Source organism: Mobula hypostoma, chromosome 23 (genome assembly GCF_963921235.1).
Source record: "Mobula hypostoma chromosome 23, sMobHyp1.1, whole genome shotgun sequence".
NCBI lineage: Eukaryota > Metazoa > Chordata > Chondrichthyes > Myliobatiformes > Myliobatidae > Mobula > Mobula hypostoma.
In genome coordinates, this window is record NC_086119.1 from 23,543,365 (window position 1) to 23,813,377 (window position 270,013).

Consider the following 270,013-nt stretch of genomic DNA (forward strand, 5'->3'; position numbering starts at 1 on the left):
TGACTGTGTTGTGCCACAACAACAGCCTCTCACTCATTGCTGACTGAACGCCAGTGAGACAAAGGAGCTAAATATTGACATTAAGAGGAAGAAACCAGAGGTCTATGAGCCAGTCCTCACCGTGGAATCAAAGGTGGGGTGTGTCGGCAACTTTAAATTCCTTGCTGTTATCATTTCAGAGGATATGTCCTGGTCCAGCACTTAAGCACGATTACAAAGAAAGCACAGCAGCATCTCTACTTCCTTAGAAGTTTGCAAAGATTTGGCATAACATCTAATACTTTGACAAATATCTGTCGATGTATGGTCGAGAGTATATTGACTGGCTGCATCACAGCTTGGTATGGAGAGACCAATGCTCTTGAATGGGAAATCCAACAAAAAGTAGTGGTTAAAGCCCAGTCCATTAGGGGTAAATCTTTCCTTCCATTAGGGACATCTACAAGGAGCGCTGTCGCAGGAAAGCAGCATCCATCATCAGGGACCCCGACCACCCAGGTTTTTCTCTATTCTCACTGCTGCCACCAGGAAGGTACAGGAGCTTCACAACTCACACTACCAGGTTTAGGAACAGTTATTACCCCTCAACCATCATGCTCTTGAACACATGGGCATACCTTCAATTAAACTTTTTTTTGGCCCATCCCTGAACTGTTCCCACAACCTAAGGACTCATTTTCAAGTCTCTTAATCTCATGTTCTCAATATTGATTGTTTATTTATTATTTTCTGTCTTGTATTTGCAAAGTTTGTTGTCTTTTGCACATTTGTTGTTTGTCCGCCCTGTTGGGTGCCGTCTTTCATTGATTCTATTATGGTTCTTGGACTTACTGAGTATGCCTGCAAAAAAATGAATCTCAGGGTCATTTATGATGACATATATGTACAGTACTCTGCAAAAGCCTTAGGCACCCTAGAATTTTATTTGGTTTCAGATGGTCTGGCCTCCACAGAGTCCTGATCTCTACATCATCAAGGCTGTTTGGAATTACCTGGAGAGCCAGAAGCAAGCGAGACAGCCAAAGTCTGCAGAAGAGATATGGCAAGTTCTCCAAGATTTTTGGAACAACATATCAGCCAATTTTCTTATAAAACTGCACAACAGTGTACTTAAGAGAATTGATACAGTTTTAAAGGCAAAGAGTGATCATAACAAATATTGAATTGATTTAGTTTTTTACTGTTTACTGCTCTGTATAGATTTTTCAATACTTGGAAACTTATCATTTCATTATTTTTGAAAGCATCTTCATTTTATAGAATTTTTAGATGTGCGTAAGACTTTTGCACAGTACTGTACTTAGATAATAAATTTACTTTGAACTTTGATGAAGGTAGTAAGGTGGTTCATGACTAGTGATGTTTAATGATTGTAATAATTGTCTTTATCAGAGCTTTAAGATAAAAAAGAGTCTCAGCCTGAAATGTCGACTGTTTATTCCTCTTCATAGATGCTGCCTGACCTGCTGAGTTTCTCCAGCATTTTGTGTTTGTTGCTTAAAGTTTTCAGCATATGCAGAATCTTTTAATTTGTGTTTCTAATAACTTCCAAGTTTTTAATTCATTAAAACTCGCAGCCTCCTAACATGCCATGGACAACACCGGTGTTTTTCTGAGTAATGAGTGAGCACTTCCAAGTTTCTGGGTATCATGATCTCTGAAGACCTGTCCTGGGCCCAACATATTGATGCAGTTACAAAGAAAACACGCTGGCAGCCCTGCTTCATTGGGAGTTTGATAAGATTTGGTATGACACCAAAGACTCTAGCAAATTTCTACAGATGCACCACGAAGGACATTCTGACTGGCTGCATCACCATCTGGTACGGAGGGGCCAATGCACAGGATCAGAAAAAAACAGCGGAGGAATGTAAACTCAGCCAGTTCCATCATGGGCACCAGCCTCTTCACCACCACGGACAGCTTCAAAAGGCAATGCCTCAGAAAGGTAGCATCCATCATTAAGGACCCAGCACCCAGGACATGCCCTTTTTCTTATTATTACATCAGGGAGGAGATACAGGAGCCTGAAGACACACATTAAACGTTTTAGGAACGGCATCTGCCCCTTTGCCAGCAGATTTGATTGCTGCAAAACAACAGATTTCACGAAGTAGGTCAGTCTGATTCTGATTCTAATGATGGGTTATGATTTAAAAGGCGGCTATCAGAGAAAAATATCATCCTATAACAACTTAGGCAAGTTTAGTTTTATTTGTTTGAAGCTTCAGATCCCTTTAACAAACAGCCTGCCAGATTTCGTGATAATTCTCTTTAATCATTTTTCAGTGAATGATGTTCTATTCCAACACAGCCACCAGCGAATCCTGCATATCAGCAAGTACGCAGTGATCAGCTCAGTGGAGGGGGGTGGCAGTCACGTGTCTCATCTATTCACTCTGCCTTCTGAACCTGGAGAGAGAAGTTGATTTACCTTTTCTGTGACCTCTCCTTCCACGTCCAGCACACCAGAATAGCCTCGTTTCACTTTGCAGCTGCAGTTTAGAGTCTAAACCCACCCAAGTGACCAATTAGCTAATTGAGGCAGGGAATGGTTCTCACATCTTCAGTTTTTCCGTCTTAGTTCCTTACAGTCTAAGTAGTTCAACGCTGAACAGCCATTCTCTTGTAGAAGTTTTGTCTTAGTGGTAATTATAATGCCTTTTGTCCACATTTGTATTGAAAGACTTGGGCTCTATGGTTAGGGGGACAGATAGACAATTCTGTGGGCACAAGAAAGAAACACGGATGGTTAGTCTTCCTCCCAGGTGCCAGGGTTCATGATGTTTCTGAACGTGTCTACAATATCCTGAGATGGGAGGGTGAGCAGCCAGAGGTCGTGGTACATATTGGTACCAACAACATAGGTAGGAAAAGGGTGGAGGTCCTGAAAGCAGAATACAGGGAGTTAAGAAGGAAGCTGAAAAGTAGGACCTCAAGGGTAGTAATCTCGGGATTGCTGCCTGTGCCACGCGACAGAGGGTATAGGAATAGAATGAGGTGGTGGATAAATGTGTGGTTGAAGGATTGGAGCAGGGAGCAGCGATTCAGATTCCTGAATCATTGGGACCTCTTCGGGCCAGGTGTGACCTGTACAAAAAGATAGGTAGCGCTTGAAGTTGAGGGGGACCAATATCCTGGTGCGGAGGTTTGCTAAATGCTATTGGGGAGGGTTTAAACTAGATTTGCAGGGGGAGGGAAACAAAGTGAAGAGGCAGAAGATGCACAGATAGAAACAGCTTGTAGGGAGTTTGTGAGGAATGATAGGCAGATGATAGTGCAAAGATGCACTCAGCCTGATGGTTTGAGATGTGTCTATTTTAATGCAAGGAGTATCATGAACAAGGCAGGTGAATTTAGAGCGTGGATCAACACGTGGAACTATTACATTGTGGCCACTACAGAGACTTGGATACCTCAGGGGCAGAATTGACTGGTGAGTGTGCCAGGCTTTAGATGTTTCAAAAAGGACAGGGAGGGAGGCAAAAGAGGTGGGAGCATGGTATTGCTAATCAGGGATAGTGTCACAGCTGCAGAAAGGGAGGAAGACATAGAGGGATTATCTACTGAGTCAATGTAGGTGAAATTCAGAAATAGGATGGGATCAATAACTCTACTGGGTGTTTTTTATTGACTCCCCAATAGTAACAGGGATAACAAGGAGCAGATAGGGAGGCAGATTCTGGAATGGTGCAATAATAATAGGGTTGTTGTAATGGGAGATTTTAACTTTCCTAATATGGAAAGGGATCTCCTTAGAGCAAAGGGTATAGATGGGCTGGAGTTTGTTAGGTGTGTTCAGGAAGGATTCCTGACGCAATATGTAGATAAGCCAACTAGTGGAAAGGCTGTACTTGATCTAATATTGGGATATGAACCTGGTCAGGTGTCAGATCTCTCAGTGGGAGAGCATTTTGGAGGGAGTGATCCCAACTCTATCTCCTTCACCATGGTGCTGGAGAGGGATAGGAGCAGACAATTTGGGAAAATATTTAATTGGGGTAGGGGGAAATATGATGCTGTTTGGCAAGAACTTGGGAGCATAAATTAGGAGCAGGTGTTCTCAGGGAAATGCATAACAGAAATGTGTCAAATGCTCAGGGAACATTTGTATGGTGTTCTGCATAGATTTGTTCCATTGAGTCAGGGAAAGGATGGTAGGGTAAAAGAACCATGGTGTACAAAGGATGTGGAAACTCTCGTTAAGAAGAAAAGAAAAGCTTACAAAAGGTTCAAGAAACTAGGTACTGACAGAGTTCTAGAAAATTACAAGGTTGCCAGGAAGGAGCTTAAAAATGGAATTAGGAGAGCTAGAAGGGGCCATGAGAAGGACTTGGCGAGCAGAATTAAGGAAAACCCCAAAGCATTCTACAAGTATGTGAAGACCAAGAGGATGAGCCGTGTGAGTATAGAACCAAACAGGTGCAATAGTGGAAATGTGTGCATGGAGTCGGAGGAGGTAGCAGAGGTACTTCATGAATATTTTGCTTCAGTATTCACCAGAGAAAAGGACCTTGGCAATTGTAGGGATGACTTACAGTGGACTGAAATACTTGAGCATATAGACATTAAGCAAGAGGATGTGCTGGAGCTTTTGAAAAGCATTAAGTTAGATAAGTCACCAGGACCAGACGGGATATACACCAGGCTACTGTGGGAAGCGAGGGAGGAGATTGCTGAGTCTCTGGCGATGATGTTTGCATCATCAGTAGAGATGGCAGAAGTACTGGAGGATTGGAGGGTTGCGAATGTTGTTCCCTTGTTCAAGAAAGGGAGTAGAGATAACCCAGGAAATAAAAGACCAATGTCTTACTTCAGTGGCGGGCAAGTTATTGGAGAAGATCCTGAGAGGCAGGATTTATGAGCATTTGGAGAGATATAATCTGATTAGGAATAGTCAGCATGGCTTTGTCAAAGGCAGGTCGTGCCTTACGAGCCTGACTGAATTCTTTGAGGAAGTAACAAAACACATTGATGATGTGTATGCGATGTGTATGTATATAGCAGTGGATGTGATGTGTATGGATTTCAGTAAGGCATTTGATAAGGTTCCCCATGCAAGGCTCATTCAGAAAGTAAGGAGGCATGGGATCCAAGGAGACCTTGCTTTATGGATTCAGGATTGGCTTGCCCACAGATGGCAAAGGGCAGTTGTAAATGGTTCATATTTTACATGGAGGTCAGTGACCAGTGGTGTTCTGCAGGGATCTGTTCTGGGACCCCTCCTCTTTGTGGTTTTTATAAATGACCTGGGTGAAGAAGTAGAAGGGTGGGTTAGTAAGTCTGCTGATGACACAAAAGTTGGGGTGTTGTGGATAGTCTGGAGGGTTGTCAGAGGTTATGGTGGGACATCAATAAGATGCAGAACTGAGCTGAGAAGTGGCAGATTGAGTTCAAACCAGTTAAGCGTGAAGCGGTTCATTTTGGTAGGTCAAATTTGAAGACAGAATATAATATTAATGGTAAGACTTTTGGCAGAGTGGAGGATCAGAGAGATCTTGGGATCAGTGTCCATAGGACAGTCAAAGCTGCTGCGCAGGTTGACAATGTTGTTAAGAAGGCATATGGTGTGTTGGCATTCATCAATCAAGGGATTGAGTTCAAGAGCCAAGAGGTGATGTTACAGCTCTATGAGACCTTGGTCAGACTCCACTTGGAGTATTGTGTTCTGTTCTGGTCACCTCACTACAGGAAGGTTGTGGATGCTATAGAGAGAGTGCAGAGGAGATTTACAAGGATTGGAGAGCATGCCTTATGAGAATAGGTTGAGTGAACTTGGCCTTTTCTCCTTGGAGCTACAGAGGATCAGAGGTGACCTGATAGAGGTATATAAGGTAATGAGGGGCATTGATCGTGTGGAAAGCCAGAGGCTTTTTCCCAGGGCTGAAATGGCTAACATGAGGGGGCATAGTTTTAAGGTGCTTGGAAGTAGGTACAGAGGGGATGCCAGGAGTAAGTTTTTCACACAAAGAGTGATCAGTGACAGTGGTAGAGGTGGATACAACAGGGTCTTTTAAGAGACTCTGAGATAGGTACATAAAGCTTAGAAAAATAGAGGGCTATGTGGTAGGGTAATTTAAGGCAGCTTCTAGAGTAGGTTACAAGGTCGGCACAACATTGTGTGCCGAAGGGCCTGTAATGTGCTGCGGATTTCTATCTTCTATGCTGTTCAATATTCTCAGTGTTTGGTGCTGGTAGGCAAAGTTGGCCAGAGTTCCAGCTGGTATTGCTAACATGGTGTTGGCATGGTTCTGTTGTTTACGCCTCTGCTGATCTCGAACACACAGTTGTAACCACTCAACCAGCGGAAGTTGATGGTTGTGCGACGGAAGCCAGATTTCTGGAAAATAAGTGAAGGAATGGGATTGATGGGATTTCTCTGAGCTGGTCAGGTTTGCTGAGCAGGGCGGCCTCATTCTCTGTCGGTAAGGAAATATAAATGTAACACCGATAGGGAAGTGAGCCAGCCACTCACAGTAAGAGGTAAGAGGTGCGGTTGAAACAGGGAGCGGTTACTGAGGGTGAGAAGTCGGGTAAGTGTTTTGCTTTGTCTTGGATGGTGTGGATCTTCTACATTGTTACAGAAGTTGCAGACATCCGGGTGACTGAAGACTGAGCTACACAAATGGTCACTGGAGCTCCGTGGTCTTATTGAAACCTCTGCCCTGACCATGTTGGAGCTTAGGGCCAGTGTGACAGAGATCTGACCATCCCTCAGAAACATTAAAGCTGGCATCAGAGACTGTGGTTCTGAATCAGAATCAGATTTAATATCATTGAAAAATGTTGTGAAATTTATTGTCTTTTTGGGAGAGTTCAGTGCAATCCATAAAAAATACTATAAATTACAATCAGAAATATATATGTATACAATAAATTAAATGAGTAAAGAGAGCAGAAATAGTGAGATAGTGTCCATGGGTGGGTACGTTGTCCATTCAGTAATCTGATAGTGGAGGGGAAGAAGCTGTTCCTAAAGCATTGAGTGAGTGTCCTCGGGCTCCTGCACCTCCTCTCTGATGGTAGTAATACGAAGAGAGCATATCCTGCAAGACAGGGACCCTGAGCAATGGATGCCTCCTTTTTGAGGCATCGACTTCTGAAGCTGTCCTCGGATGTCTGTCACCCAGATCTACGAGTGACTGTAGCACGATAAACCTTAGGCCAGAATCCCCACCCAGAAAATCCCCTGGTGTATAGCAGACATTCTCTGAAAGGAACCCTATGCAGTTGGTACTCCCTGTTTCTAAGGCAGTGGCATGAGGTTCCTCTATTTCCCAGGCTTCCTTCCTTGCCAGTATTTCACCCAGCCCAGTCGAGCCCTCTGGAGCAAGTCAGGCTGATGTTTGGAAGGAAAGAGTAAGAATCCTGGTGAGGTGCAGTTATAGTTTTAGATATTTGATAGGCCAGCAAGCAGAGGAAAGGCATGTTGGCTGACCTCAGTCATACCCCCAGGCTGAGTGTGAGAGAGGATGGGAAGATGCTCAAACAACCTACCAAGTGTATTGCAGATTCTTCTTTCGATAACAGTGAGCTCCGGTTACCGGAACCTCCTCCTCCTTCGGTAGAATAGCTAGAGGGGCTGAATGGCCTCCTGCTGTCCCTTCATTGTGCTGTAGAAGCGTTAAGATCACAGACACCAGTGAGGTGAAATGGAAATGCTAACCAGAGTCTGGTAACACTGGTGGACTGTGTTCATTTGGCTCACTTCCCTGGGTGACTGCCTCCTACCAGTTTTACATTGATACTTCCTTACGACAGAGGATGAGGCCACCCTACGTATTTCCCAGAAACCTGGTTTCTGTCACACACCCAGCAGCTTCCGCTGGTTGGGTGGGTATAAAAACAATAAAACTGTCGCGAAGTGGGAGCAAACAAGAACTCAGCAGGCCAAGCAGCAACTGTGGAGGCAAATGAACAGTCAGTGCTTCAGGTAAAGGGACTCGACCTGAGACGTCGACTGTATTTCCCTCCCCAGATGCTGCCTGACCTGCTGAGTTCCTTCAGCATCTTAAGCAAAACACGCAAAATGCTGGAGGAACTCAGCAGGGCAGGCAGCATCTGTGGAAAAAAAGTAAACAGTCGATGTTTCGGCCGGAGATCATCCATCATCTTTCAGCAACTTGTTTGTTGCTCCAGCTGCCAGCATCTGCAGTCTTTCATGTCTCCATTACTAAGTGGCTTCTATCTAGACCATATCCATGCTCCATTTAATGAATGGAAATGAAAATATGAAATCCTTTTCTCCTGAGCTTATTCCCATTTTCTCCTTATCATGGTCAATTTGGTGAAATTGTAGGAAGCTACTTTTACTGTTGGCGGCGCGAACAGGAAATTTGATAGGGACTTATTGCCACCTGCTGGCACCTCTAAGTCATTGCATTCAATATTAATTATTGGCAGTACTGTTCTCTTCAGCTTTAAAGGAAAAGCTCTCCCCAATTGATACACTGTTGTAGGCTGCAAGATCTCATTTAGATTCCAGTAGCATAATAGTTAAGTTACAGGACTAATACCCAGGGGATTAAACTATTGAACTGGAAATATGAACTGAAATTCCACCACAGCTCCTGGGTATAATTTCCACATAAACACTGGGGCAAAGCTTCTGCTGAGATCCGTGTGGATTGGCCGGCTGATGAGGACATAACTCAGCTATTTCTAAATGGAAGCAGCAGAACAGTAGGTGCATAGCAATGGAACACCGGAAAGCCCATCAGCAGGAGATGAGCATGGTTAATGGTGGGGAATACAACCAGGGAGAGGTGGTCTGTGATTGAACGGGAGGAACCCACTGTCAAGAGGAAGCCGAAGTTTTTATTCAACTTAATTACAAGAATAATCAGGTGGATGTAAGGGTTAACATCTGAGGAGCATTTGACAGCTCTGGGCCTGTACATGCAGGAATTTAGAAGAATGTGGGAGTTGCTCTCATTGAAACCTATCTTATGTTGTAAGGCAAACAACAGGAATTCTGCAGATGCTGGAAATTCAAGCAACACCCATCAAAGTTGCTGGTGAACGCAGCAGGCCAGGCAGCTTCTCTAGGAAGAGGTGCAGTCGACGTTTCAGGCCGAGACCCTTCATCAGGACTGACGTTGACGTTATGTTGTAAGGACTAGATAGAGTGGACGTGGAGAAAATGTTTCTTATAGTGAGAGAGTCTAGGATCAGACGGCACAGCCTCTGCGTAGAAGGATATCCCTTTAGAACAGCAATGAAGAGGAATTTCTTTAGCCAGAGGGTGGCGAATCTGTGAAATTCCTTGTCACAGATGGCTGTGGAGGCCAAGTCACTGGGTATATTTAAAGCAGAGGTTGATAGGTTTGTAATTAGTAAGGTTACGGTGAGAAAGCAGGAGAGCAGGGTTGACGGGGAATGGCAGAATACAGGCTGCTATATCTAATGGTCTTATTGTCTTAATTACCTTAAATACTTTTTTTTAAGAGGCTAAAACTGAATCATACTAATCGAAAATTATAAGCAGGCAGATAATTATAGGGCCTCACTCAGTCTGTTGGTTTGGTAGTAATTCATAAATCAATTCAATTCGTCTACCATACTGATGAATTTCCCATCAGAGTTTCAGTTGTGGTTCTGTAACTTGCTGCTAGCTACTCATTGTCCTGCATTTGGCCCGCTAAGGATTAGCTGTTAATCTTGTAGAGTCACAGAGACAGGTCTTTTGGCCCAGTTTGCCCATGAGGGCCAAAGTGCCATTTTGTCAAAGCTTGTTCCATTTGCCTGTGTCTGGCCCATTACCCTCTAAAGATTTCTATCCCTCCCAACCTGTGCAAATATCATAGAAACATAGGAAATCCATAGCATAATACAGGCCCTTCGGCCCACAAAGCTGTGCCGAACATGTCCTTACCTTAGAACTACCTAGGCTTGCCCATAGCCCTCTATCTTTCTAAGCTCCATGTACCTATCCAGGAGTCTCTTAAAAGACCCTATCGTTTCCGTCTCCACCGCCGTCGCCAGCAGCCCATTCCACACACTCACCACTCTCCGCATAAAAAACGTACCCCTGACATCGCCTCTGTACCTACTTCCAAGCGTATATCCTTTAAGCATTGTACATCTACCGCTTCTACCACTTCCTCAGGCAGCTCGTTCCATTCCCTCATCGCCTGTTTGCAGAAAACCTGCTCTTCAGATCCTTTAAAGCTTCACCTCGCTCTCCAAACCTAAATCCTCAATATTGGACTCCCCAACCCTCGAAATTACAGTGACCATCCAGCCTGTCGATGGTTCTCATGATTTTATAAACCCCTATAAGGAAATGCCTGAAGGGTTTCAGCCCAAATCGTTGACTGTACTTTTTTCCACAGATGCTGCCTGGCCTGCTGAGTTCCTCCAGCATTTTGTGTGTGTTGTTTGGATTTCCAGCATCTACAGGTTTTTCTTATTTAAGGATATTCCTCAACCTCTTTTGACCCAGGGAAAACTGCCCCATCCAATCTCTCATGGAGTCATAGAATCATAGAACACTACAGCACAGAAACAGGCCCTTCAGCCCATCTAGTCCATGCCAAACATTTAACCTGCTTAGACCCATCGACTTGCACCCTGACCTAGCCCTCCATACACCTCCCATCCATGTACCTATCCAAATTAAATGTTGAAATCAACCCCACATCCATCACTAGCACTGGCAGCTTGATCCACATTCATGAGGTTTCCCTTCATGTCTGTAATCTATTGAAATACCCTGGGAAAGTTTTTACTTGATTAAGTCAGGGTCAGGGATTCTCCTCTGGGGTGTAAACATGTTGAGAGTTAGCAATGCAGCCACGTAAGCACACCCCATTGACTGACCCCATTTTATCATCGCCTTCCCCAAGGTCAGTGTCAGTGGTCAGAAAGGTCAGCGTGAACATGATGGATACTAGGGCCCGCTTCTATGCAGAATGAATCATCCACACAGAGGGGTTATTCACAATGGCCAATTAACTTGCCCAATTTGCACATTTTTGGGATGTTTGAGCTATCTGACTTTATTTTATTTGTGATTAATTATCTGTGAGCATTTTAGTGTTTATTTATCTTTAGGTCATTAAAAATAATTAAAATCAATTTGAGCAGTTATTAAATATTTCAATAAAAACATCTAAAAGCAGTTCAAAGGCCTTTGACAGCTTGTCTGACTGTTCTGAAGCTGGGCTGGAATGGGGCAATCCCTGAGGCCTAGTTGCTCCTCAGAGCCTGCTTGGCTGGAGAACAGTTGTTTGTAGGACACTGTCATGCGAGCTGTCCCTCTACTTGACATTCAAGGTGCTAGTTCTTTCCTCTTCCAGCTGTATAGTTCTCTGACACACCACTCACCTAGTCTTCACCTCCCATCATGCACCCTGCAACCAATAACCCGGCCTGCCTGTTACCTCTTCTCCTCTCAGCCAGTGATAGCAGAGAAGGGATGAAAGCCTCCGGTGTAAGTTGATCTCTTCTACATGGATCCTTATAATGATTTTCAGCAGCGAATCCATTTGGCTTTGAGTCGAGGCCGGGTCATGAATCTATTGGGCCTGGATAATTTTGCCACCATTGTCAAGGGAAAGTTTACAGGCTGTTTGAAGGGACAGGACAGTGGCATAGTGGGTAGTGTTGCTGCCTCAGAGCTCCAGGGGCCCTGGGTTGATCCTGTTGGGGTCTGTGCAGCGCCTGCACCTTCTCTCTGGGTTGTGCCCACATCCCAATTATTAAATGGCAGCTGTAAATCAACACTCGGTATGAGTAAGAATCAAAGGGGAGTTGGCAGACATGTGAGAGGGGGGTAAGTTGTCAGGCTAAAAGGTGGGAGAGGGCTGGAGAATGGTGTGATGAAATCACCCTGTGATAGCTGACATTGACCTGACAGGCCAAATGGCCTTGTACTGTAATAAGTAATTAAGTAAATTGCAAGTAAGCTTCTTATCCAAGTCGGCTCTCCATTCGTCCACTTCTTGCAGGAACTGCTTATTAGGGATAGTTGTGGGGAGAGGGTCCTTGGCTCATTCTCCCCTCAGCGAACCCAGCTGCACTGAGAACAATTAATGCATCCTCCCCATCATCTTGGCTGGTATAAGTGAATGCAGCACCAAGAAAACGGCAGTCAATCTTTGTTTAATAGCATCCCTGCCAATTGCTTCAGGTTGCTTGATACAAAACATTTCCTTTTATATGGTGTTGTTCATATCCTTGGGACGCCCCAGCGCTCTTCGCCAACACTTTCTGATGTGTAGTGTTCTGATTAGAAGACACAACAGCTACTTTGCAGACAGTAATCTTCCACTAACAATATAATGACTGGATAATCACCATTCTGTTGATTAAGGGATAAATATTTCCAAGATATTGTGGAACGCTCCCCTCCTCTCCTTTGCAATGGTATCTAAGGACTTAGTAACTCTGTCACAATTATTGTTTCCCCTTGAAAGTCAGCACCTCTACCAGTGCAGTTATTGATGTGTCAGCCAAGATTTCATGCTCAAATGTCTTGTATGGGTTTTGGACCCAACGCTACTAATAAGGATCAAGGATTACCTGTGAGGAATTTGCTGTGGTTGTGTTGGCATGAAATGCAACAATAAACAACTTCAACAATTATAAAGAATAAAGAATTATATTAAGTTAGAGGTTAAAGTGCAGAGACACAAATACCTGCATGTATTTACAATGCAGACAGCATTACAAAAAGTGGTTTGAAGTGTTTAGAGTGCAGTGTAGTGACTAAGGTGTTAGATCGAGGGGTTTGGGAGTCTAACTAGAATGGTCAATCAGATTAACTGCCTGTTGGAAGAAACTTTTAAGATGGCATAAACCCTTTGTTCTAATTGCCTTCCAGTACTTTCTGAAAGGGATCTTTTGAAAGTTTAGATGGTGGGTAGTTTCCGCAATATTTCTGCCCTGTTCCTTATAAGACCATAAGACTATAAGACATAGGAGCAGAATTGAACCATCTGGTCCATCGAGTCTGCTCTGCCATTCAATCACGGCTGCTCCTTTTTTCCTATCTCCTCCTGGACACATATCGTGGACACATGCAAGTCCTGCAGTGATAGTGGACTGCAGACTGTTCTGCTGTCTGACAGTTTGCTGTGGTTAAGTCTGAGGCCCACATATGTAGCTAGGGTGCCAAAGACCTCTGCACTCTACTGTATTTGTCAACATAGAGCAGGGAGCAAGTTTGTAAATCTGGCGGGAGCAAAGGATTTTGGGAATGGTGAGGTGGGAGCTCCACGGAGGGGTCATGGATCAAGTGATGGAGGAGTGCCAGGGGCGGGAGGGAAGGGTGACGCGGATGCAGACTCACCCAGCCCTGAGACACCAGAGAAAGTCATTTGAATCCAAACAATTGGTTTATTGATCATTACCAGATGTCTATCTGGTGTTTCCCATTCTTTCCTCCTCTCCCTTCCCGTTTTCCCTTTTCCCAACAACAATTCCCCTCTTCCTTCCCTCTTCCTACTCTCGGCCCAGAATAGAGACTCTTATCAGCTTTATTATCCCGCACACATGCATGAAATCTGTTGTGTTTTTTTTGTGGCAGCAGTACAGCGCAATACACAAAATTATACAGCTATGTATGTGTGCCTAAGGGTTTTGCAGAGGACTGTATATTGTGAGAGGATGCTGCATAAAACCAAACAGTAGTGGCTGACGTGAGGATGCTCTCTATCAGGGGTTCCCAACCTTTTTTAGGCCATGAATTCCTACCATTAACCAAGGGAACCACTGGTCTTTATGATAGCAGTGCAGAATTGTACCAGTGTGTTCCGGGCAAGATGGAATTTTATCAATTACCACAAGTAGTACTGTACATCCTCTGCCAAGTCTTTCTTTTTTTGTTAACGAAGGAGACATGGCTCTGTGAAATAACGATGCCCAGGAAGCGGAATATTGAAACGGTGCTAACGGTAGAGTTGCTGATGATGAGTGAGTGGAGAGGAGACACATTTCTCCTAAGGTCGATATGCATCTCCACGGTTCTGAGGGCATTTGGCTCCAAGTTGTTGAGATTGCACCAGGACAGCAGCTTATTTAGTTGCTGATGGTTCATGGATTCGTAACAAAGAGGGGAGGTGCTATAGGTTCCCACAATGCCGTTGTGAGTGCTGAGGCGGGGTGACCTTTTGACCTATTCCCCACTCAAAGACAAGTGGAACAGATCTAACCGCAGGTTTTGCATCTCAATATCTTTCTTCTGTGCTTTCTTTTCCTAGTTATATTCTGCACTGACCCCAGTGTCATCGATCATAGTCGCAGAATTGTTTCCGACCCGAAGTTTTCCATTGGTTCCACGGTCCAATACATTTGTAATAAAGGGTACGCCCTGGCCGGGAGCAGCATACTGACGTGCTACAACAGGCGATCTGCGAACCCAAAGTGGAGTGACAGGGTGCCAAAGTGTATCCGTGAGTACAGTAACCTTCACCAATTGTGCATTGTGTTCACTAGTTCATGCTAGATTTGCATATACAACCTTTTACCTTCAAATTTATTGTCAGTCAGCCGTAGGCATGTATACCACCAAACAAAACAATGCTCTCCAGACCAAGGTGCTCAATGCAGTACATATAACTCACACACAACACATAAGGTAATATTTCCACAAATACATTAACAAATAACAAAATATATCCCAGAAGATTGACTTTTAGCATAAAGGCATCCGTTAGTCTTGTGAGACCATGGATCTGCATCTGGAAAGTCAGCAGTTGCCCATGCTGCAAGTTTCCCGTCTCCACGACACCAATGTTGTCCAAGGGAAGGGCATTAGGACCCATACAACTTGGCACCAGTGTCGTTGCAGAGCAATGTGTGATTAAGTGCCCTGCTCAAGGACACAACACATGTTGCCTCGGCTGGGGCTCGAACTCACGACCTTCAGGTCGCTAGTCCAATGCCTTAACCACTTGGCCACGTGCCCACACTTTTGGCATAAAGTGCATTTATGACACAAGTGAAGCACCTTCAATTACTCCAAAAGACTGAGGTTTGGTAAAATACTGAAAGGCTTTTATTTGCTGTACGATACGACCTCCACAGTGAGTGTCTGCCCCTGGACTGAAGGGGAGGGGCAAGGCAAACACCTTTATACAGGACTCTGTGGGAGGAGCCACAGGGGCAGTCAGCAGAGGGGTGTGTCCAGACGGGTAACCGAGTTACAACATATATATATGCTTTACCACATTCACCCCTCCTTTTTTTAAAAAGAGTCCCGCAGGGTGAAGTGACTGACAACATTTGAAACAAGTATATTTACAGGTCAAGTCTATCAGACGGTCGAGTCCGTCGCTGTGATCTACGTAGCACCGGCGATGGCGGTTGTGCTGGCTCCGGCCTGACTTCAGGTGCCAGCACGTTAGGCATCGGTAATCCCTCGTGTGTGTGCATCACGCCCGGTATGGGAGTGTCGTGGGGTGTCTGTATAGGGTTTGGGGTGCACGGTGTCTCGTAGGTACATACATTGATGGGTACGGGATCAATCGTCACCACGGAGTGTTCAGGGTAGGGGCCCGGAGCTCCTGCGGGCGCCAGGTCGCGGACGGAGACCGTGTCCTCCCGCCCATCAGGTAAAACCACGTAGGCATACTGGGGGTTCGCATGAAGTAAGTGAACCCTCTCGACTATCGGGGAGTATTTATTGCTCCTCGCATGTTTCCGGAGCAGCACTGGCTCTGGGGACGTCAGCCAAGATGGTAGGGTGGTTCCAGTGGTCGATTTTCTGGGAAAAGAAAAGAGCCGCTCATGAGGGGTGGCATTGGTGGCTGTGCATAATAGGGAGCGGATGGAGTGGAGTGTCTCGGGAAGGAACTCCTGCCAGCGGGAGACCGGCAGTCCCTTTGACCTGAGTGGCTTTCCACACCGTGGCATTCTCCTCTGCCTGTCCATTCCCCTGGGGAGTATAGCTCGTGGTCCTACTAGTTGCAATTCCCCTAGCCAGTAGATATTGGCGCAGCTCGTCACTCATAAACAAGGACCCTCTGTCACTGTGGATATAGCATGGGTATCCGAACAGAGTGAAGAGCTTGCGCAGGGCTTTTATAACTGACATGGTAGTGGTGTCGGGGCAGGGGATGGCGAAGGGGAACTGCGAGTACTCGTCGATAACGTGAAGAAAGTACACATTGCGGTCAGTGGAGGGAAGGGGGCCCTTAAAGTCAACACTCAGTCGCTCAAAGGTTCTACTCTCCAGGGTCAGTCCACGGGTTTATTCGCTGATCAGAGACCAGCCGAACTACGACGGCGCGATGAACGCACTCAAAAGACAATACCTGCGGCCGATAAACAGCGTCTATGCTCGGCATCGCTTAGCGACAGGGCAACAACGGCCTGGGGAATCAAGTGCTGAGTTTGTCTGGGCCCTACGGACGCTCGTGCGAGCCTGCAATTGCCAGGAGCTGACGGCGGCGCAGCATGCAGAACTCCTAGTGAGAGACGCCTTCGTTACAGGGACCAGGTCAGTGTACGTGCGCCAGCGGCTGCTGGAAAAAGCCGATCTTACCCTAAATTCGGCGATCGAGCTGACTGATACGTTGGAGGCTGCTCTGCATAACTCCGAGGCTCTCCAGGCACGCGATCCCCCGATGGCCTCGTGGGCACCGCAGACCCCGCAACCCGCCGGCGAATCGACCTCGGCTGCAGCCAGTCGTGAGTCCGCAAAGTGCTACTTCTGCGGACTGGAGAAGCACCCCCGGAAACGCTGCGCGGCCCGACAAGCTACCTGCTCCAGCTGCGGAACGAAGGGCCACTTCGCCAAGGTCTGTAAGTCAAAACCGCAAGCGGAATCGAGCAGCGTCGCGTGCGAGACATGGGGGCCACCATCTTCCCTGCACGCCGCCACCACGTGCGAGACATGGGGGCGGCCATCTTCCCTGCACGCCGCCACCACGTGCGAGACATGGGGGCGGCCATCTTGGTCGGCGCCACCTCCCACCGCCTACAACCAACGGGTGCTCACGGGCCACCCCACCGCGCCGGACCAAGACAGCGACCCCACCCTGGCTTCCTTGACCCTCGACCAAAGCGCTTCCCACCAGCTCGCAAGGTCAATGATGGACATCTTGGTGGAGGGGCACAGGACAAGCTGCCTGTTTGACACAGGCAGCACGGAGAGTTTTATCCACCCGGCCACGGTACAGCAAATAAAATTGAAGCACCTTCAATTACTCCAAAAGACTGAGGTTTGGTAAAATACTGAAAGGCTTTTATTCGCTGTACAATACGACCTCCACAGTGAGTGTCTGCCCCCGGACTGAGGGGGAGGGGCAAGGCGAACACCTTTATACAGGACTCTGTGGGAGGAGCCACAGGGGCAGTCAGCAGAGGGGTGTGTCCAGACAGGTAACCGAGTTACAACATATATACATGGTTTACCACAACAAGTTAAAATGTAAGCAGTATAATGATACTGGTGCTTCATACATGATGAGACTTGAGTGGTGGCAGGAAGTTCAGTAATCTTATGGTCTGGAGGAAGAAGCTGTCTTCCACTCTAACAGTCCTTGTCCTAACGCTACGGTACCTCCTGCCTGATGGTATGGGGTCAAGGAGATTGTGGGACAGAAAGGAGCAGGGGGAATCCTTGACAATGCTAAGGGCCCTGAATACACAGCGCTCCTGATTAATATCTCAGATGGGTGGAAGACCCCAGCCATCCTCACAATCCTTTGTACGGTCTTGCGGTGAGCAACCTTGCAATTCCCACACCAAACGGTGGCGCAGCTGGTCAGGATGCTTTCAAATGAGAACCCTTCCTGTGCTGACATAGGGCAGAAACCAATAATCAACCTCCATTTTGTATAAGGAGTGTCAGCATTGCTTCTCAACCATATGGCTGTGTTTTGGACTGGTTGTATATGAGGGAATATAAGTTGTGTGGGAGAACTGTTCATTTACTTTGTAGGAAAGATTTTATCTTGTGCCATGGCCACCAGTAGGGGTAAGGAGTATTTATTTAGATTTGTTACGTAATGTTAGTGCAGATTATTTTTGAAGTGACAGATGTTAACATTAAAACAGATATTACCCCACCTTGCCCATTCCAGTGATGGGCAGAGGCCAAGGTAACCAATTATATCTCAAGCAAGCCTAACCAGGGCATGCCTGTTTCCCATGCAACCTAAAGAAAGATTAGGATCCAGTCAGCATCAGCCCCCACCCACCGCCTCCAAATGACCTGAAAAAAACAAAAAAATGGTGCATTCCTACCATAAATGTAGAGCCCAATTTCACCCAGAAAAGAATTAAGTAAAAAGCGAGAAATATATTTTCCTCGAAACCATAAAATTGCTCGTCATGTTGTCAATGAACACATTCTCCCACATGTTGAGCTTTCCAACAACATGACTTTTAGTATTTTGAAGCTTGCTCTTTCATTTAGTCTTTTCTCACAGTGTTCCTCTACCTTATATAAATATTCTTTATAATGATATATCATAGTTCAAAGCAAATTTCTTGCGGGCATTCACAGTAGAAGAAAGGAATCAATAGAATCAATGAAAGCCTACATAAAAGAGTGCCGAAGAAGAAGAGTACAAATACAAAAGAAATTACTAATAACTAATACATAAGTAGATAGATAGATGGATAATACTGAGAGCATGAGTTGTAGAATCCTTGAAAGTGAGTCCCTAGGTGTTCAGGAACATGATGACTGAAGGGTAATAACTGTTCCTGAACCTGGTGGTATGGGACAAAGGTCTCCTGTACCTTCTTCCCAATAGCAGTAGTGAGAAAGGAGCATGGCCTAGCAAAGTCTCCTTCTAATTCCCAACTACCTCTTAGATAAAGAATGTTTTTACCAATAACAGTTCTATCAATCCCTTCAACCTGCACCTTCTCATTACATTACACAATGCCCTGTGCAAATATATTAAGTTTCCAACATAATATTGACCATCTATTATGCACAGAACCTCAAGAGACTGTGGGCTGTTTATTTTCTAATACAGATAACATGAGTTGCATTGAAGAAGGCAGCAATTAATACTCATTCTTAATTGTCCTGGCAAGAGTAGTGGTGAACACCTGCTCTGATCTTTCTGGTGAGACAATATCACTGTCATGTCATTTATCAGTATGTATAGTTTTCCATACATTCTATTGTATTTCTTTACTTTCCTCGTAATGCCTTCAAAAACGAATCTCAAGGTAGTATATGGTAATATAATTACTTTGATAATGAATTCTACTTGAATTTGACTTTGACAAGGTAGCTCTTTGACTTTGAATCTCTTACTAACTTTTCCTTCAGTTAGTCCTGATGAAGGGTCTCGGCCTGAAACGTCGACTGTACCTCTTCCTAGAGATGCTGCCTGGCCTGCTGCGTTCACCAGCAACTTTGATGTGTGTTGCTTGAACTTCCAGCATCTGCAGAATTCCTGCTGTTAGCTCTTTGACTTCTTGTTTACATAGAAACATAACATAGAAATCTACAGCACTTTACAGGCCCTACAACCCACAATGTAACCTACTCTAGAAGCTGCCTAGAATTTCCCTACTGCATAGCCCTCTATTTTTCTAAGCTCCATGTACCTTTCTAAGAGTCTGTTAAGAAACCGTATTGCATCCACCTCTATCACCATCTCCAGCAGTACATTCCACGCACCCACCACTCCCTGTGTGAAAAACTTAACCCTGACATTCCCCCGAACCTACTTCCAAGCACCTTAAAACTATGCCCCCTCATGTTAACCATTTCAGTCCTGGGAAAAAGCCTCTGTCTATCCATATGGTCAATGCCTCTCATCATCTTATACACCTCTATCAGGTCACTTCTCATCCTCCATCGCCCCAAGGAGAAAAGGCCAACTTCATTCGACCTATTCTCATAAAGCATGCTCTCCAATCCAGGTAACAACTTGTTTGGTGGAGAGTTCTGGTATTTTGGTCTAATTACAAGGAAGGAATTTTACGTTTGCACATTGAAGGCATGCAACTTGCAGGGAAAGCCTGCGAGTAGTGGTGTTTCCTGCCCACTTCCTTCTGAATAGTCGAGGTTGCAGATCTAGGAGCTGCCTTTGAAGCTACAAGTAGATGTTGTCCATTGTGAAAAGGATCCGTTTTATTAAAGACCTGAAGATCCTGTATAGCCACCTCCTGAGTCATTAGACCCTTGGGAATGTGGGCAGTAGTTCTCAACTGACACAGAATTTTCACTCCAGTCTCACTGAGTCTAATGAAGTTCTTGAGATTTTTTCCAAATGCCTTAAATACTTTTACATCTTCAAATAAAATGCTCTAGATACTGGAACCTGGAGATTTGGGAAGCTTGTTTGGTGCTGTGCCTCCCACGTCCAGTGACCCAGGTTCGGTGTGGAGTTTACACGTCCATGTGGATATCCTCTGTATGCTCCAGTTTCATCACAAAGATGTGTTGGTAGATTAATTAGCTGCTGTAAGTTACCCTTCATGAGGGGTTAAAGGGCAATAGAATATAAAGAGAGTTGCTGGGGAAGGGAGAGGGGCAATGGAACTAATGGGGACACTTACCTGGGATGTGGCATCAGCCCTCAGCTTTCCTCCGTCTCATTACCAGATAAATACCAGAAAACATAGCCAGTCTGCCAGCATAAAAGGGACTGAATGTTTCAGATCTCTGCTCCCTAGGGTGGTACAAACCATTCCCAACACCCTTTACTCCCGCCTGATTTACGAACTTGTTTTCCACTCCCTGTTGATAGTAAATATGCACCTTTAGGCACCCTCACAGTGTATATCGAGAGGGTGACTAAGACTTCTGCACAGTACAGTCTCTTCTGAAAGTCAAGGTTGAATCTGCACCCAGAAGTCTTATTCAGATTCCATGAGAAATGTTCTACTAATGTTAGTTCTGCCAATCACTTCAATCTACTCCTTCTCATTACACTACTCAGTCCTCTGGTTCACCTCTGTCAGTGGATAGTACAAGCAATTCACCAATACCAACAGTTTCCATGCAGTTCTCATAACAGCTCTTGGGCTTTGACCAATATATTTTAAGTCATGTTGCCTTAGGAAGAACAAATGAAGATTCTGAAATCTGCAAAGGATTTTCTGCTCTCATCATTATTTCTCGCTCTCTTTTGTAGTTCTTTGGAAGTTAAAAAGCTGGCTAAAAAACTTCAGTAAAGTGTCAATCATGGTTTCTTTATATCATAGTCAACTTTGATTCAGAGGGTCGGGATCCAGGTTTGACCAGCTCTCATTGTTCAGGCCACCATTTCAGTGCAGTAGTAAAGGACCCTGCTCTAACTGCAGGTCCCATCTTTCGTTTTAGAGAGCGAGAGGTAGAAGAGGAAATGTTTCCAGGTTGGTAACAGATGGTTAATACAATAAAGGCAGTCATTTTAATCCTCTGCAGGAATGGGGTTGTCTGGTACCTAACTGATTGTCATTCACTAATACTTGTCACGTCTGTTGTGATAACGAAAAGAAAATTGAAAGATTTTATGAGGTCAAGGTCATTTCATGGCTAGCTGAGGAAACTGTGGAGGCCAGTCTTCCTCTGTGTGCTTTGAAACTGATGATTCAGATGCCACATAATTGTTTTTTTGGAGCAGAATAGATGATCATGAAGATAAACTTTGTGTTTAAAAATAATTGATTTTTCTTTATTTTAGTCTGGGTTGCCAGTAAAATTTACCCTTTTGTCTTGTTTTTATGGAGCACTGGCTCAGATGTGGATGAGGGTGGTATTCTCATGATGGTTTCTCTGTCAGGAGGAGATGTCTGGCAACACTTGTCACTGCCATGTTCAAAATCAAAGTAAATTTATTATTAAAGTACTTACATGTCACCATTTACTACCTTGAGATTCATTTTCTTGCAGGCATTTATAGGAAAATTAAAGAAATACAACAACATTTATGAAAAGCTATAGATAAGCAAAGACTGACGACAACCAATGTGTAAAAAAAAGTCAAATTGTGCAAATAAAAGGTACTGAGAACTTGAGTTGTACAGTTCTTGGAAGCTGAGTCCTCTTTCAGTGGTGGAATCAGTTCAAAGTTATGGTGAGTAAAGTTATCCACACTGGTTCAGGAACCTGATGGTTGTAGTGTAATAACTGTTCGTGAACCAGGTGATGTGGTACCTAAGGTTCCTGTACCTCCTGCCCAATGGTAGTGGCAAGAAGATGCATAGGTGTTGGTCATGCAGTCTCCTGCTCTCCTTCCTACTCTGATTGACAAAATCTCCAACACATAGCAATGAGCCTGTGCATGCCACACTTCTAGACAGCTTAAAAGTGTAAATCACCTACACAGGCCTGACCACCTCCAAGTCCTTGATTCCAGGGCTGAACAAGCAATCCGTGTATCTTGTAATCAATAGTACCAATGGTGAGCACACAGTGGAGACCATCTTGTTTCCATATATTGTACATGTAGCTGACATTCGCTGCCTCCTACCTTGAGGCCCAGCCCAGGAACTACATAACATTAGACTCCAGGAGCAGAAAAGGGAAGTTGGGAGGAATCCAACTGAACAACTGTCCCCTCTTCCACTGCCAAACAATCCCGAAAGAGTGGCTGAAATGTTCGTGGGTGACACAATCTCCAGCAGCCCAGGTTTGGTCTGGACTCCCCATGCTGCCTGGGTAGAGTTTGCATGTCCTTCCTGTGGCCAAATGGATTTTCCTTGGTACTCTGTGATTTCTTCCTGCATTCTGTGTGGTAGTTCAATTGTAATTTAGCTCTGATGCATGCGGTGGCTGGAGAATGGGTGATAGAGGTGCTGATATGCAGGTAAGATTACAGAGATATAAGTGGGGCCATGGTGTTGAGGAAATTGCACCCAGCGGCTAGCATAGATGTGACGGACCAAGAGGGTTCTTTTATTTTAAGGAAATAGAAAGCATTAATAGATAGATTGAATGCATCCCCGCCTCTGTCTGGATTTCTTGCACTAGCACCTATCAGAGAAAAATTAGATATTTAAAGATTAACCTACAGTCAACAAGGTGTAGCCTTTTCTAAACACTGTAATTTAATTGCTGTTTAAGTGCTAGTGTATTATCATCTCAGCAAAATAAGTATCAATATTCCAAATTAGCTTCAGAACAAAGCAATGCTGACAGGCAAAAGAACAGTATCTGTGGAAACCCAATCCACTTTTCCAGAACTGACTCAAATGTCCCAAACCAGACCAGGAGCCATCTTTGTCTTCACACGTTCGGTTGCTTTGTTGCCCTGTGTATCCTGCCTATTCTCACCTGACCTCTGTCCAAATCTGCATTTCAGTCCTTCAGCTGTTTTTCCTGTTTTACCCACTTCTTCTGAACTTGAACCACAGCCGCCAATGACACGTTCTCTTTGATGTAACTGCACAACTGTAGCAGTTTATATTCCACCTCAGGCCAATGTCAAGCAGGCTTTCAATGATCTGAGTAATGGGATCAACATGCACGAAACAGCGCATCCTAATGCCTTCACCATCGTTTTAGAAGATTTTAACCAGGTCAGACTGAAAAAATCACCATGTAACTACTATCAACACATCACTTGCAATACCAGAGGAAACAACACACTGGATCATTGCAACACCACCATCAAGAATGCCTACCGTGCTATTGCACACCCTCACTTCAGGAAGTCTGATCACCTGACTGTACTTCTACTCCCTAAGTATAGGCAGAGACTGAAGACTGCAGCACCAGCAGTGAGGACCAAGAAGGTATGGACAAGGGAAGCACAGGAGCACCTACAGGACTGATTTGAATCGGTGGACTATTCAGGGATTCATCTTCAAACCTGGATGAGTATGCTGTAGTTGTTACCAACTTCATTAAAACTTGTGTAGATGAGTGTGTGCCAACAAAGACTTACTGTACATTCCCAAACCAAAAGCTGTGGATGAACCAGGAGGTACTTCGTCTGCTGAAGGCTAGATCTGTGGCATTCAAGTCTGGCAACCCAGGCCCGTACCAGAAAACCAGGTATGATTTGTGAAGGGCTATCTCAAGGGCGAAGAGACAACTTCAAATGAGGTTGGAGGCAAAATCAGATGCACGGCAATTCTGGCAGGGTCTGCAAAACGTTACTTCCTACAAAGGAAAACCCAATAGTATGAATGGCACTGATGCTTCACTACCAGATGAACTCAACGACTTCTACGCACACTTTGAAAGGGAGAACACAACTACAGCTGTGATGACCCCTGCTGCACCTGATGACCCTGTGATCTCAATCTCAGAGGCCGATGTTAAACTGGCTTTAAAGAGAGTGAACACTCACAAGGCAGAAGGTCCCGATGGAGTACCTGGCAAGGCTCTGACAACATGTGCCTACCAAACAGCAGGAGTAACTAAAGAAATTTTTAACCTCTCACTGCTATGGGCGGAAGTTCCCACTTGCTTCAAAAAGGCAATAATCATGCCAGTGCCTAAGAAGAATAATGTGAGCTGCCTAAATGACTATCGCCCGGTAGCACTCACATCAACAGTGATGAAATGCTTTGAGAGGTTGGTCATGACTAGACTGAAATCCTGCCTCAGCAAGGAACTGGACTCGTTGTAATTTCCCTATCACCACAATAGGTCAATGGCAGACGCAATCTCAATGGCTGTCCACATGGGTTTAGACCACCTGGACAAAACAAACACCTATGTCGGGTTGCTGTTCATTGACTACAGCTCAGCATTTAATACCATCCTGACTGAGAAATTGCAGAACCTGGAGTCTGTAGTTCCCTCTGCTATTGGATCCTCGACTTCCTAATCGGAAGACCACAATCTGTGTGGATTGGTGATAACATCTCCTCCTTGCTGACAATCAACATTGGTGCACCTCAAGGGTGTGTGCTGCTCTACTCTCTCTATACCCATGACTGTGTGGCTAGGCATAGCTCAAATACCATCTATAAATTTGCTGACGATACAACCATTGTTGGTAAAATCTCAGATGGTGACAAGAGGGCGTACAGGAGTGAGATATGCCAACTAGTGGAATGGTGTCACAACAACAACCTGGCACTCTACGTCAGTAAGATGAAAGCTGATTGTGGACTTCAGGAAGGGTAAGACAAAGGAACACATACCAATCCTCATACAGGGATCAGAAGTGGAGAGAGTGAGCAGCTTTCAAGTTCCTGGATGTCAAGATCTCTGTGGATCTAACCTGGTCCCAACATATCAATGTAGTTATAAAGAAGGCAAAACAGTGGCTCTACTTTATTAGAAGTTTGAAGAGATTTGGCATGTCAACGAATACCCTCAAAAACTTGAGCAACACACATCAAAGTTGCTGGTGAATGCAGCAAGTCGGGCAGCATCTCTAGGAAGACGTACAGTCGATGTTTCAGGCCGAGACCCTTCGTCAGGACTAACTGAAGGAAGAGCTAGTAAGAGATTTAAAAGTGGGAGGGGGAGGGGGAGATCCAAAATGATAGGAGAAGACAGGAGGGGGAGGGATGGAGCCAAGAGCTGGACAGGTGATTGGCAAAAGGGATATGAGAGGATCATGGGACAGGAGGCCCAGGGAGAAGGAAAAGGGGGAGGGGGGAAAACCCAGAGGATGGGCAAGGGGTATAGTCAGAGGGACAGAGGGAGAAAAAGGAGAGAGAGAGAGAAAGAATGTGTGTATATAAATAAAGGATGGGGTATGAGGGGCTGGTGGGGCATTAGCGGAAGTTAGAGAAGTCAATGTTCATGCCATCAGATTGGAGGCTACCTAGACAGAATATAAGGTGTTGTTCCTCCAACCTGAGTGTGGCTTCATCTTTACAGTAGAGGAGGCCGTGGATAGACATGTCAGAATGTGAATGGGATGTGGAATTAAAACCTGCAGATGAGATAGAAAGATCCAGTGCTTGTTAATGGACCGTTCTAATAATTGCCAAGGAGCTGTTTCAGTTGCAGGCGGCATTTCCACAAATTGCCGCACAGTCAATGAAATGTATTATTTTTCATAAATTCTATTGTATTTCTTTATTTTCCTGTAAATGCCTGAATCTCAAGGTAGTATACAGTAACATGTACAAAGTTTGGCAATAAATTTACTTTGACCTTGACTTTGTACTTTGTCCACCTTGCTGTCTTTGTATTGCATCTTAGTTTATCAGTTCTTGCATGCTTTGTAAGTGGTCTGAAATGTTTTCTTTTTTGCTGTTCTGTGATTAAAAGTGCATTGCTTTTTGCAGCTGAGGTATTTGAACCTTGTCACAATCCTGGGGAGCCAGACAATGGTTACCAGACCGCGAGGAGGAGGCTGTACCAAGCGGGTGAGATCTTGAGGTTTGCCTGTTACGATGGGTATGAGCTCGTAGGGGAAGCTAACGTCAAATGCCTTCCTGGACACCCCTCGGGCTGGAGTAACCCACCACCTTTCTGCAAAGGTAATGCTTGGAGTTCTCCATGTGCAAATTTTTGCCGTTTTTCAGCAGAGCTCTTGACTTCATGGATGTTGTCAATAGGTTTTATTCACACTGGCAGGTTTGACTGTGTTCTCTAATTTGCGCGTTAAGGTAGGCGCCATGCTTTATACACCTCCAGTTTTAGGAAGGTATTAATAATAGTCGTGCAATCATCCAAGTGGAGTATGTCGTTCTCCTGAGGGGTTATTCCCTCAGAAGAGAAGGCCTGTGCGTGACTTTAATGTGGAGAGGTTGATGCGCGGCAGCCACCACACAGTCCTTGATAGATCAGGGTCAGGGTCCTGTGGCATGGAATACAAGACAACTGGGGACCCTTCACTGCCTCAGCCTTCCTCCACGTTCACTGCCATTATGATGCGTCATCATCTGCCAGCTCCACCATTGATGTCTTGGTTGGATTGCTCTTTGTCTGGAACATTCCCCCACCCCCCCCACCCCTCGATCTTACTGCTGTGGGCGACCCTACGAGGAGCTAAGCTCCAGAAGGCGTTGCTCTCAGCATCTCGGGAATTCATAAGCCTCTCCACCATGACAAGGTGAAGTTCCTCGTAGAAGTTAACTAATTACTCAGGTTCCAGTCTACCCCTCTCCATCACATTCCCCTCAGTGCTCTCATCTGATTGCATCCGGGAGCTCAAAGCATTGGCAAGTGTTAAGGAACCACTCTTGGGTACAACTGGGTGAGCAATAGTTCAAAATCAACCCAATAATAAACCTGATTCGGATTCTGATTCTATCAATGTGTGTTTTGTTTAACAGGAATGTAGAAATGATTACAAAGTAAAATATCCAGTAAAAACCTGCAGTCCAAGTGATAAGAGATCACTGCACTGCTGCCGCAAAGAAACACATTTCACAACGTATGTCAGTGGTAATAAACCTGACTCTAACTCTGAGATCTGTTGCTTATTACCAAGGCTATGATTTCTTCTGTTGTTTCTGATTTCCGTTGGGCTTAGATGTCTTTGATTCATGTTTGTTCATCAAAGTCAGATACTTTCAGTTATTAAAATTCACTTGAGACGCATGAAATTTCAGACCACAAATTCAAACTAGCAAACTATTTCAGGTTTCCTTTAGTTATTTTCTTTGCCCCAAGTCTTAATGTTTTTAAAATACCTACAAGCACCTTGTAGCTCTGCGCTGCTTCTGCCCAGTTTTACTCATCCAGCCTTCTTCACCACTACCGAGCTCCTTCCGCAAATAAAGGAGATTAGTCAATCATGCATATCAACAATTTGAGGCAAAGTACACAAAAAAAATCATTATGGCTGCTTGACATTTATTGCTGACACATAGTTCTATCAATCAAAAAGTGTCAATATTTCGTATTGGCTTTCAAGAGAGTTAATTCTGTTCTTTGTCGATTAATATTGAAATGTTTAAACCCTTTGTACAATCAGAACAAACAGCCAAACTGAGATCTATTAAGAATCCCTAAGCCCACATTGAAGAATTGAGAACAAAAGAGATTGTGAATGTGAAGGTAAACCCAAAGGGTTTCTACAATATATTAAGAGTAAAAGGATAGTAAGGAACAAAATTGGTCCCCTAGAAGATCAGAGTGGTCATCTATGTGTGGAGCCTCAGGAGACGGGAGAGATCTTACACAGTTTTTTTTTCATCAGTATTTACTCAGGAAACTGGCAGAGTGTATATGGAAGGGAAAGAAGCAGTAGTGTCATGGAACATATCGAGATTAAAGAGGAGGAGGTGCTTGCTGCCTTACAGCGAAGAAAGGTAGATAAATCCCCCGGGCCTGACATGATATTTCCTCAGACCTTGAGAGAGACTAGTGTAGAAATTGCAGGGGCCTTGGCAGAAATATTTAAAATGTCCTTAGCCACGTGTGCGGTGCCAGAGGATTGGAGGGTAGCTCATGTTGTTCTGTTGTTTAAAAAAAGTTCCAAAAGTAAACCAGGTAATTACAGGCTGGTGAGCCTGACATCAGTAGTAGGGAAAGTATTGGAAGGTGTTCTGAGAGAGCGGATATAAAAGTATTTGGACAGCCAAGGGCTGATTAAGTATAGTCAACATGGCTTTGTGCATGGTAGATCGTGTTTAACGAATCTTGGAGAGTTTTTTGAGGAGGTTACCAAGAAAGTAGATGAAGGAAAGGCTGTGGATGTTGTCTACATGGACTTTAGTAAGGCCTTTGACAAGGTCCCTCATGGGAGGTTAGTTCAGAAGGTTTAGACACTAGGTATCCATGGAGGGGTTGTAAACTGGATTTGAAATTGGCTGTGTGGGAGAAGACAGAGAGTGGTAGTGGATGATTGCTTCTCAGACTGGAGGCCTGTGACTAGTGGTGTGCCTCAGGGATCTGTGCTGGGACCATTGTTGTTTGTTGTCTATATCAATGATCTAGATGATAATGTGGTAAATTGGATCAGCAAGTTTGCTGATGACACTAAGATTGGAGGTGTTGTGGACAGCGAGGAAGGCTTTCAAAGCTTGCAGAGGGATCTGGATAAACTGGAAGAAATGGGCCAGAAAATGGCAAATGAAATTTAATGCAGACAAGTGTGAGGTGTTGCATTTTGGAAGGACAAATCAAGGTAGGACATACACAATAAACGGTAGGGCACTGAGGAGTGCGGAGGAGCAAAGGGATCTGGGAGTTCAGGTATGACGTGGTAAATGCCGGCTCACTCTTAAGTTTTAAGAATAAATTGGATAGATACATGGATGGGAAAGTCTGGAGGGTTATGGACCGGGTGCAGGTCAATGGGACTAGCAGAATAAAGTTTCAGCACAGACTAGAAGGGCCGAATGGCCTGTTTTCTGTGCTGTAGTGTTCTATGGTTCTATGGTTCTTTGCAGATGCTGGAATCTGGAGCAAAAACAAACTGCTGGATGAATTCAGTGGGTCAAGCAGTATCTGTCTGACCGAACTGGAAGAATTGAGAGTTACTTGTTTATTATAACATTGGTCCAACTGCCTAAGCATTGCGCCTTCTTAAAGTGATACCTATCTGATTTTTATTCCAGTTACTTATGATGAGTACTTCAATGAACGAAGACTTGAAGGTAAGAGAATATGGATGGCAACTTCCATGAGAATACTTTGAGTTTTGTTCATGTTTGAGGATAAATTAACCTATTACATGTCATATAATCTGCCATTACACATAACTGAGTTCTGTGGGCAAAAACACCATGTTAAAGAGGTCAGAGGAGAATGGCCAGACTAGTTCCAACCAACAGGAAAGAAACAGTAACTCAACTCAGATAATTACATGTTTCAATAATAGTGTGCAGAAGAGCATCTCTGAAAGCACAATGTGTTGAACCTTATAATGGATGGGCTACGGCAGCAGAAAACCACAAACATACACTCAGTGGCCACTTTATTAGGTACTAAAGAGGCCAATAAGTGTATTTTAGTGCTGGTGTTAATTTGAAACTTGGTTATGATAAATAAAACTTTCTGCCATACTCTTCCAGGCCCACTTTTACCATTGGGTCCATGCACAGGCTTTGAAGATTACAGAATCCACCTAACCCAGCAATGCCTCAGATCTCAAACTTCAACCTTAATATGTAAATCTGATGCACATTACTAGACCCCAATGGTTAGTCCAAGTCATTTCTTTTGGTTGATAATGTTAAAGGCTGCCCGCAGGGAGCTCTGAATCTTTCTGGTCAGTAACTTGCTTAGCTCCATCAATTACAGCTAGACTAACAGGAAAGAATAGGAAGCACAGAGCTACCTTCCTGATAGTTATGTTGGGAGGAGCATGAACAGAGATGGGAGCAAAAGGTGGACGTGTCCCTGCCAAATGAGGATGCTAAAGTCGAGAAAATTCTTGTCAAAATTGATTGAATCTAAGATCCTCCATAAACCGCTGTGTTTCGTAATATGGATTCATAAATGGCCTCTTACCCGACGTCCTAGTTAGGAAGATGGCGTATCAGGTTTCCAATACTGATTCAAAAATGAAGCACTGGATTAATTTTGCTACTTTGATAAGCAATTGCTTTAAATCCAGATCACCATTGGAACCTCTAATCTCTGTTCCTTTAACTACACTTGAAGCTGCAGGGGATATTTCATTGCCGATAACGTTATACTCTCAGCAACTTATGGTCCATGTAATCTCCTTCTCATTTATTTGCAAATCTGCATTGTGTTTTTTTGGTGGTGACTATTGCTGCGTGATGAACTGATGATTTAAAACTGTCACAAATCATTGTAGCTCAGGACCTGCTTTTAGGAGTCCTGAAAGGTGTTGCAGGTTGAATAGGAAAAGAAAAATAATGGTTATAGTAAACGAATTCTACTTTAAGACCATAAGACGAAAAGACATAGCAGCAGAATTAGGCCATTCGGCCCATCGAGTCTGCTCCACCATTCAATCATGGCTCATCCTTCTTTTCTCCTCCTCAACACCATTTCCCAGCCTTCTCCCTGTAACCGTTGATGCCATGTCCAATCAAGGACCATAATCAATCTCTGCCTTAAATACATCCAATGACCTAGCCTCCACAGCTGCATGTGGCAGCAAACTCCACAAATTCACCACCCTCTGGCTAAAGAAATTTCTCTGCATCTCTGTTTTGAATGGACGCCCCTCTATCTTAAGTAAGCCTGCACATTGTGGAATGGAATGGTCCAAAAGAAATACACCAGCAAGCATCTTTCAGTGATGTGGAGGGCACTTCCGAACAATTCCACCATTTAAACTCCTCAGCTTTCTTTTGTTGACATCTCATACAGCGTTAAGAGGAATGGACACTTACTGAAATGTATCAAAAATGTATCATGCCAACACTCCCTCCTTCTTAAAATGTAAGAGCTTTAACATAATCTTAAAGACGAGAGGTTATTTCTGGATTATTTCAGAATTATTTCTGGACTTTGATCTCCCAGTTAATTGGGAAGAATTTTGGGAAAGTATCTTGATTTTCTTGGTGGAAAAGAAAGTTGAAGAGACTTGTGATTTTTAGGTACTTAAAATCCTGAAAAACAGATTAACATTCAAAAAAGACAATGCATTTCTGCAGATCCTGTTGATTGGAGAAGAGGCACTAAAATAATCACTGATTGCATTTATATAGCAAGTTACTCATCCCCAGCTTATTCTAAGTTAATAAAGATTTGTTCTGAAGTTTGTTTTAGGGCAACACAGTGGTGCAACAGGCTGAGCTGCTGCCCTATATTGCCAGAGGCCTGGATTCAAACCTCACCTCAGGTGCTATCTGTGTGGAGTTCGCAAGTTCTCCCTGTTGTCACATGGGATTTCCCCAGTGCTTCAATTTCCTCCTATGTCCCTAAGGCACGTGGGTTGATAGGTTAATCGGCTGTTGTAAATTGTCCAGAGCGTGTAGGTGAGTGGTAAAATCTGAAGTTGATGAAAATGAGGGAAGAATAAAAAATTGGCTTAATGTAGGACAAGAGTGATCAGCTGAGAGTTTAATCAGTTTGATAGCTGAGAGTGATCAGTCTGGACTCAGTCGACCATTGGTTCTGTTTCCATGCTGAATGACTCTTGATTCAAAACTATAGAGCAGTGCTGAATGCAGAAAAGCCACATAAATTTCTATAAAACTAGATAAATGACTGGAAAACTTGTAATTATTGAATTGTACATTTGTGTGTTTATTCAGTGATCACTGTTAACCAGAATAATTTTCTTAACCCTATTGAAGTAATACCATGACAGATTTACACAAATTGCAGTGCAACATTTTTGCCAAATAGTTTCCCCCACTGTTAAACTCATTCTTGGGCTTGTTTCTGTGCTCAGGATTAGGATTGTGAGCATGCACCCTCTTATTCAGAGGATTTCATTGAATTCAGGTCAATGCTGATATGAAATAGTTGAATGTTGGTTTATTATGGTCACATATACTGAGACAGAGCAAAATACTTGTCTTGCATATCGTTCATAGAGATCAATTTGTTACAACAGTACATGAAGATAGTTCAAGGTATATTTTACTTTGCACAAGGTAAATTTATACTTGTGCATCAAATTGACGCTGTAGGTACGGCATAGCCACGTACCCTACACCGTACCCTACGCCATAGCCTGATGCGCACCTCCCCAAAAATATAACTACACATCGCAGTGACGCAGACCGCAACAACTGTGACTGGTCCGCTCAGTAGCATCGCAATTCATCCTACGCTGCAATAGCTTCTCATTGGGCAACTGAAGGGCAGGGAAGGAACTCTGGCTGCAATGCTTTCCATAAGGCTTTACACACCTCCGAAATTATGGAGGACCCTGTGCTTGTCGCCAGTTTGTAGCCAGCTGCTACAGCCTGTTGACTTCCACCTGAAGCTAAAACTCGAATGGTGATTGCCAGTCTCTGAGTATACAGTGCGTACACTGATGCGAAATAAATGGTTGGAGACGATGAACCAAATCGTCAAATCTACCTGCTGACATCGGAAAATATTTGAAATGCAGTTCCTCGTCCATGTCTCTCCGTGGCACAGAAAATTCATCCTCCTTCAGTTTCAGTCGCCATTGTTTGAAGTTTGAGTTTCAACATAAAGAAACTCAACACAGTGGCATAGAAACCCCACTGCCAACTAGCGTTTTGGCTGCAAATTGCAGAGCGACGCAGACATACCAACGCACAAGTATAAATGCTCACAACGGCGTAGCCCACTTGCATAGGCTATGGCGTAAGCTAGTACACACAAGTATAAATCAGCCTTAACAGAGTGCAGAATAAAATGTTGTAGTTACAGAAAAAGTGCAGTGCAGGTAGACAATAAGGTGGAAGGCCACAGCGAAGTAATTGTGAGATCAAAAGTCCATCTTATTGTACTAGGTGCAAGAATCTTACAACAGCAGGATAGAAGCTGGTCTTGAGCATGGTGGTACGTGCTTTCACGATGCAGGAGGGCAGAAGAAAGAATGTCCAGTGTCGATGAGGCCTTTGATTGTGCTGGCTGCTTTATCAAAACAGTCAAACGTATACACAAAATCCATGGTGGGGAGGTTGGTTTCTGTGATGTGCTGAGCTGTGTCCACAGCTTTCTGCAACTTCTTGTGGTCAGATATCAAGCCACTATGCATCCAGGTAAGACACCTTAGCCGCTTAAAGAAGTAGAGGTACTGGTGGGCTTTCTTGTCTGTTGCATCAACGTAGTTGGATCAGGACAGACTATTGATAATATTCACTCCTGGGAACTTGAAGCTCTCAACATCAGCACTCTGCTGTAAAGGGCATGAGCACCGCTCCCCTTTCCTAAACTCAATGATCAGCTCTTTTGTTTTGCTGACACTGGGGGAAAGGTTGTAGTCATGACATCATGTCACTAGCCTCTCTATCTCCTTCCTGTTCTCTGATCTATCATCATTTGAGATAAGGCCCATCATGCTCAAAGCAGAATCTGGCAATGCAATTGTGAGTATACAGGGAGTAGAGTAGGGGACTAAGACAACAGTCTCGAGGGGCACCAACATCGAGAACAATTGTTGTGGAGGTGTTGCTGCCTGTTCTTACTGACTGCAGTCTGTTGGTCAGGAAGTTAAGGATCCAGTTGTTGTTATGTTACTTCCATTTAAACGTACCGTGGGTTAATAGTAAAGAATCATATTCTGGAAGAATTAGAGAACTTTTATTTACAGTAATAAACAAACCCAGAATTGACTGTACATTTATACTTTATACTTTATTGTCACAAAACAATTGATACTAGAACGTATAATCATCATAGCGATATTTGATTCTGCGCTTCCCGCTCCCTGGATTACAAATCATTAGTAAATATTTAAAACTTAAATTATAAATCATAAATAGAAAATATAAAAATAGAAAGTAAGGTAGTGCAAAAAAATTGAGATGCAGGTCCAGATATTTGGAGGGTATGGCCCAGATCCAGGTCAGGATCCATTCAGCAGTCTTATCACAGTTGGAAAGAAGCTGTTCCCAAATCGGGCCGTATGAGTCTTCAAGCTCCTGAGCCTTCTCCCGGAGGGAAGAGGGACAAAAAGTGTGTCGGCTGGGTGGGTCGTGTCCTTGATTATCCTGGCAGCACTGCTCTGACAGTGTGCGGTGTGAAGTGAGTCCACGGACGGAAGATTGGTTTGTGTGATGTGCTGTACTGTGTTCATGATCTTCTGCAGCTTCTTCCAGTCTTGGACAGGACAACTTCCATGCCAGGTTGTGATGCATCCTAGAAGAATGCTTTCTACGGTGCATCTATAAAAATTAGTGAGGGTTTTAGGGAACAGGCCAAGTTTCTTTAGTTTTCTCAGGAAGTAAAGGTGCTGGTGGGCCTTCTTGGCAGTGGACTCTGCTTGGTTGGACCAAGTCAGGTCATTTGTGATATTGACCCCGAGGAATCTAAAGCTTTTGACCTGTTCCACTTGCGCACCACAGATGTAAATTGGGTCGTGCGGTCCACTACTCCTTCTGAAGTCAACAACCAATTCCTTCGTCTTGCTGACGTTGAGGGATAGGTTATTGTCTTCGCACTATGCCACCAGGTTCTTCATTTCCTCTCTGTACTCAAACTCATCATTACCCGAGATACGGCCTACAATTGTTGTGTCATCACCAAACATATATTGAGTTCAATGGAAACGTGGCTACGCAATCATGGCTGTACAGTGAGTACAGCAGGGGGCTGAGTACACAGCCTTGTAGGCACCGGTGTTCAGAGTGATTGTAGAGGAAAGCTTGTCCCCTATTTTTACAGGCGGGGTCCTGTCTGTGAGGAAGTTGAAGATCCAGCTGCAGATCTGAGTGCTAAGGCCCAGGTTCTGGAGCTTAGGAATCAGTTTATTTGGAATGATGCTATTAAAGGCAGAGCTGTAGTCAATGAAAAAGAGCCTTACGTATGCGTCTTTATTCTCCAGGTGTTCTAAGGAGGAATGTAGGGCCAGAGAGATGGCATCTACCTGTTGCCCCGGTAGGAGAATTGCAAAGCGTCGAGGTTGACCGGTAGGCTGTGGTTGACGTGTGCCATAACCAGTTGCTCGAAGCACTTCATAGCAATTGATGTCAGAGCCACAGGTCGATAGTCATTCAGGCATGCCGCCTTGCTCTTCTTCGGCACTGGGATTATCGTTGCCTTCTTAAAACACGAGGGGATCTTAGACAAGCAAGGAGCAGTTGAAGATGTCAGCAAACACTCCAGCTAGCTCGCTTGCACAGGCCCCATCTGGGCCCGTCGCCTTCCTTAGGTTTATCTTCAGGAAAGCCCTTCTAACGTCCTCCTCGGTGACGATGAATCTCGATGCCACCAGGTCCGGTTCATCCGGAGGGAGGGGGACGCTCCCTTTCTATTCGAATCTTGCGTAGAATACGTTAAGTTCGTCAGGAAGAGAAGCGCCACAGTTATTGATATTCCCAGCCTTTCCTTTGTGCCCAGTGATCTCATTTAGACCCTGCCATAGTCTACTGGCATCCCTCTGGGCTTCCAACTTGGCTCGATATTGCCTCTTGGCACCCTTAATGGCCTTCTGGAGTTCACGCCTGGATTCCGTGTAGCGACTGGTGTCCCCGGACCTAAAAGCCGCAGCTCTAGCCTTCAAAAGGGACTTGACCTCACAATTCATCTAAGGTTTCCGGTTAGGGAATGCCCAAATCGTCTTGCGAGACACACAGTCCTCCGTGCATTTCCAAATAAGGTTTGTGACAGCTGAGGCATACTCATCGAGGTTAGCTGCAAGTCCTTGAATACTAACCAGTCCACCGATTCAAAGCAGTCACGGAGGACCTCATCCGTTTCCTCCATCCAACGCGACACTACTTTTGACACCGTTACCTCCCGCTTCAGTTTCTGTTTGTAAGCCGGGAGGAGGAGTACGGCCTGATGGTCCGATTTTCCTAAATGAGGTCGTGGGACGGAACGGTAGGCATCCTTGACTGCTGTGTAGCAGTGGTCAAGTATATTCGGGCCTCTAGTGGGGCAGGAGACATGTTGGTATAACTTTGGCAGCACCTTTCTGAGGTTGGCCTGGTTAAAGTCCCTGGCTGTAATGAACAAAGCCTCCGGAGACCTGGTCTCAAGTTCAGTGATGTTAGCATACAGTATGTTCAAAGCACACTCCACGTCTGCCTGGGGGGGAATGTAGACCGATGTCAGTATGACCGAGGTGAATTCCCGTAGCGGATAGTAGGGATGACACTTCACTGACTGGTGCTCCAGGTCCGGGCTGCAGGAGTTTGTCGGTGCCACTGTGTCCGAGCACCACCCAGTGTTGATCAGTAGGCAGACACCACCTCCCCTCGTCTTGCCCGAAGACGCACGACCACAAGTGAAAGCGTATGCACAATATTTTTGTGTGATACCTTTGCCACACATGTTCCTTTAACTGGAATGTCTGCACCTGAATACCCAGTCACTTTTATATTTGTCTGATGTTACTTTGGTTTTGACTTTAAAGCATTAAACACAGATTCTGCAAGAAAATTTACTTGCACTCCAGTATCAAGTTTAAACAGAATATTGTTTTGATTTCCTTGCAACGAAATAGTCCAGTCATTCTTACTTTGTTTATTTTCACAAAGCACATCTGTATAAAATTCCTCACGTTCATCTTCAAGCACAGCATTTACTTGTTTCATTTTATTTTCCTTCTTTCTACTTTTACAACAGCATGAAAAATGATTAATCTTACCACAGCCACTGCAAATTTTTCACATGCAGGACACTGATTTGGACAATGTTCCCGCGCACAGCGATCACATGACTTTTTTCTTTCCAATGCCGTCTAGCTCTCTGCTGGTTTTGTAGACGTTTTATTATATTTCTTGATATATTTGTGCTTTTTTACAGCGTTGACATTGCAGTTTTCGACAAAAAGCTCTTCAGCCTGCAATGTCACGGTCTCAGAAGCTTTGCAAAGCGCCAAAGCTTTTTCGGAATTTAAACCTTGCTCTCTCAACAGCCTTTCTCTCAGAACGTTATCTCAAATGCCACAAACAAGTCTATCTTTAATGAGCGAGCTCGTCATCCAAACTCGCATGTTCTGCTACGCTTTCTTAGCTCAGTAACATACTGATCAATTGTTACAGCGGTTCTCTGCACACATGTGAAGAATTTATATCGCTCATACGTTAAATTACACTTAGGTGTACAAAATACTTCAAATCTGTCCTTTATCGACATTAAATTGAAATTATCTCCATCTTCAAAGACAACATTATTATCTACCTCTACCGCGTCATTCTCGATTACGTGGAGCAAAAGCGCAGCTCTGATTTTTTTCCTATTTTTCTTCATAATCGATGGCTGATAAGTACAGTTCAAACTGTTGCTTGAATATCCTCCAATTCTCAGCTACGTTGCCAGTCAGCTGAAGTTTTGGTAGGGATTGTAAACCTTCCATTTTCCCGTTTACAGTTCAAACTTTTTTCTTCTTCTCTTTTTTTTTTGATTATCTTCGATTCTCGATTCTTCCATATTATTCTTCCAGAACCACTTCTGACACCATGTTATGTTACTTCTGTTTAAATGTACCATGGGTTAACAGTAAAGAATCATATTCTGGAAGAATTAGAGAACTCTTATCTACAGTAATAAGCAAACAAGTCTTAACCTAGCCACGTGCTGGAACATTCTGGCAATCCAAAGGTTAAAAGCCTGGAGAATGTACTTTTTGTGCAGAAAGGGGGTTCTAGAAAGGAGAAGTAATTTAGGAAAAAAAATACTGGAAATGAAGGGAAAGGAAGTCCAAATAACACTACCAAGAGCAAGAATGTCATCTGGAGGACAAGTGCAGAGACTGAAGGAGAAGTGTGAATTGGTTGAGTATTACACTTTTTTTTTGCACCTGGAAATGAGATACAGACCATTTTGTAAATTGGATTGTGGTCATTTAACTACTTATGCGTTTGTGTTCCAATAGCACAGGTGAACATTAAATGATATTATAGTTTTCATTTCCCACATCTGCTGCAAACTAAAAAAAATAGTTTTGCTACTGATTGCATGTACTTCTCAACTATACTCAATTAAAAGAAACAAGATAGGTGAGGCAGAAACATTCTAAGGTAAAAGGAAAGTGAAGTATGGCTTGAAGACTGGAGACAGCTTGTGATAGTCAGAGACTTAGAAACAAGCTTCAGAATAAAAGAATGGATGTCATTGTTCTGTTTTAACCAACATCTGGCAATGACTACGTGCAGTGCTGGTTAATGGTCTGTGAAGTTCTTAGAGCAGGTTAAGACAGTATAAGTAAGGAAATTAGTTTAATCAAAGGAATAAATCTCCAGGAATGATTGATCAAGGGATTCTAAATGAGGAATTGTTTTAAGAAGTTATCAGTGGGAATTCAGACTTTGTGAAATAAACATGATTATAGACTGGAAGCAGGCTGGCATACACTAAGGGTCAATACACCAACGTAACAGTCTGCTAACTTCGCTAAGCAATAGCGATAAACTGGGAGATCAGCTCACTTCACTAAGACCCAACGTCTTAGAGGCCTAATAACTTGGAAAGTGACCCGCTGGTTGTAGTGAGGAAAGAAACAGTGGGTCCTCTCTAAGACATCTACAATGGTATCTCGAACCTTAAAGTCAGGCAGATGGGCAGGATTACAAACTCAGGAAAATCTGCAGATTCTGGAAACCCAAGCAACACACACAAAATTCTGGAGGAGCTCAGCAGGCCAGGCAGCATCTATGTAAAAGAGTAAGCAGTCGAACTTTCAGGCCAAGGCCTTTCATCAGATCTCCTTCATCAAGAGCAGGCTGTTGTTGAGGTAACAAGAGGTAACCAGAGGCCTGAATTAAGTCAGAGAATTAAATGATAAGTAACACATAGAGTGAGGTTCTTGTACAAACTGTGAGGAGCAATGAATTCCAACTTCCTCTATAGCTGATTGACTCATTCCCAATAACGATGATGCCCCACAACTAGTGAAGTGGGAAATGGAGGTGATATTGTGGCAAATAGTAGTGCATTTGGGAGGAGATAAAGAAGTCCTGTAGTGGACAATCAGTGTGGTATCTTCTCATTGAAGGAAAACAAAACGAATTGGAGGGAGTCGAGTCTTGGAAATTAAATATTGGGTGTAGATAGGTTAAATGCAAGCGGGCTTTTCCCACTGACGTTTGGAGAGTCTACAACTAGAGGTCATGGGCTAAGGGTGAAAGGTGAAAACTTTAAGGGGAGCATGAGGGGAAACTTATTCACTCAGAGGATTATGAGAGTATGGAACGAGCTGCCAGTGCAAGTGATGCATGTGAGTTCGATTTCAACATTTAAGAGAAGTTTGGATAGATACGTGGATGGCAGGGGTATGGAGGGCTATGGTCCCAATGCAGGCCAATGTGGGTAGACAGTTTAAATGGCTCAGCATGGACTAGATGGGCCAAAGGGCCTGTTTCTGTTCTGTACTTTTCTATGACTCTACTTACTGAACCTGGGAACAGCTCAAGAACCAAACATTGCAGAGAGACCTCAGGACCAACCTTCACAAGGAATTAATCTGAGTCTGGTACTCAGAGAACAAAGGAAAAACCACAAGCCTTACTGAGAGCGATCACCTCTTGGCTTGACAGGTGATATTCTGCAGAAGGTGTGAGTACTTGCACTTCGTCTTTGTAATTAAGAGTTTGATTGAAGTTGAGTAAATCTTTTACCATTTGTTGGTACAATTTTAAGGTAGCTGTGAATTCAGCACATCAGCCTCCATTGGACAGCTTGCTCACTCTCCTAATCACAATCTGCTAGCTGATTTTTGATCAGATTTCTATTATGCCAGTTCCAGGTACAGTAAGCCAAGTTTTATTTAGGAAAAGTAATGGAGAGGGAAGTGTTTACAAAGATGATAAGCAAGCTTATATTGACTGAAATATTATTTGTACTGGTACAAATGAGGTGAAGAAGAAAACCAATAAATTCGTTTAGATTTATGACCTTTCCTAAAGTATTCTGCAGGGGTCAATGAAGGGCAAAGTTTTATCACCAAAGAGTGAGAACAAGAGATCAGGAGACTTTAGTTTCTATCACTAATTGTTAGGGTTTGTGATACCTACTCAGAGCATTACTGTCCATAACCTTAATCCATAATAACTCATAACATGAGATGCAGATAAATGAAAGCTAAAGAGGAAATCAAATGGAATGATAATTTAACAAAAGGAAGTGAACTAAGTGGTGAGTTTTTTCCAAATGACCTCTTTCTGCACTGTAAATTTTTAATTTAATGGAACCAGGATTCAACTGAAGCAGAAGACTTATCAGCGAATATCCAGTTTTAAACTCAGTTATAAATTCTTCACTTGGTTGGATTTTTAAAAGCTGGGAGTACCTCTATCAACCTCTCCCTCTGTAAATGCCATAACGTGACAGTGGTGTATGTGACCATTAAGAGATGCATATTTCTTCACGGGGTCAGCACAGCTATTTCTCTTCCAGTGTCCAAGGCAGCGGCATCTGTGAACCAGATGGAAGCAAGTAATATTGCCGTTGCGGTGTTTATCCCCATGATTGTCGTGGCTCTGATCATTTGTGGAATCTATTTCTACTTCACAAAGTAAGTAGTTATAGGAAAAATAGACAATGGGGTTTGATGTTACTGTTGCTATTCTTTTTTGCGAGGCAGGGGGCTATGGGTTTGATGTTACTGTCGCTGGGTTTTTTTTGCAAGGAAGGGAGTTGGGGGTTTGTGGTTTGTTGTTCCAGCTGCTGTTTTCCGTGTGGGTGACTGTTCGCTTTTTGGGCGGGGAGGGGGGCGGGGAGTGGTTTGGGGTTTCTGAGTTTTGATTCTTTTTCTTTATCATGCGGGAGGGGAAGGGATTGATGTCTGTATCTTATGGCTATCTGGAGAAGGCAAATATCAGAGTTGTATTGCACATGTATACTTTGGCAATAAAGTGAGCCTTTGAAGCTTTGAAAACTTCAAAGGCTGCTTGGAAGCTTAAATGAAAGCTAGAAAAATTGAAGATTGTAAATAGTATGTAAATAATAAATAACTAATGTGAATAGTAAAAAGATTGTAAATAGTGTGGGTGGGTGGGAGCAAGGAAAACAACTTGTTTAGCTGTTGTTGTTTTCTTGTTTGTGTTCTCTGTTGTGCTGCCAGCTTTTGTGGGCATGTTATGTTGGCATCAGAATGTGTGGCAATACCTGCAGTCCTGCCCCTTACTCAAACTTTCTGTTTAAGCTTGCTAAGTATATTTTGATAGGCTCAGGGATTCCATATTACTTGCATTATTTAAGCAGGACACAACGTATCAATGCAGCTAAAAAAGAAGGCAAGACAACTGCATTTCATTTCATATTTCATTTGGAGTTTGAGAAGCTTTGGTTTGTCAACTAAAACACTCAGACTTCTACAAATGTACCGTGGAGAGCATTCTGACTGGCTGTATCACTGCCTGGAATGGGGTGGGAGGGGAGGGCTACTACACAAGATCGAAGTAAGCTGCAGGAAGTTGTAAAATTAGTCATCTCTATCATGGGTACCAGCCTCTTTATTATCCAAGACATCTTCAAGGAGCGGTGCCTTAGGAAGGCAGTGTGCATCATTAAGGACCCCTGTCACTCCAGGACATTCCCTCTTCTCATTGTGACAGTCAGGAAGGAGGGATAGAAGCCTAAAGGCACACACTCAATGATTGAGGAACAGCTCCTTCCCCTCCGCCATCTGTTTTTTAAATGGACATTGAACCCATGAACACTACCTCACTACCTTTTTTGTTTCTGTTTTTATTTTACACTATTTATTTTAACATAACTGTTTAAAGTAAATGTATTTATCACATATTCCATTGCACTGTTGCTGTAAATTTAACAAATTTCACAATTAGATGCTGGTGATATTAAACCTGATTCAGATTCTAAAGATGAGCCAACATTCGCACTGTGTGACGGAGGACTCTTCTGCCCGATATGCCTTCCTTATTTTTTTCTATGAAAAGACTTGACCGAACCCGAGGCAACTTGATTTAAGATTCATTTTTCTTCCCAGGTTCCAGGGAAAGTCCACCTTCAGGCTGCCGCTGGCTGGCCCTCATCCCTACAATCACATCACTGTGGAATCAGCCTTCGACAATCCAATCTATGAGACTGGAGTAAGTAGTGAGCCCCTCCAGCTGAGGGACTTGGACCGTGAAAGTGCGCCTGCCCTAACCTGATCTGCTTTCATCACGTCACTGCCGTCCTCCCACTGACTGCATGCCCTTGGGATGCAACCATACTGACACCACTCCCTGCCATCTCCCAAGTGTGTTGCATTATGTATTTAAAGATCGTCACCATTCTAATTTATTTTCAATCCTCAGTTTTGTTCTGGTTTTGTATGATATATTTGATGTCCATCTTCCTTTTTAATTTGTTTGAAAGTATGAAATTTTATTAGAAAACTGTAAAAATAGAAAGAATTCTGTATAAGTTAGCATGTTTGTATTTATATTCTTGTCAGCATCTCTGGGCATCTATTGTTTCAGGACTGATGATAGTGTTAATATGGAGCTGAGTCTCTGGCTGTAGAACTGTAGAACTGAGTAAGAACTCACATTGAAAGCACAATGGGTGATTCAAACACCCATCACTCTCAATCTTTGAAAGATCTGAAATGGAAATCCAATGCTTATTGGGCCATACGACAGAGTCGATAGGACTCTCAGCTTTCTCCGAATCCAGTTTAAAAATAGCAGCTTCAGAGGGAAACAGAGGCAGGTGATGCATTGGCAATCTTGTCAATACAGTAGTTGACATCAGTAAGTAATGAATAACTTGTGTCCAAAACTACTCAAATCGATTCCGACCATTTTCAAGAAGAGGGCAGACGTAGTTTCCAAAATGTTGATATTTCCGGAGTATCTGCTGATTACTGGATGTCCGATAAGCATGTTTAGCCTTTTAGTAAACATCCTAAAAACCAATTGAACTTAGATGTCGGGAAATTGTCATCAAATAAGGACAGGCTTTGAAAGCACCAGGCTGTGATCGCCAGTTCAATACCGTATGATTTAGCTGATATTGTTCTCTGCTGCTTGGGCCTGCGGGCTTTGCCCCATTCACTTCAATTGAAGAGGTGCTTGACACTCAATCTCGACATTTTTCCCTGTTAAAATATTCATACAATACACCCTGTTGTCCAGGACTTCACGATACTGTAGAACATTTAGTAGTGAAAAAGGCCAATGCTTGCTTGTGGGCCTGATTTTCATCTGTTCACTAATCTAGGCAGGGAGGTTGAAGTATAAAGCGCCTGAATTCATACCAATTCTTTTGCTACACCTGGCGAATGGAGGGGGAAACCTATTTTAAATTTATATATTATAGAGCGTGTAAGATGCCTAACATAGTGTAAGCATTACACAAAGATTGGGTATTTTACGCACTCTTTAATATGCAAGGTATTTTTGCATTAGTAGACTTTTCCATTGAGAATGTTTTTTCAGAATGTCCTAGCGTCTTCATCTTCCATACTTTCATATTTCCATACAATATAGAAAGAGACAGTTTGGGTCATCAAGTCTATGTCTGCTTTTAGAACATCCCGATTAATCTCAGTCCTGGATTTACGTTTGTATTTCCTCTCGTGCACCCATTAATTCCTCTACCATCCACCTGCTTAGGGAAAAGTTACAGTGACTAATCAATCTAGCAACCAGCACGTCTCTGGATATAGAACCAATGGTAAGGCATTTTAGGAGGTCTGGCCTCTTTATTCCCACAAAGGAGAAGGCAAGTTTCTTATCTTGCAGATTGCCGAACAAATTTATAGTCTGGGGATGACAATTTCCAGCCCTTGTCATGCACAAACCACTCTCTCCTCTCCTCACTGCCAGAATCACGTTAGTATAATTGTGCTGGGCATTATAAGCTAAAGCAGCCACACTTCCACAGGAGACTCTTAACCACTTTTTGCCATAAATGAGGCACAGCACAACAAAAGGCAAGAATAAGGATCACCGCTACTTCGCCACTCAAGTCTCAGATGGAGTCTTGTTCCACCTGCCAGCTGGAATTCTCTCCACAACAAGACCGAGTCTTATTCCTCTGTTTAAGTGCAGGCCCAATAACCCGGGTAAGTGCACACAGCTGTTGGAGCCTTTCGCAGGGTCAAAGGGCATTCAACCAGCAGCTCTAAGGGTGTTGGCAGAAGCTACCTGAAGCACATTTACAACCAGATCATTGCCCCTGGTTTGATCAAATGTTCCTCCCCTAACATGATTACTGAGGGCTTGGCTCCACGGTAGAGAAATTAGGCCTTGGTAGCCAGCATTAAATACACAAGTACTTCCAATTTAGAGTCCACTAAAGGCAATGGATCTAACTTCCAGAAGCAAGTACATTACACAGTCTCTACTACATTACACAGTACTCCCCTCTGTTATTACTATGACTGTTATTACTGCCAGTTATAATGTACTGGCATTACAAACTGAACCTACATTCCATCAACGTTAGGCAGGCAGTGTTATCCAACCAATCTGATTCATTTATTTATTTATTATTAGTTCTTTTTATGTATTTGCGCAGTTTGTCTTTTTTTGCACGCTAGCTGTTCGTCAGTCCTTGTTTGTGCATAGTTTTCATTGATTCTATTGCATTCCTTTGTTCTACTGTGAATGCCCATAAGAAAGTGCATTTCAGGGTAGTATATGGTGACATATATATACTTGATAATAAATTTACTTTGAACTTTGAACTGCAGCCAAAACAAAATCAGCCCCATCTTTCAGATGTCATGTAGAAGCTACCACATTTTGTATCTTTATTTCAAATCCCTCTTTCATGGACTCTTCGATATGTTGAAAGCAATCAGTCCCTGCCTCAGTTAATAATTAAACAAATTACATTTCATTCAAGCACATTAATCATTTAATTGTTGGCATTGTCCAGAATCATTTATCCTATTTTCTCTGTGTACTCTAAAACCCCAGTGAATCGGATGAGTAATCACCAGGCTTCTCAAGCCTGCCCCATTCTTCAACAGTGGGTCTAAGCTTGCTTCAACTCTGTTAGGCCATTCATTACCTATAGCTCAATTCCCTGATCTTTCAAAAATTCAGCTGCTGCCTCTTTACCTTCATTGATCTAGCATTCACTAGAGAATTCCAGCAATCAACCGCCGTCTGTGAAAGGTTCACACAAACCTCAATTTAAAATGACCACCCAGTTCATTTGTACCTATAGGCACCTGCTGTATTTCTGTACTTTTGTGGTCTTTTACTGCTGTAACCCACCCACTTCAAGGTTTGACGTGTTGTGCTTTCAGGTACACTCTTCTGCACACCACCGTTGTAACACATCAGCTTCCTGTCAGTTTGAACCAGTCTGGCTCTTCTCCTCTGACTTCTCTCATTAACAAGGTGCTTTCACCTACAGAACTGCCACTCACTGGATTTTTTTTGTTTATTTTTCACACCATTCTCTATAAACTCTAGAGACTGTTGTGTGTGAAAATCCCAGGAGTTTCTGAGATTCTCAAGCCAACCCCTCTGGCACCAACAATCATTCCACAGTCATTCCACTTAAGATCTTATTCCTTCCCCATTCTGACGTTTGGTCTGAATGACATCTGAGCCTCTTGGCCATATCTGCATGCTCTTATGCATTGAGTTTCTACCACATGATTGGCTGATTAGATATTAGCATTAACGAGCATGTGTACAGATGTACCTAATAAAGTGGCCACTGACTGTGTATACCCTTGTTGAGATTCTTCCACTAGTGGAACCGTATTGACATCTAATCTATCACACTTTCTTCAGATAGTATAAGTTTCATTAAGATCACCCATCATCTTCTAAACTCCATATGCATACTCAGGGCTTGTCCAGGACGGAACACGTCAATGGGACTGAGGCTACAGCTTATTAATACCTTCCAAAAGGCAAGAGGAAACCACATGGTGAGCAGACAGCCTTGCCACCTGGTTGTAGGGAGTAAGCAGTATTATTCCTCAGTGCCATCTGCACCCTTAAAACTGGGCAGAAAATCATATTTTATGGAAGAAAAGTTTCCAAGAGATCATTGGTGTTGGTTTATTACTGCCACATGAAACAAGATACAGTGAAAAGCTTGTCTTGCATTACTGTTCATTCCAATAGATTTAATAGACTAACCCTCATGTCTCCAGCATTTTTGAATAAGCCCATCACTGTTAAAGGTCCCAATAAGGTTTGAAAAGGACTGACCTGATAGACAGTGCAGGGTCAAGGAATATAAAGAGCAGCACTATCTTAATTAGTCCAGAATCAAAATATTAAAGCAGTGGCTCCTGCACATGTCTGAACCCCAGTTAAAGATAAAATATTTTATAGTTTTAGACCTCCACTTATTCGCAAATAGAGCTGATATTGAATCTTTATTTATAGTACCATGCACAATCAGATTCCATGGAAGAGAACACTGTATTTTGAATCCATTCCCCACTTAATCAAAATGCCAGTTATTTCTCAAACCAGAATGGCCAATGAAGCTCTCAGATATAAATAACACTGACCAGAAGGCATTGATGATATTACTGCTTAATCCATATATTCTATTTACATATTTGACATTACTTTGTCAAATATTTGAGGCACAGTTAACAGCAGATGGGGTATCTTTATATTCAGTCCAAAAACTTTAATTGCAGTGATGATGCCAGTTTGAATATTAAATGCATCAATATTATAAACATTTAATGGCATTCGTATTCAAGGATTATGCAGCATTAACAGTATAAAGAAGATTACGGTCAAGTCAGATCCTGTGGTTGCTGATCAATATTATCTCTCATAACTGTCACTGAGTACTAATTTATCATTAAAGTGTGTAGCATCAGTTCATTTTGTTTACTGTTTCTTACTTCTTGTTCATCTTCAATTTTTCGTGATGAAGTAGCAGGAGACAGGTGTGAAATACCCTTGGCATTGTTTTCTGGCGCAGCGGCCAAGCAGAAGTTAAAAAGCCACTGGTGCCCAGAATTAACACACATTTCACTTTTTGGTTACCGTCAGCTTCCCTCGTGCAGGCAGCGATTGCCATTCAAACTATAAGAGAGATCACAAGACAAATATAATTTTTTGTTAACGTCTTATTTTGTTGTGAAGTCTGATTCGATAGGACAAGAAGAGGTAAATAGATTGACATGGTCTATACTGGGCTCAGGCTACTCACTGGACAGGAATTTGGCTCAAACTGCACCAAAATTCTTGATCCAATGTCAATTTCACTTACGTCAGTCAAAAAGCTACAAATTGTTGTTTCTGGCCTCAGCCAACTCAGATTTCTTTTCGTTCCAGTCACACATTTCAGCTATTAGTTGTGCTTGTCATCTGTAAACAGTTTAATCCTGACCCTGCTACCACTCCATTGGCTTATCAACATTTGATGTCCATGCTTCTGAAGCTGTCACAATTGCCCATTAGTGGAGGTTGGGAAAATGTCTCCACTTAGACTGATCTGAATGAAACCATTGCCAAGCTGTCAATAATATAAGCAGCACCATTTCACAGGAAGTCACAGAGTCTCTGTCATCCAGTGCGATCATTTCTGTTCCACGGTCATTGCCTCTGTGATGGTCGCTGGAAAACACCTTCAGATATTGACATTATGTGAAAAAATAAACTGACAAAACACGTTTGAGTGATTCCACAAGCGCTCCATCACTCTTAACAATTGTGGTCCCGCTCTGCAATGGAATTAGCTTCTACTTGCTTCAGCAAAGAGCTGGCATAAAAATAATGAGCTGAATGGCCTGCTTCTGCATTGTTCGGTTTCCATGGTCCTAATCAATTTTTATACACAAGAATGTCCCAAGGATAATGTTGCTCTATGTTATACTCCTGTTAAGTTGATTTTTCATTGACAATTTTATCTGCCTCTTAGAATATTCCCGTGTTTATGCTCATCAAAACAGGTAAGTCCTAGACGGATTTACAATGAAACAGCAGTAAAGGGCCGTGTTGTCTCTGTTGTCCCTCAGTTCACCGACACAATTCTCCAGTTTGTGTTTTTTTTTGCAAGAGTCGTGTTGCTGTTTAGGGCATTTAACCCTCATTTCTTCTCCATTTTAAAACAGATAGTGAAGAAGCACACAGTCACTTTTAGATCCAAGTGCCAAAACCAGCTTCAAGATCATGATACTAACAGCCCAAACCACACTTCAAGGTTAAGGTTAATGGCAAAAGGTCACAGTACCATTTTATATTAGACTTGCAGCAAACGATGACACATACCAGCATTCGATATCAGGACCACCCACGAGGTGATGGGTTGTCCTGATAACCTACTTACCATCAGTTTCCATCCATTGCAAAATGGCATTAAACACATAAACAAACATCGTGCTGCTGTGGTACTGCAAGTGCAAGTTTCAACATCACTCCTATAACGTTGGAAACATTCCCGACACTCTATGCTCCAACAAATGTGCTATTCAACCATTATCCTATGTTATGAATCTCTTCTTTAGATTTGCTTTACATTGTCCCTTTGTAATGGTTCAAAAACATTATTTGTGCCCTTGGCTTCCATCTTAACTTCTCACTAGGTGGCCCCACCTCAACATTCATTAATTTTTTTCCCTCAGTATAAGAAGCTTTCATCTGCACATCAGTAATGGTGTGGGAAGAGTGGCAAAATCTGTGGTCCTAGAACTCAAAGTACACGTTTAGACAGTTGGGCTTGGCAGCAGATAAATATAACAATATGATGTGACTTCGCAGATGGCGAGCTTTGACACAGACATTCGATGTACTGACTGAGCAGTTCTGCATTTCCACAAGTGGGAAAATAAATCGACCTTCAAACTAGCCAAAAAGGCCTTAACTAAATTTACAATACATGCTAGAATCACAAAAGTTAAAAGAACATGTATTATCAAAGTTCGTACACATCACTATTTACTACCTTGAAATTCATTTCCATGCAAGCAAAAAACCCTTAAGTTAAAAGCTTTGCGATTGTCCTTCCAATGTAAGGCACATGTAGCCATTTCTCATACTGGTAATGCACTGCACAGATGTGTGATTATTCTTCGTCTAACTGCAGGCTTAAACAATAGTGTGAGTGTTCTTGGGTAATGGGAAAAATATGGAGGATTTCAGGGATGCATTTTGCTTTCGACTGAAAGTCAACATGATGATTAAGCTGATTAAAATCAGGAAGCTCTGCCATAATCCATTTGTGTCTTTACTTTCTCCCTGCTCATTTTTCATGCCATCATTTTGGTAAGAAGATGGAAGAAGAGCAGTGAAATTTTAAGCTGTGATTGTGAAGTTCGGTGAGTAGTGTCAGGGAATGGTGTCTTTAAATTCCCTTTATTGTCCAACAAAGAAAAGCTATTTTAGCAGTGAAGTCCCCTCCTCATGTGCTTAAATAGCATGACCACAGGCCCAGAACTCAGACGGCATGGTTTATTGTACCAGTTTATTGAGCTGCTTCCTCACAGCTGCAGTGACCCAGTTTCAATTCTGACCTCCGTTGCTCACTGTGTGGGGTCTGCATGCTCTCGCCTCTCACTGCAACTGTATACGTTTCCTCTCACCGCACCGAGGTGTGAAGGTTGATAAAATGGCTGCGAATTGCCCCAAGAGAGTAAATGAGTGGCAGAATCTGGAGGAAGTCAATGGAAACGAGAAAAGAATAAAATGGGATTAGTGTAGGGCTCAAAGAGTGAAAAGGCCTCGCTGTATCACTCTATGATTCTAATGCCCTACAGGCTGAAGTTCTAAGAAGCAGCTCAACATACAGGCAGGCTTTGGTTCTCATGTGAAGGAGGAGAATGGGCATAGGAAAGTACTTTAGTCAGGTAAGACTGAAAGAAGGCATTATTTGTGTCATCGGGACAACTCTGGTTTCCATCCTCTCACAATCATTCCCTCTGCTCTCTTCAATTCTCATTCTCTCTCTGTCTTTCTCTTTCTCTCTCTCTCTCTCTCTCTCTCTCCCTCTCTCTCTCTGAATCATGAAGCACAGTGGTTTTCTGAAGTTTCCAGTCCTGGTTAAAGGTCATTGACTGAATGTTGTTTATCTCTCCACCGATGCTATCAGGCTTTGACAACTGTTTCTAGCTTTCTGTTTTTGTTACAATATACTGTACTTAAAAGCAGCTTGAGTTTGAAAATCCAGACTCTGTGGGTTTTAAGCTAGCATTTGGTTGTTTATTTATAAAGATGTGAAGTGCAAAGATGGAGAATTCATTGAGGTCTTCCTGACCATTGTCTTTCAGTTGTTGTGTCCTGGTACTTCTCACATCAATCTCTATTCTGACGGCAGTGTCACTTCCTATAAAGTAGTGACATGAAGTGCATGCTGTACTCAATTAAAATAATAGCCTCACTAGTATGGTATAGATTCTAGCATGATCTCCCTACTCTTGATTTCCAAGTCTCAGATAATAAAGAAAAGTATCCTGTGTGCTTTTGTACATATCCATTGACCTGTCCTGAATTCTTTAACAATCTGGGGATAGGTACTGCAAGGTCCCTTTGATTTTTCACACCACTAAAAGGGGCTGGTTCCTTAAGATTGTCAAAGCCGGGGGAGGTCGTGGGGATAAGCTCCCAGCAAGCATGCATCTCAAATAGTCTCTGACAACCAAGTCCAGCTCCTGGCCTTCGCATGTGGCTTAGCTACTAGGCCCAATGGAACCATTTCTACTGACAGGAGAAGAGGTAAGGGTGGGTTACTGGAGCATTAAAACCAGTCGCTTTGGCACATGGGACTCGTCAGCCATGGCTGGCAGCTCGTATCAGAGAAGAAAAATTCTGATCTCAAACCTCCACTGCCTTGTAGCTATACCCACTCATGGGGATGACTTCAGGAGTAAACCCCGAGGAAAAATCAGAAGCTGGAGTCCTTTAGGCAGTTCTATGTTGAGTTCTACGTTGACTGGCAATTCCTGCGATGCCGCTGGTGCCAAACTGGATCAGTCTCTGCCGTTCCTTTCGATTCATCAGCTGTGTGGTGAGGGAGAGCCTGCTGCCTGGGCAACAGCTTGCTCTCCACGTCATACTGCCCTGTCCAGCATATCAATTTAGACAGCTAGGGCGCAATATCTATGGTCAACCATGACCAATGGGGGGGCCTCAGAAGGGACCCCCAAAGCAAAATGATGACAGTACGTGTGGAAAAGTGACTCTGTGCATGTGAACTTTGCACAAATAGCCATGTGACTGAGGGACTGGTAACTAGGAGGCCGCAGATAAATCCAGAACATTCTTGAGAACCTCTTAGTCTCAGATCGCATGCTGGACTTTGCTGAAATATTTGCTTCTTCATGTCAGCAGTTCATCCTCAGCACTGCGCTGGAGTGCATGCCAAGTTTTTAAAACTTGCACCCTCTGGACTCAGGCTAACTCAGCTACAGCTGCCACCTAATAAATGAGGAAGTGTCTTCCAGCTTCCTAATCATGTTCCTTGATATCCCTTTAGGCTGTGATTACGTGATCCAACACTCCCAGTAAACATCGGTACTACAATACTTCAGACATGATATACTTAGCCTGTGAGTCTAGGGCCATCTTTGGATGAGACTTTCTTTAACAAATTTGTACTGCCACTTCCTACTCTGTATACCAAATTCCCATTGTAAATAGTTAGCTATAAATACCATTCATGCCTGATCAAATTGTCATTTGGTACAAAATACAATTTAAACACATAATGATCAAATTTTTTCTTAATCACACAACAGGAGTTAAATCTTTTGCAATGTAAATAGGGAATTTGTTTCAAACCACCTATGGGAAGGAGGACTATTCTGAACATAGATGTCATTGGGCCAATACACTCTGGAAATCCAGATATATTGGCCTTATGTCTATTGAGCATGATTGACAGCTGCCATAAAGGTGATAACTTCATACAATTACACCTTCCCTGTTGTCAAACTTCAGCTCATCCCATTATGTGGCTAAGCCACTGGTGAGGCAATGATAGGTCTGACCCATTTATCCAGAGACGTGAATATGAATGTCACCATAATAGATAGGATTGGAAATTGAAGAACTAATTAAGTGTGGATATACAAAGGAAAACCTCTCATCTCGGCAACAGTAACCGTGAAGCAACCAAATAATTGTAAAACTCATCAATTTTCCTGATATTTTTGAGGGAAGGAAATCTGGTCTGGCCTCCAGACCCATCAATGTGGATGGTGCTTAATTACTTCCTGAGCTCAGGGGACATAGGATGGACATGGTGCCTGCATTGCCAGCAATGTCACAATCCATTACCAAATAAATCATTAATCCCTTGATGGCTTGCCAATGACTGCTGGAAACACAGCCTCAGATTCCAAGCTTCCACTGGCAGGTTGCCCGGGGGAAATTTTCTGAAAAATATTTGCAGGGTAATGGTATGACTGAAGTGAGGCTTTAAGCTCAGTAACAGGCCTACACTTTCAGCTATGGGGTCAGCAAAGAAATTCTCCATGCCACGGTATTTAATGTTCACTGTTTCCAGCAACCAAATTGACAAAAGGAAATAGTCCCACAGACGTTGTCAAGGCAGTATCTATTGTACACATGCCTTTATGTACCAGAGCTGGTGTCAAATGGGGACAACACCCCGAGATGATTCTATTAGAAATATAGGATTCTCAATAATTGGAAAAGCACTACATAAGCAGTGACTTACAAATTTCGAAGCTTTTGTTGTCCAGACATGCCAAATTCAAGACATTTTGGAGTAGAGGTATGTCATTCTTCTTTGCGAGCGTTCTGCATGTGAACATCACATAATTTTACATTTCCATTAGTTCCTTCATGCATGTTGGTCTTTTGCAATATTTCTTCTGGATTGTTTGTTCTACCTACGTCGGTGTTGCATGAGGTGAATATGCGTTAAATCGAGTGTCTGTTTGCAGGTGCACAACTGTGTTTCACAATGGATCACTGATTGTCGCCATGGAGATCTCAGCAGACAATCAGGGATGATGGGGAGTGGAGATGGCACATTTGTGCTAATCAATACTGTATTCAATGATTTCATTAATACTGCCTATCATTAGTGCTTTTGTCATGGAAACACCACTATACCCTGCTGTATGTTATTTGATTTTTCAGGAGGCACGGGAATATGAGGTTTCAATTTAAAGATGGACGTTTCTCGCTACAGAAAAGCCCCTTGCCTTCTAGACACTTTCTCATCACTTCTTGTCCTTCTGTCCCTCACCAATGTTTGAAATCAGCTTTGCTTTCTGAAACCTATTATTGAACACAACCTTTCCGAAGCCTAGTTTTGAGAACAATTTTTCTCTCCAACAAAGAATAAAGACTAAACGCACTTGCGTCTGTCAATCTGCTTGTCCAGTGAGTTCAAGTTAAGTAATAGGTGTATTTGTACATTTTTGTGTGCATTGTAGACACAGCACATAATAATTGTTCTTCAGTGTTAAAGAATGCCATTCTAGTAGATAAGATCAATCTAAATTATGAAGCTTTTACTATGTATTTATTCACTTGTTTTAAAATGTAAACTGTTTTAAGAATGTAAAATGGTGGTATTGATGCATTTTTATCTTTCTTCCCATGGTGCATTGCAAGACATGTACCTGAGGGACGAAAATAGGAACAGCCAGGGGAAATAAAACTTTTTCTCTTTTCTCAGTAGAATCTGTGTTGGTGAATAAAACCATTATAATAGATAAAGTTTTGGAACAACATTCAAAAACTCAGCATCATTTGGTGGCCCACTAATTCTTATTGTTAAAATGCTCCAATTTCCCTATTACCACAGAGCTGACATATATAGAAACACTCAAATAATACTGAAAGCCATTAAAATACATTATTGTCTTCCTATTGAACCTGCATTAAGGAAGAGGACGATGCTTTGTTCAGATATATTGCATGAATATGTTTCAAAATAATGTTAGTTATCACAAACCTAATGTCATCCAATTACAGTGTACTTAGTTATACAACTATTGTTTACAGATTATGATGTGCATCTTATCCCAACAATATATTCCACTCACAAACACTTTTATCACATATATCACATCTATCACTTTTGCTTATTAGTCCGTGAGTTTGACTGTGTATTTTCTTTATCTATATTCTCTTTTTTTCATCTCTTCTCTTGCCAATTACCCTTGTATCTCTTTGGGTCTTGTAGCTTATCTGTAGAAACAAAACTATGCCATCTTGGTACAGAGTGTAATGGGATCCCTCTACCCAGTTACCTTTTCTTCCTTTCCCTTCACTGAAACTGAACCATCACCAGCCTGCAACATTACCTGTCCTCAATCCACCCGAGCCAATCAAGTGTGAGCTAATTTATAGTCAACCATCATGTCAATCATCTGTCCATTAAGACTCCTTCCCAAGTAGAAATAGTAGTCATAGAACAGTACAGCACAGAGCAGACCCTTCAGCCCACCTAGACCATGCTGAATTGTTAATATGCCTAGTCCCATTGACCAGCTCCCAGACCACAACTCTACATACCCCTCTCTTCCATGTGCCTACCCAAATTTCTCTTGAGTGTTAAAATCAAACCCATGTCCACCACTTCCGCTGGAAGGTCGTTCTACACTCTCACCACCCTCCGAGTGAAGAAATTCCCCCTCATGTTCCCCTTAAACATTTCATTTTTCGCCCTTTACCCATGACCTCTAAATCTAGTCTCGCCCAACCTCAGTGAATAAAACCCTACTTGCATTTACCCTATCTATACCCATCATAAAATGTTTGCGATCCCACCACACTTATCACCATCTCACGTCCCACACCCGAAGAACACTGAAAGGGAAAAAACCAGATCAATGGTTTTATCCAACCATTCCCGTGAGCAACATACTTCGACATAAATAGAATTAAAACGCAATGAGCCAGCTCTCCGTCATGCAAATAAATTGTATGGGTTAAGCCACCAAAACACACACAAACACTGCAGACATGTCTTCTTTTTATAAAAGAGTATCATTGGTGCAATAAACAATTTTTGCTGAAAATATATGATGTGCCTCTTATACAACCGCGGTCATGATTTGATGGACTGTATTCCACTCATAACAGGCATTTGCTCATTTTACAAAACAACGATGTTTCTTATTTCCTAGTGCCTATTTGACTACAAGCTTGAGAAAATGAATATAGTAATTACAAGCTTTAATAGGCTGAGTGACTTCTTTGGAATAACAAAATGTAAACCAGTAACAATTTGCAATTTACAAGAAAGAGAGCTAACATTTAAATGGCATGAACTAGATATTCTGTTATAAGTAATTGAAAGCTTCCCCTTCATAAATATTATGGGACTGTTCTAAAAAAATATTTCAGCTGTTGTCAACTTGTGTCACTTTCAACAAATGATAGTTGATACATGAGGAGGTTAATAGAGTTGAAGATGGAAATTCCTGATCAGGAAACTGAAGGTGGTAGGCTCAAAATTCAAAGTTTAAAATAAATTTATAATCAAAGTACATATAAGTCACCATATGCACATATACTACCCTGAGATTCATTTTCTTGCTGGTATTCACAGAAGATGCAAAGAAACTTTAAGTTGACCGGGGATGGGAACTGGGATAATAGGCCTTCGGATGGGGTAGTTGGTAGACAAGTCAATGCAGTGTGTGGTAAGACTGCCAGGAAGGACTGGCAGATGACAGGGCAGAGTTGCAGTCTGTGGGTTGAGTTGAAGTGTAAACTGGGGAAAAATTGAAAAGGGTGATGAATACAGGACCGAAAATGTTATATTTGAATGTACGGAGTGTACAGAATAAGGTAGATAATCTTGTAGCACACTTAGAGATTGGTAGGTATGACATTGTGAGCTTCACTGGGTGGTGGCTGAAAGGAGATCATAGTCGGGAGCTTAACATTTAGGATACATATGGTATCAGAAGGACAGGCAGGTAGGCAGAGGGGCTGGGGTGGCTAAGTTGGTAAAAAACTGAAATCAAACTCTTCAACAGAGGTGACGTATGATCAGAAGATGTAGAATTCTTGTGGGTAAAGTTAAAGAAACTTCAAGGGTAAAAAGACCCTGATGGAGGTTATATATAGGCCTCCAAACGGTAGCCGTGATGTGGGGTACAGATTACAATGGGACATAGAAAATGCATGTAAAAAGGGCAATGTTACAATAGTCACGGGAGATTTCAATATGTAGGTAGATTGAGAAAATCAGGTTGGTACTGGACCCCAAAAGAGGGAATTTGTAGAATGCCTATGAGATTGCTTTTTACAGCAGCTTGTGGTTGAGCCCACTAGGGGAAAGGCAATTCTAGATTGGGTGGTATGTAATGACCTAGATAAAAGCATATGGTATTACAAGAAAGATTATTTCATGGATAGATGAGTGGCTGACTTGCAGGAAGCAAAGATTTGTAATAAAGGAGGCCTATTCTGGTTAACCGCCATGACAAGTGGCATTTCACTGGGGTCGGTATTAGGACCACTTCTTTTCATGGTATATGCCAACAATTCGGATATTAGAATTTATGGCTTTGTGACCAAGTTTGCAGATGATATAAAGAAATGTGGAGGGGCAGGTAGTGTTGAGGAAGCAGGGAATTTGCAGTAGGACTTGGACATATTGGGAGAATGGGCCAAGAAGTGGCAAATGGAATATAGTGTACGGAAGTACGTGATAATTATGATATTTAAAACAGTTTAATTAGTTCTCAGTTAGGTGTCAAAGGTTACAGGACAAAGGCAAGAGAATGTAGTTGAAAGGGCTAATAAATTTGCCATGATGGACTGTCTGGCCTAATTCTGCTCCTATATCATATGATCTTATGATCTAACACAGCGGTCCCCAACCACCAGGCCACAAAGCACGTGCTACCGGGCCGCGAGGAAACAATTTGGCGATATGAGGCAGCTGCACCTTTCCTCATTCCCTGTCACGGCCACTGTTGAGCTTGAACGCACGCGAGCTCATTACGCACACGTCATTCATGTCAGCGGGGGAAGGAGATCAACTCCTCGAGCTTGCAAATGACGGCGGGCTGAAAAGTATGTTTGACATAACATCTCTGCCGGCATTCTGGATCAAAGTCAAAGCTGAATATCCTGAGATAGTCACGAAAGCACAGAAAACGTTGCTTCCATTTCCAACATATCTCTGCAATGAATGCAACGAAAACTAAATTGCGGAATAGTCTGGACATAAGGAACTCCCTTCGAGTATCGCTGTCTCCCATCACCCCTCGATGGCACCGTCTTGTTGCAGGGAAACAAGCCCAGGGCTCCCACTGATTCAGCGATATTGGTGTGTTTCAATGATTTTATATGTTCACACGGGGAAAATACGTGCTCTGTGTTTAATATCCAAACGGTACTTAAAATGTTATGATGCTATTGACTTATAAGTGACTTATATAACCATATAACAATTACAGCACGGAAACAGGCCATCTCTGCCCTTCTAGTCCGTACTAAACGCTACTCTCACCTAGTCCCACCAACCGGCATTCAGCCCATAACCCTCCATTCCTTTCCTGTCCATATACCTAACCAATATTTCTTTAAATGATAATATCGAACCTGCCTCTATCACTTCTACTGGAAGTTCGTTCAGCACTTACTTCAAGCTGCCCTGTCCTCCCCTGATAATTGACTTATCACTATATTCATGCGAGGAAAATATGCGCTGTGTGTTTAATATTAAATTCGTTAGATAAACCCTTTTAGAAACGAAATTGAGTGTATTAGCCACTTATCACCTATATTCCCGTCATGATTAACCCCCCCCCGCAACGAACAGAATCGCCAAAAACGATTTGTAGAAAAAAATCGGCACGTACACGCATGTGCAAGCCACGCATGCACACTGGTGCCCGCGCAAGGCTTCATGGTCATTGTAGTCTTTCTCTGGGTAAACACAACGTATTTGACTGCTACTCTTGTCCGTTGGCAACCCGACCCCACCCCCGCCCCCCCCGGGTCGGCCGGTCCTCAAGAATATTGTCAATAATAAACCGGTCCGCATTGCAAAAAAGGTTGGGGACCCCTGATCTGACACAATAGAATCAATGAAAAACTAGACACAAAGACAGACAAACAATATGCAAAAGACAACAAATTGTGCAAGTACAAAAAGAAACACTAAAATAATAAATAAATAATATTCAGCTCATAATTTGTAGGTTCCTTGAAAGTGAGACTATAGGTTGTGGAATCATTCCAGTGTTGGGGCGAGTGGAGTGGTGAATTGCTAGTTGTGTGTTGGTGAATGTAGAGTCTTTGGTAAAGGGTTTGAATATAGGGAGAATAAAAAGGAATTAATGTAGGGTTAGTGTAAATCAGGGGTCTCCAACCTGGGGTCCTGCTATTGGTTAATAGAACATAGAAAGTCTACAGCACAATACAGGCCCTTCGGCCCAAATGCTGTGCCGACCATGTACTTACTTTAGAAATTACCTGGGGTTACCCAAAGCCCTCTATTTTTCTGATCTCCACATACCTGTCCAGGAGTCTCTTAAAAGACCCTATCGTATCTGCCTCCACCACCATCGCCGGCAGCCCATTCCACGCACTCACCACTCTATACGTAAAAAACTTACCCCTGACATCTCCTCTGTACCTGCTTCCAAGCACCTTAAAACTGTGCCCTCTCGGGCTAGCCATTTCAGCCCTGGGAAAAAGCCTCTGACTATCCACACAATCAATGCCTCTCATCGTCTTATACACCTCTATCAGGTCACCTCTCATCCTCCGCCGCTCCAAGGAGAAAAGGCCGAGTTCACTCAACCTATTCTCATAAGGCATGCTCCCCAATCCAGGCAACACCCTTGTAAATCTCCTTTGCACTCTTTCTATAGTTTCCACATCCTTCCCGTAGTGAGGTGACCAGAACTGAGCACAGTACTCCAAGTGAGGTCTGTAACATTACCTCTCAGCTCTTAAACTCAATCCTTCAATTGATGAAGGCTAATGCACCGTTTGCCTTCTTAACCACAGAGTCAACCTGCGCAGTAACTTTGAGTGTCCTATGGACTCAGACCCCAAGATCCCCCTGATCCTCCACACTGTCAAGAGTCTTAACATTAATACTATATTCTGCCATCATATTTGACCTTCCAAAATGAACCACCTCACACTTATCTGGGTTGAACTCCATCTGCCACTTCTCAAACCAGTTTTGCATCCTATCAATGTACCGCTATAACCTCTGACAGCCCTCCACACTGTCCACAACACCCCCAACTTTTGTGTTGGCATAAAAAAGTTTGGGAACTCCTGGTGTAAGTGGTGCTTAATGGTCAGGCAGTCTGAAGAGCCAAAAGGCCAGATTCCTTGTTGTGTGACTCTCTCAGTCTCAGATGTTCATGCAAAATCCTAATCTTGCTGCACAGTACCTGTAGAATGCCAATTTTGCAGTGGGTCCTCCATGTGTATGAAGCAAAGAGGCACCTCGGACAGAACACAACACACATTAGATGTCACTCAGTTAAAATTTATCTGCAAATGACACAAGCTACTCTTTCAGAAGTTACCCATCATGAGATATCTGAAGTGTGCTTCTGCATTAGTTGTCAGGTTGTTAGAATATCTGGTCTATCTCTGTGGAATTGAACACCTTGATCCTGCCACACTTTTAGCATTTCATCACACTCCCAAGAGCTAACCCACACATCCCATTCCAATCATTCTGCACCTCCTTCAGAAGCCAGCCCCAGCACAACCTGGCCTGATAATATTCTAGCACCTCACCCAGCCTCCAGAGCAGCCAATCACAAATTTGTTCACCATGCCCTATTTTCCAAATATTCAATAAATTGTAGTATGCACTTTAGAGCTGCTAAACTTGACTCTTAACTACACAGTCATAGAGTCATACAGCAAAGAAACAGGACCTTCAGTGTAACTGTCCATGTTGACCAAGATGACCATCTATTCTACATAAAAATGCTGGTGATTGCAGCAGGTCAGGCAGCATCTATAGGAAGAGGTACAGTCGACTTTTCAGGCCGAGACCCTTCGTCAGGACTAACTGAAAGAAGGGATAGTAAGTGATTTGAAAGTGGGAGGAGGAGGGGGAAATCAGAAATCAACTTTCCAGTTCTTAGCTCCATCCCTCCCCCTCCTGTCTTCTCCTATTATTTCGGATCTCCCCCTCCCACTTTCAAATCTCTTACTATCTCTTCTTTCAGTTAGTCCTGACGAAGGATCTCAGCCCAAAACGTTGACTGTACCTCTTCCTAGAGATGCTGCCTGGCCTGCTGCGTTCACCAGTTTTTATGTGTGTTGCTTGAAATTCCAGCATCTGCAGATTTCCTCGCGTCTGTGACCATCTAATCTAGTCATTTGCTTGTGCTTGGCCTGTATCCCACTCCTGACTAGCTTCTCTCTTCTTTTCGCATTGTAAACTTTGGATCATCCAGTACTTTGTTGCTATGTTTTAATGCATCCCATCTATTACCCACAAGCTCAATTATCTATATTTGGTCCTGCTTGGGCAAAGACTTAATTTTAATTTTTATATTCTGCATTGTTATATTTTGCCATGAGCATGTCAGTCCTCTCCAGCAGAATTTTGGTTAAATAAATATTCTCAATTTTATTTACTCTGCTGAAGTCTGCCAAATCCTCCTACCTTATCTTCTGCACCTCTCTACTTCTCTCCCCTTTCGTTTTGAAGACACTGTGCAAATATTATTGTTGTGGTTCAGTGTCAAATTTGAATTGATACTACTCTTATGAAGCATCTTAGAATGTTAAACAAAATCAGGTTTCTGTTGCTGTTGCATTTATTAAACATTTGAACTTTCAGAAATATCCTAAAAAACCTGATGTGAACTGCCTTGAAGTGCCATTTGTCATGTAGAAAGGTCAATGTTGTAATAAGCAATCCTTCAACCTCATAATGATACTGCTCATTTTCACCAGAACACTGGAAGAACTTGTTGCCACTCTCTGAATGAATAATTTTCACTGAAATTGTTATAAGATCTACAGATGAGAATAATTGCTCCAGTATCCCATCATTCTCTCTGTAGTGGAAGAGCACCATTAATTACATGCTTAAACCCTGAGGTGAAGCTTAAGAGCATAAAATGACTCAAGTAAAAATAGGGCCAAATACACCAAGTGCTCTACATTGAATTAATGATAGAATCACAGAGTAATACAGCATGAAAACAGGCCCTTTGATCTATGCCAACTATGGTATGCAACAATCTATTCTAATTTGCCCGCATTAGACCATAAGACCATAAGACATAGGAGCAGAAATTAGGCCATTTGGCCCATTGAGTCTGCTGCACCATTCGATCATGGCTGATCCTTTTTACTCCTCCTCAGCCCCAGCCTTCTCCCCGTAAACTTTGATGCTGTGTCCAATCAAGAACCGATCAAGCTCTGCATTAGATACACCCAACGACTTGGCCTCCACAGCTGCCTGTGGTAATAAATTCCACAAATTCACCACCCTCTAGATAAATAAATTTCTCCGCATCTCTGTTTAAAACGGACACCCCTCTATCCTGAGGCTGTGCCCTCTTGTCCTAGACTCCCCCACCATGGGAAACAGCTTTTCCACATCTGCTAGGCCTTTCAACATTCAAAAGATTTCGATGAGATCCCCCCTCATCCTTCTAAATTCCAGTGAGTATTAGGGTCATGTCCTTCTAATCCTCTCCTAATCACACGCATGTCCAAATATCTTTTGAATGTTGTTACTGTTCCTGCCTTGACCACTTTCTCTGGCAGCTCATTCCATTTACACACTACCCACTGAGTGAAGTAGTTGCCCTTGGGATCCCTTTGAAATTTTTCACCTCTCAACTTACACCTGAGCCCTCTTATTTTTAATTCCCTGTCACTGGGAAAAAGACAATGCTCTCCTTGCCCCTCATGATATTAGAAACCTCTTCGAGGTCACCCCTTAATCTCCTATCTCCAAGGAACAAAGTCCCAGCCTGCCCGACCACTTTGTATAACTTACGTTCCCTGATTTCTGACAGCATCTTTGTAAATCTTCTTTGCACTCTCTCCGGTTTAACATCCGACATCATTCCCATCATCATCATCGATCACCCACCATACCTTGATCCATTTATCGCCTGCTAGCTCTTGCTCCATCCCCGCCCTCCACCTCTTTATGCTGTCTGAACCACCTTTCCCTCCAGCCCAGATGAAGGGTTTCGACCTGAAATGTAAACTGTCCAGTTCCCTCCATAGACGCTGCCCTACCTGCTGAGTTCCTCCAGTGCTTTTTGTGTTGCTCCAGATTCAGCACCTGCTGTCTCTTGAGCCTCCGATTTCATGGTGCCTTTCCCCAACAGGGTGACCAAAACTCTGCATTTTTTCCATGCAACACTGAAATGAATATTTTAGTTTCTAGCTATATGCTTGAATAATATGTTGATATTCTATATTCAGTTTCTAAAGAAAAAACCCTATGCAGGTCCAGATATCACAATCATTTAAAACATATTGTCCCAGTAAAGAATTTGTCTTTGAAGAGAACACCAACAGGCAGAATATTTCTTATTACTGCTGTAATCCCATTGGGAAAATATTCGGTGCCATCTCATCCAGTCGTTTAAATCGTCTTTCTGGCTCTATGAGGTAATCACAGTCAACTGGCTGCTGTTAGACGTGGAGATATCTTTTTGCTCCAGCAGGGGAAGCTCTTCTGAAGTTAATGTTGGCTGGGCAGTGTAGATGAAAGCATAGCTGCTTCTGACAAGAAAGTGTTTGACGCTGGAAGGTAAATTTAGATGGAAACAATGCTCCATCCCCCATCGGATATTTGCAGAAATCAAATTAAGGTACAGTAAAAGGGATACACCCAAACCTTCCATTTACTTCTGATATAATTATTTTAAGCAGATTACTTATACTAATGCCATAGGAAAAGAGCATGCATCATGAAAGATCCTCACCACCCAGGCCATGCTCTTTTCTCGCTGCTGCCATCAGGTCGAAGGTACTCGCACCACCAGGTTCAAGAACGTTTACAACCCCTCACCCATCAGGCTCCTGAACGAAAGAGGCTAACTACACTCATTCTATTTCTGGTGTTCCCACAACCGATAGTCTCACTTTTAAGGAATCTTTATCTAGTTATTTTATGCTCTCGTTGTTTATTGCTATTTATTTATATTCACATTTGCACAATCTGTTGTTCATTGATCCCGTTACAGTTACTGTTCTATAGATTTGCTGAGAATGCCCGCAGAAAATAAGAATCTCAGGGTTGTATGTGGTGACATGTATGTACCCTGATAATAAATTTTACTTTGCACTTTTGAACTTCGAACTTTGATTCAGACTGTGGCAAAGCTGTGCTAAATAAGTTGTCCTCTCAGGCCGATATCCTTCGTCAATTCTGATGAAGGGTCTTGACCCGAAACACCAACTATTTGTTCCTTTCCATAGATGCTGCCTGACCTGCCGAGTTACTCCAGCATTTTGTGTGTGTGTTGCTCAAGATTTTTAGTATCTGCAGAACCTCCTGTGCTTCAATAAGACATTCAACTGTAACAAATGCCTTGTTTACATGCATGTAACATTGTATTATTAACCCAAAATTCATTTCAATAGAAATAAAAATGGGTGCACTTTGAAGTGAGATGCCAAAGACAGCCCTCCCTCAAAGTCAATACCTACACCACAAAGCTAAGATTTCCTCTTTGTTAATTAAAAACCTTTCAAATCTACCAGTGGTAAACATTGCTCTGTCTTCCTGCACCTTTACTGTGGTTTTAACTTAGCAACTATCTCATAAATTAAAACCAGGCAAATGATGCATAACTTTTCAATCTAGGGAGGTACATTATGGTTTCACTCTCAAGCTCATTTTTCAATTTATATGAGATTGTAACATTTCCTATTGACTATTAACTCGACCTTATTTACCCTTAGCCAATAGTTCTGTAGGGAAAAAGGACTGTCTTGTCTCCCTTTCTCTTCACCATTTACACCTCGGACTTCAACTACTGCACAGAGTCTTGTCATCTTCAGAAGTTTTCGGATGACTCTGCCATAGTTGGATGCATCAGCAAGGGAGATGAGGCTGAGTACAGGGCTACGGTAGGAAACTTTGTCACATGGTGTGAGCAGAAATATCTGCAGCTTAATGTGAAAAAGACTAAGGAGCTGGTGGTAGACCTGAGGAGAGCTAAGGTACCGGTGACCCCTGTTTCCATCCGGGGGTCAGTGTGGACATGGTGGAGGATTACAAGTACCCGGGGACACGAATTGACAATAAACTGGACTGGTCAAAGTACAATGAGGCTGTCTACAAGAAGGGTCAAAGCCGTCTCTATTTCCTGAGGAGACTGAAGTCCTTTATCATCTGCCGGACGATGCTGAGGATGTTCTATGAGTCTGTGATGGCCAGTGCTATCATGTTTGCTGTTGTGTACTGGGGAATCAACAAACTCATTGGTAAGGCCAGTGATGTTGTGGAGATGGAACTGGACTCCCTGACGGTGGTGTCTGAAAAGAGGATGCTGTCCAAGTTGTATGCCATCTTGGACAATGTCTCCCATCCACTACATAATGTACTGGTTGGGCTCAGTACATTCAGCCAGAGACTCATTCCACCGAGATGCAGCACAGAGCGTCATAGGAAGTCATTCCTACCTGTGGCCATCAAACTTTACAACTCCTCCCTTGGAGGGTCAGACACCCTGAGCCAATAGGCTGGTCCTGGACTTATTTCCTGGCACAATTTACATATCACTATTTAACTACTTATGGTTTTATTACTATTTATTATTTATGGTGCAACTGTAACGAAAACCAATTTCCCCCGGGATCAATAAAGTATGACTATGACTATGAAACATCAGGTATCTGCCACAAACTGTTCACCATACTTGCATCTGACTACTGGGCACACCTGAATTCATCATTGATCCCAGCAACAGAGCACAGATGTGCTTGGCATCTGTCCCCCTCCCCAGCTTTGCTTAGTTGATTCCACTTGAATGGTGTCAGTGACTTGAGTGAAAAGGTAAGATTAAGGAATTAATTTAATTGTTTTCTTAATTTTGCATTAGATTAAAGTTTTGAATTAGTTTGTAGGACTTTATGATGGTAATTAAATTTAGATTTTGCACTTTTTAAAATGATTTAAAAGTGTATTTTTTTAAATATCTGAATAACAAAGACAATAAAGGCAGTTCAAAGGCCATTGATGCAGGTGAGCTGATAAAAGAGCATCCTGAGGTAGAACCTCAGGATCCACTGCCTGAGGCCAAGCCACAACACAGAGTTTACTCCACCCCTCACAGGACGAAGCGTCGTGTCGACCAGCTTTCTGAATCCTAATTAGTTTGACTGGACAGGCGGTATGAGTGATGAGTTAGGCAGCAGCCAGAAGCAGTACGATCCAGCCTGTTGACAAGCTACCAATACAGTAAAGTCCCATTGAATCCAAAGAAGAGTAGTAACTTGGATCCAAAATGGCCTCAAAGGCAGGAAACAAAGTCTATTGGTTGGTGGTGGTCATGTGACCACCATGATACTCATCACCAGCAGAAGTCCATAGGGATTGGTGCTTGAAAAATGGAAAACAGTCCATAGAAATGCAAGGCAATGCAACAGGGAAGTGCCAGGGAACATACGGTAAGCAGCTGAGTATTGAATAGCATGCAGGGATATTGGAGTAAATGTCCATAGATCCTAAAAAGTCAAGAAGATCATTAAAATGTCATAGATATGTATCAGTACTAGGTGTATAGTCACAGATACGTCTATCGTGAAAATGTTTTGGTCATGATAGACATATCAGTACAGTGCAAGACATTGAAATTAGAATATGTTACAAAATAAATAGTGCAAAATGTGAATAACAATGGTTTATTTTATTTAACATGGCATTGAAGCAGGGAGTTATGCTAGAACTATATACAACTCTATTTGTGCCATGACTTTACTAGTAGATAGAGTGCTCATCACCACACTACAGGAAAAATGTAATCGCATTGGAGAGGTGCTGAGATTTATGAGGTTGTTGCTAGGACTGGAAAATCAAGATTACAGAAGGTGGAGTTCCTTCCTTTAGAACAATAGAGGCTGACCTGAGACTTGATGTTTTCAAAAGTGTGAGAACCTGCCTAAAGTTCATAGGAAGGTCAAAGACCCATCAGCAGATGTGTCAAAGCCTAAAGAGCATAAAGTTAAATGAACTGGTAGAAAGATAAGAGGAAGATTGGAAAAAGCTGGTTTTCACCCAGGGTACAGTAGAAGATCTGGAACTCTCTGCCCGGACGGGTAATGTGGGCAGAAACGTTCTTGACGTGAACAGCATGTGAACAGGGTTATGGGCATGGGGTTGGAAGGTGGGATTAAACTAACGCTCTGCTTTATCTGTGGCACAGACCAGATAGGATGACAGGCCTAATTTTGTGTCCATTTGATTCCATTCGGCCCAACATTGCTCTTGGGGAAGGGAGGGGAAAAAACAGATTTTCAGTAAAGTTACCTTGCCATAGGATATAGCCCCTTTAAAGTAGGTGAAACATGAACTCACTGTAACAGTATAATCATTGCACTTGTATACAAGTCAGAGTAAGTCCATGTAACACTCAACGTGGCTACACAACAGCTTAGTACTTTATTCTTAAAAAGCTTTGACTCCAGAGGTCATTTTTAAATATCTTACCAGCTCCAATGCTACTTAATGCATTCAAGCAATCTCATTTGGTGCTATATAGAAAAAATATAATTCTTTTTACTATGCCCAGGTGGTATGCATGAAACTCTATCGGTATTGTGGAATGTCTAGCATACATTATGTTATCCAAAGGCTTCTCTCTCCATCCTTTGCTTGACTTCCCTGCCACATTTCTATTCACTTTCTCCTGAATTCTCCTGCCTCCATGTTACACCCATAAAATAATTGACTTCAAACATCGTCAGCCTAATACTTCAGTGTGATAACAGCACAGTGGGGTTACTGACTCCATTAATACATCTTGGTTTAGGAGGGGATCAGATAGTTTCTTCACCAGTGCTCCCAGTTTCACCCTCACAGCAACCTATTGCTCTGGATGTACTGTATAGCTAGGGTGCCCAAGGCTTTTGCACAGTACTGCAGTAATCTTACGTATTGCACTGTACTACAGCTGAAGAAAAAACTAACTTCATGACACGCAATATACAAGTGATGATAAACCAGATTCTAATATGGGTCTTGATTGTGGACTGGGAGTGGGAAACAGACAGGGAGCAGAGAGAGGAAAAGGGAGAATGGAAAGACACTCTGAATAAGCCAACTGTTCGGAATCAAATGACTTTGCCTGGTGTCTCAGGGCTGGGTGTGCCTGCAGCCGCACTGTCCCCCCACCCCAACACTCCTCACCTACCTGCCTCGCACCCCTCCTCTGGCACACCACTCTCATTATTCCCAACATCCTTTGCTCCTGCCAGATTTACAACTTGCTTTCTGCTCCACATTGACAGATACAGTACCGTGCAAAAGACTTGGGCACCCCTTCTATGTATACATGCTTAAGACCTTTGCACAGTACTGTAGCTGGTATCCAAGTTGTCAGGTGGGAGAGAGGCAGAAGTCCAGTAAATTCATCCTTCTCTAATTTAAGCACCTGGTATCAAATAAACTAAATTTGAACTTCCACACATCTATCAGAAACTTTTGCCTGAGCAACTTCCTTGGGTGACAATGAACTCCAAATTAATTACATGATCAGCTTTCCTCCACAGGACCACTCTACTTCAGGTATTTGATCTCTAATTTCAGTCTGCAGCTTAACTGGCTCGAGGGACAAGTAAAGACAGGGCAGTGGTTAATTTTACAAGCCCAAATCCAATCTGCTAGAGCACTGGCTCCTGTTTTAATCATGGGAATACCATCATTTACAGACTCTTCCCCCCCCCCCCCCAACCACACCCCGCACACCCCAAGTCACATTCCTACTCAGGACAGTTTGTCATGAGAGACCAATGGGTAAAGCCTACAAACTCTCTTGTAGTGAACATCAAAAAGGATAGGAGTTGTGGCTGGACTGTGAAACAGCCAATATCTACCACAGTGAGAACATGCTGCAGAAGAGATGTAGAGAGAACTGAGTTTGCAAGTAACATTAACACATTGATAAGGATTATTGATAATGGCTCAGTTACCTCAGAAAGGCAATTAGAATATAGAACATAGAATAGAGAATGGTAAGCACAGCAATAGGTCCTTTGGTCCACAATGTCTGTTCCAACCATGATGCCAATCCAAACTAATCCCATTTACCAGAACATGATCTATATAACTATAGATAAGTTCATGTGTTTATCTACATGCTGCTTACACATTGCTATCATTTCTGATTCAACTCTGCCCCTGGCAGCATAATCCAGGCACCTTCCACTCTCTGTGAATCTCCTTGAAACTTGACCTCCTCTCTGCCCACCATTCCCATCTTAAAGTTTTGCCTTCTAACATTTGACTTTTCCACCCTGGAGGAAAATACCTGACTATCTAACTTACTATGCCTCTCATTATCTTATATACTTCTATCAGGTTGCACCTCAGCCCTGATGCTCTAACAATCCAAGTTTGTCCAATTTCTCCTTACAGCTAATACTCTCTCATCCAAGCCACATCCTGGTGGACCACATCTGCATCCTCTCCAAAGCCCTCACATCCTTCCTTTAAAACAGCAACCAGAAATGCACTCAATACTGTAATTGTGGCCTAAGTGAAGTTTTATATAGCTGTGACATAAATTCTAGACTTTGCAGCAGTGACAAGCACTGAAGGCACATATGCCTTACACCTTCTTTCAAAGGTTAGGGTTATTACAGTAGGATGATGGAGATGTGTGCGACTTTCTAAATGAAGACCTGCTGAAACTGATGGGCATACATTGCCAATTTTACCAATCTTCTCTCTTGAACGTTAGCTCTGATTTTATGATTGTACCCACTTGTCCTTGAGTTTCTATGCATTCACTCAACTAAATCTTTTCAAAACCTTAAGTGATAATCAAATCACCCACAGTTTTAATGCTCTAAAAATTACAAATCAAATGTCTGTAATCGCTCCTTGTAATCTACGGTTTAGAGCCTTGGTAGCATTCTAATGAAAATTAGCTATGTTCTTTTCAAGGTCAATCTTTTCTTTCTTGTGTGCAGTGCTAGTACGCCAGATACGATCTTAGCCAGAGGAAAAATTCTTCTCCTTTCTATTGCTCTCATTATAAAGGCTAATGTTCCATCAGCCTATTTAAATATTTTTAATATCTGACAAGTGATCTCATTATATCTCTGGATTTCCACAGTTCTTGTGTGTTTGAGAAATACCAAGTCTTAACTTTGTTTGGTTCAGTATGGATTAAACCATAAGACGTAGGAACGAAATTAGGCCATTTGTCCCATCAACTCTGCCCCACCATTAGATCATGACTGACTTATTTTTCTTTCTCAACATCATTCCCCTGCCTTCTCTCCATAACCTTTGATGCCCTCACTAATCAAAAGCCTATCAGCATTCACTTTAAATATACCAAATGACTTGGCTTGCACAGCCTTCTGTGGCAATGAATTCCATAGATTTGCCACCCTCTGGCTATAGAAATTCATCCTCATCTCAGTTCTAAAAGGATGTCCTTTTATGCTGAGGCTGTGCCCTCTGGTCCCACTATCAGAAGCCTCCACTCAACTTTCACTCCATCCAGGTCTTTCAATAGTCAGTAGGTTTCAATGACATCTCCCCTCATCCTTCCAAACTCCAGCGATACAAACCTAGAGCCATCAAACACTCCCCATATGTTGACTGTTTCAAACTTGGCATCATTCTCCTAATCCTCCTGTAGATCCCCTCAAATAGCAGCATATCCTCTTCATAAGAAATGGGGCTCACAATACTCCATCTATGGACTGACCAGTGCTTTACAAAGCCTCAGTATTACATCCTTACTTTTAGATTCCAGTCCTTCTGAAATTAATGCACACATTGCACACTTTTAGACTCCAGTCCTTCAATCTATCTTTGTTTCATCCACAGACTTAGCTACAAAGCCATTAATTCCATCATCCAGATCATTAACATATAACATGAAAAGTCACGGATATAACACCAGCCCTTGGGAAGCACTTCCAATCACCATCAGGAAACCAGAAAAGGCCCTCTTTATTGCCACTCTTTGCATTCTATTTGTCAGACAATCTTCTGTCCATGTCAGTACCTTTCCTAAAGCACCATGAAATCCTATCTTGTTCAGTAGCCTTGTGCAGAACCTTCTCAAAGACCTTCTGAAACCCAAGTAAACAGCATCCACTGACTCTCCACCATCTATCCTACCTGTAACTTCCACAAAGAATTCCACCAGATTTGGCAGTCATAATCTCCCCTTGGGGAAACCATGCTGACTTCAGCCTGCATTATCATATGATTCCTGATGCCCAAAACCTCATCCTGAATAATGGACTCTAAAATCTTACCAACCTTTGAAGTTAGGCTAACCAGCTAATAATTTCCTGTCTTTTACCTCCCTCCCTTCTTAAATATGGAGTGATATTTGTGATTTTCCAGTCCTCTGGAATCATTGCTGACTCTAGTGACTCTTGAAAGATCAGGAATAAATCATCCACAACCTCTTCAGCTACCTCTTTCAGAACCCTGAGGTCTATTCTATCCGGTCAGTTTCCCAAGTACCTTTTCCTCATTAATTGCAACTACACTCACTTCTATCCACTCTCTCAAATTTCTGGTATGTTTAGTTCAAGCTTACTTATCATTCAACCACACATGAACACCTATGAATACAGCCAAATGAAACAGCATTCCCCTGGGGCCAAGGTGCAAAACACATTACCAATAGTCACACACAGCATAGGGCACACATAGCACATATAAGACAGCAAGTAAACATACTGTCACAAAAGTGTATATCTTGTCCAAGTTCCTGAGTGACATGCCCTGTTAATTAATGGTGCATGGGTTTTATTGTCAAGAAAATAAAAAATTGTTCTCAGCCATCTGCAAGTGAATGTACACATGCATACAATCCAGCCTGTCATTCAATAGATCGAGCACTGGAGGGCAGCACTAACAATGTTGCTGGTGTCTTCCACAACGAACACTGTGCAAAATATTTATTCAGTTTGTCCATTAGTTCTTCGTTCCCTATTACTATTTCTTCAGCATCATTGCCTAGTGACCTGTTGTCCACCCTTGCCTCTATTTTACTCTTTATGTATCTGAAAAATCTTTTGGTATCTTTTATATTATTAGCTACCTTAGTTTCATGTTTCATCCTTTCTCCCCGGTTGCATTTTTAGTTGTTTTCTGTTGTTTTTTTTTAAATATTCCCAACCCTATTGTTTTCCACTTATTTTTGTAATCTCCTCTTTTGCTTTTAAATTGTCTTTGCCCACCCTTGATAGCAACAGTTGCCTCATCCTTCCTTTGGAATGCTGCTTCTTCTTTGGGATAAAAATAATCCTACATGTTAAAAATTACTCCCAGAATCTTCTGCCATTGCTGCTCTACTGTATTCCCTGCTAGATTCCATTTCCAATCAACTTTGGCCAGCTACTCTCTTATGTCTCTATAGTTACTTTTACCCAACTGTATTGCCAATACATCCACATCCAATTTCACTTTCTCCCTCTCAAAACGCAGGGTGAATCCTGTAACATTATGAAAACAGTCTCCTGAGGATTCCTTTACCTTAAGCTCCCTAATCAAATCTGGTTCATTAGGGAACACCAAATCCAGAATTGCCTTTTCCCATGTGGTATCAACCACAAGCTGCTCTAAAAAGCCATTTCATTGGCATTCTACAAATTCCATCTCTTGGGATATTGCACCAACCTAGTTTTCCAAGTCTGCGTGAATACTGAAGTCTCCAGTGATCAGCGTAACATCGCCTTTCTTACGTGCCTTTTTATCTCCAGTCTTATATCCTTTTCTTAACTCTGCCCTCAAGGGTTCTACATCTTCTAATACTATGTCACTTCTTGTATGGATTTGATTTCTTTTTTTACCAATAGAGTTACCCCACCCTCTCTGCCCACCTGCCTGTCATTTTGATAGGGTGTGTACCCACAATGTCATAACTGCCAATTTCGAACTGTGTTATAAGCTCATCTATCTTGTTCATAAGATAGAATTCACCGTGTGCGTTCAAACATAACACCTTCAGCTGTGTTTTCACCAACCCTCTTCTCAAATATATCTCTATGTTGTCTGAAATTAAAATCTTATCCCTCTCTAATCTTTCCATCTTATTTCTTTTTATTTTGGAAACTTCAGTAACCTCTCCTTCCCATTTACTTTATCCATATTTTTCCAAAATGTTGAATTTGCCCCCTACTAGTTAATTCAAAGCTTTATGCACAAGCCAAGTTATACGATTCGCCAGGCTTCCAGTTCAGGTTCGGCATGGTTCAGCTGGAGCCAGTTCCATAGGAACAGCTCTTTCCTTCCCCAATTCCAGTGCCAGTGTGGCATGAATTCAACCCCACTTCTCCCACATCAATCTTTGAGTCAAGCATTTAACTCTGTTTTTATAGACCCTGTGCCAATTTGCATATGGCTCAGAGTTTGTTACCTTTTTTGGCTCACACTTTCAATCGCTCACTTAATCTATCAATGTCTCTTCATAATTTTATGCTCACATTTACACTAATTACTATATCATTTATCTCTGAGTCGTTGGCAAGCTTGAATGTTTGGCTCTCTATTGTACTCTCTCAGCATTAATAACTTTAGTGAATGGGTTAAGATCCTCATGGGACACTACGTTGTCACTTCTTTCCAAATCAGTGACTTCATCCATAACTTCAACTCACACCTGCTTCTGTCGGTTCTGACCGCAAAACATCGAACTGAGTATCTGAGGAGCAGGAGGAACTGGCCACCTAACATCGATCATCGGATAAGGATCCCAGTAGAGAAGCAGGATGAAAACGAAGATGGCATTCTGATTTGTATTGTGTGAAGTTCTAGTGCCCCCATTAGAGGAAGGATGTGGAGGTTTTAGAAAGTGCATGGAAGAGGTTTACCAGGATGCTGCCTGGATTAGAGAGTATGAACCATATGAAGCCGTTTTCTCAGGAGCAGCAAAGGCTGAGGAGAGATCTGATAGAAGTTTATAAGATTATGAGTGGCAATTAGACAGACAGCATCTTTTTCCCGGGGTAGACATGTCAGGTACTGATGGACATGCATATGAGGTGAGGCGGGAAGTTCAGAGGAGATGTTTAGGGCAGGGTTTTTCTCACACAGAGTGGTAGGTGTATGCAGCAGGCTACCAGGAGAAGAGTGGAAGCAAGGAAGATAGTGGCTTTCGGATAGACACATGATTATTCCGGAAGGGATATGGCTCATTTACTGATCATATACAGGCAGAAGAGATTGGGTCGGCATCATGTACAGCCCAACATTGTGGGCTGAATTTCCTGTGTTGTATTGTTCGCTGCTCGATGTATTCCGATCACTGATCACTCTGTTTCTTGGCTTGTCAAGGATGTCCTAACAGCTCGGTAACTGGCCAAAGTTAACCTAAGAGGAGAGATTGAGTCGCCTGGGACTATACTCTCTGGAGTTCAGAAGAATGAGAGGGGATCTTATAGAAACATACAAGATTTTGAAAAGGATAGATAAGATAGAAGTAGGAAAGTTGTTTCCATTGGTAGTTGAGACTAGAACTAGGGGACATTGTCTCAAGATTCAGGGGAGAAGATTTAGGACAGAGATGAGGAGAAGCTGTTTTTCCCAGAGAGTGGTGAATCTGTGGAATACTCTGCCCAGGGAAGCAGTTGAGGCTTCACTAAATATATTTAAGTAACAGTTAGATAGGTTTTTACATAGTAAGGGAATTAAGGGTTATGGAGAAAAGGCAGGTAGATGGAGTTGAGTTTATGGACAGATCAGCCATGATCTTATTGAACGGTGGGGCAGGCTCGATGGGCCGGATGGCCTACTCCTGCTCCAATTTCTTATGTTCTTATGTAAAGTAATGATCAGATCTTCACTCCCCTTCCTCATAACATAAGGAAATAATCTAATCAACCAACCAATCAGTATAGAAGTTTCGGTGGGACCTAGTCAATCATCACAGACAAAGCCCTCCTCTCCATTACTACAAGGAGCACTGCCGCAAGACAGGCAGCATCCTGGTAAACCACTTCTGTGCCCTTTCTAAAACCTCCACATCCTTCCTCTAATGAGGCCACCAAAATTTCACACAATACAAACCAGAACGCCATCAAGGACCTTCGCCATTAGGGCCATGCACTCTTCTCATTGCTAATGTCGGGCAGGAGGTGCTGGAACCTTGGGTCCCTCACCACCAGGTTCAGGAACAGTTGTTACCCTGCAGCCATCAGGCTCCTGATCCAGCGTGGATAACCTCATTCTCCTCAACTCTGAACTGCTTCCACAACTTACAGACCCAGCTTCAAGAACTCTGCAACTCCTGTTCTCCATATTGGTTGCTTGTCTGTCTTTGTTCATGTATAGTTTTCATAAATTCTACTGTATTTCTTAAAGTTTCCTGTAAATGCCTGCAAGAAAATGAGTCTCTAGGTCGTATGAGGTGGCTTTGTTAATACATTGACTTTGAATAATCACCAGGCAGCTGAAGGTCATGATCCCACTCCCACAAGAAGAGGAACAAATAAATAACAAGCACCCACGGACAGAACCCTAGGGTACAAGAAAGATGCTATCATATGCTACTCTGCAAATAGCTTCAGTATCCCTGCTTTGAGCTCTGGGTGCTCATGGCAGAGGATTAGAGTCTGCGAGGGCCTAAGCAAACATCCTAAGAGAAGAGACGCCACTGATTGGTAAATTTGTAGATTGGTTCATTGTTGTCACACGTACTGAAGTACAGTGAAAAAACATTTCTTGCATACAGATCAGTTCAATAGGAAGGTGCATTGAAGTAGCACAAGGGAAAACAATAGTGGAATGAAGAATGAAGTGTTACGTTTAAAGAAAAAGTGCAGTGCAGTTAGATAATAAAGTGCAAGGTCATAACGAGTAGATTGTGAGGTCTGGAGTCCACCTAATGGTATCAGGGGACCATTCAATAGTCTTATAACAGAGGGATTGTACAGCACTAAAATTAAAATGTTGTCACTGGGCAGGCTGGCTTATGACTTGCATATTTTCTGTTCATCTTTCTGCCATCATCTCCACAGAGCAGAATCAATGACTATTTAATTTCATATTTTCATCACGTCTGGTGCCCAGTGGCACTTTCTACTGATGGATGGTATAACTTGGGGAACGTTCACAGAATTCAAAGGATGTTTTAGCATGATAGCCTTTGTTGATATTTGACTCTTGCATCTACTCTCCGAGCTCATCCAGAACCCATCAGGTGGGATAAAACTTGCCTGGTCTCCGAAGGCAATCCAACCTAGGATGAATTAAAATAAGGTGAATGCCATAAATAAAATACATGTGAACACAATAAATATAACAAAGAATTGTGAAAAACTATTATGACACAACACAGTGCTAAACACATGCACTAAGCAACCCTCTATTCTTGGCCTTAGATAGCTTTAACTTTTAACTGCGACTTCAACTCACACCTGTTTCTCTCTAGTTCTGACCCTGCAATGGTGAAATGCACCGATAACAATCAACACAGCCTGGGAATTGTGCTGGAGACGGCCTGCAAGTGTGGCCATAACTCTGGCACCAACATATCATGTCCATAACTCAGTAACCCTAACCTATATGGAACCTATTCCCATCCAAGAAGGCAAACTTCCCTGTCCATATTTCATTACAATTGTTCGAAGCTTGCCCCTCGCTACATAATATGAAACTTACTCCCGTTACAACTGATAGATACAAACCTTCCGCTTTTGACCAGTATCTGATCCATTCCATGGAAGTCCATTGCCCAGTTAAATTAATCATAGAAAAAGTATTTTGATGGGGAAGAACTCTGGACTTCTGATTCCAGTGAGCATTTAACTGAACAATGAAAATTCTATGGATGGTCATGCCCTAGAAGTTCTGAACAGAAGAAAAACATAGAAACATAGAAACATAGAAAATAGGTGCAGGAGTAGGCCATTCGGCCCTTCGAGCCTGCACCGCCATTTATTATGATCATGGCTGATCATCCAACTCAGAACCCCGCCCCTGCCTTCCCTCCATACCCTCTGATCCCCGTAGCCACTGGGGCCATATCTAACTCCCTCATGTAAAAACATGTAAGTAAATTATTTTCCTGGCTTAATCTTCTTTGTGTCTCTATATAATAAAATAATTCACCTCCTGATCTATTTTAAAAGAAGGGCAAATGGGGACACGAGCAGGTATTGAGTTGCACCAAGTTCAGAAATGTATCGGGCAAAAAATTGGTATGATGCATGGTAACACATGGTTAAAAAGGATGGAAGAGAAGACTCTCTTCAGTTTCCCCTGGAACAGAATTGAGAGATGTTTATGCAAACCTTTGTCCTTTGATTGTAAGCATGCATAATTCCAGAAGTTTCAGGGACCTGATATGAGTTAAGGAGTCACAGGAGAATCATAAGCGTACCCATGTTGACTTTATACAGTGGGAGCTCATAGGTGTCAATTTTAATAAGAAACCCTGCTCCAAAAACAAGGATAAGTTCAGTTGACTTTATGCAAGAAATGATGGGATAAGAACAAGAACTGGCTCCCTACTTTACTGATGCTTGATTGGATATTGTGGCAGCAGAGGTGAACAGGGATTAGAATGGGTAATAAGTGCCCACCATCAACCTCAAAAGATATTGTGGGCCTTACCTGCAGCGTCTAGTCCTTGGGTGCATTGGAGATGAACCCATTGCTATTGTTCATGGTGGATTTCCTGTAGCAGATTAGATAGGGACACTCTTTCAAATAATACCCTTGCAGACCTTCACAAAATGAAAACAAAAATTATGAGAAATTTTTATTCAGCGGGCCAGGCAACATCTGTGGAAAGAAATGGTTTACAGTGCTACAATGACATCTGCTGTGGCAGAGAGAGAGAGAGAGTTACTGGTAGGTACAAAGCAGCTTCTTTATTGGACAAAACAAGGTTCAGCAGGCATCATATGGACAGAGACGCTTTCGGTGGAAAGTTCTGCTGACCCTGTGATGGGGCTCGATATTTATTTGCTAAATACAAAGGACAATTCATATTTACAATTATAGACAATGCTTTCTTTTGAATCCGTCACACCTCTTGATTAAATTCGTTCCACTGGCGCCAGCAGCATTCAGGCTGGTATTCAGGAATCCATTGTTCCAAACTGAATCCACAATACATTTATTTGGCATTTTACGTGCTTAACATGAAGGACAATCCATATTTACAAAGTATAGATAAGGCTGTCTTTTAAACAACCCCCAGGCACCAGCAGCATATTCCGGTATTCACAGCTTTTAGGAAATGCATTGTTATGAGCTCGATCCACAGTACTCTGTCAAAGAACAGAAGACTAGTGGCCAAAGTCATTTAAGTGTAAATGAATCATCTACCCAGAAACTCACTCTAACAACACCAAGCCTACATGGCACACTAATTGAGGTCATTCTAGCGGGTACAACAAGCAAAGGCTTCCATTTTACACTGTTAACTTGCTCAATTGGAAATGTTGACTGCATTTAACAATCGATATCACACGCTCCCAAGCAATCACCTAACATTAAAATGTGCTGCTCAATTGACCTTCTAAGCCATTGTCTTCAGCAGGGGAAATGGAACACTTGAATATGTGAACTCATTAAGATTTGCAGATTTCCTCGTGTTTAAGATTTCAAAGCTTATTTCTACTAAGGTCTGTTAGTCTAATAAGAGGTATGATTAACAACTGTTATCATTATCAAGAGTTTTAAATAAAACTATAAATAAGCGGAAGATTAAAATTGTAACCATACCTGAAGTTAATAAAGTCACTAGAACTTGGGGTCTCAGCAGTGGTTTTTCTTCAGTTTGCAAGTTCAGTTCTATGTAATTCAAGTTATTGCTTGTTATAACAACTAAAATAACTTATCTGAGCGTATCCTATAAACAATTAACTAATATATATGAAACCTCTCTAGATTCCTTGGCTGCGTAAGTCCGGGGAATACACGCTCTGGTCCCGCAAACCCATGAGATTGAGACAACTTTCCCACCCTAAACCCAATTTGTGTGGATTCTGTGTAATTTGCTACCCTGTTACAACTCAGTGCTAAGAAATAATAGACAGCATACTGCATACGATTGAAGAAATTGTATTTATGAACCTTAGCTTAACTAAAGGGCTAGCAAAGAAAAGAAAGAAAAAAAAACAAAAAGGGCCCATTATAATTAAACAGTCAAACGTGCACAAGTTGGAGCTCAACTCATCCCAAAATTCATATCCACCGATCCTCAGTCAGCCTCCGCACCTTGCTCCACCGAATCATGGTCCCTCACCGGGTCAAATCCTACCACCAGTTCTCTCTTCGTCTCCTACCGAACAAAGGACCCCAGCTCACACCAGTGTCAGGCGCACAACACAAAAACCCACTCCCAAGATTGGATGGCTCACATTCCAAAGTACCCGTTATCTCTGACCATAACTCAAACACTGCTTCTACAGAAAGACTGTTACATTAGCAGTGAAACCTTTCCCAGGGTGTTACATATAGAAAAAGTCAAATTTTTTGAAGTCCCTCTATTGGTCAGAGTTGACCATGGATATTGTGTCCCAGTTGTCTACATGGCACGCAAGCCAGGGCAGTACAATATGGATGAGCAAATTGTTGTCCGCGTAGCAGGCTCGCCCTCTCCATGGAGCTGATGAATCCAAAAGAACGCAAGAGACTGATACAGTTTGGCACCGGTGGCATCGCAGGAATTGCCAGTTAGCATTGAACTCACGTAGGACTACCTTAGGGACTCCAGATCTGGATAGTTCCTCGAGGTTTACTCCTGAAGCCTTCCCAATGAGTGAGCATAGCCGCAAGGCAGCGGAGGTTTGAGATCAGAGCTGTCCTTCTCCTAGATGAGCTGCGAAATGCAGCTGATGAGCTCCATCTGCCTGAAGCGACTGATTTTAAGGCACCAGTCACCCACCTTTGCCCCTTCTCCTGTCGGTAGAAATGGTTCTGCAGAGCTTAGTAGCTAAACCATATGTGGAGGCCAGGAGCTGGACTTGGTTATCAGAGGCTATTTGAGATGCATGCCATTGGGAGCATTTAGTAGGTAGTGGGAGCATATCCCCACTTCCATCTCCAGCTATGACAACCTTAAGGAACCAAAGTCAAATAAAATACACAGCGTATTTCATTTAAAGCCTGGGCTGCATCTCACAGAGAAATGCATTTCACCAATAAAATCTATATAAATTAATTCATAACAGGTTTGAAACAAAAGTATGATATATTTTCAAGGCAGAAGTGTGCTCATTTTAGTAGTATCTACTGAGAAGATCCTATTGCAAACAATTCTTAATGTCAACATGCTTAACAAAAGGGGCTAAAAATTGTATGTCTCATTCTGGTGGAGTATGAGGGAGCTTAGAAGACCTGGAGTATTTTGCCTCTTTGTGAATGCTAAAGTAGATATTGGCAAATTTTGACACTACCTGCTGGAGGAATTCAATAGATCTGAAGGACTGGAAAATTGCAAAGGTCACTCTACTCTTTAAGAAGGGTGGAAGGCAGAAGAAAGGAAATTATAGACTAGTTAGCCTGACTTCAGTGGTTGGGAAGATGTTGGAGTCCATTATTAAGGATAAGGTCTTAGGGTATTGATTAGTGAAAGATCACGACTAATGATACCACAATCTCTTCAGCTATCTCTTTAAAAACAACTGGTCCAGGTGATTTATCTAACGTGAGATCTTACAGCTTCCTAAGCACTTTCTCCTTAGTAATGAAACTCATTTATGTCCCCTGACTCACTCAAATTTCTGGCATGTTTAGAGTCTCCCACAGTGAAGAGTGTCGCAAATACTTATTCAGTTCATCAAGCATTTCTTTCATCCCTATTATTACCTCTACAGCATCATTTCCTAGGGGCCAATGGCCACTCTTGCCTCTCCTTTACTCTTTATATATCTGAAAAAAACTGTATCTTTTTTGTATTTTTGGCTAACTTACTTTCATATTTCATCTTTTCTCTTTTTCTTGCTCTTTCGTTGCATCCCAATCCTCTTGCTTCCCATTGATTTCTGCTATATTGTATGCCCTCTCTTTTGCTTCTACGCTCCCTTGACTTCTTCTGTCAGAATTGGTTGCTTCATCCTTCCATTAGAATATTTCTTCATCAATGAGAAGAATTGATCCAGTAATTCCAAATTACTCCCAGAAACTCCAGCCTTTACTGCTCCACCGTCATCACGGCGAATGTCCCTTTCCAATCAGCTTTGTGGATGATAGATGGATTATCTATAATCTGACAGCATTTTCTCTGATAAAGGTTTGTGGCAAACACTTTATAAAGATTAGTTATTTTGAGTAAAAATATTTCTCAAAAATTACTACTCATTGATATAAAATACTGATAAAGATTTGAGTGTTTTCACCTTGATGAACAACTGCATAAACAAAATATCTTCTTTCTTTGGCAAAATCCTCTTTCAGCCCATACATTAACATTCTAAGATCTGGTTTAGAAGATTGGCAATACATGTATTATATTCATGTATATCCAATGTCCCTCATATTGGCTTTTACACAGAACTGACACACCTTTGCTAAATGATTATTCTTAATAACTAATAACCTGGTCCATTATGACAGCATGTCAATGATTTGATTCTAATGATTTTTTCTGACGATTGGTTTTGAACTTAACTAGACCAAAAGTGAAGAAACAATGAAGAATTCTCTCACTAGTCTCTATGAGAAGTTGGTTAATTATTTACGACATTATGAGTCACTGCCAAATCTAGCATTTAAGGTACACACCTAATTGCCCGAGAGAAGGAGTTCATTAGCTTCCTTTTGGTATCACTCCTCACTCCTACTTACGTTGGTCCTTTGTGCTATGTATTTAACATTTCAGTAATATTTGAGTGTGTGTGTGTGTGTGTGTGTGTGTGTGTGTGTGTATAGTTTGATTAAGCATTCTTTGTGGTTTACATAATACACTGCAGGTTACCTGTGTTACACTTTGTACTTCAAAGCATTAAATTAAGTCAAAGAAACTCCGGGAATACGAATGTAACTTCATCTTTTACTTTAAATGAGGTGAGCACGTATCATGTGGCAGCATGATGACAAATGCAATAAATGTGTTTATACATATAACACATAATGAATTAGTTAAATGAACAGGAAAGCTTAAACAATATATAGATAAAAGATTACTCAAATATAACTGAAATATTAAATACAGAATATGGAGAAGTACATGAGTGGCATAAGTCATCACGCCATCACATCATATACCTGTACATGCTAAAGTAAAAACAAAACTACGACATCTTCTCCTGGGCTCCCATTTTTCTTTTGCATTTTTTTTTATATTTTGGAGTTGCAAAACATAACACTTCAGTTTTAATTTGTACTTTCTAGAATCAAATTATTTTCTAACTAATTTTCGCGCTTTCTAATCCATTTTGTTTATAGGGTTATTACAGTCAATCCAATTTTTTAAAATATATTTATTATATTTATTTATTTATTTATTTATTGAAATACAGCTTAGAATAGGCACTCCGGGCCCTTCGAGACACGCTGTCCAGCAATCCCCCCCCCCCCATTTAATCCTAGCCTAATCACGTGTCAATTTACAATTATCAATTAACCTACCAAATGCTATGTCTTTGGATTGTGGGAGGAAACTGGAACACCCGGAAGAAATCCATACTGTCACAGGAAGAACAGGCAAACTCTTGACAGGCAGCATTGGGAATTGAACCTGGGTCACTGGTACTGTAAACTTTACAGTGTAAAGCATTCTGCCAACCAATACCCTACCGTGCTGCCTAGAATTGATTGTAAGTTCATATCATCTAAAGGCCATCTGTAAAAATATGTGGCAGTCATTCCCTTAATCTACTCTTCTAAATTCATGATCTCTTACACGAAGAACTGAAGGCAGCTGCAACACCATATTTGCAGGGCATCTTTTAAGTCAAACTATACCCTGACTTGGAAATACTTGTCATTTTATTTTGTCATTGGGCTTAAAATACTGAATTCCCTACTGAACATGGGAATACCTTGTTCTTTGAAAAAAGGGCCAGAAAGATGGTGATACTTCCAAAAGGCAGTTCTCTATTATCTTCTCAGAGATATTAGAGACGGACAATAAATATTTATTTGCCAGCATTACCCACGTCCTGAAAAATTATTTTTAAACCTTCTGTCTCGCAATTATCCGTCAAAGTACTTTGGTTAAATAATATAAAGAGCAATTGATTCTCTTATTATGTAAGTACAATATACATTTTAAATTATCCTGATACATATTCATCAAGATGTGATCTTAGAACATTGTATTCATTTAGAGTGAATACTTATTTCATAAGGGGAGCACCTGTAATTATGTTAATTCAAATTAATTTATAAAATTTAATGAGCAATTAGTATATTTGATCTTGAGCAGTCTTGTCCTAGTACTTGATAGAGTTTGTGATCTATTAAAATTGCATGAAATTATTTAATACAGGAGATTTCTTGTCACTTTCAGTTACTTGAAAGGAAGATCCAGCATGGTAATGGGATTTGTAAATGGTGATATTGAAATCGGGAACTCTTCCTTTCATGGATTCTCCATATTCAGGCATTAATTTGATGTTAATGCTAACAAGTCAAGTCAAGTCATTTTTTATTGTCGTTTCGACCATAACTGCTGGTACAGTACACAGCAAAAACAAGACAATGTTTTTCAGGACCATGGTGCTGCATGAAACAATACAAAAAGTACACTGAACTACGTAAAAAACAACACAAAACTACACTAGACTACAGACCTACCCAGGACTGCATAAAGTGCACAAAACAGTGCAGGCATTACAATAAATAATAAACAAGACAACATGCACAGTAGAGGGCAGTAGGTTGGTGTCAGTCCAGGCTCTGGGTATTGAGGAGTCTGATGGCTTGGGGGAAGAAACTGTAACATTGTCTGGACTTGAGAGCCTGAATGCTTTGGTGCTTTTGCCAGATGGCAGGAGGGAGAAGAGTTTGTATGAGGGGTGCGTGGGGTCCTTCATAATGCTGTTTGCTTTACGGATGCAGCGTAAGGTGTAAATGTCTGTAATGGCGGGAAGAGAGACCCTGAAGTTCTTCCCAGCTGGCCTCTCTATCCGCTGCAGGGTCTTGCGATCCAAGATGGTGCAATTTCCGAACCAGGCCGTGATACAGCTGCTCAGGATGCTCTCAATACAACCTCTGCAGAATGTGGTGAGGATGGGGGGTGGGAAATGGACTTTTCTCAGCCTTCACAGAAAGTAGAGACGCTGCTGGGCTTTCTTTGCTATGGAGCTGGTGTTGAGGGACCAGGTGAGATTCTCCGCCAGGTGACCACAAAGAAATTTGGTGCTCTTAACGATCTCTACGGAGGAGTCATCAATGTTCAGTGGAGAGTGGTCGTTCCATGTCCTCCTGAAGTCAACAACCATCTCTTTTGTTTTGTTCACATTCAGAGACAGGTTGTTGGCTCTGCACCAGTCCGTTGGCCGCTGCACCTCCTCTCTGTATGCTGACTCATCGTTCTTGCTGATGAGACCCACCATGGTCGTGTTATCGGCGAACTTGATGATGTGGTTCGAGCTGTGTGTTGCAGCACAGTCGTGGGTCAGCAGAGTGGACAGCAGTGGACTGAGCACACAGCCCTGGGGGGCCCCCATGCTCAGTGTGATGGTGTTGGAGATGCTGCTTCCAATCCGGACTGGAACTTGGACTCTCAGAAAAAATTGAAGAGAAAGAGGTGTTTTCTTTCTGTAATTGTTATTTTGCAAATGCAAGATATATGCAATAGTAAAGAAAAATACTAATTTACTCTTCATGTAGTGGTAGATTACTGGACATTGAATGTACAAGGCCAGACAAATTAGTGAGCTGACTTCATCCCAAAATCTGCACTGCTCTTAAACCAGAATCAGAAACAGGTTCATTATCACTGGCATATGTCATGGAATTCGTTAACAACAAATAATTTCCTTAAATACAATCAGAAAATTGTTCTAGTCATATGACCTCGTTTATACACAAACCATTACTGCATCAAGAAAGTGTTGAATCATTTTGCAGGTGTAAGAACTCAAGAGAAACATTTTAAAATATTTGTTCCAAAGAACTTTCCTGGCTGAGATATTTCGAGATGCTTGACTTAATAAGTTAGGAGATGGTAAGTAAGGACATGACAAAACAGGCTATGGTCAAAGGATGGTCAGCAGCAGATTTGTTGACAGGTGTATGGTGAAATAATTGTTATATTACTAGATTAGTAATACAGAGAAATTGTTTCATTTATCCAGAGGTGTGTTCAATTCCCAGGGCATTGCAACAGCTGAAGAATACAAATTCAGTTACATAGTTTTTTTTTAGTTTTAAAAAATAGCTTCAATAGCAATGACAATAAACTGAAAATAAATCATCTGGTTAATTAATGCACTTTTAAGCAAAGAAAACTGCTCCTTTTATCCACATATGAATCCAATTTCCAAACAATGTAATCACAAGAAAATCTGCAGATGCTGGAAATCCAGAGTAACACACACAGAATGCCGATCCTGATGAAGGGTCTTGGCCCCGAAACATTGGCTCTTTATTCCTGTCTATTCATGCTGCCCAACCTGATGAATTCCTCCAGTATTTTGTGTACGTTACTTCAAACAATGTAGTTGGCTCCAAAATGCCCTTGAAAATGCACAGAAACCACTCAGATGCATGCAGACGCTGAAAGAAAAATACATCATCACTACCTGTTCAGACTGACAAAGCATGGGTGACAAACGTCAACACAGTGTGAAAAATCAATAGATAAATACTTGAACATTTTGCATTTATCCAACCTAATTAAAAACTGTGAATAGAATGACAAATAATTGCTTGTCCATTATATCAGGGATTCCCAACCTTTTCTATGCCATGGACCAATATCACTGGCGGCACAATAGGGTAGAGGTTAGCGCAACACTTTACAGTAAGGGTGACCTGGGTTCAATTCCCATCACTGCCTGTAAGGAGTTTGTACATTCTCCCCGTGACCACATGAGGCTTCCTCCAGACGCTCCAGTTTCTTCCCTCAGTCCAAAGACATACCGGTTGTTAGGTATTGAACATTGACTTCTCAAAACTGCCGCTAATGCCTCACCTCCCCCTCATACCCCATCCGTTATTTATTTATTTATTTATTTATATACACACATTCTTTTTCTCTCTCTCCTTTTTCTCCCTCTGTCCCTCTCACTATACCCCTTGCCCATCTTCTGGGCTTCCCCCCTCCCCCTTTTCTTTCTCCCTAGGCCTGCTGTCCCATGATCCTCTCATATCCCTCTTGACAATCACCTGTCCAGCTCTTGGCTCCATCCCTCCCTCTCCTGTCTTCTCCTATCATTTCGGATCTCCCCCTCCCCCTCCCACTTTCAAATCTCTTACTAGCTCTTCCTTCAGTTAGTCCTGACGAAGGGTCCCGGCCGGAAACGTCAACTGTACCTCTTCCTGGAGATGTTGCCTGGCCTGCTGCGTTCACCAGCAACTTTTATGTGTGTAGCTGGTTGTTAGGTTACTTTGTCATTGTAAATTGTCCTGTGATTAGGCTCAGATTAAATCAGGGGATTGCTGGTTGATGCAGCTTGAAGGGCCAGAAGGGCCTAATCTGCACTGTATCTCAATCAATCAATCAATCAATCAATCAATCAATAAATAAATAAATAGATACTGTGGAAAGATAAATGGACTGATAGATGAATAAATAAATAACTCACACACGTTCTGCTCATTCTAAAAGGGAGACAAAAATCTCTGAAGGTAACATAAACATTCCTTGACCATTTATACTCCAAAATCATCAACAGACTTATTGGTTTGTACCCACTAAGGACTGGTGCAACAACACTTCAGCAATGACAAAACACCTCCAGGAGAAGGGGAGAAAATGTGTGGAGAAAAACGATTATGGTTAAAATGTGCTTGTGAAAAATAGATTAGTTTTAACAATGCATTAGTAATGTTTTGTGGTGGAGTGCAACATGACCCAAAGTTTAGAACTGAAGATCTGAATAAAAATGAAGCATAGGACAAATTTCTGTTCTTTATAGAAAATACACCATTGTAACACATCAACTGTTATTTTCTTCATGATCCAAGCATATAGTTTTTAACATTGCTTGGAAATAATAGATGTAAAAATTAACATATTTCATGCTTAACTTTTTATGATTACTTTTAAAATTTATTTTGTCTCACTATTAACAGAGCAATTTATTCCTCAACAAATAAATATTACTGCCTATTTTAATGTTCACCAAACTCCATTATATTGTTCCTACCATGATAGAAACACAGAGTACATTTACTATTTTCTGTATGGAAGCTATCACTGTTAGCATGAGCAATACTTTCTATGGTTTAATATTATAAATATACTGTATGCCATGAATTATCTGTTACAAAGTGATTTACTTGTCACGTGGAAGCATTTATTTACAGTAGGCATCTCAAAAATATTCCTGCTGTAAAACATTTGATAAATATTCCCAGTTGATTGTGTTACAATTGCTGTAGTTTGTTTAGTTCATAGTCACATTGTGCATTTAGACCCCATTCCAGTGAGCTAGGCTGATAATTTAACATAGTACCAATAATATTTTTGGATCATTCCAACACCACCCTCTGAACTTATAACCAAGTCAATTCAGCCTGCTATGCTGGATCTCTTCAAATGCTTTGCTAAGGTCTTTTCTGGTTGGCTGCTGGTGACTAGTGTTGGTACCACTTCTTTTCATGTTATATGTCAATGATTCGAATGACAGAATTGATGGCTTTGTGGCCAAGTTTGTGGATGATCGCGTTGAGGAAAGGGGTGTGCGCAGAAGAACTTATGGTGTTATGGTCTTATATAAACAACATCCATCACCCTGCTTTCATCAATTATCTTAATGACCTCCTCAGAAATTCAATCTAATTAGTGACACAGGATTTCTCCTGCACAAAGCCAAGAACATCCATGATAAACCCCATGCCTTTCCAACTGTCCATAAACACTGTGTGGTCACCAATCTCTGATATTCTATGTTAAAAATTACCCAAGGCAATGTATGTGATGGAAGGTGACCACAATCCTTATCCTCCCACATCATGTGGAGAGCAGACATCTTGGAAGAACTGAATACGAGAGCAGATTTGGGGTAAGCGGAGGGGAGCTGATTAGAAGTAGATTGAAAGGGGAATGACAGGGAAAGAATTACGGGCAAGGGGAACAGCAACAGTGGTTGAAATAGACCTGGAAAAGGCAACCTTTTGGGGAGCTGATCAGATGGGGAGGTTAAGGAGAGAATCAATGAATCAGGAGATGTTGTGGAGGGAGTTTTGTCAGGTGATGACAGCATGGGTGCCAGGGAAACATAAGGACAGTCAGGAGGAGATCTATGGGTGGGTGGAAGATGATAGCAAACAAGATTGGAGAAAAGAAGAGAGGAGGCAGGAAAGGTACAAATACTTGATGCAACACCAGCTCTATAAGGAAAACGTAAAAGCCTCAGACTCCCAGGTTAAGGTCTGTCTCTTTAAAGTTAATGGAGTAACAAACTTCAACCCTATGGTTAAGACCTGTTTCCGGGAATGATGACGAGTTCAATCGTTTATTTCATTACACAAGAGAATTTTGCACATGAGTGTTGTATGCCATTCAATGTCACTGGACACACTGTCGTGCTTTTGCATATTGCCTGCACTGGTGTCCAAAACCCAACTTCAGCATTGCACCCAACTTGTTCACAGACATTTTCCCATCCTACAAAGCAAAAAAAAATGTTCTGGACAACCAAACCTCTTGGTCATTAACTGATTGTTTACATCCTGGATTGTGTGGTATTTTATCTCTCGCAAAGTTATTGGCCTATTGGCCAACTTTACCATAAATATCACACTTTGCAATACTTCATTGATAGTGAGGACACTAGGGTCATCCTGGGCCATCAGACATGTCATTTAGATGTATGAATTTCCTTTAATCCTTCCTGTAGTCCAGACACACAGGGGGGATTAAAGGATATTAATATGCACATTTAACTATAGACATAGGAATGGTGGATCTGGATGATGGTGCTGGTAGAAACTAGCAAAATTCCTTTGTCTAGAGTCCTTCTAAACTACTTGAGGTGGTTCATATTGTTTGTTCCAGATCATGATGACAACTATTGGTCTGTCTCATTACTGTTTATCTCTTCACATTTCACAACCCGATGCTGAGATATGTGTAACTTAATGGATTTCTGTTTCGATAAGTTATCGTGAGTTATTGTGTGGGCACTTCTGGAAAAATAAAATAAAAATCCAGCTGTTTCCTTCTATTCTGCTCATCAACTATCGACCTCAGTTCACAGTGCTACTGCTGAGCCACTGGTCCTCAGGATAGCTAAAACTCAAAAGTCCTCCCTCCCTCTCACCTATAACTGGTTTGGTTACTTTTACTGACAACTCGACATCTCATTTCCTAGCACAACTGTAATCAATGGCCACTATTCCCTGATTTAGGTCACTGCTATTTTTTAAATGTTACCAAGTAATTTTATTCCTTCTTATGCTTTTATATTTTCTGTGCGATTTATTTCAAGATGAATTAAGCAATTTTCTTTACTGAAGTACTTTCAAGCTCTGAAGTACTTCTGAGAAATTGGTTTGGTAGGTTAATATTCAGAGTTAAGTGGACTGGTCTGGAAATTCTTTTGCACAAAACCAAAAGAAAAGTGACGAGCATTTGGAAATTAACTTAACCCAGAATCGAACTATGGTCCACTCCTAACTTTTAGTGAAATTTTCATTCAACAATGTAAAACCCTCCTAAAGCATGTTAAAAGCTTTAAGTTCCTTGGGGTCAATATCACAAATGACCTGAGTAGGTCCAACCAAGCAGAGTCCACTGCCAAGAAGGCCCACCTATGCCTTTACTTCCTGAGAAAGCTAAAGAAATTTGGCCTGTCCCCTAAAACCCACATTAATTTTTATAGATGCACGGTAGAAAGCATTCTTCTAGGGTGTATCACAACCTGGTATGGAAGTTGTCCTGTCCAAGACCGGAAGAAGCTGCAGAAGATCACAGCCCAGCACATCACACAAACCAATCTTCCGTCCTTGGACTCACTTTACACCGCACGCTGTCGGAGCAGTGCTGCCAGGATAATCAAGGACATGACCCACCCACACAACACACTTTTCGTCCCTCTTCCCTCTGGGAGAAGGCTCAGGAGCTTGAAGACTCATACGGCCAGATTTGGGAACAGCTTCTTTCCAACTGTGATAAGACTGCTGAACGGATCCTGACCCGGATCTGGGCCATACCCTCCAAATATCGGACCTGCCTCTCGGTTTTTTTTGCACTACCTTACTTTCCCTTTTCTATTTTCTATTTATGATTTATAATTTAAATGTTTAATATTTATTATCGATTTGTAATCTAGGGAGCACAAAGCGCAGAATCAAATAGCGCTGTGATGATTGTACGCTCTAGTATCAATTGTCTGGCAACAATAAAGTAAAGTAAAATTTGACAAAATTCATAAATTCTCTTCAGAGTAATTTCCAATCTCACTAGTCTGGAAAATGTTAATTCTTATTTATTCATAGAACAACTAAGTTTTACTTACTACTTTTCTCTTTAAGCTGGGGTTCCCAACCTTTTTCTGCCATGGAGCCTTACCATTAACCAAGGGGTCAAATTGCATTCCTCCTTCTCATATTTATCTATGGCCTACTATGATCTCAAATACAGCCTTGGAAGAGTTCCTGAACTGCCTTACCTATGGAAGTTAAGGCCATTATCACTCTCAACTTTTGAAGGATTCCAAAGTCAAAAGTAAATTTATTAACAAAATACAAAATATATGGTGAGGTGAGGGCCTCCACCAGTCAGAGTTGACCATGGATTTTGCGTCCTTGCTGTCTAGACACGCAAGCCAGGGCAGTACGACATGGAGAGCGAGCTGTTGCCCATGTAGCAAGCTCCTCCCCTCCACACATCTGATGAACCCAAAGGAACAGCAGGGGCATCACAGGAGTTGCCAGTCAACATTGAACTCAATGGAGGACTGCCTTAGGGACACCAGCTCTGGATTTTTCCCTCAGGTTTTACTCCTGAAGCCCTCCCCATGAGTGGGTATAGCCGCATGGCAGCGGAGGTCGGAGGTCAGAATTTTCCGTCCCCTAGATGAGCTGCCAACCACACGCTAGTGAGCCCCATCTGCCTGAAACGACTGGTTTTGAGGTGCCAGTAACCCACCTTTGCCCCTTCTCCTGTCAGTAGAAACAATTTCACTGAGCTTAGTAGCTAAGCCACACAAGAAGGCCAGGAACTGGACTTGGTTGTCAGGGGCTATTTGAAGTGCAGTGATTGGAAGCATTTAATAGGTAGTGGGAGCTTGCCCCATTACTACCCCTGGCTATTACAACCTGTATAACAAACTATATATGTCACTATGTACTACGTTGAGATTCATTTTCTTGCAGGGATTTACAAGAAGATAAAGTAATACAATATAAATTTATTTTAAAACACATAAACAAAGACTGACAAATAACCGATGTGCAAAAGACAAATTGTTGCAAAAAGTAAATAAATAATACTTGAACTGTAAACCTGATCTCTGCCACATCACACAATTTGCTGCTTATTACCTGTATTTGAAGTCACACACAAGAAGCCGTCTTCATCTACTTTTCCCCCAACCTCCATAGTCTTGCTCAACATGCAGATATTCAGAGATTGTCGTTTATGCCAGACAGAGACAGACCCCAGCAACCTCCTGCCCAGAGTACCCACCTGAACAATGCCTCCCTTGCACAGACACTGGGCCTCCTGCTGACATCTTCGCCAACCTGTTCAGGTGCCTGTGATGGGAGTGCTCCCACTTGACCCTGTCCAATTTTCACATCATCCTTTCACTAATTAACAACGTGCTCTGACAACTGAAAAAGAGCTGCTTGCATTTTGATACATCCCTTTAAATGTTGGATTAATAATCACATGCACAAGGTTAACTGCTCGCGACTTTGAGAACTTGGATCACTAATTGGCGCAGCATGGTGTTACATAAGAAAACTCAACAGAGAAGCTCACAATTGAAGAGCTCTCTTTTTATGGAACTTCCACTATATTTCAACACCATTTAATGATAACAAAGGATCTTTTCTCTAATTAGATCTACTATTTTCAGTTTAGAGATTGCCTGCTTTATTATCATTAGCACTATCATTAAACACTATTAACAAACATTTTGCTTAGGTGTTATTCAGGAGAGGGAATGTTGTTAATTCAGGACTTTTTTTTTCGATTTGGATTCCAACATTGATGAAACAGCACAGTAGCATTTTTGCAGGTGTGAAGATTAGCAAAAAAAATGAGTTCAGTAATCGTAAAATTAAGGTGTGTAGAGGTGGAAATCTGTCTTGGGCAGTAGCAATAAATGGACATGATTGTATCTTCAGTTCTAAGCTACTTTTGATATTCAAGCTTCTGAAGCCAGTGCATGGACAGTATATAACAATTTCCATTCAATGATACAAGTCAAGACAAATGGCTTGATATTGAAGAGTGTTGTTTGAATAGAGACTGAAAAATCCCACCCGGTAGTTTGCAACTTTGCTGAACATCTTTCCCTCTAAGAAATGAACCTGATCTCTTACTAGTCAAACTGATTTGCTTTAGAAAGAGCTGAATGAACAATGCAATGTATCTTGGGAAAACCAACCCCAATGGCACAGAGGTTCCCAGCGTACAGAGTCTTTGTCTTGCTGCTGATAGGAATCACAGCCTTCCTTACAAAGGCTGATTGCACTTTAATGGATCAGAACTTACTGGTATGTCCTTACTGCCTGAAGGTCACCTACATTCTATCTTGAAATAAAAAAAAATCATCAGCTGGCAAACTACTGTTGTAATATTATTAATGTTATGGAGTCATAGAGAAGTACAGAACAGAAACAGGTCTTTTGGCCCATCTAAATAATTCATAATAGTTCATAAAGAATTTCATATCAACAGTTGTCCACTCCACTGGTGGCTTTGGGCTGAGAGCGATACCATTACTATTAGTGTTGAAAATGATCAAGGATCAGTGGACGAGAATGAGATTCCCAGATGGTATGTTGCCTCTCAAGTCCCGGGGTCAGTGAAATCTCAGGGTTGAGTCCACAGCATTCTTAAGTGGGAGGGTGAGCAGCCAGAGGTCATGGTCCATATTGGTACCAATGACATGAGTGGGGGGGAGGAGGGGAATGAGGTGCTGCAAAGTGAATTCAGGGAGCTAGGTGCTAAGTTAAAGGATAGGACTGCCAGGGTTGTGATCTCAGGACTGTTAACCGTGCCACATGCTAGTGAGAACAGAAATAGGAAGATCATACAGGTTAACACGTGGCAAAGGAGATGGTGCTGGAGGAAGGACTTCAGGTTTTTAGATGATTGGGCTCTCTTCCAGGGAAGGTGGGATCTGTACAAAAGAGATGGTTTGCACCTGAATTGGATTGAGACTAATATCAATAGACAATAGACAATAGGTGCAGGAGTAGGCCATTCAGCCCTTCGAGCCAGCACCGCCATTCACTGTGATCATGGCTGATCATCCAGAATCAGTATCCAGTTCCTGCCTTCTCCCCATAACCTTTGATTCCTAGCGGGAAGGTTCATTAATGCTGCACAGGGAGTTGCATTGATAGTGTTAAGCTTACAATACATATAAAGTCAGGAATCAAAAAGTTGAGCATGGTGGGACTGAAGTTCTGAGCTGAGTACATTTCAATACAAGCAGTATTGTAGGAAAGGCGAATGAGTTTAGGACATTGTAGCCATTACTCAGACTTGGCTGCAGGGGGCGCAGGACAGCAGCTCAATGTTCCAGGATTCCATTGTTTTAGACTTGATAGGTTGAGGGTTTAAAGGGGGTGCATTACTAATCAAGGAAAATGTCATGGCAGTGTTCAAACAGGACAGACCAGAGAGCTTGGCTAGTGAGGTTTTATGGGTAGAATTGAGGAATAGGAAAGGTATGACCATGTTAATGGGATTCTATTACAAATCAGCCAACAGTCCACAGGAGTTAAGGTTGCGATAGTAGTTGATTTTAACTTTCCATGCATTGACTGGGCTTCCCATTCTGTAAAAGGGGTGGATGGGAAAGAATTTGTCAAATGTGTTCAAGAAAGTTTTCTTAAACAATATATAGAAGTTCCAACTAGAGGGAGTATGATAGTAGATCTCCTACTAAGGAGTGAGACAGGGCAGTTGACAGGCCCTGCACAGAAACACGTTGCATCTAGTGATCATAATGCTATTAGTTTCAGGTAATTGTGGAAAAAGATAGGTCTGGTCCTCAGTTTCAGATACAAAACTGGAGAAAGGCCAATTTTGATGGTACCAGGAAGGATCTGGCAAATGTGGGCTGGGACAGATTTTTTTTGGCAAAGGTGTAATTGGTAAGTGGGAGACCTTCAGAGATAAAATTTTGAAAGTACAGAGTTTGTATCTTCCTGTCAGAATAAAAGGAAAGTATAACAGGTTCAGGGAACATTGGTTTTCGAGAGACATTGAGACACTTGTTAAGAAAATTAAGGAGGTCCATAGCAGGTATAGGTAGTGAGAACAAATGAGGTACTGGAGGAGTACAAGAAATGCAAGACAACACTTGAGAAGGAAATCAGGAGGGCTAAAAGAAGACATGAATTTGCTCTAGCAGACAAGGTGAAGGAGAATCCCAAGGGCTTCTATAGATATATTAAGAGCAAAAGAATAGCAAGGGACAAAGTTAGCCATCTGGAAGATCAGAGTGGGAGCCAAAAGAGATGGGAGAGATCTTAAGTGAAAAATTTTTGCATCCGTATTTACTTGGAAGACAAACACAGTCTACAGATGTGAGGCAACTCAGCAGCAAAGTCATGGAACATATACAGATCGCAGAGGTGGAAGTGTTTGCTGTCTTGAGGCAGCTAAGGTTGATAAATCCCCAGGGCCTGAGAAGGTGTTCTCTCAGACTCTTCGAGAGGCTAGTGCCGAAATTACAGAGATATTTAAAGCACCTTTAGGTATGTGTGAGGTGCCGATGGATTTGGAGGATAACTAATGTTGTTCTGTTGTTTAAGAAAGGCTCTTAGAATAAGACAGGAAATTATTGGCTAGAGAGCCTGACGTTAGTGGGAAAGTTACTGTAAGTTATTCTAATGAACTGGATATATAAGTACTTGGATAGACAGGGATAGATTAGGGATAGTCAATATGGCTTTGTGTATGGTGGGTCATATCTAACCAAACTTATAGAGTTTTTCAAGGAAGTTACCAGGAAAGTTGATGAAGGCAGGACAGTGGATATTGTCCACATGGACGTTAGGAAGGCCTTTGACAAGGTCCAGCATGGCAGGTAGGTCAAGAAGGTTCAGTCACTTGGCATTCAAGTTAAGGTAGTAAACTGGTGAGAGATTGCCTTCGCAGAAGCAGCCAGAGAGTGGGAGTAGATGGTTGCCCCTCTGAATGGAGGCCTGTGACTGCTGTGTGCTGCAGGGATCGGTTCTGGGTCATTGTTGTTTGTTATCTACATCAATGATATAAAAGATAATGCGATAAAGTGGATCAACAAATTTACAGATGATACTGAGATTGGGGATGTAGTGGACAGTGAGAAAGGCTATTAAGTCTTGCAGCGGGATCTGGACCAGCTGGAAAAATGGGCTGAAAAATGGCAAATGGAATTTAATGCAGACTAGTATGAGGTGTTGCACTTTGGGAGGACCAACCAGGGTAGATCTTACACAGTGAGCCATAAGGAATTGAGGAGTGCAAAAGAACAGAGGGAGCTGGGAATACAGATCCATAATTCATTGAAATTGTGTCACAGGTAGATAGCATTGTAAAGAAAGCTTTTGGTACATTGGACTTCATAAATCAATGCAGGGAGTACAGGAGCTGGGATGTTATGTTGAAATTCAATAAAACGTTGGTGAGACCTGATTTGGAGTATTGTATGTAGTTTTCGTCAGCCACCTACAGGAATGATGTAAATAAGACTGAAAGAGTGCAGAGTAAATTCACAAGGATGTTGCCAGAACTTGAGGACATGAGTTACAGGGAGAGTTTGAATAGGTTAGGACATTATTCTCCAGAAAGTAGAAGATAGAGGGGAGATTTGTTAGAGCTATACAAAATTATGAGGGGTATAGATAAGATAAATGGAAACAGGCTTTTTTCACTGAGGTTTGGTGAGACTACAACTAGAGCTCATTGGTTCAGGGAGAGAGGTGAAATATCTTAAGGGAACATGAGGGGAAACTTCTTCACTCAGAGGGTGGTGAGAGTGTGGAACAAGCTGCCAGCGCAGGTGTTGGATATGGGTTCTATATCAATGTTTAAGAGAAATTTGGATAGGTGCGTGGATGGGAGGAGTATGGAGGGCTATGGTCCAGGTGCAGGTGCAGGTCAATGTGTCCAGGCAAGTTAATTGTGGACTAGATGGGCTGAAGAGCCTGTTTCTGTGCTGTAGTATTCGATGACTCTATGCTTTGTTGGTCTACAGCCAAATCAAAAGAAGAGCTCTGTAAGTTAGATATTTTCATTTTAAATCTAATTATGTTTTTATTTCTAAAATACAGTTATTACCTTTCTGAATATACTCCTGCTGCTATTCTAAATAATGCATTCTAAAAACTTAGTACAAATCTGCTTTTCTTAATTAGTTTAAATTCATTAGTTTATTAAGTCTTTGGTTTCTATCTTCTCCTCTCTCCCATCAGGCATTAGATAGAAAAACCCAAACACCCAGGTTCAAGAACAGCCTTTAACTCACTGTTATAAGACTATTGAATGGTCCCCCACTACAACTAAATGACTCTTAATCTCACAGTCTACCTCATTACGGCCTTGGACTTTATTGTCTGCCTAAACTGCACTTTATGTGTAACTATAACACTTTATTCTACATTCTTTTATTGTTTCTCCTTATAACACCTCAATGCATTGTTGTAATGAAATGATCTGTAAGGATAGCAAAAAAAAGTTTTTCGCTGTACCTCAGTACATGTGACAATAATAAACCAAGTTGCCAATTTCATCATTAACATTGTACTTCTGTCAACTAGAGTATACTTATAATATACTATTAACCTACTCACACTTGTACTTAAGAAAGTGACCACTGAGCATACATTCGTGGTCTTTTGCTGCTGCAGCCCATTCACTCCAAGGTTTGATGTGCTCTTCTGCACACCACTGTTGTAATGTATGATTATTTGAGTTATAGTCGCCTTCTTGGCAGCTTGAAGCAATCTGGCCTTTCTCCTCTAACCTCTCTCTAATCAGCCAATTGTGTGGCAACAACTCAATGCAAAATAAAAAGCATGCAGACATGTTCAAGAGATTTAGTTGTTGTTCAGACCACATATCAGAATGGGGAAGAAATATTATCTAAGTGACTTTGGCTGTGCAATGATTGTTGGTGCTAGACGGGTTGGTTTGTGTCTCTCAGAAAATGCTGATCTCCTATCATTTTCATGCACAACAGACTCTAGAGTTGATAGAGAATGGTGTGAAAAACACACAAAAAAAAATTCAGAGAGCAGCAGTTCTGTGGGCAAAAACATTTTGTTAATGAGCGAAGCCAGAGGAGAATGGCCAGACTGGTTAATGCTGACAGGAAGGTGACAGTAATCCAAATATACACGCATTACTACAGTGGTGTGCAGAAGAGCATCTCTGAATGCACAGCATGTCGAACCTTGACATGGATGGACTAAAGCTGCAGAAAACCACACCAGGTTCCACCTCCGTATCTAAAAAAATGGCCACTGGGTGTATATTACAAACAACAATGTTGCTAGCATTAATCCCTGTGGTACATCAATTGTTACAGACATCTAGACAGAAAAGCATTCATCCACCACTGTCCTCTGCCTTCTAACACCAAGCCTATCTGGATTCAGTTTGCCAAAGTACCTCTGATCATTCTTGCCTTAACTTTGAGGACTAACCTCCAGGTGAGGCCTTGTCAAACATTTGGTTATCACACAACATTAACCAAAAATACCCCATTCATACTTCAAAGTTCAAAGTTCAAAATAATTTTATTTTCAAAATTCATATATGTCACTATATACAACCATGAGATTCATTTTCTTGTGAGCATACTCAGTAAATGCAAGAACCATATTAAAATCAATGAAAGACTGCACCCAACAGGGCGGAAAAACAGCCAACGGGCAAAAGGCAACAAAGGTGCAAATACAAAAGATAAAAATACAATAATAATAATAATACAATCCATATAACTGTCTGGATATAATCATACAGGATAAAGAAGCAAGAACAACTTACTTAACAGATATAGGCACTCCAAACGCACATAACTTATCAGAAATCAATAAGTGAAAAAGACCCGAAATATGCTGAATCAAAAGAGGAAATTGAAAGACTTTGGAACATGAACAAGGTATACATTGTCCCAATAAGAATACCTACAACTAGTGTCATCCCAAAGTCACTACACAATAGCATTAAACAATTAGGGCTACACAGGGATATCTCTGTAAATCGTCAGAAAGCTACAGTACTACACACCACTAAAACAGTGCAAAAGTTTATAGCAAGTGACAAATGAGCGTGCTTGGCTATGCCTGTACTTCAGGTTTTACCAGCTTCTAGAAAAAATATATAAAATATAATAATAATTCTATCATGTTTGACAGAAGGTAAAACATATATTTTACCTAAAGGGGAAATTACAAAAGATCCAACAAAATATCGCTTGTTTACAAACTACTGTATATATAAAATTGTAACATCATGCATCTCACAGCTAATCACCACGCACTTAAATAACGACAGTATACTTACAGAAGAGCAGAAAGGATGCCATAAGGGAGTGAAATAATGTAAACAACAACTGATAATAGATTCTGTAATTCTAAATCTAGCCCAGAGGAAAAGCAGAAATCTTTCATGTTGTTATATTGCTACCAAAAAGCATTTGATTCTGTCCAACACTCATGGTTAACAGGAGTTCTTAATATATATAAACTACACCCAACACTTGTGAAATTCCTGCAATATCTGATGAAGCATTGGAGTACTATAACCACCCTATCTATTAATAACCGGAAAAGAACAACCACCATTAACAAAATAAACCTTGGCATTTTTCAGAGCAACTCTCTCAGCCCACTATGGTTTTGTCTAGCTTTAAACCCACTCTCTAATTTACCGAATCAGACAAATATAGGGTATCAAATGGGAAACAACCAAACGAATTATACCTTAACACTACTAAATATGGATGATTTGAAGTTATATGTTCCTTTATCAGTGAAGCTAAAGCAATTAATTCAAAGTAGTACTACTTTTAAGAGGTATATCCAAGAACTTTGGACTAGGTAAGTGCAAAACATTAAACATAAAGAAAGGTGCAATAGAGCTAGAAGAATATAGAACAGAGCAGCAGAATACAATACAACTGATGGATGAATATGAAACATATAAATATGTGGGATATCAATAAACAAAGAAAATAGATCACAGTGCAATAAAGGGAAAATTTTGACAGAATTTACTTCAAGACTTAAGAAAATCTGCCAAACAGAGCTTAATAGTAAAAATATAACAAAGGCAATAAACTCTTTCGCTATACCCATATTAACATATTCTTTTGGCATAATATCTTGCTTTGAAACTGATGTGGAAAATTTACAAAGGAAAATAAGAACTGAAATTTTAGAAAACATCATGTATACTTGAACACACTTAGATTAACACTAACAAGGAAAGAAGGAGAAAGAGGAATAACAGACCTAAAAAAAATTACACAAAATCATAATTTGGAACAATTTGATTCATGCTGGGAAAAATGGTTTAACTACTACATTAACACCTCATAGGCCTGATTTTATTTCACAAATCAATGAATATGTTGTAAAAAAAAATCACTCGCTACTTGTACGTAGTTTTCTCCTTTTGCTTGTTCTTTCTTTCCTCTCTTTTCTTAAGTGTACACCTCAGATAAATTTTACGTGGAGGTTTGTGGCATATATGACTATACGATATATATGTATAATATCTGAAATACATCTTATGGAAATTTTTGTTTGATGATGAACTTCAATAAAAAATAAATTACAAAAAAAATTTACACAAATGTCAGATAAAACTTCTAAGGAAATACTTTCATCAACGAAAGCAGGATTCAGCACTCCATGCGAGTATATGCAATTCTGATAAGAAGTACACACCACTAAACAAATGAAAGCGCAACACAGAAAAATTAAGAAATTATCACTATTGAAGAAAAAGTTAACCGATGGAAAAGCATGACCCTTTATGGGTGCCATTCCCATGATCTGAGCCCACTAAATGTCCACATAAAAGCATCAAGTGCCTGGTTCAGAGTTGGAGACTTCTTCCCAGAAACAGAGGAGTTTCTTGTGGCAATACAGGACCAGGTGGTCAACACAAATAAAAAAAATCAAAAATACATAATGAAGGACCAACAAATTCAAGATGATAAATGCAGAAAATGCCAAGGAAAACCAGAAGCAATCCAAAACATTACAAGATCCTGTAGCTGTTTAACTCAATCTGATTACTTACATAGGCACAATCAAGAGGCAAATGTCATTCACCAAAATCTTGCTTTAAAATACAAACGCATAAAAGACACCATACCTTACTGTAAATACAAGCCTAATCTAGTTTTAGAGTCAGAGATTTACAAATTATATTACGACCAATCCATGCAGGACAAACCATGATAACTGTCCAGATATAATATTACAGGACAAAAAAGCAAGAACGATTTACTTAATAGCTATAGCCATTCCAAAGACAGACAACATACAGAAATCAACAAGTAAAAGACACCAGAACTGAATTGAAAGAGGAAATGGAAAGGCTATGGAACATGAACAGGGTATACATTGTCCCAACAGCAAAACTACAACTGGAATCATCCCAAAGTCACTACACAATAGTTATGTTTTGTAGTTTCAAAACATTAAACTAATTCAAAAGAAGACACGGGAGTCAGATATGTGAATCTAACCTCGTTTACCTTTAAACGAGGCACACATATGGGGTAGCGTGATGACGTATGCAAATCACATATTTATATAGATTACCTGTAATGAATTATTTTAATGAAAAAATGCTTAATCAACCTATACATACACAAGAATACTCAAATATTAATGAAACATTAAATACACAACACCCCTTCCTCCTTGGCTATAAACCCCTACTCAATATAGAATGCATCTCAACTATATACACAATAAACTACACAATACAGTACAATTACTATACAGACACCCACAATGTAGTAAATTTTAAATTGTTCGATTCAGGCCTAAAGATTTTATTGCTGTGGAGAATTTCTACTCTTGTGGAATAATGTCTTTGCTGACAAGGGGGATCACTCTGCTTGGCAGGTGAGACTTGAGGCTGTGAAACAATGCAACACACATAAAAGTTGCTGGTGAACGCAGCAGGCCAGGCAGCATCTCTAGGAAGAGGTGCTGCCTGGCCTGCTGCGTTCACCAGCAACTTTTATGTGTGTTGCTTGAATTTCCAGCATCTCCAGAATTCCTGTTGTTTGCTGTGAAACAATCTCGGGTTTTGGAGCCTCCTCTGTGGTGGTTGTCGGAGTTGACTCTGAGACTGCAGGAAGTGGCTCTGACAGCGATAGCCACATTTCTTCTCTAACAATTGACTCTGCCCTCCTCAACTAATTGATGAGTCGCCTCCAGGCATAGTCTCCACCGTGCAGGAGAGTGATACAGTCGTCTCCTTAATCTTTCGATCACCTCTGTAGTCCCTCGCCAGGACTACTTGTCCGGACTGCTTATCACTAGCCACCAGACAAAGCATAGAGCCAACAGTTTAATTTAGATGCTGGCTAGATGGCTGGCATATAGCAGCTCCAAGACTTTAACTCTCAATCCCCACATAAGGCAATCTCCGTCAAAGGAAAGTTCATCTTGGCGCTGGTAAAAATGGGGGAACTGGAATTTCCACTGCACATTCCAACCATTTTGGGTGACCATGTAGTCCTGAGACAGTGTAGGGTCTTTTCTGGTTTTCCTTTGGAACATCTCTGTGTACAGCCTTCGATTGCGCTTCGATTGCGTTAGGGAGAATAGGTAAAGAGGAGTATCTTTTTTTTTCGTAAATTTTTCGTGTATCTCCTTTTCCAAAAGTAAGCAGGACAATCCATCAGCATTTCCATGATTAGTTATCTCTTGAATCTGCATTTTTAATTGTACCCTGCAAGAAGCTCTCTGCATTCGTGCTGCTGCTGTTAGTGCGACACCCTTCTGTGGATTAAAAATGAACACTCTAATGGTTGATGATCAGTAATGAGGTTAAGCTCTCTCCCATACAAGTACTGTTTGAAAAGTTTTACACCCCAAACCAGACTCAAGGCCTCTCTGTCAATCTGCGCATAAATTTTTGCTGCAGAGGTAAGGGAATGTGATGCAAAGGCATTCCATTCCATCACTCATAACATGTGACATGACTATACTTATACCATAAGGCAAAGAGTCACAGGCAAGCTCCACTGGGCAATGTGGATCATAATATGTGAGTACAGTGTTTGACGTCACCATTTCATTTACCATTTTGAAAACCACCTCGCATTCCTTTGTCCATTGCCATTTCCTTCTGTTCTGCAGTAATGAGTTCAAGGGGTGGAGTTCAAGGGGTGGAGCACAGTAGCCAGGTCTGTTAGGAAACTGTTATAGTAGTTGACAAATCCTAAAAAAGACTGCAACTGTGGCATGTTCTTTGTCCTTGGGGAATCCAGCACTGCTTGAATTTTCTCAGCACACTTGTGTAATCCTTATGCATTAATGGTGTGACCACAGTAAGCGATGCTTGGTTTACAGAAATCACACTTGTTGCACCATGCTCTGAGCCCATAATCTTCTAATCTTTTAACACTGTCTTGAGGTTTTGGAGATGTTCCTCATCATCCTTACCATTAAGAATGATGTCATTCAGGGAACAGTGAATGCCTGGGCAGCCTTGCATCACTTGGGCCATAGTTTGCAGTCAGGATGCAAGTGCAGATGCTACTCTAAAAATAGGCCTATTATAGCAATAAAACCCATTGTGAGTGTTTCTGGTGAGAAAAACCTAGGACACTCCTTCCAGCTCCATCCATAATTAGGCCTCAGCTAAGTCCATTTTGCTGAAGTGTTTTTCTCCAGAAAGGTTTGAAAAGGAATCCCCCATCCTGGGCAGAGGGTATTGATCTACTTGCAATAATGGGTTGATGGTAGGCTTAAAATCACAACAAATACTGACAGACCCATTCTCCTTGGCTACTGGGACCACTGGTGTTGCCCATGGGTTCCAGAATTCCTTCAGCCTCCAGAGGATGTAGCTCACTGGTTATTTTATCACAGATGGTATAAGGAACTGGGTGGGCTTTGCAAAACTTAGATGTGACATTTTCATTCAATACTATTTTACCCTTGATATATTTTTCAATTTTCCAATGCCATCCTTGAACACTGCTATGGCATCATCCAATATCTTTCTTAATTCACTTTCAGTTGGCTTCATTGCAGGGAATGTGGCTTTCAATTGGTGGATGGACCTCCAATCAAGTTGTAGTTGTCTCAGCCGAACACAGTTCTACAATGCTGGTCCTCCCGTTGCTATTACATACAGGCTCAATGTGGCTTGTATTTCACTGCTATGGATGTCATTCCCACAGGAGTTATCTCTTCTCCATGATAAGTTCTTAGCTGGACATCTGCAAACATCAGTTTGATATCTTTGAAATGTCATTCAACTACATTTTGTGGGATGACTGCAATAGCTGTGCCAGTGTCAAATTCCATTTTAATTAATTTGCTGTTCACTTCTGTTATAAACCATATTGCTTGTCTATTGTTAGTTTTCATGTAGGAAATAAAAGGCTACATAGTCCTGGGACACTCTCATCATTATCAGACTTTTCAACAACAGCATGCAGATTAGTTCTCTTTTGGAAACTACAACTTGACATTTTATCTTTTTCTCTTCTTTGTGCAGTCCATTAATTTTTATCTGCCCAACATGCTCTTTGTATGAGCCCTACTTTGTGGCATTTTCTGCAAGTTTCACTCTTAAATCTGCATTGATCAGGTGTATGAGTACCCTTGGCACAACAGTAACACAATGTGCTTGGTTTCTGATTAGACATTGCAATTCTGTTCATGCTCACTTACATTCCTGACTGCAACTCAATTGTGTCTGTCTGCTGTTTCCACTGATTGACTTAAATGTAAGTTGTGTTTCAATTAGGAGCCATTTTTGAATGCTTTCTTGTTAGATTCCACAAATTAAACAATCTCTCAGTGCATCATTGTACTGACAATGCTCAAACAATCTCATCAATTCAACCATGTAATGGACTCTCCTTCCTTTTGATTCTGCTTATGAAACCTAAAGCATTCTGCAATCAACAATGATTTCAGTTCTAAATGTTCCTGCATTACTTTCACAATACCAGCAAAATTCATTTCTGCTGGTTTGGTTGGAGCAGCTAAACTTTGAAGCAAACTGTATGCCTTTAAACCCAATGCACTTAGCAAAATTGGTACTCATTTCTCATAGGCTAATTCATTTGTGGAATCAAACATGCCAATGTTTCCGGTGTAGCTAGCCAATCCTGCTCCATTTTTAATGATTGTTATTACCCGGTACTCACTCTTTATGAACCCCTGAATTCTTCCATTTTCTGACTTAAGAAAAAACTTGACTGTGTTTTCACTTTCGAAGAAGTGTGCTACACTGCTTTTTTAAAAACACGACTGTCTCTGCATGTGCTGGGCTGCAATTTTTACACACTGCTCCTTGCTGCATTTTTTTTGGTTTGATCATCTCACTGTGCTTCAACAAGTTGGTAACTGTCTTGGGTCTATTTTAAAAATATCTCGTCACCACTGTTATCTTTTGTAGCTTCAAAGCATTAAACTAATTCAAAGGAAAGCACAGGAATCTGACATTGATTCTAACTTGGTGTTTACTTTAAGTGCGGCGTATCATGTGGTAGTGTGATGATGTATACAATCCATGCATTTATACATTTAACCCATAATGAATTATTTAAATGAAGAAAAATGCTTAATCAACCAATATAGATACAAGATTACTCTAATATAACTGAAACATTAAATACACAACAACAACAATAGCATTAAACAATTTGGTCTACACAGTAATATTTAGGTAAAGCTTCAGAAAGCCACCATACTAAACAGCATTAGAATAGTCTGAAAATTCCTAGCAATTGAGAAATGAGTGTGCTTGGCAATGCCCACACTTTGGGTTTTTCCAGTTTGAGCTGAGGAAAAAATAAAAATATAACAATAATAATAATAAATAAGCAATAAATAAACATGAGATGAAGAGTCCTTTAAAGTGAGCCCATTGCTTGTGGGAACAGATCAGTGATGAGGCAAGTGAAGTTCAGTGAAGTTTTCCTCTTTGGTTCCAGAGCTTGATGTTTGAGGGGGTAATAACTGTTTCTGAACCTGATGGTGTGAATCCTGAGACTTCTGTACTTTCTTCCTGATAGCAGTAATGAGAAGAGAAGCATATTTTCTGTTTCCTGTTAGCCAATCGTCTATCCACAAAAATACATTACTTCATATACCATGAGCTTTTATCTTCCACTATGACCTTTGTTATCAAATGTCTTCTAAATCTAAATATCTTCTCATCATCTCAACTGCAGATTCCCCATTACCTACAGCACATGACACTCCTTCAAAAAGTTCAATAAAGTGATTAAACATAATCTTTCATTCACAAAACTGTTTGTTTTGCCTGACTACTTTGAGTTTTGTTTTTCCAAAAGCCTAGTTATAACATCTTTAATAGTAACTTCTCATATGCTCTCCATGCCAGATGATAAGCTAACTGTCAGTAGTTTCCTTCTTCCTCTCCCTTTCTCCATTTTTGAATAAAGAAATTACATTTGCGGCCAGAAGATCCATTTTGATGAATTGGAAAGAGATCAATCCCCCCCACCACATTTCGTTGGTTCTCTCAAACTATGTTGTGTTTAAATTTAGAAAAAAATGGGAGTGTTATTTATGATCCCTCTATTAAACTTGAAAAGACTTGGAGGCCATTTATTCAATACTTTCATATGATGTAATTTGACCATTTCCAAACCTACTGTATTTCTTTTTAGTATATGTTGAGGGGAGCAGAGTCAATGACACTAATGGTTCTTTTTGTTATATATTTCACAACAGCCCATGTCTTTTTTTTTTCTGTAGTTTAGTTGGTCTATTTTGTAGATTTTTTTCGGGGGGGTATATATTTTTTCCTTTTTCGTGTTAATTTGTCTATATATAATATTTGTATCCTGTAAGATTGGGAGGTTAATATCCATGAATTAAAAACGCAAACACGAGGAAATCTGCAGATGCCATAATTTCAAGCAACACACATAAAAGTTGCTGGTGAACGCAGCAGGCCAGGCAGCATTTCTAGAAAGAGGTACAGTCGATGTTTAGGTCTGAGACCCTTCGTCAGGACTAACTGAAAGAAGAGCTAGTAAGAAATTTGAAAATGGGAGGGGGAGGGGGAGATCCAAAATGATAGGAGAAGACAGGAGGGGGAGGGATGGAGCCAAGAGCTGGACAGTTGATTGGCAAAAGGGATATGAGAGGATCATGGGACAGGAGGCCTAGGGAGAAAGAAAGGGAGAGGGGGGAAGCCCAGAGGATGGGCAAGGGGTATAGTGAGAGGGACAGAGGGAGAAAAAGGAGAGAGAGAAAAAGTATGTGTGTACATAAATAAATAACGGATGGGGTACAAGGGGGAGGTGGTGGCTAATGAACATTGACTTCTCAAACTTCCGCTAATGCCCCACCTCCCCCTCATACCTCATCCGTTATTTATTTATATACACACACATTCTTTTTCTCTCTCTCCTTTTTCTCTCTCTGTCCCTCTCACTATACCCCTTGCCCATCCTCTGGGCTTCCCCCCTCCCCCTTTCTTTCTCCCTAGGTCTCCTGTCCCATGATCCTCTCATATCCTTTTTGCCAATCAACTGTCCAGCTCTTGGCTCCATCCCTGTCTTCTCCTATCTTTTCGGATCTGCCCCTCCCCCTCCCACTTTCAAATCTCTTACTAGCTCTTCTTTCAGTTAGTCCTGACGAAGGGTCTCAGACCTAAACATTGACTGTACCTCTTCCTAGAGATGCTGCCTAGCCTGCTGCGTTCACCAGCAACTTTTATGTGTGTTGCTATCTATGTATTAAATGGGTTTATACTTATATATGATAATTACAACAATGTAATCCCAATAACTGTATGATTACTATGGTATGATAACCTTTATCATTATGATACTAATAAAAAGATTGAAAAAGAAAACAGAAATTACATTTGCTACTTTCCTTCCCACTGGAACCTTCCATAAAGCTGGCAAATTTTGGAAAATTAAAAGAATTGCTTCAACCATCTCGTGAGCCACTTCTCTTCAGAGTCTATAGTGAAATCTATAAGAACTCAGAAACTTGTCAACCCGTACTCCAGTATTCTTCTTGCTACCATTTTCCTTATTCCTCCCTCCCTTCTAATTCCCAATTTACACTTACTTTTGGGACAGTACTTTTATCTTCTATACCAAAACTAATCAAAAATTCCTGTTTCGTTCACCTGCCATTTCCTTTTTTCCATTATTAATTCCCCGGACTCACTTACTGAAGCATTAATGCTCAATCAGTTAACTCTTCCTCAAATACATATGGAAACCCTTATACTCTATTTTTATATTTCTCACCAGCTTCAGCAAAAGCAATTATTCTTCCATTTTGTGTTGTCATCATTTATGATTGTTTTAATATTCATTCCATTCTTACTAAGCTCCATGTACTTATCCAAAAGTTTCTTAAAAGACCATATTGTATCCGCCTCCACCACTGTTCCTGGCAGCCCATTCCACACACTCACCACTCTGCGTAAAAAACATCTCCTATGTACCTACTCCCAAGCACCTTAAACCTGTGCCCTCTTGTGGCAGCCATTTCAGCCCTGGGAAAAAGACTATCCACACGACCAATGCCTCTCATCATCTTATAAACCTCTATCAGGTAATCTCTCATCCCCGGTCGCTCCAAGGAGAAAAGGCCCAGTTCACTCAACCTGTCTTCATAAGGCATGCTCCCCAATCCAGGCAACATCCTTGTAAATCACTTCTGCACCTTTTCTGTGGCTTCCACATCGTTACTGTAATGAGGTGACCAGAACTCAGTACAGTACTCCAAGTGAGGTCTGACCAGGGTCCTATTACCTCTGCAACTTTAGGGGCAACATTACCTCCCGACTCCTAAATTCAATTCCACGATTGATGAAGGCCAATACACCGTATGACTTCTTAACCATAGAATCGACCTGCGCAGCTGCTTTGAGCATCCTATGGACTCGGACCCCAAGATCCCTCTGATCCTCCACACTGCCAAGTTTTACCATTAATAATATATTCTGCCATCATATTTGACCTACCAAAATGAACCACTTCACACTTATCTGGGTTGAACTCCATCTGCCACTTCTCAGCCCAGTTTTTCATCCTATCAATGTCCCGCTGTAACCTCTGACAGCCCTCCACACAATCCTCAACAGCCCAACCTTTGTGTCATCAGCAAACTTACTAACCCATCCCTGCACTTCCTCATCCAGGTCATTTATAAAAATCACGAAAATTAAGGGTCCCAGAACAGATCCCTGAGGCACTCCACTGGTCACCAACTTCCATGCAGAATATGACCTATCTACAACCACTCCTTGCCTTCTGTGGGCAAGCCAGTTCTGGATCCATAAAGCAATGTCCCCTTGGATCGCATGCTTTCTCAATAAGCCTTGCATGGGGTACCTTATCCAATGCCTTGCTGAAATCCATATACACTACATCTACTGCTCTTCCTTCATCAATGTGTTTAGTCACATCCTCAAAAAATTCAATCAGGCTCGTAAGGCATGACCTGCCCTTGACAAAGCCATGCTGACTATTTCTAATCATATTGTACCTCTCCAAATGTTCATAAATCCTGCCTCTCAGGATCTTCTCCATCAACTTACCAACCACTGAAATAAGACTCGCTGGTCTATAATTTCTTGGGCTATCTCTACTCCCTTTCTTGAATAAGGTGTAACATACTTCATGGATGTCTTGTGACTGTCTTATGAGGATGATGTAATGGTCTTGCGGAGATCATATGATGTAATTTTCCTGCCAGTGAGGTCACATGATGACCTGTTCTCAACAGGTATATAAAAGAGACACCTGATGTGACGCAGTTAGTTTTCAGTTTAGTTTTGTGTTAGATACTCCATTTTGCTGTGGATTCGTCTTATGATGCAGTTTTGTTTTAAAATGGAGTTCTACTTTCTATTTTAAGTGGTATTGGAGAGTGAAGACCTTTATAAAAGTATGAAACCCGAAGGATTGAGAAAAGTTGGTGTTGTTCAGCAGTTTCGTAAAGGATCGATCTTATTGATTCTTCGGTCAAGAGATAGTGACCTGCATCTGAGATAACTCCTGCCAAAAGAGCAAGGAAGGTCGTGTGGGGTTCGCTCACCAGAAAAAAGGTCAGTTCCTTTTAAGCCGTTTATTTCCTTCATCGTGAATCCTTTGGACAGAACCAGCAGAAACGTCACGTCTATGAAGAAATCCTTCTCCAGGAAAGTCTCTCCTAATTGACTACATAAATCTCTTGGACTTGTGAATTTACTATTCTAAGAACTGTGTTCAAATTTTCCACTTTAAGAACTGTTTTTGCATTTACCCTTTTTAGAACTGTTCCAGAGTTGCCGTATAGCAGTTAACTTCCAGTTAAGTTAGTTGTTTAAATACACTTCGCTATTTTTGAGCAAAGTTTAATAAATGTTTGTTGTTTTTATAAAACCTGACTCAATTCTATATTCATTGTTGCCGGTCACATGACAAAGGAATCAACATCTGCAACCTTCCAATCCTCCGGAACCTCTCCCGTCCCCATTGATGATGCAAAGATCATTGCCAGGGGCTCAGCAATCTCCTCCCGCGCCTCCCACAGTAGCCTGGAGTACATCTCATCCGGTCCCGGTGACTTATCCAACTTGATGCTTTCCAAAAGCTCCAGCACGTCCTCTTTCTTAATATCTACATGCTTAAGCTTTTCAGTCCACTACAAGTCATCACTACAATCACCAAGATCCTTTTGCATAGTGAATACTGAAGTGAAGTATTCATTAAGTACCTCTGCTATTTCCTCCGGTTCCATACACACTTTCCCACTGTCACACTTGATAGCTCCTATTCTTTCACATTTTATCCTCTTGCTCTTCACAGACTTGTAGAATGCCTTGGGGTTTTCCTTAATCCTGCCCGCCAAGGCCTTCTCATGGCCCCTTCTGGCTCTCCTAATTTCCTTCTTAAGCTCCTTCCTGTTAGCCTTATAATCTTCTAGACCTCTAACATTACCTAGCTCTCGGAACCTTTCGTAAGCTTTTCTTTTCTTCTTTACTAGATTTACTACAGCCTTTGTACACCACAGTTCCTGTACCCTACCATAACTTCCCTGTCTCATTGGAGAGTACCTATGCAGAACTCCACACAAATATCCCTTGAACATTCGCCACATTTCTTCCCTACCTTTCCCTGAGAACATCTGTTCCCAATTTAAGCTTCCAAGTTCCTGCCTGATAGCCTCATAATTTCCCTTACTCCAATTAAACGTTTTTCTAACTTGTCTATTCCTATCTCTCTCCAATGCTATTGTAAAGGAGATAGAATTATGATCACTATCTCCAAAATGCTCTCCCACTGAGAGATCTGACACCTGACCAGGTTCATTTCCCAAAACCAACTCAAGTACCGTCTCTCGTCTTGTAGGCTTATCTACATATTGTGTCAAGAAACCTTCCTGAACACACCTAACAAACACCACCCCATTTAAACCCCTTGCTCTAGGGAGATGCCAATTGATATTTGGGAAATTAAAATCTCCCACCACGACAACTCTGTTACTATTACACCTTTCCAGGATCTGTTTCCCTATCTCTCCTTGATATCCCTGTTACTATTGGGCGGCCTATAAAAAACACCCAGTAGAGTTATTGAGCCCTTCCTGTTCCTAACCTCCATCCACAGAAACTCCGTAGACAATCCCTCCATGACGTCCACCTTTTCTGCAGCCGTGACACTATCCCTGATCAACAGTGCCACGCCCTCACCTCTTTTGCCTCCCTCCTTGTCTTTTCTGAAACATCTGAAACCCAACACTTGAAGTAACCTTTCCTGTCCCTGAGCCATCCAAGTCTCTGTAATGGCCACCATATCATTGCTCCAAGTACTGATCCATGTTCTAAGCTCATCCCCTTTGTTCACAATACTCCTTGCGTTAAAATAGACACATCTCAACCCGTCGGTCTGAGCGCGTCCCTTCTCTATCACCTGCCTATCCCCCCTCATACACTGTCTCTAAGCTTTCTCTATTTGTGAGCCAACCGCCTCTTCCCCAGTCTATTCTCCTGCCTTTCCCCATAACTTTTCATGCCCTGACTAATCAAGAACCTATCAACCTTCACTTTAAATATGCACAATGTCTTGGCCACTCCAGCCATCTGTGGTAATGAACTCCACAGATTCACCACCCCCTAGCTAAAGAAATTCCTCCTCAATTCTATTCTAGATTGACATCCCTCCATTGTGAGCATATGCCCTCTGACATTTGCGATTTTCCAGTCTTCCAGAACCATTCCAGAATCTAGTGATTCTTGAAAGATCATTACTAATGTCCGCACAATCTCTCCAGATACCTTTCAGAACACTGTGGTTGCATCATCCTGCCTTTAAGATACTTACTCATCTTTGGGATGTATCTTTCTTCTGCCTTCTGAGTTGCCCCCAGAAACTCCTGCCATTGCTATTCTACCATCATCTCTGCTGGTGTCCCCTTCCAATCAACTTTGACCAGCTCCTCTCTCAATTCTCTGTAATTCCCTTTACTCCACTATAATACTGATATCTCTGACTTTATCTTCTCCCTCTCAAACTACAGGGTGAATTCTGTTATGTTATGATCACTGCTTCCTAAGGGCTCCTTTCTCTTACATTCCCTAATCAAAATCGGTTCATTACACAAGACACAATCCAGAATTGCTTTCCCATTGTGGGCTCAACCATCAGCTGCTCTAAAAAGCCGTCTTGTAGGCATTCTACAAATTCTCTCTCTTGGGATCCAGCACTAATCTGATTTTCCCAATTTACCTGCATATTGAAGTCCTCCAACATTATCATAACTTTACACTTTTGACATGTCTTTTCTTTCTCCTATTGTAACTTATATTCACAAAATTTCTTAAATGCATTTATTTTAATGCTAGGAGCATTATAAGAAAGGTGGATGAGCTTAAAGCATGGATTGGAAGTATGATGTGGTAGCTATTAGTGAAACATGGTTACAGGAGGGGTGTGGTTGGCAAATAAATATTCCTGGATTTAATTGCTTCAGGTGTGATAGAATCGGAGGGAAATCAGGGGGAGGTGTTGCATTGCTTGTCAGAGAAAATATTACAGCGGTGCTCTGGCAGGATAGATTAGAGGGCTTGTCTAGGGAGGCTATTTGGGTGGAATTGAGAAATGGGAAAGGTGTAGTGACACTTATGGGGGTGTATTATAGACCACCAAATGGGAAGTGAGAATTGGAGGAGCAAATTTGTAAGGAGATAGCAGATATTTGTAGTAAGCAGAAGGTTGTGATTGTGGGAGATTTTAATTTTCCACACATAGACTGGGAAGCCCATACTGTAAAAGGGCTGGATGGTTTGGAGTTTGTAAAATCTGTGCAGGATAGTTTTTTGTAGCAATACATAAAGGTACCAACTAGAGAAGGGGAGGTGCTGGATCTCCGGTTAGGGAATAAGATAGGTCAGGTGACGGAGGTTTGTGTTGGGGAGCACTTCAGGTCCAGTTTCAATTAGTTTCAATATAATTAAGTAAAAGGATAGGTCTGGACCCAGGGTTGGGATTTTTGATTGGAGAAAGGCTAATTCTGAGGGGATGTGAAAGGATTTAGAAGGAGTGGATTGGGACAATTTGTTTTATGGGAAGGATGTAATAGAGAAGTGGAGGTAATTTAAAGGTGAAATTTTGAGGGTACAGGATCTTTATGTTCCTGTTAGGGTGAAAGGAAAGGTTAAAAGTTTGAGAGAGCCATGGTTTTCAAGGGATATTGGAAACTTAGTTAGGAAAAAGAGAGATATTTACAATAAATATAGGTAGCATGGAGTAAATAAGGTGCTCGAGGAATATAAAGAATGTAAAAAGAATCTTAAGAAAGAAATTAGAAAAGCTAAAAGAAGTTATGAGGTTGTTTTGGTAAGTAAGGTGAAAATAAATCCCAAGGGTTTCTACAGTTATATTAATAGCAAAAGGATAGTGAGAGATAAAATTGGTCCCTCAGAGAATCAGAGTGGACGGCTATGTGTGGAACCAGAGATGGGGGAGATTCTGAACAATTTCTTTTCTTCGGTATTCACTAAAGAGAAGGATATTGAATTGTGTAAGATAAGGGAAACAGGTAAGGAAGTTATGGAAAACTATGATGATTAAAGAAGAGGAAGTACTGGCGCTTTTAAGGAATATAAAAGTGGATAAGTCTCCGAGTCCTGACAGGATATTCCCTAGGACCTTGAGGGAAGTTAGTGTGGAAATAGCAGGGGCTCTGTCAGAAATATTTCAAATGTCATTAGAAACGGGGATGGTGCTGGAGGATTGGCATATTGCTCATGTTGTTCCATTGTTTAAAAAGGGTTCTAGGAGTAAACCTAGCAATTATCAGCCTGTGAGTTTGACATCAGTGTTGGGTAAATTGATGGAAAATATTCTTAGAGATGGTATATATAATTATCTGGATAGACAGGGTCTGATTAGGAACAGTCAACATGGATTTGTGTGTGGAAGGTCATGTTTGACAAATTTTACTGAATTTTTTGAAGACGTTACTAGGAAAGTTGATGAGGGTAAAGGGGTGGATGTTGTCTATATGGACTTCAGTAAAGCCTTTGACAAGGTTCCACATGGAAGGTTAGTTAGGACGGTTCAATCGTTAGGTATTAATATTGAAGTAGTAAAATGGATTCAGCAGTGGTTGGATGGGAGACGCCAGAGAGTAGTGGCGGATAACTATTTGTCAGATTGGAGGCCGGTGACTAGTGGTGTGCCTCAGGGGTCTGTACTGGGTCCAATGTTGTTTGTCATATACATTAATGGTCTGGATGATGGGGTGGTAAATTGGATTAGTAAGCATGCAGATGATACTAAGATAGGTGGAGTTGTTGATAATGAAGTAGGTTTTCAAAGCTTCCAGAGAGATTTAGGACAGTTAGAAGAGTGGGCTGAAAGATGGCAGATGGAGTTTAAAGCTGATAAATGTGAGGTGCTACATTTTGGTAGGACTAATCAAAACAGGACATACATGGTAAATGGTAGGGCATTAAAGAATGCAGTAGAACAGAGGGATCTAGGAATAATGGTGCATAGTTCCCTGAAGGTGGAATCTCATGTGGACAAGGTGGTGAAGAAAGCTTTTGGTATGCTGGTCTTTATAAATCAGAGCATTGAGTATAGGAGTTGGGATGGAATGTTAAAATTATACGAGGCATTGGTAAGGCCAAATTTGGAGTATTGTGTACAGTTTTGGTCACCAAATTATAGGAAAGATGTCAACAAAATAGAGAGAGTACAGAGAAGATTTACCAGAATGTTACCTGGGTTTCAGCACCTAAGTTTCAGAGAAAGGTTGAACAAGTTGGGTCTTTATTCTTTGGAGCGTAGGAGATTGAGGGGGGGACTTGATAAAAATATTTAAAATTATGAGGGGGATAGATAGAGTTGACGTGGATAGGCTTTTTCCATTGAGCGTTGGGGAAATTCAAACAAGAGGACATGAGTTGAGAGTTAAAGGGCAAGAGTTTAGGGGTAACATGAGGGGGAACCTCTTTACTCAGAGAGTGGTAGTTGTGTGGAATGATCTTCCAGCAAAAGTGGTTGAGGCAGGTTCGATGTTGTCATTTAAGGTTAAATTGGATAGCAATATGGACAGGGAAGGAATGGAGGGTTATGGGCTGAGTGCAGGTCGGTGGGACTAGGTGAGAGTAAAAGTTCGGCACGGACTAGAAGGGCCGAGATGGCCTGTTTCCGTGCTGTAATTGTTATATCCTGGCTACTGTTCAGATGCCTGTATATAACATCAGCGTCTTTTTTTTTAGATTACCCTTTACCCTTTCATTTTCATAACTTTTCCCTCAAGGATTCAACATCTTCCAGTCCCAAGTCACCTCTTTCGAAGTACTTGATTTCACTTTTTACTAATAGAGCAACCTCAGCCCCTCTGCCTACCTGCCTGTCCTCCCTGTGCAAGATGTATCCCTGGATGTTAAGCTCCCAACTCTGATCTTCTTTCAGCCACATCTCACAACATCACAACCTCAGACCTGCTGGCCTCCATCTGCACTGCAAGTTCATCTACCTTATTCCATATATCCGTGCATTCAAATATACCACCCTCACTCCTGTAGTCATCACCCTTTTCAATTTTGCCCTATCATCTGCCTGTCATTCCTCACAGTCTCACTACACAATGCACAATTAAATCCACCATATGTTTCTGACAAGCTGCCTTTATTTATGTCTTTATGCTTGCTCTGACTGTGTGGTTACTATTAGGGCGTCTGTCTAGACACCACTATCACGGATAATTTCCTTCTCTCACCTCTGCCCAAAATACTTCCACATGCTTGTCTTTCCTCTCTATTGCACTAAGACCTACATTAATTAATAGATACGCTACCCTCTCCTTCCTAAATGTCATGTGCCCATCTGCATTCAAGCCCCATTCTAGGTCATTCTGCAGCTGTAAAGACTATCAAACTAGATTTATTTATTTCTCCTTGCTGTCCTTAATTCATCCATTTTGTTTTGTGTCAAAGCTTAAGAGTCCAACCAAAGTCATTTATTCGGTAATGGTACTGCTTTAAACGAGTCAGTGTGCAGAAATGAATTGGCTATAAACTAACTATGTTCTTGTTTTGTTTAGAAGTGGCCAGATTAATTGTTCACTTACTGATTCACTGCAATTCTTTTTCCTGTTAGGAAGTGTAAAGCATTCATTTAATACCTGACCCTCATGGCAAGCAGGATTTGGAAATAATAGGCATGCCCAATTGCTCAGTGGCTCAAAGCTTTGAAGCACCAATTTAGGTTAATTTTCACATAAATAAGAAACCGGCTTCCACTGAAACAACAAGCATATCTAGATGCTATGGAGATTATTTTAGTGTTGCTGGGAATTTACTGCTCCAGTAATTAGTTATTTTCTCCTGCTCAATCTTTGAACTGATACGACAACAAAGCTTGTGTAAATATTTTAAGAGACAGAGTAATATTATAAATGATAGGCCCATTTAAGTTTAGGGAGAAATGATTAACATGGAGAAATGATATTCATAGAGAGATACAACTTGGAAACTGATGTTTTGTCCGACTATATTCCCACTAACCATCATGTACCCATTTACAGGCTAATTCTACCCTAACCCATTTTATTCTCTCCACATTCAGAGTCAGAATTAGAATCAGGTTCGTTATCACTGATGTTATGAAATCTGTTGTTTTGGCAGCAGCACAGTGCAAAACATTAATAATGATTACAAATTACAATAATAAATAGACTGACAGAAAGATAAATAGATCGATGGATGGTGAGGTAGTGTTCATAGATTCACAGACTATTCAGAAATCTGACGACAGAGGGGATGAAGCTGTTCCTAAGACATTGAGTGTGGGTCTTCAGGCACTTGTACATCCTCCCTGATGGTAGTAATGAGAAGAGGTCATGTCCTGGGTGGTGAGGATCCTTAATGATGGATGCCACCTTCCTGAGGCACGGCCTTTTGAAGATGTCCTCGATTGTGGGGAGGCTAATGGCCATGATGGAGCTGATTGAGTTTGCATCTCTCTGTAGGTTCTTTCGATGCTGCATATTAGAGCCTCCCCACAAGGCTCTGATGCAACTTCGCCACCGTACATCTGTAGAAATCAGTTAGAATCTTTGGTGAGATATTCCAAGTCTCCCTCAAACTCCCAATGAAGTTTTGCCTTCTGGCGTGCCTTCTTCATGATTGCATCAATGTGTTGGGCCCAGGATAGATCCTCTTAGAGGTTGACAGCCAGGAAGTTGAAGCTGATCATCCTTTTCACCGTCATCCCCTCCGGGAGGTCCAGGCGTGTGTTCTCCCAACTTCTTGATCCTCACGTTAGTCCCTTGGTTTGAGTGCAAAGTTGTCACAACACCATCCAATCAGCCGATCAATCTTGCCCTCCCAACTCCCCTCAGATTCTACCACTCACCCATATACTCAAATTTACAGTGGCCAGTTTATGATCAAGAACATTTTTGGGATGTGGAGGAGAAAAGAGGGGAAAAGCTACACAGCCATGGGGAGAACATGCAAACTCCGCACAAACAGAACCAGAGGTCAGGATGTAAGTGCTCTACTAGCTGGGCCAATGTGCCTCCCTAATGTGACATTAAATGGATTTGTTTTCATAATGGATAAACACAAAACAACAGACACAAAATGCTGGAGGAACTCAGCAGGCCAGGCAGTATCTGTGGAAAAAAGCACAGCCGACGTTTCGGACCGAGACCCTTTTTTCCACAGAAGCTACCTGGCCTGCTGAGTTCCTCCAGCATTTTTTCTTCCTTCAGTTAGTCCTGACGAAGGGTCTCGGCCTGAAACGTCGACTGCGCCTCTTCCTATAGATGCTGCTTGGCCTGCTGCGTTCACCAGCAACTTTGATGTATGTTCCTCCAGCATTTTGTGTGTTTTGCTTGGATTTCCAGTATCTGCAGATTTTGTCTTGTTTGTGATTGGATAAACACAAGCTATTTCAAGCATCAAAATCAGAATGATAATGAAAATCTTCATTTTGATGAATCAAGGTGTAAGAGTAAGTCTTAAGTTAGTGAGCTACTCGGGATCAACATGACAATTTGGCTGACGGAACCCAATGTCATATTTAAAAGCTTTTGGACGAAAATTTGGTGGGATTGTGAATGGGGAACAAGATATAGACAGGCTTCAAGGGAAGGTAGAAAACACATAGCAGATACAATATAATGTGGAAAAATGTTAAGTTATCCACTTTGGTGCACAAAACAGAAAAGCAGATTATTTTTAAATGGTGATAGATCCTTGTAAAAGGCACAAGTATATCTATGCAAAAGTGCAATGAAAAAAATTACTTGCACATACATAGCTTCAGATAAGCAGCATTCACAAGAAAAACATAAATTATGCATATTTTTAAAATAAAGGACAATTAGAATAAGAAAAGTCACTCAAAATGATAAAAGTGATGATAGTGTTGAAATACTGATCGTGATTGGGATTGTGCAGAACTGTAATGGTTGAAGGGAAGTAGCTGTTCTTGAACCTGGTGGTGTGAAATTTCAGGCTTCTGTACCTCCTGCTAGTGGTAAGCTGCAAGAAGACGACATGAACTGGATGGTGGGATCTTTGATGATAGCTATTGCCCTCCTGAGGCAGTGCTTCCTATAAATACTATCAATGGTGGGGTGGGATGTGCTTGTGATATACCGGGCCGAGTCCCCCAATCTCTGAAGCTTCTTACGTTCCTACACATTGTGGACTGGAGCACATTTTTTTTTTAGATTATGAGGACAGTCAGTCCTCGTTTATTGTCATTTAGTAATGCATGCATTAAGAAATGATACAATGTTGCTCCAGTATATCACAGAAACAAAAGCCAGACCAAGATTAAAACTGACAAAAACCACATAGTTATAACATATAATTACAACAGTGCAAAGCAATACCGTAATTTGATAAAGAGCAGACCATGGGCACGGTAAAAAAAAGTCTCAAAGTCTTGATAGCCCCAACATCTCACGCAGACGGTAGAAGGAAGAAAACCTCTCCCTGCCATGAACCTCCAGCACCGTAAACTTGCCGATGCAGCACCTGACCACAGCCGACTCTGTCCATCTGAAAACTTCAAGCCTCCGACCAGCCCTCCGACACCGAACACCGAACACCAAGCACCAACTCAGCCGATTTGCCCTCCTTAATGCTTGCTGAAGTTATCAAACTGCTACTTAGCTTTGCTGATGTTGAGCGAGAGGTTGTTTTAGTGGCACCATTGAACCAAGGGTCCTAATTCACTCGAGACTGGGTAATATTGATTTTCAAAGGGATATACTGTAGATGTTGATGTATCCATGTTGCTAAAACCCAGCACACAGGTGCAGCAAAGGATGATGAAGACAATTGAATGTTGTTCCATATTATGAGAGGATTAGACTGGAGGGTTAAGGACATCTCACTGCAACCATATAACATGATAAGCCTTAGCAAGATCACCCCTTGAGTACTTTTGATCTCCTTACTTAAAAAAAAACTTCCACTTAGGGAATGCAGCAAAAATTGACACAAATTGTTACAGGGACAAGTTGGCAGGCTGGGGAGGGGAGTCAAGAGGTGATGGTTGCCGTGTGAAGAAAGATTGAGTGGACCAAGTCCGCATTCCCTGGAGTTCCAAAGAATGCAACCAGAACTTACTGAGGCTGCTAAAATTCATGCGGAAAATGCGAGATTCCCGCAGGGAGGAATTTTCTCCCCACAAGGGAGTCTAGAACCAGGATTCAACATCCCAAATCAATGTTTGATCAATTATGACAGAAATATGGAAGAAATTTATCTCATAAAGGATAGAAAATCTTTGGAATTATCTATCCTGATGTCTAGGGAGACTCACTAATCCAATTCATTCAAAATAGAAATCAATAGATTCTAGATATTAGAAAAAATCCATCTCCCCTTCCCCTCCCACTTTCAGATCTCTTACTATCTTTTCTTTCAGTTAGTCCCGAAGAAGGGTCTCGGCCTGAAACGTCGACTGTACCTCTTCCTAGAGATGCCGCCTGACCTGCTGCGTTCACCGGCAACTTTGATGTGTGTTGCTTGAATTTCCAGCATCTGAAGATTTTCTCGTGTTTCCGCTTTTGTTTGTTTTTTTTTGCATGGGGAGGGGGGATTTGGAGGGTTGATGATCATATTGGCTTTCTTTTTCTTTCATGGCGACCCAGAGAAGAAGAGTTTCAAGTTGCATACTTAGATAATAAATGAACCTGTGAATAGTCGAGGGAAATGGCATTGAGATCAACAACGGGAATAAGTGGAAGAGCAGGTTCAAAGGGCCAACAGGGTGACACCTGCTCTCTGATGTTTTCTTATGGGGAAAGCTTGATCCTTCACTCATTTAAAGTTAGAAGAATGAGAGATGATTCAACGAAATACATAAAATCCGGAGGAGACATTACATGGTAAATACGGAAAGAATGTTTTCCCTCACAGGGATTATAAAGCTACGGGACATGGTTCAGAATTAGGGCTTGCCATTTAAAACAGAGTCAAGCAGGATTATTTCCCTCAATAGAGAGCTGTAGATATTGAGTCACTAATCATATTCAAGGCTGGAAATATTCGACAGCATTGTTCAGTCGTTTGGGGGAGCAGTTGTGAAGCGAGAAAGAGAATTAACATTCAAGTCAATGAACATTCATTAATTCTGCCTCGACCCAAAATCAAATTCGAGTTTATTGTCATTGGTATAAGTGCATATATGCACAGGTGCAACGAAACATTTACTTGCAACAGCATCACAGGCACGTAGCATTCACGGGGAAAACATAAATTATATAAAATTTTTACACAACTTTTACAAGGAACATATTTGGAACAAAAATTGCTGAGAATTTATTAATTTCATTGCAAATCTGCATGCATAATCAAACAGATACTACGTGACGCTAGCGGCAATATTTACATAACATCTTCCGCCAATTCCGCAAAAGCTGTGGCTTGCACGCTCTGATCACCGGCTCCAATTCCTTCCGTCACCATAACTACAACTCCCAAAATTCCGCGAGTCCCAGGAACCAATTACATCATATCTTGTCCAGTTTTCTCGTAGAAAAACATGCGCAGTAAACCAGTTTTATTTCCGGCGGATTGCGCCTGCGGAGATGAGGGTGCGCTCACTCCCTTTTCCCGACCAGCGGCGTCAGCAGGGAGGCGGGAACGGACTGTGATTCAGGGAGCCAATTGGCCGTGAGATTCGGCTCTGACGTCAAATCACGCAGGCTACACTGCGACGCATGCGCGGTTGGAGTCCGGTGGGAATGGTTGGTGGGGTGGAGTGGAAATGCGCAGCTGCGGGGGTCCGATCGGAGTGTGCGGACCTCGGTCATGCGCGGTTGGCAGCAGTCGCGAACACCACCGCGCCTGCGCAGTTAGTGTCTGTTCCCCCCCCCGCTAAACACACACACCGCCACCGCACCCCTCCCCCTCGGTGCGACGCCTGCGCATTTTGTGTGATGTGTGTGGAAAGTTTGCGCCAAGTTGGAGGCAGAAAAAAATGTAAAGCGAGCAGCCTAGGCTCCGAGTGTTTGTGTCTGCGCTGGCGGGCTTCAGACAGCTCCAACACCCGAGGAACCGACCTCCTTGCATCTGACGGCCTGTGCTTGCCGAGCGTCCGTCCAGTGGCGGGATTACCTACTTCATGGTTGTGTCTCTGGGGCTTTCTGGCACGGATGGAAACCGAGCGGTTCGACGCGAATATTATTGTCGCCCAGGGAAGGCTTCATGTCGGTTAGGCCCCGGCTGCGGCCTGGCTCTGCTGCCCTCCTCTGAATGCGATCGGCTGGGATTACCCTGGATTTATTCTTTTAAACCTCCCTTTTTGTGTGTGTGTTGTTATTGCTGCTGCTGCCTTGGATCGGCTGGTCGGCGAGCGGATCGCGAGCCTTCGCGGTGACGGCTTCTGTGGGTATTTGTGACGGCTCGGGGGGCTTCCTCCATCACGGGGCCCTCTGCTTCTGCACAGTGAAGAAAAGCCACCGTGTGTTGAATGTGGGATAAAATGGAGACCAAGACCATCGTCTACGATTTGGATACCTCCGGAGGGTTGATGGAGGTGAGATACGCTCTTTCTTCCCACCCCCTTCTTGATCGCGCCGAAACCAGCCGTGCACCGCCGGGTTAAATGAACATAATTAAAAATTGCAAAATTCACCTTAGCAGAAATGGCATCGATCTTTTTTGCCCTTTTGTTACAGATACTGGAAATACCCATCTCTTTATGGGGTTTAAGGTGGGGAGGAAGGGATGTGAGATGAACCTTTCAGTGTAATCTTGGGCCGTCTTCCTTGCTGATTTTTTAAATTTTTCCTTTCTCTCTCGGTGAACCACTCCACCCGACCTGCTGCCGCTCGCCATGGGCGCAGAAAATACAAGCCTTGCTGGCCCCTCCGAAGAGCGAAGAGAGCGAGAAGAAAGCGAAGAAGCTGGAGAAGGAGCCACGGCGGAGCGGCCGGGCTACCAACCACGACACCTGCGATAGCTGCAAGGAGGGAGGCGACTTGCTTTGCTGCGATCACTGCCCGGCCGCCTTCCACCTTCAGTGCTGGTCAGTGACGATACAGAACCTCCTTATCGATGCATTTTGTTATCTTTTGCAGTCCTGCCTTTCAGTAGAGGGTTAATCCTGTTGCAATGGCCTGTCTTCTCCCCCACCCCCGATATCTTAGGTACTGCTTGTGTGTTTTAATATTTTTTCACCCTGCTCGTCCTACCTAAGGCTTGGTCTCGAAATCTACTTGTGTCATTGGGTGGCTGATTTCTGCACAGTTTCCTGCGGTTCCCTGGCACATTTTCTAACCTCTTGTCACTGGGGGTCGGAATGAAACCCGGAGCCCCCATTTGATCTTTAAGTGTATGAGATTCTGGCAATACTTAGATGTAGAGCCAAGTCCATTATTCAGGAAGGGGCTGCTGTCATTCAGCCAGGGCCTTGGGTGCTTACGGGGATATCTTTATCTATAGGCCTTTTGACTTTGCAAACAAGGGTTGCAAGGAACGGGTTATGTCTGTGTGTGTTTTGGTGTGTGTGTGTGTGGGGGGGGGGGGGTGTTACTAACCTCTCGTGTCTGTTTTTCTTCTTCCCGGCCTTGTTTGTAGTCGCAGATTGCTTCCTGTTATGCTCACGGGCCTGGTCCCTGAGCACTGCTCTCTGCGCCGAGGCGGATGCCTTCCTTTCCTTCACTTTGTGTGTTTGCAAATACGCAACATGGCGACCTCCGTTTAAATTATATTTTCGATTCACAGCGCCATTTTAGTTGACTTCTCGTTTCGGGTAGTTACTGTCAGATTTGGACCGAGTTGGCAGCATTCTTAATGATTTTAGTAGGAAGTGCTGGAGTTTTGAGGAAGGTCTGAGACTCCAGTTTTCCATTATTGAGATAGCCATCTCAGCAAAGCTATTTTAGTTCAAAATATCTTTCTATGGAAGTACTCGTGTTCCATCTTTTAGTGCAGTGTGGATCATTTTAGTTGGAGTTTAATGTCAGACATTTCTTTTGCTTGTTGATGTAAACTCATCTGTTAATTTTGATCCTGATGCAGATTTTTAAAAACTTTGAGAGTACAGTTGGTGTAACTGACATCAAAATTGATTATCTTCAAAATATTTTGTATCCAGGAGGGCAAGTGATTATTGCTGGGTACAGTAATGCAGGTTAAACGAAGGAAAGAGACTTTTGTTTTCAGTTAGGATAATTTGATGCCTGAATAATCTATTTAGATAACAGTACTAGTCCCCACCACACACGCTCTCTGTTTGTAAATTGATTTGGTAGTTTTTTAAGATTCTCTCCTATAGATATATCGGCTTTATCCTATATTCTGATCAGCTGGAATTTTATGTCTGATTTACACGCTTGTCTTTCCAGTAATCTGCAGGTTTAATCAATAATTTTTTAAATGAAATATATTTTCCTTTAGTGTATTTGTGCTGCTCCTGAAAATATCAATAACTTGAGGTTTATCCATCCTGGTACCTGGTATATAGGTTGGCTTGTTTTCCCAGTTCCTCAGTATGTTCCCTATCCCTATCATATGTTCAACCATCCCATTCTGATGAGAGACTAAAGACTGAGCTAAAGTAAAATTTTGCAAAATTTCTCTTTTTGTCAACTTTGGGCATGTAGTCAATTCAGGTCATGCAGCATTGTGCCATTTCATCATTTGTAAATGTTGCTGCAAGGTTAGATTTTACTGTTTCATTTAGACCAGAAGAACATAGGATAGTGGAGCAGTATTAGTTCATTTGGCCCATCGGTTCTGTTCTGTCATTCTATCTTGGCAGATATTTTTCAGTCCCATTCTTCTGCCTTCTCATAACCCTTTACATTTTTACCAATCAGAACCTATCAGTCTGTCTTAAAATACACCCAGTGACTTAGACTTCGCTGCTCTCTGTGGCAACAAAATTCCACATCTCAGTTTTAAAGCTCCTTTTATTCTGAGGTCGTGCCCTTGGATTCTGGATTCTCTTACTAATTGAAACATCATCTCCATGTCCCCTCTCTCCAGCCTTTCAGTATTTGATAAATTTCAATGAAATTCTCCCCTCATCCTTCTGAACTCAGAGTATAGACTGAGAGTCATCAAATAATTGTACATTGAGCCTTTCATTCCTGATTATCATTCTTGTGAACTTCCTCTGGGCACTCTCCATATTTTCCTTGGGTATGGAGTCCAGAATTGCTCACAATATTCCAAATGCAGTCTGGCTGACAACTTCTAAAACCTCAACAGTAAATCCTTGTTTTTTGTGTTGTAGTGTTCTCCAAATAAGTACGAGCAATTGTCTTTCTTACTACTGACTCAACCAGCAAATTAACCTTGAGGAAATCCTGAATTATGACTCCCAGTACCCCTGATTTCTGAATCCTCTCCCCATTCATTCTTCTTACCAAAGTGCATGACGCCATACTTCCCTATGTTCCATCTGGCACTCCTTTGCTCATTCTCCCAACCTGCAGTCCTTCTGCAGACTCTCTGCCTTTGCAGCAGTCTTTGTCCCTCCATGTATCTTGGTATCATCTGCAATGGGCCAGAATACCATCAATTTCATTCATCCAGATCATAAATATTAAGTGAAAAGTTGCAGTCCCAACACTGACCCCTGCAGAACTCCACTAGTAACCAGCTGTTGTCTTGAAAAGTTCCCCTTTACCCAACTCTCCAATGTCAGCCTATCAACTAATCTACATCTGCTAGTACTTTGCCTTACACCATCAACTGTTGCCCTTCTGAGCAGCTTCATGTTGTCAAAGGCCTTCTGACGATCCAAGTAATTCACATACTTCCACAGACTCCTTTTCCAAACCTGCTTGTTGCCTCAGAATTCTAACGGATTTGTCAAGCAAGATCTCTCCTTTGATGAAACCATACTGACTTTGCCCTATTTTGTCATGTACTTCCAGTTTCTCTGAAATTTCATCTTTGTTAATGGACTCTAAAATCATACAAACTACTGAGTTTGGGCTAACTGTCCCATAATTCTGTCTTTTACCTCCTTCCCTCCTTAAATGGGAGTCACATTTCATATTTAGTATTATGCAAGGGAATTTGCTAGATGTTGGAAGTATCGTCTTTTATACATCATGTGTATGGTTCCTGACCAAAACACTATCTGTTTTAAAGATTCAGTTTATACAGTTTTGTTCTATGATTCAAGTTATTCCCCTCCCATTGGCTTTAACTCAGTTACTTTTCAGCAAAGCGGTTTGTTAAATTTTTGCAGTAGACTATATGCTCTTGCTTAATGTCAGTTTTACATTTTCAAGACTCACGATTCTTTATGAAACTTGGTTAACGAGATATATTATAATACAACAGACTACCTGGTAAATGCAATAAAATATCATTAGCATCTATTTTGTTTTCATCACCTGTTAATCATGGATTTTCAACCGGTATAGCAATTTCAAAGTTGCATGCTGTTCCATTGTCACGTCCTTCAACTAGTTTGGCTGCTTGCTTTACTGCTTAGTAGATGCTTGTATGCAAGAGGCTATACCTTGGTATTTTTCACGTCTCTCTGCACTAGCTGCGTCCCCTCCCATTACTCCTGACTCTGTCGAGCTTTGGTTCTCCCTCATTACTCCATATACAGTCCAAATTAATTTTTGTTTGGTAACAGTCCTTGGGAATGTCTTCAGATGGTGCACTACATTACAAAATGTAGTATAGTTAGAAGTCGCTGAGCTTAAATCACTGATTCTTTTGAGACACTTGGGGTGAAAAGGTGTTTGGATTGGCAAACATTCCTTGACTACCTTTTTGCTTTTTATAAGTTGCTTTGCGAAGATGGTAGCAAAATGCATTGAACTTGTGTATTAGTGGTGCGCAGAATTGTTCACTATCAGCAAAGTATTGCAGTATTCGTGTGCTCATTGGTGGCAACTTCATTAGTTGGACTTTTTCCTACTTTTAACATTTATCAGATTATATTCAGCGAGACGTTACAGAATGTCAACATGGTTTTTATTCTTGATGAAATTAGATCCAAAGTTCATTTATATCTGATGCTTTATAGTACTGTTTTGCATTTGTCAGTGTTCTTGGAGGATGTGGTTTGTCAGCTGTCATTGGCTTTTAAGATGCTGTTTTAAAACCAGTACACCTTGTGCAAATGCTAGATCAGAACTGTGGAAAATTCTGGAAATAAGAGGATCAGCCAGCGGTAAGAGAGGGAAGAGATGTTATTTTAGGCAGCTGGTAGTCCATTGTTATGTTGATTGGGTTTTAGCATTTTGATAAACCAACACACTCTTGTGTTTCTAAAACTTTTTACTATTGTTTAAACTGATGTATTTTGTACTGACAGGAGGTGATAAGTCATGCATTGGTATATAAAATCTGAGGTATTGCGTGACATACTTGAGATAGGCAAAAGTTTTAATAGGTTTGCTTTACTGAGTTCTATCGTTTGCTTATTTTGTTGTGATTCCAAGGCATGTAGGTTCATAGAGGAAGTTCTTTGCCTGTGTATCATTGTCACAAATAGCATTTGAAACACAAGTGCTAGGGAATGCATCTCAAAAATGAGACTTGCCACCAAACCTTCACAATCAGTGGCCCACCATCAGCATCCTGGGGATCCTATTGACCATCAACTCTTCTGAACCAGCCACATTTATACTGTACCTTCAAACTTAAGTCGGAGGCTAGATGACCTGAAGTTTGTGCTATTAACACCCCCTCCCCCATTACTTACCACCATCTGTAAGGCTGCAGAGTGATGTGCTCCTCTTCGTATCCCAGTATGTGTGCATCTCCAATAGTATTCAGTGGTTCAGTACCATCCAGGAGAAAGCAGTCCCTATCCTCCATCCTTTGTGTCTGAAAACAGCAGCACCATTGTGTTCTATGTATGAAATGCGTAGTACTTGGGACGTACATGGAAATACTTTGTACAAGATCGGCTTGGTGTGGCAATGACTGTGCACATGACCGCAAGGAAATGCAGAGAGTTGTGGCACAGCTCAGCACATCACAGGAACCGGCCTCCCCTCTGTTGACTGTATTTATACTTCTCACTTCATCAGTAGAGCAGCCAGTATAATCTAAAGTCCCCACTCACCCTAGACATTCTCTTCTTCCCCCATTCCATTGGGCAATAGATAGAAAAGCCTGAAAAATACCACCAGGCTCAAGAAAGTTTCTTCCCGCTATTGGATGGACCTTTTATACAATAAGATGGACTCTTGGCCACGCAAATCACCTTGTGTTTGTGCACATTATCATTTACCTGCACTGCATTGCTTTGGTAGCTTTTACACGTTATTCTGTGTTGTTATTTTACCTTATTCAAGCTGTGTAATAATCTGTATAAACAATATGCAAGACAAGGTTTTCACTGCATCTTGGTACATGTGACATTAATAAAACCACAACACTTTGTTATGGCAGCAACTCCCAAGCCCATGAGCTTTACTGTTAAGGGCAGTGAGATACTGCACCTGTGCTGAACCATGACCACTTCACAATTGCATTCACTGATTTGAAAAGGAAATAGTAATATATTTTAGTTGTTCAGTTTAAGACCTAGAGTTCCTATTCAACAGTGGTCTTTGGAGAACTGCAGTAATTGGTGGTGAGCCAGTACCTTTGGTGTCTGCCTTCCAACTTGAATGTGATTTGGACTTGGTAATGTACCTTCATCACTAGGTCTGAATCCTGCAACTCCCCAACAGTATAGTGAGGGTATCTTAACGAGAAAGATCCCAGTGATTCAAGTTCGTTTACCATCGTCTCATGCAATAAATGCTAGCCTTGATAATGTCCAGCTTCTGAAAAGGTGTGTGTTTTTATATATAAATTTCTAAGTACAATTTATCACGATGTTAGCCAATTAAGTTTGAATTTTACCTGTTGAAGTGGGAAAGAACTTTAATGCTGCGAGCAATACAGCTTTGAGGCAGTGATATAATGTCTGGAAAACTTGACTTTCTGTAGTGTTGGCAGATGCATTTCTCTTTTGCTGTCTGTCATTTGCTGTTTCAATTTATTGGAAGCTTGGAAGTTAATTTTGGCCACTGAAGTTCCTTAACATATAACTTCTGACTAGAAACTAATCACTGGTGTGAAATACATGAAGATAATTTAGTTTTTGATATTTTTGGTGATTTTCATGGAGAAATATTTTAACCAATTGAAGTATTTGGGAATAGTCTTAAAACTGTCAGTTTAGTAACAGCGTCTAAAATGTTGATAGGTGGTACGGTAGCATCTAGTGTAAATCTTTACAGTGCCCGCGATTGGGGTTCAATTCCTGTCACTGTCTGTAAGGAGTTTGTATGTTTTCTCCGGAGGCTCTGGTTTTCTTTGACATTCCAAAGACGTATGGGTTAGTAAGTTGCGGATATGCTATGTTGGCACCCGAAGCATGGTGACATTTCCAGACTGCTCTTCCAACACATCCTCGGGCTGTGGTCATTGACGCAAGTGGCACACCTCGCAGTATGTTTCTATGTACATGTGGCAAATAAAGCTAATCTTTAAAATCTTTTAAAGTAGAGATTGTATCTCGGTACATATTACAATAATTCCAGTTCCATTTTTTTGTATTCACTGTGATTAGATGAACTGCAATTGTTGTAACAAAATTATGCGGCCAGATGCTCAAGTCTTAAACACTTGAGGGGGAAAAATTTGGTCTGACTCTGTAACTGTTATTATTTCCATTTTAAATATGTGCCTTTGGAAATGAATCTGCTGTGCAGATTGTTGACACAAGTTGTGATGAGAAAGATTGGAATGTGAGGGAAAGCGAATTTTATTTTTGTGTGTGGCTTCTACCATAGAGCTTCCATAGTACTCCGTATTTGTCAAATCCATTTCATTTCTCTTGCTTTTTGAATTTCCACTGGAGTTACCAATTTGGGTTGAGAATCTATTCTAGCGGAACAACTTTGATGTTTAAAAATTCCAGATGGACTAACAAGAGAAAATGTTTGGGATTTTAACTGTAACAGTTCATCATTCAACCTGCCTGAAAGCTCTTTGTTGTTCTTGTGCTGTTATTTATCAGCATTTTCTGTTATGTTTATGGCCTGTTGTGGTTTATCTTTTGAAGGGTTAATTTTGTAATTTGTAATTGGTTACTGTTAAGATTTATTCCCCAATTAAGTTCATTATTTCATTTTGAATAGTGCCACAAAGGTGGCTATCTAATATAGGTCATTGGGACAGAAATGGTTAACTGTGTTGTGAAGTTGCTTTGTGTGCTGCCACTCTATATCTCTTCATGTCCAAGTGGGATAAGTATCATTTTTCAAAACTGAAGTTTTTAGTCTTTTAAAACTTTAATCATTGGTAAGTGTTACAATTGAAACATTTTTTTTAAGAATTGAGATAAACTTTCCTTTGTGATTATTTGCAGAGACCTAAGGAAAAGTTTGCTTTTGGCCACCTATTTTTTTAAATGAAATAGGATGCACCAAAGTTGTAGAATTGAAGAGGGGAAAAAGTAGTATGGTTGTCATTGTATCATTGTTTTGAAAGTTTATTTGTCCAGAAAGCTATCTTTGTTTTGACTTTGGAGTTTAAGGGGAAAAATAGCAATGCATGTTTTTCTTTTTTTAAAAACCTTGTATACATTATCCATAAATTGAAATTAATCATGATTCATAATATTCAAGTTAAAAGTAAATTGATTGGAGGTAATTGTGTAATGAACAGGACTAATCTATCCCTTTTTCATTCGAATACTTTCACTGGCTTTATTTGGCAAGTGGTACTTTTTGAAGTTTAGCCATAAATGATTGATGTGATTAAGTTGCTACGTAATGGAAAAATAGATTTCCATTTATACAGTGTCCTTTGTATTACTTTCAGAACATCCTATTCATTTTTACAGTTGATTAAATACATTTTGAAGTGCAATCACAGCAGCCAATTTGCCCACAGCAGACTTCACAAATAACAGTGTGATAATGACTTGATAAGCTATTTTCTGATGTTGGTTGAAGTTAACAGGGATAACCTCTGCTCCTTCTATGACCCAATAGAGCATAAGTGGTGCAGCTTAATATCGAGAGTGAAAAGCAGCTCTGTCACTACAAAATTTGGGGCTCAGAATCCTGGAGTTGAATTTGGATTTCTAACATTCTGCTGCAGACAGGTGTTGCTGATTGAGCTACAAGTGACTAAAATAATGCGATTGAAAACACGAACTTAACGTCTTATGGTTTTAGCTAACCTTGTGACTTAAAACATCTCTTCCAGGGAGGATATATGTCATTTTAAATATCAAATTGATAAATGCTTTTCTTTAAAGGAAGTTTACTAAATTATTTTGTGTCCAATTAACAATCCTGCCTGATTAGGGAAAGTTTATTTATCAGGTCAGGTTTTCAGTTTATGGGTTTTGACCACCGATTTTCAACTCAATGATTTCTCATTGTTAAGCAGCTGCTGGAATTTTTGGTGGAAGACTATGCTTATTTTTAGTTAACTGACCCTTTAATGAGATTTCATAGCAGGTGATCAAAGTTAAATAACTTCTAACTGTATTAGATTCAATCTCAAGGAGCACAAGTGAAAATCTAGTTTTCCTTGAATGTAAAATAAGACTTCGTTTAGATGCTTTAGACTTTTTCTGCACTATCTGATCTGGATTGGCATATTGTTTTCTCCTCCAGTGCATAATATTTGAGTCAGTTGTATTACTGTGGCTTCAGTTTTTTAGTTTGAACTGAAAAGTGTTGCACTTGCCTTCATTTTCCACATTCTTAAACTTGATTTTGTTTTAGTTAACTCCGGTAACTCCAGTTTGTTCTTTGCCTTTATAGTACAGCTTTAAAAGCAGTCTTTAAACTGAGCATCTAGTTCCAACTCCAGAATAAGTGTGTTAAATTTGTTAAAGAAATGGTTGTTTCTAAGTCTATAAAAGCAAGATTGCCTCGGTTTTGAGTGCTGGATTCCAAGGATGATTGGCTAATAAACAGCTTTTGAAGTGTAGGAATATAGAAAGGTAGTGATGCTTTCTATCCAGTGATTCATTTGTGTGATCTGCCATTAATATATTAATTTGGAAAAGGTCATCATTTGCAGTTGTCTTATTTCTTTAATTTACTTTTTTCTGTGGTTATGAGCCAGGTTCAGTTCTGGGATGTAAATGAAATTCTGAGGGCACTTTCTGCTGTCAGCTTTTTGGTTTTTAATTTTTTATTGAACATTGTATTGAATTAATTCAATTGGAGATTGGTAAAATATTAAGATTTTTTTCATTATTGATGATGTTAACATCAATTGTATGTAAAAGTTGTGTTGCATTTCCTTTGAAGTCTTGTACTCTCTTGTTTGTTTAATTTTAGTCTTGTTACCCAACTGTCCTTTATGCATAATGATGCTCCAGTTAGTGTTACTGCCTCACAGTTACAGAAACTGGGGTTCAATCCTGCTCTTGCATACTGTTTAACTAGTTTGCAAGTTCTCTTGTGTATTCCATCTCCCCCTTGTTCAAGGAACTCCAGTTTCTTCTGCATCCCAAATATGTGCTGGTTGGTAGGCTAATGGGTTGATGGAGATTAGATTAATGTAGATGAGTGCAATATTTCTGTACTGTATGACCTTATAAATGAACATGTCCTTTGATTTAATTATTGTAACATTGGGTATTGTGTAGCATATGTTACAACATGACATTTGGGAGCAATAAAAATCAGAAAAAGTAGTGTCTATTATTGTGTATCTACATAACCTCTGTCAAATCAAATAAGATATTGTATTTAAGAATGTTGATCAGGTTGGTAACTTTTACTTGTGTTACTGCCTTGCCATTATTTACTAAGGTGATCCTACCTGCAAGAGCAAACAGACTGTATGGTGCTTTTGTGTTGAAGTTCTGATTAATTTTTCCAAATAATGCTACTATCATCGTTTTGGCCAGTTTATCATCAAAGTAAAGCATAACGCTAGTTTCTCGGTTTTTCAAGGAGTGTTCATTGCTTGACTCCATACCGATGTGATATGACAGCTACCTATCCATTTCCCATGAACAAATTTTGATCACTGTCAAAATTTCCTGTTCACCTTTGCAATGTTGGACTCTTGTGCAACTAGTAACTGAGTTGCTAGAGTAACAAACAAAATGCTGGAGGAATTTAACAGGTTAGGCTGCATCTATGAAGAGGAATAATGAGTCAACATTTTGGGCCAAGACCCTTCTCTTCAGGGCTTTGAATTTCTACATGTACAAAGGCTGTATCTTTGGATAGTGCAATAGACAGTTTTGGGGTCTTCAATTTCTGAAGTAGATTTAGAGAATTTGAAGACAATTGAACAAAGAAAAATTTCAACAAATAAATGGAAGCCTAATGTAATCAAGACATCACTCCCCAAGATTCGCTGCTGTCTGTATGTAGGCCTTATGACCAAAGAACAGACTAATTGTTTGGAAATCATTTCTTATGTAATTGGATTAGGGGCATGGGGGTGAATTCCTGATGGTTTTGTGCAAGTGCCTTTTCAGTTTTCTACTGTGAGCTAGTTACGATGTGGATTTTCATCTAGATTTACTAAAATATTTTAATTGTATGAATTTATCTTTTAACATCTCTCATGGAACAAGGCTGAAAAATCTTAATTCCTTATAGTAGCAGTAAATGTGTTGAGGAAATTTCTGCAAGATTATGATGAAGGGCAAATGTGCGGACTAAGTTTTTTTCTAAAAATTTGCCATGGTGTTCTTTCACTAATAAGATGTTTTATTAGAGTTTTTATTTAATGAATTTGCTAAACTCAAATTAAGAATTTTCTGCTTCACTGTTCAAGCTCTGCAAATATCCTAGCAGCTCAGATGGATTTGCATTGGTGGTTTCTGGTTTTACTTACCAGTAAAAATCTGAATAATCAAGTTCCGGCAATTACTTGTTTTCTATCACATTGATTCAGATCAACATGTTCCTACTTTCCCTCCTTTTTACTTTTCCTTGTCGTAGCAAAAAGGCTATGAGTTGAAGTTTAATTTTTCAAATGGGTTATAATTTAACTCATTTACAGCAATGGTGAATTTATACTAAGCTTTGACATGAACAGTGCTTCATGCAAGGTATTTCATAGGAACTATATGAAGTGAAAGGTGACACCAAGTCAGATACCAGAACAGGTGGTCAAAATGTTTGGCAAAGCAATGTTTTAAGTATTTTCTCTTGATTACTGAGTGAAGAGATTTAAGGTAAATGTTGCAGATTTTGCAATTCAGAGAGCTGAAGGCAGTGATGGGGCAATCTGTTTTAAATCAGCATCTGGAAGAAGGCAACATTGATAATGTACAGAGATCTGAGCATTGAAAGTGAAGAAAAGTTTGCCACAATTTGTTTAGTCATCATCCTCAAACTTTCATTAGCTTTTAATGATATTCTGCCCCTTATCAAAAGATGGTGAAACATTTTTGAGGCATTATAAACCTCTGGCGAGGCATCACTTGGAGTATTGTGAGCAGTTTTGGGCCCCTTATCTGAGAAAGGATGTGCTGACATTGGACAGCATTTAAAGGAGGTTCACAAAAATGATTCTGGGATAGAAAGGCTTGTCATAGGAGTGTTTGGCTCTGGTCCTGTACTCACTGGAATTCAGAAGAATGACCTAATTGAAAGCTATCGAATGTTGAAAGGCCTTGATAGAGTGGATGTGAAAGGATGTTTCCTATGGTGAGAGAGTCTAAGACCAGAGGACACAACCTCAATAGAGGGATGCCCCTTTAGAACGGAGATGAGAAAGAATTTCTTTAGCCAGAGAGGCGAATCTGTAGAATTCATTACCACCAGTGGCTGCGGAGGCCAAATCATTGAGTATATTTAAGGCAGAGATTGTTAGATTCTTGATTAGTCAGGGCATGAAGGCATATGGGGAGAAGGCAGGAAATTGGGGCTGAGAGGGAAATGGATCAGCCATGATGAAATAGTGCAGACTCGATGGGACAATTTTACTGTTGTATCTTATGGTCTTGTGTGATTTGGTGAACCATTCTCTGTTAATTTGTATTAATTCCTATAAAGCTTATCATAGAAACAAATTCCATTGTAACTTCATTAGTTACCTTTTAATTTTAAAGTTATCTATTGCATGATATCATAGTGTTGTTGGGTCCAGCCTGTTTTTATTTTATTTTACTTAAGTCTCTCCATAACAAGCAGAATTGCTAAGCTTGAATGTATGTTAATGCTTATATTTCTGATGTTTAACCGTAGTGCAAATAAATAGACACATTATGTAGGGTTCCTACACATCTGGAAAAAGAAGAGTAAAACTGGAAGGTTCTTAAAACTGCAAAAGTATTTAAAGCTGAAGTGGGTGGGTGAGGGACAGTGAATTGAATATGATTTTATGCTTTCCAGATTATCAACTTTGGTAGGAAGATTGGAAAAGTATAATTCTTAAAAATTAAGAGATGAGTAAATGCTATGAAGGGAATTGTGCACTCTTATGCATAAATTACAAAAGATTAACATCCAGATATAAAATATAGTTAGCAGCAAATTGGCCATTAGCTATCACTGATTAGGGTATGAATAAGTGTTTCTACAGATGCACAAAGACTGCACACCTGCAATATTGAGTGGTTTTGATCTCTTTATCCAATGAAAGGGTGTGCAATGAAGGCTCAACAACTTCCTGAGAAGAGTGGAGCTGTCCTAGAAAGACATATTGAATAGAAATGGACCTTTTGTCTCTGGAATTTAGCAGAATGAAAAGTGATCTGATTGAAACATGTCTTTAGGGAGTTTGCTGAGCAGTACTTCTGGACTTTCCAGCCATGGAAACAAGGGACTCCTTTAGGGATAAGTGGATAGCCATTTTGTAGAATTGCCATTGAAGTTTAGCATTGACCATACCGAACAGCAGGTAGGTTTGAGTTGCTGGATGCCCTAACTGTGCTTTTTTATAGTACCCTACAAATTATCATGTTCTGAGACTCCGTATACAGATTTTTTTTTTAACCCAGTTGTCAAAAATTATACCAAATTGCTTTGTCAGAAGACAACTGAGCACACAAGCCTATTATTGTCATTGGAATTTTGGTATCCTGTCTTTTTTGAAGTTCCTAAGTTCCATTAGGCTACACAGGTTACAGCAGATGTTTATTCTGCTTGCGCAACATCCTTATTGGAATTGACAAACATTTCAATTGCAAACATTTAATTTGCTGTTCTTGGTTGTTATATCATTATAATCTGTTATACATGGTAGTCCCAATTGCCTGATTATCTTTCATAGGTAAATTGCAGTTTGCGTTAAAGTATCGCCTACTTAATTTTGAATGTCCTCAAGTTCAATATTACAGGCATATTCTTATATTTCTGTTGTCTCTTGTCTAGTATTGTTGGAAACTAGACCTCAGACGCATGTGTAACTAAATTGTTTTATTTAACCTGTTAGGTTTAAGTAATTCTACTGTGTTATGATTTACTGTTTCCAAACATTAAGTGCAATCTATATACTACTAAAACTCTCATGCTGTGTCTGTCTGTTTGTGACCTCCAATTAGTGCAAACAGTGCATTACAGCGGCACTTTGGCTTAATCGAATTAAAATGCGCTAATTTACAGAATGCAGGCAAAGTTCAGGGTGATATATTCATATAAAATTGCCCATTCGCCAAAAATCAACAGGCTGGCCTTCACCCGAGACCTGATCAGCCATCATGGAAATCGGGGCATGACAGCCCGAAGCATGCACACGGCCAGCCTCAGCAGCGACATTTACCAGAGCAAAAGGGCAGGGCAGCTCTATTTCGAGGGGACATTCTGCTAATCACCATCAGTATGTGCAGGATTGGGACACACCTAACTGCCACCCATCAATAAGAGATAATTAAATCTTATTGTAATGACGTACTCCAAGACACCCATAAAACCCTTTGCTGCAGTCAAAAGACAGCGGTGACTAAATCACATCAGAGCGCCAACCACATCATCAGGAATAATCAGCATCCTTTGGTGTTATTGCTTCGTATCTTCTATCCAGCATTAGGGTAAAAAAAAAGGACAGCCTAATTATGCCGCGTGGAAAGGGAAGGGGGACATAATAGTCAAGAGATGACGCCAAACGTTGTCGGGAAGCGGCAAGAAGAGGGAGAGAACAAGAATCGGATGAGACCAGGGCCGCACGACTCCAGGATCAAAGAGTCAGGACAAAAAAAGATGAGAGAAGAAGAGAGAGGAGGAGAGGCATGCATGTCTCCAGGATCAGAGACAAACAACAAGCAGCAGAAGAGCTGAAGAGACAGGGGATAAAAGGGCTGCACGTCTCCAGAATGATAACGAGAAGCACAAAGGTGGCAGATAAACCAGAAATGATGCCATCAAAAGTGTCCTTCGTTAAATGAGGAGCAGCTATATTTGGTTTGCTACACGTCATTCTTCTTTAATAAACTGAGTTTTTCTACTTCAGTTTCCAAAGCAAAGTGATACCAGTAGCACTCAGGAAAATTTAATGTTCATTCTGGTCATATCAGACTGCACTACCCTTCTCTCTAAGTTGTCTAGTTCCCAGATACATTTAGGCTACTTGTTGTTTGCTGTTGGAAGCCAACATTAGTCATTTACTTTTAATTAAAAGATATATGAAGATATCATTGAAAAATAAATTTCAGAGGTAATTTCTGTGCTTAGGTTATTTACAATATTGTCTGTTCATGTTATGATGACCAGACTGATTGTAAAATTTGTTGGGAATGCTTCCCTGCTGCCTCTCAGTACATTTGGTCACATGCATGTCTGTCACCCAAATTCTACACCCTTCCAAGCTCTGCCATAATAAAAAGTCGATTGCATCTCTATTTGGTATACTTTATGCAAAGGTAGATGCAGAGAGTAAAGAAAGTTTATGCAGAGGATGTGTTACATTTGTTCAGTGCTAGCTTCCATATTCTTGAAGTTTACCACTCTATGCACTTAGGATCAGAATTAGGTTTATTATCGCCTGTATGTGTTGTGAAATTTGTTAACTTAGCACCAGCATTTCAATGCAATATGTAATAGAAACATAGAAATCCTACAGCACAATACAGGCCCTTCGGTCCACAATGCTCTGCCAAACATGTACTTACTTTAGAAATTACTTAGGGTTACCCATAGCCCTCTATTTTTTTTCTAAGCTCCAAGTACCTATCCAGGAGTCTCTTAAAAGATGCTATCGTATCTGCCTCCACCACCATTGCCAGCAGCCTATTCCACGCACTCATTACTCTTTGCATTATATAATAAAACACTTACCCCTGACATCTCCTCTGTACCTACTTCCCAGTACAGGTTTCCCCCGCCATCCGAAGGTAGAGTGTTCCTATGAAACGGTTCGTAGGCTGGAATGTCGTAAAACGAAGAAACAGTTACCATTTATTTATATGGGAAAAATTTGTGAGCGTTCGCAGACCCAAAAATAACCTACCAAATCATGCCAAATAACACACAAAACCTAAAATAACAGTAACATATAGTAAAAGCAGGAATGATATGATAAATACACAGCCTATATAAATTAGAAATACTTCTCTACAATGTTTGCCTGCACTGTTCTCCGTAGTGAACATCTCATGCAAGCGCTCTGGGCAAAACACGGCGCAAGCGCTCTCGGCAGAAAATCTCTCACAAGCGCTCTTGGCAAAACGCTCTCTCCAGTAACCTTTAAGCTATGAAACTGCCAAATCATGCCAAATAACACATAAAAATACACAGCCGATATAAAGTAGAAATAATGTATGTACAGAGTAGTATCACTTTCCGGAATTGGGACAGCGCCGAGCACACTGATGATGGTGTTAGGCTGAGTCGTCGCAGGTTGGGGTGGTGCAGTGGCCCCCACCCTCCGGGCAGCGAACCAATACCGATCCGCGAAGCATGCAGGGGTACAGCGGTAGCCGGGACACACCCAGCACACCTTTAAGAAAAAAGCTGAAATAAGCATGCTAATTAATTAGGTGCCGTCCGGCACGTAATTGTCGGCCCAGATCAGAGGTGACGCAATCGGCAATCGCCTCTGATCTGGGCCGACACTTACGTGCCTGGCGGCACCTAATTAACTAGCATGTTTATTTCGGCTTTTTTCTTAAAAATGTGCGGTGTGCCTCCCGGCTACTGCTGCATTCACCACGAATCGGTATCTGTTCGGGGGTTGGGGTGGTAGGACACTGGGGTGTCAGCTCATCGTCGTCTGTTTCCATTAGGGCAGGCAGCTCATCTTCTCGTATGACTGCCTGCCACGATGTCGGAGGTCGAGGTTCGTCGTCTGCTGAAGGATGATGTGGAAGGCTTGCTTGACTGCTTAGCCTCGCACATTTTTCTATCATACAGTTCTTTGTAAGCACTCAAACCATCCTGCAAATATGCCCTAAACCAACGTACCCTTTCAAAATTAAAGTCGTATTTCATCATTGCAGCGAAAATCTCACACAGCTGCTTCACGTTCAGTTCCTGGACGACTTCACCTTTGGTCCATTTGCTACTGTATTCGGTTTCAATTGTTATCCTTTCCTCTTCCAATTGCATCAGCTTTTCATCTATCAGTTCTTGGTCATGGGATGCCAAAACCTCTTCAACATCATCTTCGTCAACTTCCACAAGCCAAACTCACTTTGTCCTTACTTCGTTCACCATGATTGAAACGCTTAATTATGTCTAGTTTTATGCTAAGTGTAACACCCTTACGAGCTCTTTTAGGCTTTTCCAATACGTTAGAACTCATCTTGCTAACGGCTGCTCACAGGCACGTGTTTAAACAATGCTGGTGAGAGTGCCGTTCCAAATCCAGGGGAGAGCGACTGCGCGCTGCCTTTTTTCGTAACAGTGAAAACACCTTCTGTTAGCGAAAATAGGGAACTAATGTAGGTCTTTCATAACAGTGAGGTTTCGTATAGTGAACGTTCAACAAGCGGGGGACACCTGTAACTTAAAACTGTGCCCTCTCATCATTTTATACACCTCTATCAAGTCACCTTTCATCCTTGTAAATCTCCTCTGCACATTTTCTATAGTTTCCACATCCTTCCTATAGTGAGGTGACCAGAACTGATTTCAGTACTCCAAGTTCTGACCAGGGTCCTATAAAGCTGTAACATTACCTCTCAACTCTTAAACTCAGTCTCACGGTTGATGAAGGCCAATGCACCATATACCGCCTTAACCACAGAGTCAACCTGCACAGCAACTTTGAGTGTCCTATGAACTTGAACCCCAAGATCCCTGTGATCCTCCACACTTTCAAGAGTCTTACCATTAATGCTATATTCTGCCATCGTATTTGACCTACCAAAATGAACCACTCACTTATCTGGGTTGAACTCCATCTGCCACTTCTAACATAGAAGAGAAATAAATAAATAAATTACAGTATATGTGTATTAAATAGATTAAAAACTGTGCAAAAACAGAAATGTATATTGAAATGTGAGCTTGTGTTCATGGGTTCAATGTCCATTTTGGAATCGAACGACAGAGGGGAAGAAGCTGTTCCTGAATTGCTGAGTGTGTGCCTTCAGGCTTCTGTGCCTCTTACCTGATGGTAACAATGAGAAAAGGGCATGCCCTGGGTGCTGGGGGTCCTTAATAATGGGCAATACCTTTGAGACACCTCTCCTTGAGGATGTCCTGGGTACTTTGTAGGCTTCTTTCAGTGTTGTGCAGTATCCCTCCACCCCCCCCCCACACCATACAGTGATGCAGCCTGTCAGAATGCTCTCCAAGGTACATCTATAGAAGTTTTTGAGTGTTTTTGTTGACATACCAAACTTCTTCAAACTCCTCTCCTAATGAAGTACACTTTAATAGATTTTGAAAGTTGCAGGTTTTAGAAATAGTGTGTAACATTTAGGTGACCAGCACTTAGTTTGGGAATTTGATTTTAATGTTATATTTTAAAAATGACTACTATTTGATTTTTAAGCATTTAGTTTTTATGTTATTACTGCGAATTCAGCTGAAACCTTTCTGACAACTGAAGCATGGTATTAAAGTTTAGACAAATCTACTATGAATATTTATTCATATTTGCCAATTTCTAGAATGAATGGTAACAGCCATCAGTTTTCTCATGTGGTATGGAGATCCATTAAGTTGCATAAGCAGAACTTTTTCCCCAGTGACCATTGCTAAGGTTTTCACCACTAACCATAAGCCCTTGAAATTGAACTAGCGTATTAGGAACTTCGCTTTTGTATTAGAATTGCATAGCACACCATGATTAAAATTCTATTTCCACTTGTGTGACATGGTCTTTTTCAACTATTGTCTAGGTCATTTGCTGTTACAACTCATTAATATTAATCAATTCTGTACTTGATTATCACAGTGTACAACTGACCAGCCTCCCTTGTTCTGTGTAAACTTGATGTGGAAATCTCTGGCTCTCTGTGAAGTTGAGCTGAGTTTTTATTCCCAGTTAAAGTTAATCCAAAAAGCACGCAGGACTTTGATTCACTTTCTCATCCAAAGGATAACATCTCTGCAGCAGTCCTTTGTTACTGAACCAAAGTACTGATCTAAATTTTGTATTTAGATCTTTGAAGGAGAGACTGACTTCACAAATTAATGTTCCTGTTAAATTAAGACCAACCTCTAGGTGGCCCAATTCACCACCTCTCTCGCTATCCTCAGGATGGAGGAGCAAAACTTGTATTCCATCTGGTTAGTCTTTAACTTGATTGCATACGTATTGATTTCTACTGCTGGTAAGTTTATTTTCCCTCCCCTTCTCTCTCCTCTTTCCTGCTCTGGCCCTGTACCTCTCCTCACCTGCCTATCACTTCTTTTGGGTCTTCTCCTCCTGTCTCTTATGGTCCACTCTCCTCTCCTATCAGATTCCTTCTTCTCCAGCTCTTTACCTTTCCCACCCACTTGGCTTCACCTATCACCATCTAAGCAACACACGTCAAAGTTGCTGGTGAACACATCAACTGACGTAGGGTCTAGGCCTGAAACGTCGACTGCACCTCTTCCTACAGATGCTGCCTGGCCTGCTGCGTTCACCAGCAACTTTGATGTGTGTTGCTTGAATTTCCAGCATCTGCAGAATTCCTGTTGTTTGCCTATCACCATCTAGTCTCCTTCTCCTCCCCCCACCTTTTTATTCTGGCATCTCTCTCTCTCCCCCCCCCCCCCCACAATTTCAGTCCTGAAGAATGGTCTTGGCCTGGAATGTAAACTGCTCATCTCTCCATTGATACTGCCTGCCTCCTGAGTTCCTCCAGTGTTTTATGTGTGTTTCTTTGGCTTTCTAGGATTTGCAGTCTTTCTCGCATTTATGATTTTGGTCTCATTTTTTGGGGTGGGCTTTGACCAAGAATCTTCATCTGGCTCAAAGTCATTTCTTCCCTTCTCTCTTTCTGTTTACAGCTGCAGCCTTTGGTTTTATTGTTTTGGGGAACAAATGAGGTAAATGCCACAGCTGCTAGAAGTAGTTTATATGTGTTAAACTGCTTCCTCAGTGATCCTTCCCAGTGCAGGTTCATTGACTTGTTGCGGCAGCACTCCTTGTAGATGTGCTGTATGTAGCGGGGGGGGGGGGGGGATTTTCCTGTAATGGTTTGGGCTGTATCCACTACTTTTTGTAGGCTTTTTCATTCTTCGGCACTGGTGTTTCCGTAATGCAGCCAGTCAGGATATTCTCCATTGTGCAGCTATAGAAGTTTGTCAGTTTTAGATGACATGAAAATCTACACAAGTCTCTAAGGAAGTAGAGGCACTGGCGTGTCTGCTTTGTATTGGAGTTATGTGGTGACCCCAGGACAGATCCTCTGATATGGTAACAACAAGGAATTTTAAAGTTACTGACCCCTTCCACCTCTGATTTCCTAATGTGGACTGGCTCATGGACTTATAGTTTCTTCCTCTTGAAGTCAAAAGTCAGCTCTTTGGTTTTGCTGAGGTTAAATGACAGGTTGTTTTTGTTGTGGCGCTATTCAACCAGATTTTCAATCTCCCTCCTATATTCCGATTTGTCACCATCTTTGATTCGTCCAAAAACAGCAACATCAGCAAACTTAAGTATGATATTGGAGCTGTACTTAGCCCCCGTGCTTATGACTGTGAGGCTAAGCACACAGCCTTGTGGTGCACCTGAGTTGATGGTGATTGTGGAGAAGTTGCCAGTCCGAACTGACTGGGGTCTGCAAGTGAGGAATTTGAGGATCCAATTGCACACTAGGTATCGAGGCCTAGGTCTTGGAATTTATTGATTAATTTTGAGGGGATGATAGTGTAGTCAATGAAGAGCATCCATTTGTATGCATCTTCACTGTTCCAGAAATGAGTGAAAAACCAATGAAATTCCATCTGCTATTGACCTGTTGTGATGGCAGGCAAATTGGGGCCGATCCAGATCGTCCTCAGACAAGAGTTAACGTGCTTCATGGCCAACCTCTCAAAGCACTTCATCACAGTGCTGACTACAGTTGTGAAGGAACTCAGCTATTATTCTTGTGTGTTATCGTTTAAAAGTCTATACAGTTAAGCAGTTAACAATGTTAGAATTATTTGCATAGTATTGTAATGTAATATGAATAATACTGCATAGTTAAACTTCCTATATTGAAGGCAAAGTTTATTCAATGAATTAGTGTTAATATCGTGATCTATAAACTTGTGCTTTTTACTCACTTACACATGTTGAAAAAGACGTACCTGTATGAATGGAAGTTCAAAGAATGCTTTGAAGTACAGTATGTAAAATTGAGTTCAGGAGAACCAAGGAAACGTGCATCTCTGTATTCTCATCGAGACCTTGGTTTATCTTTGAAAGTTTATGAAGATCAACTTCGTAATTTTCACTTGTCCTTTGAGAAAGCTAGAAATTTATGATAAAAAATTTAAGCAATATTGCCATTATTGCAGTTGCATTAGAATAGTCGCCAATGAATGATCAAATATGCCCATCACTTAGAGGTGGGTTAGTTTGGCTATCTGGAAATGACTATGTAAATAGAAAAGGATTTTGATATTGCATAATAAAGTTATATTTGACAACTAAAGGTTAACATTTAACAGGATAGGTATATAATTGTCATAGCACTATCCTAACCCATTCTTCTGGTGTTGAAATTCTTAATGTCTCTTTTGTCAGAGCCATGATCTTTGAATTCCTTTCTTCTTTAACCTAGGCTAAGCATTTTGAAGTATTTTTCCTATGAAAGATGTTACATAAATTCAGACTGGCTGTTGTTACCTACATTTATGTATGGCAGCATTAAGGCTGAAACTCCATGCAATCGTTAACTCCAATTCCAAGTTATCTAACATTTTTGGTGATTAAATTTCTTCAATATTTGCTTAATTAAACAATTACATTTCATGGTATAGTAATGCTTTCCGGTTTAGCTGTACATGTATTGCTGTACATGGGGAAAATTCTGTGTATTTGAACATAATTAATAGGCAACTAGATTTTTTGAGAAGGTAATGGAAGTGTGGTGACAGGTCTTTGTTTTGAGAACTGCTTATTGGGTTGCTATTTCTGCTTCATTTCAAAGGCTCTTGAATAAAAATGTATAATTATAGCAGTTGGCTTGTGCTAATCATCCACCCTACCTGTAGCTGATTTTAAAATGTAGTTTGGCAGCAGACTATTTTGTTTCTAAGCTTCAAGTATCAGACTCCAAGCTAATTTTAAGTAATTTCTTTCCAGGCTCCTGTTTTTGTCAAATGTCTGAGTGTAGATAACTTACTTAATTGTGCAGAGTGTGAAAAGCAGCTCCTGCTAATACAAAACTCTGCTGAGAGTCCATCCTAAAGATGCCTTCCTGAATAGTTTGCTACTCTGGGTGACTTGTTTTCCCCCTTTTTAATTTTCCTGTGCTGTTTCATTATTCAGAGAGTCATTGTGATTTAAAGAAAATAGCCCATACATTACTAATTAGATGTGTTAAAATTTTACTGAAATACATCGTTAAGAGCAGGGCAGCTGTTTAATTTTGGAGAAAAACAGAAGTTGCATTGTAGGGAGAATTCGAAGATGGCTCAGGTATATTTTTTTAGTCCCCTAAGATGGTAGGGTTCAGTACAAAATAGACTATTATTCTACTCCTGCACTCTGTGGTTTAGGTTAACCAGCAGGAGGAGTTGTTTGTACAGAAATGGACCTCCTATCAATGTGCTGATCCTTCGGGGATAGTTGGTGATAATTCTAATGTTTTATTTTCTTGCACTTGCTCTTTATGGATACCTCAGCATGTAGAAATGAAAATGTTTGCCACAAGACAAATAATATTTAGCCGTTATGTCATTAAGTTAAGTACATGTAAATTTTGTTTTTAATGTAATAAATTGTATTTGAATTAGCAAGGAAATTTTATCTTTAAGACTTTGCAGTCAAATCTGCCTTTTTATTTACTCTAGAGTGAGATTTATACATGTTTATCCAGCAAGGCCCTGACTAGACAGGTTAATGGGAAAAAAATAATTGTATCAGTTATACCTTTTTGGTTTTGATAATTTGTGGACTGATTTGTGCTCCTTGAAGACTTGAGTGACCAAATTGAGAATTGCAGGTTAGTGTTGGGCAGAGGATGGTTGTGGTGGTCAGAATGTAGTCTTGCATGCTCCTTTGATCAAGCACAGAAAGCCCTTGCCAGGTTATTCTTTGTGTGCTTGTGCACAATGCTAGTGTTGGATTCGAGCCTGGAATTTTAAAATGCTGGAAGTGTCAAAATGGCTCCTTCCTGATTGCAATTGGACAAGTCGGAAAGCATTCATTTTACTTGAGATTAGTATCTATATTTACTACTATTCAGGACCAGGAAAGCTTTCACCTTTTCAATCTCTATAGATTTTTTTCTGAGTATGAATTTTTGTTCAGATGGGAATCCCATTGCCTTAATGGGGTGGTGTCTCATTACATTCTTGGCTTTGAGGTGTTTATTTTGTTCTTGGTTTTGTTGTCCTGTGCAGGCTGTTTAATTCAGTAATCTTTTCTACCCACAAATGCACACAACACATAATTTCTTATATATAAAAAAAATGTATGTATAGTTGATGGTTCAGCTTTAGCAGCACCTCCCTCTGCCTTGATTTGCCTGATTTGAATCATCTTGACCTTATAATATTTACTGCAATTTATTGTAGTTTTAGTCTTATTTCTTTCCATCCTTCACTAACGTACTTTAAAATGAATGAGGTGCTGATTCTTCTGCACACTGTGCTGGGCACCCATCCTCTTTCACTTTTTATTAGCTTTCCTTATCTTCTCTTAAAGATTCTTGATAAATGTAAAAATTGTTACAGGTTGCTTCTTGTATTGTTAACAACTTAGGAAATAAACTGGCAGAGTGGATTGACATACATTGTGTTTTTTTTCCATTTTCATTTTTAAATCTTCTTAATTGAAAATCAACAACAAAGAAAAATACATCAAAATAATCAAGACAACATATTCATATGTAGAATAAGAGTTAAACTATCAACCAAGCTAAACAATATATCAATAATAATAATAATAAAATGTTAAAGCTTTTTTTTGAAAAAAGAAGGAAAAAAGAACCCCTACTAACTAAAACAAAAAAAAAACTCTAGTAACAAAAAAAGGGGAAAAACCCCCATTTGGAGCACAAACCCGGAGCTATACGCCATACAAGCTTCCATTAAAAAGAAAATACATCAATCTGCAGACCAAATCCATTTACCCAAGAATCAGAAGAGGACCATCTTAATTAACTCAAATCAAATGATAACGGGCAAAAGAGCCCCACCTTTTCTCAAAGTCAAATCTAGGATCAAAAGTTCGACTTCTGATTTTTTCCAAACTAAGACATAACATCACCCGAGAGAACCATTGTATCAAAGTGGGAGCAGAAGCATCTTTCCATTTTAATAAAATAGCCCTTCTAGCTAATAATGTGATAAATGCAATTATGTAAACAACAGGAATTCTGCAGATGCTGGAAATTCAAGCAACACACATAAAATACATAACATAACACACACAGACGGGACATCAACCGTCTCGACTTCACCGCACCTTGTCCCCATTCCAACCTCACTCCTTCAGAACGCTCTGCTCTCCACTCCCTCCGCACTAATCCTAACCTTATTATTAAACCCGCCGATAAGAGGGGTGCTGTTGTAGTCTGGCGTACTGACCTCTACCTTGCCGAGGCACAGCGACAACTCGCGGATGCCTCCTCTTATTTACCCCTCGATCGTGACCCCACTAAGGAGCACCAGGCCATTGTCTCCCACATCATCACCGACTTTATCCGCTCAGGGGATCTCCCATCCACTGCTACCAACCTTATGGTTCCCACACCTCACACTTCCCGTTTCTACCTCCTACCCAAGATCCACAAACCTGCCTGTCCTGGCCGACCTATTGTCTCAGCTTGCTCCTGCCCCACCGAACTCGTTTCTGCATACCTCGACACAGTTTTATCCCCCTTGTTCAATCCCTTCCGACCTATGTTCATGACACTTCTCACGCTCTTAAACTTTTCGATGATTTTAAGTTCCCTGGCCCCCACCGCTTTATTTTCACCATGGATGTCCAGTCCCTTTATACTTCCATCCCCCATCAGGAAGGTCTCAAAGCTCTACGCTTTTTGGGTTCCAGATCTAATCAGTTCCCCTCTACCACCACTCTGCTCCGTCTAGCGGAATTAGTCCTTACTCTTAATAATTTCTCCTTTGGCTCCTCCCACTTCCTCCAAACTAAAGGTGTAGCTATGGGCACCTGTATGGGTCCTAGCTATGCCTGCCTTTTTGTTGGCTTTGTGGAACAATCTATGTTCCGTGCCTATTCTGGTATCTGTCCCCCACTTTTCCTTCGCTACATCGACGACTGCATTGGCGCTGCTTCCTGCACGCATGCAGAACTCGTTGACTTTATTAACCTTGCCTCCAACTTTCACCTTGCCCTCAAGCTTACCTGGTCCATTTCCGACACCTCCCTCCCCTTTCTAGATCTTTCTGTCTCTGTCTCTGGAGACAGCTTATCCACTGATGTCTACTATAAGCCTACTGACTCTCACAGCTATCTGGACTATTTCTCTTCTCACCTTGTCTCTTGCAAAAACGCCATCCCCTTCTTGCAATTCCTCCATCTCCGCCGCATCTGCTCTCAGGATGAGGCTTTTCATTCTAGGACGAGGGAGATGTCTTCCTTTTTTAAAGAAAGGGGCTTCCCTTCCTCCACTATCAATTCTGCTCTTAAACGCATCTCCCCCATTTCACGTACATCTGCTCTCACTCCATCCTCCTGTCACCCCACTAGGAATAGGGTTCCCCTGGTCCTCACCTACCACCCCACCAGCCTCCGGGTCCAACATATTATCGTAACTTCCACCACCTCCAACGGGATCCCACCACTAAGCACATCTTTCACTCCCCCCCCTTTCTCTCTGCATTCCGCAGGGATCGCTCCCTACACAACTCCCTTGTCCATTCGTCCCCCCCATCCCTCCCCACTGATCTCCCTCCTGGCACTTATCCGTGTAAGCGGAACAAGTGCTACACATGCCCTTACACTTCCTCCCTTACCACCATTCAGGGCCCCAAACAGTCCTTCCAGCTGAGGCAACACTTCACCTGTGAATCCGCTGGGGTGATATACTGCGTCCGGTGCTCCGGATGTGGCCTTTTATATATTGGCGAGACCCGACGCAGACCGGGAGACCGCTTTGCTGAACATCTACACTCTGTCCACCAGAGAAAGCAGGATCTCCCAGTGGCCACACATTTTAATTCCACATCCCATTCCCATTCTGACATGTCTATCCACGGCCTCCTCTACTGTAAAGATGAAGCCACACTCAGGTTGAAGGAACAACACCTTATATTCCGTCTGGGTAGCCTCCAACCTGATGGCATGAACATCGACTTCTCTAACTTCCGCTAATGCTCCACCTCCTCCTCCCCCTCGTACCCCATCTGTTACTTATTTTTATACACACATTCTTTCTCTCACTCTCCTTTTTCTCCCTCTGTCCCTCTAATATACCCCTTGCCCATCCTCTGGGTCCCCACCCTTGTCTTTCTTCCCGGACCTCCTGTCCCATAATCTTCTCGTATCCCTTTTGCCTATCACCTGTCCAGCTCTTGGCTCCATCCCTCCCCCTCCTGTCTTCTCCTATCATTTTGGATCTCCCCCTCCCCCTCCAACTTTCAAATCCCTTACTCATTCTTCCCTCATTTAGTCCTGATGAAGGGTCTCGGCCTGAAACGTCAACTGCACCTCTTCCTAGAGATGCTGCCTGGCCTGCAGTGTTCACCAGCAACTTTTAAATGCAATTATGTGTTGGTCTGATGTAGAAATACCGTGAATATATTGAAGACTTATACCAAACAAAACTGTCAATGTATTAGGTTGTAAATTGATCTTTAAAGCTTTAGAAATTGTAGAAAAAATAGATTTCCAAAACTGTTTCAATACAGAACACGACCAAAACATATGTGTCAATGCAGCTATCTCAGTTTTACATCTATCACACTGACTATTAACATTCCGAAATATTTTAGACAATCTCTCCTTTGTCAAATAATAACGATGTACAATCTTAAATTGAATTAGACTGGCACAAATCGAAGAAGAGTTGACCAACTTCAAAATTCACAACCAATCCTCTGTTATCAAGGTCATGTTAAGCTCTCTTTCCCAATCTTGCTTAATCTTAAGTAAAGGATAGTTATCCTGTTGTAGTAGTAAATTATAAATTTTCCCAATGAAACCTTTCACTAAAGGGTTCATTTTTAAAATAATGTCTAACAGGTCAGAATCTTGTATATATGGAAAATTACTTAAATATTCTTGTAAGAAATGTCTGACCTGAAGATATTGCAAAAAATGTGAATATGAGAGAGAATATTTAGTTACTAATTTCTCAAAGGACATCAGCCTACTTGAAACAAATCCATAAAGGAAAAAATTCCTTTATTCCTCCAAAGAGAAAAGGTAGGATCACTAAGTGAAGGTTTAAATAAATAGTTTCGATAAATTAAACTAAGAAGGTTAAATTTTTTAAGATTAAAAAACTTACGAAACTGGTACCAGATTCGTAATGACTGCTTAATCATAGGATTTATATTTAGAATAGAAATTTTGGCTAATTGTACAGGTAAAGGAGCTCCTAATAACGAAGTTAAATAAAATTGTTTCACAGTTTTCTTCAATTCCAGATCAACCCATGGTGGTTGTTCATTTTTATCGGTCCAATATGACCAAGAACACGCATAACGTATATTAACCACCCAATAATACATTCTTAAATTAAGCAAAGTAAGACTCCATCATTTTTTAATTTTTGTAAATGACATTTTCCAATTCTTGGTCTTCTATTATTCCGAACAAAAGATGAAATAATAGAGTCAACCTGATCAAAAAACTAATTAGTTAGAAAAATAGGAATATTTTGAAATACATATAAAAATTTTAGTAAAATCATCATTTTAACTGCATGAATTCGACCGACTAACGAAAGTGTAAGTGGATTCCATCTAGAAAATAATTGCTTCATAAAATCCATTAAGGGAACTAAATTAGCTCTATAAAGGTCTCCATTATTTTTAGTGATGATAATACCTAAATGTTTAAAAGAATCCGTAACTTTAAAAGGAATGTCATCATATATAGAAGCAGAATCATTTAAAGGAAATAATTCACTTTTATGCAGGTTTAATTTATATCCTGAAAACAATCCAAATTCATTTAATAAATTTCAATAAACTAGGAATAGATTCTTCAGGATTCGAAACGTAAACCAAGAGATCATCCGCATAAAGGGAAATCTTCTGAATAGTCCCATTTATGGAAATTCCTTGAGTTTCTTTAGCTTCACGAAGTGCAATAGCCAAAGGTTCCAACATCAAATTAAATAACAAAGGGCTTAATGGACATCCTTGTCTCATACCCCGCAAATGTTGAAAAAAGGGGGATCTGCAGTTATTAGTAATAACAGTGGCAATAGGGCTTTTATATATCAATCTAATCCATTTATTAAAATTAATACCAAAGCTAAATTTCTCTAAAACGTTAAATAGATATTTCCATTCAACTCCATCAAATGCCTTTTCAGCATCTAGAGAAATAACACATTTGGGAGTATTCGAGAGGGATGAGTATATAAAATTTAACAGTCTCCGAGTGTTAGGAAAGGAATAACGGCCTTTTATAAAACATGTTTGATCCTGAGAAATAATTTTAGCATCCACATTTAGTAATGAGATAGGCCTATATGAAGCACAATCAGGGTCTTTATCTTTCTTAAGTATTAAAGAAATAGAAGCTTCATAAAATGTGGAAGGTAACTCTCCTAACAGAAAGGAATCTTTAAGCATTTCCAACATATAAGGAGTAAGCAGATCTTCAAATTTCTTATAAAATCCTACAGGAAAACCATCCAGTCCAGGAGCTTTACCAGATTGCATTGAAAGAATAGCTTTCTGAATTTCTCTTTCAATAAAAGGAGCATCAAGAATTTGCTGATCTTTCAACAGATATTCTAGGAAAATCAATCTTTTGTAAAAAGGCATACATATTAGAAGGGTCAGCTGGAAACTGAGGTTTATAGAGTTCACTGTAATAGTCCTGAAAATTTTTATTGATAACTTCATAATTACAAGCTAAACTGCCATCTCCCTTACGAATTTTTAAAATTTGTCTTTTAGCTCTAACTGCCTTAAGTGGAGATGCTAATAGCTTGTTACTTTTATCTCCAAACACATAAAATTGATTTTTTAATTTAAGCAAACTTCTTTCAATAGGATAAGTTAATAATAAATTATATTGTGATTGAAGTTCAACCCTTTGTTTAAATAAATCAACATTAGGAGAAACTGCGTAAGTGTTATCCAGGTCTTTAATTTGTTTTGAAATTCTATCTAACTCTATTTTTGTCTGTTTCTTGAGCTTAGCTAAATAGGAGATTATCTGACCTCGCAAATGTGCTTTAAGTGTATCCCATTCAATCAATTTCAACACATCTCCCGTGTTATTAAAAAGAAAGAAATCTTTTATCTGAATCTCTATAAATTCAACAAAGTCCAAACTTTGTAATAAATTTTCTGGAAAACGCCAAGGCAAGTTTGCATTACTAACATCATTTAACTCAAAAGTTAAGCTTAAAGGTGCGTGATCCGAAACAGCAATAGTGTCATATTCACATTTCTGGACCTTGGACAAAAATCAGAAATCAACTATAAAATAATCAATTCTCGAACATTTTTTATGGACAAGTGAATAAAAAGAATAATCTCTATCATTAGGATGTAAATTTCTCCAGATTTCTATCAAACCATAATCAATTAAAAAGGAATTAATAAGTGTTGCTGAACAACTGGGAAGCTGCTGATTGAACTCTTGTCAATCAAAGGATTTAAACAACAGTTGAAATCCCCTCCCATCAGCAGCATATATTCATTTAAGTCTGGTAATAAACCAAATACATTTTTTTAAAAAAGAAGGATCATCTACATTAGGTCCTTTTAGATTAACCAGGACAATTTTTCTATTACAAATTGTTCCTTTAATAATTAAAAATCTTACCATTATTATCTGAGGCGATGTTTTCTTGAATAAATAAAATATTAGATTTAATAAAAATAGATACTTCCTTTGTTTTATTTAGACAAGTAGCATGATATTGAAGGCCCTTCCATGTTTTGAAAAATCTATTTTGATCACCCGTTCTGATAGGCATTTCTTGAACAAAAGTTACATTGGGCTGGAATCGTTTAATAATTTTAAAAGTCTTCTTTCACTTAATAGGGTGATTCCAGCCACGTACATTCCAACTAATAACGTTTATCTGTTTGAGTACCATTGAATATTGTTTTTAAACATGAAAATACACGCTTACCATCGCGGGCTAATCAAAGATGGTGGTGATGAGTATAACCAAATAGAAATCACGCATGCTCCGGAGCTCCATAATGGGGAAAAATACAGGAAATGTGTGAAAAAAATTGAAAAATGAAATCCCACAATAAACCCCAAAATGCAAAAATACCACCAAACCTCCCACCATCCCCAAAGATAGAAATCGAGCAAAGGAGAAAAAAAGCTGGAACGCATCCCCAAGAAGAAAAGCAAAAAAGGAGAACTCTGCATGCCGCTCAATTTAAATAGTGATTTACTTTATTTACTTACTTTACTTTATACTTTATTGTCGCCAAACAATTGATACTAGAACGTACAATCATCACAGTGATATTTGATTCTGCACTTCCCACTCCCTGGATTACAAATATTAAAAATAGTAAAAATTAGTAAATACTAAAAATTTAAATTATAAATCATAAATATAAAATAGAAAAATGGAAAGTAAGGTAGTTCAAAAAAACCGAGAGGCCGGTCCGGATATTCGGAGGGTACGGCCCAGATCCGGGTCAGGATCCGTTCAGCAGTCTTATCACAGTTGGAAAGAAGCTGTTCCCAAATCTGGCCGTACGAGTCTTCAAGCTCCTGAACCTTCTCCCGGAGGGAAGAGGGAAGAAAAGTGTGTTGGCTGGGTGGGTCGTGTCCTTGATTATCCTGGCTGCACTGCTCCGTCAGCGTGCGGTGTAAAGTGAGTCCACGGACGGAAGATTGGTTAGTGTGATGTGCTGTGCCGTGTTCATGATCTTCTGCAGCTTCTTTCAGTCTTGAACAGGACAACTTCCATACCAGGTTGTGATGCATCCTAGAAGAATGCTTTCTATGGTGGATCTATAAAAATTAGTGAGGGTTTTAGGGGACAGGCCAAATTTCTTTAGTTTTCTCAGGAAGTAAAGGCGCTGGTGGGCCTTCTTGGCAGTGAACTCTGCTTGGTTGGACCAAGTCAGGTCATTTGTGATATTGACCCCGAGGAACTTAAAGCTTTTGACCTGTTCCACTTGCGCACCACCGATGTAAATTGGGTCGTGCGGTCCGCTACTCCTTCTGAAGTCAACAACCAATTCCTTTGTCTTGCTGACGTTGAGGGATAGGTTATTGTCTTCGCACCATGCCACCAGGTTCTTAATTTCTTCTCTGTACTCAAACTCATCATTACCCGAGATACGGCCTACAATTGTTGTGTCATCACCAAACTTATATACTGAGTTTGATGGAAACTTGGCTACACAATCATGGGTGTACAGTGAGTAAAAGTTTTTACTCTCAATTCCCCCCCTTCCCCTTACCAAGAAAATACATAACCTTAAGATAAGAAAGCCCAACAGAGAAGAAAAAAATGTTTATACTTAATCATTGAAAATAAACTAGGGAATTTAAAAACAGTCTCCAAAGATATCAGAGCAATGCTATTATGCCTAAACAATATAATCTCTAATAAGGGAAGAACAGCGCCATTATTCTTTAGCTTACTACCTTATTTAACAAAAGAACTGAAACTAATTATCTATTACTAAACAGTCCATAATATAAGGAAAAGTCTATATAAACTATAAGCAAACTATCACTTAATAAAGAAAAAGAAAGATAGAAACAGATAATCAAACCAGTTAACAATCTGTCCACTGTATTAATTCACTCCGTATACTAAATAGACTTCAAAAAAAGTCATTCTTTAGTCAAACCAAGAAGTTCACCTCTTCTTTAAATAATCCATCGATCAAAGGATATCTTCAGCATACAGAAATCTTCAAAGCCTGTTTTCTTTCAGAAAGTTATTCAGCAACTCTAATATCCTTCATACATCAGCCGATTCCACAATAGAATTGACATAGTCCAACTTTGCTTGGGGATCCAAGAAGACACGAGGTGTAGAATCTTTAGGAAATAATTTTAATCTAGCAGGGTATCTGAGCGATGGGAAAAGCCCTTTTGCATGCGCTATCTTCATAGCAAGTATAAATTTGATCCACTGTTTGATAACTTCCCGTGGATAATCTTCGTAAAAACGGATCTCAGAACCGTTAAATTTAAAAACTTTCTCTTTCCTTGCACATCTTATGATTTGGTCTTTAACTTTAAAGTGAAGAAAATTGACTTAAATTGGCTGAGCTTTATCTGATGAAGTGAAAATTCTCTGAGCTCTTTCAATACCAGGAGGCTGAGATAGAATATCCGGAAACAGAGATTGAAACAAATTAGCAAAATAGTCCATTAAATTCTCACTGTCAGAGCCTTCCTTGAGGACAACAATTCGGATATTATTTCGACAAGACTTCGCCTCTAAATCGACAATTTTGCATTGAGCCTGTTCTAAGCGGGTTGAAATATCCATGATCTGGGGTTTCGATTCTTTAAGCTCAGTATTCAAGGAAACAGTATTTTCCTCAATAGTCTGTAAACTCTGTCGGAACGACTTCAACTCAGAAGTGTTATTGTCTATTTTGTTGTTGAGACCCATCAACGCACGTTCCAAACGCTCAGCCCAGACAGGCATATCTTTTGATTTTTCTTTCGAAGTTTTTCCCTTTCCATTGCTGGGTTCAAAAAGCTGCTTTCCACTTCTTAAAGGATACGACATAATAACAACTATTTCCTTCCAAGATCCAAGTAGTAAAAGTTAAACATTTCAAAGTTTAGACTGGGGAAAAGGAGGAATTAAAGGCAGCCACAAAATTTATGTATCACTCCATTGAGCTGCAGGCGGAAGTCCTCGTGTGTTTTGTTTGCCTTATCAATGCATTAAATTATACATAATTTTGGGTCAAGTTATTAAGTAGGATGTACATTTCGCTTCAAAACAAAATGAATGCTTAACAGTTACAGATTGCATAAATGAAACAACGGCAAGGAATAGCAGTTGCTTAGTTTCACAGTTCAAAAAAAAACTTGGATCCACATAGCTGCACTGAGTTTAGTGGTGCATATTAAGCTCCAGTATTGGTGACATCTGCCATGTTTTGCTTATGGAGTGAAACTGTCTGCACGATTGGTAAATATGCTTGTCATTGCAGAGCTTTTATAACCCAACCCCATGCATTAAAGTTTCAGAATTGAAATGGGGAAAGCTTTGTTATATTAATGACTTTTTATGGAGTCAGTAAACACTGCCAGGTGGTTCTTGCTCCTCACAATAATAGCCAGCTCTTCACGACTAAATCCTTGGTCCCATCCAGTTCTGAGAAAAGTAATCAAAGACAACAGAAGTAATACTTTGGACCCTTCAGGCAATTGGAGCCAGTTTTTTTGGAGTCACACAGATCAAAAGATGCCTACTAAAACTACTCATCATATATAGAGTGTGATTTCTGTCCCAGTCAAGAACCAGTTCAACTTCCTGTAGAAAATGTGTGGGGCCCATCACATCATTGTGCTGAAGTTTGCTAATCTTTATGCATATATATAAAAAAAATTGGTTCTAATGTTCTCTGACCTTGCCTAATGGAATGATCTATCAAGTGGGGCATCCTTTAGTTCTTCAATTTTTTTAAATCTTTGTTAAGTCTGAGTTACTCTGAAAATATATTAAACAATGTTCTTAACCTTGTTTGATCAGAGTTGAAACAAAGGTTATCCTTGTGGCTCCTCTCTGAACTTTCTCCAAGACCATTAATATTGTGGATCCATAAGCATTGTAGCTACAATGTGATCATCAAGCCCAGTCATGTCAGAATGTATTTTTCAATTTCTAATATTGCAATCCAATTCTTTAACAATCCTGACTTTAGTATTTCTACATTGTGCATGGAAGGTTCATAAGCAATAAAGGTTAGATGGCATTGTCTCAAGTAATTTTCTATATTATTTCTCACAAATAATTATTCTTCGTTCGTCCTACCATTTTGCACAACACATTGTATGCCTTGATACAGCATGCATCTCCAAGAGTTCAAACCACTTCCAACAGAAATTGTGTATTTTGGCACTTGGAAGCTGCTTGGCTAAGGGCTTTCAGAGTTCCAGTCAGGAAATATTTAATTCTCCTCAGTGGTTGAACCATAGAATAGCAAGTTCTAGACTTCACTGATCTCTGCCGAGTTTAGAAATTTCATTGGTTGGAGTGCACAAATTTTCTTCAGTATTTTTTTGCTTTGGAAAGAGCAAGATATTGAATGTAATTGTGCTTACTTGTAATCATTAAAAATGTAGATCTTTTGGAGAATTGGCCTGATATTTGCTATCACAGATCTCAAATGATGGCCTTGAGAGGTTCAAAAAAAAAAGTCAGTTTTGCGGATGGTCTACAGTCATTCAGTAAAATTTATTCAAATTTTAACAGTGTATGTTTTTGATGGATTGCTTCATCCTGAAAATTCAGTTTATGGGGCATTTTATCATGTCACAGAACCTTAACAATTGTGAGAAATATCTCATTAGGCAAGGATTTATCCCATCATTATTGTGCAGGAATCCAAAATTGAATTATGCATGTTCTAGTTATGATGGAACTTTAAGCTGTGCCCACCCCCACCCACGTAACATTAGATTTGCAGCTGCTGTTTATAATCCAAAGTGTCATTTTGAGATTGGAAAAGATGTCTATGTAATGCTTTCTTAAAGCTTTACTCTAATGAGTATTAAATTGATTAGAATATGCTTTAATTCTAGTTCTAACATTGCATGGCATCAACAATAGTCTAATGGACATATCAGAAAATTTCGTATTCTAATCTACAAAGAGTGCCAAAGTGTATTTCAAATCAATAATTAGGTTTTGTTAAATTCCAGGCACTACGAGCTCAGTGTTTTTTTTTGTATCTCCGTAGTAACCCACCCCTCAGTGAGGAGATGCTTCCGCCTGGGGACTGGATGTGTCACAGGTGCACAGTTCGTAGAAAAGTAAGTAATTTTTTTTTAATCTATCATCATTGGTTTAAAACAGAATATATGGTACCTTTCCAATTTTCTTCAAAGGTCAATTTAATAGAAATTTGTAGCTCTGCTAATTCAACCCAGTAATTGTTCTTGCATGGAGCTCTTTAAGAATTTCTAAGTTTTTGCACGTCGGTAGATCCTAGCGCATGCATTAATTCCAGTAATTGTTATTCACATGGCCAGGTTCCCTTTAGCTATATTGCATTTTGTAATATTTTTACATGATGTTTTTGACTTATTCAGCTGTAAAGACATTGGATCAGGAATTTAGCCCATAAACTTCCAAAGTATAGTCATTTATACCCTCGCCATTCCTAATTCAAGATTATTTTTTAAAACGGTTCATATATAAACTATTTTAAATTTTATTGTTTGGCTTAACAGTACTTTCTTTTACTTGTACTATGAATTATGTTAAATTTTGTAGTGTCTAGTGAATAATATTCTTTTTACTAGAAGCAAGAGAAAAAGGAAAGACTAGGTCAAGTAAATGGAGTTATGGACAAACAGACGGTTAAAAGGACAGCCTCTCCTACTGTGGACATGGAATACCCTGACAAGTCCCACAATAAAGCATTGGATTCCAGGGTGGACAGTAACTGCAGAGCATTTGCACAAGCAAAAAATTTGGAAAGGCGTATTAGCCGGCCCGGCACACCAACATCTAATGCAAGCACTGATACGCCCACCTCTGAGCAGAATGATGTGGACGATGACATGATTGATGTGGACGATGAAAATACTGCCATGGAGATAGACTGCTCGCAATTGCAAATAAGGAATCCATTTGAAATACTTATAGCAGCAGCAATGGAGCGAAATCCAACTCAATTTCAACTTCCAAATGAACTGACGTGTACCACAGCACTTCCAGGTGAGGGAGTCAGTGTAACTACACAAAGAGTACTTATTTTTCTTAATAAGAAACATCAAGGCTTCATCTTCTGAGTTCCAGAAGCACACTTGCAATCTGTAACAAATGCAGTGCAAGCATTATTACGTTTGTACAAACCACTTAGTTATTAATCTGATAAATAATTTAATTGCCATGTTAAGGTTTTCAGTTGTATGAATAACTTTGAATTGATGTGCTGTTTCCATGTATTTTCCTTGTGTTTGTGTTTTGTTTGGTCAGTTGATTCATAACAAGGATACATTTGAGTTGATGAGATTCTTTGTCAGATTTGCACTTTTTAATTTAATTTAGAGATGCATCACGGTAACAGGCCCTTCTGGCCCAGCAAACCCACACTGCCTGATTACACCCATGTGGCCAGTTAACCTACTAACCTGTACGACTTTGCAGTGTGGGAGGAAACCCACATGGTCACAGGGAAAACGTACAAAATCCTTTTAAATAGTGGTGGAATTGAACACACGTCGCTAGCAGTGTAATAATGTTACTCTAACTCCTATGCTGTAACGCCCAGCCTTTTATATCCAATATTTAAAAGTCCTAAATTTGTCCAACTTTTAAGTCTTTAAAACAATTTAGACTGATTCTGGTTTTCCAACACACAAACTGGAATTGAAGTTCAAGATTAGACTGCTTGCATTTTAAAATAAGCAGCCATCTGTTAGACAACATGTTATTGAATCTTGAGCAAAAATATAAATTGCTGAAATAACTTGTCTTAATGAGTATAGAGTCTTTGAATCCCGCATTCTTGCTGAATATTCAAAAGGATGCCATCCACATTGAACGCAGTTGTCTTTAGGAAAAGTTGAACAGCTGTCATATAGCACTCATTAACAATTTTCATGTGCAAACAGTGAAGACACAAAATGGGAACTGGAGAAGGGCGTCTGAATTGATGGTCTTCCATTCCATGATTGTGGCTGATCTGCCTGCGTCCTTATCATCTTTTCTGTGCCACTATGTCCCTTTTAAATATCTCTGGTTATCTAGTTTTCACCTCTTTTGGGTAGAGTTTCTCCATCTGAGAAGAAATTTTTACCACCTTTAATTTTAAGTAACTGTCCCCTTGAAACTGTGCTCCCTCATTCAATAAGATTACCTCTTGCACTCTGTGATTTAGGTTATTTTAATCAGTGATGCTTTTAGTGACAATTTCACACATGCATGGTCTTGTTTATTATTTATGTATTTATTGCTTTATCTGAACAGTAGGATTGATCAAATTCTGCATTATGCAATGATGGATTAGTGGGAATTAAGTTTGTTGTCAAAGGAACTATATAACAAAGTGGTTGATCCAGAATTAGTGGCATACTTTTCATGTAATGTAAGGGTCTAGCATCTTAGTTGTTGTGATATTGCAATAATACCAGTTTAGGTAGTATTCATGAATATCTTAAGCAACTGCATGTGAAAAGTACCATACTGTATAGTTAGTAAAGTGAGTGATATTCTGGATTTCAGTACATTAGAAAGTATGGAAAGCTTTCAGGCATATTTTCTGATGCAGAGGGCAGGGTTTTGGATTTGACTTGTACCAAAAAGGTCAGGTTACACCTGAAACCAATATTCTTGCTGGCAGGTTTGCTAGAACTGTTTGTAGGGTTTAAACTAATTTGGTGGTGGGGGGGAAATGAATGATCAAGAGTGATGGGGCTTCTGGTATACAAACAGGCAATGCCAGGAAGAACAGGCAAATGATGGGGCAAAATTGTAGTCAGTGGAATGAGTTGCAGTGTAATGGAGAAAAATCGAAAGGAGACAAATACAGGACTGTTATATTTGAATGCACACAATTTATGGAATAAGGTGGATGATTTTCTAGTGCAGTTAGAGATTGGCAGGTATCATGTGCTGGGCATCACTGAGTCATGGCTGAAAGAATATAGTCAGGAGCTTATCATCAAAGGGTATACATCGTATTAAAAGGACAGGCAATTAAGCAGAGGGGGTGGAGTGGCTCTGGTTAAAAAATGAAATCAAATTCTTAGAAGTTATATGGATTCAGAAGATGTAGAATCATTGTAGGTAGAGTAAAGGAATTGCAAGGATAAAAAATCCTGATGGGAGTTACATACAGGCCTCCAAACAGAAGTCAGTATGTGGGCTACAAATTACAATGGGAGATTGCTTTTTTGATATGCGTTTTCAATGTTACCATAGTCATTGGAGATTTCAGTATGCCAGTAGATTGGGAAAATCAGGTTGGTGTTGATTTTGGATTCCAAGAGAGATGAATGCCTATGAGATGACTTTTTAGAGTAGCTTGTGGTTGAACCCAATAAGTGATCAGCAAATCTGGATTGGGTGTTGTAATGAACTAGATTTGAATAGAGAGCTTAAGGTAAAGAAACTCTTAGGCAATGATCATAATATGATAGAATTCACTTTGCAATTTGAGAGGGAGAAGCTAAAATCAGATGTATGAGTATTACAGTGGAGTAAAGGAAATTAGAGGCATGAGAGGAGAGCTGGCCCAAGTTGATTGGAAAGGGACGCTAGCCGGGATGATGCCAGAGCAGCAATAGCTGGAGCTTCTAGAAGCATTTCAGAAGGCACAGGATGGATGCATCCCTAAGACAAAGTAGTATTCTAAAGGCAGGATGACACAACTGTGGCTGACAAGGGGAGTCAAAGCCAAAAACAAGAGAGGAAATGTAATAGAGCAAAAAATGGAGGGAAGTTGGAGCGGATTGGGAAGCTTTTCAAAAACCAACAGAAAGCAACTAAAAAGCCCAGGGGAGCAAAAAGATGGAATATGAAGGTAGGTTAGCCAATAATATCAAAGAGGGTACCAAATGCTTTTTCAGATGTATAAAGAGTAAAAGAGAGGCAAGAGCAAATGGGTAAATATCGGACTGCTGGATAGGTATTTGGGGGGGGGGGGGGCGGGGGTGGTCAGAGAGCAGTATACTGGAAGTCCGGCAATGTCCGGGCACAGAAATGAGTGCTGTTACTATTGCTAGGGAAAAAGAAAAGGTACTTGGGAAACTGAAAGGTCTGAAGGTAGATAAGTCATTTGGAGCAGATGAACGATATACCCAAGGGTTCTGAAAGAGATAGCTGAAGAGATTGTGGAGGCATTAGTAATGATTTTTCAAGAATCACTAGATTCTGGCATGCTTTTGGAGGACTGGAAAATTGCAATTGTCACTCCACTCTTCAAGAAGGGAGGGAGGCAGAACAAAGGAAATTATAGGCCAATTACAAACGAGAGAAAATCTGCAGATGCTGAAAGTCCAAGCAACACACAAAATGCTGGAAGAAACCAGCAGGCTAGGCAGCATCAATGGAATAGAGTATAGATGACATTTCGGGCTGAAACCTTTCAGCGGGACTGAAGAGAAAAAGATCAGTAGATTTAAAAGGTGGGAGGAGGGGAGGGAGAAACACGAGGTGATTGGTAAACCGGGAGGGGTGAAGTAAAGTGCTGGGAAGTTGATTGGTGAAGGAGATGCAGGGCTGGAGAAGGGAGAATCTGATACAGGACAGAAGGCCATGAAAGAAAGAAAAGTGGGGAGGAGCACCAGAGGGAGGTGATGGGCGGGCAAGGAGATAAGGTGAGAGGGGGATGGGGAATGGTGAAGGGGGGGCGGGGTCATTACCTGATGTTTGAGAAAACAATGTTCATGCCATCAGGATAGACATAGGAATGGGAAGTGGAATTAAAATGGATGGCCACTGGGAGATCCCACTTTTTCTGATAGGTGCTTGGCGAAGAGGTCTCCCAATCTACATCGGGTCTCACTGATATACAGGAGGTCACACTGGGAGCGGTGGACACAGTATATGACCCCAGTGGACTCTCAGGTGAAGTGTCACCTCACCTGGAAGGACTGTTTTGGATGCTGAATTGTAGTGAGGGAGGAGGTGTAGGGGCAGGTGTAGCACTTGTTCTGCTTGCAAGGATACGTGCCAGGAGGGAGATCAGTGGGGACGGATGAATGTACAAGGGAGTCGCGTAGGGAGCGATCTCTGTCGGAAAGTGGGGGGCGGGGGGAGAAGTGCTTGGTGGTGGGATCCCATTGGAGATGGCAGAAATTGTGAAGAATAGTTAACCTGACTTCAGTGGTTGGGAAGATGTTGGAGTCAATTATTAAGGATGTGGTTTTTGGGGTATTTAGAGACACAAGATAAAATGGGCCAGAGACAGCATGGTTTCCTCAATGGAAAATCTTGCCAGATAAATCTGTTAATTTGAGAAAATAACAAGCAGTATAGACAAAGAATAATCGATGAATATTTTGTACTTGGATTTTCAGAAAGCCTTTGACGAGGTGCCTCACATGAGGCTGCTTAGCAAGAGAAGCGCCCATTGTATTACAGGAAGGATACCAGCATGGACAGAGTATTGGCTGAATTGGGAAGAAAAGGAGCCTTTTTTGATTGGCTGCTGGTGAATAGTGGTGTTCTGCAGGGGTTGATGTTGGGACCGCTTTTTATTTATATGTCAGTGATTTGGTTGATGGAATTGTTGGCTTTGTGGGCAAGTTTGTAGATGATACAGACATAGGTCAATGAGCAGGTACTGTTAGGTAAGCAGGGAGGCTGCAGATTGGGAGAATGGGCAAAGAGGTGACAGATGGAATACAGTGTCTGGAAGTGTCTAGTCATGTGTTTTGGTAGAAGTAGTAAAAGCGTAGACTTTTTTAAACAGGGAGGAAAAATTCAAAATTCCATGGTACGAAGAGGATTCCCTAAAGGTTAACTTGCAGGTTGAGTTGGTGGTAACGAAGGCAAATGCAATGTTAGCATTCATTTCAAGAGAAATAGAATATAAGAGAAAGGATTTAATGGTGAGGCTGTATAAGGCACTGGTGAGGCCTCACTTCGGAGTATTGCGAGCAATTTTGGGCCCCTTGTATAAGAAAGGATGTACTGAAGTTAAAGAGGATCCAAAGGAGGTTCACGAAAATTATTCTGGGATTGAAAGGCTTATGTGAGGAGCATTTGATGGCTCTGAGCCTGTACTTGCTGGAATTTAGAGAAATGATGGGTGATCTAATTGAGACCAATCAAATGTTGAAAGGCCTAGATAGAGTGAATGTGGAGAGGTTTCCTGTAGTTGGGGTGTCTGGGACCGGAGGGCACAATAAAGGGACATCTATTTAGAACAGAGATGAGGAATTTCTATAGCCAGAAGGTGGTAAATCTGTGGAGACCAGATCATTAAGTGTATTTAAGCTGGAGGTATATAAATTCTTGATAAGTCAGGGTGTGAAATGTTACAGGAGGAGGCAGGAGAATGGGATTGAGAGGGAATGGGTCAGCCATGATCAAATGACGGTGCAGACTCAATGGGCTGAATGGCCTAATTCTGCACCAATGCCTTATGGGTTTGCAGATTTGGATTTGAGTTGAAGTGTGCAAGGCCACAACTAGTAAACCTTGGGTGCATCCTTAAGTATTGTGATTAGGTTATGGGCACCTTGTTTCCTTCAATTTTGTATAATTTGAAACTAATTTGCTTGAATTTTTGCAGCTGGGCAGGAGACAATAGTAAACATGGAAAGCTTGTTTAGATTCATTGGTTTCTGCATATATTCAATGGGTCAATATCATCCATATTTTGTAAAGAGATGATATGTATTAATGAGGTTAATTGAATCAGACCTCTAGATTTCTATTTCTGTTATTCAATTTGCCACTGACTCCATTTTCTTCATTGTCTCACCCTCCATCTGTACTAAATTATCTTCCCATGTACCTTCCCCATCTCTTAACGCCAGCTTCTGCTGAAATGCAGTTAAATGGAAGGATCCTGCTTTATATCAGTGTTGTGGACCAGTTTAAAACATTTCAACACCTTGGAAATTTATTAAAATCTGACGTCTGTCATGAGAACTTCATTGTGATTTTATTGTATTTTCCATCTTGTTTCTTAATATTTCCTTTCAAGAAAGGACTGCTTACTGCACAGCTGCAAGGCAGTGGAAGTGGTGAATCTTTCTGTATTCAGCATTGGTTCTGTATTTGGATTAGAATAACAAGTCAGTCAACTGCTCAACATTTTAAATTTGTTTAGCAAATTTTCTTCATTAGAATAAAAATGTTCGGAATAACAGAAAATAGCAACATCCAAATTTATAATTTAGCAGAAGCCCCTAAGTCCCTGATTGACAGGCTGACATAAAGTGCAAAGTGCATGTTTATGTAAGACAGTATAATGTTACTGGCACTATTATAATAAAATAGACAGTAGTATAAGTATTTGAAACAGCAGCAATAAAAGATGAAAAGTGACCAGTTCAGGATGAGAGTGGCCATGAGCTGGGAAGTGTTGGAGGTGGCCGTGTATTCAGATAGGATATACATGTGTGCTGGGTGTTTAAAGTCCAACAACTTGGGGGAAGAAGTTGTTACACAGCCTGACAGTTTTGGTTCTTGTGCTACAGTGCCTTCTGTCTGATGGCAGGAGATCAAAGAGATTGGGGGAAGGATTGGGAGCGGTTTTTGACAATGGTAGGAGGCACTGTATATGCAGCGCTTCTGATGTATGGCCTGAATTTGAAGATGGGTGGGAAAGACCCTGATGATGTTTTCAGCTCTCTCTAAGGAAATCCATTGATGTTCAGTAAGGAGTGGTCAGCCTGCACCTTCCTGGAGTCCACAAGCTACAAGCACATTTGATATGTTGTGTTTTTTTAAAAGCCTTATTGGCTTCAGCGTTCTTTCACATGCTTCCCATTATAGATAGATACTCTGTTGATCCCAAAAGAAATTACACTGTCACAGTGGCATTACACAAGTGCACAGGTATACAAATATTAGAAGAGAAAGTTACCTCAAAAATAAGATGTTCAAGATTTCCAAATCCACACTGATAAGATGATAGTGCAAGAATTACCGTAATATATATAGCATGTTCACACTGTCCAGATAAGAAGTGATCGTAGTATTGCATAGGGTGTCCGCAATAGGAAAGTGGTAAACAAATTAATGACAGTCTAACAGGAGGAGGTCATCAATTCCATGGCTGTAGGTTGATTCATTATAGGGCAAATGATCTTGTATTACTCTCTGGAGCAGGGCAGTTGTCTTGGTCTATTACTAAAAGTGCTCCTCTGTTCACCTAAGGTGGCCTGCAGAGGGTGAGGAACATTGTCCAGAATTGCCATGATTTCCCAGAGTTTCCTTTGTTCTACCACAGCCTCCAGTGTGTCCAGTTTGATTCCTATAACCAGAGCCAGCCTTTCTAATCGGTTTATTGAGCCTGTTGGCATCATCTGTGTAGATGCTATTGCCCCAACACACCACCGCGTAGAAGATTGTACTGGCGACAGCAGACTGATAGAACATGTGAAGGAGAGGCCTGTATACTCCAAAGAACTTCAATCTCCTCAGGAAGTAGAGGTGACTCTGGCCCGTGTACACAGCCTCCGTGTACATGTTCCACTAAGTTTGTCGTCCAGGTGTACCCCCAAGTACTTGTAGGTCCTCACCATTAGTAGTAACAGAGCAGGCTTGGTCTTCCTGAAGTCCATCACCAAATCCTTTGTCTTACTATTGAGCTGCAGATGATACAGCTTGCACCATTTAACAAAATCCTCCACCAGGGCCCTGTATTCATCCTCTTGACGTCCCTTTAAACACCCAACTATTCTGAGTCATCAGAGAATTTCTGCAGATGACATGACTCGGTGTTGTGTCTTAAGGTATACATGGTAAACAGGAAGGGCGCCAATACTGTTCCCTTTGAGACCCCAGTGCTGCTTCTAGCCATATCTGACACACAGCTCTGAAGCGGCACAAACTTTAAAATGTTGAATTGACTATTGTTCCACTGATTATAATTCCTTGTAAAGAGGAAATGTTAACTTTCCATGTAATCACCTGCATGGTGAGCGATAATGGTCTGTTTGCCACATCTTTGCATTGATGGTCAGGAAGGAACGCAAGTGTGGGCTTGCTTTGCATCAAGTTAAAGCTATCGACTAGTTTATTATTAAATCGTAACTGATACAATGAGAGGAAATAGTCTCTTACAACACACATCAAAGTTGCTGGTGAACGCAGCAGCCCTTCGCCTAAGGGTCTCGGCCTGAAACGTCGACTGCGCCTCTTCCTAGAGATGCTGCCCGGCCTGCTGCGTTCACCAGCAACTTTGATGTGTGTTGCTTGAATTTCCAGCATCTGCAGAATTCCTGTTATTTGCGTTTTTAAATAGTCTCTTAGCCTAGATGTCTTTGAGGTTTAGCAGCAGTTGCCTGTCACTGATGAATGAGATTAAATACTTTATTGGTTATTGAGATGTTTTAATTTCTACTGCTTTAATCCATCATAATTTGAGTTGGAATGCATTCTACCTGATGTCATTTTACCATTTGTCTTCCATCAGTGCAAGTGCAGTGCACAACATAAGATTCAGATTGATTTATTTATCACCAGTACAGCGAAGTTTATTGTTTGCATTAGCAACCAGCACAACCAAAGGATGTCCTGATGGCAGCTCACAAGTGTTGCCATGCATTCTGGTGCCAATACGGCATGATTCAGCTGGTAATGTTTAGTTGAACAAGCTCCTTTCCTCCTCCATCTTCAACTCCACACAGGCACAAGTGCACTTCCAAACCCAGGACAGGCCATCTCTGGCACCTGACATCTTTCTCAATAGTTGTCAATTATTAAGGCCTAATCACTAGTTTAAAATCATGGGAGGTAATCTTGTCCGACTTTCTCAATCAGAAATGTTACACTGTATTATATCTTGTGGAGTTCTACCTTTAACTACTCTCCCTTCCTTTAATTCAGTTGTGTCAGTTTTCAGGCATGCTTAATCGTCAGTACATTTTTACTCAACTTTTTTGCCTGCCTCCTTGATTTTGAAACCTTGGGTGGTTGATTGTTTAATTTCATGAATTATATGATTAGATTAGATTAGATTCAACTTTATTGTCACTGTGCCTAGTGCAGATACAAAGCCAATGAAGTGCAGTTAGCATCTAACCAGAAATGCAAAGAATAGTGTTATTTACAAAATAACTGCGAATAAAAAGTAAGTGCTACAGCACACAAATATAAAAGTAATGAGACAGTACAATATGGGTGCAATACTGCTTAACGCCGTGATGTGAGGTTCAGCAGGGTCACAGCCTCGGGGAAGAAGCTCTTCCTGTGCCTGCTGGTGCGGGAGCGGAGGCTTCTGTAGCACTTACCGGATGGGAGGAGAGTAAAAAGTCCATGGTTAGGGTGAGATGCATCCTTGATAATGCTTTTCGCCCTGCCCAGGCAGCATTTATGGTAGATGTTCTCAATGTTGGGTAATTGGGTGCCGATAATCCGCTGGGCAGTTTTCACCACACGCTGGAGTGCTTTGCAGTCCGATATGGGACAATTGCCATACCACACTAAGATGCAGTTGGTGAGTATGCTCTCAATGGTACAGCAGTAAAAGTCCGTCAGTATCCTGGGACAGAGGTGGGCTTCCTTGATGCTCCGCAGGAAATAAAGGCGCTATTGCGCCTCTTTGATCAGGATGGAGGAGTTCGGGGACCAGGTGAGATCCTCGTAAATGTGAACACCAAGGAATTTGAAGCTTGATACATGCTCCACTACAGCTCCGTTGATGTAGATGGGGACATAAGTGTGGCTCCTAGCATGCCTGAAGTCCACAATGATCTCCTTGGTTTTCTGGGTGTTAAGGGCCAGGTTGTTGTCGGCACACTGCACAGCCAGGTGCTGGACCTCGTTCCTGTAGGCTGTCTCGCCATCCCCTCTGATCAGGCCAACCACCGTGGTGTCGTCTGCAAACTTGATTATGGAGTTAGAGCCACGTACAGGAATGCAGTCATAAGTGAAAAGGGAGTACAGTTAAGGGCTCAGCACACAGCCTTGAGGCACGCTGGTGTTCAGGGTGAGAGTGGAGGAGGAGAGATTGTCTAACTTAACTGATTGGGGTCTGTTAGTCAGAAAGTCCAAGGTCCAATTGCAGAGGGATGATCTGATACCAAGCTGGCGAAGTTTGGCAATCAGCTTGGAGAGGATCACAGTATTGAATGCTGAACTAAAGTCAATGAACAGCATTCTGACGTAGGAGTTGGGGCTGTCCAGGTGGGTCAGGGCAGAGTGAAGTACCGTGGAGATGGTGTCGTCTGTTGACCTGTTGGTGCGATAGGCAAATTGATGGGGGTCCAAGGTAGTGGGCAGGCAGGATTTCAGATGTGATAGAACCAGTCTCTCAAAACACTTTACAATGATGGGGTGGGTGCAACTGGGCGGAAGTTATTCAGGCCTGTAGCAGTGGAATTATGATTGATGTGTAAAATTATCCTGCTGGCCCCCTCAATTTAAAAAGACAGAAGGATGTCCTGATCTGTTAAGTTGGCGCTGCTTAGTTGTGCTGGTGCCAAATTTTATGTTGGGTGCATAATAGAGGAAACTCGTGTTTGTGTTCCAGATTGCTTATGAATACCGAAAGTACACATGTATTTGACTATCCATTGATGATAGGAATTCTTGCATGACTCTGCCCTTAGCAACCGACCAGTACTTGACATGTCTCTTGTATGGCCATTTGTGTGAGATACCATATGGGAGCATAAAACCCAACAATGTGCTGCGATGTATTTTTGCCTGAGGTAATTTCTAAATAACTTTGCTGCCTTGGTAATTTCTAAATATTAGATACAGACCATGCCTAATATCCGGTGGACTTCTGTGTTGAAAAGCATATAACAACATGTGACAATTGTAGATCTTGTTTATTGAGAAATAGCTTGTTAATACATGATAATAGAACATTGGGTTTAGGGTTGAATCAAAACCTAGTGTAAGTTTGAAAAGGGGCAGACTGGAAAGACTTCTTTTGAGCGTGCCTAAACATTTAATTCTCTTTCAATTTGTATGTCACATTGCATTATTTCTGCTTTCTCTTTTGAAAATCAGAATACTAAAAGTAACTACATAACAAATATTACACCTGTAGGAAAAAAAATTGCTTTGGCAATAATTGTAACAAAACAGTGGACTTGTTCTTTTTCAGCCCATTTAGCACATTTGGTTTTCTTGAGTAACATACAAAATTGTGGAGGAACTCAGCAGGTCAGGCAGCATCTATGGAAAGGAATAAACGGTTGACGTTTCATGCCAAGACCCTTCATCAGAACTGGAAAGGAAGGAGGACGAAGCCAGAATGAGAAGATGGGGGTAAGGGAAGGAGTACAAGGTGGTAGTTGAATCCAGGTGGGTTGGTGGTGAAGTAAGAAGCTGGGAGGGGTTAAGTGGAAAAGGCTAAGGGCTGGAGAAGAAGGAATCTGATAGAGGAGAGTGGACCATTGTCGAAGCACCTGGGGAGGTGATAGGCAGGTAAGGACGAGAAGAAATAAGAGGGTGGCCAGGGTGCGTAATGGAAGAAGAAGGAAGGGGTCAAGGGGAGAATTACTTCAAGTCAGAGATATCGGTGTTTTGATTATATTGCTTTGCTTTTCACTTCCTAAAAATACTGTGGGCAAAAGTACATATTTGTACTTCACCTGATTGTCCATTCTCTGTCAAAGAGTATGAATGAGAAGTTTGTGTTTCTAAAAGGCAAACTGCATCAATGTCAGTTCTTAATGTGCTCCCTTAGCCATAAGTGCGGAAACAAATTGTGGTTATTCCTGAGGTCTGAACTGTAGGGGGGAGAAAAACTATTAAAGATACAACTGAAATTGAAGACAGTTCTTAAGGGCATTTAGAATCGATGACAATATGTAGAACACATTATGCTCTTGTTCATTCTCATAGAGCTGTACAGAACAGAATGGTCCCTTTTGACCATTTACACTAATCCCATTTATCTGCATGGGGAGAAAATCCTTCTGTGCTTTACTTAAATGTACATGTAATTATCGTAATTTTATTCCATCATTTCTTCTAGCAGTCTGTTCTGGATATCAACCACTATGTGTGTTGGAGGGATGGGGCACTTGACTTTAAAATCTATATAAGGCTCACACCTTTCAATTTAAAACTCTGCCCTCTTGTTTTTGAAACCTCTACATGGAGGAGACAAAGGTTTTGACTATCTACCCCATATGTTCCTTTCAATAGTATGTATACCAAATCACTTATATTCAATATAAATGAATTTTTTAAGTTTGATTCATTTTGTACAATTACACTTTAAAACTAGGGGAGCTTTTTTGATATAAGAATTTAGAATACATTACAAATGACTTAACTTCAGTGTTGAAGTGTTGTAATTTAATCATTGAAGAGAACACAGCAGCCAGTAGTTGCTTAAAATTTTTCATTGGAGATTTGGTTCAAATCATTTCGATAACAATTTTGTTTACATTTGACAATAGTCAGCAGACAAGTTTCCTTTGACTCTATGCATCATTAGTTATTAATGGAGCAAGTCCTTATCTGAAGATCTAGGGGAAATACTTTCCTGCTTTCAGTGATTCAAGTCTGTGTCAGGAAGCAGTGACCCTTGATCTGTTTAATTTGTTAGTGCTGGTTATGGGAACTCATTGGGGGAAAAAATGCATGTGTTTTGAATTATTTTTCATTCCAATTCATTAAATGCAATGTTAACAATATCAACATTAACATTGAATTTAAATGTAGATATTTTCCTTTTGGAATTTTTGTTCACAAATCAGCTTTGTCTTTGTCTTCATCTGTCAGTGATTCTGGAGTGGAGACATCTAAATTGAACCTTTAAGTTTAACTTGCATTGAAAGTTTGGAGCTGTGTTTGTTCAATAATGAAATAGGAAGGATGCTGGTTTATTTCTGTCGTTTCATATTAAGGTGGCAGCAAAGATGAGTATCTTATTTTGATAGTGAATGTGCATTCCAGGGGTACTGACTACTAAATCATCAGCTATGTGTCAGTGGAAGATTTCTGCTACCTTTTTAAGGAACAGTACAATCTATAGAAATGAGTGCCTGTTTCTATTTGCTTGTCTCAACTCATTTTGTAATGTTAGAGTAAGAGTTAAAGGAAATTTAGCCATAGGATTAGAAGTAGACGTGTTAATCAAGCCAATTTTTGCTGCAGATAATGACACAAACTGTATCATGCAGGTACCAGTAAAAGGAGAAGAAAGGAAGAAACAACGGGGAAGAATGTGAAGAGGGCACAGCATGAACTAGATCACAATGGCCTAGTCCCATTGCCTGTCAAAGTTTGCTTCACTTGTAACAGGTGGGGATTTCATTTCTACATTATTGCTTACATATTAGCAGGTGACTCTCTAGGTACAAAATTGACCACATTAAATAAAGTAGATGTCAAATCATTTGACTTCGAGCCCTCAAACCAGACATTTAACCTTGGTGGCCATGATGCTTTAGCTATTTTGAAGTTGTGTGCAAAATTTCTATGATCCCTTGTCAACTGTAACTGTAACTGAATTTAATTCAGTAACTGATAACAGCTCAGCAATTCAAGATTGTGTCCATGAAGTAATGTTCAGAGAATCAATCTGATTGATTGCTCTTTTATAATGTGAGACAAATGCCAGGTTTTACTCTTGCCCCATCCGATCATAACCTCAAAGTAGACTTTTCTCTGTACTAATAGGATGGGGAAAAAACTTGGCTTTACAAACTGTTAGAAGGTGATTAAACTAAATGCTTTCATATGTAATTTTTTAAAAAAGAACACGCAGCCATTCTTGTGAACCTCCACGTGGTCTTTGTAACCTTGCTTTCTTCAGGATTGCTGGTGTGAGACTACAGCAGGCATTTTGTGCCTAATATAAACTGTTTGTATTCTCTAACTAACCACTGTTGCTAATTTTACTTAGTAAAATCTGTTTGATCTCTAGGTGCAGATAAATTAGTAACTTTGTATTGAACATAAACTTTTGCTGCTTTAGTCTTAAAAGTTGATTTATTGATAAACAAATTGCGTGAAAGGAATAATTATTTCCTTTCACTGGAGAATTCACCTTCTAAGCTGCCTTACATTGTTTAAATCATGGGTGATTTTAGGTATTGTATTCCTTCTAAAATGCAAATGCCTGGATATACAATTTATTCAATACAAAGTAATCAGCTCATGGAACTTTCAAAGGATAATTAAAGAATGACAATGTGGATAATGTTGACTTTGAGTTACCTCTTTGTTCTCATTTAAGCAATGGCATTCAAAGGTTAATTGGCTGTACCAAGTCTATGTCTCAACTGTCCATTTTTACATGGATTTTACTTCATTAGGTTAAGTAAATTAACAGGCCAGTTTCATCCATTAGGACTAGTTTCAACAAGAACTATGTTCAGCGATCTAGAGAGAACTTAGTAATGAGAAAGTTTGGGAAAGAGAGAGTGCCAAATTTAAAGAGGGAAATTTGTTATCAAAGCACAAAAATGAAAGAATAATAAACCCTGCTTTAATTATATTTTTGGTGTCATAGCCACAGATATATCAATTGACTGGATACAGTTAGTTGGCCTAGTCAAGAATACATTACTCTAAATCCTACTGTTGTTGCTTGAACCATCAAAATTTCACTCCTTGAATTTCTTCCTGAATTCACTCCATCAACTTCTCCACTTAAGATCTACCTTTTAATAAAGACCAACATTGAGTTTCCCTTTGATTTGGTGCCCATTCTTGTATCTTTGAACTCTAGGTTTTATTTTCTTGTATCAAAAATAATGAAGATAAATGACATTACCAAATTGAACAATCTGTCCATTGTCAGGACATTCACCATTTGAGAATTCGTTATTTGAAGAAGTAGACGATATACTGTAACGCAAGACCGGCTGAAAATCTGCAACATGACAAATGACACATAAAAGGACTGAACTGTATATCATTTTGGGTTGACTTTTATCTTTATCTGGAACATCTTTTCAGTGCTGTATTATATGAACTTATTTATATAAGTTAGCTATCTTAAAACATTGTTTCTAATTTGCTTTATTTTGAGTTCTACTATAGCACGTGCTTCCCTTTAACTCTCCAGTATGGACCTTCGTTTTATATATTCTATCTAGGTCAAACCCTTTAAACTACACATTCTCATCGTTCTGGTGTTTCAACACTAATCAATACTTTTTTTTTCATTGATAAAGTTGGTCTAAATTAAACAGCAAGGTAAGTGGATGATAGTGGTGTCTGAAGAATATGGAGAATTATATGGTGAAGTTTCCTTGTGCACTAACTAAATAAGCTTGATTCTGCAAGATTCTTGTCGTATATATTTATAATTTTGCAATATCTCTGGTTTCTGGGATCCTTTATATAGTTTGAAGATTCTCTTCATCATTGCTATGGATATGCATTACTTAACCTGCATTCCTTTGTTCCTCTGCATCCCCTCCAAGGCCGTGACAAGTATCATTTAGTTTTCAATTTGAAAAACTTTTTATGTCATACTGAAAGTGAAGCATCTTTGCTGGTGGCAACTTTGGTTAATGAAAGATGGAGAAAACTTGGTTGCCACTTTCTAAATAAATAAATAAAAATCACAAACAAGAGAAAATCTGCAGATGCTGGAAATCCGAACAACACACACAAAACGCTGGAGGAACTCAACAGACCAAGCAGCGTCTATGGAAAAAAGTACAGTCGATGTTTGGAGCTGAAATCCTTCAGCAGATAAATAAAAATAATGTGAAGCATGCAAAACAATGTTCTTGGTGATTAATTTGCTTTCTCCTTCATGCTTAAGGTCAGACTGGCTTTGGATAAAGTTTCATGGCTGTCTTAAATTACAAGGATTGCACACATGTACGCATGTTAGTCTAACTATTTCGTTGGGTAGAATTTCAAAACACGTTGCCTTTATAATAAGTTACAGGCCAGTGAAAGCAGTTTGCATGGCTAGTACAGTCATCATCTCTCAGTGCTGTAAACAAGGTTCATTCCTGACTTTGGGCACTGTCTGTATGGGGTTTCCATATTCTTTCTGTAACTGCATAGATTTCCTCTGGTACTCCAGTTTCTTCCCACATCCCAAAGATGTGTTGATTGGTTGTAACAGGTTTGTCATGGTGGCTGACTTCCCCAGTATTGGCCAGAACTTCCTTAGTGTGAGGGACTTGGATGGGGCAGATTTTTTTCAGTGCATTGGGGATGGTTCCTTGGAACAGTATGTGTATGGAAGCAAGTGAGGAGGAGTCATACTGAGCCATTTGCTGGGAAGTGAGCCTGACTCTGATTGGTAAGACCAGCTGACCAAAGTTCAGGACTAGCAAATACTTGTCAGGAGGAAGGACAAGGATGGCAAAGTAAGGGAACCTTGGATGAAGAGGGATTATAAGTTTAGTCAAAAAGGTAAAATTTTAAAAAGATAAAATCAGACAGCACCTTAGAGAAAGAAAGAACTGGGAATTAGGCTGGGAATTAGGACAGCCAGAAGGGGCCATAATGTTTTTGGTAAGTAGGATTAAAAAGAATCCCAAGGCATTTTATGCTTGCATTAAAAACAAGATGATAACTAGGGAGAGAGTAGGACCACTCACGGATAAAGGAGCGGATAATACTTGGAAACAGAGGATGTGGGCAAGGTACTAAATTGGGTACTTCACATCATTATTTACCAAGAAGTACATGGAGGATCAGTGTGCGGTTTGTTTATGTGCTAAGGAATTTTGAGATCAAGAAAGTGGTGGTGCTGGATCTTTTGAAGAGCATTAAGGTGGGTAAGTCCCCAGGACCTGATGAAATCCTTAATTAGTACAAGCTGGGCACTGAAGATATTTGTATCGTCACTAGCAGCAAGCAAGTTCTTAGGGGAATTGAGAATAACCAATGTTGATCCATTGTTCAAGAGGGGAAATGGGGATAATCCAGGAAATTATAGGACAGTGAGCCTTGCATCAGTAGCAGGGAGGTCTGGAGTTGAAAGGAGATTTTAAGTATTAGCCTTTATTTGTCACATGTACATCGTTTGTGTCAACAACCACCACAGTATGTGACTCTGCTGGGGGGAGCCCACAAGCATTGCCATACTTCTGGGTATCAACATAGCATTCTCACAACTAACTAACCCTGGCCCGTATATCTTTTTAGAATGTGGGAGGAAACCAAAGCACTCAGAGGAAACCCACATGGTCACCAGGAGAACATATGAACATCTTACAGACAGAGGTGGTCGTTGAATACCGATCTTACAGCTGTCACTGTAAAGTGTTAAGCTAGCTGCTATGCTACTGTGCCACTTTGAAATCAGATGCAATTGTGGTGTTCGTGCAGCGAATGGAGAGATACAGATCATGTGCAGGCAGCAGAGATTTGGTTTAATTTGGCATTGTATTCAGCACAGACATCTTGGGCCAAAAGGTCTGTTCCTGTGCAATACTGTTCAGTGTTCTTTGAGAGATTAATTGGCCAACTTAAGTTCTCCTTAATGTGTGGGGAGCTAGTAAAATCTGGGGAGAATTGATAAGAATATGGGGAGAATAAAAAAAAGCACCCAGTAGAATTAATGTTGGATTAGTGCAAATTGGTGTTTTGCTCACACTCGATGGTCTAAATGAATTGTTTCCATGCTCACTGTCTGACTTTGAGATTGCATTGTAAAAAGTATAATGGTACCAATGTGTTGCTAGTAGATTTGCAAAAAAATTCAAATGGTTTCATTATTACCAGAGAATGTATGCAGTGTACAACCTGCAATTTCATCCACGATGAACAAGAACCCCAAAACAAAGAATGACAGAAAAATGTTACAACCTCAAAGCCCCCCTTTCCCCCTCTCTGCACAATCAGCAGCATCAACCTTACCCCCCCCACCTGTTTCAGTAAAAAGTGTCAGTGCCCTCCACCCAACAATAACAAAGCACTGCAGTCAACAAAAACTATTGTTTACATACCACAGGGACTCACACTGTCACTAACAAGGAACAGAGGGATATCACCCATTTTCACAGCGAAAGGAGAGTCTGACAGTTGCTGTTATAATATTACAGTCTGCAGTGTTGTTTTTTATTCTGAGATTCTCAGACTTGAGAATTAGTAGCAAACTCTCCCACCATCGAGAGAGAGAGGGAGAGAGTGCTCAGTGACAGACTATCCATATGTCCACACACAGCTAAATCCTGATGTTCCATCTCCTGCCATACCCTGAAGGTGCCATATTCCAAGCCACGCTGGAGTATGTTGGAAAGCGGTCAGCTGGCGAGCTCCTGGAACAGGGACTCATCTGCTGTTTTATACTTGAAAAAATTGCAGTTTGAGTGCCATTTGCAGATCAGGACTTCAATAGAAGCCCACCCACCTTGAAAGGGGAGAAAAAAGTGACATTAAAGAGAGGAATTTATGCTATTTCTGCCAATTAGCTCGAAGAGGCAGCCACTTGGAGCCATCTTAACTCAGCAAATTTATAAATGTACATTAAAGGAAAATGCTTAAACTTCAAATTTGAAAGCTGAGAGGTAGTAAAGTAAGAATAATTAGAATATTTATTTGCTGGAAATTGTTGTTGTTATTCCTTACCGGGTGGAAGAGGGATTTTTCACCCTTTGAGTCTATACCAGCTCACAAAACAATCCCAGAATCAGGTTTATTATCACTGACATACGTTTTGAAATTTGTTGTTTTGTGGCAGCAGTACAGGGAATACATAAAATAGGCAATAAATTACAAAAAGAAATATGTAATGCAAAGAAGAGAGCAACAAATAGTGAGGTAGCATTCATGGGTTTGCAGTCCATTCGGAAATCTGATGGCAATTCTATTTCTCCTTGTATTCCTGTAATCTATTCTCTAAATTGCCCCCAGTTCTTATGCTACCCACATACACTTGGCAATTTAGTGGAATGTTGACCTACCAACAAATATACAGTATCTTTGGATTGTGGAGGAAGCCATGTTACCCAGGGAAAACCTAAAGTAGCCAAAGGAAGGGCATGCAAACTCCATGGCATCATTTGTTTTGCTGGGATGTTTAGATGGAATCTCACCACACGTTCCCTTAATAAAGTTAAAATAAATGATATATACCAACATTATACAGAACGTTAGTTTTATCTTCCCAGAACTGCTGATTGGTATCAGCAAAAATTTGAAAATGCCTTAGTAAGAGTTCTCAAGTAATTTAGCAATGAACGAAGCTTGCAATTTTAAAAGCAAACTTTGCGATCCTTTTTCACCTAGCTTGCTTTTCTTTTGAGGAATTGTAATGCTCTTTTAATTTCTTCAGTTGAATCAGTGAAGTTGGAGCAGAGAGGAAAAAAATGAGTGTGTCCACATCAATATTCAAGCATCAAGACAGTATAATCTACATTTTGGCTTTCTAATATATTGTAAATATTGTCAATCTTTATGATTTTATAATTTTTCACACCCATCAATAAATTTCATTACATTCCTTTAAAATTTAGATATTCTTGCATGAATAAAGAGCATTGAACAATTCGTCTGGTCCTTGTTGATATTTTTGAGAATACAATGTAATTTCAATTTGGGCTATGAAGTAACTTCAGTAATTATTTGTACAGTACAGATTAACTTTTATGTAGTTATTCCAATTTGTCCATTTGCCCAATTCAGTTGTATGCAGGTACTTGATCTGGTGCTTTGTGGAGCTATCAGCTTACAAACTTGTACCCCTGATATTCAGTCACATCGCTTATGTTATTTTTCAGTATTGTGCCTTTGAAAATAGATTTAACACAGATTAAAGTCAATGTGCAAATTCAACTATGGATATCCAGTTTCTGAGTTACAACTAGTATTTCAAGAGGATTCCCACATCAAGAATGCATATTTTGCACTCATTCTCTACACAAACCCCAGGGGAATTTGAGTTCTTTTGATCTTTGGAAACCCTTTGTGGAGAAGTATAATGCTTTGAATCATAGACCACCAATATAGGAAACCTGCAAGTAAATGAGAAACCCACCTAAATCCTGTCTGGGGTTAAGAACCTCCATATTCGCAGAGGAGCGCGAAAAGAAGGTCCTAGAAATACTGGGGAACAAAGAGACTAATAAAAAGAAATAACTTCTTTAAAAATATGATGGGGAAATTATAATGGTACGAAAGTTGATAAATGTCCAGGCCCTGTTTAAACTACAGCCTGGAGTACTAAGATGTAGCCTCGGAAATGGTTATCCGCTTCCAAAATTCTGTAGATAATGGAACATTGTGCAGGTTGGGTTGCAGCAAATGTAACCCCACTCCTAAATAGATAGGAGTGTAGCAAAAACAGGGAATCATGGATTGACCAGTCCAACAACAGTTATAAAATATGATCAGACACTTGGAAATTATCAGTGTGTATTTGTGGAAAGGATACGTTCTGATTGTCAGGATTTTTTTTAGAAGTCCATTGCAAGAGGTTAGTTTACAAAATAAAAGCAGATGGGGATCAGAGACTGGCAGGGATTGAAAATCGGTTGACTAGTGGGCAACTTGGAAAAATAAAACGTAATTTTCTCGGGAGGCAATAGTGTTTGGTGTGGAGCTGCAGGGATCAATGCTTGGCCCCAGCTATTCCCAACAAACAGGTGATTTTGACAACGAAAGCAAATGACGCAAACTTTTCTGAGCGTTGTGAAAAAACGTGCGGGTTTCAAAATGAGATATGTTGACTGGACAAATATAGTATGTGGCAGATGCAGTAAACAAAGATAAATGTGAAGTTATTCACATTAATAGGAAGAACAAAGAATAATATTTAAATTGTGATAGAATGAGGAGTTTTGATGTACAAAGGGACCTTGATGTCATTGTACACCAATCAATAAAAGCAAGCAGCTAAGGTAGCAAATACTTTTGAGGACTTGTCTGAATTTCTGTACTTAGTGTTACGCCTATAAAATGTTTATATTTTGGTGGAGGTCAAGGTGAAAGGTGGATGCATTTCTAGGTACAAAAAGTATCAGGAAGTATCTGGAGCAGAAATACAATATTGAGATAGCGGATGGTCTGTGATTGTTGTAAGTGGTGCTGAAGGTTTGGAGTGCTTTAGTGGCCTGCTACAGTATTTTCTTTTCTGCCCCGTAGGTAAATATTTGGGTTTCAAAGTTCCAATTAAAATTTATTATCAGAGCATAGGTCACCACATACAACCCTGAGATTCTTTTCTGTGGGCATCCTAAGCAAATCTATAGAGCAGTAATGGTAAATTGTAAACATCAGGAACTATAAACTGCAAATGCAGATACAGTATAAGTAAATAGCAATAAATAATGAGCATGAAATAACAATACAACAGCCATCAACGTAACAATATGACAGTCCTTAAATGTGTAGCTCTCCCCTTTTGTTCAAGATCCTGATAGTTGAGGGGTATGGTGGTATAAGTCCTGAGGCACCTGTACCTTCTTCCTGATGGCTACAGTGATTAAAAGTGCATGGCCTGGGTGGTGAGGATCTTTGACGATATATGCTGCTTTTCTACAGCAACATTTCATGTAGATGTGCTCAGTGGTTGGGGGGGAAATGGTTTTACCCCTGAGGTACTGGGCTGAATCCATTACCTTTTGTGGGATTTTCCGCTCAACAGCATTGGTGTTCCCAAAGGCATTCTCTTCCCAAAAAATGAATTAATTTTAAATGGAGAACTGGGTTGACTGCTGTTTCAGTTCAGAGAAATAATTAAATTCTGATCAGATGAATTTGGAGATCAAGTAATATTGCTCTGAGCAATTTTTCTTTCAATCAGTATTATCTAAAAGCAAACTAATTGCTTATTAATTTTACCAGTATTTACACAAAACATTTATATTAATTTCAAAATCCGCCCTCATGTATGGAATTTCTGCATTATTTCCCAGGAACTCTTCCTTGTATTCTCGCCAATATTTATCACTGCCACCGTCACTAAAAACACTCCTCATAATTGCATTCTTGTATTTAGGTCCCTTGGTGTTTAAATTATCTGTTCTGCCCCTTTATTCCAATAGTAGCTACTCTTTGAGGATGTTTGATTACTGGTTAATTATTTAGCTAACAATGGTGCAATTTATCAAATAAATCGATGGAACTGAAACTACTAAATGTAAGGAACACTAATGTGCCTTTATTTTTATTTGCTGTCTTGTGGCTGAGTACAGGCTAAAGTTGTAGATGATGGAAATTATTTATTTTTTAGGTTTGATGCGTAGCCACAGGCTCCGCCAGTTAATTTCTTGAACAGTAACATGTTCCTGAATCTTTCACTATTAATCTAACTTGCTTAAAAATACATGAACACAAAATCTGCAGATGCTGGAAATCCAAAGCAACACACACAAAATGCTGGAGGAACTCAGCAAGCCAGGCACCATCTATGGAAAAGAATAAACAGTCGATGTTTCGAGCCGAGACCCTATACAACCCAGGTTTGAAAATAATATCCCAGGCAGTTACATCTTAATGCCATTTTCTTAAGTGGGGTGAATGTTGCTACTTTTAATTTGTCTCTTTTATGCTTGTCCATCACTTTTTGGAATAATTGATCTGAGTGCTTGACCCTTGTCTTTTGGAATACTAATATACTTTTGAGAAATATCTTTATGTTGCACTGTGACCTGGAATTCTGCATCTGAGAGTGCTCACATTGTGCAGTACTTTGTTGTCCAAAAGTTAATACTTAAAAAATCAAAACAGGTGGCAATCCCTGTGTTACAAAGAGCAGTTTTAAAAGTGTAGGAGATTTTTCTCATGGAGAAATATGACCAGTGGATGAAATATGAGAGATGATAGGTTATTTGAGACAGACAATTTCTTTTAAAAATGGCTGGGTGCTAAATCATAAGACAAAATCAGTATCTTGTTAAAATGACTTTTCATAAACCTAGTTTGAATCTAGAGAAGATTAGGTGTTCTATTTCTATACTTAGAAAAGATTTTTTCACATTATGGGGACCTTCTTGGAACTACTTTCACAATTTTCGATTTATTCAGCAATGATGATGGCTATTATATGTTTGAATTTACGACTATATGTCAGATTTTTTTTCTTTTAACCAAACAGCTGTTTCTTTTTCTTTTTTTTATGGGGTTTTGATTTTGTTGAATAAAATATACCTTTTCAATATTATGGTTAATTTACTATGCATAGTTATGGGGCATTTCAATCTTGTTTCTGTTTCCATAATATCATAATGTATTTTGTATTTGTCTATGCAAGTAATTAATAAAAATATTGAAAAAGAAAGACTTTTCATAAACCAAAGTGTCATCTTCATTCATATCCGCTTTGCAGTCTACACCAACTATTTAAAACAGCTTTAAGAAATGTGTTGTCAGTAGTTTGCAAAATGCATGTTAGAGAAGCAAAACCAAAAATTATATTTGAAATGTTTTCTAACAGATCCATACTGAAGCAGAAAAACTGAGTATAGTATTTAATATTCAATAACTGATGAATACATGATTTATGAATGTTTTCTTAGGTTCTTATACAATGGTTAAACTTTGAGAGGTGCGCTGCATTTAGAAATTGGGTTACAATCAGACTACTTAAGCTACTTGTTGTGAAAGATTTCCTTTTATTTATTTCTAGATGCAATCTTGGTCATGCAACAAAATAAATGTGTGACTTGAATTAATTTCAAAGTATCTAGATAATTTCTGGATGATAACTTAATGATATATTTGCCATATAATTGGGAGCAGGTGTTCTTCCTTGTCATTTGATTGAAGCATGCAAAAAAAGTTCAGTCCTCAAGATCAGGAACAATTTTCAAAGTTTAAATAGTTTGAAGTAGATTTATTATCTCAGTACATATGTTACCTAATACTCCTTGAATTTCATTTTCTTGCAGGCATTTACAGGAAAGATAAAGAAATACCTTAGAATTTATGAAAACTATGCATACAATCATAACCATTGTGCAAATGAATGCAAACTGTGCAAAAAAAAAACTGAGAACATTATGTAAAAAGTCCTTGAAAGTGAGTCTGCAAGTAGTAGAATCAGTTCAGAGTTGAGTTGAGTGAAGTTATCCATGCCAGTTCAGGAGCCTGATGGTTGTAGGGTAGTAACTGTTCCTGAACCTGTTGCTGTGGGATCTAATTCTTTTGTACCTCCTGCTCTGATGGTAGTAGCAAGAAGAGAGCATGACCTTGCATGGTGGGGGTCTTCGTTGATAGATGCTGTTTTCTTGTGGCAGTGCTCCGTTTAAATTTACTCAGTGGTGGGGAGGGCTTTCCCTGTGATGGACGGTGCTGTGTCCACCATTTCCCATAGCCTTTTTCACTCCTGGGCATTGGTGCTTCTATACCCTGACTAGATGCAACCACTGTGCATCTCTAGAAGTTTGTCAGTTTTTGGTGACATGCAGAAACTACACGAACTTCTAAGAAAATAGAGAAAATAGATTTTAAAGCTGTAGACAAAAAAAAATTACAATACCACTTTTTTATAACTTTGGTTTGGTTGTATGTATGCTTCAACCTTGACCAATAATCTCTCACTGCAGGTACAAGAGGAGGAGAACGTATTCCTTTTTGTTTGTTTGTCTTTGTTTTTGTTTACAATGAAGAAATGACAATAGCGATGTAATACTGCTTTCTAGGAGTTGCAGAGTGGCGCCCCTCGTCCAGTGTGATTACTGCCCATTATTGTTTCACATGGACTGCCTGGATCCACCTCTTACTGCAATGCCGATGGGAAGGTGGATGTGTCCAAACCACATCGAACATGTGGTGGTAAGTAATTTTGTATTCAGCAACTGCCCTCACCAGAATTGTCTTTATGTTAATCTAATATTTCACAATGTTGTATAGAGTACAATGATTATTTGTTATTTATTCTTAAATTGCTGTGTGATTTGTCTGTATTCCACAATGGAATAAAGGGAGTAATAGCTTTTTTTAAAGATGAGTAGTTACATTGTATTTAATAACAAGGCTTAAACCTTGTCAGTTATTGAAATTCACCCTAACTTCTTAGCTTCGTTACATTATTTTTGCACTCCCATTATATTTGCATTCCAGCACCCTACTATAGGTGCACTTCTGATAAATTACTTGAGGCAAATTAGTTTCACCGAAAAGCCTACAAACTGGAGATCTCATAAAGCTGATACAATCAATTTTCTCTGAGCTAATAATTCTTCCAGTCCTGCTCTTGTGTTGGCCATTATCACACTCTGATTCAGTTCAGGACAGTTTGATTGGAGAAAGTTCTTTTTTTTTACATCCTTCACTTTGCTTTGTAGTACTATGATGTGCTGATTTCATTTAGTGATAAGATTCAAAATATATTCCCAGTGGACAATGCTATGCATTGTGCCAAATTTATGGTTCATGATTTAATTCTTAAACTGAGAATGTTTCAGTCCATTGGTTTGTTTTCCTGTCATTTTAGGAGTGGGGAACTTTTGATGTACTGTTGAATAATAGCTGATGCTGACACTGTCCTTCCTAATATATCCAGGGACTAACCAAGAGAAGCATTGTTCTACTTGTGTTATCAAAATATTCTTGTCAATTTGTGTATGCACTTCATGTTCTTTAATAGTGGATGACAAATGCATTGGAAAAATGTAGATATTTGATACATTGTGTGCAGAATCTGCTTCAATTTTGATTTCTTAATCATTCAGCTTAATCAAAAGAACATGACGTTGAGCAACAGGTGCAGAATATTTGACAAGTTTCAAGACCGAATATCACAGCATGCAATTAAGATTGACTTTCTAAACAAGATCCACAGAAAGCATCCGCCCAATCGCAGACTTTCAAAAGCAGTAAAGAGGAAAAACATGAAGGTATGTGATATTCTGATAGGAATCTTTTATAGTTTACTTTGTAATAAATGTTACAAAATTAAGCTATCCATATTGTGCTCATCTAGGTTGAATTGTCTTCTTCAATAGAGATGTTAAAGTTCTGTTTTGAGTTATTTTACATTCATTTTGGCATGATTAGTGCCATTTGGAAACTGATTGGTTTCTTCTAAGAGTATGTGAAAAAGTTTTAAATTCATACCCTTAAAGTGCAGTAAATGTAGAGTAGTAATTTATGCAATGAACACTGAAAACATATTTTTTAATTTGTATAAGCTCAGACTCTGCACTGACCAGCAGTTTAGTCTGGGACTGTCTAGTCAGCATGGCTCTTTTACTCATTGGCTTCAACAGCTGGAAACATCTGGAAGCTAATGATAGTTTATTTGCTCGATGTTATTTGACTGCATTTCCTTTCGGTTTGCTTTATTTTTGTAGTGTTTTATTCAAAAAAAATGAAGTTCCTAGTATGGATTCCCTAGTTGGAGCAAGAATCTGTAGAACGTTCTTGTTTGTGGCTTCTGGTCCCATACTGTTCAATATTGATTGGCCAGTATACTTCACCAAAAGGCGGAAGCTAGGTTTCTTTCAGATTTAGCATTCATTGGTACACTTCTCAGATTTTTTTTAAGGTTCAGTTGCACTATTTCCAATTGATAATTCTGTGCCTGTTGTATGTTAGGAACCTTTATAAAATGTGTATTATAGCATTAATAATGTAGGATCAGCCATTTTTTCTGTTAGAAATCACCTATTATTTTCAAGTAGAATAGAGTCAGCTAGAAACTTCTGTTGATGTTAAGCAAATACTGGATTCTTTGTCATTTTAAGGATCCTAACATTTGCAGAGGAACTAAATGCCTGAGTGGAATTCCTTTTGTTGCAGTTAATATTTTCTCCATTCAGTTACTGTGAATGTTTAATTATTGTTCCTCTGATCTAAGCACTCTATGATCATTTATTTAGGCTACCAGGTTGCCATGACATTTTTCCTGCTAAGAATTATGGGTAAGTGATCAAGGACAAAAAGTCCTGTGTAAGTCCCCTTCTCTTCCTCCCCCTCAAATAATTAGTTTAGTTAGATTAGGATGTCAGTCACAAGAGGAAGAATTTACATATTGATTCTGAGCTGTGTGTGATTGGTCTAGCAATGATTCTTAGCAAGGGTAGATACTCCAAGTTAGGTTGCCTAACCAAGTGAGTGCTTTTACCAGAGGAACGAAAAAGGAGTGAGTAAATTTCTCTGACATGTAGTTGATCTCCAAATATCATTTTCATTTGAAAGTTTTAACTCTAATTTTCCAATTAACTTATTGGCATATAGTGAATTTACATGAGGCTATTAAGATTTTTCTGAAATCGGAATATTAATGATCTCTTCTGCTAGTTGGTCTTTTTGCCAGATATTGGTTAGATGTGTGGGAAATAATTGAATTTGTATTGCTTAAAGATGGAGCAAAATTGTAATATTTTAATTAATAAGACTTAATTCCCTCTGAAGAGTACTCCTCCCTCATTCATGATCAATTAATCATAATTTTGAAGTGCGATTGTGCAAATTTGAAGTGAAAATTAACTGTGAAACTTGCCATGTATATGTTATGCATAAAGTGTTTGTGATAGAAACTTCCATTTGAAAATTCGCTAGACCAAATCTAATATTGGTTAGCTTGAAAAATCAGTGTTGCCCAAAATTGTGTATTTGATCATGCACATTGGTAATAGAAGCTGCCTTCTTGCCTCCTTATTTTTAGAGAAGAGCTTCATGCTGTCTTTGGGGTATGTTTAGACTGAAGATCAGTGAATATGTTATTCCTAAAGTGGTAGATATCTAAGAATTCTGGTGTAAATTAAATACTCTTTAAATGGTTGTATAAGTGTAAATATCTTGGCACTGTGTTTGACTTGAATTGCCTGATGTGGATTTTGTGTTTCTACAAAGCTGAATTAATTATTTCATAGAACTCGAACGGTTTGCCTTTATAGTTCCCAGTGCCAACATGCTCATGGCTAACTTAAAACCAGCTCATGCTACAAATGATGTTCTAAATCTGAATTTTATAGTTCTAATTTGGTTAATCTTTAAGTTCCAATAGATAACTGTTTTTATTTACGTTTTCTGAAGGTTCCTGAAGCAATTAAGGCCCAGTACCAGTATCCACCACCTCTCCTTCCAGCGGCAGGCATCCGTGATGGAGAGCTGATATGTAATGAGACTCCTTCTGAGTCACAAAAGCACCTTTCCAACTATGAGCACTTTGCTACTGAAGAAGAACAACAGGAGGTAATGAGGGAAATTAGAGTGTGAATGGCTCATGAAAGTACTTTTGGAAATATTTTAGCAAGTAAATGGCATTTTTCATGCTGAAAAAAGTCAAAATAAACCTCTTTGGTCAGTTATCAGATTTTCTTGTTGGTAACTGTGAGTGTAGGAGGCTGAAGGGTGACTTTACAGAAATATATAAAGTTATGAGGGCATAGGTAAAGCAAATGATCAGTCTTTTCCCCAGGATAGAGGAGTCTAATACTAAAGGACATAAGTTTAAGTTGAGGAGAAGATTTAAGAAATATGAGAGGCAGATTTTTCACATGGTGTTGTGAGTATCTGGAATAAGCTACCAAAAAAGTGATAGAGGCAGATACTATTACAATAGTTAAAGGACATTTAGACAGTTAGTTAGATAGAAAATGCTTAGAGGGATATGGTCCGAACACAGGGAAATGGGAATTTGCTCAGCATGGATGAGTTGGGATGAAAATCTATCTCTACGTCATATAGCTGACTCTGAGTTTGAAGAGTTTTCACTTGAGGTGCTTGACAAATGATTCTATGGATTCTACAACTCATGTTCTCAGTAATATTTATTTACTTTTTTTACTTGCACAGTTTGTCTTTTGCACATTGGTTGCTAGTCAGTCTGTTTCATTGACTATTGTATTTCTTTGTTCTATTGTGAATGTCTGCAAGAAAATGAATCTCAAGTTAGAATATGGTGACTTATATGTACTTTGATAATAAGTATACTTTGAACCCTGTGTTAGAATAGATTTATTTTTGCTGTTCAGAAACAATGATATTCCTACTGTTAAAATACTTATTAAACTAATTACCCTTCCTTTTAATAAGATCTTTTTCTCCCATTTCCTGCAGTGGCTTCGTAGTGTTGTTGCACTTCAATGCAGCATATTCAGACATTTATCTGCTAAGCAGATGCCATTATTTTGGGACACTGAACACACTGAGAAAGCGGATATTAAGCCATGCATCGCAGCTCAGTGTTCAGCAGACAGCTCTTTAAGCAGTGCGCATCAGACAGCTGGAAAGAAACCATCATCCCCTTCTCTGACATCATGCAATGTTACGTGCACCTCATGGACCAATAGCCAGAATTCTTCAGGTTCCTCTGTATCACAGCAGCCTGGTGCTGCAATTGCACAGGAAGAAAATGCCCGTACTTTATATCCTGAGACCTCGTGCAAGTCTTCTAGCAGTGGAACTTCAAATGGACCTTTGTCAGCAGAGGTGAAAGTAAATAGACCTTTCCCATGCACACTTTCATCAGAACCGTCCAGGCAGCTGGCAGATACACAGAGACCAAAGGGACACTTAACACAGGTGCCAAGCCAGGTATCTGGACAAGCATGGCTGCATTCTCAGCTGAGACCAGCTACGCCACCAGCAGCCAGCAACCTTCAAAATCATTTTGTGGGCACAGTTGTCAAGACAGAGAATCCAGGAGGACCTGTTTCATGCTTACAGCGAATTCCTGTCAGTGTGACAAGTGTTCCCGCTTCTCTATCTACTTTGTGTGCCAGTTCTGAGATCACCAGCAGCTCGCAGCTTAAAAACATCGCCTCTGTGCAGATAGCTGGACGACCCACCACGTTCATGGCAAAGGTTGTTACGACATCCTCTGCTATAGCCAGGGCTATTACACCGCCAAGAGCAGTGGTAGATAGTGTATCAACACTGTTGGGACCTTCAAGGAACTTAATTTCACCAGCAACTACAGGTGGATATCATGTTCTTTATCCAGTTATTGTTCGTAAATTATATGTTTAGCAGCTATTTACAAGCTAACAATCACAATGAAATTATTTTTGCGGTGATCAGTTAATTTCATGACATTTGACCAGTCTATCATGAGATTTAAAGACTTTATTTGCTAAAAAGCTGGAAATCTGCAATGATTACTCCTCAATATGTCCCCTACAATACCCATGCAAGTATTTTAAGTCACGCGGGTGTTTGGGTTTATGCCAGCTTTCAACAGGGTAAACCTATGTCCCCTTTTAGCCTGTGTTCTTCCTCAAATATTCATGCATTCCCCTTTTTTTGTTTTTGCCACATACCTTCACTGAGTAGTACATCAATCAGCTGTTATAAATTACCAGCATTTATTTCAAAGGTGGGATGAAACGGGAGCACCCAACAAAATACACAGTCACAATGGAATTGTACAAATGTGATACTACCACGTGCAACGTCAGATCGAGCCTCAGTACCTGAAGCAATGAGACAGCAGCACTGACTGCTGTCCTACCTTGATGAATTGTTAATTTGTCCTGTGCACTCAGGGAAACTTCAGCTGTTTGCCTCAGATTAGCGCCACCCTCTTTCCATTGGAAGGTGTTGAAGCTAACTGGAGGCTATCCTATCAGGGCAAAACATATTGCTAGCAATGTGTGTTACAGAATTGTAGTGTTGGGGTTTAATGTTGCTTCAAATTAGATTTGATGGTTTCCCAAATCATTTGTGAGCTTGGCTTTGTAATACAATATAGTTTTAAATTTTTAGTGTACAAATTTTAGAACACTAAAAAGTGAACATTCGTCTGTATCACAATTCCTTAATTCTGTTTCCCAAATGTGATGAAAATGGTGAAGTAGACTGAAGTTGCTTTTTTTTTAAGTTAAATCCTCTGTACAGGTATTCATAGTATTGAAATTCAGTCATTTACTCAGCCTGCTGGTATTATTTTCAAAGCTGTGAAGTCGGTATTGGGTGAATGATAGAGCAAACATGATTCTTTTTTTTCTGAATCTTGTGCTGGGCATTCATCCTTTATTGAAAGTTGTTCACTGAATTTGACTTTAAGAGTCGACGATTTGATACATGGTCAATGTGAGAGCAATTGCTGTCAATTGTCACCTGTAGAAGCAAGAAGAGTTGAAAATGGATTTGGACACCAAATATGGATGGTTGAACTTTGATTTCTTTTTCTTATCTGGTTACAAATATAGTTAATAATCTTGTGCAGTTTTTATTCAAGAATAGAGTTGTGCAGTGCCAGCTTTTTGGCATGTTGTGTTGATTCTGACTGAACTTGAACAATTTGTGTCCCAAAACTGGTTATAACCAATATATATCTCTTTTTCATAAGGTAAAGTGAGTCCAACTGTGCTGTCTACAGGTGCGTCAATGGGAAACAAACCGGTTACCTTAACTTCTCCATTAAATACTTCAGTTATGTTTGACCTTGCCAACTCTCTGCAGGCAGCTATGGAAGGAAGTGGAGGTAAATGTTTTGAAAATTCCTTTATCTGAAACAGTATTCTCCAGTTGATTTGCCTTCTGTTTGATGAAAAGATTTGAGGGTTTTTTTGTGCATTCATTCCTACCAATTGACCCTTAAGTTTGTTGCAGAGTTTTAATGCTCACTTTGATCGTCAAATTATGGAGGAGCCATCAGAAACTCCCACAGCCCTCGATCCTGTGATTTCAGTCTCCGAGTCCAACGTGTCTTCAGAAGGGTGAACCTACGAAAAGCATCCGGCTCAGATAGGGTACCTGGCCAAGTACTAAAAACCTGTGCTGATCAACTGGCTGGCGTCTTCACTGAGATCTTTAACGTCTCGCTTCGGCAGTCTGAGGTACCCACGTCCTTCAAGCAGTCTTCAATATGCCGGTGCCCAAGAAGAACATAGTAACCTGCATCAATGACTATCGTCCAGTAGCACTTACATTCCCGGTGATGAAGTGTTTTGAGAGGTTGGTGATAAAAGATATCACCTCCTGCCTGCGAAAGGACTTGGATCCGTTCCATTTTGCCCATGGGAGCAACAGGTCCACAGCAGGTGCCATTTCACTGGCTCTTTACTCAACCCTGGAACAACTGGGCAGCAAAGGTACATACACCAGGATGCTCTTTATCAACTACAGCTCAACATTCAGTACCATCATCCACTCAAAACTAATCAATAAGCTTTAAGACCTTGGCCTCTATACTCCAGTCAGTTTGGATTGGCAACATTTCCACAATCACCATCAGCACAGGTGCACCATAAGGCTATGTGCTTAACCCACCCCACCCCCACTGTGAGGCTAAATACAGCTCCAGTACCATATTTAAGTTTGCTGATGTTCCTGCTGGCCGAATCAAAGGTGGTGACAACTTGGAATATAGGAGGAAGATTGAAATGGTGCAACAACAATCTCTTACTCAGTGTCAGCACGACCAAGGATCTAATTAACCAGTTTCCCCCGGGATCAATAAAGTATGACTATGACTAATGATTGCTTTTGGGAAGAGGAAACAGAGGTCCGTAAGCCAGTCCTCATCAGGGGATCAGAGGTGGAGAGGGTCAGCAATTTTAAATTCCTCAGTGTTACTATTTCAGAGGACGCATCCTGGGCCCAGCATGTAAGTGCAAATATGAAGAAAGGCCAGCAGCGCCTCTACTTTCTTCAGAGTTTGCAAAGATTTGCATGGTATCTAAAACTTTGACAAATTTCATTTATGTGTAGTGGAGAGTCTACTGACTGCCTACATCACAGCCTGGTATGGAAACACCAATGCCTATAAATTGAAAATCCTAGAAAAAAAAGTAGTGGATACGGCTCAGTCCATCATAGGTAAGCCGTCCTCACCATTGAGCACATCGTTATCACAGGAAAGCAGCATTTATCATCAAGAACGACATACAACATGCTCTCTGCTGCCATCAGGAAGAAGGTACAGGACCCTCAGGACTGTCACTACCAGGTTCAGGAATAGTTAATACCTCTCAACCATCAGCCTCTTGAACCAAAGGGGATAACTTCATTTTTTCATTGAACTGTTTCCATAATCTTTGGACTCACTCCAAGGACTTCATCTCATGTTCTCGATATTTATTGCTTTATTATTATTACTTATTTTTGCGTTTGCCCAGTTTGTGTCTTTTGCACACTGCTTGAACGCCCAAGTTGGTGCGGTCTTTCATTGATTCCATTATGGTTATTATTTCCGCAGGAAAATAAATCTCAGGATTGTATATGCTGACATATATGCACTTTGATAATAAACTTACTTTGAACTTTGAGATTGCATGCATTCCATTTTTGATTCAAGTTTCTCAATAAATGCCATTTAATGAAAAGGTTGTCTGAAGATTGTACTTCAGTGATGTATCTCACCAGAAACTTAAAATCTGTTGGGTGTGTTTTCTTCAGCCTGCCTTTAGGATTCAGAGTACATATGCAAGTTCCCTGTTCCACCATTGAGTTATCGAGGAATTATTCTTTGCCAGGTGCTTCATGCCTCTGATATCAATGAAGACCTAAAATATGTATTTGTTAAATTGAAAGAAGCCGGAAGTAAGAGAAGTTCCTTAGAGGAAATAAGAGAGTCGAAATGCTAAAATTTGGAAGGAAAAGCCAAGGTGCTGGAGGGATCTCACCAAGTCAGGCAGTGCCTCTAAAGGAAAATTGGCAGTCAACATTTCATGTCAAAATTCTTCATCTGTGCCTTCAGCTTCTTGGTTCTCAAGTGCTTGCATTATTCAACAGAAAGGACTAGCAGTCCTTAGAAATTGTTGGCACAAGTAACTAGGACTAATAAATAGACTTCTGAGTCCATTCATCAATGAGAATTTCTGAGAGTTGAATTTTGAGCTTTGCCCTTGCTCTTCATTTGGCCTGGTATGAATGTCAGGTCTCATTCTATTCAGAAATTGCGACATGTGTAGATTCTGTGTTGGCAATATTTACACTTGGTCTATGGAATACCCAGCTGAACATAGCTGTTAATTTTTTTCAACTTCTGATTTTGTTCTGATGGTGTTTATTGTTAAGTTGCTATTATGTTAAAATAATATCAATTATTGCTGTAAAACTTAAGATCCAGGCCAATTCCATTTAATCTGAAGTTCTACCTCTGGGAAGTCATTGCTCTACTGATCTCAATAGACTTGTTTTAGTTTTCTGTTTTAATTTTAAAACGCAGTTAATTTAATTGTACACGTAACAAAAGTGAGGTATTCATCAGCTCCACAAACATTCTTCATTGTATTTAAAATTATGGGATGCATACACAAATATTTATGCAAAACAGGGTACTGAAGCTAAATTTCACATTGCATTTGATGGCAGCTCAGTGATAGTGAAAAATTGTAATAAAACTTATTTCTTGTTTTGAATTGATAATTGTCAGTGAAGGTGACAGGGCATCATGTTGGGTGGGAAGGGGAAAGTTCTATCAAAAATGTTTACAAGGTTATTTACTTACAATTTTGAATGACTCAAGGATATCAGTAGTGATAACAGTTTGAGTTTAAAGTTGGAATGTAACCAAAATTGCTGGAAATGCTCAGCAGGTCAGCTATTACTTGCAAAGTGGGAAACATTTAATATCTCAAATTAATTGCCTTTGTATTTTTAAATAGAAAATATGTTAGAAAGTTTTTTGGAGAAACATTGATTTTCTTTGTCTTTTGTAGAGATTGAACTTAGTAAGCTTGATGAAAAGTTGATCCAGCTACTGGCTTGGCAGAGAATTCAACAGCTGTTTCCTCCCAAAGCATCTTCTTTACCATCAGTACTTAGCAACTCAAAGACCCAGACGAGTGCTGCAACAACACAGACTGAAGGTATGTATTTATTTTGCCGCGCTCTCATTTTTGTCACTGTTTCAAGATTCAAGATTCAAAAAACTTTGTTGTCATTCTAACCGTACATCATCTCTGCAGGGCAGAATGAGACAGCGTTTCCCAGGAACAGTGCAATCATAACATAACAAATGCAACACTAAATAATAAACATAACAATAAATAGTAAAACACAACAGCCTCATGTCAGTTAACATCAAGTTATAAGTGTCCAGTGCAAGTTAAAAGTGTCCAAAGCAGAGTCAGGTGGAGCAGCTATTTAGCAGTCTGACTGCCTGTGGGAGGAAGCTGTTTAGTAGCCTTGTGGTTTTAGTTTTGATGCTCCTGTAACGTTTGCCTGATGGCAGAGGAACAAATAGTTCATGGAGAGGGTGTGAGGGGTCTTTAATGATGTACCGTGTCTTCTGGAGGCATCGACTCTGAAAGAGGTCTTGGACAGAAGGTAAGGAGACTCCAATAACCTCTGCACCCGTAACCACCCTCTGCAAGGCTTTTTTGTCGACAGCACTTTAGCTGGAGTACCAGTAAACACAAAATAATCTGCAGATGCTGGGGTCAAAGCAACACTCACAACACGCTGGAGGAACTCAGCAGGTCGGGCAGCATCCGTGGAAAAGATCGGTCGACGTTTCGGGCCGGAACCCTTCGTCAGGACTGTAGGGAGAAGGCGGGAGCCAACACCTCATATACCGTCTAGGTAGTCTCCATCCCTTGGTATGAACATAGAATTCTCTAACTTCCGGTAATTCCCTCCCCTCCCTTCCCCTATCCCTATGTCACTCTGCCTCCTCCCCCAGCTGCCTACCACCTCCCTCTTGGTTCCGCCTCCTACTACCCATTGTGTTTTCCCCTATTCTTTCTTCACCTTTCCTGCCTACCACCTCCCTGCCTCCCCTCCCCCACCCCTTTATCTTTCCCCTTACTGGTTTTTCACCTGGAACCTACCAGCCTTCTCCTTCCCACCCTCTCCCTCCCACCTTCTTCATAGGGCCTCTGCCCCTTCCCCCTACAGTCCTGATGAAGGGTTCCGGCCCGAAACGTCGACCGATCTTTTCCACGGATGCTGCCCGACTTGCTGAATTCCTCCAGTGTGTTGTGAGCTGGAGTATCAGGTTGTGATGCAAAAGGTCAGCACACTCTCAACCACGCCTCTGTTGAATGTAGTTAAGATGTTAGTGGGGAGTGATGCTTGTTTAAGTTTCCTCAGAAAGTGCAATCTTTGCTGGGCTCGTTTCACAATCCCAGTGGTGTTCCTGGACCAGGTGAGATTGTCCGAGATCTGCACCCCAAGGAACTTGATGTTTTCCACTCTCTCCACTGTGGAGCTGCTGATGCTGGGGAGTGTGTGCTCAGGCTGAGACCGTGTGAAATCGACGATCATCTCCTTGGTTTTGGTGACATTAAGCATCAAGTTGGTATCACTGCACCAGCTCTCTAGGTGCTTGACCTCCTCCCTGTACATTGTTTCATCATTTTTTTCTGATGAGCTCCACCACTGTGGTATCATCAGCAAATTTAATGATCAGGTTCTCCTTGAATCTGGCTGCACAGTCATGTGTTGGCAGTGTAAACAGCAGCTGGCTAAGCACACAGCCTTGTGGGGATCCAGTGCTCAGTGTGATGGAGTCAAAGATGTTCCTGCCAACACGGACTGACTGTGGTCTGACTGTCAAGAAATCCAGAATCCAGCGACACATGGCAGTGTTAAGGCCAAGCAGCGACAGTTTCTCCACTAGTCTCTGCGGGATGATGGTATTGAGCGCTGAACTGAAATCAATGTACAGGATTCTGGCATAAGTGTCTTTGATGTCCAAGTGAGAGAGAACTGTGTGCAGTGTGGTGGATATTGTGTCCTCCGTAGATCGATTTGGACGATAAGCAAACTGTAGAGGATCCAGCGATGAGGGGAGGCTGGCTGTGATATGAGGCTTGACAAGCCGTTCAAAACGTTTCATCGCTATGGGGGTCAGGGCAACGGGACGGTAATCAATCAGACAGGCTACAACTTATTTCTTTGCTACAGGGATGATAGTGGAGGTTTTGAAGCATCTGGGGACAATGGCTTGACTAAGGGAGATGTTGAAAATGTCTGTCAGGACATCTGCTAATACATCAGCACATTCCTTGAGCACACGTCCAGGGATGTTGTCGGGAATCCTGCTTTTCGTGGATTGACCCTGGCAAGGGTCCTCCGTGTTTGCTCTGGATCAGTGATAGCAGCCGGCTGGTCTGATGGTAAAAAGGGACTGGCTCTCCCCCTTGCTGTACTGTTTGATGCTTCGAAGCGTGCAAAGGAATTGTTAAGCCTGTCTGGAAGAGAGGCGTCGCTGTCATCAGTTTTCTGCCTGATCTTGTAGTCTGTCAGAGCTTTAATTCCCTGCCACATCCGTCTGGTGTCTCCTGTGTCACAGAAGTGTCCATTTATTTTGCCCGCATAGGCCCTTTTTGCTTTCCTGATCCCTAGTGAAAGCGCAGACCTGGCTGAGTGAAGCGCACTCCTGTCCCCCGATCTGTAGGCTATGTCATGGGCCTTCAGTTGTGAATGCATCTCTGTTGTCATCCATGGCTTTTTATAACCACGTGAGATGAAGATTTTCATCACAGTGACATCCTCCGTGCATTTGGCCATGTAGCTATGCAGCCCATCTAGTCCTGGTCGTACTTTTTATCATTTCAGGTTCAGATGCTCTTTTGGTCACCTTATAATCCTCAGATCTTCATGAATATCAGCTTGCCCAAAATACAGTGCTTGTACTTCATTCTGCACCAATTCCCTTCTACCACATTCCCTCTGCTCATTGAACTAAAGTAGTTCCTGGGCTCAAAATTCTTATCTTTGTGTTTCAAAGTCTTATTGCTCCCTCTCTTCATTTTCTCTAACCCCATGCCCTAATTTCGCCTGAGAAATTGGTCGCATGCCTACCCTTATTCTGTGTGCCCTTTGGTTTGTTATCATGTCTACTGCTTCTTGTACACCATATTCTGGGATTTCCAGTGGAATGCCTCTTATCCAACTTTAAGAGACTCCACACCATCTCCTTGATCTGGACGATGCTGAGGATGTTCTATGAGTCTGTGGTGGCCAGTGCTATCATGTTTGCTGTTGTGTGCTGGGGCAGCAGGCTGAGGGTATCAGACACCAACAGAATCAACAAACTCATTCGTATAGCCAGTGATGTTGTGGGGATGGAACTGGACTCTCTCACGGTGCTGTCTGAAAAGAGGATGCTGTCCAAGTTGCATGCCATCTGGGACAATGTCTCCCATCCACTACATAATGTACTGGTTGGGCACAGGAGTACATTCAGCCAGAGACTCATTCCACCAAGATGCAACACAGAGCGCCATAGGAAGTCATTCCTGCCTGTGGCCATCAAACTTTACAACTCCTCCCTTGGAGGGTCAGACACCCTGAGCCAATAGGCTGGTCCTGGACTTATTTCATAATTTACTGGCATAATTTACATATTACTATTTAACTATTTATGGTTTTATTACTATTTATTATTTATGGTGCAACTGTAATGAAAACCAATTTCCCCCAGGATCAATAAAGTATGACTATGACTATGATTGTATGTTTCACTTCTTTCAAAGCTAAACTTACAAAAGTCTTAGGCACCCTAGATTTTTTTAATATAAATATTTTAGATTTTTATCTCATCTTCTGTTTTAGTGTATCAGTAGAAAAGAGCAAATTTTAGATTTTCAAACATTCATTTTCCAAAAAATTAAATGTGACAGGGAAATTTTTGTATTTTGTTAAAGAAAGTAGTATATTAAGTAATAGACCTCTTTTTAAATAAAAGCTTGTTTACTTTGTAGGTTTGTAACCTAGTGCATGACTAAGCAAATATCAAACAGCTTCCAATGATCAATGACATAATGAGTTGAATAAACTAAACTGATTAACTGAAACAGAAATGGGTGTACAGTAGAAGGAATGGGCAAAAGGCAACCAAACTAAAAGGTGAGGGTGTGGCAGATGTGACTGTTTAACCTTCAAATCATCAATTCTTACACCATGGCAAGAGTGAGCATAACAACAATACCCAACGTGGTCATCCTGCATCAGCAAGGTCTCTGCCAAGCAGAAATTTTGTAGCAGACAGGAGTTTCAATATCTACTGTCCAATCTTCTGAAGAAGCACAAAGAAACAGTCATGGTTGATGACCAGAAACACAGTGGTTGGCCAAGGAAACTGAGTGAGAGATGCATCCAACTAATATCCCTTCTAAGTCGGAAGAAGTCCTGCACTGTTATCAGCTCTAAACTCACAGAAACCACTGGAACCCAAGTGCATCCCTCAACAGTCCAAAAAAATTGTCAGGAGTGATCTTCATGGAGGAGTTGCTGCCAAAAAGCCATTCCTTTGCAGTGGAAACGAAGCCGAGAGACTTAACTGTGCACAAAAACATAAGGACTGGGGTGCTGAACAGTGGTAGCAAGTGCTCTGGACTGGTGAGTGAACATTAGAAAATTTTGGCTCAATCAGGAGGCAGTTTGGCTGTAGAAGAACTGGAGAGCACTACATGCATGAGTATCTGCAGCCAACAGTGAAGCACAGTGAAGGGTCCCTGCAAGTTTGGGGCTGCATTTCTACAAATGAAGTTGGTGACCTGATCAGAATTAGTGGAATCCTCAATACTAAGATGTACAAGACCTACTCTTGTCCATCATGCAATACCATCAGGGAGGTATCTGATCAGTCCCAACTTCATTCTGCAGCAGGACAATGACCCCAAGCACATGGCCAAGGTCATAAAGAACTATCTTCAAAGAAAAGAACAAGAAGTTCTGCAGCAGATGGCATGACCTCCACAGAGCCCTGATTTCTATGTCATAAAGGCTGTCAGGGATTACCTGGAGTGACAGAAGCAAGCAAGACAGCCATATTCTGCAGAAGAACTGTGGCAAGTTTTCCGAGATGCTTGGAACAACCTACCTGCCAATTTTATTATAGAACTTCATAACAATGTACCTAAGAGAACTAATGCAGTTTTAAAGGCAATAGGTTGTCACTTGGTGTATATAGATTTTATTTAGTTGTTTACTGCACTTTATAGTAATTTGTTTTTGATATCTAGAAACCTTTCATTATTTTTGAAAGCATTTTCACTTTACAGAATTTTGCACAGTATACTACATTATTTGGCAATTCTTACATTGAAATATATAACCCTCAGGTTTGCCCAACATGCGTTTGTCTAGGGGAAGACATCCTCTTGCCCAGCCAAACTGAGAAATCACATTTTTGTGGATGTTGCGTGATGTGTTGCCTGGTTACAAATCCGAACCACACAATATCAGACAGTACACCATATGCAATTTTAACAATTGAACTTTATAAATGTTAATATGACTATAGGGTTAGTAAAGAAAAAAGAAAAAGTGCCCATTTTCATGAAACAGTCTAATGTGAATGTTGGAACCCATGGATTTGTCCATTCGTTCCTCATCAACCGAGCATCGCTGACCGTCGGACCCTTGCTCCAAGTCCTGGTCTATCAACTTGTTCCATTCACGTCTTCTCTCTACATCTCAAGCTGACAAAAGACCACAAAATCCCTGCTCCCAGACTCACAAGAAAGAACAACATGCCTCTCATTGGATAGCACACGTTCCAAAGTCCCCGTTATCTCTAGTCATAACCCAAATATTGCTGCTACAGAGAAACCATTAACGTGGCAGTGAAACATTACAGAGAGGCCATTATATTAGCAGTGAAACCTTACAGCACGTTACAAGTAATTGGTGCAAGTTCTTGCTGTCGGTCAGAATTAGAATGTGATATAAAATCAAAAAGTTGCAAATGCTGGAAGTACAAAATTTAAAATTGCTGGAAACACTCAGCAAGTCAGGCAGCATCTGTGGAAAGAGAAATAGCATTCATGATTGATCGGAACGGCAGCGATGAAGGGATAAAATCTCCAGAGAAGTGGTGGCCTTCTAGGTGCATTCTGATTCCATGACACACCTTAGAATGGAACTGTAGCCCAGAGCTTTGTATTTAAATTCTATTTCAGCAAGTTATGAACCTAGTTGCCAATGAATGTGGTAATTTTTGGGATGACTACAAGGAAAGTCCATCATATCCTTTTGGGAATTTTCACTCCAACCTGATCTGGCTTGTGCTAGCCCCTAGTTGAAATGTGTGATTGATTCTTGATGCTCCTATAAAAGGTTCTATTGGTCTTTGATTTGACAGCACATGTCAATAAAGATGAGGTTGAGTTATAAATGTAACCTGTCCAGAATGCATACAGCAATTACAGCTTGTCATATACTTGGGGAACATAGTATTATCATCTTCTTTAGTTATTTTTCAATCATTAAATAATGACATTGTTAGCTTTCAAGTAACCTTGAATTTAAGGTGCATTTCCTGTTTGATACAAAGGACAAGCGTTGCAGGTTCTAACGTTAAAATATTTTAATTTTATTTTCCAGTTCCAGTGAAAGAAGTTCAGGCACGAGCTGTGTTTTATCCTCTAACGGGTAAAGGTCAAGCTGTTAATATGTGCTACAGAACACTTTATATAGGAACAGGTGAGCAAAAAGCATCTGTTAGTGGTTCACTAATAATAATCTTTGCAAGTAGATGAATATTGCTGTGCAACATTGTGCTGACTTCTCCCATTTGCAAGTATTGTTTGAAATCCATTGCTTAAATCTCTTTGAAGCGTAGAAATGTTTAATTGTTGCTATCCCACACCCTCCCTCAAATTGTTTACCTGGTTTAATTTGGAGAGGTGAATGTTTAACAGATGAATGTTTTGAGGTAATACTTTCATTCAACTGAAAAATTTTGCTGATTTATTAGGCATTCAAAGCAGTTCCTCCATTTGCTACAGCCGGAGACAGTGAGCTGCATAAAATTCCTCTGGAGCTTGAGGCACATCTTTCTTTGATGTTATTTGACTGATATGAAGCAAGGAGATCACTGGAGAAGCTGATAACCTGTCATATCAGTCACTTTTTACACTGATTTAGTTTAAGCCTGATTTACCAAATTCACCTAAATACAGCACATCCAGCGTGTATTCCATTGTTGACTATATGATCATCCGTGGCATGCAAAAGAAAAGTAAAATATCTATCTTTCTGCTTGGCCCTCCCTTTATATCTTCCTTTCTGAATTCTGATCTTTTCAGTTTGACTGAGACATTGACTGTGTTTTTAGCTGCTACTTGCCGTTTCTCAGGTTCCCATCCCACTGTCTGCAGTGCTTTCACATTTTCTGTCTCCCCATCTCTGCTCGTAGCTGCCTTAAGCTTTCTTACTGTCTCCCCAACCCCTTTCACACCATAATTGACTAACATACTGACTCCCTAATGCCAGCAGCTGTTTCTCAGTTTTCCTTTCCTGATCTACAGCTGTCTACTTGTAGTCTCTCTGTCATTATTCCTCCCTTTTTCTCCTTTGTGCTCACCTTTTATATTTTCCGTCCCATTTATTTGGTACGTATGCAACTTGTCATCATTTTGTGGTAATCTGGCTCTTTTTTATTCTGTTTTCCAATCTTCAGGCAAATCTTCTCTAAATGATGTAGCCTTTTCCTGGAACTTTTAACCTTTAGTGCTCCAAATAATTTGAGGGCGGGTGGTAAAATGGAAGCTGGTTATTACAACTGAAATTTGCTTTTCTGTTTCATTTCAGGTGCTGACATGGATGTGTGCCTTACAAATTATGGTTATTGTAATTATGTTTCAGGCAAACATGCCTGCATATTCTATGATGAGGTAAGGTTCCTACCCTATCCCAAAAAAGAAATACTTGATTTTGCCACACTCTCTCTGGAAAAAATATCTCAAATTGCCTAGAAATTTCATACCGTTGAAGTGCTTACTGGGTTGTTCAAAAGCTTGAAGCTTGCTCCACTCAGCTTGTAAATCTTGCAGAACTTAAGTATAATGCTGATGTGCCTAACCATAACTGATGGTTTTCAACTGGAGGTTCTCCAAGCTGCCTGGAAGGCACTGGGTGCATGTAATAGCAGTCATCTTAAGGAAAATGAGAATTAATGGCATAACATTGGTAAACAAGGTAAATGATTGTGTAGTGATAAAGAAAAAAACTTTCAAAAGAAATATTTGTGGTTTGACTCATCAGTGGAATGAAGTTACATAACTATTAAGCCCTGCAATAAATAGTCACCACATGCAGCTAACTACTAGAATAATGAAGTGTAGTTTATCATGAGAAGAAACAATAAATAGTGCAGAAAGTAAATGTTAAGTCTTGCATATTTCTTGGCACAAAAAAAAGTGCTGTTGGTGAATGTAGTCATATCCATTCAACATTTGTTATGTATTCATATTAAATTACTTCTTTTGGAGGTGATTAACATTGGTATTTCTGATTCTTGTAAACTGTTATTGCAAGCAATGTTCTTTACATCCAAATGTAGCTCATTCTGTAGTTTCTTATCCTTAAGAGGTTAGATGGTGGACCATGATTTTAAAAATATATATCGTTGTGGTAGATTTGATAAAGAAGGGTTACCTTGAGGCTAATGAAGATTAAATCGTAGCTGTGTTCAAAGGGAAATCTCTAAAAGGATAATTTGTAGGCATTGTCCACTAATCTTTTAGTCTGTAACAAAAGACATTGTTGAAATTTATTTTAAAGGACAGAAGTAGAATTTTAGTGTAATATACTAGAATAGAATAAGAAATTGAAAAGAAAATTACTCCATTGAAGGCAAATACATAAAATGCTGGAGGAACTCAGCAGTTCAGGCAGCATCTATGAAGGGAATTGAACAGTCGACATTTTGGCTGAGAGCCTTCAGTCTCTCTTATCTTCACTGAGAAACTGACTCTTGCACAGGTATGCTGAATAGAATGGCCTCTTATGCCGCAGTAGTTTTATATCCTAGTACAAGGGTCCCCAACATTTTTTGCACTGCGGACCGGTTTAATATTGACAATATTCTTGCGGACCGGCCGACCACAGGGGGGTGGGGGGTAGGGTGTAGGGTTGCCAACGGATAAGAATAGCAGTCAAATACATTGAGCTTACCCCGAGAAAGAGTACAATGACCATGAAGCCTTGCGCGGGGACCAGTGTGCATGTGTAACATGCACATGTGTGTACGTGCCAATTTTTTCTACAAATCCTTTTTGGCGATTCTGTTCGGGAGCGGGGGGGGGTGTAATCACAATCGGAATATAGGTGATAAGTGGCTAATACACTCAATTTCGTTTCTAAAGGGGTTTATCTGATGAATTTAATATTAAACACACAGTGCATACTTTCCTTGCATGAATATAGTGATAAGTCAATTATCAGGGGAGGACAGGGGAGCTTGAAGTAAGTGTTGAACGAACTTCCAGTAGAAGTGGTAGAGGCAGGTTCGATATTATCATTTAAAGAAAAATTGGATCGGTATATGGACAGGAAAGGAATGGAGGGTTATGGGCTGAGTGCAGGTCGGTGGGACTAGGTGAGAGTGGCGTTCGACACGGACTAGAAGGGCCGAGATGGCCTGTTTCTGTGCTGTAATTGTTATATGGTTATATAAGTCAATAGCATCATAACATTTTAAATAACGTTTGGATATTAAACACACAGCACATATTTTCCCCGTATGAACATATAAAAACATTGCTACACACCAATATCGCTGAATCAGTGGGAGCCCTGGGCTTGTTTTCCTGCAACAAGACGGTCCTATCGAGGGGTGATGGGAGACAGCGATACTTGAAGAGGGTTCCTTATGTCCAGTCTATTCTGCAATTTAGTTTTCATTGCATTCATTGCAGAGATATGTTGGAAATGGAAGCAACGTTTTCAGTGCTTTCGTGGCTATCTTAGGATATTGAACCTTGACTTTGATCCGGAATGCCAGCAGAGATGTTATATCAAACATACTTTTCAGCCTGCTGTCATTTGCAGGCTTGAGGAGTTGATCTCCTTCCTGCGCTGTCATGGATGACGCGCGGGTAATGACCTCACGTGCATTCAAGCTCAACAGTGGGCGTGACAGGGAATGAGGAAAAGTGCAGCTGACTCATATCGCCCGATCATATCATTTCCTCACGGCCCGGTAGCGCATGCTTTGCGGCCCGGTGGTTGGGGACCGCTGTCCTAGTAAATACATTGTTAGCTATTTCTCAGATTGAGGGAGCCTACATAAGTAATTTAAACTAATGAATAACCCTCCTTTCTGTCTAGTGAAGATTGATTGATGATGAAAAAAATAAATTATTATGTTATATTTGCAGAGCCTCTGCTTAATTAGATTGTCATTGGCTGAGTGAAGAATATGGTTAATTTTGATTTACAGTATTCTTTCAAAGTTCAAGTAAATGTGAGCAGCTGAACTGATGCAGCTTAGAAGATCTAATTCGAGTAATAGGTTGACCTACTTTAAAAAGTAAAAAGGCTTAAAACTATTAGATTCTGGGGAGTCAAGTGAAGTTCATTTTTTAAAAAGTGACCACAATTTTAAGTGGCAGAAAATATAAGCATTTACCCTTTTCCTGGTGTTGCACTTCAACTGATAAGTGAAATTGCTATTGAAGGAGTAAAGAGGTTGAGAAATATTTGACAATAAAGTTCCACTCAGTAACTTATTGTGTATAAGTATCACTTTTGTTTGGTCAGAGCAAGTTAAAGCTCTCAATACACCATTTATAAGTTGTAGATAAGTAAAGCAATTCTTGTTTGCATTAATTTATCTGAAGTTTCTCCTTTTTGCTTTTTATGAGCTACGCCTGATAAACAGCTCACACTGGAGTTAAATATGGACTAATCCATAAAAATTGAAGGGAAACTTTGGGTACAAAACTCCAAAAAAACCATTGAACCTTTTAATTAAATGGTGGTACAATGGTCACATACATGTACTTTGATAATAAATTTATTTTGAGTTATTAATATCAGAGTTACAATATGTAATGTTTATAACAAAGAATTACTGACATTTTTAACTTTTGTTATATTATCTGATTTTAGAACACAAAACACTATGAATTGTTGAACTACAGTGAACATGGGACAACTGTTGACAACGTACTCTATTCATGCGACTTCTCTGAGAAAACTACTCCCACTCCACCCAGCAGTATTGTTGCCAAAGTACAAAGTGTAATAAGTAAGCATTTTCTTTTTGCATTTCCCAAAGGTAATTTAAATTGATGTACAATAATTACTGCTACTTGTTTAAACTTGAATCAATGAAAGATGCTTGATATTTGTGGCAGGCATTAAATACTATCACCTCATACAAAGTGAAATCAAATGATATCGGTGACAACAGGGTTTTGCTTCTGCGTGAGCTCAGTGCTGTAAAAGCACAGCAGAATTGTCACAGGTTCCCGCAGCCCTTGAATGATCCAATGACTTCAACCTCTGAAGCCAATGTGAGTGCATCCTTCAGGAAGATGAAACCACGGAAAGCATCCGGTCCAGACCTGAGCTGTTCAAGTGGCTGAAATGTTCACCAGTGGTTTTAACCTCTCGCTTTGGCAGTCTGAGGTACCCCCAGACATGAGTCTCAGCCCAAAACATTGACTGTTTACTGTTTTCCATAGATGCTGCCTGACCTACTGAGTTTCTCCAGTATTTTGTGTGTGTTGCTTTGAGTCTGAGGTACACACTGGCTTCAAACAGGCTTCAATTATACTGGTGCCTAAGAAGAACATGGTAGCCTGCCTGAATGACTATCATCCAGTAGCACTGACATTCACAGTGAAGTAGTGTTTTGAGAAGTTGGTGAAGAAACAAACACATCAACTCTTGCCTGAGAAGTGACTTGGATCTGCTCCAATTTGCCTACTGGCACAACAGGTCCATAGCAGATGCTATTTCATTGGGTCTTCACTGAGCCCTAGGACACCTGGAGAGCAGAGGTACATACTTCAGGATGCCCTTTATTGTTTACAGCTCAGCGTTCAATACCATTATCCCCTCAAAACTAACCAAAAAGCTTCAAGGCCTTGGTCTCAATACTTCCTTGTACAATTAGATCCTCAATTTTCTCAGTTACAGACCCCAGTCAGTTTGGATTGGCAACAACATCACCACCACGAACTCCATCAACAGAGGTGCACCACAGGGCTGTGTCATTAGTCCCCTGCGCTTTTTGCTTTACACTTATGACTGGCTAAGCACAACTCTAATGCCATATTTTAATTTGCTGATGACACGACTGACATGGGCTGACTCAATAGCAGTGATGAATCAGTACATAAACACGAGATTGAAAGTCTTGGCCGAGCGGTGCCACAGCAACGACCTCTGAATAAATATCAGCAAGACCAAGGTGCTGATTATTGGCTTCAGGAGGAGGAAACTGGAGGTCCATGAGCCAGTCCTCATCAGGGAATCAGAAGTAGGGAGTTTTAGCAACCTTAAGTTCCTTGTTACAATTTCAGTTTACCTGTCCTGGGCAATTATGAAGAAACCAGGGCAGTGCCTCACTCCCTTAGGAGTTTGCAAAGATTCAACATGACGTCTAAAACTTAATAAACTTCTATATATGTGCGGTGGAGAGTTTGACTGGCTGCATCACAGTCTATTACTGGAAACACAATTCTCTTGAACAGAAATCCCACAAAAAGTGGTGGATGTGGCCTAGTCCATTTTGGGTAAAGCCCTCCCCACCATTAGGCAATCTACACGGAGTGTTGTCACAGGAAAGCAGCATCTATCATCAAGGACCTGGTCATGCTGTCCTCTCACTGCTGCCATCAAGAAGAAGATACAGGACTTGAATCACCAGGTTCAGGAACGGTTATTATGCTTCAATCATCAGGCTCATGAACCAGAAAGTTCACTTCACTCAATTTAATTTGCCCCATAACTGAACTGTTCCCACAACTTATGGACTCACTTTCAAGGACTCATCTCAAGTTCAGTGTCTTTTTCACACTGCTTGTCTGCCCTGTTGGTGTAGTCTTTCATTGATTCTACTATGGTTATTGGATTTGTTGAGTATGCCCTCAAGAAAATGAATCACAGGGTTGTATATGGTGTCATATAGTATGCACCTTGATAAATTTACTTTGAGCTTTGATTTAGTTATGTTATAAAGGAGGCCATTCAGTCTATCAATACAAATTTTCCCTGTGACCTATTCTTCCTATTTCCTCATAAGCTCATCAACTTCTCTCCCCCTCATTCCAAGATTCTATCACCCAGCTGTTGGGACAAAGTTAGGGGCCAGTTAATCTACCAATCCACGTGTCTGGGATGTGAGAGAAAGTGGGAGAAAATGAGAGAAACCAGGGGGACTTCCGCCTGCGGCTTGATGGAGTAATACATAAATTTTGCGGCTGCCTTTAATTCCTCCTTTTCCCCAATTTAAACCTTGAATTTTTAACTTTTATTTTTCGGATCTTAGAAGGAAATAGTTGTCACTATGTCATATCCTTTAAGAAGTGGAAAGCACCCTTCTGAACCCAGCAATGGAAAGGGAAAAACTTTGAAAGAAAAATCGGAAGATATGCCTGTCTGGGCTGAGAGTTTGGAACGTGCGATGATGGTTTTCGACAGCAAAATACATAATAACACTTCTGAGGTGAAGTTGTTCCGACAGAGTTTTCAGACTATTGAGGAAAGTATTATTTCCTTGAATACTGAGATTAAAGAATCGAAACGTCAGGTGGTGGATATTTCAACTCGCTTGAAACAGGCTCAACGTAAAAGCGTCGACTTAGACGCTAGGTTTCATCGGAATAATATCCGAATCATCAGTCTGAAGGAGGGCTCTGAGAGTGGAAATTTATTGGACTATTTTGCCAACTTGTTCCAATCTTTGTTTCCGGATATTCTACCTCAGCCTCCCGATATTGAAAGAGCTCACAGAATCTCCATTTTGAATTCTCAGATTTCAGGTAAATCTCGACCAATTTTGGCCAATTTTCTTCGCTTTAAAGTTAAAGACCAAATCATAAAATGTGCAAGGAAACAGAGTTTTTAAATTTAACGGCTCCGAGATCCATTTTTACGAAGACTATCCATAGGAAATTATGGAACAGCGGATCAAATTTGTCCCAGCGATGAAAATCGCGCATTCAAAGACACTTTTTCCATCGCTCTGCTACCCCGCTAAGTTAAAATTATTTTCTAAAGATTCTACACCTCGTGTGTTTTCGGATCCCCAAGCAGCATTGGACTTTGTTAACTCTGTTGTGGACTCGGCTGATGCATGAAGGATATTTGGGTTGCTGAATAACTTTCTTAAAAAAACAGGATTTGAAGATTTTTGATATGCTGAAGATTTCCTTTGATCGATGAACTATTTAAAGAAGAGGTGAACTTCTTGGTTTGACTAATGAATGACTTCTTTTGAGGTCTGTTTGGTATATGGAGTGAATTAACACAGTGGACAGATTATTAACTGGTTTGATTTTTTTTCCTTGTATTAATTAAGTGTTAGATTTTACAGTTCATATAGACTCTTTCTTATACAGTGAGGAGTCTTTAGAACAGATAATTAGCTATTAAAGATGGGTAGTAAGCTAAAGGTATAATGGTGTCTTTTCCCTTGTTAGAGATTGCACTGTTTAGGTTTAATAGCGTTGTTTTGACGCTTCTGGAGACTGTTTTTGCATTCTCTAGTTTATTTTTATTGATTAACTATAAACATTTTTTTTGCTTCTTTGCTGGGTTTCTTATCTTAGAGTCACATGTTTTCTTTGTAAAGGGGAGGGGGGAATTGGGAGAAAAACTTTTAAATCATTATTTATATTGAGCATCACGCGGAGTTCTGCTTTTTCTCTTTTTCTTTGGGGAGGCATTCTGGCCTTTTCCTTCTTTCTCACTGGATTTTCTACCTTTTGGGATGGTGGGAGGATTTGGGGTATCGCAGGGTTTTTTTTTCTAGTTACTTTCCCATTATGAAGTTCTGGAGCATGTGTGTTTTCTATTTGGTTATACTCATCACCGCTACCTTTGATTAGCCCGCGATGGTATGTGTGCATTTTCATGTTTAAAATAATATTCTATGGTAGTTAAGCAGATAAATGTTATTAGTTGCAATGTATGTGGCTGGAATCACCCTATTAAGTGAAAGAAGACTTTTAAAGTTATTAATCGATTCCAGCCTGATATAATTTTTGCTCAAGAAACGCATATCAGAACGGGCGATCAAAATAGATTTTTTGAAACGTGGAAGGGCCTTCAATATCATGCTACTTGTCAAAATAAGACAAAGGGAGTATCTATTTTTATTAAATCTAATATTTTATTTATCCAAGAAGATATTGTCTCAGATATTAATGGTAGATTTTTAATTATTAAAGGAACAATTTGTAATGGAAAAATTGTCTTGGTTAATCTATATGGACCTAATGTAGATGATCCTTTTTTAAATATATATTTGGCTTATTACCAGACTTAAATGAATATATGCTGCTGATGGGAGGTGACTTCAGTTGTTGTTTAAACCCTTTCATTGATAAGAGTTCAACCAATCAGCAGCTTCTGAGTTGTTCAGCTTCACTTATTAATTTTTTAACTGATTATGGTTTGATAGAAATTTGGAGAAATCTACATCCTAATGATAGAGATTTTTTTTATTCACATGTCCATTAAAAATATTTCAGAATTGATTATTTTGTAGCTGATTTCAGATTTTTGTCTAAAGTCCAGAAATGAGAATATGATGCTATTGCTGTCTCGTATCATGCACCTTTAAGCTTAACTTTTGAATTGAATGAGTAATGTCAACTTGCCCTGGCGTTTTCCAGAAAACTTATTACAAAGTTTGGACTTTGTCAAATTTATAGAGATTCAAATAAAAGAATTTTTTCATTTTAATAATACGGGAGATGTGTCGAAATTGATTATATGGGATACATTAAAAGCGTATTTGTGAGGTCAGATAATCTCCTATTTAGCCAAGCTTAAGAAACAGACAAAAATAGAGTTAGATAGGATTTCAAAACAAATTAAAGACTTGGATAACATTTATGCAGTCTCTCCTAATATTGATTTATTTAAACAAAGGGTTGAACTTCAATCACAATATAATTTATTATTAACTTATCCTATTGAAGGAAATTTGCTTAAATTAGAAAGTCAATTTTATGTGTTTGGAGAGAAAAGTAATAAGCTATTAGCATCCCAATTAAAAGCAGTTAGAGCTAAAAGACAATTCTTAAAAATTTGTAAGGGAGATGGTAGTTTAGCTTGTAATTATGAAGATATTAATAAAATTTTTCAAGTGAACTCTATAAATCTCAGTTTCCAGCTGATCCTTCTAAAATGAATGCCTTTTTACAAAAGATTAATTTTCCTAGATTATCTGTTGAAGATCAACAAATTCTTGATGCTGCTTTTACTGAAAAAGAAACCCAGAAAGCTATTTTTTCAATGCAATCTGGTAAAGCTCCTGGAGTGGATGGTTTTTCTGTAGGATTTTATAAAAAATTTGAAAATTTGCTTACTCCTTATATGTTGGAAACGCTTAAAGATTCTTTTTTGTTAGGAGCGTTACCTTCTACATTTTATGAAGCATCTATTTCTTTAATTCTTAAGAAAGATAAAGACCCTACAGATTGTGCTTCATATCGACCTATATCATTATTAAATGTAGATGCTAAAATTCTTTCAAAAATAACAGCTAATTGGTTGGAGAATATATTAGCTAAGATTATTTCTCAGGACCAAATAGGTTTTATAAAAGGCCGTTATTCTTTTTCTGATACTAGGAGACTGTTTAATGTTATATACTCACCCCTCTCGTAAACTCCGCAATGTATTGTTTCTCTTGATGCTGAAAAGGCATTCGACAGAGTTGAATGGAAATATTTATTTAATGTTTTAGAGAAATTTAGCTTTGGTACTAATTTTAATAAGTGGATTAGAATAATATATAAAAGCCCTATTGCCACTGTGATTACTAATAACTGTAGATCCCCCTTTTTTCAACTTCCGCGGGGTACGAGACAAGGATGTCCATTAAGTCTTTTATTTAATTTGGTGCTGGAACCTTTGGCCATTGCACTTCGTGAAGCTAAGGATATTCAAGGAATTTCTGTAAATGGGACTATTCATAAGATTTCTCTTTATGCTGATGATCCCTTAGTTTATGTTTCAAATCCTGAAGAATCTATTCCTAGTTTATTAAAATTATTATCTGACTATGGAAAGCTTTCAGGATATAAATTAAATCTGCATAAGAGTGAATTATTTCCTTTAAAAGATTCTGATTTTATATATGATGATATTCCTTTTAAAGTTACAGATTCTTTTAAATATTTAGGTATTATCACTAAAAATTATGGAGACCCTTATAGAGCTAATTTAGTTCCCTTAGTGGGATTTTTTGAAGCAATTATTTTCTAGATGGAATCCTCTTACACTTTTGTTAATTGGTCGAATTCATGCAGTTAAAATGATGATTTTACCAAAATTTTTATATATATTTCAAAATATTCCTGTTTTTTTAACCAAGAAGTTTTTTGATCAGATTGACTCTATTATTTCATCTTTTGTTTGGAATAATAAAAGAATTGGAAAACGTGATTTACAAAAATTTTTTTTAAATGGAGCTCTTGCTTTGCCTAATTTAAGAATGTATTATTGGGCGGTTAATATACGCTATGTGTGTTCTTGGTTATATTGGACCGATAAAAATGAACGACCACCATGGGTTGATTTGGAATTGAAAGCTGTGAAACAATTTTACTTAAGTTCGCCATTAGGTGCGTCTTTACCAGTACAACTAGCTGAAATTTCTATTTTAAATATAAATCCTATGATTGGGCAGTCATTACGAATTTGGTATCAGTTCCGTAAGTTTTTTTAATCTTAAAAATTTAAGCTTCTTAGTTCAATTTATCGAAACTATTTATTTAAACCTTCACTTAGTGATACTACCTTTTCTCTTTGGAGCGTTACGTACCCCGTAACTGGGTTGCCAAACCAGCAGAAATGGACCACTCGTTGGAGTCTGGATTACTAGGAACTAATAAAGTTTTATTAAAGAAATAAGTAACACAGCACTCTAATCGTAAGGATATAAATGCAACAGGTTAGCAATGATAATACACACATGTACACAGAACTAGGGTAATAGGAATCAAACCAAGCTCTATCGCAGTCTAGGGGTAAAATGATCAGTCTTAAGTGACGCAGAGTTCAGTTCAGCTTAGTACAGTTCACAGTAATCACTGTTGTGCCGTTGCGGAGGCGGGGGCTGCAATTTGATTCAGGCAGACCTTTGATGTCTTCGCAGTTGGTTTTCCGGCGGACCCTTTTATGTCTTCTATCCCGCTGTGGTCACTGACTGTGACCCCTCTGTTCTAGATATGATCGTTCTTCCATGGTGAACCCGGCACCCAGGCAAGGGCGGACAAACACACCAGGTTCCCACCGATCGTACCTTTACACCCTGTGAGCCTATGGTCGGTTCCCGCGAACCGGACCTCCAAACTCCCACCAACTTGTGGGGGTACACCGCTCTTTCCAGGGGCTCGTTATCTCGTGGTGTGTCCCTTGCCTTAGTGAATCAGTTCTTTTTATCCCCCTGCTGGGGTATCGCCTGTCCATCAAACTTCAAGCAGTTCAGGTTCAAAGCAACCGGTCTGTCAATATTCTGAATTGTGTTTCTTTTCCGTTAATCTCTCTTTCCTCTCCCATTAGCGTTTTGAACGTTTCTCCATTGTCTCTCTTATCTCTCTCATTAGCATCAATCGCCTGATAACTTGGTTTGGCGTCACAGGAGGAATATAGGAATTTATTCCTTTATGGATCTGTTTCAAGAAGGCCGATTGATGTCCTTTGAGAAATTAGCAACTAAATACTATCTTTCACACTCACACTTTTTGCAATATCTTCAGGTCAGACACTTTTTACAAGAATATTTAAGTAATTTTCCATGTAAACAAGATTCTGACCTGTTAGATATTATTTTTAAAATGAACCCTTTTGTGAAAGTTTTTATTGGGAAAATCTATAATTTACTATTACAACGGGATAATTATCCTCTATTTAAAATTAAGCAAGATTGAGAAAGAGAGCTTAACATGACTCTGATAACAGAAGATTGGTGGCGAATTTTGAAGTTGGTTAACTCTTCTTCGATTTGTGCCAGTCATTCTCTAATTCAATTTAAAATTGTACATCATTACTATTTGACAAAGGAGAGACTGTCTAAAATACTTCCTAATGTTGATAGTCAGTGTGATAGATGTAAAACTGAGATAGCTATATTGACACATATGTTTTGGTCGTGTTCTGTATTGAAGCAGTTTTGGAAATCTATTTTTTCCACAATTTCCAAGGCTCTAAAAATTAATTTACAACCTAATAAACTGACAGTTTTGTTTGGTATTATTCCTCAATATATTCATGGTATTTCTATATCAGACCAACATGTAATTGTGTTTGTTACGTTGTTGGCTAGAAGGGCTATTTTACTAAAATGGAAAGATGCCTCTGTTCCCACTTTGATACAGTGGTTCTCGCAGGTGATTCTATGTCTTAGTTTGGAAAAAATCAGGCCGAACTTTTGATCCTCAATTTGACTTTGAGAAAAGGTGGGGCTCTTTTGCCTGCTACTATCATTTGATTTGAGTTTATTAAGATGGTCCCCTTCTGATTCTTGGGTAAATGGATTTGGTTGGCAGATTGATGTCTTTTTTTTTAATGGAAGCTCGTATGGTGTATAGCTCCAGGTTTGTGCTCCAAATGGTTTTTTTTTTCTTTTTTTTTTGTTAGCAGAGTTTTATTTTTGTTTTAGTTAGTAGGGGGTTCTTTTTTCCTTTTTTCCAAAAAAAAAGCTTTAACATTTTGTTTTTCTTATTATTATTATTATTGATATACTGTTTAGCTTGGTTAATAGTTTGACTCTTATTATACATATTGATATACTGATTTGATTAGTTTAATGTATTTTTTGTTGTTGATTTTCAATAATAACTAATAAAAAGTTTTAAAAATGAAATGAGAGAAACCAAAGGAAACACACACAAAATATACTGGTGAATGCAGCAGGCCAGGCAGCATCTATTGGAAGAGGTACAGTCGACGTTTCATGCTGAGACCCTTCGTCGGGGCTAACTGAAAGAAGAGATTTGAGAGGGGGAGGGGGAGATCCAAAATGATGGGAGAAGACTGCGGGGGGCGGGTGGTGATAGAGCTAAGAGCTGGAAAGTTGATTGGCAAAACCGATACAAGACTGGAGAAGGGAGAGAATCATGGGATGGGAGGTCAAGGGAGAAAGGAAGGAGGAGGGGAGCCCTCTATAGTGAGAGGGACAGAGGGGGAGAAAAAAGAGAGGGAAAAAAAGGAAAATAATAAATAAGGGATGGGGTACGAAGGGATGGTGGGGCATTAATGGAAGTTAGGGAAGTCAGTGGTCATGCCATTAGGTTGGAGGCTACCCGGACAGAATATGGTCACTGGAAATATGGGACAGATGAGCTGCAAAACTGTGTCCCCGTGTATTAGTAAACAAAATACCCATATTTATTGTTGAGCAGTTTTGTAATATAATCAGGTAGGGCTGTGGAAATATTAATGTGGTCACAAATTTTTTTAATGTTTTAATAGTGAATGAAGCAAGATTAAATAGGTGTTTACAGAAATATGACTGCAGGAACACATGTTCTAGACCAAAGGCAGCCCCTCCTTTACCAGATACTAGCATGCTCTCAGACCTTGGATAGGCAATGGCACCCCAAAAGAAACACATTCTCTACCCCAGTCTTCACACTCACTGAATTGAGCAGCACTGTTGGTCTCCTCACCAGTGCCTGTCGAACAGTAAATCACCCATCTCCTTTTCCCCATTCTGCCTTGAAGCACAGGTGGAGGCAGTCCTGTTTGTGCCAACATGACTAGAGGAGGATACAGGACTTGGGATAGGTTCACTGTTTTGAGCGCGATAAGAATTTTAACTTGTGTACTTTCGAGGTTATTAAGGCAGTGCATTTCCCTTTAGACCAATAAATGAGAATTGAAACTGTGAATAACATTTTTGATTGCCAGACAGCCCTTTAATTAAGCCTTTTAAACCATGGAAGTGATAAGGAAATGGAAGTATGAAGTATACTGCTGTGCTCTAGGCAACAGAAGATTAATTATGTTGGCGAACAGTCGCAGAAGTACTGAGTTCAAACTGTTAAGATGGAAAGTAGCCCATTTCAGCTTAGTTGAAGTTCCTGTTGAAACAAAGACAAAAGAACCTCCCATAGAGTGATTGCCATCTCCTCCTGTGCTGTTCTACTCCAAAATGTTATTTCAGCAGAGAATAAACTACAGGATTGCTCACTATAGATATTGCCAGCAAAGCCTTACTTGGATGATGTGCAAATTTTTTCATGCACATGGAATTGACTCAAACTGACTTGTACCATAACGATTTTCTTATGGATTAAAGGTGATTTTCCAATGGAATTTTCTTGCATACTTGTTTATTCCAACATTGTGAACACACTGAGCAACTTCATTTACTGTAAATATTTTCTGATTTCTCTGCAGAATATTGTAAGAGCAGAAAGGAAGAGGAGGAAATGGAAGAGATGGTCATGAGCTCACAAGGCCAGGGACTGCATGGCAAAACCTGTAACTGTAAAGCCAGCAGCTCGAGTCTAATAGGTGGCAGTGGAGCAGGCTGGGAAGGGACAGCGTTGTTGCATCATGGGAGTTATATCAAGCTTGGTTGCCTGCAATTTGTTTTCAGCATCACGGAATTTGCGTTGAAGCAGCCAAAAGAGGAGGAAACCCTCGTACACGAAGCTGACTTAGAACAGAAGCATTTGATGAAACTTCATCAAGTTCCAGTGTTACGATCCAACTCTGTTCCATGAGGGTTTCTGAAGTGTACATAGGACTAAACAGGGAACCATGAACCGAAGAAGCTGTCTTTATATTGCATGGAATGAAGTATCTTCAGCATTTTTTTTCCTTTTTTTTTTGCTCAGATTTTGTGGGCAGTTGCACATAGAATTTGTATAATGACTTCTCTTTTAAATATGTAACTTGTCATAGTTGTAAATGTTGACTGAATGGGAAGAGGCAGAAAAGTTCTGTTTGAAGGTCATGGCAAAGCCCTAAGTAGAACAAACTGGAAAAGCCTAGGATACGTTCAGACTGCATCCCTAAACATGTACAAATAATCAAAGACTTGTTATATTTTGTGCCAGTGACAATAGTTTTTATAAATATGTGCAAAGTTTTCATAAAAGGATATGTTTATCTACTCTGATCATTGTTTTATTTAATGTATCTGGAATCCTATGACCCAGATGTTTTCTGCTACTTTTGCACTACAAGTAGCTGCTGTGTACTGATTAAAGAGGAAAAAATCTTTCAAATATCAATGGTATTTTATTTGACTGAGAAAGGAGAAGTATTAAAGTAGAGTCTGTGTCAATGCACCTTTTAATGGTGCCAGTGGTTTTTAAATGTGTAACACGCTAAAAACTTGTGGTATGGCACCTGCTGCCGTTGTGTTGTATTGTAGTGTAAAAGTTTGTCGTAAGCTTGTTAAGGTCCTTTTTCACACAGTAGTTTAAATGTAAATAGTTAATGTATTGTTTCAGATTTTACAACAGACACTTTCATGTATTCTGTATATAAAAATTTGACTCCAAGTTCCTGTCTCTGCCTGTCTATTATGACTGTAAATACATCAGATTTTTTTAAAGAAACTTTTGTTGTAGTTGAATATTTGAACATCAATTACTATTGTGAGTCATTATCACCCATTTTCTCCCATAAAATGAAAGGCACAGCTTTTCAGCATTTATCTTCCTAACATGTGTGATCCATATGTCTTTGTGATGTCTTTGGTTTTCCTGATCAATGTTATTGTTTGATTTCCCTGATACTACCTCAATTAACTTGCAAAATTTCTTCAGGTATTATCGTTAACTTTGAGTTATCTTATGCTTTTTAATACAGAGGTTGGTCTTGTCGTCAGATTTTAATGGCTGTGGATGTTGCTGCCTGGAAGGTCATTGTGATACATCTTGCAGTTATTCTTCTGATTTCATGGAAGTTAAAAAGCCATTATAAAGGAAAAGATCCGAAAATCTGAGCTGCACTGATGATGTCTTTTGTGTCTTTTGGCTATAAAAGTACTTGGTTACTGTAGAGCTGGTTCAAGTTGTGGAAAAATATTCCAGAGCAAGAAGAAATGTAGATTGAAGCCTTTTAATGAGATTTCCATTCTTCGTGTAGATTGGCAGTACAATATCAGTTGTTAGGACTAATTCTAAGATGGGGACCTTTGGGAAATATTGATTATGCTGAAATCTGTCCTCATTTCAATAATAAGTTTCAGATATAGAAATCTTTTGATTGCCAGCAAGAGCAGATATGATGCTGATCAAATGAAAAGCTGAGGATTATTTACAAATGATTAATAACTGACAGCCTACCTCTTGATACATTTACTCTAAACTCATATTCCTCAGATAGATCTGAGTAATAGTATATACCATGGTAACAGACTGTTCTACCCAATTTATTCATGCTAACCCAGTTTGTCTACATGAGTTAGCCTCATTTGCCTGAGTTTGACCCATATTCCTCTGATTTTCTCCTCTCCCCTATCAACCAGGGTTCCCTAATCCTGTCATTTTTGTGCTTCACTCTGACAAGAACATGCAGTCCCTGGACACTCTCTCACCTAAAAACCTTCCCACATGTCAGATGTCCCGTTACTTACAAAGAGCCTTTCCCAATCAACCTGCACAAGTTCCTGTCTAATGCCTTCAAAATTTGCCTTGCCCTCATTTAGGACCAACTTCTTTAAAACTAAAAGAATGATGCTCACAAGACCCAAAGTGATCCCATTGACAATTAAGTCATATGGCCTACCTCACTTAGAATAGGAAGTCCAGTATACCCTCTCTAGGAGGCCTGTCTACATTTGATTTGAGAAAACAGTCTAGGATGCAAATTTAGCCCTCTACACTTACTATGGCAACTTTATTATTCCATCTGCGATCTGCCTATAAATTTGCTATTCTCGTTCCCATGGGATATTGGGAGGGCGGGGGCTTTGATGCATTCCACATAACCTCATTGAGCAGATGCCCCAAGGATATTTTCTCTGGAATATTGAGCCGCCAGCCTTGCCCCTCCCTCCAATCACGTTCTGCTCATGGCCATAATATTCCCATCCATGTCCTGAGTTCCTCTGCCTTACCTTTCAGGCTGCTTGCATAAAATTAAATGTAGTTTAGTCTACCATGCATTCCTCACTTCCTGTCTCCCCCACCCCAACCCCCCACCACCTGTCTACTGAGTTTGCTCACTTTAACATTTTAAAATTTTCAACTACCACACTACTGCTTTAGATTCTACATTCCTGGCGGTCTAATTTAAATCCACCCAAGCAGCACTAGCAAATCTCATCAGATTTCCTCTAGTTCAGATGCAATCCATCCCTCTGGTACAAGTCCCACTTGCTCTGCAAGAGAGCCCAATGATCCATGTACCTGAAGCCTTCCCTCCTGCACCAGCTCTTTTGCCACTCATCTAACTGTACCATCTTCCCGCTGTTTGTGGCATGGTGATTAACCCTGAGATTACAATCCTAGAGGGTACTGTTCTTTAATTTACTCACTCCCTAAGTTTCCTTTATACAACCTCCACTTTCTTTGTGGTTATGTGTTGTGCACCCATATGGCCTGTGACCTCAATGTCCAAGGACTCCTTTGACCCTGACACCAGGAAGGCAATGCACCATTCCTGGAGTCCCATTCATGGCCACAGAAGTAGCTATCTGTGTTTGCCTACACTTTGTACTACCCTGCATTTACAGTAGAGCCAGTTGTAGTACATATTCTCAGGGAAGCTGTTCCCCCACCCACCAGTCTCCCCAACCCCCATCTAGTGTACCTGTTTGAGAGGGTATCACTGCAGGAGACTCCTGCACCTCCTGGCAGTCATACACCTAACTGACTGAATCTCTATTGTAACCACCTCCCTGAAAGTACTATCTATGACATTGCCTCCTGTATGCTCCTCGCCAAGTCTAGCTGGACACACCATGCAAACAGTTGTTAGGGTCACTAGACTGCTCCCTGATCTCTAGTATCTGACAAGGAAGGGTATACCACTCCACTGACTGACATTCTACCCCATTAATAAACTTAGTGGGAGGAGGAAAGGAAAAGTCCTGCCTTTCCCTTGCGTTTTTTTACCATTTGGCCTCCTCACCAAAGTTCACAGAAGCCCCTACTTTGACCAGCAGCATCACTGACCTTAAAACAGTGCTTCTTAAAATGTCCACACCATGAGAGCCTGTCTCCCTTTTACTTGCCCTGAAACTAACAGCAACAAACTTTTGAAATCTCCCACGCTCTTCCTCGTGGTTAAGGCTATCATTAATGAATCTGATCAGAAAGATGGTTAGAATTGCTGCTTCTGTAACCCAATTTAAGTGAATATTTCTTGCTTTCCCTGTAGTCATTGGATCTGTTTGTGACTCAAGTCTAGTTTCCCTATGAACACTATAAAAGTTCATATTACTTGCTTTATTTACTACTAACCACATGCTAATGAAAGTGTAGTGGGAAATAGTTCTTCGTATTGCATGCCTTAAAGCAAAATTCCTAGTGTGTTTTTTTTCATCAAAATGAAAGGAAATCGATACTGTATAGGGTTAAGTCATGAACAGATACAGTGACTAGAGGGCAAGCAAGTAATATTCACTTAAAAGTTAATTTACCTTGAGTAATACTATAGAGAGAAAGGCTGACTATAAAGAATCAGAGCAAAAGTTAAAATTAAAATGGGGATAAGTGGCCATATCAGATACATAGCAGTCAATGTCAATAGGAATCCAAATGTTCTTTAGATGTGTAAACAATAAAGTTATGGTACACAAGTGAAGGATTTCCTTAAGGTCAAAATAGGAGATTGTGCAGGCTCCATTAAGATGCTAAGTAATCATTCCATATTTACTAATACTGAAGATGACTCTGTAGAAATAGTGAAGATTGCATAAATTAATCATTGAATCCTCAATGATCTTTGATACAAGTGATCCTTAGACAGAAAAAAATGAGTAAATGTTACTCCCTTTATTCAACAACAAGGAGTAAGGATAAACCCAGCTATCAGAGAAGTCAATCTAAATTCAGTACTGAGATAACTTCTAGAAACATTAAATTGTGACAGGATTGGCAATCATCTTGAGAAAATCGAATTAAGGCAAGCCAGCACATATTTGTAAAGAGTAAATTGTATTTAACTAATTTGATAGAAGATTTTGCTGAGGTCACAGGCAGAGTTGGTTGGGGAGATGAAATCAATGGACTTCCAGTAGGCTTTTGATATAATGCTGTGTACCAACAGGTTTATCAACAGAGGTGCTCTCCTCTAGTCCAAAATATTGCTACAGGCTTTATCTATACAGTATTGAAGCAGACCACTTGGCCCACTCATCCAAGATGTCTCAAGATAGTCGAGCACTCTTTCCCTCAGGCAGCATAAGGCCATGCTGCTGTGCTGGTGAGTTTCTCATTGATGTCTACCTTTACTGAGGTGGTTGAAAAGTGATACTATTTCCAGGGTCTTGCCACAGATTTTGATTGTCAGGTATTGCTGTGTAGCAGGGTTAGGTTGTTAAAAGGAGCTTGTCTTCCAGATGTTTACCATAATATTTAGGAATCACCAGTAGTCTGGAATTTGGTCTCGGTATGAGTATACACAAGCATAATTTGTGGATTGCAATTCAATGACTGATAATGGGTGCTCTTGAGAAGGAGTGAACGTCGCAAGCATTTTCCATCTGTCTTGGTGATTAACTTCACTCTAATACTTCTAAGCTTGACACAGATAAGGACAAGGGCTGCCTAGATATTATAATTTTAGCTTCTGGCTCAACAAGCTCATCCTCCCAATTACACCCATGTGACCAATTAACCTACTAATCCATACATCCTTGAAATGCGGGAGAAAACTGGAGTACCCAGAGGAGACCCTGGTGGTCATGGTGAGAAATTATAAACTCCCGACTTGCAGTTGCGGAATTCAACCCGAGTTACTGGCACTACAATGGTGTTAGTCTAAACAGTAAACAGTGCTGCCCTTTTCAATCTTTTGAGAAAGACCGAAAAGAGCCGGAATGATAACTCAATCTTGCTTGATCCAACCTGTACCAGGATTAGTTCCACAGTGGACCCATTGGTTAGGATCATAAGGTCCAAGGCAGAACAGGGTGCCACACCAAGGATAATTTCTATATTGTAGCAATTTAAAAAAACAACCATCTCAAACTACTGGACAAGTACACCAAGACTAGCTATTTAAAGTTTTCCAGTTTGACAGGGTAAGCAAACCAAATGCTGGTCTGCTACACCAGGCCAACATTCCCAGTGGCAGTGCTGATGAAGGGTCATGGCCCAAAACATCACCTGTTTATTCCACTCCAGAGATTTTGCCTGACTTGCTTAGTTCCTCCAGCATTTGTGTGTGTGTGTGTCTTTGCAGCTTCTCCCCTGCGGGGTGCAGGGATGAATTGCAGATGTGTGGCTATGGTCTTTAGTATATGAATGTGCACAAGTTTACTCACCGGGGATGGTGTTATAGGGTGATGCCCATAAGGACATTTAACAGATGATGCAGGGAAAATGGAGGTTTGAGGACTATGTAGGTAGGAAGGGTTAGATTGTTCGTTTATTAAGTTTATATATTTTAGGGTGGCACGGTAGCATAATGGTTAGTACAACGCTTTACAGTACCGGTGACATGGATTCAATTCCCGGCACCGCCTGTGCGGAATTTGCATGTTCTCCCTGTGACCGTGTGGGTTTCCTCCTGCAGTCCAAAGACGTACCGGTTGGTAGGTCATTGTAAATTGTACTATGGTTAGGGATTGCTGGGAAGCATCACTGTCCTGTACTTCGCGTGGGGAGTCAAGCTGAAGCCTCAGACCCCAAAACATTAGCACGATTCCCCTCCGCAGATGCCCGATCCGCTGAGTTCTTCAGTCAGTTTGTTTGCCGCTAAAAATTCCAGCATCTGCAGACTCTTGCCAACTGCCTATGGGGAATTGGAAAAGAGCAACAAGAGCCCTTGCCATGTGCTAAAATATGGTAAACTGCAATTTCATCCAATCCAAATCCATCCATCTGGCTGATTAAAACTAGTATCTTGATTTTGAATGCACTTATATATTGCAAAGAATAAACTAAATTAGATCAAAGGAATCAGAGTGCGATACACAAGGCAGAAATGGTCTACAAAATTGAAAGGAAAATGTAATATTGCTTATTGTATTATAGCAAAAGAATGTGTAAAATAAACAATTTCCATAATAAATTGGCCGCCTTTTACCATTGGAAAGAAAGATATCAATGAAGCAGTTTGTATACGCACATAACCGGAAGGGGGCGGCTGTTTGTCTTTCCCTCCCACTGAGCGGAGAGATCAATTTGCAGAGGAGGCGTCAAATGTTTAGCAGGAAAGCCTTAGTTCCCTTTGTTAAATTGGATTTCTGTCTTTTCTGTAGCACATTTCAAGTGCAGCTCAGTAAACAAGCGTGCAACTTTTTTAAAAAATTTAGATTACAGGAGCAGCCATGGTTTCATGGATTGTAGGTTCAGCAATAGCCATTGCCCTGTATATTTTAATGTACTACAATTTCCTGAAAGGGGTGCCATGTCGGAGTGACACCTCGCTGAAAGGAAAGACAGCGATAGTCACAGGTACACATCGCTTTCTATTGAACAGAGCCGACTATCTGCCAGGCTATCTTATCTGAGTGAACTGTTTTTTTGTACACATTCTAAGATTAAACATCGTGGCCGTGCAAAAGGCTTCGTGTTTCTTTCGCTAGAAGCATTGTTTTTTTTCTCTCTCCTGGACTTTTCCGGTGCGGTTAAACTCTTCTATTGATTGAACTTTTGTATGCGTATATCAGGTGCGAACACGGGCTTGGGGAAGGCGACGGCGCTCGATTTTGCTCGCCGAGGTGCCCGGGTAATATTGGCTTGCCGGAGCAAAGAGCGAGCGGAGCCGGCGATCTTCGACATCCGGAAGGTAATGACCCAACTCGCGGTACAAACTGTTCCGAGCAGTAGCAACGCACGTTTCTAAGTCCAGGCTTCTTTCGTAGAAGCTTTGAGTTGAGAGAACTTATATTGGAGACCCAAAAGAATTTAAATAAGGTCTACGTAGGGAGGAATTTTAAATTGATGAAGACTTCAGACTTTTATTTTGGTGAATAGATTGCTCATGTTGCAAGAACTTCAGCTGGCGCCTTTGAAAGGATATAAAAGGCGCCATATAAATGCATTTTTTGCAACTGGCATAAGTGCATTTTTTAACATTTTACAACAACTGAATTAAATTTCCAATGCGCAGTGACTGCTTCTCAAATGCACTTTTATCTGCGTTATTGAGTCTCCTGAAAGGGACGTGCAAGTCGGGCTTCCTTTGGTCTATTTTTTATAATTCAAATTGTTATTTATTATTTTACAAAGCAGCACAGCATATCATAGAGCAGATACAGTACAGCATATTTACACAGCCATCCCATGGCAGGAAAACAAATAAAACTTAGAGACAGAAAGAAGTTCTAATTTAAGTTTAAATTAATATACAGGTTTGAGCTGTTCTGTGATATTTTAGTGTGGAGTTTGAACCATGATTTTTAAACACTGTGTGGTTTTCGAAATGGAAGCTGTTTCCATGAATTAAAAGAAAATATTTGATTGAATTGGACGTTTGAACTGAAAGACTTTTAATTTCTTCTGGGTCTTGAATTCAGGTCAGTTTGATTTACATTCTAAAGTAATTCTTTTTGCAACCTCGAGATCTCTTGAGACACGCAGGGGCCAATGATACAACTTTCTGTTGCAGTCAGTGTTGCAATTATATATATAAAAAAACAAGAGAATGTGCAGATGCTGGAAATCCAAGCGAGGCGCACACAATGCTGGAGGAACTCAACAGGATAGGCAGCATCGATGGTTCGGGCAGAGACCCTTCATCAGGACTCGTAATTATAAAACACTCTTTTGAATATGTGCATAACGAGATCACATGAATTGTAATATGACAATGGCCAAATAATCATTTTTTGGTCATAAATGATAGCTAAATATTGGTCAGGACACTAGAAGAAACTCCTTTGTCTTCTGTTACATTAATACAGTCGGAATAGTTTAGCCTGGTTCACCAGATGGGGTCTGGGTTTGCCATCTTCTCTGGATGGCAACACTCTCTGCTGTGGTGGAAGCTGAGTTCAGGTGATGTGCTTCCAAACAGTCAAATGAAGCCACTGTTTTCTGGCTTAAGATATGCCCAAGTCAGCTCTCAGAAAGTCTTAACAAACTGATATGTACTGACTGTTCATAGGGTTTGAATTATGTCAGAACTCATTATTTGGGACTGTCATAATGTTTGGGGGAAGTCACAGTTTGGAATTCTCTCTGGCCCTGTTTAAGCTTGTATTACCAGCGTTCTCAGGCTGGTGTGAGCCATAATTTACATGACTCTTGGTTCAAAAGTTGATTTATTATCAAAGCATGTATCTGTATACAACTCTGAAATTTGTCTTCTCCAGATAGCCACGAAACAAGGAAAGAACATGAAAGCCGTTCAGAGAGAAACGTCAAACCCACCCACCCCCTCCACATACAAAAAAGAACGGCATCCTGATCATCAACCCCCAAAATCCCGCACAAAACAAAACGGAAACATTGACTCCCAAGAAACAACCCCTCCCTGCACTAAAACTAACAACATCAACCCCCAAACTCCCCTCCCCTCGCACAACAACACAGAAAAGGAATTGGCGATTTTAAAAAAAAACACACAATATAAAAGCTACAAGTCTGGAAAAAGTCTGCAGTCCATAAACAACAATAGTCCAATCCATAAACGCAGAACCATGATACCATCCTACGATATCACCAGCGTTCATTGAAAGAGAGGGACATCACACGAGGTAAAGAGGCCCACCCGCCTGCCACAGCAAGCAACACAGCGATAGGCTGCTCTCGGACTCCTCCTCAGCAGCAATCAAAAGGAAGGCAGTCCACGATGAATTCTCACTCACTGTCCACGTTGGCCTCAGTCTCAATCTTCGTCGACCCTTTAATTGGTGATTAATAGACACTTTAATCAGCAAAATGGAGTTGAGTGGACTGCCACTCACTTTTTTTTTGTTTTTTGCACTTGAAAATTCCAGGAGATCAGTAGTTTCTGAGGTGCTCAAGCACTGTCCGGCACTAACAGTCATTCCACAGTCAGTCACGTTTGTTCCCCGTTGTGATGTTTGGGTCTGAACAACAACTGAGCCCCTTGACCAGGCCCACATGCTTTTATGCATTGAGTTGCTGCCACATGATTGGCTGATTAGATATTTGCATTAACAAGCAGGAAGCTAATAAAGTGACCAATGAGTGTGAATGGGAATGCACTGTTCAGAATTAATATGCATGATATGGCATCTATAGTGACTGCTCTTGCCAGGAAGCGGTGCAGCATATTTTGTTTGAATGCAGTTCCTATGAGGTGAGCCGAAACATCTCATTGCTAAATTGACGCAAACATAAGGAAATCTGCAGATGCTGGAATTTCAAGCAACACACATAAAAATTGCTGGTGAACGCAGCAGGCCAGGCAGCATCTATAGGAAGAGGTACAGGACGAAGGGTCTTGGCCCGAAACGTCGACTGTACCTCTTCCTATAGATGCTGCCTGGCCTGCTGTGTTCACCAGCAATTTTTATGTGTGTTGATTGCTAAATTGAGTTTGTTGGGACAGACACGGTTCAGCATGGAAAGTTTGTTAGACTATCACTGTCATCGTAACGTATATCACTGGGTGCCTGACTTTCTGAAAAGCATTAGACTTATTGGAGTTTTTTGGGGAACAGGGGTTGCACTTTGTGTCTCTTTGCTCCACACTCCAACTTAGTGGTGGTAATGCACCTCTGTTGGTCTGCCCTCCGCCATTTAAACTTTACAAGAAGAAGAAGTGGGAACACAAAGAGCAACCAAAGCTGAACCCTGATTGAAAAAGTATTTTTTTTAATCCCCTGTGTAATGTCATGATATTCAAGATGGCTTAACACTATTTTTGTCATTTGCAGAAGAGCGGCAACAACCAGGTGATCTATATGCACCTCGACCTTGCGAGTCTTAAATCGGTGAGGGCTTTTGCAGAGACCTTTCTACGATCAGAACCCCAGTTACATTTGCTCATCAATAATGCAGGAAAGTACTTAAATTTTGTATTGTAACCAATCTTGAATGCTAGCAGTTGCTCATGTTCATGTTAATCAACTAAAATCACTGAGCTTCCATATTCTATCTGAACCAAGTGGCTCATTTATTTTTAATAAAGAATTATGAATTTACAGCCCATTTGCACAAACCTTAACCATTATGCTGGGATGTATTTAGCATAATTAATTGCCTAACACCAAATTTCCAGCAACTGATGTATAAACTGCCCTGCCAGCTTCTAAGACTGGCCTACCTATTTGTCAGAATAATCTTCAGGAGCAGCGCAGTGGTGCAGCAGTTAGTGCTGATGACTCACAGCTCAAATGGAACGGATTCAGCCCTGACCTTAGGTTTCGGTTTCTTATTGTTGCAGGTGCCAAACTACAGAGAAAAAAATTAGATTTGCAAGCTATGCATAGAGATGATTTTTTTTTTTAAAAATACACACAAGTACTTTGAAGTACTACAAGGAAAATCAGTTCCAGAATGCAGAAAAGCGGAACTTCCTATTCCCATTCTGACGTGTCAGCCCATGGCCACCTCATGTGCCACGATGAGGCCACCCTCAGGGAGGACGAGCAACGCCTTCTTTTCCGTCTGTGGATAGCCTCCAACCTGGTGGCATGAACATCGATTTCTCCTTCCGACTTAAAAAAAAAATCCCTCGCCCTCCCCTCTTCTATTCCCCACTCTGGCCTCCTACCTTCTCACCTGCCCATTATTTCTCCCTAGTGCCCCCCGCCTTCCCTTTCTCCCCTGGTCCACTCTCCTCTCCTATCAGATTCCTTCCTCCCCAGCCCTTGATCTTTCCCACCCATCCGGCTTCACCTATCACCTTCCAGGTACAGGTTTCCCCCGCCATCCGAAGGTAAAGCGTTCCTATGAAACGGTTCGTAAGCCGGAAGGTCGTAAAGCGAAGAAGCAATTACCATTTATTTACATGGGAAAAATTTGTGAGCGTTCGCAGACCCAAAAATAACCTACCAAATCATGCCAAATAACACATAAGACCTAAGATAACAGTAACATATAGTAAAACCAGGAATTATATGATAAATACACAGCCTATGTAAAGTAGAAATACTTAGCTACAATCATTGTCTGCACTGTTCTCCGTAGCGAAAATCTCACGCAAGCTCTGTCGGCAAAAACACTCTCTCCAGTAACCTTTAAGCTATGAAGCTGCCAAATCATACCAAATAACACATAAAAATACACAGCCGATATAAAGTAGACATAATGTATGTACAGTGTAGTATCACTTAGGGGAATCAGGAAGACAGCGAGCACACTGATGATGGTGTGTTAGGCTGAGTCATCGGAGGTTGGGGTGATGCATTGGCCCCCACCCTCTGGGCAGCGACCCCATACCGATCCGCGAAGCATGCAGCGGTCCAGCAGTGGCCAGGACGCACCAAGCACATCTTCAAGAAAAAATGCCGAAATAAGCAAGCTAATTAATTAGGTGCCGCTCGGCACGTAAATGTCAGCCCAGATCAGAGGCGATTGCCGATTGCATCGCCTCTAATCTGGGCCGACATTTACGTGCCAGGCAGCACCTAATTAATTAGCTTGTTTATTTCGGCTTTTTGTTAAAGATGTGCTGGGTGCGGCCAGGCTACCGCTGCATTCTCCGCGAATTGGTATCTGTCCGCAGCCCGGGAGTTGGGGTGGTGGACATGGGGGTGTCATCTCATCGTCGATCAGGGCAGGCAGGTCATCATCTTCTATGCCTGCCTGCCTTGATGTCGAAGGTCGAGGTTCGTTGTCTGCTGAAGGCTTGCTTGACTGTGCATTTTTCTGTCATACAGTTCTTAGTAAGCACTCAAATCATCCTGCAAATATGCCCTAAACTGACATACCCTTTCAGAATTAAAGTTGTACTTTATCATTGCAGTGAAAATCTCACGCAGTTGCTTCACGTTCAGTTCCTGGACAACTTCACTTTTGGTCCATTTGCTACTGTATTCGATTTCGATTGTTATCCTTTCCTGTTCCAATTGCATCAACTCTTCATCTATCAGTTCTTGGCCATGGGATGCCAAAATCTCTTCAACGTCATCTTCGTTGACTTCCACAAGCCAAACTCACTTTGTCCTTACTTCATTCACCATGATCGAAACGCTTAATTATGTCTAGTTTTACGCTAAGTGTAACACCCTTACGAGCTCTTTCAGGCTTTTCCGATACTGTACCTTAAAACTCATCTTGCTAACGGCTGCTTACAGGCACGTGTTTAAACAATGCCGGCTAGAATGCCGTTCCGAATCCAGGGGAGAGCGGCTGCTCGGGGCGTGCGCTGCTTTTTTTCACGCGCTGCCTTTTTTCGTAACAGTGAAAACACCTTCTGTTAGCGAAAACAGGGAACTAACGTAGATCTTTCATTACAGTGAGTTTTCGTAAAACAAACATTCGAAAAGCAGGGGACACCTGTATCCTCCTTCCCCTCCCACACCTTTTTATTCTGATACATTTCCCCTTCCTTTCCAGTCCTAAGGAAGGATCTTGCCCCAGAACATTAACTTTCGGTCCACTTCCATGGATGCTGTCCGACCTGCTGAGTTCCTCCGGCATTTTGTGTGTGTTGCTCTGGATTTGCAGCATCTACAGAATCACATGTGTTTATATTGTGTTATGGTTACAGGGAAAATGCGGTGCAGGGAGTCAAAAATGATGCAATGGCCTTGATGAGGTAGATTGTGATGTCAGCAGTTCATCTTCAATGTAAAAGAGGTCCGATCAAGACTGTTGTGTCAATGCACTAGAAGGTGTCCTTGAGCCTGGTGCTGTCAGTGTGTAGTTTGAAGGGTTTCTCTGGAAGTGCATGAGTTTCTTCAGATTTTCTGGTTTCTTCTCACATCCTCTTGGTAAGTTGGCTGTGAATAGTACGACTGAAGGGCCTGTACTGTGCTTTGTGTTCACGCATGCACGTGATTGGCCGCACCTCTAGGATGTAGGGGGATAGAGTTGTTGCTCTGTGAGAGAGGGCAGGGGAACAAGTGGAGGCATGGGATTGCAGGGAGAGCTGACACAGTCGGCCAAATGTCCCTCGATGTTCTCACAAAAAAATCCATTCCCTTTACAACCTCTGCTGCTAGTGAGATTCTGGCAGCAATACACACAACGTGCTGGAGGAGCTCAGCCGGTCAGGCCGCATCTATGGACGGGAATAAACAGTCGACGTTTTGAACCGAGTCCCTTCATCAGGACTGGAAAGGAAGGGGGAAGAAGTCACAATAAGGAGGTGGGGGGAGGGGAGGAAGAATTTCAAGGTGGCAGGTAAAAGGTGAAGCCAGGTGAAGGGGTGAACTAAAGAGCTGGGAAGTTGAAATAGAGGGCTGGAGAAGTGGGAATCTGATTGGAGAGGACAGGAGACCATGGAAGAAAGTGAAGAAGGAGGAGCACCAGAGGGAAGTGATGGATTTTCCAGTATCTGCTGTTCCTACTTCAGGGGAAAGACCGATAAAAGGTATGTTGGAGTGTTTGAAATACTGATAGATTGCATTGTCATTGCCTCTTGCTCAGAGGAAGAAGATACTGCCAGTATCTCAGCAGAAGTAATAGCTGTGGTGAAAATTTATCAGGAAAAATATTAAGAAGATTACTGTACTTCAAGCACCTCTGTTTGTTTTGCCCATTACAAATTCCCTTGTGGACTGTGTTGCTGGAAACTATGTCTGAGTAAACATCTTGTTGTGTGATTAGACCGACTCCTATCGGGGCACCATTGCACCAGCCAGGTACAGCCATGCTGAGGCAAATCACCTGTACAATTTCCACTACATGTACAAAGGCAAATTCTCAAGGGAATATAAGCCCGACAGAAATTGTGCCTTTAAATCACTGATGATGAAATTGTGTCTTAAGTTGAACCAAAAACTTGCAGGCAATTTGAAATAGAATACAGTGCAGAAAATAGAAGACATCTGTTTCTAGCTCCACAGCAGCAGCCTGACCTGTTGAGTATTTTCACTACTTTCTGATTGTATTATTAAACTGTAATTGTAATTCAGGTTTTAATGATCACATATTTGCATAAACAACATAGAACAGTACAGCATAGTGCACCCCCTTTGTTTGTGCCAACCATTTAACCTACTCTAAGATCAATCTAACCCTTCCCTCCATTTTTCTATCATCTATGTACCTTGCTAAGAGTTGCTTGAACGCCCATAATGTATCTGCTTCTACCATCAGTACTGGCTGGTCTTTCTATGCACCTCCCACTCTTCGTGTTTAAAAACAAACACTAATTTACCCCCTTATTACTTTCCTCCAATCACCTTAAAATTATAACCACAAGACGCAGATGCTGGAAATCCAGAGCAACACACACTTGCTGCAAGTTTGGCAGCATCCATGGAGAGGAATAAACTGTCAACATTTTGGGTCAAGGCTCTGTGTCAGGACCAGAAAAGAAGGGGGGAAGATTCCAGAATGAAAAGATGAGGGGAGGGGAATGAGGACAAGCTCGAAGGCCCCTGCCACCTCCCACTCAGACAGTGACTTGGTTGGCGTGTTCCAGACTGCGACCCAGATGCCTCCTGCTGAGAACTCGATTCAATTCAACTGCATATCCTGCTGTCTCCATCTCCGGTTCAAATGGCCCTGGGCTTCTCCAGACCAAGCTTGATGTGACCTGTAGCTCTGGCTCTAGCCCCGAACTTGGCCGCCTCCACCTCCAGACTGAAGCCTTCCTTGCTGCTGCTGGGCCCCTGTGTCCCCCTTCCCCCACCATCGTTCCCCATCCCGGATCCCTCGGGGTCCCCCGTCACCTCCTAGGTCCTCAGAGACTCTGTCCTCCTCCCACCCTACCTTCCCTGAACATCTCAACCCTGTGGAATGGGCTGATGGAGGCGGAAACGATAGGGTCTTTTAAGAGACTCCTGGATAGGTACATGGAGCTTAGAAAAATAGAGGGCTGTGGGTAAGCCTAGGTAGTTCTAAGGTAAGGACATGTTCTGCACAGCTTTGTGGGCCGAAGGGCCTGTATTGTGCTGCAGGTTTCTATGTTTTTCCCCTCTCTTCTGACGCCAGCACTTCTCCTCCCAGCCCTCTCCGAGGTGAAACAGTATGTCCTCAGCAGGAACCTTACCTTTGTCCTCTTTCACTTGCACCTCATTGAGCTCTGCGCCCACTACAACGCCAAGCTCTTTGGGTGCATATCTTTGGCAAGGATTCCCTGCCCTGCACTGATGACCCCTTCTCCCATCTCAGGACATCAACAAAACATCAACCGGCTCAACTTCAACACTCCTCTCTCCTCCTCGAACCTTTCCCCCAACCCCCTTCTGAATGCACTGTCCTTTACTCTTGTCCTCACCAATCCCAACCTCACTGTCAAACCAGCAGACAAAGGGGCTGCTGTTATAGTGGGAGAGACTGTCCTTTACCTTGCTGAAGCCAGGTGGTGACCCTCAGACATCTCCTCTTATTTGCCCCTTGAAAAGGACCCCAATCTGGACCATCACTAATCTCATTAACTCTGGAGATGATCTACCTGCTGTCATAAATCTTATAGTTTCCTTACCCCGCGCTGCTCGCTTCTACCTCCTACCCAAGATCCACAAACCTGACTGTCCAGGAAGGCCCATTGTCTCTGGTTGTTCCTGCCCCAGTGAGCTTATATCTGCATATCTCAGCTCCATTCTATTCCCCCTTGGTTCAGTCCCTCCACATCAACATCTGTGATATTTCACATACTCTCAATCTCCTCAACAAATTCCAGTTCCCTGGCCCTTCTGCCCCATTTTCACTGGATGTCCACTCCCTGCACACTTCTATCCCCCCTCAAGTAGACCTTAAAGCTCTCTGCTTCTTTCTTGACAAAAGACCCATCCATTTCCCCTCCACCACTAACCTCCTCCCTCAGGCGGAACTGATTCTGACTCCCAACAATTTCTCCTTCAGTTCCTCCCACTTTCTCCAAACTCAAGGGGTAGCCATGGGCCCCAGCTATATCTGCCATTTTGGCTATGTGGAACAGTCCATGTTACAAATCTTCTCTGGTAATGCTCCTCAAATCTTTTTGTGCTACATGGACAACTGCATTGATGCTGCTTCATGCACCCATGCTGAACTCATCAATTTCATCAACTTTTCCTCCAACTTACACCCTGCCCTTAAATTCCCTTGGTCCATTTCAATAGACAATAGGTGCAGGAGTAGGCCATTCGGCCCTTCGAGCCAGCACCGCCGTTGGCTGTGATTGTGGCTGATCATCCACAATCAGTACCCTTTTCCTGCCTTCTCCCCGTATTCCTTGACTCTGCTATCATTAAGAGCTCTATCTAACTCTTTCTTGAAAGCATCCAAAGAATTGGCCTCCACTGCCTTCTGAGGCAGAGCATTCCACAGATCCACAACTCTCTGGGTGAAAAAGTTTTTCCTCAACTCCGTTCTAAACGGCCTACCCCCTATTCTCAAATAGTGGCCCCTGGTTCTGGACTTGCCCAACATCGGGAACATGTTTCCTGCCTCTAGCGTGTCCAATCCCTTAATAATCTTGTATGTTTCAATCAGATCCCCTCTCATCCTTCTAAATTCCAGTGTATACAAGCCCAGTCGCTCCAATCTTTCGACATATGATAGTCCCGCCATCACAGGAATTAACCTCGTGAACCTACGCTGCACTCTCTCCATAGCAAGAATGTCCTTCCTCAAATTTGGAGACCAAAACTGCACACAATACTCCAGTTGTGATCTCACCAGGGTCCTGTACAACTGCAGAAGGACTCTTTGCTCCTATACTCAACTCCCCTTGTTATGAAGGTTTCTAACACCTCTCTCCCCTTTCTCGATCTCTCTGGCTCCATTTCTGGATACAAACTGTACCCCGAATATCTTGACTGTACCTCTTCTCACCCTGTCTCCTGTAAAAATGCTATTCCCTCTTCTCAGTTCCTTCATCTCCACCACATCTGTTCCCAGATTGAGTCTTTCCGTTCTCGAACACCAGAGATGTCCTTCTCCTTCAAAGAACAGGTTTTCCCTTCCTCCACATTGATACTATCCTCACTTGAATCTCCTCCGTTTCCCAGACATCTGCATTCACTCCATCTTCCTGCCACCTTAACAAGCATAGTGTTCACTTACCACCCCATTAGCTGCTGTACGCAACACATTATTCTCCGCAACTTCCACCATCTCCAATGGGATCCTACCGCCAAACCCATCTTTACCTCTTCCCGCACACCCGCCTCCCACTCTCCACTTACTTCCGGGATCACTCCTTCCGTGATTCCCTTGTCCATTCATCCTTTCCCAATTATCTCCCTCCTCGTACTTATCCCTGCAAGTGACAGAAGTGCTACATCTGCCCATTCACCTCCTCCCTCGGGGGCCCAAACAGTCCTTCCAAGTGAGGCAACACTTCACTTGCGAATCTTTTGGGGTCATCTACTGCACCTGGGGCTCCCACTGCAGTCCCTACGTTGGTGAGACCTGACATAATTGGAAGGGGGGGCGAGGCGGTGCTTTGTTAAGCACCTCTGTTCCAATCATCAAAAGCAGAATTGCAAAAGCCAGCAATTTTAATTGCTATCCCCATTCCTGTTCCAACATGTCAGTCCATTACCGTCTCATCTGCCTCAAATGGGCCAGGATGGAGGAGCAACACCTCATATTCAGTCTAGGTAGCCTCCAACTTGATGGCATGAACATCAATTTTGCCTTCAGGTATTTTTCCCCCACCCTCCCCCTTCCTTCTTCTATTCCCCATTCTGGCCTCTTACCTCTTCTCCTCACCTGCCTATCACCTCCCCCTAGTGCTCCCTCCTCCTTCCCTTTCTCCCATGGTTGATTCTCATCTTCTATCAGATACCTTCTTCTCTGGCCCTTTTGCCTTTTCCACCTATCACATCTCAGCTTCTTACTTCATCACCCATCTCCAGCCCACCTGATTCCACCTATCACCGTCTAGCTTGTCCTCCCTCCCGTCTCCCCCCCCCCCATCTTTTTTATTCTGGCATCTTCCCCCTTCCTTTCTAGTCCTGATGAAAGGTCTCGGTCTGAGATGTCAACTTTTTATTCCTCTCCATAGATGCTGTCTGACCTCCAACATTTTGTGTGTTATCTTAAAATTAAGCCCCCTCTGTTAGCCATTCCTGCCCTGGGAAAAAGTGCCTATTCATTTGATGTAGGCCTTTTATGACCTTCTATGCAAGGTGGTTACTCCCTGTGTTCTGAGAAATTGATCAATACTTAAAACCTAACCTCCAAGAGGACCGCAGCGTTGTTGACGGGTCTGAAGGCTTGCATCCCTCGTTGCTCTGGAGAGCTATGTTGGCTAGGTTCAGGGCCTTGTCCTTTGGCTCTTGGTAGGGTCACCCATGCCAACCAGGTCAAAGGGTAGAGGCCAGAGTAGGAGTGGTTTACTAGTGCTCCACTTTTGGGAGATCAGCCCAGGACTTACAACCCTGACTGGTAAAACATAATTGTTACAGAAACAGCAATGAAGAATCCTTCTACATTTGTGTGTGACAATATGGACAAACGGAGATGAAGTGCCTTCGTTGCTGTCCTAAATGCCAGCGCTGTAACGGGCAGTAAGTAAGCTAAAAACTTAATTAATAAATCTCAAAACCATCAGTGGTTTTGTCCGAGAGGACTTAGATGGGGTCACTGCTTCACCTTTTTACCTCTATTTAGCCTCCTGAGATTTAGTGTGATTCATGATTTCTGTAAAGATGTTCATCTCTTGCTGAGCCTCTGGCTAGGATCTTTATGTCCTCGTTGTCTACAGGAATGGTACCGGAGGATTGGAGGTAGGTGAATGTTGTCCTCTTGTTCAAAAAGGGTAGTAGGGATAGTCCAGGTAATTATAGACCAGGGAGCCTTACGTCTGTGGTGGGAAAGCTGTTGGAAAAGATTCTTAGAGGTAGGATCTATGGGCATTTAGAGAATCATGGTCTGATCAGGGACAGTTAGCATGGCTTTGTGAAGGGCAGATCGTGTCTAACAAGCCTGATAGAGTTCTTTGAGGAGGTGACCAGGCATATAGATGAGGGTAGTGCAGTGGATGTGATCTATATGGATTTTAGTAAGGCATTTGACAAGGTTCCACACGGTAGGCTTAGTCAGAAAGTTAGAAGGCATGGGATTCAGGGAAGTTTGGCCAGGTGGTTTCAGAATTGGCTTGCCTGCAGAAGGCAGAGGGTGGTGGTGGAGGGAGTACATTAAGATTGGAGGATTGTGACTAGTGGTGTCCCACAAGGATCTGTTCTGGGACCTCTACTTTTTGTGATTTTTATTAATGACCTGAATGTGGGGGTAGAAGGGTGGGTTGGCAAGTTTGCAGTCGACACAAAGGTTGGTGGTGTTGTAGATAGTGTAGAGGATTGTTGAAGATTGCAGAGAGACATTGATAGGATGCAGAAGTGGGTTGAGAAGTGGCAGATAGAGTTCAACCCGGAGAAGTGTGAGGTGGTACACTTTGGAAGGACAAACTCCAAGGCAGAGTACGAAGTAAATGGCAGGGTACTTGGTAGTGTGGAGGAGCAGAGGGGTCTGAGGGTACATGTCCACAGATCCCTGAAGGTTGCCTCACAGGTAGATAGGGTAGTTAAGAAAGCTTGTGGGGTGTTAGCTTTCATAAGTTAAGCGATAGAGTTTAAGAGTCGCAATGTAATGATGCAGCTGGACTGGTCAAAGAACACTGAGGCTGTCTACAAGAAGGGTCAGAGCCGTCTCTATTTCCTGAGGAGACTGAGGTCCTTTAACATCTGCCGGACGATGCTGAGGATGTTCTACGAGTCTGTGGTGGCCAGTGCTATCATGTTTGCTGTTGTGTGCTGGGGCAGCAGGCTGAGGGTGGCAGACACCAACAGAATCAACAAACTTATTTGAAAGGCCAGTGATGTTGTGGGGATGGAACTGGACTCTCTCATGGTGGTGTCTGAAAAGAGGATGCTGTCTAACTTGCATGCCATTCAGCCAGAGACTCATTCCTCCAAGATGCAGCACAGAGCGTCATAGGAAGTCATTCCTGCCTGTGGCCATCAAACTTTACAACTCCTCCCTTAGAGGGTCAGACACCCTGTGCCGATAGGCTGGTCCTGGACTTATTTCATAATTTACTGGCATAATTTACATATTGCTATTTAACTATTTATGGTTCTATTTCTATTTATTATTTATGGTGCAACTGTAACGAAAATCAGTTTCCCCCCGGGTTCAATAAAGTATGACTATGACTATGACTAGCTCTATAAAACTCTGGTTAGGCCACACTTGGAGTACTGTTTCCAGTTCTGGTCACCTCACTATAGGAAGGATGTGTGAAGTATTGGAAAGGGTACAGAGGAGATTTACCAGGATGCTGCCTGGTTTAGAGAGTATGCATTATGATCAGAGATTAAGGGAGCTAGGGCTTTACTCTTTGGAGAGAAGGAGGATGAGAGGAGACATGATAGAGCTGTTTTTGTATTGGTAACTTCACAAATACACTCATGAGTTTAAGAGACTACTAGACAGGTAATATGGAGGAATTTAAGGTGGGGGAGGCAGGGTTTGAGGGTCAGCACAACATTGTGGGCCGAAGGGCCTGTAATGTGCTGTACTATTCTATGTTCTATGTTCATTCATCAGGTGACACAGTAGAGCTGCTGCCTCACACTTCCAGCAGCTTCGGTTCAATCCCGATTTCCAGAACTGCTTTGTGGCATTTGCGTGGATTTTCTCCAGGTGCTTTGATTTCCTGCCACTTCCCAAACTTGATAAACTAATTGGCCACTAAATTACCTCACATGTTAGGACCTGCTGGACCAATTAAAATGGGATTGGTGTGAAATGAGTGCCCGATAATTGGAGAGGTCCTGTTACGTGGAAGAGTGTTCTTTTAAGGTACATCGCTCTCTTTCCTATGAAACTGAACAGGATCGGAAATTCAGGTGTGATGTTTATCCCCATTGGGAGGTCACAGCACATGAAAACTTGTGTTTACATTCATCACCTCTGAAAACAACAGAGCATGGTTACCCACAGGAATTGCAGATGATTTAAAGCAGCTTACAGGTCTTCCACTAAAGAAAGGGCATGCATTGGTTGCTCAGAAGCTAAGACCAGGGTGAGAAAGCCTTTTGTCCCTCCCCATTATCCACACCTATGCTGCTGAAGAAATAGATGAAGTTGGCAACTTCTCGCCCACAGGCCTGGCATATTTGCAAAGGTCAACATATTCGCAACACTCAAACAGAGATTATGTAATTAAAACATGAATAGCCATGAAATGAATCAGATGCTTAAAATTCAAGCTGGTACATCAATAGGGAATAAATGGCATGAAAGTTGGCATTTTACATAAATTAACATAAAACATGAATTAACATAAATTATGCATAATTTACGTGACAAAATAAACTAAAGTTGTGTGAGGTAGAGAGAAATACAGTCCAATATAGTGTTGGGGTTTCTCAGGTTTGTTCAAGAAATTGATCATCACTAACCATGCCACCAAAATACACAAGTCATGTCATTGCATAACAAAATGCTATTTGAAAATCCAAAGTATTTTGTAAATTTTGGGATTGCAGTATCAAAATAGCTGCAGCGTCATTAGCCTGAAACAGTAACTCTGTTTCAAATACTGCCCAGCTTATATTTCAGATTTCCAGCAGGGTGTAATGGGCCAGGAGGTCGTGCTGCGCTGGGTTTAGTCCAACACTTAACGATGTGGTTTTGTTTGGGACCACGCTGACACGTGCACTGTAACCTGATGGTTTCCAGGGTACTGCTGGGTGCCAGTCAGTACAGAGTAGACCGAAGTTCCACCTAAATGTCCCACCATTCCTATCAGTACAGAGTAGACGGAAGTTCCATCTAAATGTTCCATCATTCCTGTCAGTGTGTGGGCACGTGGCCAAGTGGTTAAGGCATTGGACTAGCGACCTGAAGGTCGTGAGTTCGAGCCCCAGCCGAGGCAGCGTGGTGTGTCCTTGAGCAAGGCACTTAACCACACAGTGCTCTGCGACGACACTGGTGCCAAGCTGTATAGGCCCTTACCCTTCCCTTGGACATCATCGGTGTTGTGGAGAGGGGAGACTTGCAGCATTGACAACTGCCTGTCTTCCATACAACCTTGCCCAGGCCTGCGCCCTAGAGAGTGAAGACTAACGGATTCCTGTCAGTACAGAGTAGACTGGGGTTTAAATGTTCCACCATTCCCATTGTATAGAGTGGACCAGAGATTAAATTTTCCACCATTCCTATCAGTACAGAGTGGACCAGGGTTTAACCATTTCCTGTCAGTACAGAGTGGACCAGGGTTCCACCTAAGCATCTGGCTGTCCCACAAAAGCTAATTGGGAATTAATGGTAATGTTTTCACTTGCAGGCACTGGATCCTCTGGCCAGACAGTTGATGGATTCAACATAGCTTTGGGAGTAAACCATTTAGGCCACTTCCTTCTCACTAACCTGCTGCTGGAGCGGCTGAAACAGTGCGCTCCAAGCCGCATTGTTGTCCTCTCCTCTTTGGCTTACTGCCTAAGCAGAATAGATTTCAGTAACCTGAGCATTACAGATGGAGGCCTTATCAGAGAAGTCCAGAAGTACTGTCTCAGCAAGCTCTGCAACATACTTTTTGCGAGGGAACTTGCGAATCGTCTGGAGGGAACAAATGTCACAAGCTACGTTGTGCATCCAGGTACAGAGATGATGAGGAATTTCTTGAGCCGGAGGGTGGAGAATCTGTGGAATTCATTGCCGCAAATGGCTGTGGAGGCCAAGTCATTTTGTATATTTAAAGCAGTGGTTGAAGGGTTCTTGATTAGTAAAGGCGTCAAAAGTTATGGGGCTAAGGCAGAGGAAAGGGATTGAGAGGGAAAATGCATCGGCCCTAATGGATTGGCAGGGCAAACTAGATGGGCCGAATGACCTAATTCTCCCATGTCTTATAGTTTTATGCTGACGTTATGTGTAGATCTTCACTGTGATCTAGGAATGCAGTGGATATGACTATCATTTGGTTGGGTGGGGTCAAGTGGCTGAAATCATTAATCATCTTGTTAATCTGTGCCTTCTGTGGTTGGTGCATAGATCCAGGTTAGTTTTCACTGTCCCTTTAAAAGACAGTTGGACAGTTACAGGTTATGGGCCAAACACTGACAAATGGGGTGAGCTTAGATGGGGCATCTGGGTTGGCCTGGACCAGCTGGGCCAAAGGATACAGTGTAAATATTAAATGGTCTGTACAAGTTGTTGATGTATGTGATTCATCTCGTACAAGGGCACAATATGAGCAATGGAGGCTGAAGCTTGCCATAAAATCCTGTGAGCAGACGTTACTGTTCAGTAACACAATGACCGATCATGGTGCCTTGTCCACTCTTCTACCTCTTGCATGTTACCTTTTGTCTGCCCAAATCCACTGCATCTACTCAACAGCTAAGCATCCACCATCATGCAGAACAAAAAATCCCAAAGGCTTATAATCTTCTAAAAAGAAATTTCTTCTCATCTTGGTCCCTTGTAGGACCATTAACCAAGAAGAGGACTCCAAGCACCCTGCCCATCTCTCCAAATCTAGAATGATTCAACTAGACCTCCCGTTCTGTGAAACACTTGTGAGTTTAAGTTGATCTCTTTTCATTACTCACCTGCCCCATCACCACAAGCAAATCCTATGAGCCCCTGTGGTTAATTCAGGAGAAATGGGAAATGCTGAGTAACAATGTCCAATAGGAAGCATCAACCCAATGAAAAGGGAAAAGAAAAAATTGGGACCTTGGGCTGTGTTCCTGAAATTTTAACCAGATCCATAGGTTGAAAAGATCACATGGTCTGTAAAGTTTTAAAAAGTTCAAAGTAAATTTATTACCAAAGTACATGTGCAACCCTGAGAATCATCTTGCAGATATACTTGATAAATCCATAATATAATCTTTGAAAGACCACAGCAACTTGGGCATTCAATCAGTGTGCAAGAGGCAACAAACTGTGCAAATATGAAAAGAAAGAATTAATAACAATAAATAAGCAACAAATATCAAGAACACGAGATGGAGTCCTGAAAGTGAATCCGTAGGTTGTGGAGACATTTCAACAATCATTTCAAAGGGGCAAGTGAAGTTATTCTCTTTAGTTCAAGATCTTAACCAGATCTGAAATATTATGAGGAACTTTGGGCCAGTATCTAGAAGTGATGTGCTTATCCTTTGCAGGGTCTGGATGAGATTTGTGAGAATGATCCTGAGAATGAAAGGTTTAATGTATGAAGAAAGTTTGATGTCTCTGGGCTTGTAATCAATGGAGTTCAGCAGAATGAGTGGGAATCCCATTGGAACCTACCAAATACTGAAAGACCTGGATAGAGTAGAAATGAAGAGTATGTTTCCATTAGTAGTGTAGGTTCCAAGGGCACAGCGTCAGAATAAGGGGATGTCCCTTTCGAACTGAGAAGAATATTTTTTCAGTCGGAGGGCAGTGAACCTACGGCATTCATTGAGTGCATTTAAGACAAAAAATAATTTTTTGATTGATAAGGGGGTTAAAGGTTTTAGGGAAAAGTGGATGAATGAGGTTGAGGAAAAAAAAACAGCCACAATTGAATGAGTTAGCAAATGGCCGAACCTGCTCCTATATCTTATAGTCTAAAGCGTAGAGCCAACCCTATTGGGAATGAAGATGGGATTTCTGTAGGCATGGAATAGTAAAAATTTGGAGCACTCTTTCATAAAACAGGCAACTCTGAGATAAAGCTAACAAAATGTTTGAGGTATAAGCGAAATGGGGAGAAAGTGGATATGTGGAAATGTGATAGATTAGCCCTCAAATTTTTGGATGGAAGATGGAAGCATTGCTTTAGTCTGACAAGCCTAACAAGGGTGAGACAGAGTCATATATATGGGGAAGTTTTCCTTCAGGAGTTCATATAAAATGTATTTTTCAAATTGATTTGTCATAATGTCTGTTTGTGGAGGGATTACATTGCTCTCCCTATTCCTTCACTGCATCATACTTGAGTGACATTATGTAAATTGATGAATAATTAACAATCATTCTTAATTGCACATTCATTGATTCCAAGTTAAGAACATTTCATCGCAAAATCTGGATTTAATACATTCTTTCCCCTTCCCTTTCACAGGTTTTGTGTTCACTGATGTGTTTCGTGACTTGGGACTCTTGGCTAAATTAGTGTTTGTCCCCATTGCCTTCCTTTTCTTTCAAACTCCGGTGGATGGAGCTCAGACAACCATTTACTGTGCTGTGCAAGAAGGGATCGAGAAATTCAGTGGCAGATATTTTGCTGATTGTAAGGTTCGGAAGGTCTTTCCTCATGCACGCGATGATGCAGTGGCCAAGAAACTCTGGGAAGTCAGTGAAAGGATGGTTGGACTCTGCAGACATTAACAGCGAAAGAAACCGCAGCTAATTTCTAAACTCTTATGAGCAACTTTATAGAATTTATATGTGAAAACAACTGAATACTTACAGCTTTCTTTCAGTTTTATAACTGGTCTTCTAAGTTGTAAAACCAACTAAATTAAAAGCACGATCAGTTTTCAAGTCATGCAGCATTTACAGAGAGGAATAAAAAAATTGTTGTTTCGGGCGGAGACCCTTCATCAGGTGGCCTGACATATCAGCTGTTTATTTCCCTCCATAGATGCTGTCTGACTTGCTGAGTCCCTCTAGAATGTTGTGTGTGCAGCTCAGGATTTCCCAGTGTCTACAGATTCTATTGTGTTGATCAGTTTTCAAACTATTTTTCCCTTACTCTTTAAGCTGCAGACAGCAAACTGCACTGATGGACATTGGGGCAATCCAACCTGGAAAATACACAAACTCTGGAATGAAAACTTACAATTTAAAAACCTTAAATACAATTAATTCTTCATTCATTGTAAGAGCTCTAAGCTAATTAGATTTTTTTATGACATAAAAGTAAGTCATTCAATCCGTTGAGTTGATGTCAGCTCTCAGAACAATCCCATTCACTCACCACTCTGTTCCACAGGGACAGTACAGTGGGGCTGTTGACTAATAGCTGTGGTGACCCAAAGTCTCATGTTGACCTTTGTTGTAGGCTCTGTCAAGTTTACACATTCTTCCTGTGTGTGGATTTTCTTCCACATCTCAAAGATGTGGGCTAGGAGAATATCTGGCTCATTGTACATTATCCAGAAGATGTTGATGAATGGTAGATGGGAAGTTGATTGGGAATGTAGAGAGAACAAAATGCGAAATATATAATGGAATACTTGATGGTCAACATGGACTCAGTAAGTCAAAGACCCATTTTATATTGTATGACTCTTACTACATCTCAGTCGGTTTGACAGACCATTGTAGCACCTTCACATATAAGAGTATATTTTCTAGGTTGGTGTTCAGGATCTGTGTACATTGAGAACTGTCAAATATTTCATCTGGGAGATGTATGCTTCTTATTTTGCTTTTGGCAGTCTAAGCAGCAGTGCTGATTTTTCTTTTTTCTGACTTCACACTTTCCATTTGAAAATTTTCAGTCCGGATATGTGGGCCATCAACCTCTTCTCAGCTAGGCCATTCTCTCTAATGGTGTCATTTTCCTGAGTAGAATCTAGTCCTTTCCTCGTCATTCTAGTAGGGGCACTGAATGATACTGGAGGTTGAGGTGTTTGTCTGATGGAACCAATGTCAGCACTGTCATTCTCCACCACTCTGCCCTTCATTCCCTTCCCGCTCCCCACATGGTAATCTGAGGACCATTGGTGCCAGTCCCCTGTGGGAACAGTGCAGTCAAACTCAGCCCTGTGCTTTTATTTTTCTCGTTCAAACTCCATAAATGAATCTATCTCCATCACCCTGAAGTCTAGGTTGCTAACTACTGATTTGGATAAATATTTTCCTTGTGTCCTTATAACACCTCTGCCAGCAGCTTTTCCAGGTGATCAGTTGACTTTGCTGGCTACTTGCCCTTTAAAACTAGAGTACATGGACATTGCAATCTTTTGACATTACAATAACCTGTTTCAATATCAGCCTCCGAGCGTGTGGTACCCACAATGTGGGTGAAGATTGGACCCACATGACAGCTGAACAAGATAAGCTACAAACAAAAACAACACACACACACACACACAAACACACAAAATGCTGGAGGAACTCCACAGGTCAGGCAGCATCAACGTAGGGAAATAAACTGATGTTTCGGGCCAAGACCCTGCATTAGAACCACAAAAAAGAATAAAGTAAGGGAACTGCTGGGCTTAACCAGCACTCTTCCCAAACTCTTTGCTTCGAGGCTGAATTTAGTCAGGTGCTCTGGGCCTAAATGTTATCTTAGATGTTAATCTGGAAAACCAGAACGTGAAGGTGGTGGAGAATGGAGATCCCATATGGAACACAGAACAGTTTAGCTCAGGACAGGCCCTTCAGCACATGATGTGCAAACTAATAAATAAAAGCCTACCAAACTGCCTACATGTCCATATCTCTTCATATTTTGTATGTTCATTTGCCTGTCTCAAGAGCCCCCTAAATTCCTTGACCCAGCCATCTCCTATCCGCCCCCCAATCTTAAATGCATGTCCTCTGGTATTATAGGCTCCATGTGCCACCTAGGCACTAAGGGTTCAGAGGACTGGTATTAAACATTACGACCCTGAGAGAAAATTACTGCTGCTTTACTCTGTCTATGCCTCTCATGATCTGAGAAACTTCCACCAGGTCTGTCCTCAGCCTCCACCACTCCAGAATAAACACATTGGTCCATTCTCTCCTTGTAGCACGTACCCTCTAATCCAAGCAACATGCTAGTAAACTACTCTGCACCCTCTCCAAAGCCTCCACACCTTTCCTATAATGGGAATTGAATTGAATACAATACTTCAGATGCTATTTGGGTTTTGAAGTCAAGCGTAGGAAGTAGTGTTGCTTTATAAAGCTGAAACTTCCTTATTCTTGATCTCGAAACCTTGACTAATATTTGTATTCTAAACCTTGCTATTCACTGGAAGTGCTTTCTGTTGCTTATTCAACTGATGCAGATTCAGATTAATTTCTTTATCACACATACATCAAAACATAGAGTGAAATGCGCTGTTTGCATTAATAACTAACAGCTTAAGCATGTACTGGGGGCAGCCCACAAGAGTTATCGCACATCAGGCCGCAGCATACCGACATGTCCACAGAACAATACAATCAACAATAGCAAAACAAAAACAAGAAAGTGCAGATGATGGAGATCCAGAGCAACACTCAAAATGCTGGAGGAAGTGAATGAACAGTTAAAGTTTTGGGCAGAGACTCTTCTTCAGCAAAACAAATCCCTTTTCCTCTTTACCAGCTACCCACTCTCATGTACAACAGATCTTCAATTCCAGGTCAAGCCTAAATTTGAGTTTACTATGTTCCTAAGTTTTGAAAACTTATTTACCATAAAGACATGCTGGTGACACAATAGTTAAATTAACAGGCTAGCAAACTAGACCAACATTCCAAAAATCCAAATTCCAGCCCCATTAAGGCTGCTGTGATATTTTAATTCCGTTAATAATCTGGAATTTAAAAATGCAAATTATTAGTAATGCTGCCTACAAAAATTAAGGATTGTCTTAAAACCTGTTGCCTCACTGACATACTTCAGGGAATGAAATCTGCCTCCCTATGTGCTCCAACTTGTGGGTGACTCCAACCCATGAGGCTAGATCTTAAATACCCTCTAAAATTGTCCAGCTTCTCAAAAGTGTAATTAGAAATGGAAACTAAATGTTGGCCTCATCACTGACGCTGGAGTCCACTGTTCCCTCTAATCTGCGTGGGTGCACGGCCGCGCAATAACTGAAGTGCATCCACGCACGTAGCCTTTGTTGCCACACAGCTGAAATTTTATATAATGTTAGTATATTTTGGAAATTATGCTAATAAAGTTTGAAATATATGTTAATATAATTGTGAAATTAATTATCTTAATGAATATGGATCCATAGCACAATATTTACTTTGAAACATTTTAGTGCTTCAGCGTATTTACATACTGTTTTAATTTACACTATTACAATTTGTTACAAATAACAGAATGGAAGTTGATAGCTCATTGTTAATAAACTGCTAGCCTGCAGAACGCCGACACCGTCTAGAGAAAACATTTTATTTTTATTATTTACTTGTAAACTGTGGTCTATGTTTGTATATGCATATTACAAAGAAAAACATTTAAAGTGCTGTGCAGTTTTCAGGCCATGTAAAAATGTGTTGCCCAGAGCAACGATTGGTCTGCACAGCTGTAAAAAAAATTAGATGGAATGTTGCTCGGATCTCAAACAAAGTTGAGGTGAGCTCCAGACACCCCGCTTGAGAGGTGAATTAAAGGCACTCAACAAGAGGTTTAAAACCAGCTCACCGGCCGAAAAAGAAGGTATCAAGGACTTAACCAGTAAGCTGCGGGAAAAGCTGTGCAAACTCCGGAGGGCGGAACATCTGCGACAGCAAAGAAGGAAGAAAGAGAAAAGGCGAGCGCAGTTTGTGAGAGATCCATTCAGCTTCACCAGGACTCTTCTCGGCCAACAAAAATCTGGTATACTATCCAGCTCGAAGCCAGAGGTAGAGGAGTTCCTACGGGAGGCGCACAGCGACCCATGGAGGGGTCAGGGACTAGGAACCAATCGGGCTGTGCGTAGACCGGAAAATCCATCAATTGAGCTGAATGTGAAGGAGCCTACATGGCAGGAAATCCGGGACATATCCGGAAAGCTAAAGCATCAGCTGCCCCAGGCCTAAGCGGCATACCCTATAACGTGTATAAGAAATGCCCAAAGCTTCTTCGGAGGCTGTAGAAGGTCATGGGAAAGATCTGAGCCAAAGGTACTATTCCATCAAGTTGGAAATTGGCAGAGGGATGTTTTATTCCAAAGGAAGAATTGCCCAGTTTAGGACAATTTCTTTCCTGGATGTGGAATGTAAGATTTTGTTTTCTGTGCTCACAAGAAGGCTGACTTCTTATATGATGCAGAACTGCTATATCAACACATCCATCCAGAAAGGCGGTATTCCAGGCTTTTCGGGGTGTCTGGAGCACACCTCAATGATTAGCCATTTGATCCATGAGGCCAAGCAGAAAAAAGGTGACCTAACAGTTGTCTGGTTAGACCTCGCGAACGCCTATGAGTGTATTCCACATGACCTCATCCTAGAAGGACTCGACCACCACTACATCCCCTCCAGAAGGGGATTCCAACAGGGTGCATCTTCTCCCCCATCCTATTTATTATGGGAATGAACCTCCTATTATCAGCAGCAGAACATGTAACCCACGGCCTGACGCTGGAGTCAGGCATTGTTCAGCCGGCTCTACGAGGATTCATGGACAACATCACTATAACAACTGTGTCACATGGCCAAGCAAGATGGGTGTTGGAAACCCCTGGGTAATGTAGCTACTTGGGTGAGGATGTCCTTCAAGGCCAAGAAGTCCAGGCGCATGGTGATCAGAAAGGGCAAAGTTACTAGCAAGTTTAGCCTGCAGGTTCAGGGTCATCCTTTCCATCGAAGATAACCCGATAAAATGCTTGGGGAAGTGGTTTAATGTGTCTCTGACAGATGGGGCCAATGTCACCAATGCTGTGAAGCAGACAGAGGAATGGCTGAAGAAGATCGGCAAATCTGGACTTACGAGTAAATTCAAGACCTGGCTGTACCAATACAGCATTCTGCCCAGGCTTCTCTGGCTCTTCACACTTCATGACTTCCCCATGACTGTCGTAGAGGGCATCGAGAGGAAAACCAACAAGCACCTGCGGAGATGGTTGGGAGTTCCCCCAAGCTTCTCTTCAGTGGGCCTCTACATTCGTTCTGGGCAGCTGCAGCTTCCCCTGTCATCTGTTGTGGAGGAATTCAAGGTGGCAAAATGCAGAGCTTTATTAAGCTTGAGAGATTCTAATGACGTCTTGGTAAAGCAAGCAGGCGTTACAGCCAGATCTGGGCGTAAGTGGGTGGCCAACACAGCTGTGGAGGAGGCAGTGTGTTCTCTGAAGCTGCGAGATATCATTGGCAACCCCTGCGTCGGGCGGCTAGGCCTCGGCTCAGTTCACTTCCAGCAGTGGGGAAACGCAAGCATAAGGAACAGGCGAGACATGATACAGGCAGAAGTACGGATCTGTGAGGAAGAGAAGTGGATTTCAAAGGCAGTGGAACAAGGGTCCCAGGGTGCCTGGACAAAATGGGATCTGCCTAAACGCAAGATCTCATGGGCAGAGTTATGGAGACTGGAGCCCTTCCGTATTTCCTTCCTCTTGCGATCCGTATATGACACCCTTCCTTCACCATTACATCTGTACACATGGGGGATGAGAGAGGACCCGAACTGTAAGCTCTGTGGTCAAAAGGGGACGCTGGCTCATATACGGTCCGGGTGTAAAACAGCTCTAACTCAAGGATGGTATAGGTGGCGCCATGATAAGGTGCTTCTGGCTCTTGCTGACACACTAGAGCGGGAGAGATGCAAGAAGAGGACGGCTGGCACAGATTTGAGGAAGGCCATCACCTTCATCAAAGAGGGAGCTAGGCCTTTCGTAACCAAACAACCAAAGCCCAATCTGCTGCTAACGGCCAGGTCCTGGGAGATGAGGGTCGATGTGGGAAGGAGGTTGCAGTTCCCGGATGTGGTGCACACAAATCTACGCCCGGACATTGTACTGTGGTCAACGGAAGACAAGAAAATAATTCTGGTTGAGTTAACTGTGCCATGGGAGGAGGGATGGGAAGAGGCCCACGAGAGAAAGGCCTTGAAGTACCAGCCCTTACTGCAGGAGTGTAAAGACAAGGGATGGCAGGCATGGTTGTTCCCTGTGGAGATCGGCTGCAGAGATTTTCCAGCCAAATCAGCATGGCGGTTGTTGTCAGATCTGGACCTGGACGAAAGGAGTGAAAAACAAGCGGCTCGTAGGATGGGGGAAGAGGCAGAACGAGCTTCTTGTTGGATTTGGAGTAGGCGAGAGGAGGGGAGCTAGAAGCCAGGAGCAGACGGGCAGTGATTTGGCCACCACTGCCGGCCCACCAACTGGAGAGTGTCGTGGTTAAGGGTCGAAACACTCGGTGAAGGTTGGGAACCACCTGATGACATCTGCTCATGGCTGAAGGCCACGGTTACCTTATAAGGTAACTGGAGAATGCACCCTAACAGGTGTATGTAACAAGTATCAATAAATAAATCCATTGACTCTGCTTGTAAGTTATATGGTGGAATAAAAGGTGGATGTTCCAGTTGTCAATGTCAAATCTGTTCTCAGCATCACTGATCGTGAACCAATGGAGGATCATGTTATGAGGCACTTTTCAAAGTCCGCACATCAGAGAATCACTTCAGGATTCTTTGTAACCTCTGGCCCTACTAGCCTTTGTGATCTTTTGGTTATCACATCTTGCTCAACTGTGTTATGAAACGTTCAGTGGTACTTTGCCTGCTAGGGAGAACCATGTATAGATCAAGTCACCTTCTTCCCTAAATTTTCTCTACCTCATTCCCCACTCTTACACTTCATCTCTCTAGCTTTTCACCCCTTTCAGGAAGGAGAATTCACTTTGCTGTCTTTAGCAAACCTAAGAAATTTCCTCAATGACTTTGACTGTGGAATGATTGTTGGTGCCAGACAGGGTGGTTTGAGTAACTCAGCAACTACTGATCTCCTGGGATTTTCACACACAGCAGTCTCTAGAGATTACAGAGAATGTTGAGAAAAACAGAAAAAAAGATCCAGTGAGTGGCAGTTCTTTGGGTGAAAATGCCTTATTGTCGAGAGAGGTCAGAGGCGAAATGGTTCAAGATGACAGTAACTCAAATAACAATGAGTTACAACAGTGGTGTGCAGAAGAGCATTTCAGAATGCATAACATGTCAAGCCTTGAAATGGATGGGCTACAGTAGCAGTAGACCACGGATGTACACTCAGGAGCTACTTTATTTGGTTCTAATAAAAAGGCCACTGAGTGCTACAGAGGGCACCACTTATTGAATTGTTTATTTGTAGATGGGTTTTACAAGCAGAAAATACAACTAATGCAGGCAGTTTCCACAACACCTAGAGATTACTAACATGTACTGTAAGTTCTGATCATTAGAAATATTCTGGAATGAAGCATTTGTCTTGTTCCTGAATTGCCTGTCTGGTGAATGCAGGGCTAAATTGTTACAAATGATTGAAATGTGAATCATATCTTGGTATCTGCACCCATATATGAGACCAAAACAATAGGTCATAAATGGAAGGTGGTCACAAATAAATTCAATTGGGATTTTAGGAGAAGACAACTTTGCTCATGGAGTAGTTATACTATGGCACTCAGTATTGTAGGGAGTAGTTCTTGGAACAAATGACTATGTTTAGCGGCAAGGTGGCTACAGACATGAGGAAGAAGGAAGCAGAATTCTTTTTTCAATAAGGATAAATGAAGAAATGTCCTTGTAAAGAACATAAAGTCCTGACATTAACTGATCAGGACGAATACCCAGTTTCTTTGTGATAAATGCTGCCTTATGACAACTATATGACTTCCTTCTCGCAATTTTAAATTCAGATCAAGTATTTATCTTTTTTATCAATTTATGTTCATGCCGTGAGTACTTTTAAGAGGTAGCTACTGTTGCTAGGTATTTTTGTGGTTGAAGGAGCCGTGACTGAATTTGGTGTTTGCACTTTAATTGGTTTTATATCAGACCTGCCACAATTATCCTCAGTACCTGTTGGTACAAGGATCTGCCCTCAGCCCTGCTTTACTCCCTGAGCACTCAAAACTGCATGGCCAGATTCTACCCTAGCTCCGCCTACAAGTTTGCAGGCGGGCCATACCTCAAATAATGTTGAATTGGAGTACACAAAGGAGCTAGAGAGTCTAATGACTGGAGTCATGACAAAATCCATTCCCTCAATGTCAGCACAATTTGGAAGAGGTGGTGAATATAATCCAACTTACATCAATGGCACTGTAGATGGAAGGGTCGAAGACCGCACGTTCTGAGGGGTGGACATAACCAATAGCCCACCATGGTCTAACCATGTAGACACCACAGCTAAGAAAGCTCACCAGCACCTCTACTTCCTCAGGAGGCAAAGAAATTTGGTATGTTGCCCTTTGACCCTCAACAACTTTTATTGATGCACCATAGAAAATATGCCATCTCATCCATCACAACTTGATATGACCAGCTTTATTCATAACTGCAAGAAACCACAGAGAGTTGAGAACACAAGTCGATGCATTACGGAAACCAACCTTCTCTCATGGACTCTGCCTATACAGCTCACTACTTCAATAAAGAATGCACCCACCGTAGGCTCTCTGTCTTCTCCTCTCCATCAGGCAGAAGATACAGAAGTCTGAAAACATGTACCACCATCTTCCATCTGCTGTAATATGGCTGTTGAACTGTCCCCTAGTATGATGAGATAAGATAAAACTTTATTTATCCCGAAGGAAATTAATTGTTGCAAGGTTGTCCAGTCAGAAATATATACTTGATAATACAAAATGTAAGCATTTCGGTACAAGAAAAATACAACGTGCATTAAAAAGCAAGAGTGCCAGATAGTGTAGGTTCTCACAACGCAGACACGAGGAAATCTGTAGATGCTGGAAATTCAAGCAACACACATCAAAGTTGCTGACGAAGGGTTTCGGCTCAAAACGTCGACTGTACCTCTTCCTAGAGATGCTGCCTGGCCTGCTGAGTTCACCAGCAACTTTGATGTGTGTTGTTAGTGTAGATTCTTATAGCCATGGGGAGGAAGGATCTCCTGTGGCATTCAGTAGTGCACCTCAGTGGAATCAATCTGTTATTAAAGGTGCTCCTCTGTTTGTCCAGTATGTCATGAAGGGGTGAGAGGGATTGTCCATAATGCTTCATAGCTTCTGCAGCATCTCCTCTCAAGCACAACCAGCAGGGAATCCAGTTCCGTCCCCAGAACAGACCCAGCCTTCCTGACAAGCTTATTGACCTTCTTGCCGTCAGCTGCTGCACCCTGCCGCCCCAGCAGCCTACAACGTAGGTGAGATGGACTCTGGACCTCACAGTCTACTTTTGTTATGTTCTTGCATTTTATTGTCTACCTGAAGTGCACTTCTGCTGTAACTGTAATGCTGTTGTACTACCTCAGTGAACTGTTGTAATGAAATAATCTGTATAAACAGCATGTAGAACAAAGTTTTTCACTATACCTCATTACATATGACAATTATCAAACAATTTACCAATTTAGTTTAACAATTTACCATCTGACTGACTGAAAATCATACAATTCTTGTACCAATGAATACTACAACTGATTTGTTTAATCATTGGGAATGAAAGTCCAACAGACTTTGTAGATGAATTATACTCTCTTCTTCACCTACCATCAAGAAGGTACTGAAACTTGGAAGCACGTACCACTAGGTTCAAGGACAGCTTCTATCCTGGTGTTACTGAACTCTTAAACAGAATTGTATAACAGAAGTTAGTGTTGGCGTGTGGCCAAGTCATTAAGGCATTCATCTCGTCATTTGAAGGTGACTAGTTGAGCCTTGGCTGAGGCAGCGTGTTGTGTCCTTGAGCACTTAACCACACATTGCTCTGCGACGACACCAGTGCAAAGCTGTATGCGTCCTAATGCCCTTCCCTTGGACAACATCGGTGGCGTGGAGAGGGAAGACTTGCAGCATGGGCAACTGCTGGTCTTCCATACAACCTTGCACAGGCCTGCGCCCTGGAAACCTTCCAAGGCACAAATCCATGGTTTCATGAGACTAACGGATGCCTCAAAAAAAGAGGTCTTAATCAATCATTGAAGGCTTTGAACTTTATTTGTCTACCTGCACTGCACTCTCTCGCTATAACTATAACACGATATTCTGCATTGTTTTTTGTACTACCTCAATGTAATTATGTACAGAATAGCAAGCAAACAAAAGTTTTTCACTGTACATGTGACAAAAAATAAACCAATTAACCATTATTAAAACTAAAACCAGTGGGATTATTCAGAACTAGTTGCACCCATTCAGAATAAGCAATTGCCAGTTAAAACAGATAAGGGGGAGTTTATTCTTTCTGAATTCTGTGAACACTTGTAATCCTTGTGAAAGCTGTGAGGGTGAGGTCCTCAAATATATTAAAAGAAGAGATTGAGAGAGATTTGTACTATGAGCAAGTCAGGATGAAGTTGATCTGAAATCGCTAAATTCTGTGTTCAGCATAGAAGGATAATAATGAGCTTAGTGTGGTTCCTCTAGTTACATTGAACTTCAGTGGAGACAGAGGATAGAAAGAGGGCAGAACACATGTGAGACATGAATGCCCAGAGTTGACTGTTTGTTAACATAAGCAATTCTGTAGATGCTGGAAATCCAGAGCAGCACACAAAAATACTGGAGGAACTCAGCGTGCCAGGCAGTATTCACGGAAAGGAACAAAGAGTTGACATTTCAGGCCGAGACCTCTCATCAGGACTGTATTCAGCCCTCATGAAGTCCAATACGTTGACTATGTATCCATTTCCATGGGTGCTGCCTGTCCTGCTGAGTTTCTCCTCCATTTTCCATGTGTTATTCTGGCCTTTAGTTTCTTTATTTGCCCATTAAAAACCTCTATCCTTATGTGACCTAAGGGGAGAAAGGAAGAATTGAGGTATGTCTGTAATTGGACCACAACCAGATGTTTTAATTTTGCATTTTCAATGCCATATTAAAATAGCAACTCCAAGTGCAGAATGTAATTATTTTATCCTATAAACAAAGAGCAGCAGTATTTCAGTTTAGCAAATATATATTTTTTTGTTTTAATATAAAATGAAAATGGGAGAAACTATTAGTTCTCCATCAACTTTCACTGTTTAAACTTCTGTCCGTCGTTTTAATTTCTTCAGCTGCACAGGAAATCTTTTGTTTATTAAAAGGTCTTATATTTCACTTCAAATTCCAAACTGGATCACATGAGCAAGAAAACTTCTTGCCATTCCTTTTGTCCAGAATCACATGAGTGTCCAGTTCAGAATCTGAGCATAGGATTTGTGTGCTTACATGTTAGTAAACTGATCTTTAATCACATCAAAATGAGTTGACGTATAAGTACCATTTCTGTTTTTCTGTTCAACTGAAAAAATTAATGTGAAGAATTAATTTTACACAAGTTTTTTTAGAAATGATAATACATATGCTATAATTCTGTTCATCTCAACTTATCAAGTCTAAAAGATTGATTTGCTTAAAAACTGAAAACTGTTATAGCAGAAAATAATAATCATAGAACACAGCAGTACAGAAAGAGGCCATATATATATATATATATATATATATATATATATATATATATATATATATATACACATTTCAGAAACAGCTCCTTTCCCTCTGCACAACTTCAGGATTGAAGGATGTCCATTTAGAACAGAGATGCAGAGAAATTAGTCAGAGGGTGGTAAATCTGTGGAATTTGTTGCCATGAGCGGCTATGGAAGCCAAGTCATTTAAGGCAGAGATAGATAGGTTCTTGATTAGCCAAGGCATCAAAGGGTATGGGGAGAAGGCAGGGAAGTGGGGATGACTGGAAGAATTGGATCAGCCCATGATTGAATGGTGGAACAGACTCAATGGGCCGAATGGCCTATTTCCGCTCCTCTATCTTATGGTCTAATGTACTGATGAACACTACTTCACTTTTTTAAATATATAATTTCTGTTTTTGCACATTTTTTATCTATTCAACGTACATATATATACCTACTGTAATTCATTTAGATATGTATTTTCTCCTTTTTTTCTTTCTGTATTATTATGTATTGCATTGTACTGCTGCTGCTAATTTAACAAGTTTCACAACACATGCTGGTGATAATGAACCTGATTCTGATTTAAGACGTTGGTTAGAACAATGATCAATTAGTAAAAGTTGGCATGGGATTAGATCAGCTGACCAATAGTCATTGGCTGTATCAGCTCACCTTAACACTTCTATCTTGAAGAGGATTACCTCAAGAGTTTGAGCCGAGGGTTGATTTATATTGGAACAGCTGGCTTACACTGCCAACCTTCTTAGTGCCTTCACACTCTTACTTTCTTGTCACAATGTTGCTGACAGCTGAGCTGGCACTGATGGTTGGTTCAATCAGGATAGATCAAGCGCTTCCAGGAGGAGATGAAGGTCCAGCTCTGTGTTTGATGAACTTGTTGTGCCTTTGGGAGCACGTGGTTGCAACTGGTTGATGTGGCAACGCTAGTGATGTCCATCTATGATAACTTCGTAGAGCACTTTCCCCTTTCTTTGATACTCTGACCTGGTATTCAGAAGTCTGTCTGGCATATACTGTAGATCCAGGCTTGAGTGATCTCACTCATCAACCAAGACCTGTGTGGCTGCCTTTATGCACCTGACCATCTGCTGCCTTTGATGTTGGGCACTGTGGCAGCTTTGCATCCAACACTGTGTAGGTTTTTTCCCTTACAAGCAGAATGGCTGATCCATTTTCCTTCTCAACTGCTTTCCCATCCTTTCTCCCCATAACATTTCACACCCTGACTACTCAAGAACCTCTAAATCCCGGACACAAATATATCCAATGATCTGCCCTCCATCACCATCTGTGGCAACAAATTCCACAGATTCTCCTCTATCTGGTAATAAAATTCCTCCTCACCTCCATTCTAAATGTACATCCCTCTTTTCTGAGGCTGTACCCTCTGGTCCTAGATTCCCCCACTTTAGGAAACATCCTCTCCACATCCACTCTATCTCAGCCTTTCAACATTCGACAGGTTTCAAAGAGATCCACCGCATTCTTCTAAATTCCAACAAGTACAGGCCCAGAGCCATCAAACACACCTTATAAGATAACCCTTTCGTTCCTAGAATCATTCCCGTGAACCTCCTCTGTACCCTCTCCCATGCCAGCACATCCTTTCTTAAATAAGGGGCCTAAAACTGCTGACAAAACTCCAAGTGAATTCTGAGCACTGCTTTTAAAAGCCTCAGCATTACATCCTTGCCTATATATTCTAGTCTACTCAAAGGGAATGCTAACATTGCACTTGCCTTCCTTACCATCAACTCAACCTGCAAGTAAACCTTTAGAGAATCCTACACAAGGATACCCAAATCCCTTTGCACCTCAGAGTTTTGAATTTTCTGCCCACTTAGAAAATAGTCTACACTTTTGTTCCTTTTATCAAACTGCATGACCATACACTCCCCGACACTATATTCCATCTGCCACTTTTTGCCCATACTCCTAATCTGTTTAAGTTCTTCTGCAGCCTCTTTGATTCCTCAACACTGCCTGACCCTTCACCTATCTTCATATCATCCGCAAATTTGGCCACAAAACCATCAATACCGTCATCAAAATCATTGACATATAATGTAAGATGAAGCGGTCTCAACACTGACCCCTGTAGAACACCACCAGGCACTGGCAGCCAATCAGAAAAGTCTCCCTTTATTCTCACTCTTTGTCTCCTGCTAATCAGCTAATTTTCTATCCTTGCCAGTATCTTACCTGTAATACCATGGCCTCTTATCTTGTTAAGAGGCATCATGTGTGGCACCTTGTCAAAGGCCTTCTGAAAATCTAAGTACACAAAATCTACCAATTTTTTTATCCTGCTTGTTATTTTCTCAAAGAATTGCAGCAGATTGTCAAGCAAGATTTTTCCTTAAGGAAACCATGCTGACTTTGGCCTATTTGATCAGGTGCCTTTTAGTATCTTGAGACCTCATCCTTAACAATCGACTCCAACAAATTACATTTAACTGAAGTATTTTCCTCCAGAAAGGATTACAAAGATATTCCCTATCCTGGGCAGAGGGTATTCATCTCCTTTCAGTTCTGGGTTGATATTGACCTTCAAATCAGCACAGATTCTGACAGACCCATCCTTCTTGGCTACTAGGACCTCTGGCATTGCCCATGGGCTCCACACAACCTTGGAAAGAATTCCTTTAGCACCCATGCGATATAGCTCACTGGCTACTTTATCACATGGCATAAAGAACTGGGTGGGCTTTGCAAAACTTGGGTGTAGCATATTCATTCAACACAATTTTACTCTTGATATATTTTTCAGCTTTCCAATGCCATCCTTGAACACTGCTGTGGCATCATCCAATATCTTTCTTAATTCACTTTCAGTTAGTTTCATTGCAGGGGATCTGGCTTGCAAATGGTGGATGGATCTCCATCAGTTTGTACTTGTCTGAGCCAATCATGGCCCCACAATACTGTCCCTCCTGTTGTTACCACAGACAAGCCCAATGTGGCTTGTTGGTTGATGTATTTCACTGTTATGAACGTCATTCCGCAAGAGTTATCTTTGCTCCAGTATAATTTTTCAGTCAGATATCTGCAGGCTTCAGTTCAGTATCTTTGAAATCCCATTCAAACTGGCTTTATGTAACACTCACAACACGCTGGAGGAACTCAGCAGGTCGGGCAGCATCCGTGGAAACGATCAGTCAACGTTTCCGGCCGGAACCCTTCGTCAGGTCTGAAGAGGGAAGGGGCAGAGGCCCTGTAAAGAAGGTGGGGGGAGGGTGGGAAGGAGAAGGCTGATAGGTTCCAGGTGAAAAACCAGTAAGGAGAAAGATAAAGGGGTGGGGGAGGAGAAGCAGGGAGGGGATAGGCAGGAAAGGTGAAGAAGGAATGGGGAAAATACAATGGGTAATAGAAGGAGGCGGAACCATGAGGGAGGTGATAGGCAGCTGGGGGAGGGGGCAGAGTGAAATAGGGATAGGGGAAGGGAGGGGGAGGGAATTACCGGAAACTGGAGAATTCTATGTCCATACCAAGGAGCTGGAGACTACCTAGACGGTATATGAGGTGTTGCTCCTCCAACCTGAGTTTAGCCTCATCATGGCAGTAGAGGAGGCCATGTATGGACATATCCGAATGGGAATGGGAAGCAGAATTGAAGGGGGTGGCAACCGGGAGATCCTGTCTGTTGTAATTACGATTCACTTTATGTAATGAGTGAAACAGCCAAGCCAGTGTCCAATTCCATTTTAATTAATTTGCTGCTCACTTCTGGTGTAAGCCATGTTGCATGTCTATTGCTACTTTTCACAAGGTCGCTCTCCTGTGCAATCTGTTTATTTTTGTCTGCCTGACATGCTCTTTGTGCCTGTTCTACTTTGGTGCATTTTCTGCAAGTTTCATCTTTAAACCTGCATTGATGTGGTGTATGTAAGCCCCTGTCACAACAGTGACATAAATTTGTTTGGCCAGGCCGGTTTCTGTCTAGACGTTGCAATTTTGTTCACGTTCACTTTCATTCCTGACTGCAACGACAATTGGGGCGGCATGGTAGCGTAGTGGTTAGCGCAATGCTTTACAGTATAGGTGACCGGGTTCAGTTCCCAGCACTGCCGGTAAGGAGTTTATAGTTTTTCACTGTGATCACGTAGGTTTCCTCCGGGTGCTCAGTTTCCTTTCACAGTCCGAAGGTGTATCGGTTGGTAAATTAACTGGATGTTGTAAATTGGCCCGTGATTAGGCTTGGATTAAATCGGGGGATTGGTGGGCAGCAAGGCTCGAAGGACCAAAAGGGCCAACCCCACGCTGTATCTCAATAAATAAATAAATAATCAAACTCACTTTTGTCTCTGGCTGCTATTATCTTTGATACAGTAATTTCAACTACTCTTTTAAATGTAAGTTGTGCATTTTTGAATGCTTCCTTGTAAGATTCCGCAAACTAAGAGATCTCTTAGTGCGGCATTCTACCCATTACGGAACTAAGACTGCTTGGACCCCCTTCCTTTTGTTTCCACTTAGAATCACATATCAGCAAAGCTCATTTCGGCTGGTTTGGTTGGAGCAGTCAAACTTCTAAGCAAACGAAATGCTTTTCCACCTATTTCACTCAGCAACACTGGTACTTGTTTTTTTAATGGACTATTTCATTTGCTTTAAAATACTGCTCAGTTTGCTTAGTATACATGATTCATTTATCTCTTGTGCAGTGGAATGCGTCTATCTTCCCTACATTGCCAGCCATTTCTGCTTTTTTAAAATGTACCATTATTATCACCTGGTACTCATTGTTTATGAACCCATGGCTGTACTCGTTGCTTGTTACTTTCTGCCTTTTATTTAACTCAACAGTCTCTGAAGAAAATTGCGCCGAGGATTCAACAGCTAAGTAGTTGTCTTGGGTTTGTTTTAAAACTTCCTCATCACCACTGTTACGTTTGTAACTCTAGGAACTAATCGAAAGAATAACACAGGAGGCGGGATATCTGTCTACTTAATTTTCCTTTAGTGAGGTGCTCACGTATGACGCGGTGGCATAATGACGTATGCTATTCTGTAGTTTTTACACAAAGCCCATAATGAATTATGTAAACAAACAAAGAATGCTTAATCAAACAATATATTTACGATTTTACTCAAACATTACTGAAACATTGAATATACACCACAGGAAAAAGCTGCTGTTGACCCTTGAGATATGGGTCTTCAGGCAACATCAGGCTGAGGTCATGGTTTAGATGCTGGGACAGGTGATCCAGCAAATGGAAGCGCCGTTTTTTTCTTAATTATTGCAACTACATGCACCGTTTAGCTGCTTGAGAAATGTAGTTTATACATTAGAAGATAGGGACAGTGGAAAAAATTTGCCATAGCAACATTGATATTACTTGCCCTATAGCTCCACCTACTGAAATAAAGACAGAAAATACTGGCAGCATTTGTGGAGAGAGAAACAGAGTTGATGTTTCAGACTGAAGTATTCTCTGATTTTGTGCGTCTTTGGTTTTCTAATATCTACTGCAACATGTATAGATTCAGGCTAAGCATCTTTATTGCTTTGCAGGTGCTTAAAGCCTGAAGGATATTTAGGTTGTAGTCAATTGCCCATACCTTCTATTGTAATGAGTGGCTGTACTCATACATTCCTTTAGGAGAAAGGAGGAGGATTGAGAGTGTGGATTCAAATTATTGATTGCCAGCTCTCTGCTCACATTTTAACTTTTCTCCAGCTATAGCTGTATGGCACCTACCAGAAATTGCCACAGCCTCTATAAGGAGTTTGTACATTCTCCCCATATCCACATGGCTTTCCTCCACAAGCTCCGGTTTCCTCCCAAATTCGAGAGATGTATGGCTCAGGTGAGGGTTGGTGCTACATTGATGCTGGCAACACTAACGGGCTGCCACTGCCACTAGGGCAATCCTTGGAGTGTGTTGGTTGTAAGAATATAAAACTAGGAACAGAATTAGGCCACTCAGTCTGATCCACCATTCTATCATGGCTGATTTATTATCCCTCTCAACCCCATCCTATAAGAATAAATTGTTGAAGAAAAAACGATTCATTTCACTGTAGATTTGGATATACATGTAACAAGTACAAATGTGATAACTAAACTCACTTGCCTCATCATTGAAATGTTCCTACAACCAATGTTCTCACTTTATGGACTCTTTATCTCCTGTTCTCCTTATTTATTGCTATTTATTTATATTTTTCCATTTGTCTAGTTTGTTTTCTTGTGCACTCTGGTTGATCTTTCATTGATCCTGTTATAGTTACTATTCTATAGATTTGCTGAGTATGCCCGCAGGAAAATGAGTCTCAGGATTCTATATGCTGACATATATATATATGTAGCGGACCGCACAACCCCATCTACATCGGTGGTGTGCAGGTGGAACAGGTCAAAACTTTAAGTTCCTCGGGGTCAATATCACAAATGACCTGACTTGGTCCAACCAAGCAGAGTCCATTGCCAAGAAGGCCCACCAGTGCCTTTACTTCCCGAGAAAGCTAAAGAAATTTGACTTGTCCTCTAAAACACTCACCTATTTTTATAGCTGCACCGTAGAAAGCATTCTTCTAGGATGCATCACAACCTGGTATGGAAGTTGTCCTGTCCAACTCCAGAAGAAGCTGCAGAAGATCGTGAACACAACCCAGCACATCACACAAACCAATCTTCCATCCTTGGACTCACTTTACACCGCACGCTGTCGGAGCAGTGCTGCCAGGATAATCAAGGACATGACCCACCCAGCCAACACAATTTTCGTCCCTCTTCCCTCCAGGAGAAGGTTCAGGAGCTTGAAGACTTGTACGGCCAGATTTGGGAACAGCTTCTTTCCAACTGTGATAAGACTGCTGAACGGATCCTAACCTGGATCCGGGCCGTACCCTCCAAATATCCGGACCTGCCTCTCAGTTTTTTTGCACTACCTTACTTTTCCTTTTCTATTTTCTATTTATGATTTATAATTTTAAATTTTTATTATATTTACTATTGATTTGTACTCCAGGGAGCGCGAAATGCAGAATCAAATATTGCTGTGATGTCTGTACGTACTAGTATCAATTGTTTGGCAACAATAAAGTAATAAAGTAAAGTACTTTGATAATAATATTTATTTTGAACGTTGACAAATAAAGCTCATCTTTAATCTTTCAAAATACTCTCTGCTGGGCCAGGAATCTGTCTTTAGCGCAACAATTGCAGTTGGCAATGAGATTAATACTCCAAAGATTGAAAAGAAATCTGCCCTTGCCTGCTTTCTACTAGTGTACTGCCAGTGTAACAAGTTGGGGGGTTTTATTTGCTGATGTGGATGCTTAAAATTCCTGCCCAATGGTAACCTGAACTGTACCTAATATAAGGCAGCCATTGATAATGTGTTGGGGTGCTGCATTTTTGGGGTGTTGCATTCACTGGAAGTACAAGAATAGATTAGCCTGAATTCTTTTTATCACATTGCTGTTTTCATTCTGCTAGACTTCTTTTCATCTCACCTGAAATAACAGAGCAGTCAGTGAATACCACCCATTGCCTAGAATTCCTGTGGCCTGGAATCAAGTGGTTTGTCAAATTAATTCCAAGTGGCTCGTGTAATTGTTAGCAGATGTCAAGGTTGTATACTGACAAAGAATTCATTGTGTGTGGATGGGTTAAGCATCTGATTTTAAACTGTTTGTCAAGAATTTGCTTGCAGCGTAGGGTTTGCGTCTCTTTAGATGGTGTTTCCTTTTGAAAAGGAAATACATTTTTGGCATATGTTTTACCTCCAATTCCTTCATCTTCCATGGAAACAATTTCGGTTGATGCCCCTTTGGCAGGCAAGTTGATATGGGAAATGTGCTGTTCCATTATCCTGTTGTGACAGCTTAGACAACATGTACAGCGATGGCTGCTTTTAACAGTAGCTAAATGCTGTACTTGCACTCAGTTCTGTTTTTTGAGCTGCAGGAAGGAGTTTCCTATAGGTCATCCCTGAAAGTTCTCTAAAGACACCTGTCCTTGATGGATGCAAGTCTCCGGTGCTCTGAAGCATAACGGAATAACTACTACATGTGGGAAGCTGAGCCACTACCTTCAGGAGCCTGAGATGCATGGACTGAACAATGGAGGATCAAACTGCACAACTGTGCGGTATAGTCACATCTTTCTTCTAATGGGTAAAGTTACACCATTGCCACTGTAGAAATGCTACAATTAATGAGGTATGATCGGCTGCTCAGACAATTTAAGTGCTGGCTGAGATAGACTGAGGACTCCGCTCCCCGTGATATTGAAGCTGTGGGACTGCCCCTGGTTACCGTGCTTTGTGACTGTGAACTTTGCGGCAATTTTCATTTCATCGTATTAGCAGGGCAGAGTGAGCAGCTTCAAGTTCCTGGGTGTCAAGATCTCTGAGGATCTAACCTGGTCCCATCATATTGATGTAGTCATAAAGAAGGCAAGACAGCGGCTATACTTTATTAGGAGTTTGAAGCGATTTGGCATGTCAACAAATACACTCAAAAACTTCTATAGTTGTACCGTGGAGAGCATTCTGACAGGCTGCATCACTGTCTGGTATGGAGGGGCTCTGCACAGGACCGAAAGAAGCTGCAGAAGGTTGTAAATCTAGTCAGCTCTATCTTGGGCACTAGCCTACAAAGTACCCAGGTCATCTTTAGGGAGCAGTATCTCAGAAAGGCAGCGTCCATTATTAAAGACCTCTAGCACCCGGGGCATGCCCTTTTCTCACTGTTACCATCAGGTAGGAGATACAGAAGCCTGAAGGCGCACAATGAGTGATTCAGAAACAGCTTTTCCCCCTCTGCCATACGATTCTTAAATGGACTTTGAAGCTTCGGATACTACCTCACTTTTTTTAATATACAGTATTTCTGTTTTTGCACATTTTCTAATAATCTATTCAATACATATAATTAATTTACTTGTTTATTTATTATGTTTTATTTTATTTTTCTCTCTCTGCTAGATTATATATTGTATTGAATTGCTGCTGCTGAGTTAACGAATTTCACGTCACATGCCGGCGATAATAAACCTGATTCTGATTCTGATTCTGAATACAGAGGCTTTGGACCTACTTCAGGCCTACTCCAGGGGTTTGGATCTAAGGACTCAATTTGGTTTGCAATGCTGTTGTTGTTGTTCGCTTCTATTGTTTGCATGATTTGTTTTTTTCTCTCTTTCTCTTGGCGAGTAGGGTAAAGGAAAACCCCAAGGCATTCTTCAATTATGTGAAGAAATAAAGGATGACAGGAGTGAAGGTAGGACCGGTTAGAGATAAAGGTGGGAAGATGTGCCTGGAGGCTGTGGAAGTGAGCGATGTCCTCAATGAATACTTCTCTTCGGTATTCACCAATGAGAGGGAACTTGATGATGGTGAGGACAATATGAGTGAAGTTGATGTTCTGGAGCATGTTGATATTAAGGGAGAGGAGGTGTTGGAGTTGTTAAAATACATTAGGACAGATAAGTCCCCGGGGCCTGACGGAATATTCCCCAGGCTGCTCCATGAGGCGAGGGAAGAGATTGCTGAGCCTCTGGCTAGGATCTTTATGTCCTCATTGTCCACGGGAATGGTACCGGAGGATTGGAGGGAGGCGAATGTTGTTCCCTTGTTCAAAAAAGGTAGTAGGGATAGTCCGGGTAATTATAGACCAGTGAGCCTTGCGTCTGTGGTGGGAAAGCTGTTGGAAAAGATTCTTAGAGATAGGATCTATAGGCATTTAGAGAATCATGGTCTGATCAGGGACAGTCAGCATGGCTTTGTGAAGGGCAGATCGTGTCTACCAAGCCTGATAGAGTTCTTTGAGGAGGTGACCAGGCATATAGATGAGGGTAGTGCAGTGGATGTGATCTATATGGATTTTAGTAAGGCATTTGACAAGGTTCCACACGGTAGGCTTATTCAGAAAGTCAGAAGGCATGGGATCCAGGGAAGTTTGTCCAGGTGGATTCAGCATTGGCTTGCCTGCAGAAGGCAGAGAGTGGTGGTGGAGGGAGTACATTCAGATTGGAGGATTGTGACTAGTGATGTCCCACAAGGATCTGTTCTGGGACCTCTGCTTTTTGTGATTTTTATTAACGACCTGGATGTGGGGGTAGAAGGGTGGGTTGGCAAGTTTGCAGATGACACAAAGGTTGGTGGTGTTGTAGATAGTGTAGAGGATTGTCAAAGATTGCAGAGAGACATTGATAGGATGCAGAAGTGGGCTGAGAAGTGGCAGATGGAGTTCAACCCGGAGAAGTGTGAGGTAGTTCACTTTGGAAGGACAAACTCCAAGGCAGAGTACAAAGTAAATGGCAGGATACTTGGTAGTGTGGAGGAGCAGAGGGATCTCGGGGTACATGTCCACAGATCCCTGAAAGTTGCCTCACAGGTGGATAGGGTAGTTAAGAAAGCTTATGGGGTGTTAGCTTTCATAAGTCGAGGGATAGGGTTTAAGAGTCGCGATGTAATGATGCAGCTCTATAAAACTCTGGTTAGGCCACATTTGGAGTACTGTGTCCAATTCTGGTCACCTCACTATAGGAAGGATGTGGAAGCATTGGAAAGGGTACAGAGGAGATTTACCAGGATGCTGCCTGGTTTAGAGAGTATGGATTATGATCAGAGATTAAGGGAGCTGGGGCTTTACTCTTTGGAGAGAAGGAGGATGAGAGGAGACATGATAGAGGTGTACAAGATAATAAGAGGGATAGATAGAGTGGATAGCCAGCACTTCTTCCCCTGGGCACCACTGCTCAATACAAGAGGACATGGCTTTAAGGTAAGGGGTGGGAAGTTCAAGGGGGATATTAGAGGAAGGTTTTTTACTCAGAGAGTGGTTGGTGCGTGGAATGCACTGCCTGAGTCAGTGCTGGAGGCAGATACACTAGTGAAGTTTAAGAGACTACTAGACAGGTATATGGAGGAATCTAAGGTAGGGGCTTATATGGGAGGCAGGGTTTGAGGGTCGGCACAACATTGTGGGCCAAAGGGCCTGTACTGTGCTGTACTGTTCTATGTTCTGTGTGCAGTGGGGGTTAGTCTTTATTTTTTTTAAACTGGGTTATTTCAGGTTCCTCGCTTTGCGACTGCCTGTAAGCAAACAAATCTCAAGCTTGTTTAATTTATACATTCTTTGATAATAAATGCACTTTGAATACTATTGCCTACCTTCATTCATCAGGTTATTTCTATATATGTAGATTTTGAGAATTCATCAAGTTGGCTTTAGATCAGGGGCTTCCAAGCTGTTGTATGTAATGGATCCCTACCATTAACCAAGGGGTCTGCGGACCCCAGTCTGGGAACACGAACAGGGTATGCATTGTCCTAATAGTAATATCTACAACTGGTATCATCTGGAAGTCACTACACAATAGCACTCAACAATTAGGCCTACACAGAAATATTTATGTAAATTTCCAGAAAGCCACAATACTAAACACCACTAGAATAGTCTGAAAGTTCTTAACAATTGAGAAATGAGTTAGTTGGCTATGTCCGTACCTCAGGTTTTACCAGCTTGAGCTGAGAAAAATTAAAAATACAATAATAATTTTAAAATTGTTAATACCTTCAACAATATTATTGTTATTATTTCTTTTTTTTTGCATTTATGCATAGAAACATAGATAGAAAGCCCACAGCACAATACAGGCTCTTGGGCCCACAAAGCTGTGCCGAACATGTAGTTTGTGTCTTTTGGCACATTGGTTATACGCCCATTTGATGCAGTCATTCATTGATTTTATTGAATATGCCCACAGAAAAATACACCTCAGGATTGTGTGTGGTGTCATATATGTAGTTTGATAATAAATTTATTTTGAACTTTGAACTTTGAAATCAACCAAATCACCAAGTCTTCTACCATAATTGATCAGCAAATGCCAAAAGCTTTTTCTCTACAGATGATTGGTGAGCTGTTGAAGAAATTCTGATGCAGGATAGATGGGTACATATTACATTGTGATGATATTTATTGTAACAAAATGGTCTTCAACTGAGTCTTCACCAAATACACTTCACTGAAACCAATGTTTTTCTGTGAATCAACTGAAAGAATCCAGATTCTGAGCATACTCGTGGTTGCACTCTAATATGAAAACAGAAAATGCTGGAAATACTCAACAAGTTAGGCAGCATCTGTGGGAAGAAAATCTCCTATTTAATATTGCCTGGGAATGAAATCCTAGTTTATTGAATTATTTTCTTCTGAACCACAATTTATCCATGTTGCATGATAATTTGTGAACTGTATCTTACATGTCATAATTGCAGAACAGTGTGCCACATGGCTCCACAATCCAGTGTGTTCCTAGCTCCTTTGCAATTTATGTAGCGGACCATACTGATGCCAATGCTGTTTTGAACACTTCAGGTCTTGAAAGCAATTTTGTTGATTAAAGCAAACATCTGCTCTTTCTAGTCATTGTAAGCAGGTCAAAATGGACTGATTGTTCTTAATTACTTTGGCAGATCTATTAACAATTTGTCATGCACATCTTAAAGCTCCACATGAAGTATCACCGAGAGTTAAAGGACTATTGCTCTGAATTTTGTGGAAAAGAATATTTCAATTCCACTTCATTGTCAAACAACAAACTTGCTCATTCGGGCATGTTTTCAAGAATGCATACATCCTTTTTGTAGTGTGGGGCCCAATTTCAGAGGTGTAATTGGATTGTCTGTTCAGTAAATCAGAGGAATTGCCACCTGGTAGATGCTTTAAGGTCAAACCAACATTTGTTCTCTACTCTGTATGAATTCTATAGAGTAATAAATCCTTATCATTTAATCACTTGGACCAGCATAAGAGATCCTTTCAGTATATATAGATGATACAAAATATATGGCATATAATATTTAATTTATGAGTGGTAGATGCCAGATTTTGTTTGGAAAATTAAAAAGCTGCTATTGAGAAGGAGATTACAGGCTCAGGTTCGTACACCACCAGGTTCAGGAATAGTTATCAACCTTCATAAGCCTTCATCAGGTTCCTGAACCAAAGTAAATAATTTCACTCAGCTCAACACTGGACTGACTCCATAACCTACAGACTCACTTTCAAGGACTCTACAACTCATGTTCTCAACATTATTTGTTTATTTAGCAGTAGGGTTTTTTTTTGTATTTACACAGTTGTCTTCTTTTGCTTTTTTTGTCAATCTTTGTGTTTTTTACTGATTCTATTGTACTTATTTGTTCCACTGTTAATGCCCACAACAGAATGAATCTCAGGTCACACATCCGTGTTTTGATAATAAATTTACTGTGAACCTGCTTTGAGCTTTGAACTTTGAAGAAAGCAACTAACTGCTTCTTTCAGTTAGTCATGACGAAGGGTCTTGGGCCGAAACATCGACTGTACCTCTTCCTATAGATGCTGCCTGGCCTGCTGCGTTCACCAGCGAATTTGATGTGCGTTGCTTGAATTTCCAGCATCTGCAGAATTCCTCGTGTTTGCATATTTACAGTCTGACGAGTTGTTTTGGGGCAGCCACACTTCAGCCCTATCACAGCATGGCCATGATTTACTTATCCTAACCTGTCCATCTTTGGAAGCTTATTAAGTGACTGGGAGAGGGGTGTGAGAGATGCCTGTGGCTTTTCAGGTTTCATAAAAAGATTGGGGCATGAAATCTAGAATGTTAGGTTGAACCTATGTAAATCTTTCCTTCAGCACCAATTCAATATTGTGTCCTGTCTGTAAACTGATGTTAATGTCCCAGAAAGGATGCTCTAGTCTACAGGTTTTACTGGAATGGTAACAGGGATGAGGGACTTCAGTTGCTGGTATAGTACAAACTGCAAAATAAGTTTATAATCAAAGTACATATATGTCACCATATACAACCCTGAGGTTCATTTTCTTGCAGACATTCACAGTAGAAGAAAGAAATACAACAGAATCAATGAAAAACTACACAAATGCAAAGATGGACACACAACCAATGTGCTAAAAAAAAAAGACAAACTGTTCAAATACAAAAAAAAAACAAATTATAATAATATAAAAATTAGTCATAAATAATATTGAGAACATGAGTTGTAGAGTCCTTGAAAGTAAGTCCATAGGTTATGGAATCAGTTCAGTGTTGAGGTGAGTGAAGTTTTTCATGCTAGCTCAGGAGATAGACAAGGGAATCTTATTTTCCATGTAAAGGAGAACTAGACAACGGGGTGACCTGTTGGGGCACCCTTTGAGAGAAGGGTAGTGCAGTCTGATGTGACCAGAATGAACAGTAAGTTTTCCTGAGTGCTATTGGTATCGCTTTGCTTTGGAAACTGAAGTAGTAAACCTCAGTTTATTAAAGAAGAACGATGCATAGCAACGCAAATATAGCTCCTCCTTGTTTAACAAAGGACACTTTTGATGGCATCATTTCTGGCTTATCTGCCATCCAGGACATCTCAAATGTCCTCTTTCTTTAAGGTTTCCCTTCTGCCATCATCAATGATGCCCTCACCTGCATCTCCTCCATTTCCCGCACTTCGGCCCTCACCCCATCCTCCTGTCACCACAACAGGGACAGAGTCCCCCTTGTCCTCACCTACCAGCCCACCAGCCTCCGGATCCAGCACATTATCCTCCGCAACTTCCACCACCTTAAACAGGACCCCACCACTAAACACATCTTTTCCTTTCCACCTCTCTCTGCTTTCCGCAGGGATCGTTCCCTCCGCGACTCCCTGGCCCACGCATCCCTCCCCACAGATCTCCCAGCCAGCACTTATCCCTGTAAGCGTAAGTGCTACACCTGTCCCTACACCTCCTCTCTTGCCACCATTCAGGGCCCCAAACAGTCCTTCCAGGTGAGGCAACACTTCACTTGTGAGTCTGTTGGGGTCATCTATTGCATCTGGTGCTCCCGGTGCAGCCTCCTCTACATCGGTGAAGCCCAACGCAGATTGGGGGACCGCTTCGTCGAGCACCTCCGCTTCGTCGGCCACAACAGACAGGATCTCCCGGTTGCCACCCACTTCAACTCTGCTTCTCACTCCCATTCAGATATGTCCATACATGGCCTCCTCTACTGCCATGATGAGGCTAAACTCAGGTTGGAGGAGCAACACCTCATGTACCGTCTGGGTAGTTTCCAGCACTTGGGCATGAACACTGAATTCTGTAACTTCCGGCAATTCGCTCCCCCTCCCTGCCCCTTCCCCCAGCTGCCTATCACCTCCTTCATGGTTCTGCCTCCTTCTACTACCCATTGTGCTTTCCCCTATTCCTTCTTCACCTTTCCTGCCTATCACCTCCCTGCTTCCTCTCCCCCACCCCTTTATCTTTCCCCTTACTGGTTTTTCACCTGGAACCTGCCAGCCTTCTCCTTCCCACCCTCCCCCCACCTTCTTTATAGGGCCTCTGCCCCTTCCCTCTACAGTCCTGACGAAGGGTTCCGGCCCGATACGTTGACTGATCGTTTCCACAGATGCTGCCCGACCTGCTGAGTTCTTCCAGCGTGTTGTGAGTGCTGCTCTGCCACCCTTGTGCCTCTCGTTGTCATTCTGGTGACGTGCAGCCCTTTCATCCCCCATCTCTTCATCTCTTCTGCTGTTTGTTGTTTGTCTCTGATCCTGGAGATGGGCATGCCTCTCCTCCTCTGTCTCGTCTTCTCTCATCTTTTTTTTATCCTGACTCTTTGATCCTGGAGTCGTGCGGCCCTGGCCTCATCCGATTCTTCTTCTCTCCCTCTCCTTGCCGCTTCCCGACAACGTTTGGCATCATCTCTTGATAATTAGGCTGACCATTTTTTTTACCCTAATGCTGAATAGAAGATACGAAGCAGTAACACCAAAGGATGCTGATTATCCTTGATGCTGTGGTTGGTGCTCTCCTAAATGGACGTGATATATTCACCGCTGTCCTTTGACTGCAGCAAGGGGTTTTATGGGTGTCTCGAAGTACGTCATTACAATAAGATTTAATTATCTCTTATTGATGGGTGGCAGTTAGACTTTGTTGCTTCTGAGGCTGGCCAGACTGTTGCGTCCCGATTTCTATGGTGGCAGATCTGCTCTTGGGTTAAAAGGGAGCCTGTTGATTTTTGCGAATGAGTAATTTTATACGAATATATGACCCTGAACTTTGCCTGCATTCTGTAAGTTAGCGCATTTTAATTCAATTTAGCCAAAACAAGTGCTACTGTAAAGCACTGTTAGTGCTAATTGGAGGTCACAAACAAAGACAGACAGAGCATGAGAGTTTTAGTATTATACAGATAAATTTAGAGTTAAGATTTGATAAGGTTCGAATCAGTAAGGACACAGTAGGGTGAATGACTTCTTGTCCTGTTAAAGTTCAATGATTTGTTAAAAAAAAAACATATGTACATTTATGTGATGCATTTCATAGCCCTAGGCCATCCTTTCATATGAATTGCTTTAGAAATGTGGTATTGTTTTTCTGAGAAGTAATTTTTTCAGCCCCTTTGTTTACCAAAATCCCACAAGTAGCAAAAGTCATGAATCTGTTTTGAGATGGTAGATCTGAGATTCTGTCCGTAAGTAGAAGTTAACCACAATTATTGGGAAAAAAAGTCACTAGATGTTTTAAGTGCTTCTGGTCAGTTATTTGTGCCTTCTGTTTAGCATATCCTGCAATAGATACCTCTGCAGCAGGTCTCAGATGATGCAACTTTTTAAAGTGTGTCTGAGTCCAGAGGGGCCTGCGTCCTGAAGTCTTTCCATTTGGAAAGAGTACTGCCAATCGAGCTAAACTGCACCTAGGTTTTCAGTCCACTTGTTTAAATATGTGTCTAATTTCTGAAAGAAAAACGTGCACCTACATTATTTTTTTCTCTCTTTGGTGAAACGAGCTACAGTACCACTGTATGGTGTGTGGAATGAGATTGAAAACGCAGTTTAAACCTATCATTACCTTTCAAAAGAGAACTTCCCCTTTAATCTGTTGAGTATTATTTGGAATATCCACTATGCATTCCTTTTCAAGGGCTCATATCATGATCAGCATAATTGAATTAAGCATTTAGAAGAATTGCAATTAAAAAAAAACATTTTTAAGCCATTTCGTAAATACAATGAGACTACTACTAATGTCTATCTCGTCATCTCAGTTTACTGGCAGTGCTGAAAGCATTACAGAAATGGGCTTGATCATGTTTCTGGCATCATGTGCTTGCAGCTTGTTACTTTTGAATGAAAGCATTTTCACTCAGGGCAGGTGACAGCTGCCTTGGCGGCCAATCAGTTTAATGTTCTGATGTCCTCATTTGAATGCTGGACGTTGAGAAATTGCCAGTGATGCAAATATTGACTTGTTCACAGCTGCTTTTGAGGGGATGGACTGTGGATGTCACAGGATATCATGAGTAAAACCCAGAATACTTCTGGTGCAATGTACTAAATAAAAATAAATGGTGCCTTCGAGTGTTCAGTGGTGATAATAGAATTATTTTCATTTCTGTCTTTCTTTGGAAACCTTAAGGTCTCCCAAGTTGATCTTGGTCCAAATACAGTATGTCCTCCACTTTGTCCTTCTGATATACTCCTTAATTCATTGACGTGAATGTTTCCACCTCAAAGGCCAATCTCATAGCAGTATTTTAGTGAGATTAGCCACAGTGACAGGCAGTTTTTGTTAGGCTGTGGTTTTGTATCCATTGGGAAGTGGATGTGGCAGCTCAAATGACTTAATTTAGGGCATAAAGAAGTGGCAGAAAGAGGAGACTTTCAGATCTTCAGCCTGGCTGGGAATGACTCATACTCAACCCATCGTGAATCCTGTTCTCCACAGGATGTCGTAATGAAAGATAGTGCCTGCATTCATCCTTAAACTCAGTGCAACCTAGTTTTGTCTGAATGCCTTCTCTGGGTAAAAGGATAGCCTTAAATTCTGTGACGAATGTAGAAGGTTTTCTTTGCATACATCAGTTTATTCTGACATGCATTAACAATTATATGGTCTTCGAATGCATTTTTTTAAAACTGCAAGATCCATTTTATTCATGTTACTTTGCCCATTGACTCAGCCGTTTTTGCACACTGTATTAGTTTGTGATTTATTTCTCCCTGCCCCCCCCCCACTTCACATTGACTGATCCTGATCTGACACTAGATACTTCTTGATTACACAGTTGGATTGAAAATCATATTCTCAGCAGATCAGGCAGCACCTGCGGGAAGAGAAATGGTCAATGTTTCAAATGAAAGATTCTTCACTGGAACTCAGTGTTTGCAGTTTGTGATTAAGTATTCCCAGTTGCATACATCAGTTGTACCGCTTTTATAACTTGACAAGTTACTACTCTATGGTATTACTCAGTCTAAAGCTTCTTCCAACAGACACCCGTCTCCCATTGTCAGTGCTTCTCATCCAGATTCCCATTTAGAAGAAGATGGCTACTAATACCATTCCTCAGAAGAGCCCTGTGAAATGTTCTCTTTTTTTTTCTTCCATTCCCTGTCTATCTTGTGCCACCTGTTTTCTATCATGTCCTACCTTTGAGGAGTTGCCTATCCATCTTGCTAGAGTTCAGGCAAAAGTATACGTGGGGCAAATAGAAAAATTCTGCCCCAAATAGAACCAATGCATTCTCTTTACTCATTGGCTCAATTATTTTTCTTCACTCTGACATCTCCTCGACATTGTCATCATCAAGTCAAGTCAAGTCACTATTTTTTTGTCATTTTGACCATAACTGCTGGTACAGTACACAGCAAAAATGAGACATTTTTCAGGACCATGGTGCTACATGAACAATACAAAAACTACACTGAACTATGTAAAAAAACAACACAAAACTACACTAGACTACGGACCTACCCAGGACTGCATAAAGTGCAGAAAAGAGTGCAGGCATTACAATAAATAATAAACAAGACAATAGGCACAGT

The 270,013-nt window shown here is 40.9% G+C and overlaps 3 protein-coding genes across 7 annotated transcripts in view; all 3 read left to right on the forward strand.

The window, feature by feature from the left end:
- The window catches only part of sez6b (seizure related 6 homolog b), a 956,088-nt gene extending 900,596 nt beyond the window's left edge, over positions 1-55,492 (forward strand). For 2 of the 3 annotated variants that reach the window (XM_063031160.1, XM_063031162.1), the window contains exons 12-16: positions 14,205-14,396; positions 26,104-26,298; positions 29,329-29,367; positions 40,679-40,796; positions 42,234-42,529. In XM_063031160.1, coding sequence (XP_062887230.1) covers positions 14,205-14,396; positions 26,104-26,298; positions 29,329-29,367; positions 40,679-40,796; positions 42,234-42,399 — 710 coding nt within the window. In that variant the 3' untranslated portion in view covers positions 42,400-42,529. Of the gene's footprint in view, positions 1-14,204; positions 14,397-26,103; positions 26,299-29,328; positions 29,368-40,678; positions 40,797-42,233; positions 42,530-53,277 lie in introns of those variants that run through there. The other variant, XM_063031161.1, reaches the window with a different exon arrangement.
- A 65,193-nt stretch (positions 55,493-120,685) lies between these two features.
- Positions 120,686-214,544, forward strand: phf12b (PHD finger protein 12b). 2 transcript variants are annotated; one of them, XM_063031388.1, is made up of 15 exons: positions 120,686-121,293; positions 121,604-121,785; positions 156,281-156,353; positions 156,849-157,263; positions 170,322-170,442; positions 181,704-181,836; positions 182,736-182,900; positions 185,044-185,202; positions 186,070-186,931; positions 188,303-188,437; positions 191,619-191,768; positions 198,238-198,336; positions 199,447-199,529; positions 202,750-202,888; positions 213,229-214,544. In XM_063031388.1, the coding sequence occupies exons 1-15, from the start codon at positions 121,228-121,230 to the stop codon at positions 213,555-213,557; spliced, it is 3,111 nt and encodes a 1,036-aa protein (XP_062887458.1). In that variant the 5' UTR covers positions 120,686-121,227; the 3' UTR covers positions 213,558-214,544. The 2 variants fall into 2 exon arrangements, with proteins under 2 accessions (XP_062887458.1, XP_062887457.1); XM_063031387.1 differs by having other exon boundaries at positions 156,846-157,263; positions 213,229-214,543.
- Positions 214,545-220,135: 5,591 nt separating this feature from the next.
- LOC134336837 (dehydrogenase/reductase SDR family member 13-like) lies at positions 220,136-242,997 on the forward strand. Of its 2 annotated transcripts, none has more exons than XM_063031390.1 (5): positions 220,136-220,415; positions 220,631-220,749; positions 223,811-223,951; positions 236,298-236,589; positions 239,032-242,997. In XM_063031390.1, exons 1-5 carry the CDS (start codon positions 220,289-220,291, stop codon positions 239,295-239,297), a joined length of 945 nt encoding a protein of 314 aa, XP_062887460.1. In that variant the 5' UTR covers positions 220,136-220,288; the 3' UTR covers positions 239,298-242,997. The 2 variants fall into 2 exon arrangements, with proteins under 2 accessions (XP_062887460.1, XP_062887459.1); XM_063031389.1 differs by having other exon boundaries at positions 223,811-223,929; positions 236,273-236,589.
- The last annotated feature ends 27,016 nt before the right edge of the window (positions 242,998-270,013 follow it).

Bases quoted from the DNA above. Each gene is read 5' to 3' on its own strand.
- phf12b (XM_063031387.1), top strand. From the start codon at position 121,228: ATGTGGGATAAAATGGAGACCAAGACCATCGTCTACGATTTGGATACC. The intron at 170,443-181,703 runs GTGGGGATTTCA...ACTGCTTTCTAG, and splicing joins GTTTGCTTCACTTGTAACAG to GAGTTGCAGAGTGGCGCCCC. The intron at 202,889-213,228 runs GTAAGCATTTTC...ATTTCTCTGCAG, and splicing joins CAAAGTACAAAGTGTAATAA to AATATTGTAAGAGCAGAAAG.
- LOC134336837 (XM_063031389.1), top strand. From the start codon at position 220,289: ATGGTTTCATGGATTGTAGGTTCAGCAATAGCCATTGCCCTGTATATT. The intron at 223,930-236,272 runs TGCAGGAAAGTA...AATGTTTTCACT, and splicing joins TTACATTTGCTCATCAATAA to TGCAGGCACTGGATCCTCTG. The intron at 236,590-239,031 runs GTACAGAGATGA...TCCCTTTCACAG, and splicing joins AAGCTACGTTGTGCATCCAG to GTTTTGTGTTCACTGATGTG.